General features: G+C 44.3%; 2 protein-coding genes, 1 long non-coding RNA gene and 2 pseudogenes across 7 annotated transcripts; 3 read left to right on the forward strand and 2 right to left on the reverse strand.

Annotated features, from left to right (window-relative positions):
- Positions 1-31,268: 31,268 nt before the first annotated feature.
- Positions 31,269-68,653, reverse strand: BPGM (bisphosphoglycerate mutase). The gene is made up of 3 exons (XM_047763521.1): positions 68,536-68,653; positions 56,633-57,294; positions 31,269-33,353 (listed from the first exon to the last, which is right to left on the reverse strand). Exons 2-3 carry the CDS (start codon positions 57,231-57,233, stop codon positions 33,175-33,177), a joined length of 780 nt encoding a protein of 259 aa, XP_047619477.1. The 5' UTR covers positions 57,234-57,294; positions 68,536-68,653; the 3' UTR covers positions 31,269-33,174.
- Positions 68,654-68,857: 204 nt separating this feature from the next.
- LOC125117799 (uncharacterized) lies at positions 68,858-198,057 on the forward strand. 5 transcript variants are annotated; one of them, XR_007132724.1, is made up of 7 exons: positions 68,858-69,005; positions 112,018-112,143; positions 159,865-159,985; positions 171,937-171,983; positions 172,386-172,555; positions 194,003-194,642; positions 196,750-198,057. It is a non-coding gene; the product is annotated as an uncharacterized LOC125117799 (long non-coding RNA). The 5 variants fall into 5 exon arrangements; XR_007132727.1 differs by lacking the exon at positions 194,003-194,642; XR_007132725.1 differs by lacking the exon at positions 196,750-198,057 and having other exon boundaries at positions 194,474-196,046.
- Positions 136,294-137,594, forward strand: LOC125117798 (sorting nexin-5-like; annotated as a pseudogene).
- A 12,567-nt stretch (positions 198,058-210,624) lies between the features above and the next one.
- Positions 210,625-228,830, forward strand: AKR1B1 (aldo-keto reductase family 1 member B). Its single transcript, XM_047763877.1, has 10 exons — positions 210,625-210,786; positions 219,977-220,144; positions 220,867-220,983; positions 221,842-221,919; positions 222,203-222,325; positions 222,839-222,945; positions 223,526-223,607; positions 224,081-224,164; positions 225,701-225,783; positions 228,431-228,830. Exons 1-10 carry the CDS (start codon positions 210,721-210,723, stop codon positions 228,471-228,473), a joined length of 951 nt encoding a protein of 316 aa, XP_047619833.1. The 5' UTR covers positions 210,625-210,720; the 3' UTR covers positions 228,474-228,830.
- A 13,539-nt stretch (positions 228,831-242,369) lies between these two features.
- LOC125117313 (phosphopantothenate--cysteine ligase-like) lies at positions 242,370-243,505 on the reverse strand (annotated as a pseudogene).
- Between the last annotated feature and the right edge of the window lie 44,853 nt (positions 243,506-288,358).

Raw genomic sequence — 288,358 nt, forward strand, 5'->3', positions numbered from 1 at the left:
TTCACCAATTCCCAACTTGGGGCCAAACAGCCAGTCCTCCTCAAGCCCTTAGGTAGACACTGCTTCACTGCTGTTTGGTGTAACTGAGTTTCCTGGTCAAACACCTGACCACACAGTTTTCCTCCATAAGAGCAATTCTAAGTTTCTAAGTTCTTCTTCCTCTGTTATCAGGGATACCCAAAGCAAGGCAAAAGGAGATGAGAAGATGGTTTCCAGTGGCGAGAAAGGCTCTTCGGTCCATCTTTCTCCCACCAGTGCTTGTTCTCCTGATTCATCACCTCCCCTAATTGGCACATTTGTCAATTCTTAAAATTCTTAAATAAATAGAAGTACAGTCATATCAGGCTACGCAGCTCCTTTGAAAGGACCTGGTGCCATCTCCTCACTTTCCAGGTAAGGAAACTAAAGGAGAGAGAGGTTAAGGGATTTGCCCAAGGTCACTCAGCCAGCAGGGGCAATGGTAAAATTCAAATCCAGGCAGTCTGGTTCCAGCACTTGGGATTGTAACCTCCGTGATCTACGGCACATAGATTTAATGAGAGTGGAAGATAATCTGGCATAACTATGTTGGGAAGACGCATGCAGAGTATAGGGGCAAGGCTATCCTTATCCCAGCTGTAATTTTGTTCTGTCAGTTTGTGGGCAGAAAAAGAAGCAAAGCCACACAGTCTTGACTATGTAGAAGCACTAATTACATCAGAGAGGAGACTGAAGCCTAAATTATCGGATAATTTGGATTCTGTCACTTCATTCTTTCCCATAACTCACCAGAAGAAGCAGGTAGTGTGGACAGGACAGGAAGCCCTGGTCATTCTACTCCAGTGCAGGGTTTTCCTCCAGCTCTGCCTCTTCCTAACTGTGGGGCACAGAACTTCCCTTCTCTGGGCACTGTACTTTCATCTGTCAATTGGAAAGAAGATGTTCAGAGTGATTACTGAGGCTGCTTCCGATTCTATGATTGCATGGATGGCCCACCAAAGAGCTGGCAAGGGTATTTGTTTCTGCTCTGGGCACTGAGGTTGACCGCAGGTGTCTTGATCAACTGCATTTCTATTGGCTGGTTTTGTGTTGATTTATACCCTTAGGAATGGAGAGAACTTTCACAGCCTTAGTTAACTCCCCTCAGTATTCTGCCAAGGACAGGTATTGAACAATACTGCTAAGCAGCTGTGCATAGGGCCAGAGCCTAGAGGGGACCCCCAAAATCTTGATAAGGCTGCCCTCTGTAGAATCTTCCTGCTCCCTGACTCTTCGAGCCATCATTCTGAAGTTTATGGGGCTCAAGGATTCAACTGATCTGAGTGACCCTCTGACTCTGTCATCTTAACGGTGACTAGACAAGAAGACAGCCTGTTTCCCTGACTCTCGTGCGGCTGCTCCCCCAACCTGAACAGATATGTGGCTGACAGCAAGGTACCACTCATTTTGCTTCTTGCTTGGGTTGTCTGGCGTGCCTCAGGTCTTCCTTGACAAAACTCAAAGTGTCCAATCTCTTCAAAGTATCCCCCATCCCTACTTTGACATACAGCACCCGCCTCACCAATACTCAGTCAATTCCATCTCTTCTCCAGTGTCCATATCTCCCCCCCGCCACCGCCCCGGGTACAGAGATGGTTCCATCCTGGGTTCATGAAGGAGCAGTTAGGAAGGTCTGTGTCAAAGGCTAAGACTGTAAAAAACCTAATTCCACTTCAACAAATATCTTTGTAAATATCCAAGTTTCTTGCACAACGAGCTGCTTTCATATTTCTTTGCTGACTTGTTATAACATGCCTTCACAAAGAGTTGTCTGAGTCCATTTAGGCTGCTATAAAAAAAAAATGCCATAGATTGGGCAACTTATAACCAACAGTAATTTATTTTTTATAGTTCTTGGAAGTCCAAGACCAAGATATCAGCAGATTTGGTGTCTGGTCAAAGCCTACTTCATGGTTCATAGGTGGAGTTTTTTTGTTGGGTCTTCACATGGTAGAAGGAGCTTTCTGGGGCCTCCTTTATCAGGACACTAAGCTCATTTATGAGAGCTCCACCCTCATGACCTAATCACTCCAAAGCTTCTACCCCTAAAAATCACATTGGGCATTAGAATTTAACGTGAATTTGAGGGGTGGGAGGACACAAACCTTCAGTCTATGCAAGACTCATTGAGTTCAACAAACTAATTTTGTTCCTCTTTTAGACAAAATGCTTCCCTTTTCTGCAAAAGCACCAACTTATGGCATTTAACTTATAAAAAGAGGTGACCAGAGCTCAGTGTAGTTGGGTCTGACCTCGGGGCATTGATCTCCAGAAATCAACAATTCCCTTTTTTTTTTTTTTTTGGTCATTTTAGGACTACACCCATGGTATATGGAGATTCCCAGGCTAGGGGTCCAATTGGAGCTGTAGCTGCCACCCTACACCACAGCCACAGCAATGCAGAATCCGAGGTGCATCTGCAGCCTACACCACAGCCCACGGCAACACCATATTCTTAACCCACTGAGTGAGGCCAGGGATCCAACCTGTATCCTCCTGGATGCTAGTCAGGTTTGTTAACCACTGAGCCATGATGGGAACTTCAGCAATTCTTTTTAATTCTTTTTCGTCTCTTTTCATGCCCCCAATCCCAACATACCTAAAACAGCAAATAATTCAACCGTATCCTTGGGGACACATGTCACAGAGCTTTCCTCTATTGACAGATTGTGCACAAAATCTCTTTCATTCCCTACTCCTGTCAGACTATGCAGTGGTGTCTGAACTGTGTAGACATTCCACCAAAACAAGCTAACAAAAATGGAATGAAGTTGGCTCATTTTTATCTTGCTGTATGGATTCTAGACATTTCCATCACTTTGTCAAGTAGGCTTCCAAAAGGGATAAAAAATGGTCAGAATATCCAGATGGAAGCATTATGCAGAGGAACAAGTACTATCGAGACTAATGAGTTTTTCTCTTAATTTTACTTGTTATCTGTGTGACCTTAGACCCTCTCTGAGCAGAGATCTTCATCTGTGGGCTAGATGCTCTCTCAGGTCTTGATCCTGTATCTTTGTTTCAGTGCTTATTTATAAAGCTTACGTTTTCAGTGGGACATCTTTGTTCCACTTTTCTGATACTTTAAGAGGGTAAAAATTATCTTCTGAAAAATATTTAACTTCACGATTTGTCATATACATTATTTTGCTTAAAATGTCAGTTTCCCTAGCCAGAACTGAAAACAGTCATTGCTGCAGTCAACCATTCATTTGATATTATCTCTTTCCACTTAGCATTAATGGAAGGAGCTAACTTTAGTTCATGATGAAGGAATGACTATTTCCAAAATTCTGGGAGAAAAATGGAGGAAGGAAGATTGAGTGTTTTGTCTGCTTTTATTTTCGTTTTTCTACAGGAAGAACCCCTTCGCAGGTACTGTACCTGGACCCATCAGAAAGAAGAGGGTCCTCCCAACCAGTTGAGATGCACAGAGTCTCGTGCACTTTGTCCTTCATTCTTCCTTCTACCCCAGATCCTCAATGAGGCACATAAGTGGTGTCCTTCAGGAGAATTCTTCATCTGCCCCTATTCTTTGGCTCAGACCCCTCGTGCACTTTGTTCTTCATTCTTCCTTCTACCCCAGATCCTCAATGAGGCATATAAGTGGTGTCCTTCAGGAGAACTCTTCATCTGCCCCTATTCTTTGCCTCAGACCCCTCTACCAAGCTGTGGTTGCTGCCTCCCAGCTTGGGGCTCTGGCCAGGGCATTTGGCCCATCAGGCAGAACCAGCTGAGTAACAAATGGTCCCAGTTAAGATATTATCTGACTACATTAAGGTGAACCTCTCTAGCTCTATTTTTTAGATTTTAATTTATTTTAATTTTTTTTTCTTTTTTGCTTTTTAGGGCTGCACCCTTTGCATATGGAGGTTCCCAAGCTAGGGGTCAAATTGGAACTGTAGCTGCTGGCCTATGCCACAGACACAGCAATGCAGGACCTAGCTGCATTTGCGATCTACACCACAGCTCATAGCAATGCCAGATTCTTAACTTACTGAACAAGGCCAGGGATGGAATCTGCATCCTCATGGATACCGGTTGGATTGGTTTCTGCTGCACCACAATGGGAACTCCCTCCAGCACTATTTTTATTTTGTTTCACCTAGAAGATGACAGTCTGAAGGAAGAGTGGAGAAAGGTAAACAGGCAGTGAGGTTGAACTGTTCAATAGCCCAGTGCCTCCAGTCACAGTTCCTGGAACCAGGCCAGCATGAAAACTGCCCAGAAAAGGGTGCCATTGTGAAAACAGCAGCTCAACAGCACTATTAAATATGCACAACATTTGAGTGCTTAACTTAAAAAGGAGGTGGGGAGCCTCCAGGGTCCTACCCACCCCTTACACCTCGCAGTGGTGCCTGAGGCATCTCCTTGGGTGAGATCCATGAAAATCAGCAGTAGTCACTGCTGAGGGTCTTTCCAGCTGGAATAGTTCCATGATGCCTTGCTGCCTTCTGTGTGGTGGCCTCCACACCATTCCCTGATAGAAACAACCAGAGGCAGGCAGGGGGCTTCTCCTTCCTCACAGTCTGTGCCTCACATCCTTCCATCCTCATCCCAGCAGCTCCACCCTCACACCCACACATCCCACCTCTGGTCAAATCAAGCTCTTCACAGATGCCCACTTCCTTTCACTTCTCCATCACTGGGATGCCTTTCCTTTGGGTGAGCCTCTTCTCAGCCTTTAAAATTCAGCTCAGATCCTACCTGCTAAAGTCTCAACTTCCCATACTGGCCTGAAGTCTCCCCTTCTCAGTCTTAGCTTTGTATTCACTCTTGAATAAGGTGTTGGCCAAAATAATTTCTTCATTTCTTCACTTCTCTACTTGATTATCAACTCCTTAAGGTTCAGGGACAAGATCATATATGTCTTTTAACCCCAGTGCTTAATGCAGTACTTCTACACAGGATGGTTACATTTATGGGTCAACATGGCTAGCTATGGTGAATGGTTGTTTTTGGGTCAAAACCAATCTAGATATTTCTGTAAAGGTGTTTTAAGATGTGATTAACATTTAAATCTTTAAACTTAGAGTAGAAGAGATTACTTTCCATGTTTGGGTGGGCCTCATTCAATCAGTTGAAAGTCTTTAGAGAAAAGACTTACATCCCTGGAAGAGGAAGGAATTCAGCCTCCAAACTGCCTTCAGACTTGAGTTGCTACATTAAACTCTTGGAATTTCTAGGCTGCCAGCCTGTTCTGCAAATTTTGGACTTGCCAGACCCCATAATCATGTAAGCTCATTCCTTAAAATAAAACTCTGCCTCTGTCTCCGTTCCTCTGTGCCTGTGTGTATCTCCATATCTCTGTCACTTTGTCTTTCTGTCTGTCTCTGTGTGTGTGTGTGTGTGTGTGTGTGTGTGTGTGTGTTTGTGTATAAAAATAACCAAGAACCCTAACACAGTACATGTTTATCAGAGCTCAGACTTAATAGCAAGGAAAGGAATATGGCACGTGAGGCTAAAGGATGAATAGAGGAGGGGAAAATGACTAAAAATATGTGGGTAGGCAGACAGATTGAATGACCAGAAAAGAAACTACATGCCATTATTTTTGAAATCATGATTTCTACATTTATTATGCATCTGGGCACCATATGTACATAGAAATATTTTAATGCAATTGGATATCCTTAAATTTTAGAGATTCCCATGTAAATATCAAACTTTCAGGTAGAATAGGATTAAGATATGGAAAAAGGGATTTAGACCAACATAAAGAGCATATAACAAAGCGTATTTATATTTTGTAGAGGATTTTCTGGAATCCTTAGAGTCTTTGAGGACTGGATTAAGACCCTGGGATTCCTAAAACCTTAGGAGTTCTCAAACTATTTTCAGTACTTTTAGAAGTCACATTGAAGTCCTACCCCAGTCTGCTAAGCCTGCATAGGCTCATTAAAATGTCAAATTTTGTTTGCTTTTGGCTGGAATTCTCTTAAACCAGTGTGATGACATTGCTGATCTTATGCTGCTCAATATCTCTACTTGTTAATCATACATATATTTAATCTTTTTAAAAATGGAAACATAGATCAGCTAATTAGCAAGTTTCCCAGTTTACTGAGAGGATTTTTTGAACTGTATACAAAATGACTATATATTAAAAACATGCAAATATAAATGATGAACTGGAAAAATATTTATAATATGTGACAGTCCAATAATTAAAATATTCATTATATTGGTATAGTTGATTTACAATATTATATGTTTCAGGTATACAACATATTAAAAGTTAATTCCCCATGTATATTTTCTTTTTCTTTTTTTTTTTTTTTTTTTTTTGCTCTTTAGGACCTCATCCGTGGCATATGGAGGTTCCTAGGCTAGGGGTCAAATCGGATTTACAGCTGCCGGCCTACACCACAGCCACAGCAACACAGGACCTGAGCCTCATCTGTGAACTACACCATAGCTCTCAAAAAGCCCAGATCCTTAATCCACTGAATGAGGCCAGGGATCAAACCCGCAACCTCGTCGTTCCTAATTGGATTCATTTCCACTGCGCCAGGACAGGAACTCCCCCCATTATAGTTATTATAAAACATTGGCTAAATTATCTGTGCTGTATACATACTGAGAGTTTTCGTCATGAGTGAGTGTTAGATTTTGCCAGATCCTTTTTCTGTATCTACTGATAGGATCATGTGATTTTTCTTTTTTAGATTGTGGATGTGATGGATTTTTAAATATAAAATTTTAATACCATGACAGATGTTATTTTAAAGAATAAGAAGTTTCCTTCTTCTAAATTACTTGTTCTTGCTACTTAGATTAAGACTTTACAGAAAGACCTCTGTTATTTCATATCACACAGAGCAATCTCCTTAGTACTGGTCACATTTCGCTTTCTAGAAATCGAATATATCACATCAGTAAGCATTTATGAGCACCATTTATATCCAAAACACAGTGTCTGACATCAAGAAAAATGCCAAGTAGCTTATCCTTACAGCAGTGTTTAATCTTCACAGCCTTTCACAAAAATTGACTCAAAATGCATCATAGATCTGAAAGTAAAGCACGAAATTATAAAACGTGTGGAAAATAACATGGGAGAAAACCTAGATGATCTTGAGTATACCTTTTTAGATACAACATCGAAGGCACAATCCATGAAAGAAATAATTGATAAGCTGGACTCATTAAAATTAAAAAGTTCTGGAGTTCCCATTATGGCTCAGCCGAAACAAACCCAACTGGTGTCTATGAGGATCTGGGTTTGATCCCTGGTCTTGTTCAGTGGGTTAAGGATCCAGCATAGCTCTGAGCTGTGGCATCTATCTCAGGCCTGGCTCAGATCCCAAGCTGCTGCGGCCATGGCGTAGGCCAGCAGCTACAGCTCCTATTCAATCCCTAGCCTGGGAAACTCCATATGCCACAAGTGTGGCCCTAAAAAGCAAAAAAAAAAAAAAAACCAAAGTTCTGCTTTGTGGAAGTCAACGTTAAGAGAATTAATTAAAAGGCAAGCCATATATTGGGAGAAAAGACTCACAAAAGACACACCTGATAAAGGACTATTATCCAAAAAATACAAAGAACTCTTAAAAATCAACAATAAGGAAACAAACAACTGGATTAAAAAATGGGCCAAAGATCTTAACAGACACCTAACCAAAGAAGATATATAGATGCCAAATGAGCATGTGAATATATGCTCCACATCATATATCATTAGGGAAATGCAAATTAAAATGCACTACAACTTCACACCTATTAGACCAGGCCAAGTCCAGAACAGTGAAAAAAACAGATGCTGGTGAAAATGTGGAACAATAGGAATGCTGGCAGGAATGCACCAGTGGGATGCAACCTCTTTGCAAGACAGTCTGGTGGTTTAAAAACTAAACATACTCTTACCTTATGATTCAGCTGCTGTGCTCCGTGGTACTCAAAATTGCTGAAAACTTATGTCTGCACAAAAAGTTGCACACAGATGTTTAGAACTGCTTTGTTCATTATTGCCAAAGCTTGGAAGGAACCAAGATGTCCTTCGGTAGGTGAGCAGATACACTGTGGTACATTGGACAATTACTATTATTTAGCACTAAGAAGAAGCAAGCTATCCAGCCATGAAAGGACAGAGAGAAAACATCAATGCATATTCGTAAGTGAAAAAAGGTAATCTGAAAAAGCTACATACAGTATGATTCCAACTCTAAAAAATTCTGGAAAAGACAAAACTGGAGATAGTAAAAAGGTCAGTGGTTGCCAGGGGTTGGGAAGGGGCAGGAGGGATGAATAGGCAGAGCACAGAGCATTTTTAGGGCAATGAAAATACTCTGTATAGTATTATACAGATGGATGTTTATCATTGTACATCTGTCCAAATCCATAGAATGTACAAGCTTAAGAATGAAACCTAAGGTAAATGATGGACTTCAGGTCTTTGGATGATTATGTTGTAACAAGGTAGGTTCATGCTTGATAGTAACGAATCACTCTGGTGAGTGACAGTGATCACAGGGGAGGCTCTACATGTGTAGGGACAGGGGTATAGAAAAGCTCTGTCCCTTCCTCTCACATTTGTTGTGAATCTAAAACATCTCCAATAAATACAATCTAAAAAGAAAAACAACCTAGAGGGCTGGATGTAGGGCTAAGTGCCTTTCCTGGGCTCGGACCACTGTCTGCAACAGAACGATTGTACGAGCCTCTCCCATCAGATTCTCTCTCAGCAGAGGCAGAGGTTCTGTGCACACCTGGCCCACTGCTGCCAGTTCTAGCCCCCCACCCTCACCCCCACAGCTCCCGCCCCCACCCCCATCTCATTTCAGTTTAGACCCCACCTCCCTGTTAAATACTAGTGTGCCCAACCTCCACCCTTGATGAAATCACTGCTGCCTCTGGAGCAGCTGGAAATCCTTTCTGCCAGGTGTGTTTTGTCTGATCAGTTGGTCACTGTGAAGGTGAATACAGAACTAAAAGGCTCTCTTGTGTTTGGGGGAGCTGTGAAAATCTGGAGCCAGGCAGGTGGGCTCCAAGTACCATTTCCAGAAATAGCAAGAAAAGGATTCTTTTAAAAGCGTGGTGTTTTCCTTCTGATTGAACACTCTTAGCTGCCAGAGGTTCTCCTCTGGACAGAGAATTCTATATGCCTTTCCTTGTGATACAACCATCAAGCAGAGCCAGGACACGTTGGTCAACCTCTCAGTGCCTCAGTTTACCCATCTGCTATAAATCAGCTCTCCTCCATGGGAAGCTCATGGTTTGTACAGTGGGGAGGGAGAAGGGGGGAGGGAATTAGAATAGAGATGAAGAGCTGCTTTTTTCTTATTTCAGTCCTTGGCCAGAATGTAAACAGCAGCCTGTTTCTAAAACTCAGCTGACAGAGGAAAACCAGTGAGCCCTTGCTGGTGAGGCCTAGGACCAGGCTGAACAGAAACAACTGATGGCTTCTATCTTGGTCCCTTCACAAATAGCACTCACCAGGGGTTGCTCCTTAAGGTCAGGACTCCTGGGCCGTCCGGGCGTCAGATGGAAATGATTTGGGAACATCCGGTATGGCTTGAATGTGATCCTTTGGGTAAGGTCTGAAAAAAAAGAGCAAGATGGGAGGAAAGGCAAACAAATTCCCTTAAAAACTATGCCTCCTGAAAGCTTGATATTTAATGTTCACCCCTTAGAGCTGTATTCCTAACTCTGGGTTTGTAAGACACAACATGTTTTTCCCCCTAATCCTTTCCAAAAACGCATTCCATAAATTGTTAACATCCCTGCCAATGGCCTCAGTAAACTCACATACCAGCTTTAAGTCAACCCCTTTTAAACCAATGCATCAGTCCTTTGAGTTAAAGGGATATTATTTCCAGATTCCTATAGCTGCTAGCTTCTTTTTAAAGTTGCAAATGATCATGTTTCTTTGTTGCTGCTAATTTTTAGAGAGAAATAGATACAGTGGCAGCAATCCATGTACACAGTAGCTGTGACATCCTCCAGGCCCCTTAACACACCCCGAGGTCCACTGTCACCCCACCCCCACCTGCCTCCTGGTTGCTTTGCCTCTCCTAAGGGCTTGACACTCTCCTTGTTCAGAATGGCCAAAGAGATCCCGTATACATTATTATCGTGGTATTGCTATTGTTATTTGTTTTATGATAGAGAGGTTGTCAGTGTGGTGGTTTAATACATTGGCTCCAGAGCTGCCTAGGTTTGAAGTTCATTTCTACCACTTGTAGCTGTGTGACCTCGAGTAACTTACTTAACCACTCTGTGCCTGGGTTTCCTTACCTATGAAATGAGAATGATAATAGTATCTACTTCATACACTATTATATATGAAGCAGTTAAGCAGGGCCTGCACAGAATAAGTTCCATACAAGGGCTAGTTGCTATCACACGGTTTTTCTAGGTAGTGATTTCAGCCAATGGGGATTGCTCTAATGACTCAACCATAAACATGGAAAAAAATTCAGAAGGATCTGGGGATCAGTTAAAATGTATGCAGAGAATACAGGGAAACATCCTCATGCCTTATGGCCCCTCTGAGTCACAAGGGGAGAATCCTAGACTTTATGGATCACGGTGGACCTCACAGACAATCAGGCCCTACCCCTCATCCTAGAGCCTCTCGCTGACAAGTTGAGGGCAAATCTAGTGCCAGCCCCTAGGTCTCCAGGTTTTCTGTCCCCAGACAAGCTTTTCCCATTTCCTGGTGCTGCTCTCAGAGGGGAGAGCTGTCATTCCAGGCCGGGTCCTCATCACACCCAGGGTGGGTATTGCTACAGTCCTCGGGATTCAGTCTCCTGGTTTGCATTTTCCCTTGCTCTGCTCTGACCCCCTTTTCGTCTCTTTGCCAAAATAGTTTTGCTCAAATACCGTTTTTTCTCACCCCATTCCCGTGTCTAAGGATCTGCAGGGCTTCACTCCTGTATATGATGTGGCTTTGGATGTGCTGCTGATTTTCATAGAGGTGTAAAGAAACAGTTTCATTGCTCCCCATTTTTTATGTTTCTTATTCCCTCCAATACTTAATAATTTGCTTTCCCAAAAGGCAAGTGTTCAATAAACGCTTATTGCCAACAAATGGGATGTTGAGACCCTGAGATATAAATACAGTTACAGATATAGATGAGGTGGGAGGAAGGAAGAGGTAAAGAGAGAGAGAGAGGTTTTCCGGCTCCCATGCATGATTCCTGAGCAGAGTAAGGTTCATGGAGTATGTGCTTTGCTCTAAAACAAGACTGCCAGATTCTCAAAGCCTGTCTCTGATGTATTTCCAGCAAAGCTTCTTTTTAATAAACTCAAGGAGACTTTAGCCATCATCTGAGCCAGTGCGGTTCAAACTGTCCCAAGGTTCGGTCGAGGTGCCACAGGGGCAGGGGGCAGGGAGAGGGGGGAGTGAGTGGAGTGGTTTCTGGGGCCCTTCCTCCACTCCCAATGGGGTAGCTCTGCTTTCAAAGTGTCACAATTCAGTGTTGCAATTAATTCTGGCCCAGATGTGTAGGTTGTTGCTGTGGCTGTGGCATAGGCCGGCAGCTTCATCTCTGATTCGACCCCTGGCCTGGGAACTTCCATATGCCGCCAGTGTGGCCCTAAAAGCAAAAAATGAAATAAAATAAAATAAAATAAAATAAAGCAAGCAAGCAAGCACTGGCCAAGGCCATTGTTTCAGAGATGAAGTGAGTGGCTGCAGGTCATTAAGCTAGTCAATGGCAGAGCCTGGGGAAGAGCCCAAATCTTGGGGTCCCAGTGCCCAGGTACTTTGCATTGCAGCATGCTGCACCACCAACAGCCTCATACAATGACATCTTAAACAAGGATTCTACAGAAGCTTAAACAATGTTTTTTAAAAACATTAAGAAAGGAAGCACCAAAATGTCCATAAAGCACACACAAGGCTGTCTCCGCCAACAGCCCAATAAGACAAAGATATCTTTACAACCAGCCTGAAGGTGGGCTGTTCTCTCTCCTCCACCCCAACTGAAGATAAACAAGGCCAATCCTTAGGATAATCAGCGTGTCAGTGACTTTGTTTTTCAAGTCTTTCTTCAACATAAGGCCTTGCTCTGTTTTAGCCCCTTTGCCCTCTGTCAAAACAGGGGAATCTGCCACCTGTAATTTGGCCTGTGGTTCAAGTTACTGACTGCCTTTTCCTTGTGAATGAGTGTCTTCAATACGCTCTGTTCCTTAGTGGTATTTGCTTTAAGAATTTTATCTCCAATGATTTCATGATTTTTTTTTTTTTTTTTGGTCCCTTATTGAAGGAATTTCAAGCATCTGTGATGGGGAAAAAGGAGATACTTTTTCTTAGTGGTTGGAAAATCTTATTGTGATCATATTAGGTATTCATTCAAGGTACCATTAAGGTGACTTAGAAGAGCAATTATAGTTTGATCTTTCAAGGGCAGAAATTCCTACCTAGGAGTTCCCATCGTGTCTCAGGGGTTAATGGACCCGACTAGTATCCATGAGGATGCGGGTTCAATCCCTGGCCTCGCTCAGTGGGTCAAGGATCTGGCGTTGCTGTGAGCTGTGGTGTAGGTCGCAGATGAGGCTCGGATCTGGCATTGCTGTGGCTGTGGCGTAGGTACCTAGTCCTCTGGATCTGAGTAGAACTTGAAGTATCCCTGGCTGATTTTTCAGCAACAGGCTACCTCAAAAGCCCTCACATGCTTGTTTTGTTTTGTCTTTTTGTTGTTGTTTGTTTTTTTCTTCTTCTTAGGGCCACACCTGCTGCATATGGAAGTTCCCAGGCCAGGGGTAGAATCAGAGCTGCAGCTGACAGTCTATGCCACAGCCACAGCAACTTGGGATCCAAGCCATGTCTGTGACCTACACCACAGCTCAAGGCAACACCGGGTCCTTGACTCACTGAGCAAGGCCAGGGATCGAACCTGTATCCTCATGGAAACTATTCAGGTTCTTAACCCACTGAGTCACATGGGAACTCCCACATGTATTTTTGCCAGAATTCTGCCTAGTAGGTAGAGAGACAGAGAGACAGATACAGAGAGAGACAGAGACAGAGGGGTAGGTAGTTGGGATACCCTCTTCTCCCACCCCCCTCTCCTATTCCACCCCAAATCTGAACCTTCCCCTGCCTCTGCCAACTCCCCTGTGGTCTCAAGTGTTCCAGGAAATGAGGAGTCATTCTTTATTTCTTGCTTCATAAGGGGAGGGCCTCACGTGACTCCCTGTGGCAGGGCAGTGGGGTGGGGAAGCTGAGTGGCTCCTCGGAAGCGTGCAGAGGCCCCGGCTCAGGACTCCTGGGGGAGAATTGGCTCTGTCCCCTGCCCCTCAGCATCGCCAGCCTGGAGATTGACTGCACCTGGCACAGCTCCACAGCCGTGCCCTCCTTCCCCTCCACACATTCCCGCCTGCACGATCTCTCCCCTCCCTCTGCCCCAGGGCTCCTGCCTGCATTCCTTCTATCTTCTGGCATTTTTGTTCATGTTGTTTTACTCTGTGTTTAATAATAGCTCCACATTTTCTTCTTTATCTGGAATCAAGAATCATGCCTGCATCATGTGTTCACTTTGGGAATATAATTTATGGCAATGCTGGCCGTCGGATTAATTGCTTTTCATTAGCTTCGTACTTCTTAATGATTACAAATTGTTTGCCTCTACAAGAAACAGTTCCATCCTGTTCTCCAAATTTACTAGCCTTCAATTGCAACCAGAAACTGGAAGTCTGTACTTGTGGAATGAAGTTCCTGGCTTTGTGCAACAGGGTCTGGCTATACTGGTGGTGGGGAAGAGGGTAGGTAATCCTAGATCTTTAGACTTCAAAGCTCAGATTATGGACCATGGGCCCAGTAAAAAGTGAATTTAGCTTTTCTAAGCCATAGACTATTCTGAGTCTCGGTTCTCAAATCCATAAAGTGGAGTGAGAAAGACAGAAAGACAAGATATGGATAGTTAATAACCAGTTTACTTTAAAGTCAGTTTCAAAAAACCTATACTTCATATAATGAATGGGATTTTTAAAAGCCAGCAAGAAATATACCCACCAAAAAAGGAGCAGCAGAATAAATCCCAATGGAAAATCTGTGCCTTTCTGTGGTTGGAGTCACTTGGTCAAGAAATGATGAAATTACAAATTTTTGTAAAGGGTGTGTGTTTTGGAGTTTCTGAGGTCCAGGTCTCAGCGTGAGAGTTGAGCAAGGCCAGCCTTTAACTCCGATGAAGAATAAAGAGAAGGAAGTGGTCACGACAAGCATTCTTTCCCACCCCGGCAGCACCTCCCTGGTCTAATGTTGCCTGTCAGTCTCTTGTCTGCTGAACTTGGAATCTAGCTCTCCCAGCAAGCCTGTGCACCCAGTCCTCCCTGCAAGACCTTTGTCCTTTAACTCTCTATGGGAATGGTTGGTAAAAGTGACTTTCAGGTGGAGGTGGAGGGGGGCTGGAGCAGTCTGACCCTGCACAGAGGGCCTGTATGTGAGCAGCCCTGGCGGCTCTTGGAGCTGAGGGCCTACCGCTGGGGAGCGGTGGGAATTCTCAGTGCGGAGCAGCACTGCTGCCCTTGCCCACAGCCCAGCTACTAACTTGAGTCCTTTCGGTAACTAGGATCCATCTCGGACTAACCCACAAGAATAATGTGAACCCAGAAGAACCAAGCACCCAGACCACGCTGTCCTTTTTCCCCCATAAGCACTGTGGTTCACTTATTCAGTCATCCAACAAACAATGATTGGGTACCAACTGAATGATGAAGCTAAGCCGATGGGACAAAGAGGTATATGCTGCATTGACATTGGCTTGAGAAAGTTTCTTTTTCTCTCTTCCCTGTTAAATAAAATCATTTAGTGACCTCAATTACTTAACTACGGTTAACCTGTTTTTCCCCAGGGCAGTGTTATTCAAAGTGTGACCCAAGGATGAGCAGAAGCAGCATCAACTGAGAATTTATTAGAAGGTTCACTTCTCAGGCCCCCGTTCAGAGCCATTGAACCCATGCTTCTGGTGGTGGGGCTCAGGAATCTGTGTTTTACCAAACTTTCCAGGTAATTCTTTTTGTTTTCTTTTTCTTTTCTTTCAGTTATTTGAGGGTATAGACTCAGAAGTAGAAGTGCTGAATCATTTGGTAATCCTATTTTTAATTGTTGAGAGATCACCATGCTGTTTTCCACAGTTGCTCTTTCACTGAACCTTTTCCACAGCTGCTGAATATAAAATTCCTGTCAACAGCGCACGAGTTCTAATTTCTTCACATCCTCACCAACACTTGCAATTTTATGTTTTGTTTTTATTTTTGATAGTGGCCATCCTAAACGGTGCGAGGCGGCATGTCATTGCAGCTTTGATTTGCATTTTCCTAATGATGACTGATGTTGAACATCTTTTCATGTGCTTATTGGCCATTTGTATATCTTCTTTGGAGAAATGTCTATTCAAGTAATTTGTTCAAGTTATTTGTTTGTTTTTCTTTTTTTTAAACATGCGGCTACACCCGCAGCATGTGGGAGTTCTAGGGCCAGGAATGGAACCAGATCCATTGCAGAGACAATGCTGAGTAGTTATGCCATAGGCCACAAGGGAAGTCCTCATTTTTTCATCTTTGGATAGAGTTGTTTCTGTGTTGCGTTTTAGGAGTTCTGTATATATTCTGGATATGAGTCCCTTATCAGATATATGATTCACAAATACTATTTCATAGTCTGTGGGTTATCTTTTTACTTTTCTGATATTACGTTTCAATGCCAAAAATTTTAATTTTCATAAGGCCTAATTTGTCTATTTTTTTTGTTGTTTTTGCCCTTGCTTTTGGTATCATATGAAGAAATCATTGCCCAATCCAATGTCATGAAACTTTCTTTTAAGAGTTTTAAGAGTTTCATAGTTTTAAGTGTTATGTTTTTTACATCTTGGATCCATTTTGAGCTAATTTTACAGATAGTATTAGGTAAAGGTCTAGCTTGGTTCTTTGGAGGTGGGTACCCATCCAGATAATGCTTTCTGCTTCGGGTTGAGTAGCCCTGGTCTCTAGCACGGTCCCCCTTTGTATGGTCAAAGCCAGGACTCAGGCATGTTCTTGAGGCAGCTTGAATGAAGGGAGGACAGAAAGTCAGTCCAGGGAAGTTATTTCCTTGTAAGCATGTGAGGGTGGGAAGCTGAACTCTTCTCTTTAGCTGACATTCCATTGATGGAAACCTAGAAACATAGCCACTCGAGCTGCAAGAGAGGCTGGGAAAAGCAGTTTCTGGCTGGCTAGCTATGACCCTATCTGCAATGTTTTACTGTAGAAGAAGGAGAGACTGTGTCTTAGTGTCATGTGCGAGGCTCGGCGCTGGTGGCAGGAGATGACCATCTTCAACAAGGCCGTCCACACACTCAAACGCTGGTCGAATAAGGTGTTCCCTCCTGGTACAATGATTAAATAATGAGGTCTAAGTGTGAGTTAGTCCCCTCCAACCAGAGTGCATTAAATCGGCAAGTGTTTCACCTTTTAAAAATAGCATTAAAGTCTATGGACATTCACATCCTAAAAAGGCCACCAATGACATTGCTCCAAAGTGGGGATTGGTCAGCTCTCACCAGTGAACCAAATCAGGCCCACTGCCTGTTTTTGTAAATAAGGTTTTATTGGAACACAGCTACACCTTTTCATTTTCAAATAGTCCATGGCTGTTCTTACACTACACCCAAAGTGAGCAGTTTTGAGAGTTTGTATGGTTGACAGGATGACAGTATTTACTAGCAAGCCCCCTCACAGGAAAAATCTGCCCAGACCTTCACCACCCTTGGGCGTAAAGTTCATAAACCATTCTTGGTGGTGGGTGCTTACTAAAGGTCTTTCAGGTGGTCTTGGCTGATCCAAGGAGATACCCAAAGCTAGGCTCCTCCATCACCAAGAAGAAGTTGGGTAAGGAAACTGTTTATTCTAGGCACTGAATGATCATTAAATCTCTCTTTTTCAGCCAAGCACTGTGCTAGGCATTTAGATACATTATCCTATTTAACTCTCACAAAACCCCACGAGGTAGGAATCACAGCTGAGCCAAGCTGAGCCCCCTGGCTTCTCTCTTGTGGGCAGGGGCTATATTTTTAACAGGTCACAGGACATGGGTATATAGATAATCTATTGATACCTCAAACCCAACACATTAGAAATGAAACAGCGTCTAATTCCCTAAACTATTGCCCTGTCTTCTTTTTTAGGCTGTAAACAAACACCTATTTCATTGATTTCTTATCATTCGCAAATCTTAGATTAGTGCCCTGATGAATCCTTTCCTTATTAATTAAGTTTATTCTGGTCATTCCTGATTAAAACCTACCTTTGTCTGTTTTCCCATTTATTCAGATCCCTTCTAATCTTCCAAATCCAGTGAAACTTATTCATCTCTCTGGCTTCCCATCTTTCTGTGGCAATCCTTTCAGCTCAGCTTCGATGACATCACCCTCATGAAACCTTTGTGAACCTGCAAATGAGCACCAATAGCATTTTATTGCTCTTGCTTCTTGACACTATGCATAGTCCTCCCAGAACCATAGCTAATGACAAACTCGAGTTAAGCTCCTTAGTAGAAAGTTGGCTTCTCAAGGACCAAGAACTTTCCTTCAGGTTAGTACTGAGTCAAGATTCCATCCTAGGATCTTTGCTTATAATCTGCTCAGCACGTTTACCTAAACTGACATCTGTGAGAATTTATCGGCAAGTGTGAAACCATAGCAGAGATCTACATAGATTATGAGATGTTGATTTCCCCCAAATTATGCTTTTCTCAGGAGATATTTGGGAGTTTAATCTGAAAGTCCCTTTAGCCAAGTCTGGATACCTGATAGTTGCCAAATGATAGAACAAATTTTGACAGAAGGATGCTTCCTTGAATTTTAATAACTTAGTCGATAATTCTAAGGGGGAGATAAGATTATATTAGCACAACAATTGACTAAGCTGAAGCCGTAATTGCTCTATTGCTTTGCCCCAAGCAAAACAACATAGTCAATGTGTATATTTTGACTAAGGGGTCAAGGTAACCTCCATTCTGGACCCAGATTTTTCTTTACTAGCAGTTTGACACTTGGCAGGTCATTAAGCTTCTACAAGGCTCAATTTCCTCCCCTTTGCAACATGGAGATTATGTAATATCTGCTCCTTCTGCTTTATAGGGTTGTTGTGAGCAGAGTAAAGTGAGATAAGGTGTGTTAAAAAATTTAGTAAACTAGCTTTTGCTGATGATACCCTAAAACATGGTGGCTTATTTTTTTTTCTTTATTTTTCTTTCTTCTTCTTCTTTTTTTTTTCTTTTTTTCTTTTTTTTACAGCTGCACTTACAGCACATGGAAGTTCCCAGGTTAGGAGTGGAATCAGAGCTGCAGCTGCTGGCCTACACCACAGCCACAGCCACAGCCACGCCAGATCTGAGCTGGGTCTGCAAGAGGCTTTTGTTTTTAATTCAGTGAGTTTTACTATATTTATAATTGTATAACTATCATCACAACCTAACTTTAGAACATTTCTATCCCAAACCCCCAGCCCATCCCTCCCCCTGAATCTGCCCCCTTTGGTAATTATAAGTTTTTCAAAGTCTGTAAGTCTGTTTCTGTTCTAAAAATAAGTTTATTTACATCCTTTTTTTAGATTCCATATATCAGTAAGTGATTGCATATGATGTTTGTCTCTCACTGTCTGACTAACTTCCACTTAGTATGATAATTTCTAGGTCCATCCATGTTGCTGCAAATGAGACTATTTCATTCTTTTTGTGGCTGAGTAATATTCCATTGTATATAGGTACCACATCTTCTTTATCCACTCCTTTGTTGATGGACATTTAGGTTGCTTCCATTGTCTTGTATATAGCACTGCAATGAACATTGGGGTACACGTATCTTTTCGAATCACAGTTTTCTTCAGATAGATGCCCAGAAGTGGGATTTCTGGGTCATGTGGTAATTCTATTTTTAGTTTTTTGAGGAATCGCCATGCTGTTTTCCCTAGTGGTTGCACCAATTTACATTCCCAACAATGTAAGAGGGTTCACTTTTCTCCACACCCTCTCCAGCATTTATTGTTTGTAGATTTTTTGATGATGGCCATTCTGGCAGGTGTAAGGTGGTACCTCATAGTAGTTTTTATTTGCATTTCTCTAATACTTAGTGATCTTAAGCATCTTTTCATGTGTTTTTTGGCCATCTGTATGTCTTTGGAGAAATGTCTGTTTAGATCTTCTGCCCATTTTTTGATGTATTTTTTTTTTATATTGAGCTGCAGGAGCTATGTATATATTTTGGAGATTAATCCCTTGTCAGTTGCTTCATTTGCAAATATTTTCTCCCATTCTGTAGGTTGCCTTTTCACTTAGTTTAGGGTTTCCTTTGCAGTGCAAAACTTTTAAGTTAAATTAGGTCCCATTTCTTTGTTTTTATTTTTATTTTCATTACTCTAGGAAGTAGATCTGAGAAGATATTGCTGCAGTTTATGTCAGAGAGTGTTTGGCCTATGTTTTCCTCCAAGAGTTTTTATCGTATCTGGTCTTATATTTAGGTCTCTAATCCATTTTGAGTTTATTTTCGTGTATGGTGTTAGAGAGTGTTCTAATTTCATTCTTTTACATGTAGCTGTCCAGTTTTCTCAGTACCACTTATTGAAGGGACCATCTTTTCTCCATTGTATATTCATGCCTCCTTTGTCATAGATAAGTTGCCCATAAGTGGATGGGTTTATTTCTGGACTTTCTATCCTGTTCCATTGGTCTCTAGTTCTGTTTTTGTGCCAGTACCATACTGTTTTGTTGACCATGGCTTTGAAGTATAGTCTGAAGTTAGGGAGCCTTATTCCTCTAGCTCCATTTTTCTTTGTCAGGATTGTTTTGGCTCATAGTGGCTTATAATAACAACTATTCATTTAGCTTATGACTTTGGGGATTGGCTCAACTATGTGGTCTCATTGTTGAGCTCAGCTGATCATTGTTGGGTTCAGTGTCCATGATGCAAATTGGCTAATGCATGGGCAATCTAGGATGGCCTCAATCACATGGCTGGTGGTTGTCAAGCTGTAGGCCTGGTTAACAGGAGTAACTGAGCCGTGTGTATTCTCATCATCCAGGAGGCCATTTTGGGCGTCTTCACAGGCAGCCTCAGGGTTTAAGGGAAGACAAACTCCATTGTACCCTTGCTTTTCAAGTCTCTGCTGGTGTTGCATCACATTTCCTGATATCCCACTGGGAGAGCATTCAAAGTTCAAAGTAAGGAAGCATGGATGGACAGTCAGAGGAGGACAAGACATTATGACCACTTTTCCCACCTACCAGACCACTGCCAATTGGGATTATAGCAGAATTTCTAGCACCCAGTGAAGACAGGCTGGTCTTTTAAAAATGGTGTTAATGTCTATGAATATTCACATCCTAACAAAACCACCAATGACATTGCTCTAGAGTGGGGATTGGCAAACTCTATTCTGAGAACTGAGTAAGGCCCGCTGCCTGTTTTTGTAAATAAAGTTTTATTGGAGCACTGTCACATGCATTCATTTTCATATAGTGTATGGCTGCTCTAACACCAAGGCAGTAGAATTGATGGTAATTTTATTTTTAATTTTTTTTTAGGAAACTCTATGCCATTTTCCAACATCATCGGTAGGGGCTGCAGTGTCCGAGTCCAGTGGCAGGGGCATTGGAATCCTTTCTGGAGCCATCCCACACTGCGTTTTGGGTGTTATTCTCAGCTGAGTGGCCTTCCAAGTTTAATTCTCTGGCCTTCCCAAAGAGTCTGGGAGGCATCTGATATCCTTTAATAAATTCCTTTTTTGTTTAGACTAGCTAAGAGTGGTTTCTACTGTTTCTAACTAAGGATCCTGACACTGATTGTTTTCTAAGCCTGGGGCTCTGTGGCTTTAAACACCCTATGCTGAAGAAGGCACAATTTTTGTTTTACTTTTTGCAAATAAAATGTTTAGTTCACCTTGGTATGCATTCATATAGTCCAATTAGGCTTTCATACACAAGCTCTGGATGCTCCAAATATCAGAGATGGTTTGAGAAAAGAAGGAAAGCAAATTCTATTTCTCCCATTTAGAAAACATTTGAATTTTGTTTGAAAAATCTAAGCTCACTAGCTCCACTCAGTGTCCTGCTGAACTCATGTGGCACCATATTAACTTGCAAAAAAATGAAAATGAAACTTGCTCATTTGGCAAGTTTTATAGTTTTGTGTCTATGGTTAGCTTTTTATTCAAATTTTCAATGAATTTTTTAATATGGTGTAAAGGTCTGACTTCATTCTTTTGCATGGGGATACCCAGTTTTCCCAACATCATTTGCAAAGAAAGAAGCTGTCCCTTCCCCATTGTATAGTCTTGGCACTATCATCAAAAATCGTTTGGCTATATATCCACTCTCTATTCTGTTCAGTTGGTCTGTACGTCTGTCTTTAGGCCAGTCCCAACGGCCTTGGTTACTATTTCATTGTAGTATGTTTTGAAATCAGGAAGTGTGAGCCCTCCAATTTTAGTCTTCTCTTTCAAGACTGTTTTAGCTATCCAGGATCCTATAAGATTCAGTTTTAAGATTTTTTTCTATTTCTGCAAAAAAAAAAAAATGCTATTGGGATTTTGCTAGGGATTGTACTGAATCTGTAGGTCACTTTTGATAATATAAACATTTTAACAACATTAAGTCGTCCAGTCCACGAGCATAGATGCCTTTTCATTTGTTTCTTTGATCTTTTTTAGCAATGTTTTGTAATATTCAGTGTACAGGTCTTTCGTCTCCTTGGTTAAGTTTATTCCCAAGTATTTTATTCTTTCTGATGTGATAGTGAATGAGATTTTTTTCTCAATTTCCTTTTCATATTGGTCATTATTAGTGTATAGAAACACAGCTGATACTATATCCTGAAAATTTGTTGAAATCATGTCTTGATTTTAAGAATTTTGTGGACTCTTTAGGCTTTTCTACGTACAAAATCATGTCATCTGTGAACAGAGATCATTTTACTTCTTCCTTTCCACTTTGGGTGCCTTTTATTTCTTTTTTGATATCAGAGAAATGCTGCCCTCATGGAATGAGTTTAGAGTATCCCCTCATCTCAGATTATTTGGAAGAGTTTAAGAAGTATTGGTGCAACAGAAGAAAGGCTGGGGGAAAAATGTAATTGTAATGTATACATGTAAGGATAACCTGACCCCCTTGCTGTACAGTGGGAAAAAAAAAAGTACTGGTATTAATTCTTCTTTAATTCACTTTAATTCTTGTTTAAATCTCCAGTGAAGCCATCTGGTCCTGGACTTTTCTTTGCTGATAGGCTTTTGCTTATTCCTCCAACTTCCTTACTAGTTATAAGTCTCCTTAGATTTTTAAATTTCCAATGAATCTGTGTTGGCAAGTTGTATGTTTCTAGGAATGTATCTATTTCTTACAGGCTATTCAATCTGTTGGCATATAATTTTTCATAGTGGTCTATTACAATCCATTTTATTTCTGACATGTCAGTTTCAATGTCCCCATTTCATTTCCAAGTTTAATAATTTGAGTCTCATTTTTTTCTTAGTTATTCTACCCGTGGGTTTTTTAATTTGGTTGGTCTTTTAAAAACTCAATTTTAATTTTTAATATTGTTTTCTATTCTCTATCTCTGCTCTAATTTGTATCATTTCCTTCTGCTAACTTTTGGTTTAGTTTTTTTTTTTTATAGTTCCTTGACATTTAAAAGTAGATTGTCGATTTGAGATCTTTCTTCTTTTTCATGTAAACACTTGCCACAATAAACATTCTTCTTAGTAGTGCTTTCACTGTATCGCATACATTTTGGTATATGTTGTGTTTTCATTTTATCTCCAGATATCTTCTAAATTCCCTTGCGATATCTTCTTTCACTTGCTGGTTGCTGAAGAGTCAATTATTTATTTCCACATTTTAGTGGATTTGCCTGTTTTCTTCCTGCTATTGATTTCTAGTTCCCTTCCATATGGTTGAAGAAGATATTGTATATGATTTCAATTTTCTTAAATTGGTTAAGACTTATTTTGTGGTTTAACATGTGGTCACATGGTGGATAACATTCCATGTGCACTTGAGAAGAATGCATTCTGCTGTTTGGAGTGGAGAGTTTTGTGTATGTATGTTAAGCCCAATTGGTCTAATTGTGTTGTTCAAGCCCTCTGTTTTCTTACTTATCTCCTATCTGGTTTTTCCATCCATAGCTTAAAGGAAGAATTGCAGTCTCCCACTCTTACTATGCTGCTGTCCGTTTCTCCCTCCGTTTCTCCCTCCACTTCTGTCAATGACGCATATATTTGGGGACCTTAATCTCTCTTTTTTTTTTTGTTATTGTTGTTTTTGTTTTGTTTTTTGCTTCTTAGGGCCACACCCACAGCATTTGGAGGTTCCCAGGCTAGGGGTCTAATCAGAACTACAGCTGCCAGCCTACACCACAGCCATAGCAACACTGGATCTGAGCCACATTCTCAACCTACACCTCAGCTCACGGCAACGTTGGATCCTTAACCCACTGAGCGAGGGCAGGGATCAAACCGGCAGCCTCATGGTTCCTAGCTGGATTTCTTTAGCTACCGGCACGACAGAACTCCTTAATCCCTCTTTAAATATGATAGGATTTATGATTCTTATAGGGATTATATCCCCCAATAGTTGACTGTAAATCTTGCCTTGGGGAGACTGTTCATATAGCCGAAACTCTTCAGTGGCAATGAGAGCTTGGGCCCCTGGACCACTCTTCCGCTTAGAAGACCATCCATAGTTTCCATACATCACACCATCCCACTGGCTTCTGCCTCCTTCTCCAAAAGTGTATCATGATGCGTCACAACTCATAACTATTTTCAAGCTGACATTGTTATGTTTCTTAAACACCATTTACTGCCTCAGCGCGGACACACACACAGACATCTTCATTTAAAGTTTAGTATGTGTGAAATGTTTTCAAAGAACTCCATAACCATTCTTGATGTATGGTGATTTTCGTTCATGTAAAGTGGCTTTACATATTTAAAAAATTTTTTTTAAGCAATCCATTTTCTATTTTTTAATTTAATTTTTTTTCAGCTGCCCCCATGACATATGCAAGTTCCCAGGCTAGGGATTGAATCTGAGCTGGAGCTGCAGCATTGCTGGATCCTTAACCCACTGTGCCAGGCCAGGGATCAAACTGGCATCTCCAAAGAGACAAGCCAGATCATTAACCCACTGTGCCACAGTGGGAACTCCCATATTTTAAAATATTTTTTGTTATGAAGTTATATTTGTCAAGTACAATGTTTGTTAGCTTGACTGATATTTTAAAATATTTGGACAAATAGTGTGTGGCTCTTTACTGTGCTCTTGTATTGGGCCTCACAGACATTCAAGATGGGCCTGGAGAGCAGTTATATGAACAAAATTGTTTATCAAAGCAGAACATTGGAAACATCTAACCGTTTCCCTTTGGGATGTTTAAATTCTATCTAAATCATGAAACAGTATTTATCCATATAATAATATTTTTGAAGCCTATGAAGCATGAAGAAATGCTTATGAATAAAATACAAAATCAAATATAAATTAAGAATATCTATGTGAAAATACTTATAGAAAGAATTGATGAAATAGTTATCAAGATTATAGGATTAAGGAGTTCACTTATTTTCAAAATATACTACAACATTTAACTCCATAGTTTGAATAAAAAGCGAGAACATGATTCATTAAATAACCTGTTTCCACAGCATTCTAGCAGCTGCCTACGGAGAAATGCTGAGCTGAAGGGCCACTCAGCCTCACCTGCCTTCCTGTCCATCGGCAGCAAGTTTCCATGTCTGCTTCCAGGGATGGGCACAGTGGGAAGATAGCCACAAAGCTCAGTATAAAGATCAAACATCTGCTAGACAAGAAATATTTTAAAGAGTAAATCTACAGAAAAATGGACAGTGCGATACTCAAGAGGGATAAACTGGGGGGATTCTGGAAAGTAAGTTTGCATGACCTTGCCTGGCATCCATCTTCATGAGCCAGAGAACTTGAATTCACTCAATTCTTCTGCCAGAAGGAACAGGTGAGATCCAGCACAGGTAAATCAGAGGGCTCTGTGGGAGCCTAAGAATCCTGAGGGATAAGCAGATGTTAGGCAGGAAATAAAAAGAGAGCAAAGGGGGGCAGGTGATGGAGAGGAGACAAATGCAAAGGCAGAAGCTGAAAAAATTGCTGGTGCCTTGCAAAGTCTGCGTGAAGTTCTGTGTGGTAGACCTTTGGGAAAGTCACCCTAGCAAATCTTTCAGAAGATTGGTGGACAGTTAAAGTGGAGGCAGAGAGATCAGCTAGAAGACTGTTCAAGTGTTTAAAGAGAGAAAAGCTGTGGATGTGACTCAAGGCCTGAGCAGTGGAGATGGAGAGGAGATGAATTTGCAAAGTATGAGGAGAGAGAATCAATAGGACTCAATAAGTACTCAGAAGAAGGAAAGTCAAGGGTGATGCCAAGTGCTGCCCAAATATCTGAGCGTATCTATAGGACCAGTGTTGCCAGACAAGTCTCCAGAAAGCAACAAGGACTTGGTATTCGTTTATATTTCAGATTGAAAACTATCTGCCTCTTTCCCAGGTTACAGTCCCATGGGGATCCACGATGTTTATATTTTATGCTTACACAGGCTGAGCTCTGTAGTTACATAATCAGAGAAAGAAATCCCACAATCAGTTCCAGGACTCTTTAGACCTGACCTTTTGTAAATAGCCAGAGCAAGAGTTATAGTCAAATCCAGAGGCATTTATGAATAAATACTGACCCCCAGTGTCTAGATGCAGAAATAAAGATTACATAAAGATTTAAAATACCAAGATTATAGGGAGACTACTTGGACTTCCAGCTACAAATCCAATTCAGAATCCCTGAGTGCTTCAGAGACAAAAATATGAATATTTTACTATACCAATGGCTAGTGGCTGTCTGGAGAACTCTAGTGAATATTCTGTAGAATAAGTGTGAGAATGGATTAAAAGGCCCCAATCGTGGGTGTATAACTACGTGATGGCCTTGACCCTCTCTGCTCCAAAGTCCAGGTTTAACTGTTCCAAAGATTCTTCTCACTAAAAGGATAGATTTTATGCAAATAATGTGACTGATGGAAAAATCTAGCTGTATCTCATTCCCCACCTGGGTCAACATTACATCAGGAGTTCCCGTCGTAGCTCAGTGGAAATGAATCTGACGCGTATCCATGAGGACACAGGTTCGATCCCTGGCCTCACTCAGTGGGTAAAGGATCTGGTGTTGCCATGAGCTACAGTGTAGGTTGCAGATGAGGCTCTGAACTAGCAATTGCTGTGGCTATGACGTAGGCCAGCGGCTACAGCTCTGATTTGACTCCTAGCCTGGGAACCTCTATGTGCCCTGGGTGTGGCCCTAAGAAGACAGACAAACAAACATTACATCAAATGGCATTTCCTGCTTCCTCTCAAGTGGATGCAGGGTAGCGTGGTGGGCAGGTATGCTCTTTTCACTGTGTGGCTAGATGAATTCATGAAAAACTCTTGAGTAAACTCTGCAGCAAAATAGCCCCTTTGGCTGGAGTTGCTTCATGGTGAGAAAGTGACCCTCCAACACCTTGGCCTGTAGTTGCTGCAGCTGCTGTCAGAGGGCGTCTCTTTTCCACACACTGGAAACTGGGTGCTAGCCCTTTGGAGACAAGCTTATGTCACATTCTGGTCTATACTGAAGTTTTTAAGGACTTGGCTTTGCAGAAAATTAAATGAAGCTGTCTTGAAAAGGTAGAGCTTCCTTTGTGAAAATAGCACCTTTTTTTTTTTTTTTTTTTTAAACAGGGTCTTTTTAATGAATCTTATTTTTAAAGTAGGAAAAGATTTAAGTCTTAAGTGGCCAGCCCTAATGTAAATAAAAGGCACACCCTTGGTACCAACAGACCCCATGTGACTTCTGTCTGGGGCAATGCGAAACATGCATTACAAGCTATTGCCTCTCATCAGTCTTAGGAGAAGGAAGCAGAGAGGAAGAGTAGAGACCACAGCTCCTTGGAGGTCACACAGATTCAAGCTGGGCTATGACACTGAGCTGAGTGATACAAAGGCCACTTGGGAGGTGGTTGCTACAAAGAGAAAATCCAACGAAACAGAGGCCCAGAGATTAAGTAGAGATTAGGAGCCAAACAGTGGCTTTAAGAAGGGTAGGATGCTACCCTAAAGCGTTAAGGGATTAAACTAGAAGGTTGCGCATAAGGAGAAAGAAATCCCATGGCGTTTGTTCAGCTACAAGGTGATGGCAACCATAACCCTGCCTGTGACTTGTATTAGCAGAGAAGCTACTTGTTGTTCTGATGCATAACTGTAGCACCAGACCTAGCGGAAATACAACAAATGTACAACTTGTTTCTTTACAATATAATATAATACAGACTTACGAAGTTTTTCCTTTACCCAACAGACATTTCAAAAAGAATAAAAAGCGCAGAAACCGGGCACCTTTATCCAGGCGCTGCATCTAGCAAAATATGTTTTAGTGACTGACTTAATTCAAGTTTGCTTTAGTTGCTTCTTTTCAATTTTTTTTCCTCCTGTCACTTTTTCTGGTTTTATTTTGAAAAATGTCAAAGCTACAGAAAAGCTGGAAGAATAGTGCAACATTATAAACTCCTTCCTCACTTCATCAATTATAACATTTACTGTATTTGCTTTCTGTCTCTCTTTAAATACAGAGGGACACTGTGTTGCCTGAATCGTTTGAATGTGAGTTGCAGACATAATGACACCTCACCCTTAAAATTTCCAACCACCCTTGTCCTTTATAACTTTAATATCCAATTAAGTTTCAAATGTTAAAACCCTTATCCCCAGTGCAATGGTATTTGGAGGTGAGGCCTTTGGGAGGTAATTAGGTTTAAATGAGGTCACAAGTGTGGATCCCCCAAGACGACACTGGAGCTCTTAGAAGAGACCAGAGCCCCCTCCCTCTCCACCTTGTGAGGACACAGCAAAAAGGCATCTGTCTGAAAACCAAGAAGAGGGTTCTCAACAGACACTAAATCTGCCAGCACCTTGATCTTGAACTTTCCAGTCCCCAGAACTGTGAGAAATGTTTGTGGTTTTAGCCACCCAATCTGTGGTGTTTTTGAACAGACTAAGACAAATGTTCTGTAATCCATTATCATTATTCTTTAATCTCAAACTGTCCCAAATTTGTCACTTGAAGCCAATTTTTGTGTCCCATCAGTCTTTGGGCATTTTCTTTTCTGACTCAAGATGTTCTAAGCTTGGAGTTCCCGTCGTGGTGCAGTGGTTAACGAATCTGACTAGGAACCAGGAGGTTGCGGGTTCGGTCCCTGCCCTTGCTCAGTGGGTTAACGATCCGGCGTTGCCGTGAGCTGTGGTATAGGTTGCAGACTCGGCTCGGATCCTGAGTTGCTGTGGCTCTGGCCTAGGATGGTGGCTGCAGCTCCGATTCGACCCCTCGCCTGGGAACCTCCATATGCCGTGGGATCAGCCCAAGAAATAGCTAAAAAGACAAAAAAAAAAAAATGTTCTAAGCTCACTTTACACATTATGTGTACTCAAGCCGGAATCATGATTTCCCCAAAATATCCCTGATCTGTGGAATCGTATTTAGAAAACAAGATCAAGGGAACTGGGCGTGTTCATTATTATCAGCTTATGGCTTCTAGGAGCTTTCAGAGGACAGAGCTAGAGCTAGGGATAGGGGTGGGGAAAGGTGGGGTGGTATTGGGAGGAAAATGCATACACACACATTCATGCAATTATCTCCAGTTCGAAATTAGTAACACAGGGGTTTTCTTTATCTTACTCCATTTTCTATCCCCTTCTCCCATGGAGAGTAACCTAATTTACAATAAGAACAAATTACTCAATTTTTTCAACCTAGGAGATTCAAAATTACTTCTCAAAAATAGTCTCAGGAAACATTTTCATCTTTAAACACTCGAAGTTAACATCAGTGTTGCCAAATCATCCCACATTATCCCCCAGAAGTCACAAGGAGCAGACTGACAGCTCTCTAAACAAGCAACCAGAAATAATGCACCTATGAACAGGACTCGAATTAGATAACTTAGCAATGGCTGATCCTTGACAGGACCAAAAAAGGACAGAGTTCAGAACAGATTGCTGTGGCTCCCACTTTAACTGGTGGAAAACTGCTGGAGGTGTTTTCCTTTTCAAAATCTATCCTGTTTGATGTGTGGTATTTGTTTCAAAGCAATGCAGTGGGGAGAGTGAAAAGATATGCATGATGTTGGTCTTAACAGTGGTAGTGGGGTGATGGGTATCTGAGTTTTCTTTGTGCTATATATATTCTCAGCTTTTGTGGATGTTTAAACTTTTTATAATAGAAAATCATATAGTGCATTACTGTCAAATCAGAGTAAGTATAAGATTAAATGGCCAGCCCTAATGCAAATAAAAGGCAAACAAGATGTGGGTCTAATATGTGAGAGTAGGAAGTGATGGTGACAGCTGAGATTACCTTTAAAAATATTGTCTAAGGAACTTCCAGTTTTTTGGTAACTGAAGGTCCCAGTGTCTTAAAGCCTAGTCCATAGAGCTAGATTATCCTCCAGTGGATAAAACTTCACCAACTGCGAGAAAGAGAGACTTTTATTCTGTCCCTCATTTTGCCAAATAGCTTTCTCACTAGAAGGTGATTGTATCATGAAAATATTCTTATAGTATGTTAAGAATATATCAGGAGTTCCTGTTGTGGCGCAGTGGAAAGAATCCAACTAGTATCTCTGAGGATGTGGGTTTGATCGCTGGCCTCACTCAGTGGGTTAAGGATCCAGCACTGCTGTGAGCTGTAGTGTAGGTCGCAGATGTGGCTCGGATCCAGAGTTGCTGTGCCTGTGGTGTAGGCTGGTAGCTGCAGCTCCAATTGGACCCCTAGCCTGGGAACTTCCATGTGCCACGGGTACAGCCCCAAAAAGCAAAAATAAAAAAATTTAAAATAAGAACATATATACATATATACATTATGTATATTCTTACAGGATTTTTTATAGGATGTTTCATATTCCCCTTGGGCTCAAAGTCCCCTCACAGTCCAATGTGAAAACCCTCAGGCTACAACACAAGGCATCTCCCAGAGCCAGATCTGCTGGGAGGCAAGGCATGATTTAAATAACAAATAGTGTTATATAAGTGAGCTCCAAACTTACAAAATCCAATTATGCAAAAGACAAAAACAGGAAAAACAATCAAAGTCAGCAATGTTGAGACCATTTTGGTGTGTTCCTGAGGGAAGAATCTATGAAGGACTTTCTGGGTAAGAGGGAAGCGGAACTTTGCAAAGAGGCTTGCCACTTGTAAAAGCATAAAAACCAATTAAAAATGACACTGGGGATGATGAACCTTCTGTCCAGTACAGCTGGTTCCCCTACTTCACTTAGTCATAAACAGTAAGAGGTTAGGAAAATAAACAATTATCACTACATCGTAGGAATGGGGTACAGGGAGTATGTGACCTCTGACTTCTTTCTTGGGAGCGTCATCACGATCGGGAGGATTTCTGCTTCGGGCCAGCTTGGCCAACTGCTGCCCAAGGGGGATTGGCTTTAACCTCATGTACCAACCAAAAAAGGCACAAAACCTGCAAAGAGCACGGGGAGGGGGTTCCCAGGCTAGAAGACAAATAACCACTGCCATTAGTGTGCCATTCATGCGCTGCATTTTAGTAAAAGTGGTCATGACTTGAGATGAGGAAGAGTCTGCAACTTTGCGGCAAAAGAATCTGGTTGAGTTTGACAACTGCCAGATCAGGTTAAGAAATCTTCCTTGCACAGCTCTTAGCAAGGAAACATACATGACATTACGAATTCTAACCGAGAATACTCTGTTAACTCAGTCCTCAAACCGGTACTAGAGGAGGCCAAGAACCTCCACTTTCTCAGGCAGAATTTTTGTTCTTTCAGAACAACAAAGTCACAGGGTACAGGAACACAGTACTCATCTGAGATATTTAAAAATTAAAACTCAAGGAATAGCATCTTGCTACAGCCCTTACCTTAACCACATTGGACCCGCACAAAAGGATCATTTCAGCCTGGGTTGGCTCCCGGGCACGCCCGACCTGGTAGCAGGACAGGCTGCCCTCTCCAAGGACCAGCTTTCTCTAGATAAGCTACCATTTTAAAAAACAAAAAGAAAGCCCCTCCCCGTCTTTTTCAGTCCCAGCTTGACATTGCACAGAAGGATGGCAAGATAAGGATGCAGACCAGGGAGCCTTCAAGATAACCTACATCAAAAATTCTAAGTAACTTGTAAGCCATACAAACAAACAAACAAAGGGGTTTACTAAGTGGTCTCAAGGTTGAGGTGCTGGAGTTGTTAAAAATAATTTTATAACACATTTTCATAAATATCTCTTCATTTATTTCAGCCAAGATCTCCAAAACAATGAAACCAAATTGTACCGCAAACAGTCAGCAACAATTACCCCTCTCGTAGGAAGTCTGCGAGATTTTAAAGTAACCAGGGGTGAGCACAGCTCTGTGTGCAGAAGCACATCATGGTACCAGGGGGGACCTCTGGAGATGGACTTCTAGATGGGGAACAAGGGAAGAATCCGACTCTAGGATCTTGAGCTGGGTTAAGACCTGGTCACTTGGGCAGGAAAATTCAGACACCAATTCCAGAGGAGGAGCTGTTCAAAAGTGATCTGAGGTGCAGTTTAGCCATACTGGAATTCTAGGAAGACCTGGTAGTTGTATTCTCAGCCCTGATCTCTGAATGGTAAAGGGTGTTATGTGGTTAAGCAATAGGACTGTGAAAAGAAGGACTACCGTAGAAAAGCCAGTGGTTGGTCAGGAGCGTGAAGCATCCACATTCCATGTCCTTATGCGTCACAGATGTGGCCAGCTGTGAGCAAACCAGTTTCCTCTCTTCTCTTCAGCAGTCTTCATCAGCTGATGCTGTATGTCTTGATTTACAGATCACTGGAGACCAAGTAGTAGCAAGGGTTTTAGAACTGGTTTCCTTCTAATGCCAGTTTTACTATAAAATGGATACAAATAAACTTAGCCACCAATGGAAAACGGTGAAAAAATGATGGTACCTGTAACAGCTATTACAGTTGCAAAAGTGTTTACATGAATTTATCATTGAAATATAGGTTACTTGCTTTGAAATAAGGCCCTCGCTTAAAGAAATGACTTACATATCCATAGCATCGAAGGCATATTGTATCTTTAAGACCCATAAGCAATCAGTTCTGTCTGTGGCCTACCCTGAACTCTAGGCTATAGAGTATAATGTTTTGCCCTCGGTAGAGAAAGAACAAACATTTGTGACAAGTGCCAAATACCATTCCCCCTGTTCAAGTGAACAAAATTACACCCACTATATTCTACCTTCCCCCCCAGACCCGACCTTCAATTTAGAGAGAATTGGGAGTGTCTATGTGTTGAAATAAGTACAACTCTTTGTATTACGGGAAGAGCAAAGACTAGTTCAGAAGGCTTTACCTAGTATTTCTGAATCATATGGAAGCAATTTGGGGGTATCATTTTCAGTGTGACTGATTTTTAAATCAACTTTAAGGACCCAAAGATTAAAGTTTAAAAAAACAAAAATAAAAAGAGAACACGAACAGCTAGGGCTGTCTACGTGCTGCTAATTCTAGCAGCTGGAAAGTGATTTCACCGAACATCCAGGAGGGAGCCTCTGGACTACAGACAAGGCAAAGGGCCTTGGGGTCTGTCACTGGCTGCCTTGGAGGGATCCCTCTGTGACTCTCCCATTTAATGGGCCTCTGGTCTTACCTGTCAAAGCATCCCTTTTCCTAGAGGAAAAGACCAGTAATAAATACTTAAGGACAGTGTATTATCTAATATCCTCTATTATCACCCCAGAAGGTCTTCACAAATACAAAAGTGAACTACTTGTTGGAGTAGGTAGTGCCTGGCAGTGGGGACTCAATACTGACTTACTGAACGAGGAATACCTTGAACTTCACCTCCACTTGCTCTCCCATCTCAGAAACTCATAACACTAATTAAGCCCCACAGGTGACTAACTTAGTGACTAATTTACACGGGGCCAGCAGGAGCTAATGCATAAGGCTTATGACATAAGTGCTCCGGCATCCTAAAGCCTTTATCTGGGCCAACATTAAGTTACCTATATAAACTCTACCCCACAGCCTAGATCTGGAAAAATCAGTAAAAATCAGGGGGGGGGGGGAAGCATAATCAGCACCCACAGCACACCGCATGCCACTCCTTCTGCAGCTACTCCTAGCCAGCACGTGAAAGACTTTATTTGTCAGCTCGTTTCACTTTTCCTTGATCCTCTACTTTCTTAATGGCTGCTTGGATAGCCTCTTGGTCACCCAGGAACTGGTGAGGCCCAACAGCGTGCAGGTTCTCGTCCAGCTCCAGGAGAATGGGGACCCCAGTAGGAAGGGTGATGTTGATAATGTCCTCATCGGAGATACCTGGAGATTGAGAGAGGAAGGAACAAGGCATTAAAGACAACCCAGGAGGAAGTTCTGTTTACCTGTTTAACTGCGCATTTACTTAGTCCCATATTAAGTGCCGTATGGAACCCCACCAGATGCTGTGAGGGATTCTAGCTACAGTTGCTGGAAGCCGAGAATGTCCCAGAAGTTAAAAAAAAAAAAAAGGTAAGACAAAAATTCACATTACATCAAATCTTAGGACAGTAAATACCTTCTGAGGCAATCTGTTCTTAGCTGTCTCCTATCGAAATCCTAAAGGAGTAAAAATTATTCTCTCTATTCCCACACATGTATTACTAGTGTTTTCCAGAAATCAATCTTGAAAAATCTGAAAGTAAACTAGGACGGCTTTCTGTTTTCTTTTATATATTGTCCTCAAGCTGGCCAAAATCACCTTGGAATCTTGTTCGACTGATCACAGAGTGGCTGGTTTTCCAATACCGAGTGTGTGTGGAGTGCCCTGGGCTACATCCAGTCAAGGAGGACCACTCCCCTGGCGGCTGGGGTAGCACGATCCAGGGGGATCGGGAAGGTGTGACCCGCATGCCTGGAAAACAAGCCTGTCTCCTCTTGTTCCTTAACATACATATGCTCAGAGCGGAAGGTATGTGTAATGGACGAATCACCTTCAATTCTTTTTTAAAGAAGCCCCATCAAAAGGTGTTCAACTTTGACCAGAAGAGCTGGAATTGCGGTAAGGGTGGTCACGGTGGTGGTGATGAGGTTTTTATTACTATGAGAGCTTTTTATTTTATTTTGTTTTTGCTTTTTTTAGGGCTGCGCCTGCAGCATATGGAGGTTCCCAGGGATCTAACTGGAGCTATAGCTGCCGGCCTACACCACAGCCACAGAAACGCCAGATCTGAGGCGTGTCTACAACCTACATCACAGCTCATGGCAATGCTGGATCCTTTAACCCACTGATCGAGGCCAGGGATCGAACGCACAACCTCATGGTTCCTAGTAGGATTCGTTTCCGCTGAGCCACAACGGGAACTCCTATGAGAGTTTTTAACAATAAACAGCTCATGCAGACTCAGTACATTCCACATGCCAGATACTCTCCTAAGTACTTATGTACTAACTTATTGAATCACCACTGCAATCCTGCAAGGATATGCACTATTATTCTTCCATGTAACAATTCCCAACAGAGAGGTTAAGCAGACAACTCAAGATCACACAGACAGTTCATAGCAAAGCCTCGATTTAAACCTGGGTGTCTGTTAGCTACTGTACAATGCAATGCCTTTCAAATATCTCTGAGTTCAAAACCAGCAAAGAAAGAGAGGAGACCTAAAGACATGTAGGCAAGCTAATTAAAAGGCAACTGACACTATTCAAATTATTTTAAAAACATACCTGTGTTACCTAGACATCTCAATTCTAACTGTATACTTCTGTTCTATATTAACAGAAAGGACCTAGCTAGAGCAACTTCTGAGGGGATTCAAGGGTCTGTCTTCATTTGGAAGGTGGGGATGGTTAGTAGCAGTCAGTGGTCGATGCACTTTGTCATTTTAGTTAACCAACATTCAAAACTACGAGGGTCAGTCAAAGAATCATAGCACTGGATCCCAAGGGCTGGGGTGGTTCTTTACTAGAATTTCATTTCTAGGTCCAGAAGAGCTACCTAGGAATTCTTACACACAAACTGTATCCTCAAATAGTTACAAAACAGTGGAAGGAATCCCAACTTGGAAGTCAGGGTCTCTTGCAAGTACATGACCCATCTCGTGTGCCAGTCCCCTTCAATATACTAACCAGTCTATAACCTTAGGAAAGGAACCTCTCTGGGCCTCCACTCCCTCTACTTAAAACAGAAACACTCTTCTTCTACCACCATTACAAAGGGTGTGGGGGAGGAGGAAGAGACGGTATACAGCACAATAACTGCTTCCTCTTCCTCTACCAGGAAGTCTCTTCTAGGGAGAAGACTTAAAGGGTAGGCTTATAAAACACTGCCCTGAAAAGCCCTCATCCCCACACTGCAATGATACACAAGATTACCATCCCAAACTAAACTAAAGCTGGCAGCAGGAGATAAATTCAGACCAGCAGCCAGCTATTTAGCTGGGAGATGACTGCCTTGGATTCTAAGCGCCCTCCGCCTCTGTTGGGTCAGCTCTGTGGGCTAGACACAGAGCAGCTGCCACATGCATCTCCTGGAGACGGCCAGAGTGGAATTCAAGAACACATGGTTTACAGCAGGTGACCCCTAAGGATACAGAGAAACTGGAATCCTAATACATTGTAAAATTAAGAGTATAAAATCCTGTGGAATCTTTGATAAACAGTCTGGCAAATCCTCAAACGGTTAAGGATAGAATTACCATGTGACACAGCAATTTCATTCCCAGGTGTATATGCAAGGGAAATGAAAACCTATGTCCATACAAAAACCTGTACACGAACCCTCATAGCAGCTTTATTCACATTAGACCAAAAAATGGAAACAGCCTAAATATCCATCAGTAGATGAACAGTTAAATTAAATGTGGTAGATCCAGACAATGGAGCATTATTTGGCAATGAAAAGGAAGGAAGTGCTGATACATGCTGAACAGTGATGACCCTTGAAAACATGCCAAGTGAAAGAAGCCAGTCACAGTGGAGTGTGAATCGTATGATTCCATTTAAATGAAATGTCCAGAATAGGCAAATCTCTAGTGACATAAATAGACCTGTGGCTGCTTAGGGGTAGAAGGGAGAACTGGGCAATGACAGCTAGGTACGGGGTTTCTTTTAAGGGTAATGCAAATGTTCTGAAATTGACTGTGATGCTAGATGGACAACTCTGTGAACATACAACTCGGGGAAAACACAACTCGGTGAAAAGACACCGAACTGTACACTTTAGATGAGTGAACTGCTGAGCCCCGGGAGCGTGGAAGGGAAGAGGAAGGGCAGCTGTGTGTCTCCTTCCCCTGCCTCTCCTCAAATGAAGGGTGGAGCTGGTACAAGGGAGGGCGTCCACTGCTGTTCAGCCTCAGAATAAAGGCACTGTTCACCTCTTCAGGTACAAATTCACTAATGAATTAAATGGGTGAACTGCATGGCATGGGAATTATTTCTCAATAAAGCTGTTTAAAAACTACTAAACAGACCCAGAGAAGTTAAATAAAACTGTTCAAGTTGCAAGACTGTTAATGTAATAAAATTGGACCTTTTCTTTTTTTTTTTTTTTTTTAATTCTCAAATCCCAGGACTTCAACTCTGGTCATTGACTCAGCCATGGTTATTTCCACCAGAGCATAAGGAGAAAGGAGGATGTCTGTGTTCCTGCACCGCCCTTGTGAAGGGCTGGGTGCTAAATGGACATCAGTACCCAGAGTTCTCATGCTTTCAAGATTAGTAGGGAATGAGCAGACTTGTCTGATCCCCTTGCAACAGCTAATACACTGGGATCATGATGGGCCAAGCTTAGGGGTTGCAGTCCGTGACCTCAGGAAAGAGTTTCAGGTCTTTGGCGAGGGGCTAAGGGCATACATGAAATTCATCTGACCATGGCCTCAGATCTAACCAGTTCCAACAGATCTTTTTTTTTTTTTAAGAAGCCCTCTGAGCTCATGCCTATGGCTTAGATAACAACCCACTTTTGTGTGGGCTCAAATCAAAGAGCCAACTAAACAAAGGCCATGAGAACTAAAATATTTCATCTATAAAGGAGAGCTCAACAAAAATAGAAATGTTTCCAATAAATAAAGTTGACATTCCATTTTAATGACTACTCAAGCCATTCACACAGCAGACTAATTACTTACAAATATTTAAAATATTTGGACTGGTTAATAATCAGTCAATGAGACTTAAGCGACTGACATTTTAAAATGGCAAATAAGGAAAAACCACAATGAAGCAATTACTCATTTCTCAGTTTTAGCATGAGCCACATTCTTTGTCCTAGTGAGTTAAGCAAGCAGAACTCCTATGGCTAGAAAAATGCATCTGCACCGGATTAAATTAAACTGAATCAATACTATATTATGTAATATCATATTACAAGCTCTGTAACTGGAACATCATATAAAAGTTAAAATGAGTGGCCAGATAGCACATCCTCTGCCTGAAAACTGGCTTGGACTGTTTTACACAGCATCCAAGAGTGTTCTGAAGGGAAACATCTAATACTGTGTCAATCCCTCTTTATCATTAGCCCCTCACCAACTCCCAACCATTGTCTTAAATTTTTTTTTTGGCTGCGGCTGCAGCACATGGAAGTTTCCAGGCCAGGGATCGAATTTGAGCTGCAGCTGTGACCAATGCCACAGCGGAGGCTGCAGCAATTCGGGATCCTTAACCCACCGCTATGGGCTGGAAACAAACCCACACTGTTGCACAGACAACACCAGATCCTTAACCTGCTGCACCACAGCAGGAACTCCTGTCTTTAATTCTTGAATCTTCATTTTTAGGAGCATCTGGGAGTAAACTGAAATCCATTTAAATGATTGGGATATTTCAAGTAAGAAATAATGGGAGTTCCCGTCGTGGCGCAGTGGTTAACGAATCCGACTAGGAACCAGAAGGTTGCGGGTTCGGTCCCTGCCCTTGCTCAGTGGGTTAACCATCTGGCGTTGCCGTGAGCTGTGGTGTAGGTTGCAGACGCAGCTGGGATCCCGCGTTGCTGTAGATCTGGCGTAGGCCGGTGGCCACAGCTCCGATTCGACCCCTAGCCTGGGAACCTCCATATGCCGTGGAAGCGGCCCAAAGAAATAGCAAAAAGACCAAAAAAAAAAAAAAAAAAGAAAGAAATAATGAAAGTATGGTGGTAAGTCAAAAGGAGTAACTCAAAGCCAAAGTGGGAAGAAATTCAAACAACTTCATTTTCTACATATAGGACTGACTTCAGAAAGTCATATCTGTACCTCGGATGATTCCCCTGAGTCACTGGGGCAGGAACAGGAACCACAGACCATAAGATCATTCTATTTATACTACGGCACTCCCGCTTTGCCTTCTCTCAGAGGTGGCTGTGCAAATGCTCACTTTGCCCACCAAGATTATAAGGGACCATGCTTTATCTATCCTTGGGGTCACACATGCTCTTGGAATAGGGCCTTACACACTGCAAGAATTTCGTGTTTGTTGACCTGTAAGCAACTCTATCATGTATTGGCTGCTAGAATGCAGAATTTCTTTTTAACTTTATGACCTACATATTACAACTATATGTATTATATGAATCTAATTCTTACATATAAAGGCTACTAGGAATGAAATATTAACTGAAAACTCTAATGCACAAAGCATACATGTGAAAGCAGTCGGAGTACTGCAGGGGTACAGTCCTGGCCGTATTTCAGAAGGACATCAAAATGGAGACAAACACTCCTCAAAAGGAAGCCTTTGTGTGTCTGATTCTAGGTGCTGTATCCTGCACCAAGAATAGTACAGCACCTGATTCAATGGACCCTTGGCACATAGGTGAAATGAATGAATTTGAACTCTCTGAGCTTTCGGATTATGTCTAGTCCCTTGTTGTTGAATTCTTCATTAAAAACTGTGTTTCCATTATTAGCTTACAAAGACAAAAAAGAGGGTTGGTTGCAAAGAGAGGATGGAAAAAAGTCATTTGCATTTACTATTCATAAAGTAAACAATTCCAACTAAATTTGTCTTCTATATATTTTCTTTGGTTTTCTCCTAGGTGTTCACTCAAAATCTTTATGAGTGTCAGGAAACAGGAGAAAAGATGTTCAAGAAAACAGATCTGTTACAGGACAACAGGAATCCCCGACTCTAGAATGCCTATTTTGGGGGATTAAAGAAAGACGGAAACAGCTTTGATCAAATTATTCTACTGTGCTGTCCATGCCCCACTTCTCTTTCCCAATCAGGTCAGTCACAATTCAAACCTCGCTGATGAGTCATTTGTGATAAGAGTTCTACATTCTCTTAGTGCCAAAATAAGAGCTGATACAACAGATTCTAAATTTCATATACGGTCTACCTATTTTTAAACATAGTTCTTTTAGGTTTGAATACTCTATATGTACAACTTAAAGACTGGCTGGGGAATAATTGGAAATGGATTATTTGAATAGTGTAACATGATGATAAAGTAAGAGCCTCTACTTCAGACTAAGGCAGATAAAATAATCCATGCTACATCTCATTTTATAGTTTAATGGCTGACAACTTTTAAGAATGAAAGCTTTTATAAATCAGTTATACTTAAAATGAGAGAAATCTTAACCACACCATTTGATAAGCATTTGCTTCTCAGAAGAGAGGCCTGACTTGGCCGCTTCTGAAAATATCCCACTACAAAATGCCAAAGGTGACTGACTGGTCGGTCCCCATCCCCAGAGTGAGTCCCAGCTGACCTTTCCTCTTCGATTCTCTAATTTCACCTCGCCACTTCTTTGCCTTGTTATGTGTGCAGCTGCACACAGTTCTTCAGGGGTCAAGTCTGTCTTGCATCCTACTCTTCCTCCAAACTTGAAACTGCCTGGTCCTTTCTTGAACCCAGACTAAACAATCCACTTCCGCTGGCAAGATGCAGATTACATTCAATGCTTCAGTTCAGTACCTGGCTTTTCCTTCAATGTGGGCTGGCAGGAGACAAACAGGAAGTGACTATGCCAACCACAGAGAAAGAAACACATGCTTGTCTGGAAGGCTACAGAACAGGGTGCTGTTAGACACTAAGCCTGGGGTGGGAGTTTTCATCACGGTGCTTGGTGAGAGGTGGGCCCTGCTATAATCTGGACTTGTCAGTACAGCACAGGTAATTATGCTGCTAAAAACCAGCAAAGCAGTCCCTTAAGTTGGACTTTTCTCACTATATAATATTTCATTTGTTTTTTTTTCTGAAGGGATTAAGAACTACTATCAAGGCAAAAGCAAAGCAATTCATGGGACTACACCAAACTAAAAAGCTTTTGCATAGGGAAGGAAACTATCAACAGAGCAGCATTTTGAACAGGAGAAGATATTTTCCAACAATATATTCAATAAACGATTCATATTCAAAACATACAAAGAATTCATATAATCCAATATCAAAAAAAACCAAACGACCTGATTAAAAAATGGGCAGAAGACCTGAATAGAGGCTCAACAATACTAATCATCAGGGAAATGCAAATTAAAGCCACACTGAGATTCTAACTCACATCTGTCAGAAGGGCTGTCATCCAAAAGGCAACAAATAAGAAGTGCTGGTGAGGATGTGGAGAAGAGGGAACCCTGTACACCGCTGGTGGGACTGGAAACGGGTAGTCGCTGAGGAAAACAGTATGGAGGGCCTTCAACAACTTAAAAATAAAACTACCATATGATCTAGCAACTTTAGTTCTGGGTATTTATCCAAAGAAAATAAAAATACTACTTCAAAAAGGACACATGCACACCAATGTTCACTGCAGTATTATCTACAATAGCCAAGATGTAAAAGCAACCTAAGTATCCCCTGATAGATGAATGGATAAAGAAGACGTGGTGCATATATACAATGGAATAGTACCCAGCCATTAAAAACAAAATCTTGCCTTTTGCAACAACATGAAAGGATCTAGAGGGCATTCTGCTAAGTGAAGTAAGTCAGAGAAAGACAAATACCAGATGATCTCACTTACATGAGGAATCTAAAACATAAAACAAAACAAAATGAAAACAGACTTACAGCTACAGAGAACAAAGGGCTGGTTGTCAGATGGGAGGGGGTGGGGTAACATGGGTGACTAAGAAGTAAAAACCTCCAGTTATAAAGTAAATAAGCCACGGAGATGTAATATACAGCATAGGGAACATGGTCAATAACATTGTGGTAACTTTCTATAGGGTCAGATGGTTACCAGACTTAATGTGATCATTTCATAATGGATGTGACTGTCACCTCTATGTAGCACACCTGACACTAACGTAATGTTGCACATTAATTACATTTCAATAAAAACAAATAAAATCTCAAGATGACACTGATTTAAGAGAGGGGATTTTCTATAAATGAGCAATTTGACAGGGCAAAGGCCTTCCTAGTCATTAACGTGTGGTTCTGTGTTTGCAGTTCTCATACAAGAGAATCATTCGCTCCAAAACCAATACACTTGCCTCTCACTGTATCATTCTCCTGCCTTAACTCCAGGGGGGTTCTCGTTGACCCACTCCTAGACAAGGTGATTGTGAGAAGGAAAAAAGACGGATGGAAGACCCAAGTAAGGCTACGGAATTTGATGGCAAACAAGCAGAAAAATTTTTGGTTCCAAAGAGCCTTTTTACTAGAGGAGCTAGCAACCTCTAAGTAGAAAACTTCATGGTCCGGCAGCTTATACATAATTTCTTATGAGGGAAGACCCTAAATAGGTTATTCCCTAGATTGTCCATGGTTGAATAAAGTCAGCACCAATAGCGCCTTCAGAAAGCCTAACGATGCCCCTGGGGTTAGTTTTCAAAGGCAAACATATAAAGCAACCCATTTAATTCTGCTACCTGACAATAAAGCTAATCTAGTCCATTATTTGGGGAAAGAAAAGGCAAGGTCCCCACTGGGACAATGGTCATTTCTCTGAATAAAAGAAAGTATTTTAAAACTGAATATAATTTACATATGGTAAAATTCACCCTTTTTCGTGTACAGAATAGTTCTATCACCCCCCTGAATTTCCTGTGTCCCTTTGCAGTATACCCTTCCTGATCTGTTTTCTGACCAGAGAGTCTTGCCTTCTCCTGAATGACATATAAATAGAATCATAAAATACACAGCTTTTTTTCGTTTCTGTTTTTTTCTGAGACCTCGCTCCCTGGCATGTGGATGGTCCTCACATGATCTCCTCTCTGTGTGTGTCTGTGTTCAAATTTCTTTTTCTTATAAGGACACCAATCATATCTGATTAGGGCCACCCTAAAATGGCCTAATGTTAATTACCTCTTTAAAGACCTTATATCCAAATATAGTCCTATTCTGAGGTATTAGGGTTTGAGACTTCAACATATGAATGTTTAATTTTACGCCTTTTGAGCCTGGTTTCTTTCACTTAGTACAAAGCAGCTGAGATTCATCTATGATGGTGAGTGCAGCCCCCCCCCCCTTTTTGTCTTTTTGCCTTTTGAGGGCCACTCCTGTGGCATATGGAGATTCCCAGGCTAGGGGTCTAACTGGAGCTGTAGCCACCGGCCAACATCACAGCCATAGCAATGCCAGATCCGAGCCACGTCTGTGACCTACACCACAGCCCACGGCAACACCGGATCCTTTACCCACTGAGCAAGGCCAGGGATCAAACCCGCAACCTCATGATTCCTAGTCGGATTCGTTAACCACTGAGCCACAATGGGAATGCCTCGGATCCTTTACCCACTGAGCAAGGCCAGGGATCAAACCCGCAACCTCATGATTCCTAGTCGGATTCGTTAACCACTGAGCCACAATGGGAATGCCTAGCCCCTTTTAATTAAAGCAGTTTCTTTATGCAAAATGTCTTAGTGATCAGTGATTGCTCAAGTGAAATTTAAAAAACATGACTAAACAGAAGAGTAAAACAGGAGTTCCCGGAGTTCCCGTCGTGGCGCAGTGGTTAATGAATCCGACTAGGAACCATGAGGTTGCGGGTTCGGTCCCTGCCCTTGCTCAGTGGGTTAACGATCCGGCGTTGTCGTGAGCTGTGGTGTAGGTTGCAGACGCGGCTCGGATCCTGCTTTGCTGTGGCTCTGGCATAGGCCAGTGGCTACAGCTCCGATTCGACCCCTAGCCTGGGAACCTCCATATGCCGCGGGAGTGGCCCAAAGAAATAGCAAAAAGACAAAAAAAAAACCAAAAAAAACCCACAGGAGTTCCCGTTGTGGCTTAGAAGAAATGAATCTGACTAGTATCTGTGAGGATAAAGGTTAGATCCCTAGCCTCCCTCAGTGGGTTAAGGATCCAGTGTTGCTGTGACCTGTGATGTGGGTTGCAGATGCAGCTTGGATCCCACGTTGCTGTGGCATGGTGTAGACTGCTGGCTACAGCTCTAATTTCTCCCCTAGCCTGGGTACCTCCATATGCCACAGGTGTGGCCCTAAAAAGATAAAACAAACAAACAAACAAAAAACCCAGAAAAGTAAAACAAAGTATTGAACAAAGTAAGGCAAAATGTTGAACCATAGCTTTCCATTGAGTCAAGAGACTTGTTCTAGTTTCTTCGAGAATTCAGATTTGTATGTAAAATGCCTAGAACTAGTTCAGCATATGGTGTTCACTCAGAAAAGGGCCACCTTGGAGTTCCGGTTGTAGTTCAGCAGGTTACAACCCAACTAGTATCCATAAGGATGCAGGTTCAATCCATGGCCTTATTCAGTGGGTTAAGGATCTGGCATTGCCACAAGATGTGGTGCAAGTTGCAGAAGTGGCTCAGGTCTGGTGTTGCTTTGGCTGTGGTGTAGGCTCGCAGCTGCAGCTCTGATTTGACCCCTAGCCTGGTAACTTCCATATGCTGTATATGTGGCTCTAAAAAAGAAAAATAAAAAAAGGGCCACCAGGAATAGCTGTACTAGAGAAGGCCATTTACAGCCCACAATTTAAGGATAATAACAATAATAATTAAAGACTCAAATTAGTTGCATGGAATTACCTTTGTATGGTTTACCTGCCAAAGAAGCTCTTGATTCAGCTTCTTACAACACAGTATTCCAAAGAGAACAGATCAAGGGAAGGGTACTTCTAAGAAAAAAATTTGTAACAGCCCAGGGTGTAATTGTGTGTGGAGACTCAGTGAACTGGGTTTGGGCAGAGTTCACCACTCCAACTAATTACTGTGATTGCAGCTAAGCTATCTGAGGTCTGTATTACATTCTCCTTCAACAACAACTGTTTTCTTTGCCACAAATGGAAGAAGTGTCAGGCAGGATTTGACTGACTATAGGGTAAAATTACAACATCAGAGATAGGGAAGGATCAAGATGGTAGAGGAGTAAGACCTGGTGCTCACCTCCCACAAACACATTAAAAAAAAAAAAACCCATCTACATGTAGGACAATTCACACAGAATGTCTACTGAATGCTGGCAGAAGACCTTAAACCTCCAAAAACGGCAAGAAACACATCACATGACTGGATAGAACAAAAGGAAAAGAAAGAGAGAGAGAGAAAAGGAATCAGGATGAGACTAATACTCCTGAGAGGGTGCTGTGAAAGAGGAAAGAAACCCATAGACTGGGAAGCCACCTAACTGATGGGGAGATCAGCTGAGATGGAGGGACCTCAAAGTCATGGAGAAAAGTACAGCATCTGGACTGAGGAGGGCAAAGCAGAGTGAGAGCCACACAGATGGTCTGCACCACCGCGCCCTTGGACACCACAACCTGAGATGCTCGGGTGGAGGCTGGACACTGTGACTCAGGCTCTGAAGAATAAGAGAAATATAAGCAAAATGAAGAAGCTCAGGAACCATCCCCAGTTAAAAGAACAGGAGAATTCACCTGAGGGAGCAAACAATGAAACAGACCCCTGCAATTTAACAGAGTTCAAAAAAGAGATACTGAAAATACTGAAGGAATTAAGAGTGAATATGAAGGAATTAAGAGTGCATATAGGAGTTCCTGGCATGGCGCAGTGGTTAACGAATCCGACTAGAAACCGTGAGGTTGTGGGTTCGGTCCCTGCCCTTGCTCAGTGAGTTAACAATCTGGCGTTGCCGTGAGCTGCATGTGGTATAGGTTGCAGACTCGGCTCGGTTCCCGCGTTGCTGTGGCTCTGGCGTAGGCCGGTGGCCACAGCTCCGATTGGACCCCTAGCCTGGGAACCTCCATATGCCACGGGAGCGGCCCAAGAAATAGCAAAAAGACAAAAAAAAAAAAAAAAAAGAGTGCATATAAACAGTAATGCAGGTTACTTTAGAAAGGAACTAGAAAATATAAGGAGGAACCAAGAAAAATTAGAAAATTCATTTGTAGAGATGCAATCTGAGTTAAAGGCACTGAAGAGCAGAATAAATAATGCAGAGGAACAGATTAGCGACTTGGAAGACAGAACAGTGGAAATCATCCAAGAAGGACAGCAGACAGAAAACCAAATGACAAAACATGAAAGCAATATAAGAGATCTATGGGATAATACAAAGTGGGCCAATCTACGCATAATACAGATTCCAGAAGGAAAAGAAAAAGAAAAGGGGATTGAAAATATATTTGAAGAAATTATGTCTGAAAACTTTCCAAATCTAAAGGAAATAGATATCAACATACAGGAAGCACAAGGGCTCCAAACGAGTTGAACCCAAACAGGCCCACACCAAGACATATTGTAATAAAAATGGCAAAAGTTAAAGATAAGGAGAGGATTCTAAAGGAAGCAAGAGAAAAACAAAGACTTGATTATAAGGGAGCCCCTATAAGGCCATCAGCTGATTTCTCTGCAGAAACACTACAGGCCAGAAGAGAGAGTGGCAAGATATATTCAAAGTTCTACAAGGGAAAAATTTGCAGCCTAGAATACTCTACCTATCAAAAATATCATTTAAAATAGCAGGAGAAATAAAGAATTTCTCCAACAAACAAAAACTAAGAGTACAGCAATACTAAACCCATTCTAAAAGAATTACTGAAAGGGCTCCTCTAAATAAAAAAGTAAGAAGAAATAGGATGGAGGAACTCACAGTTGGAAAGCAATCACTTAAGCCAGTATACAGATCTAAAATGAAAAAAACCAAACTATTGTAAAAGCAATGATAAACACAAGGAATAGCAAAAGAACAAACATAAAGATGTTGAAAAAGGACTTTGAAATCATAGAATGTGGGAAGGAAAGTAAGAAAATCTAGACTCTTCTTTCTTTCTTTTTTTTTAAGAATGTGTTTGAGCCTATATGAGTATCAGGCTAAAGTAAGCAGATATAGGAAGGGGTTAACACACTTGAAAAACAGGGCAACCACGAATCAAAACAAAACATCACATTCACAGAAACTAAAAAGAAGAGGATACAAGCATAAAATAAAAGGAAATCATCCAACAAAAACAACAACCACAAAAAGAAAGGAACAAAGAAGAAACATAGAATCAACTGGAAAACAAGGTTTAAAATGGCAATAAATACATATTTATCAATAATTACCTTAAATGTTAATAGACTGAATGCTCCAATCAAAAGACAAAGAGTGGCAGATTGGATAAAAAAAAAAAAAAACAACAAGAGCCTACAATATGCTGTCTTCAAGAGACTCACATTAGGGCAAAGGACACTCATAAATTGAAAATGAGCAGATGGAAAAAATACTTCATGAAAATGGAAAAGACAGGAAAACAAGGGTTACAATACTCATAACAAACAAAATAGACTTTAAAAAGGCAGCCAGGAGTTCCCGTCGTGGTGCAGTGGTTAACGAATCCGACTAGGAACCAGGAGGTTGTGGGTTCGGTCCCTGCCCTTGCTCAGTGGGTTAAGGATCCGGCATTGCCATGAGCTGTGGTGTAGTTTGCAGACTCGGCTCGGATCCCGAGTTGCTGTGGCTCTGGCGTAGGCCGGGGGCTACAGCTCCGATTCGACCCCTAGCCTGGGAACCTCCATATGCCACAGGATCGGCCCAAAGAAATAGCAAAAAGCCAAAAAAAAAAAAAAAAAGGCGGTCATAAAGAAAGACAAAGAAGGACACTATTTAATAATATAAGGATCCATTCAAGAAGAGGATATTACAATTGTCAATACATATGCCCCTAACATAGGAGCACCCAGATACATACAACAAATACTAACAGACATAAAAGGAGAAAGTGATGGAAAAACAATAGTAGGAGACTTGAATGCCTCACTCACAGTAATGGGCAAATCCTCTGGACAGAACATTAATAAGGCAACAGAGATCCTAAACGCAATAGAAAAGTTAGACTTAATTGACATTTTCAGGACACTGCACCTAAAAAATCAGAATATACATTCTTTTCAAGTGCCCATGGAACATTTTCAAGGATCAACTACATACTGGGGCACAAAAGTAACCTCGACAAACTTAAGAGTATAGAAATTATTTCAAGTATCTTCTCTGACCACAATGGCATAAAACTAGAAATCAACCACAGGAAAAGAAATGAGAAAAAACTGACTACATGGAGACTAAACAACATGTAACTAAAAAACCAATGGGTCAACAAGGAAATCAAAAGGGAAATTAAAAAAATACCTTGAGACAAATGATAATGAAAACACAGCCATTCAAAATCTATGGGATGTCACAAAAGTGGTTCTTAGAGGGAAGTTCATAGTGATACAGGCCTTCCTCAAAAAAAGAAGAAAAATCTCAAATCAACAACTTAACCTACCATCTGAAAGAATTAGAAAAAAAAGAACAAAACCTAAAGTCAGCATTAGGAGGGAAATCATAAAGATCAGAGAGGAATCAATAAAATAGAGATTCAAAACACAATAGAAAAAAATAAAACCAAGAGCTAGTTCTTTGAAAGGGTAAACAAAATTGACAAGCCTCTGGCCAGACTCACCAAGAAAGGAGAGACTCAAACAAAATAAGAAATAAAAAAGGAGAAATATCAACAGATACTGAAGAAATACAAAAAACCATAAGATAATACTATGAACAATTAGAAGCCAACAAATTTGACAACCTAGAAGAAATGGACAACTTCCTAGAGACTTATAGCCCACCAAAACTGAACCAAGAAGAAATAGATCGACTGAACAGACCAATTACTAGAAATGAAATTGAATATATAATAAAAACACTCCCTACCAACAAAAGCCCAGGACCAGATGGCTTCATAGGTAAATTCTGCCAAACATGAGAGTTTCTCTTTGCATAAAGGAACTTGTACCCATCTTTCAACTTTTCTGAAAGGTTGAAGGAACACTCCCAAAGATATTCTATGAAGCCACCATCACCCTAATCCAAAAACCAGACAAAGATACTGCCAAAAAAGAAAATTATAGGCCAATGTCTTTGATAAATATAGATGCAAAAATTCTCAACAAAATTTTAGCCAACTGAATTCAACAACATATAAAAGAGATCATACACCACGACCAGGTGGGATTCATTCAAAGTTCACAAGGATGGTTCAACATACACAAATCACTCAACATCACACAACACATTAACAAAAAAAAAAAGTCAAAAAACACATGATCATCTCAATGTATGCAGAAAAAGCACTTGACAAAATTCAACATCCCCACATGATAAAAATTCTTACCAAAGTGGATATAGAGGGGACATACCTTAACATAATCAAAGCCATTTATGACAAACCCACAGCAAATATAATAATGGGGAAAAGCTAAAAGCCTTCCCACTAAAATCTGGAACAAGATAAGGATGCCCACTCTCACCACTTTTACTCAACATAGTATTGGAAATCCTAGCCACAGCAAGCAGACAAACAAAAAAAATAAAAGGTCTCCAAATTCGAAGAGGAGGTAAAATTATCACTCTATGCAGACAATAGGATACTACATATAGAAAACCCTAAGGACTCCACACAAAAACTACTCGAACTGATCAATTAATTCAGCAAAGGAGCAGGATACAAGATTAACATATAGTTGTTAATCAGTTGCATTTCTGTATACTAACAATGAAATATTAGAAAAGGAATATAAAAATATAATATCCTTTAAAATCACACTCAAAAAATTAAATACCTAGGAATATACCTGATTAAGGAGGTGAAAGACTTATATGCTGAGAACTACAGAACTACAAAACATTAATCAAGGAAATTAAAGAGGATTCAAAGAGATAAAAAAATATTCCATGCCCCTGGATTGGAAAAATTAATTTTGTTAAAACGGCCATACTACCCAAAGCAATCTACAGATTCAATGCAATCCCCATCAAATTACCCATGACATTTTTCATAGAATGAGAACGAACAATCCAAAAATTTATATGGAATGATATAAGACGCAGAATTGTCAAAGAAATCCTGGCTAAAAACAAAACAAAACAAAACAAAAAACAAACAAACAAAAAACCAAAAACAAACCAACCAGGAGGCATAACTCTCCCAGGCTTCAGGCAATATTACAAAGCCACAGTAATCAAGACAGTGTGGTACTGATACCAAAACAGACATACAGAGCAATGGAACAGAATAGAGAACCCAGAAATAAACCCTGACACCTATGGTCAATTAATCTTTGACAAAGGAGGCAAGACTATAAAATGGGAAAAAGACAGTCTCTTCAGTAAGTAGTGCTGGGAAAACTGGACAGCTGCATGTAAATCAATAAAATTGGAACACACCCTCACACCGTACACAAAAATAAACTCAAAATGGCTTGAAGATTTAAATCTAAGATAAGACACCGTAAAACTCCTAGAAGAGAACATAGACAAAATATTCTCTGACCTCAACCTTACAAATGTTTTCTCAGGTTGGTCTCCCAAGGCAACAGAAATAAAAACAAAAATAAACCAATGGGATCTAATGAAACAAGCTTTTGTACAGCAAGGAAACCATAAAAAAAACACCAAAATACAACCTATTGAATGAGAGAAAATAGTTTCAAACAATGCAATTGACAAGGGCTTAATCTCTAAAATATACAAACAACTTATATACAACTCAACAGTAAAAAAACCAAAAACCCAATTGAAAATGGGCAGAAGACCTGAATAGGCCTTTTTCCAAAGAAGATATATAGACGGCAACAGGTAATGAAAAAAATGCTCAACATCATTAATTATTAGGGAAATGCAAATCAAAACTACTATGAGGTACCACCTTACACCAGTCACAATGGCCACCCTTAACAAGTCAACAAATAACAAATGCTGGAGGGTATGGAGAAAAGGGTGCCCTCCTTCACTGTTGGTGGGAATATAAACTGGTACAACAGCTATGGAAAACAGTAAGGATGTTCCTCAGAAAACTAAATATAAAACTACCATATGACCCAGCAATCCCACTCCTGGGCATATATCTGTTCAAAACTTTCATTGAAAAAGATACATGCACTGCTATGTCCACTGCAGCACTATTCACAATAGCCAAGACATGGAAACAACCTAAATGTCCATCAACAGATGAATGGATGTGGAAGAAGATATGGTACATATACACAATGGAATGCTACTCATCCATAAAAAAGAACAAAATAATGCCACTGGCAGCAACATGGATGGAACTAGAGACTCTCATACTAAGTGAAGTCAGAAAGAGAAAAACAAATACCATATGATATCACTTATATCTGGAATCTAATATATGGCACAACCTATCTACAGAAAATAAACAAACTCATGGACATACAGAACAGACTTGTGGTTGCCAAGGGGGAGGGAATGGGATGGATTGAGGATTTGGGGTTAGTTGATGCAAACTCTTGCATTTGGAGCAGGTAAGCAATGAGATCCTACTGTCTAGCAGAGGGAACTATATCTAAATCATTTGTGATGGAGCATGATGGAGGATACTATGAGAAAAAGAATATATATATATGTATATATACATATATATACATATATATATGTATGACTGGGTCCCTCTGCTGTACAGTAGAAACTGGCAGAACATTGTAAATCAAGTATAATAGCAAAAATAAAAATCTTATTAAAAAATAAAGCAAAGCACAATAAAGTGAGTTATGCCTGAAAAAATCATAATACCAGTTAGTTCAGAAATAATAATGTCTTAGCAACCCAACAGTCTCCATGTTGAGGTGTAGACCACCTAGAGTAGATGATTAACACTCATCTCAGTAGTAGAAAGATCTTGAGGCACTTGGAGGTTTGGGGGCAGACCCATATCCTAATTAGTTACTTGACTGGGTCATCATTCTTCCTACTCCAAAGTTACAGTCTTTAAATAATACAGTATCTTTATGACAGGACAATATGCTGCCACTGATGCTATCAGTGACCACGCTCCTCCCCAGAAGAAGGTAAAATGCTCTATGTCTGTCAAGCAGTTTAACGACAATATGGGGAAAACTGCCCACTTCCTTGAAAGTTCCTGTTTTTAGGGGAGAATTTTATATAAACATATCTAGAAACCAGGTCTGGGGATCAGATCCGTCTACAAGCACATGCATTTTGACTTTTGTGATCAATGCAAAGAATTTAGCAATTTTTGTACTTATAGGAAATCTGCTAACACCCATTTCAAAGATTCATTTCTTAATACAGATGAAATCTAGTTTCTCCATAATAAAGTGACCATGTAATCTATTACCCAAGTTGGGGCACTTCTGTAAGTGGAAGGGGATGCTATTAATAATTGCACTGGGATAACAGGTATTGACCAGAAAATGCAGGTGGGATGTACAGTCATATAAATTTACAGTAAAAGTAAGCTGGTAATTAAGATGGAAAATTGTATAATTTTTTTAACAGAAACACACACACACAAAACACTAACCTGTAATCTTCCTATAAAATAAAAATCTATTTTCTCCTCAAAGTAAGGGAGTTTCACTTAATTCTGGAGTCTTGAAAAGTCAGCATCCAAATTCAATGGAATGTTTTCTTTTAGGTTGGGAATTTATCAGGTTCCACATGAAGCCTTCAAACATGAGCTCTTCAAAGTTAGATACGCAAGATAAGAGGACTAATGTTGGTATTCCTACTCTAGTGAGCATCCACATTTAAAGTGTAAAAGGGCTGAAATCTTACCAAATTAACAAAAAAGACAGAAGAAATAACATACACTATTTGTTCTGATCTTTAGGAAAGTCACTTATGGTTAATTCTTAGAGCTGTGACATAGAATACTTGGATCTCACTTTTCAACATACACTGTAAGAGAAATTCCATTAGTGGAGACTGGCATTTAAAGGATTCCTAGGAGTTCCCATCGTGGCTCAGTGGAAACAAATCTGACTAGGAACCATGAGGTTGCAGGTTTGATTCCTGGCCTTGCTCAGTGGCTTAAGGATCCAGCGTTGCGGCTTGGGAATCTCCGTATACCGAAAGTGCGGCCCTAAAAAGACAAAAAAATAAAGGATTCCTAAAACAAGAGATGATAACTAATTTATGATGTGATCCTAAAATCTAGTCTAGCACATAAAAGGACTCTCCCATGTGAGACGTGGAAGTTACTATGGGGAATCAGCAACATCAAGGTACTTGACGAATCCAAACAACTGTACCAGCAGGGGGTACTATAGACCAAAAAAGAACAAAGTTGTTCTCCCCAGGGTGGGTGAGCCAAGACTACAAACCATGCCTGTCTTCTATGCCCAATGGCATATTTTGGCTTTTCTGCCAGTTTTTTTCCCCCTGAACATCTGCCATCCTCCCTGGCCACAAACCCTACCATTATTCGAATATCTCCCTCCCAAACACCTCTCTTCTCCTGCAGACACCTGCCGGCCCACCCCTTCCTTTACACATACTTCCTACTCCCTTCTCCTTGTACCATTTACACCACTGTTTTAATCAATTATCCCAACAGAAACATTTTTTATACAGCCTATTTATAGTGATAGGGACAAGAATTATAATTTAAGGTTGCTTCTATTTCATTATTCTCTGAAAAGTAATTTAATTCCATACATTCAACTTTAAAAAAAAAAAAAAAGATTTTCAGAAGAAAAGTTAAATGAAGCCTGAGTTCAAATGCCTGTGAATTTCTCAGCAATCCCGGTAAATTCATTTCTGTCCTGATGGTCAAGGCTGGGTTTTAATTTTTTGCCTTTGTCCTATATTCCACATTCAGGCATGTCTGCTTTGTTATCTGTCACTTCCATGTATCTGTCCTAAACTACTGCCTTCTAGGCCAATGTCAATCCTTTGTCTTTAATCTCATTGATTAAATTATTTTGCAGCTTTAATGAGGTAATTCCCATAGCACACAATTCATCCATTTAAGGTGTATGATGGCTTTTAGCATATTCAGGGTTGTGCAACCATCACCCACAACCCAAGAAGACACCCCGCACCTAACAGCAGTCACTCTTCATTCCACCCCCAACCTCCTCCACCCCAGTCTGAAGAAACAATCTATTTTCTGTTCTCTATAGATCTGCCTATTCTGGAGATTTTTTTGCAAATATAACCCCACAATATGTGATCCTTTGTGACTGGCTTCTTTCATGTAATAATGATTTCAAGGTGCACCCATGTTATACCATGTGTCAATAGTTCATTATTTTTCAATGCTGAATAATATTTAATTATATGGCTATACCGCACGCACGTGTTTTATTTATCCAATCACCCGCTGATGGGCATCTGGGTTGCTTCCACAGTTTGGCTACTATGGACAATAGTGCTCTGATGGTTTGTGTACAAGTTTCTGTGTGGATGTATGCTTCCATTTCTCTTGGGTACTGTTATGAGTTGAACTATACCCCCCAAAAAAGATATGTTGAAGTTCACCTCAATACCTCAGAATGTGACCTGATTTGGAAATGGGTCTTTACAGAGTTAATCCAATTAAAATCAAGTCACTGGGTAGGCTCTAGTCCAATAGTGTTGGCGTCCTTATAAAAGCAAAAATTTGGACAAGAAACAGAGACACACAGAGAGAATATCACGTGAGGATGGAAGGTGATACTGTTGCATCTACAAGCCCAGGAATGTTAAAGATTTCTTGCAAACACCAGAAACTACAAAGGGCAAGAAGGGATTCTCTCCTAGAGCCACTAGAGAGAGCAAGACTCTGCCAGTACTTTGATTTAGCATTTCCAGCTCCCCGAACTGTGAGAAAATTATTATCTGTTGTTTTAAGCTCCCCACCCGCCCTGACCCCCAGGTTTAGGTACTTTGTTAGAACAAAACTAGGAAATGCATACAGGTATGTACCTAGGACTGGAATCGCTGGATCATATGATAACTCCATGTTTCACCATCAAGAAACTACCAGCTTGTTTTCCCAGGCAACTATGCCATTTGATTGTTTTTCAATAAATTATTAACAGTTTCAAAACCTCCCTCAAACATAGAAAGTCAGCTTTTCGACGCATTACCTTGCCCTCCACAGGCAATCCTCCCTCCAGCCTCACCATGGTGACAATCTTCTCCACCACCACTTGTTTTGTTTTGTTTTTTGCTTTTTAGGGCCACTCCTGAGGCACATGGAAGTTCCCAGGCTAGGGGCTGAATCAGAGCTGTAGATGCCAGCCTACACCACAGCCACAGCAGCAATGGATCGGAGCTGTGTCTGTGACCTGCGCCACAGCTCACGGCAACGCCAGATCCTTAACCCACTGAACAAGGCCAGGGATCGAACCAGCGTCCTCATGGATCCTAGTTGGGTTCATTACTGCTGAGCCATGATGGAACTCCTCCACCACCATTGGTTAACCTTCCTATTTCTTTTAAAAAAAGAAGAGTAACAAATGATTCTGCACTAACAGAAGGAGGCATCTAAAATAAGCTATCACTGGGACTTCGGCATCTCAGAGCTCTAAACCTGAAGATAGGGAAGGAGTAAATGGTACTAACCAGCAGGGAACTGTCTTTAAAAGGAGGATTTCCTAGCTGAGCTGGGGAAGAAAAGAGAATCCTGAGGGAGCTGATGGCATCTTCTTTAGGGAAGGGGGCCTGGCTGCAAAGAGACCTAAGACCCATCTGTGGAAAGAAGGACTTGGCATGGTGAGACAGAACACATCTTCTGCCATAAACTCCGAAATCCTGAATTGCAGTGTGTTGTTGTCCTAAGAGGAGCCTCAACTCCTTTTCCAACAATAACGTCCTAGAATCCAGTAATGATGATGCTATATATAGGTAGCGAAGCAAATATCTGACTATTCTGAACAGCAAGAATAAAACCCACTATAGAGTTGAGTAAATAAGATATATATATATATACACACACACACACATATATACACATATACACACACATACAAACAGATCAAGCACCCTATCTGGCCAATAAAGTTTTTGACAGCCAGCTAAGTCTGTAGATTTTAGATTTCTGCACAACTAATAGATGGCAGGTATATGAGAAATGACTTGCCCTTGGCCATGTTATAAAAATTCGGGGGGAGGGGATACATGCTAAAAGGTTCACGTTAAAATCTCATAAAGGTCATTTCATTTTATTCACAATAACCTTTCGCTTATTTCATGTGCAACGTCGACCTTTTCATTTTTCACAGCCTCGTACAGAAAAGTCAGGCAGAATGAAAAGGGAATGCTGGAGAAATGCATGCTAATGCCAGTGGGCTGACTGCTGACGGGGACGAGAGGAAAGTTCCAGACAGGGCAGATCCTTCAAAACACACAACCGTCCAGGATTATTTAGTGATGGGAGAGGGGAGGGAGAAACCCCTGGAAGGTGTCACAGTGCAGCCCATCACCGCTGCCTCAAACTGAGGAGCTGCAGTGCTCAGAAGGGGTCACGTAGTTCATCTTACTCAGGAGGAAGGTAACAACAAAGTACCTTTTAGAACACAGCATCAAGGAGTTAAAATTAAGGCTACCGATTATCTCCAATTAAGGCATCCTTTTATTTTCCTGCCTCCTAACTTTCTCCCGGTCAATGACTAAGCCTGGTCTGGAAAGAGAACACTGAAACAAAGCCATTCGAAGGAAAATCCAGGTCTGAAAACACAGCAACAACTGTTTCAAGTTGGAAGAACTGAACAAAACTGAAGTCTTTACTTATCTTGAAAGACTCAAAAAAAATTTTTTTTTTTAACCTGGCATACCATTTCCACAAAATTTCCTCCCTCCCCAGCCTCGGCTTATGTTGTTGCAACAAAAGCCACATGATCTTTTAAGGTCAGTGGTTCTCAAAGTGGAGGACCCCAAGCAGCAGTATCAACATCACGTGAGAATTTCTTAGAAATGCCAAATGATCAGGCCACACCCCAGGCCCACTGGTTGAGCAACTCCAAGGGCGGGGCGCTACCAGTGGAAGGTGGAGCCCTCCCTCCAGGTGCTTCTGAGGTTTGTTAGAGAATCAGAGCTTCAGTTCCTAACAGGCCCCGGGATTTCTGATTGGTAGAACACAAAGATCCTTAAAAAACTGAAGTAACAAAGGGTAATCAGAAAGGAAAGTCTATCATTATGCAAACTATGCCTTGTTAGCTTAGAAACCATGTCCTTTCTGGATTAAGGTCCAACTATAACAGTAGCAACCTTTAATAAGTAGTAGCTGAGTTCCCATCATGGCTCAGTGGTTAAAGAACCCGACTAGTACCCTGAGGAGGCGAGTTCGACCCCTGGCCTCGCTCGGTTAAGGATTCGGTGTTGCGGGGAGCTGTGGTGTAGGTCGCAGATATGGCTTGGATCCCGGATGCTGTGGCTGTGGTGTAGGCTGGCAGCGGCAGCTCCGATTAGACCCCTAGCCTGGGAACCTCCAGATGCCGCAGGTGCGGCCCTAAAAAAAAAAAAAAAAAAAAAAAAGACAGTAAATAGTAGCATAAAGATGGTACCTTCCAAATGTTTCAGGAGTGCCCGGCTGCTATTTCCATGGGCAGATATCAGGATGGTTTTACCACTTAATACTTCAGGAGCAATCCTTTCATTCCAATAGGGAAGGAGTCTCTCCAGAACATCCTTCAAGCTCTCGGATCGCGGCAGCTGATCCAAAGGCACGTCGCACACTTTGTACCTCCGGTCGTTGTAGATTTCGTGGAAGTAAGGATGGGACTCCTCAATGGGCGGTGGGGTTATATTGTAGCTCCTTCTCCACAGCCTCACCTGCTCCTCACCGTGATTCAAAGCCATTTGCTCCCTGTTGAGACTGATCAAGGCTCCATAGTGACGCTCATTGAGACGCCAGGAGCTTTCCACGGGAACCCACTCCTGCCCCAGCTCTTCCAGGATCAGCCAGGCTGTGTGGATGGACCGATTAAGGACGGACGTGAACACGAGATCAAACTCAAAGTTGAGCGCTTTGAGCTGCTTCCCACAGTTCCGAGCTTCCTCCATTCCTTCACTGTTAAGTTTCTGGTCCACCCAGCTACAAAAACGGTTCTCTTTATTCCAAGCACCCTCTCCATGTCTCAACATAATCAGTTTGTACTTGGACATCCTGACGGCTGAGCTTCCCTAGTGCTTTCCAATGGGCCACGGTTCAGTGACAGCAACACATCTAGAAAGAGAAGAAACGGCAAGTATGTCATACTTTTCATTCCACGGACTCCCTGGGAGTGGAAGCACAACTTTACGACAGCCAGTTTCTAAAATCGCTGAGATGATTCCTTGAACAGTTGTGAAGTCAGACATCCAGCAGCTCATGCACACTGTGGCCCATACAGGCCGAGTCTACAAATAACTAATTCCAGGGAGCCTGGCTGACTTAAATTTTCTGATGCCTGGATAGTATGTTAATTGTGTGATGTAAAACAACAGAACACTTCATTCTAATGGCATGCCGTGTTTCCACCAGATAAAAAAGGCAGTTTCTGCTTATAGAAGAGAAGATACAACAGAATGAGTTGCAGGTGTCCAAAAGGATGACGAGTGGTGGGAAACACCCAGCTCCTACAGCTGACTTGAGATGGGAAGCATCCTAATCACTTTGTTTTCCCCTGGATGGAGAGAGAAATACTGACCAGTCTCACCTTATTACAGACATTATTAAACATGTTAATTCAATGAACTACCACATGTATCTGGTATGTAAATCATTGATTGGTGACAACTGGCTCTTCATACAGATGGCTCAAAATGCCACAGGCTACATGTATAAGAAAATCTAAGGTTCAACATTTAAACAACACCAAAATGATTTAAATTGACATTAACACCTAATATGGTACTCACCTAAGTAACTGCTCACCTGCCTCAAGATAGTTTTTGGCAGAAATAAATCCGGATGCAAAACAAGCTATCCAATTAAGCAGCTGAGAGATGCTGCCTGTAGAAAGAGATTACCAGGAGCAGGTCTGTAGCAGCGAGAAGCAGCACACTGATAAGGAGGCCTCATCTCCTCCACCCAACCCTTCCGCTGTCCTACACATGCCAGCCACCTCTCAGCAGGAGAAGAGTCTAGTAAAGCGGCACAGACAACCCTCAAGTGTTTCTGAACTCCCCGCATTACGCCAAACGTCTGCTGAGCCCACTCTGTCCCAAGGAGAACCTCCGGCCTGGCTGCGTCCGCCTGCCTCGCTCTCCTTCCAGTGGACAGACATCCACCAGGACAAACGTCGCTCTGTTTCTGTGCCAGCGCTGTCCACACTGGGGAGTAGAGATTATGTGAACACCAGGCCTGGTCTTCTGCCATTCTTGGCAGCTTCCATTAATGGGAGGTTTTCTGAACCACTTAAGCTGTGATTCACCCACAGTTATATAACCATCAGTGATAAAGTTAACTGGAATCCAGATCCTGCCGTAATTCCTAGAGATGCTGAAAGGAGTGCTGAGAGGCTTTAAAGCACAGCTTCCTAATTCCAGGGGAAAGCCAACAAAGGGCCAGAAGGGGAGAAGATTGAGGTGGTTGGCAAGTGACTGAATCAGGTTTACGGTTAGGTTTATGACTTTCCTTTCTCATCAGGCAGCAGATCTGATGCTCTATTTAGTGCCTGTGGAGCAGGCAAGCATCAGGTCACCGGAAGAGCCTGGGCTCAGAACTCAGGCGAAGTTACCTAGAAGAACTGAGGCTTTCCGTTTCCGGAGGGAGAGCAATGCCTCCACCCTCAGACCAGGTGGGCATCGCACGGCATAAGAAGAGGATGGGGATGAAAGACAACAGGGCAGCGCTTGTGATTACTGGCACCTGGAATCGGAACAGTAACGAAACTAATGGAGCCCAAGCTTCAGGAACCCTCACTTGAACCAACTCCTTCTAAGGGGCTGGGAGAGACCAAATAATGAATTCGCATGGATGAGAGAGAGAGTGTGTGTTTAATTAGACACTAATGGGTTTTTTGTTTGCTTTTTTTGGGGGGGGGTGCTTTTTAGGGCTGGACTTGAAGGTTATGGAAGTTCCCAGGCTAGGGACTGAATTAGAACTATAGCCATTGGCCTACACCACAGCCACAGCAAACGCAGCATCTGAGCCTTGTCTGCGACCTACACCACAGCTCAAGGCAACACCAGATCCTTAATCTACTGAGCGAGGCCAGGGAACGAAGCCACATCCTCATGGATACTAGTCAGGTTCATTAACCACTGAGCCACAAAGGGAACTCCCCTGCATTTTTTTTTCAAGAGCCCACTCCAATCTACCCAACAGTAGAAGCTTTAGGCCCACCAAAAACTGGATACACTCCCATACAACATTTACTGTTTTGTTTTTTCGTGGCGGTGGAGGAAGGAGATGGAGAAAAGAGAAACTGTCAATTGTTCCTCTAGCTCGGCCCTTACTGGGTCTTGTCAAGCAAGAAGCACCTTGTACTAAATACTAAGGTATTTTCCCTTCAAATGAAGAAAGTGTAATGGATAAATATTGTAGGTAGAGTCACTTCATCATCTTTTGATTATGAATTATATGGAGGGAACAAAACACATGTAGTTAGAACATCACAAACCTTCAGGCATCTACCACTGAGCTTTGCAGTATTTTAATCTGCTGTATTGGCTTACTTTAACAAATAAAACAATCCCTGTTTCTTCCCCTCAATATATAAATACACTTACTGGAGAACAGAAACAGTATTACAGCCACAAAGACTCTACAAATACACAACCTGTCTGTTACCCTAGCATGTCAAGGGTGGATACAGGATGAGGTACCAAACCAGAGCATCTGTCTCAGGTCAACAGGAACTCACTTCCCTCTCTCCTCCTTGCTCTCAACTGACTTTCCCCATTTAATTAACTCCTGAATATTCATAGAGGAGCTGTTTCGGCTTATAGCTTGCAATCTTTACGATTTTAAGATTTTAATCATCGAGGGAGCTGGTATGCCAAGTGTTTACCAACAAACACAACACTATAGTCGGTTTCATTTAAAGTTTAAGGCAGGGGCCGCAGATCTGTTAGCAGCAGTGCCGCTGGGCTGCAGGGGTAGTGGGAACAGCGCCGAACTGCAGGGAATATGCGTGCTTCTCTGATGGACGTGACTTGTGTACCATAGACGATGCTTTTGTGTGATCTGGACTCACAGAGCTTTTCTGGAGAACAAAGAGAAGCTGGTGCTGCCGAAACTGAAGACTAGAGAGAATGCAAGACTCAGGGTCAGTCTGCAGAGAACCAGGGGATTCTGTTGTGTTTTTAGAGTAAATACATGTCTTTTTTTTTTTTTTTTTAAATGTGATCATTTCAGCTCCTGAAGTTCACATTTAAAAAAAAAAAAAAATGAAAGGAGTAGCTACTACTTAGCTCCAGACCACTTCTCTGCAAAACTGAGACTGGGGTTCTCAGATCTTCCAATTCTCAAAAAAACTTGAATTTTTTTGTGATACCTGATATCAACACTGAAACTAATTTGAATATTTTTTAAAAAATGTGAGCTGAACAAGACATGTCTCAGGGCAGAGAGGCTGCTGGTGTACGATCTGTGACTTAAAGGGAAAGCTCCTGCAGGCCACAGGTGAAAAGGGGGCCACCACAACCACCACTGCCCCCTGCCCTGGGCCTGCCACCTCCGAGGGAGGTGGTCAGACCCTGAGCCTCCCCAGCCTTCCTCTGTCAAAGGACAGCCCCTCTAATCCCCGTATGTGCCCAGCTTCCTGCCCCTGACCCTCCTAACACCAAACCTTTGCCAGTGCCCTGCAGAGCCCCAGTTCTGTAATCAAACTCCTACTCAACTTTGGACTCTTCTGGAATGTTTCCTCCAGCTCCCGACTTTAACCGGTTGAAAATGAATGACAAAACTATTCCTAAGTGTCTGCTTCTCTTTCCAGTGGGGGTGTCATTGCCTCATATCCTGGGGTAGCGGCAGGGGCAGCTGACAAGCAGGGTCCTGCTCCCTCTCAACAGTACTTCCTGACGAAATGCCTCCCCCCCCTCCCCCCTTCCCGCACCCCCACCACCATCTTTGGGGCAGGTGGGGGGAGCTTTGATTCTGAGAGCCCTGCAATATTCAGCTGTAGCTCCCTTGCCCTCCTTATTAGCTACACACTTCCTGAAAACTGAGTACCCTATTTAAAATCCTCAAATTACTCCCTGTTGATCTTAGGACAAAGTTTAAAGTCCTTGATGTGACCCGCAAGGCTTTGGTTTTCTTTCATTTCCATGTTCTTTCTGGCTTCAGGACCTCTGCACATGCTGCATCCTATGCAGAACCCTCGACCACCAGCCCCCCCCCTCCACTGCCACTTCAGCCCCACTCTGCTTTGGGGAACCATCCTTTAGATCAGCTGTGTCCAATCAAAGTGAAACGCAAGCCACACATGTAATTTTACATTTTCTAAAAGCCACATTAAGAAAAAAAAAATAGGTGACATTTTAATACATTTTATTTAACCCTATAGGTTCAAAAGATTATCATTCCAACATGATCTATACAAAAATTCTCAATGAGGTATTTTACTTTCTTTTTTTCTTCCTAAGTCTTTCAACCTTGATGTGTATTTTATACTGAAAGCGCATGTCAATTTGGACTAGCCACACTTCAAGGGTTCAAGAGCCACCTGTGACCAGCAGCTACTGGACTGAATGGTACAGGTTTAGACCTCAGCTTAAATGTTAGTTCCTCTAGGCTAGTGCTTCTCAAACTTTAATATGCATCAGACTCACCAAGAGAACTGGTTAAGACAGACTGCTGGCCCCATTTCCAAGGCCTGAGTATCTGTATTTCTAACAAGCTCCCAGGTGATGCGATGCTGCTGGTTTGAGGACAATGCTTTGAGAACCTCTGCAGACTTCTCTGCCCTTCCTTCCCACCCACTGGGAAGCAGTCAGGTACCTCCCACAGCACCCTGCTTTATGTACTGGGTAACATTGTCATGGGTCACCCCAACTTGTGAAGAGGCACCACACTAAGAATTTAAAACTATTCTTTTTAAAAATCAAGCTTTTGTGTGTATGTTGTAAAGCTCACCATGCTGGAACTGACTCTTAAGAGTCCTCATTTATCCCTCGGCAGCAAGGGTTAAATCCCTGGCATTTGAATTCACCACACATTTCAGTCACTGGTTTAGGAGTTCCTGTTGTGGCTCAGTGGTTAACGAACCCAACTAGTAACCAGGAGGTTTCAGGTTCGATCCCTGGCCTCACTCAGTGGGTTAAGAATCCAGCGTTGCCGTGAGCTGTGGTGCAGGTCGCAGACGCGGCTCAGATTCGGAGTTGCGGTGGCTGTGGCGTAGGCGGGTGGCTGTAGCTCTGACTCGACCCCCTAGCCTGGGAGCCTCCATATTCCATGAGTGCAGCCCTAAAAAGACAAAAATACATAAATAAGTAGTCACTGGTTTAGTTCATACCCCAAAAGGGTCACACGGGTCACTGAATTACCATACCCCAGGGGTCCTTCTTTTTTAAATTATGGTGTGGCTCAAAAGAAAAATTTACTAAACAAACCTATCTTGTACATGACCCTGCACCTCCTCTTGCCCTCTTTCTTTGCTGTTTTCCCTTCCTTCTGGCCATCACGGTTTTAGTCCTCTGACAGTTGACACCTTGCCCACTCTACTGAAATGGTCTTGCAAAAGATGGCTGATTAGTCGTTTCTGACGGAGGGGAGATCATTCTCACTCAGGACTCACACTGCTTTGACCCCCTCTGGTCAAGCTACGTCCATCAAGGGAAAAGAATTCTCCTAAGATTTCAGTGCTGCATTTCTCCCAGCTCTTCTATTGTTACTGGTGTTGAGTTTCTATTTTCCACCCACCAGCAATGGTACCATGATGACGAAAACTACGTATGACACCATGGCAACTCCCATTCGCAGAGGGCTCACCATGTGCGTGGGACTATCTGAATCCTCAACCACAATTCTATGGAGAAGTTACTCTGAGTACTCCTGTTTTACAGACACAAAAACCTAGGAGGAGAGGTTAACTTGCCCAAGATGACAAAGATCGGAACTGGCAGAGCTAGAGTTCAAGCTCAGGCAGGCTGGACCCCCAAAGCCTATACATATGCCTTGAACCATTCCGCTCCACTGCCGCATGAGGACCCAAGGCTCTGTCCTCAGTCCTTGGAAACCCAACTTTTCTCACTACTTTAATTACATTAAAATGGATGATTTATGCATTGACAGCCCCACATACTCATCAGGCTGCCCAGTCTGGTTAATTAACTCATTCTTCAAACACGTGTGGCAGACCCCATGTGAACATGGCATAGTGCTGAGCCCATGAGGAACACAGAACCCAACATGAATGACGACTCCAAGGGGCTAATGGGGGAGAGGTGACATGCGTGCATCACTAAAGCAGAAAGTAATCCGCACCACGAGAAGGCTCTCCATTTATAAGGGAGATGGAAAAGGAGAATTTGTTTTGATAATGCTTTACGGACACCGCTCTATGAAAGCCGGATCTGAAAAGATGTTTAAGACTTAGATTTATAGAAAACAGTAATTCCAGCCTAAGGGAACAGTGAGGAGAGGCCAAGGAAAGGGTGTTTATGGAGAATGGTGAGCCATTCAAACTGGTCTGCCTAGAACAACTTTTTAGGCCTGTTTTCCCAGCATAATTATTATAGGGCCCCTTTCACACATGAAGCTTCTATTGGGAAAATTATATGATCACCCTAAACTAAACACAGGGTATAACAAGGAAGTAGGAGGAGAAGAGTCTAGAAAGATAAGACTGAAGAGTGGCCCCAAAAGGGCCTTGGGCCAAAGACTATAGGTTCTTCTGTAAGTGTTGGGACATCATTAAAGACTTAATAATGTGTATTTTAGGAAGATGAGGCAGCACTTAGAAGTAAGAGATGGGAAAACCAGGGGCTTAAATACATGTGAGGCTTTTGTAACCATTCTGGTCACACCTAACGAAGACTTGGACCAGGATAATGGCCGTTGAAATGGGATGAAGGAAATGAATCTGAAACACGCTCCAGCTTAGCTTTTTCTATAAAAGGCCAGATAGGGAGTTCCCGTCGTGGCGCAGTGTAGGCCGGCGGCTACAGCTCCGATTCGACCCCTAGCCTGGGAACCTCCATATGCCGCGAGAGCGGCCCAAGAAATACCAACAACAACAACAACAAAAAGACAAAAAAAAAAAGCCAGATAGTAAGATTTTTAGGCCGTGGGGCTTTATGGCCTCTGTTACAATTACTCCATTCTGCCATTGTAGCTGAAAGCAGCCATAAACGACATATAGATGAATGAATAAAGCTGTGTTCTGATAAAACTTTACAGATGGGGAAATAAGTTAGAATTTCACATAATTTTCATGCACATGAAATACTGCTATTCCTCGATGTGTTTCAACCATTAAAAAATGTAAAAACCATTCATAGCTTGTGGGCTGAACAGAAACAGGTAATGGGCCAGAAGGCCTTAGTCTGCCAATCTCCGGCCTAGCTGGGATGTCTAAAATCTACTCACACCTACTAATCCCTTCAGCATTTTGAACCTTTAAGCATCCTGCCATGGGATAATCCCAACATTATTAAATCACCTGATTTTATCCTTGGCTAGAACTGCAAGTACCTTGAATAATGGAATCCCAGTCATAATTTTTTTTATCCCTCACAAAAGACAATACTTAGTACATTTAAATCAGTCTGAGTTATTTTGCTTAATTGAATTATTTAACAATGGGTTCAAGACAGAACAGTAGGGAAAAATTAATCATTTCGTTAACCAACTTCAAAAATATATTCTTCATGTCGACATGTTTTATTTTTATTAAACATCTTTATAAACTGCCACAGTACTTCATACTTCAGGTGAATGTATACTTGCTAAGGAATAGATGCTATGCAACCACCTTGGCAAAAAAGAAGCAAACAGGTGAGTCAAAGAAAAAAAAATTTGCAGGTGACTTGTATTTTCAAAGACCTTTTGAAGTACGTACACACACACACACACACACACACACACACATTTTTCCCATCTAAACTGGCAACAGGGCAAAAAATATTCTTTCCATAAATGCCACCATAAAATTGAATTATTTTGAAGATCAGCATCTTTTTGGCAAGGTAGGGATGGATGGATGGAGAGAGCAGGTAGGTAGTATGAGGCTGGTGCATATGCAGGCCATTGCATTTACTGAGGTAACTTCTACAGTATTTTCAGACTCTCTAGGTAATTTCAACAAATGCAGCTAACAATCTTGCCACGGCCTCCTACTCCTGGTCCTCATTAAACCATGTAATTTCACATCCCTCTCTCTCGCCCACCATAAACTGAGGCCCATTGTCTCCTAAACCAATGTTCCCGGAATACGGCTTTCTCCTTTCCTCAGGTGCTTGAAAAGTAATAATGTCTCATACTCTAATACTCTGGCACAGCAACAGGTGGGGAAAATTATTGGATAAAGATCAGCCTAAAAACTTAGTTTGTTTTCCATCTCCAAAACTTGAGTAAGAAATGTGATCGTGATAATAATGTTGAAGTAATATAAAATAAAGGATACAGGGCAGAGGTGCTTTCATCCAAAGTTCACCCTTAAATATTAAATACTCAAATGCTACTCTAGACCACTTGGATATTTTCCTTGGTTCTCACTGCATAGTTTTGAACAACCCTCAACCCCCACTGCACTAGGAGTCTAACTTTCTAGAAGGTGGGCTGGCTAGATTTGAGAATAGAAGTGAGAGATTTAATCAGCTTTCTGATAAATTAAAAAGGAACAGTTCTTCAGGGAAATGAAATCTGGAGCTCAGTTCCTCCGTCTTAAAATATGCCTTTCCCCAAATCCATCTCAATAGGGAAAGTTCAAACATGACTGTATCTAAAAGCACGTGCTGTTCCATCATCTATCACTTAAAGTTTTAGGGTAACTTTTCCATCTATATTTGCATTATAAGAACACTTCTTTACCAGGTGCAAATGTCTCTACTTACAGGTGTTTTCCAGACACTATTACCCTGCCATTCGCCAAATTTACAGCTACTAATAGCCCTTACTGACCACTTGTTCCAAATGTAAATCAGAGCAGGTAGACCCTTAGTCACAGGAAAGAAACATACATGTGTAATGAGACATGTATGTGCCTGGGGCATGTGGCTCTTTCCAGCCTGCATGGCATCACTGATGGCCATGACTCCTTCCTATCTGCTTACTTATTCCCCTAGTAGCTTTTGGCAACACAAACTACTCCCACTGAATCCCAAAAGTGTGACATCAGGAAACCTGGATATTAACAGCTCTGCTACTTATTGACAGTGTCATCTTCTCACTATTACATCAAGTTATTTAAATCATCTGCAGGACCTCAGAGTCCTTATCCATAAAGATGAGGATGATGAAATTATGGTTCTCAAGGGGTTACAGGGAAGACTAAATGAGACGATGGTGAAGCGTTCTACCAAAGACTGAGAGGTATTCTGTGTTGAATGGAGCAGACTGACTAACACATGAAGACTAACACAGACTTGGGGCCCTTGAGAGTGCTCCTGCTTTGCTGTTGGTACAAGCAGAAGCAAAAGCTGGGAGTAAAATACAACGAGGGTGAGGGTAAGAAGAAAACGTTAAATTAAGTAATGGAAGGATGAATGCAATCAAATGTTGGGGGTTTCAGGGCAGAGGTGTGGATGGTAAGATACAATCCTAGAAGCATACCAGATACTAAGTGATATCCTATAATCCAAATGCTTTAGTGAAATGGCTAAGGTTTACCTTCTATAAACTATGCTTTTTTTCCATATTTGTGGCCAATTTTCAGTTAAAGAGACATTAAGGGACATTTTTAGTCCTATTTCCATATAAATATCCCTTCACACTGGATTTCATCCCAAGGATGTTCAAGTGAACTACCAGTTCAAATGCTGGTGTGTTCTCTGTTCTCTAGGCACCAGACACGCCAAAATGAAGGCATGGCTGAATTTAGATGTCATTACTTAAAATGAAATGTGCCACTTAATCTCAACCAACTGTAGAAGGCAAAAGAGGAAGAGAGACTGAAAGATCTACCCAAACACCAGCATTAGTTGCCTCCGAGTGATGGAATAAAGGAGAACATTTATTGCCACATTATACTTCAGTACAATGGTCGTTCTGGATAATGGTGAAATTTACAATGATCCGCATGGTTTGGTTTAAATATGGACACAAAAGAACATATCGTAGCTGGGAACTTTTATTTGCTAACAGATTGGTTAGGAATTTACGGCTATAAGATTTTGCTGATGTACTTGTGGTGGAAAATGTCTAAGGATCTTGAGCTTAAAACAGACTTTGAACACAGGCACAGACCTCGGAAATAATCTAATGCAACATCTACTTTTTAAAGATGCAAAAGTTAAGAGCCAGAGAATTGAAAGAATTTGTTTAAGATCACACAAATAGCTCCAAGACTAAAACCCAGGTGTCTTGACCACCAACTGGAGCCTCCTCCATGACACCATTTGTTTGAAAGTCTACCACAATTGAATAGCATCTATGGGGTGTGAGAGGCTACAAAAATACAAGATGGATCAAACCTAGTCCCCTGGCCTCGGGGGACACAGTTTTACAATAAAAAACAAACTGACATGTGTTCTGCTTTCATTATAGAAACCTTAGTAGCTGCTGGTGAAAGATAGCACTTGATATGATATTTTTCCCCCAAAAGTGTGCACTGGGTCAGTTAACATTCTGGTACCACTGACAAGCTAGAAACCTTCCATAATTTGGAAGGGAGGTGGGAAGAGAGTGAGAGTTATAATAAGTTAGCTAATAACCAATTATCCTTCAAAATTTAACTGTGAACTTTACTTCCATTATGCACTTCTGCTGTCCTTCTCCAGTAAGAGGGCCCCTATCCTTCTGAAAGGAGAAGAAATACACACTTTTTCATTTGTGGTGCTTCCAAGAACCTGTGATCGAGCTCCAGATTTGAACCCTCCATGAAACCATTGCAGATACTCAAGTTTCTCCTTTCATGACATTCAAGTTTTTTCTATCTACTGGGACTTTTAGGGCCAGCTCCACCATCGCCCTAAATTTAGTGGCATGGCCCTGAAAACACACCGAGCTCCCTTCCAGGAGCCTTACTATAGACGGGGCTCTGCCACCCGGTGCCTCCGACGGCCAGGGGGACTGAGTTCATCACTCCCTTCAACTCCTATTTATTCTTGCCGTCAGGATACCACTACCAAGGCGGAATCCTCTTTTCGGCTATCAGATCTACGACCCCCTCAGAGAGGCTTCTTCTGAGAAGGAGACAGCTGAGAAGGACCTGGGGGATGAGTGAGGGTCGGAGCCTGAGGGGTGGACGCGCGAGTGCCAGACTCCCACCAAAGACAACCCGCGGGGGAAAGGAACTGGCCCGCGCGCCAAAATAAACCACCACATCACTGAGAAATGGAAACGTTCGCAATGGCAATATTCCAAAACAAAACCACTCACCTGCAAAAAAGCCACCGGTAGCAACCGCTCCTCAGAACCTACTCGCAGCCAGTGCCTCCAAGGACTCATCTCTGCTACCGGCATCGACTCTCTTTTCTAGCTCAGGAGCCAGAAGGGGCAGGTCTTAGGGCTCTGATTATTGGAAGATCAAGCTGTCACTCATTCATGGACCCGCCCTACTCCCCAGGAACAGGTCGAGGTCTTTTCCGTTTCCCAAATCCCCGGAGTAGAAAGTGAGGCTCTGATTGGCTTTCTGAGAAGATGAGCACATTTTCGGGCCAGTGAAGAGCTAGCTTTGACGCTATTAGGCGGGCTTGTGCCTGGGGAAGTAAAAATGCCGGGAGCGTTGCCTTGGCAATATGAAAACCTCAGGAGCTCTCGCGCAGTTGAGGTGCTGGGAAGCGTTTCGCGTCTTAAAGGAAATATCTGCCAACTTAGAGACGTGCCGGTGGAATCTTGGAAGTTATGAGGTGATGCCTTCCTTTATTCATGGGAAACTGCAACCTGGGGATGAAGGTGGGCACTCCTCACAGAAAAGCTCTTGCTCTCCTGGCGGCTTTAAGCCTTAAACGGCGGTTAAAGGCAAAGCCTTTAAAGTGCCCGACTTATGGGCTGTAACTCGCCCTCTCTCTCTCTCGGTAAACATACTAAGGGATTCCCTTAGGCAATTCCCTGACACTGTTTTGGTTGGGGGAGGAAAAGGGATACATGGAATACACTAAAAGCTTATAGGACCGATGGGAGGATGGAGTGAGTGAAACGAGTATTATATATTTGGAGGCCACAATTTACTGAACAAGAGAAACCTGTGAAAATACCCGAAGCTTGGCACGGGGCCCTGTATGTTTCTAGGCAGTCTTGAACTACCACAAAAGGCTTTGAAGCATACGTGTAAGAACTTTTGGTTGGGCGAGAAAGATAATAAGGATTGATATGTTTGCCTGACCACAAACATATTAAGAAGAGAGATTCCCTGTCTTGATTTCTAGAAGCTGTCGTATGTAGTGTTTAGTGTCTTCTTTTGAGTTTTTCCTATTTCATCCTAAGTCCACAGGTATGTGACCACCAGGCAGGTTCTCAGAATAATTAAACATATATATGAAAAGATAACTTCCACTTTTTAAACTCTGTGACACACTATGTACTGAATTCACTAAGACCTAAGCGTTTGTAGTTAGTTCTATATATCATTTATTCTTCTCAGAGCATAGCAGTTCCTCTTATGATCTCAAAGAACAGACTCTTACTTCTGGGAGAACACAAATTCAAGGGCTGATAGATGCCAGCAAGTGCTAAGTACCATCTAATGTTAGCTGAATTCAGTTTGTACATGATTAACTAGAGTTCAAGTCAGAGGAACTGGAGGAGGTGCGGCTTCCAAATCCTATACTCTTACCCGCTTCCTCTTCCTTTTCTCAATACCAGGTGATGACAAAGTGAGGGGAAAGCCCTTCTATTACAGTTACAACTTCAAAACTCCCTACTAGTAGCCACCATCCGTCCTCTGGAGGATGAAGACAGCCATTCCCAAGTGTCAGTCTTAAGCATTATTTAGGGATACTTGCTGTGGACTTAAGGCTTAATTGGATTTTGTTTTGTTGTTCTTAAGGATACCCATGGAATGTTAGCTTGTCACATGGAACTTTAGCAGCATATCAGACATCACCTGCCTCTTAGAATCTCATTGTACTGGTGAGGAATTTGAAGTTTAAGAGATTTATTCAGAATTACTAAGCTGGTTGAGGGTCAGCCTGGATAAGGATCCAAAGTTGCTAATTCATAATTCTGGGAAAATGCTTCCTCTTCTGCTGCCTCCTCTTCCCATCCAACACACACACACACACACACACACACACACACACAAAAGCAATATTTTAAAAAAAAAAAATCAACTAATTTGAAAATTTAGTTCCAGTAGGACCAGCCATGAAAATTTACTTCTGATATAGCAAACAGTGTAGATATGAAAATAAACTTAGTGAGTCCCAGCTCACTACTTCAGATAACTTTTGGTATGGTCCCACTTTCATCCAAAGAAGAAATGAAAATGCAGAAAGTTATTATAGCCATGTTATGTTTCTTTCTGTTATGTGAGTCTATCAAAAAATCAATATTAGCACATATAGTACCTTAAAGATTAGTAGCAGATTGTCTTATTCAGGACCTGAACAATATACAATTTTATGATGGAATACACCTGAGCCAAAATAATTTCATAGTTATTTACACAGAGCCCCTAGCCTTTGCAGGTAGGGTTGAGCTGGTCCACCAAGCATTAAAACATCCTCCATGGACCTAGGCTATTCTGCCTTGGCTCCCTCCTTCCCTCCAGCAAACTCCAAAAGTAGTTAGTCCTGAATCCCATGTACGGGACTGTCTCCTTGTCTTAACATGATCTGGTTGTTTGCTGCCAGTATCGAGTATCTATCCAGTAGAGTGGATACCCTACCTTCTTCAGGGTCAGATCTGCTCCCCATAATCTAGTGTAAGGGGTGTGTGTTTGGCTCCCACCATTGACCTATTAAGCACATGGCTACTCTGTTGAAATCTAAAATTGGAAATGCACTTAGGGATCAGCCATTGTAGAACCCCAGAAGGGACTTTAAAGCCATCTGTCCCTTCATTCCTCAAGTTAAAACATAGCGTGCTTATCTCACAGAGTAATGCAAAGAGTAACAGAGGTCATTTTGATACAGTTTTGCAATCCCTGAAGCACCTTACATCTGCCGCTTCTTTGCACTGGGAACCTTAGGTACGTTGTCTGACTTCAGCCTGTACCTCTCTCTGTGAAGTAAGGATAGTACCTAAGTGGCCGATGTGAAATCGCGATAATGCGGGATGTACCTGGCACGTGGAAAGTGTTTGGTAAATGGTAGTCATTCTTAACAACCACAGTAATGATACACGTAAAGTGTTTTAACTACTTACACATACTCTTGTTTGAAGATCTCAAGAAAGTCTGGACCAGTGGCCCCCCCCCCCCCCCATTTCCTGCTCTCTATTTAGTGGAGACCTGGCCTCCAGCAGGAGCTATAGGATAGGAACTTCCTTCATTACCTTGCTGCCACCCAGCAAGGTAATTGTTGGGATGTGAATGCTGAAAAGGGTACAGACCCACTGTAGGGCCAGAGCCTCTGGGGTTGGGAACACAGGAACCAGGGGTGAAATTTCAGTACTACACGTCTCAGCATGGAGCACCCGGGACAGGAAAAGAGCCAAGGTGATGTTAGGGAGTTCTAGGGGAGGAGAAAACTCTGTGAAGCAAGGGAAAAGAGGAGTCTTGGCAGAAAGTCCAAGAGGCACTTTCTCTCCTACAGATTCCTTATCCCACTGCTCAGAGCAAAAACACATTTCTTTCTTTCTTTATTTATTTTTATTTTTTTATTTTTTGTCTTTTTACCATTTCTTGGGCCGCTCCCAAGGCATATGGAGGTTCCCAGGCTAGGGGTCGAATTGGAGCTATAGCCACCGGCCTACGCCAGAGCCACAGCAACGTGGGATCCGAGCCGCGTCTGTGACCTACACCACAGCTCACGGCAACGCCGGATCGTTAACCCACTGAGCAAGGGCGGGGATCGAACCCGCAACCTTCTGGTTCCTAGTCGGATTCGTTAACCACTGCGCCATGACAGGAACTCCAAAACACATTTCTTTAGATGCTTGCTTTTCTGTGGTAGTGAACAAAGCAGTCATAATTTCTCCCTGTGGAATTGTTTTTCAAATGCTGTATCATATTTATATATTATACTTTATATTAAAAATATTAGGAGTTGCCATTGTGGCTCAGTGGGTTAAGGACCCAGCGTAGTCTCTGTGAGGATGCAGGTTCCATCCCTGGCCTTGCTCAGTGGGTTAAGGATCCGGCATTGCCAGAAGCTGTGCTGGCATTGCTGTGGCTGTGGTGTAGACCAGAGCTCCAGTTCTGATTTGACCCCTAGCATGGGAACTTCCAAATACCTCAGGTGAGGCCCTAAAAAATAAAAATTAAAAAAAAATATGTTTATTGTATAAGGCTTAGAACATTAAAAATTTAAATATGCATATTCCTACCACTTAGAATTTATTTTTAACAAATTTTATTTCCTCCTATTCTTTCCTATAAATCAGTTATTAAAAAGATAGGAATCTGTAGTTTAGATACTGTTTCATGGCAATATTAGTATATTATGAACATCTGCCCATATCATTGAATATTCTTCTTCAGTTATGATTCCATCACACAACTGTGCCTTTGCGTATTATGTCTCGCAGTTCACCCAGTCTCCTTTTCTTGGGCATGGAGATTGTTTCAGTTTCTTTAAAAGATTCAGGGATTTCAGTGGGTTGCTTCTTTCCTTAAATGACAGGGAGCTCTGGGAATGTCTGTTGAACCAAAGGCACTGGCTGCAGGCCTCAGCCCTTCTCCACAGAGAGGCTGATAAAGTCTCTAGGCATTCTTTTCTCTGTGTCCTGGCATCGCAGAGCTAAGAAAGCTGAAGCCAGAGAGACGTGAAAGCTCCTGGAGGGTCACCCATTCACCTCTGCTCCCTCAGTGTCCTGTTCTTGAAGCTCAAGAAAAGGTGTTGAGGCGAGAGAAATTGGAGGAGGGATTAGAAATCAGGGCTCCACTAATAAAACCTCACAAAACTCCCGGAACACGTGTCTCCATTTTGCAGATGAGGAAAGCAGGCCTCAGAATCTGTCCAAACCTGCACAACTAATTAGAGAATCCGAGTTTGACTCCTAGGTTTGGTTCTGAAATTTGTACTCACCTTAGCATGCTTCTCACTCCTAAAAACCAATAGATATAACTTTATTTTTTTTCTTTTCTGTGGGAAATTTGTTGTCAGTCTGCTAAGATTTATTCGTTGTTTGCGTCCCCCTCCCAAAAAAAAGAAAAAGAAAAAAAATCCCTTTCCTGACTATCCAAGAATTTCTTTTGCCTCGGGGTTTTCTGAGTTGGCTCCCTCCTTGCTGGAAGAATAGATCCTCATTCTTTGCTGAGGAATCAGATTTCGCTCCCCCTACACACACAACATATTTGCTCATTTTCTTAAGAGGAAGTGACCTCACTGGCTATGTTGGAAGATCAAATTCATAAAAGAATTTCTTATAAACCCTACATCAATTAAACAATATTACATGTAGTTTCTTAGCTTTTGCTATTTATAAAATATGACTCTGGAGAAAGCAATAAGCCTATTTTTCTGGTTTGGCTTGTAAACTGGTTCTGAAGGAAATTCTGAAAGAGGCTTTCCAGGAGTGTTTAGAGCCATGAAACATCATTAAAATGGATGTATAACCTCCCAAGAAGGCAGTAACACTTATTTGCAAGTGTAGTTTCTGGAGTGTTTTGTGAAAGCCTCTACACATAATCTAATCGAAAGCAATTTCAACCCCAAAAGACACCTTTTCTCCATCCTCCCTGCCCCGCCCCCTGTACACACTGTACCCGCACCCTGGCCCAAGCTGCCATTACATTTGCCTGAATTTTCTCAGTAGCCTCCTAACCAGTCTTCCTGGAGAAAATCCACCTTTGCGTTCTTTTGGCTGGGCAGGGTGGTATTGGTACAGTATCTTTGTGATTGTGGTTCAGCGAATCCCCTCCTTCCCCCAGCCTGAAATACTGCAGTGCTTTCCCCACTCCTAGGACTGGCCTTCTTGCTTCTTCCCTCTGGCCTTCAGACCTTTGCACAAGCGTTTTCCCTACCTAGAATGCTCTTCCTGTCCACGTAGTTGAAGTGCAGAACAAGAATTCAATTTTCCTAATTCCTAAGCTAAAGAGCTAATGTAAGTGTGTTTCTGGGGAGAAGCAGTTATCTAGCAGGGGGAAAACATGATTTGGAGGTTCAAAGGAAATTGAGTAGTTCAGTGGATAGGCGTGTGGACTTTGGGGCCAGTCTGCCTGGGTTCTACTGGCTCTACTCCATTCTAACCACATGATCTTGGCATTTCTTTTTTTAACCCCTTTGCCTTATTCTGTTGTATGATGGGCCATAGTAAGGCTATCTGCCTCCTAAAGTTATGTTATTTAACATGGAAAGAGCTCAATAAATTTTAACTTTAAAAAGTCTCAACAGTAGATTAAGGGCCAGTATAATATCTTTCGTAGAGCGTAAAATCAACCTTGTTAACTTTCTGTTCCTTTCTTCTGGACAAAAACAGATACAGCAAGCAACTGGGAGGCCCTCTGAGGGCAGTGAAAGGCTGGTCCTAGCAGATAAGGCTTCAGGGGCAGCACTCTGTAGGGAAAGACATATGATTACTTAGTCAAAACATCTGCCAGGCCACAGATGGTAGTGAGCTGAGATAACATGAAGCCTAAGGGGTTTAAAAAATACACGAGGGAAAAAAGTAAAAGAAATCTAAAATAGTATTTTTTAAAAATCACAACAGCAGACAATAGACTTATGAAATCATTTTCAGCTTCCTTCACCTTTTGAGGTCTGGGAATTTTTTGCCATAATGTTCTCTGGTAGCTTTGAGAACTCTCATTTCTAGCTACTTCTATGTATTATTTTGTACCTAGAAGAAAGAAGCTACTTTACCTGTAGATCTGTGACTCCACCATGAATGAGACAGAGCTGTTTAAATTCCACATTTAAATGTTCACAGAATCCTTATTAAGTAAATTGAGAAGATAGTTTGACTGCTTTTGCTTGTTCGTGAGTTTTTAAGTAAAGAGTAATGAGAATGTAGAATTTGTTACCGGTTTGGTAACCATCAGTAAGTACCAGCCCCTGAGTGTGGTCTCTTTATGCCAATTGAGTCTCCTTAATTAGCCTCTGCCGTCATCTCTCTGTGAAGTCCGATGAGAGGAACAGGTAAGTCACCTGTCGGTGGCTGCAGTATGTAAAAATTAGCAAGAAAGGTTATTCTCATTCGTGATGCTCTGCAGACTATCACTAGACTTAAAAGATGAATGATAGCAAAGGCTCCAACCCTTGATGATACTTGGTGAGATGACTTGCTGAAACTCAGGCCGTTGTGATCCTTGATCATTCAGTGACAGCTGAAGCAGAGAACTACAATGCCAAATGACCTGCATTTCTTCACCTCTGACACTTGAAGCAAGGATACAAAGGCCAGGCATCTATAGCTTGCTACAACTTCCTACTGTTGAAAATTTTTGTTAGGACCAATAGGAAAGAACCTGTGTTCTCATATCCAAACCCAACTATATTAGGCAATATATTAGTAACAGACCTACTTTTAACAAAATATTATGAAAATGTTTCTTTTTTACACAAAAATGGTATATTTAGCAAATATATATAGTACAATACATATATATGTATATGCATTCTCTCTATATATTCCGCTTTGCCTAAACACACATATTTCTATATGCTTTGTTGCTTCTCTGCCTTCTCTAAAAATGGGGGAGAAGAAAGAACAAAAAAAAAGGAAGAATGAGAAAACAAGTAAAACCTTCAGAAATGCACAAGATCTGGTCTCTACCAGCAAATCAAACCAAAAAGGAACCAGTTATTCATTGAATGTCTCCTGATGTTTAAGAAATTGCATTAAGAATTTCTTAAACTTCCTAAATTTGAAGTTTTGAAGGAAGAGGATTAACAGTATTTTTAGTGCCTACCATAAACTATGCCAGGAGATATATAAAGATAGATGAAGTTCAGTCCTTGTCTTCAAGGAGTATGCCCCAGTAAGGGAGAGGCCAGCTCATCAATTATTACCTGCAGTCCAGCAAATGCAAGTATGAGTGCAGTTACTGAGGATTCAGAGGATGTTTTGGTGGATGTGGGAGAGGAGTGTGTGCCGGGGAGGGGCTGGGGGTGAGAAGAGTTGGCAAGGATATGAGAAGTTTAGATGCATAATGGAAGAGGTAGAGTCTGAGCAGTGTTAAAAAAAACAACTAGAATTCTAGTCAGAATCCCAAACTGGATTGTGGTGATAGTTGCATAATTGTACTAAATTCACTGAAACTCTTTTGGATTATATGCTAAAGATGGGTAAATTTTATGGTATGTAAATTACACCTCAAAAAAGTGTTGTTGTTTTTAAAGAACATTAGCTTTAGAAATAGACACATGTGGATGCATGTGGCTCAGCAATTTACTAGCTGCGTGGTCTTGGTCAAGTGGTCTTGGTCAAGTTAGTTAACTTTATGTGAAACAAGAATTCTGAAATCTAGCTCAGGGCTGTTGGGAAGACTAAATGGGATGGTGTATATGAGGTGCCTGCTACATTATTGTGCTCCATGTGAAATAGTTGCCTCCTCTCCCTGGGATGCTTAGCGAGTGTTTGTCTGTGCTGTCCACATGACAGCCCTCTTTGCTGTGTCTTTTAATGGCTTGGTAGCTTCTTCTGACTTCCTTTCAGTAGAACTTAACTGTGATGCCCCTCCCCCATGACTCTCCTATTTCTCTTCTTCCTTTGCTCGCTTTGCATCTTCAAGTGCTACCTGTGCTTCCAGGGGTATTTTCTCCACGCCCTCACACAGTCTGTTCTTTCCATCTGCCCTGTGTTATTATTTTCTTCACTTAACTAACCCTTAATCATTCTTCTGTTTATATTTTAGGATTTTTCTTTCTTATGGCCCCACCTGAGGCATATGGAAATTCCTGGGCTAGGGATCGAATCCGAGCCAAGCCCGCTGGACCCTTTAACCCACTGTGCCAGGATGCAGATTGAACCCATGGGTCTGCAACAACCTGAGCCTCTGCAGTCAGCTTAACCCTCTGTGCCACCATGGGAACTCTGGATTTTTAAACTATGTAATATTTCAAACATACAAAGAATATAGAATAGTATATAAATACCATGCAGCCCCTACCCAGCTTTAACACATCTTAGCATTCTGCCATATTTACTTCAGAACTTTTAGTGTTGACAGGTCTTTGGGTTAGTTTACTTTTTTGTTTACTTTTTAGAGATGGTTGTGGTGGGGTAGGATCTAGAATCAAAATATAGTAATTTCTAAGGTAGACTACATATTGGATTATATAAATCAACTTTGAAATTCTAGATTTTCTTTGTTCAGTAAAACCCTCATTTTTGTTAACAGTGATATCCTGTGTGTGTTTATCACTTCCATTCATAGCACATTCAATAAAGGAGTGCAATTTTTCCACAAGTCTATTGGGGACTGGAAGTGGGGGCATTATGTGGAGCTAATGGCACCGTCCCATGGTGTGAGATTTAGGTTTCTTGTGGACACTTTCTCATAATACAGTTAGGCTTTCATTCCTAATTCCTAAAGTTGCTCTGGTCAGTTCATCTAAAATGACCCAAAGAACCTGCTTTAAAGCTATGTCAACTACTAACTTTTTAAAGAAAGACTGTCCAAATTAAAGAAAAGCACAATAGCACTGTAAGGCTTTTTCAGATTGTGTGTGTGTATGTCTGTCTGTCTCAATTTTTTTTTTATTGTTGTTAAAATGTCTGCCGAACAATCATGAAGTCCTCATTTGCGATCCTTCCCTTTAGTCAGAATTTTGTCCTTTCTCTTATTTCTTGTTTATAGGGTACAGGGCTGACTTTGCTTTAGCTCTGTGTAACTGGTTCTCTTTTTACCATCTCATAGCCATCATTTGACCATAGAACTCATTACATAACCTGACCATTTAAATGATGTTTTTTCTTTATGCATCTTTGTGAGATAGGTTTCCCAGTATTTCGGTATTTAGTCACGTCTGCAGCTTTACCAGGTAAAAGAAGATGGCCATTGGTCCTAAGCTAAACCTGAAGGTCCTTCGGGCCTTGAAGGGGACCCTCCGGAGACTCCTGTAGGGAGTCTTTATTTTTATTTATTTTTTGCCTTTTTGTTTTGTTTTGTTTTGTTTTAAGGCCATACCCACTGCATATGGAGGTTCACAGGCTAGGGGTCAAATCAGAGCTGTAGCTGCTGGCCTGCACCACAGCCATAGCAACTCTGGATCCAAGCCATGTCTGGGACCTACACCACAGCTCACAGCAACTCCAGATCCTAACCGACTGAGTGAGGCCAGGGATCAAATCTGCGTCCTCATGGATGCTAGTCAGATTCACGTACCCTGAACTACAATGGGAGTTCCCTCCTGTTGGGCATCTTTATTTATTTATTTATTTATTTATTTATTTATTGCATTTTATTTATTTATTTTTTGTCTTTTTTTTTTTTTTTTTTTTTTTTTTTGCTATTTCTTTGGGCTGCTTCCATGGCATATGGAGGTTCCCCAGCTAGGGGTTGAATGGGAGCTGTGGCCTACGCCAGAGCCACAGCAACGTGGGATCTGAGCCATGTCTGCAACCTACACCACAGCTCACAGCAACGCCGGATCGTTAACCCACTGAGCAAGGGCAGGGACTGAACCTGCAACCTCGTGGTTCCCAGTCGGATTCGTTAACCACTGCGCCACCACGGGAACTCCTGTTGGGCATCTTTAGATCTTGAGTTACTGTCCCCTTCCCTATTCTTCTTAGGTTTTCTTTTTTATTCTTTTATTCTGTATTTCTTCTTTTTTTCTTGGCTCTCTTGGATTTCCCTTTGCATCTCCATCATCAGCATTTATTTCAGAATTGAGAGTCATTGTCCTTTGGAGTTTGTTTGTTTGTTTTAGATTGTGGTTTTTAAGTACCATTTTTTGTTTGTTTGGTTTTGGTTTTTTTGTTGTTGTTGTTGTTCTTTTTATAGGGCTACATCTGTGGCATATGGAAGTTCCCAGGCTAGGGGTCAAATCAGAGCTGCAGCTGCCAGCCTGTGCCACAGCCACAGCAGTGCCAGATCCAAGCCACGTCTGTGACCTACACTGCAACACCAGATCCTTAAGCCACTGAGTGAGGCCAGGGATCAAACCCACATCCTCATGGTTACTAGACGGATTCATTACTGCTGAGCCACAATGGGAACTCCAAGATTTTTTTTTTTTTTTCTTATTCTTCAGGGACCTTCCTTTTGGACATCTGGACAGCTGCTGCAGTGGCATCACCTCCTCTTGCTTCTGCTGCTGCTCCATCTCCTCCTCTGTTTCCCCTTTCTCTTCTTCCTTCCTCTTGTGAAGTGGGAGTTGAAGTGGCTTTCTTCAGTTGCTACCAGTGTGTGTTCATGGGAATACAGTTCAGGAGTGTTTACAGAGAGATGTTGAGAGCTCCCACTTCCCCAAAGCTCTCACTGGAGGCTTTCTTCTCGTCTGTGAAGTTAAGCTACAGCTTGTCACCCATGTAGGGACTTGAATAGCCATCACTATAGATGGCAAAAGAGATGAAGAGCTCCTGGGGCCCAGAAGGCCACCCTTGCTTCCAATGAGGGGGCAGTGGAGGTGGTTTTCTATGACAGTGCATTTGAAAATAGAGATGAAATGAAAAGTAAATAAAAACTATGTCATTTACTGAAATTGACTCAAGAAGAAACAGAAGATCTGAAGAGTTCTATGATCACTAAGGAATTGGAAACCCATAGTATAAAATCTCCTTCTGCCAAAAACAAACAGAAACACTGGCCTAGAAAGTTTTGTAGGTAAGAATTGCAGGAATTCTGCAATTCCAGTGCTTAATAGTCCATTCCTTGTGGAAGGAACTATGTTGAAGTAACATAGCTGGCATCTTTCTAGCCCTCTCACTCACTTGTCCTCAGGGGAATGGGAACAGTTTATCTAATTAGAGTGGGAGAAAGCTTTGAGTGCATCTGGCCTCACCTCATTTGGAATTGGATTGTTTCAGAGAGAAAGTGCATGAGTGATCTTACCTGTAAATCCAGTGCCCTTGCAGATTAGATCCTAGGGTCCGGTGCTGCCTGTCTGGGCAGATTGTCTGGATCTGGGGATGGTATTGAGAAGCTGATTGTTGCCTCATACTTGAGCCACATTATCGAGCAGCTTTATCAGATATACAGCTGATAATTCTCTTTTCTACCTTTATGACATCTATTTCTTTCCATACTTAGTTACCAACGTTACAACTTTAGATTGATGTAAAATGGTTTTTAAAGCTTTTGATGTTGAACTAAATTAAGACTGGAAGAAAAGTTGGCAGACTAGTACAGATTTCATATATTCTTCATCCAGTTTCCCCTAATGTCACCATCTGACATAAGCACACGGGATAGTCAGAGCCAGGAAATTAACACTGGTGTGGTACTACTCAGCTAACTGAAGACCTGATTCAGATTGGCCCCCACTTTTCCGCTAACATCTTTTTTTCTATTCCAGGATCTTACCTAGGATCTCACTTTGCATTTAGCCGCTAGTTGTCCTTGGTGCCCTGTGGTCTGTAAAAGCTCCTCAGTCTTCCCTTGTCCTTCATGACCCTGGTATTCTTGAAATGTGTAGATAGTTTTGCCAGCTGTCTCTCAGTTTGAGTTTGCCTCATGTTTATTTCACAATTGAACGTAGATTCTGCTTTTTAGGTGAGAATACCATGAAATATTGTGTTCCCCCCACCGCATCATATCACAGGGTTCGTGATGTTGTTATGTCTTATTATTGGTGGGGGTGACCTTGACCACTTGGTTAAGGTGGTTTATGCCAAGTTTCTCCACAGTAAAATTACATCTTTCCCTTTGTAATTAGTAAGTGTCCTGGGGGAAGTCTTTTTGACCCATGCAATCTTTATTTCTCCCAAACCATGACCGACTCATTTTGAGCACCTCTTGATGGAACTTGTCTGCACCAGTTATTATTGTGGTGTTTCATGGTGATTTTATATTTTCCCCTTTTCTTTTATATTTATTAATTCAAATTCTACATAAGAAAGAGCTGCCCCATCTGCATTTATTTATTTAATTAATTGTTTTTATCAGTATGGGCTCATAGATATTTGTTATATTTTTGGATTATAATCTAATACTGTATTTATTTTGCTAGTCAAATTTTCTAGCTCTGGCACTTAGGAGCTACTTGGGTCTAGCCCCTGTGTTTTGCTTTGTTTGGGAGTTGGGGGGCATGATCTTACTTTCTGACAAAAAAAAATGTCCTAGACTCATCTTATTTATTACCTTCCTTGGCCCTGGATTCAGTTGTTTCTCCAAAGAATTCTGGTTCCTTTTATTAGAGAGTAGTGTTTCAAATCTAAGATCTGAGCACAAAGTGGTTAAAATTTCTGACAATTCCAAGTTGATGAAAATGGGGAGTAATTGGAATTCCTATGCTGATGGGAATTGGTACAGTCAGTTTGGAAAACAAATTGGCATTAGCCATTAATGCGTAGGTAGGTACAATCCCTTGATCAGTAATTTCACTGGAAAAACTCTTGCACATGTGCAACAAGAGTTGTATGCAGCTATGTTTAGAATAGCACAGAACTGAAAACTACCCTGGTATTTCATCAGTAGGAGAACAGATGAATAGTGTGGTATATTCATGCAGTAGAGTACTCTGAAGCAGTGAAAATGAGCTCCAGCTATACATGTCAACAAGAACGAATCTCACATGCGTAATACTGAAAAAAAAAAAAAAAAGAATACAGACAGTATGAGTCCACTTATAGATAACTCATCAACATGCACAATAATGCAATGTAGATATCCATAAGGATGGATAAGTGATAAGATGATAAAACTAGAAAGAAAATAACTGTAAAATCCAGGGTGGCAGTTACAGGTGGGAGGTGGAATGCATGGGGCTTCAGAAGTATTGGTAGTATCATATTTCTTAAGCTGAATGTTGGGTTAATGAGCATTCATTTTATTTAGATCAGACATGTGTGTGTGTGAAATATTGCTTAATGAAGAAATAGGAAAAGGGGGGAGGGGAAAGAAGAAAGGAAGAACAGAAGGGAGGGAAGGAGATATAAAGAGAAGGATGGAGAGAAGGAAAGAAAGAAGCAAGAGTGTTCCTGTACATGGTGTTTTAAGATCTGAGTGGGAGTTCAGGTTCTGATCCCAAATATCTCTTTGGCTTTGAATAAGTCACTGAAATTCTTGGAGCCTCAGTTTTCATACCAGTTAAATAGGAAAAATGTACAGTGTTATTCTGAGGGAAAAAAGAAAATATTTATAGAATAGTACTTCAAAGAAGTAATAAAGTATCCTAAAATAGAAAACTAATACTTCAAATTACCTTGCTTCCTAATGCCAGAAACCTAGTTTATTTAGATATTTATATATGATTTCATATTCAGTGACTATGTAGCTTATATCCTGCTCACTCCTTGATGAACTAACAACTAAGGAGGAAAACGGATACTCTGCTTACGCCTTTCAAGAAGGTTGCCTTGCTCTTCTGACAGAATTCGTGGAAGAGTGGCTTACCTAGAGCCTTTCTGAGGTCTCAGGCTGCAGAACTTAAGGGCATTTCTGGCTTGGGGAAGAGCAATGTTGATGTGCTCTCTGGTGGTCAGAGGAGAAAGCACACGTGAAGGGGCTGGTGATCCAGGCCTCAGTTTGAGCAAATACAGTAATAATCAAAAGACGATAAGGGCTACTGTGCTTTACTGTGTGCCAGGCTTTGTCCTAACGTCTTCATTCTCATTATCTTGTTTAATTCTCCTAACACCCCTGAGAAAGATGTCATAGTATCCCCATTTTATAGATGAGAATATAGACTCTCAGAGAGTTGAAGTAAATGACCCAAGGTCCCAGTGAGTGACAGGGGCAGAGTTCCTCCGCAGGGCCATCTGCAGCCAAAGCCCACACTCGGCCTCCAATCCAAGTGTCTGTTGAGTGATGGAGCTCTCCTTAGAGGGCCTAACATCTCACAGGTATCATCTCTGGACCGATGTCACTCCTCAACACCAGCCAACTTCACAGATGTTAGATACTGCTAATTTTTTTTTTTTAAATTCTAGCTTTACTGTAAGCACACCAATGGGGAATACTAAAAGCTTGAGTTTTATGTGAGGAAGGATATTCCTGCTGCAATTGAAGGACCCCTAAGTGGGGGGAGGGGGCAGGAAAGATCACCAGGCATGTGTCGCTTATAGACTCAAACTGTATACTTCACTTTTCTTACTGTCCCTGGTCTTTGTTTGGAATAATCCTCTTCACTGTATTTTGACTGAACCCCAGACTGGCTGCTTCTTCAGCCCCTGCTTTCTGCTCTAATGACTGGCTCCTGAACTTTTGCTTTTTTAATCTTTTATTCTAGTAGTGAAATTCATTTGTTGATCACTTTATAGATATTCTTGTATCTAACTTTTAATTTTTGAAATAAAGCATATTCAGGCACATTAGAGTTTATAAGTATGCCATTGGAATCAATTGTTATATATTTTATTTATGATTTCTTACTTGAAGTTTTTGAGAGGGTGGCCTACAGTTCCGAATGATTCTTGGCAAGATTTTGGTCCCAGGTTACTCTAACCTTGTCAGATTAATTGGGAAGCTCCTTCTTTTCTGATGCTTTAGAATAATATGAATACCCAGATAGTACCTGCTGTCTGAATGTTTGATAGTGTTGTCTTGGGTAATCATTCTAGCGTGGGCCATTTTACAGGGTGGACATTTTTACATGCTTTTTACCCCCTCAACCCTGCCTCCCACCCCTGGTGCTACTTTTGGTAATTTGTGCTTTCTATCTCTTCCTAGGTCGCTTTTGGTAATTTGTGCTTCCTGTGTAATCATCCATTTCATCTAGACTTCCAAATTTATGGCACTAAAATTTTATGTAGTGTTCTCATAACTTTCAGATGTCTTTTTTGACTTGTAAGTAACCCTCTTGTTATTCAAGTTGGAGTTGTTCCACATTGGCTGTAGTAACCTCCTGACGAGTCTCCCCATATCCACTCTAACCACCCTTCCCCTATGTGTATCTTCTCTGTCCATCAGTGGCCCAAAGAGACTATTTAAATGGTAAAACAGGTGTAGTCTCTTTCTAGATGATCTGTTACTAATCCTCTCCATGAGCTGTGGGACAGTCTGATGTCCATTCATAGTTGTCACTGTGTTACTTACGTCTCTAGTTCTCCTCACCAATGTAGACATACACCTGTGCTTAGTCCCTGCTCTACCCAGCCCAGCTGCATCTGTCTTAGACATCCTCCCCACCCTGCTTCCATAGCTCACCTCTGTTCCTGGGAAGGAAGTTAAGATGCCCTGTACATGTTATTTTGGATTCCTAACGTTGCATAAAACAACTGACTCCCAGTGGTCAAATGAGAGTTTGTAGTGCTGCAAGCAAACCCTTGACCATGTGGCACCCGTTCTTGAAACAATTCACTAAGGAAACTCCAATCCAGTTCTACTCAGCCTCACCTAAAAGTAGGCAAAGATAGCCTGCATCGAGTCTTTGTCCCTTCAAAACCTCCCTCAAATCAGTCAGCCATATCCATCTTTTAGAATTTCAGATCCCACCCTGACCCATTTCAGGCAGGTACAGCTCTTTCTTTCCCTCTTCAACTCTTTGCTATTTATGGCTCTGTCTGGGACACCTGGATTCTGATGCGCAAATCAGCTCTTTCTTGATCTCTGACTAAAGCTCTATTTCTTGATTACTCCTGGGCAGCATCTATCCATAAGCACTGAAGTTAGGAGTTGAACTATTACCAACAAAATTTGTCCTTATGGTGCAAATTAAATTTTAAAAAATACACAAGAGGATTTTTATTCATAGGAAATATGTGCTTCTTTCAGCAAACAAGTTTGTATGAAGTCACCAGTTCTGTAAAAGAGAAAGAAGAAAAACAATTAGTTCAAAGAGAGCATTCTCCCCCTTCTTTTTGGTATGCAGTGCCACACACTTGAACAATTCATATTGCTTCAGTTCACTGATAGAGTGTGGTGTAATTTATGACCATGGTCTGGAGTCAGGAGATTTTGGGTCTACCCCCACGATCTATTATACTAGCTGGGTAACCTCAGTATAAATTGCTTAAAAGTGTCATCCAAGTTATTTTCCTGTAAATTTAAGATGTTAAACTACATAGCCTTTAGAGATCTTTTTAGCACAGCAGTGTTGGATCCCAAAGAGTATGTAAGTACTTATCTCATGTTGGCACCCTGGGTAGTATAGGAGAAATATAATCCTTATTCTCTAGAAGCATATCATTGTATGAAAATATGACTTACTTTAAATAGTCAAATATAAGATGACATTTTTCTTTTTTCTCTTGAGGGTGAACTTGGTTCAGACATTTTAGCCCCATTTACAACTTTTCTTCTTCTATTCTGCTTTCCCTCTTTCTAGTCTCCAGAAAAAGGCATGTGGTATAATCATGGTCCAAGAGATAAAATCCTATTATTCAACACCTCTACATGGCTTATTATTTATTTCTAACTTATTTTTTTCTTCAGAAGTTACACAACCTTCAACTGATACAGATTAAAACATTTCTTAAGCTTTTCACAGCTAGGATTATGATGGACTAGATAGAGTGACTTTCCCACTACAATGTGACTAGAACCCGGATAAATTTCAAATATAGTTTTAATACATTGCTGACATGCAAGAAATAAGTGATGTCCCCATGTGCCAAAAAATGGAAAACAAAAACAACTAAATCTGAACGATGAACAGTTTAAACAAATGAAAAGGCTGGGATTGCTCTGGGGGGAAATATCAATACTAGCTGGGATTAGAAGATTAAGCCTTGGGCTTTCTGCAAAGTGGAGAGTGAGATGTATCCATGAAGCCAGAATCTTTGAAGGGGACGAGAGTGGTTTCAGATCAGTAGGCTCCCAGACCCATGAAGAAACTAATACAAATTCCTGGTTGAGGCCTTCTGATTTACAAAGATAAAGTATAATTAAATATAGTAAGAAATGTTAACACATACCATGCATGGAAGTCAGAGGAAAACAGTAACAACACATTTAAATTCTTGAGAATTTAGATGTTGAAATTATCAGGGAATATGAAGTAATTATGGATCAAATGTTTTAAGAAGTCAAAGATTGAATAAAGATTAGAAAAGAAAAATATAAATCTAATAAAAAATAACCGGCATATTTTAAGAAATCGATTAGAACATTCATAAATAAAATATTGAAATTAATAGCTCAGTGGATGATTAAACATTAGAATATATGCAGGTGAAGAGAGAATTAAATATGAGGAAGTACTCAGACTATAATACGTAGAAAAAAGGCAGTAAATGTGAAAGAGAGGTTCAGCTACACAGAGGATATTTATATAAGAAAGTAAAACACATCTAATTGGAGTTCCAGAAGGAGAAAATAGAAAAAAAAAGACAATATTTGAAGACGCAAAGGCTGAGAATTTCCCAAAACTGATGAAAACATAAATGCACAATAGAAGAAATAAAGAGTACAAGACAGAATATTTACATTAAAAAAGCCACACCCAGATATATTTTAGTAAAACCTAAGAATATCACAAAGAGAAGATCTTAAAAACAAGCAGGGAGGAGTTCCCATCGTGGCGCAGTGGTTAGCGAGTCCGACTAGGAACCATGAGGTTGCGGGTTCGGTCCCTGCCCTTGCTCAGTGGGTTAACGATCCGGCGTTGCCGTGAGCTGTGGTGTAGGTTGCAGACGCGGCTCGGATCCCGAGTTGCTGTGGCTCCGGCGTAGGCTGGTGGCTACAGCTCCAATTCAACCCCTAGCCTGGGAACTTCCATATGCCGCGGAAGCAGCCCAAGAAATAGCAAATAGACAAACAAACAAAAAAAACCAAGCAGGGAGAAGAGGTAGATTATTTACAAAGGACAACAAATACATAGCAGTTTCCTCAATAGCAACCATGGGAGGCAGGACACATGGAACGATGTCATCAAGGTTCTGAAGAGAAAATAACCATCAATGTAGTTTTGTAGATTTAGAACAACTATTTTTTTAAGTTTATTTCAAGGGAAATAAAGACAAAGAAGGTTACCTCCAAGAAACCTTCCCTAAAGGAATTTTAAACCAATACATTTTATTTATTTTTTTATTTTTTTGCTTTTTAGGGCCACACCCACAGTATATGGAAGTTCTCAGGCTAGGGGTCGAATTGGAGGTACAGCTGTTGGCCTACACCACAGCCACAGCAATGCTAGATCTGAGCCACGTCTGTGCTGCACCACAGCTCACAGCAACACCAGGTCCTTAACCCACTGAGCAAGGCCAGGTATCAAACCCACGTCCTCATGTATACTACTTGGATTTGTTAGCTCTGATCCACAATGGGAACTCTTAATACATTTTAAAAAGAGGTAAAATGATTCTAAAAACAAGTTCAGGATACCCACATGCAAAAGAATAAAGTTGGACCCTTATTTTATACCATATACAGAAATTAACTCAATGGATAAAAGACCTAAATGTGAGAACTAACACCCTTGGAAGAAAACATAGGGGTAAATCTTTTTTTTTTTTAATTTTCCAATTAAAGTATAGTCGATTTACAATGTTCTGTCAATTTCTGCTATATAGCAGAGTGACCCGGTTGTACGTATATACACATTTTTTCCCTCACATTATCTTCCATTACATTCTATTACAAGTGGTTGGATATAGTTCCCTCTGCTATACAGCAGGACCTCATTGCTTATCCATTCTAAATGTCATAGTTTTTGCATCTACTAATCCTGATCTCCCAGTCCATCTCATTCTTGCCCCTGGCACCGTTGACAACCACAAGTCTGTGCTCCATGTCTGTGAGTCTGTTTCTGTTTTGTAAATAGGTTCATTTGTGCCATATTTTAGATTCCACATATAAGTGGTATCATATGGTATCTTGTCTTTCTCTTTCTGACTTCACTTAGTATGAGAATCTCTAGTTGCATCCATGATGCTGCAAATGGCATTATTCTTTTTTATGGCTGAGTACTACTTCATTGTGTATATGTACCACATCTTAATCACTTCATCTCTTGATGGACATTTAGGTTTTCTACATTTTGGCTATTGTGAATAGTGCTGCTACAAATGTATAAATACATGTATCTTTTTCAATTGTAGTTTTGTCTGGATATATGCCCAGGAGTGAGATTTCTGGATCACATATTTAGTTTTCTGAGGGATCTCTGTACAGTTTTCCATAGTGGTTGTATCAGTTGACATGCCCATCAACAGTGTAGGAGGGTTTCATTTTTTCCACACCCTCTCCAGCATTTGTTATTTATAAACTTATTGATGATGGCCATTCTGACTGGTGTGAGGTGGTACCTCATTGTAGTTTTGATTTGCATTTCTCTAATAATTAGTGTTGTTGAACATTTTTTCATGTGCCTGCTGGCCATCCGTATGTCTTCTTTGGAGAAATGTCTATTTAGGTCTTCTGCCCATTTTTTGATTGGGTTGTTTGTTTTTTTGCTGTTGAATTGTATGAGTTGTTTGTATATTTTGGAGATGAAGGCCTTGTCAATTGCATCATTTGCAACTATTTTCTCCCATTCCACAGGTTGTCTTTTTTTTTTTTTTTATGATTTCCTTTGCTGTGCAAAAGCTTGTCAGTTTGATTAGGTCCCATTGGTTTATTTTTGTTTTTATTTCTATTGCAACTGGACAGCTGCATATAAATCAGTGAAACTAAAACACATCCTTACACCATGCATAAAAATAAACTCAAAATGGCTGAAAGGCTTAACCATAAGACAAATCACCATAAAGCTCAGAAGAGAACACGGGCAAAACATTCTCTGACATCAGTCATACAAAAGTTTTCTTAGGTCAGTCTCCCAAGAAATAAATCTTCATAATTTTGGAATTGGCAGTGGTTTCTTAGATATGAGGCCAAATTCATCAAAATTAAAAATTTTGTGCATCAAAAGACATTATCAAGAAACTGAGGAAGGAGTTCCCACTGTGGCACAGAGGAAACAAATCTGACTAGTATCCATGGGGATGCGGGTTTGATCCCTGACCTCGCTCAGTGGGTTGGCAGTCCAGCGTTGCTGTGAGCTGTGGTCTAGGTAGCAGACGTGGCTCAGATCCTACGTTGCTCTGGCTGTGGTATAGGCTGGCAGCTGTAGCACCAATTGGACCCCTAGCCTAGGAACTTCCATATGCCATGGGTACAGCCCTAAAAAGATTAAAAAGAAAGAAAGAAAGTGAAAAGACAACCTACAGAATGGGAGCTATTATTTGCAAATTATATAAGTGTGTCTAGAACCCAGAATTTATAAAGAACCTGTACAATTCAACAAAAAAAGACAACCCAACCAAAAAGTGGGCAAACAAGCTGAATAGGCATTTTTCCAATGAGGGTATATAAATGGCCAACAAGTACATGAAAAGATGTTCAGCATAATTAGTAATTAGGGAAATGCAGATCAAAACTGCAGTGAGAAGCTCTTGTTATGGCTTAGTGGTAATGAACCCAGCTAGTATCCATGAGGACGCAAGTTCAACCCCTGGCCCTGCTCAGTGGGTTAGAGGATCTGGTGTTGCTGTGAGCTGTAGTGTAGATCACAGACATGGCTCAGATCCGGCTCTGGTGTAGGCCGGAAGCTGCAGCTCCAGTTCAACCCCTAGCCTGGGAACTTCCATATGCCACAGGTTCGGCCCTAAAAAGCAAAAAAAAAAAAAAAAAGAGAGAGAAAAAAATGCAGTGAGATGCCACTTCATGCCCAGTAGAATGGCTATGATTATTTTTAATACATATAGCAAGTGTTATATTTATCAAAGTAAAAAAATAACACATATTATAAATTATATTATTACATAATTATACATATTAAGTAATAAAATATAAAAATTTTAATAAAAATAACAAGTGTTGGTGATGATGTGAAGAAATTGCTGCCCTTGTATATTTCTGGTGGGCATTTCAAATGGTGCAGCCACTGTGGAAAAAAGTTTAGTGGTTCTTCAAAAAGTTAAAAATTATCGTGGAACCTTGCAATTCCACTCCTAGGTATATAGCTCTCATAGGTGAAGACAGGTATTCAAACGTATTTATACACAAATGTTCATAACAACACTATTCACAATAACCAAAAGGGAAAAACAACCCAAATGTCCATTAGTGGATGATAGATAAATAGATCTGGTATGTTCACACAATAAGGTAGTATTTACCCACAAAAGAATTAAGTACTGATACTTGCTACAACATGAATGGATCTCAAACATATTATGCTGAGTGAAAGAAATCAGACACAAAAGGTCATATATTGTGTGATTCCATTTTTAATAGGACAAATCCATAGAGACAGCAGGTTGCTGGTTGCTAGAGACTGGGGAGAGGAAGAAATGGAGAGTAACTGCTTAATTGACAGGGATTTTCATTTGGGTGTAATGAGAATATTCTGGAACCAGATAGTGGTGAAAGTTGCACATCATTGTGAATGCACTAAAAGCCACTGAATTGTACGCTGTAAAATGGTTAAAACTGAATTTTGTGTTTTACCATAATACAAAAGTTCATAGATATAAGGAAATTAGCAAATGTGTGGGTAAATCCAGACATTATATATTATGATAAATGATTATTTCTTATTCTAAAAATGTGATAAAGGAGTTCCCATCATGGCTCAGTGGTTAGCGAATCCGACTAGGAACCATGAGGTTGCGGGTTCGGCCCCTGCCCTTGCTCAGTGGGTTAACGATCTGGCGTTGCCGTGAGCTGTGGTGTAGGTTGCAGACGCGGCTCGGATCCAGCGTTGCTGTGGCTCTGGCATAGGCCGGTGGCTACAACTCCAATTTGACCCCTAGCCTGGGAATCTCTATATGCCGCAGGAGCGGCCCTAGAAAAGACAGAAAAAAAATAACAATAAAAAAATAAAAATGTGATAAAAATAGTACACAACACAAACATGTGAATTGAAAAAGGAGTAATCAGAGTTACAACATTTAAAAGTCCCTGCGAGGCTCTATGGAAGCCATTGACTTTCAGGTGCTTGTGGCTGTAATGCACAGTTAGAAAATTCACAAAGTAATACTTGCCCTATGTGTTATATGCTCATATATTCTAATTAAATTAATTTTCATTTTTCAAATGCTGATTGTGTCCCATGAAGTTGATTTCATGACCCACTAATGGATTGTAAAGCCACCACTGGAAATAACTAGTAAATAAAGAGCATGTGATGCCACCCAAGAAAAGATGTGGGTAAGAAGAGAATTACAGGGAAGAAAGGTCTTGAGCAGTTCAGTAGCCACTGTAATGCTGTATCTGCAGGCGCCTGCAAACAGTGAATTGCCAGTATTTTCCAAAGTCTTTTGACGATATCACCCCATACTATATTGGAATTTCCATGGGGCAAAATAGTTCTACTAGTGCAGTGGAGACCTTTTAAACGATTCTGTGTTTGTATAACATTCTCTGAATCGCCAGGATAGAGCTCTCTTGAGTTATTCAGTACGGATGTAGCTAATGGAAAGCATTCCATAGTCAAGCACATTGCAGAAGAGTCTCCCTCAACACAAAGAATATCTAAATGGTTGTCCCACCCCTTGTAACCTTGGATAAGTCTCTTTATATCTCCTGGTTTCAGTTCTCTTACCTGTAAAATTAAAGAGAACTTGACCTTTTTCCTAAGGGAGAAATCTGTAATTTACTTTAACAAGTCTACAGAGACGCCGATTTCACACACTTAAGCATTGTGTGAACGCACACACAAATACATTGGATCAAAATGAGGGAAATTTAATGTAGACTTGTAGGAAGCACCACAGCATTGGCATGAATCTATTTTGAAATAGAAAGAGATGAGAAATGATGATTTATTGAGCATGTTTTTATATTTTTTCATATAGAATTTTTACCTTATAAGACTGATCGTGGTTTTTTTGTTTTTTTTTTTTAATTAGCTGTTGATTGAGTGTGGTGTGGTTTAGTTACTGCAACTTCAGGAACTTTACCAAGTTAAGAAAGGGGATTATGCTGGTCTGAGCCTATACCAGTAAACATGACCGTATTCCGGGGTGGCTAAATGGCTCGTGTTTGAATTCTTATTCCTATTGCTGCAGGGTACCTCAGGGAACAGTATTTGGTGAGCTGTGTTTACACATGAGATACACATGTCTGTTTTTCCCACCACAAGTATTCGTTTATGTTAGCAAGTCATTGTCACATTCCAAGCTCCAGGATGAGGTGTGACTAAGACTTGGTGTCTGCAGTCCACCCCTGTCTGGGAAGATTCCTAGGAAATGAAAGAGTGGAAAAGACACTCCCCACTCCAGCCATACTGAACTATTTTTAGTTCCCTGAAAGTCTTTTGGATGGTTTTTGCTTATTTTTTAAAACTCTTTTTTTGTGGAAAATTTCAAGCATAGATAAACAGTGGTATAATGAATCCTACTTACTCATCATTCAGCTTCAGCTGTTGATATTCTACCAGTCTTGTTTCTTCTATTTTTCCACTCCCCAATTCCTCCATTTGAGTATCATTATTTTTATAGTTTTTAGGGTAAAATTTATGTACATTGCAACACACAAGTCTAAATTGAACACTTTTGACAACTAGATACACCTGCGTACCTACCCCCTTACCAGCTTTCCATGTCATGAGAAAGAGCCCTCCTCCCTTCCCGAGTGGCTCTCCAAACAAACTACTTAGTTTTGCTTATTCTAGACCCTCATGTAAGTGAAACATACAATTTTTATACACCTTTTCGTGCCCAGCTTCTTTTCTCAGCATTGTGTTTGTCACATTGTCGCATGTATCCGTACACTAATCCATCCTTTTTATTGCCACGTGACAACATACCACAACTTACTGACCCATCCTCTTGTTGATGGACTTTTGGGTTGTTTTCAGCTTGGGGCTATTGTGAATAAAGCTGCTATGAAAATTCTTACACAAGTCCTTTTGTAAACATATATTTTCACTTGGATAATTGCCTGAAATTGCAACTTCTGCATCATATGTTTTCTTTGTCAAAGTTTTTTGTGTCATTTTACGCTCCCACCAGCTATGTATGTGGCTTCTAATTGTTCCACATTCTCAACAGTTGATATTGTCAGTGTTAAATGTTAGCCTAAGTGGATTCTAGTGGGTGTAAAGTAGCATCTCAATTTAGTATTAATTTGCTTTTTTTTTTTTTTGCCTTTTCTAAGGCCGCTCCTGCGGCATATGGAGGTTCCCAGGCTAGGGGTTGAAAGGGGTTGAATCGCAGCTATAGCCACTGGCCTACACCAGAGCCACAGCAGCGCAGGATCCGAGCCGCGTCTGCAACCTACACAACAGCTCACGGCAACGCCGGATCGTTAACCCACTGAGCAAGGGCAGGGATCGAACCTGCAACCTCATGGTTCCCAGTCAGATTCATTAACCACTGCGCCACCACGGGAACTCCTGCATTTTCTTAATAACTAGTTGTTGAGCACATTTTCGTGGGCTTATCACTTTGGCTTAATGTATTTTTTACATGCAGTTCCCTAGCCCAGAACACTTAATACCACCCTTGTCTAGTTAACTACTTACTCCTTGTCGTGTTCTTCCCCCTATTGAAAGGAATCCTTCCTCCAGTGAAGTGAGGAGAAAAGGAAATCAGCCTAAAAGCTACATGAGAACCAGTTTTCTGGGATCAACATCAACCACTGTCATTTCAGAGCACCCTGGAAGGTCAGGGCAGGCATGGGTCTCCTTTCTTGCACCACCACCCCCACCCCATTTCCCAGTTTAGGAACTGCAAACAGCCCAAGTCTTAGTTACTGGTTGGGTTTGACGTGAAGAGGTACAAAAAGCTTCTAAGGGTGGGACTTAGGTGGAGACTGCGGCGGGCATATGGTAAAATGTAAAGGGGTGGCACTTTGTAGAAACTGTATCGAAGAACAGCAAGCACTACCGCTTCAGTATTTCCCTTGGAAGGGATAATCCTGTGGCTTTCAAGCCTGTAGAGAAATCAGATGATTCAAATTCACAGCCTGAGAAAGAAACATTTTCTTGGAATATAGACACTAAGTTCTCATTGACTAGAAAGGCATTTCACCCTCTTGCTGGCTGTGTTCTGTAAAGCTCCTTCCCTGACTGTTTCCAGTGTCTTCAAAGAAGAAAAGCAGACATTCTCTCAGCCCTCCCTCAGCCTGACCTTCCAGTACCTGCCTGGGGGTGAGCAGAAGCACGCAGGGAACCTGTGTGGGGAGGCAGTGGGGCTGCTCTCACAGTGATGACAGTTTCTGCTTTCCGCATCTTGCCACCTTCCGTGGCCGGCCTTTTGGTTCCCTCCCGTGAAGAGGAAGCTTTGCTACTGTGTTTGTTATCAGTCGTGCCTCTGAAGTGCTTACTTCTGGTGCACCCACTGGCACACCCACTCGTATTCCCTTGGCACTCAGTGCTCCTGTACCCACTGATAGCTTTCTGTTGCCAGTACTTGCATCCTTTAGCCTAGGAGCTTTCTCTGACCACAGGAACATGCTGGGTGCCAGGCTGACTGGAAGTGCCAGGGAGTTAACAACCGTGAGAACAGCCGCCAGACTGGTGACAGATGAGAGCTGATAGCTAAATTCTCCATATTTCTCATCCTTTGGGTGGGACAATTTTCGGGGATGCTCTAATACCACCTCCTAAGGGTTGCACAGTAGAAATGAGCCCCAGTTCCCCAGGGCAGCAACATGCTCATGAACTTGTCCTCCCTTCCCTGGCACTGCCCCTCCCCTACCAGTGCTTCCTGAAATTGTCTTTCTAAGAAACTAATTTTGGTCCTAGTCGCAGGGTCTCTTCTGGAGACACCTAATGTAGCCTAGTTTACTATCGAGCACACTAATAAAATTAGAGTGAACATATCGAATACTTTAAATGTTTCCTTTTACATCTAGTACTCCTAAAGAGCAGAATTCACTTCCTTTTTAACCCAGTGTTATCCCCAAAGTATTATTGTTAGAGAATTCTTCTCAGGTTAAGATTGAGTTTAAAGAATAATTGCAAAACCAGGGAAGCATGTCTCACATATTTGAGTTCAGATGGATAGTCAGCCACTTGCTTTCTCAAAGGAAATGGTATAATATATAATATCATTTCCCAGCATGTCAAGATACTTCTGTGTTTGATAAAAGACATCCTTTGTGTATCGATGTTTTGGTTTTACTTATCTTTGCCCATTTTAGGAAACAAAAATGGAAAGCAGGGGTAATTTTGCTGAAGACAGGTGGCTGACCCTGCTATATGCATAGGCACGTGTGTATGTGTGGACCTAGGAGTCCTCAGTGTTCTTTGCCCTCCACCCTGTCCTCCTTCAAAAACATAAACACAACAACAATGAAAAGAGTCTAGCAAGTGTGGGCTTATGGATGTGCCATGGGTTGATAAGTTTGGAAATAGGTCCACTTAATATTTCTATAGGTCAAGAATCAGAAGCGTATCACAAGGTTGAAATAATGTCAAGGTCCCTTGGCTCAAAAGGCCGGAAATCTTCAGATGCCAAGATATATTTTACTTCCCTAGCCAGTAAAATATCTCTTAAATCCCAACCCCAAATCCAGAGGTTCAAGTCCTTAGCCTAGTTCCATAACTCCCTCCAAATAATTGTTCTCCAGGTAATTTAATATTAGTATCACTGTTTTGTTTTGTTTTTTTCCTTTTCTTTTTTCAGGCCATATTTGTGGCAGATGGAGGTTCCCAGGCTAGGCGCTGAATCGCAGCTACAGCTGACTGCCTACACCACAGCCACAGCAATGCCAGATCTGAGCTGAGTCTGCAGCCTACACCACAGCCCACGGCAATCCCAGATCCTTAACCCACTAAGCAAGGCTAGGGATCAAACCTGCAACCCCATGGAGCCTAGTCAGGTTCGTTACCACTAAGCCACAATGGAAACTCTGCACTGTTCTTTTTTTAAAAAAAACAACGTAATTGCTAGTTTATAAGGACTGAATCTTATTCTAGCTTCATGTTTAATTGAATTAAATATACTCTATGGTTTATATGAAGAAGAAGGAAAAAAAAACCTCATGTTTCAGGTTTAGCTCATGATGCTTTTAAAGAAATCTTTGAATCAACATAGTACAACACAAAGATACCTACTGGTTCAGCCCTAGATTCTCTGTGTCTTCATCTTTTTGCTCATGGGTTCATGACAAAAGACTTTGTACACTCTCTGTAACCAATATCCTTGTAAACATAACACCTTTCTCATCCTCCCTCCCCACCCATGTTTTCTTTCCTGAAGAAACTGGGGCAAGTGTTAATAAACATCTTTTCTGGTTACTCTTTGATTCTCCCCACATCTGTTCTCTGTTCTCTCTTCTCCTCTGCTATGTCCTTTGTCCTGGCCTCTGTGGACTGTGTTAGCGTCTGACCAGTGAGAGGCACTGGCAGGAGACCAAATTATGGAAGGAGAGAGAAGCTCTGGTGTTTATCCCCTTCCACATCCTCTCTCTCCACTTTGGTTCTATCAATGACCCCATCATCAAAACGACAGCTGTGGTTGGGCAGTCCCTCTCGACTCCTGCCCTCAACCAGACACTGATGATAAGGTTGCCTCCACCCTGCTGCACAGGCTAGAGATTGCAGCAGCCCCCTCTATCCCTAGTCTCAACATCCCTCACTGGCTCCTCTAACTCTGGTATAAAAAAGCCTCTGCACAACAAAGCTGAGTATGCTGTCTGTTTCTTGCTGAGCCTCTGGGTAATAAGGCCTGCTACCTTCACGTTTGCAGCAGTCCCTGACTCAGGGACAGATTTAGGGATCACAGTCATTTCTCCGAGCCTGGAATCAAGTTAAGTACCTGTACAAATAGACATCACATTTCCCCCTGAGCACTCCCAATACTCAAAGGGAAACTTGATGTCAGAAATTTTTTTAGAAAAAAAAGTGTTTGACTGAAGCACACTGTACCATTTGATCTAGAAGCTCATAGAGTAGTTTCCATTGTGGCTCAGCAGGTTAAGAACCTGACATAGTGTCTGCGAGGATGCTGGTCCGATCCCTGGCCTCGCTCAGTGGGTTAAGGATCTGGTGTTGCCGCAAGCTGTGGTTTAGGTCACAGATGTGGCATGGATCTAGCATTGCTGTGGCTGTGGCATAGGTCTCAGCTGCAGTTCCAATTTGACCCCTAGCTTGGGAACTTCCATAAGCCGCAAGTGTGGCCCTAAAAAAAAAAGGACGTTCATAGAAAAATATATTTGCACCTTTTAGGGTTAAGAATGTATTTTCTGGGAACTGAACTTGGGAAAATCTGGTCATTTGTGGAGCTACTAGTATGTATATCAGTTAGCTATGGTCTCCCAAATTCTATGTAATAAACCACCCCAAAACTCTGGTACCTTAAAATAACAACCATTTAACCTCACAAAGCCTCAGATCAGCTGGGCAGCTCTTCACCCTCTTTGGGTGGGTGACTGACTAGTCAAGATATACTGTTCTCATGGAGATGACAGAGGTGCAAGAGGCAAGCCCAACACTCAAGCACATCTCAAGCCCCTGTTTATATCACGCCTGCCAAAGCAAGTCACATGGCTGAGCCCATGGTCAAGGGCGGGGAGAAAGCTATTCCCCTCATGGAGATGAAAAGGAGAAAGGTGTACATGTTTTTGACAATCATCTACCACAGCAGGTAAACTACAGAAAACTCATTCAAAGGTAAACTGCAGTTTGTTCAGTTAAAGGGAGGAGAACTTGGTTTCTGTTTTCATCTTATTGCTCACAGGTGAACTAGAGTGACTTTTTAAACTATCAGGCTAAATTTCTTGGCATCTAGAAAGTTTCTTAATACAGAGATGATATTGCCCTAGAAATAGAGGCATTTGGGGGTTTCAGATATTAAGTAGATGTTCTTGTTACAAAGATTCCATTATCTGTTCATGGCTGAAGTGGGATTGCCAGACATGGGACCTGAATCTAGCCTTGTCCTATTTTTTTTTTTTTTTTTCTGCAAGGTTCAGATTCCCCCCAGATTACTCTCATTCTGAATCCTGGGGTGAGAATCAGCTAGTGATTCCATAATCTGGATATCCAAAAAGTAGTCTAAGGGTCCAAAATGAATATTCCTTATCTACACAGGCTTTCCTTAATTAGTGACTGATTTGTACTTTAACTGAAATTTACTCCATTTGGAAGGGGTTAAAGTTGAAGATTTTAACAGCTCTCACCAGTTTAGTGTCTATTAATCTTTCTTAGCCCAAGGAGTGGGGGGAGGGGGAACTTCCCTTGCATAGGATAGAAAAGGAGCAAAGAGTCCTTAGTTACCTTGGTCATCTTTGGGAAGGAAATAATGATTTTAAATGGTAAACCCAGTGGAGAAAATAGCTGCAAGATCAGCAAGAAATCTCCATTATGCTCTTAGCACAGTGTGTGAACCCAATGAGTGTTTGTAAAGGATGAGTTAATTTCTAAAAAACATTAGCTTGGATTCTAGCCATCAAGTGACAGTATAGAAAATTCAAAGTAAAGAGAAAACCACAATAATTTGCATCCATGACAAACCATGTAGATCAGATGATATTGGAACTTGACTTGAAGAATAAATTGGTTTGAATAGATAAGGAAAAAGGAAAATGCACTGGAAGGCAGAGTGTGAGTAAAGTTTAGAGTTATGAATGAACGTGGTATATGGGGTGGTATGTAGGGGGTGGTGAGAAGACCATCCTGACCAAAGCAGGGAAGTGGTCACAAATTAAGTGGGACACCGATTGTAGTGCCTGGTTATGAGGGTCTTAACAAGCGAAGGCATTAAAATGTTATGGGGTGGGTGTTTGAAGCTATTGGAATTTCTTGGTGGGGAGATTATTTAGTGCAAATGTCTCGCGTTGTCACAACAGGCTGGTTTTAATTGTGACTCCAGGGCAGATTTTGACTTGATAGTAATGATTGTGGTGGATGAAAGAGGAGATGATTCATGTGTATTTTGACTTCTTTACAAATTTGTTTTCAGCCTGAATCATAGGAAGAGTCTGTAGCCTTTTCCCATGGTCTTTGTTGGCAGCAGCTGTATGTTCCCATGGGAACACACATATTACCTATCCAAACCTTCCTCTTTTATTTATGCTCTCAGCTTCTGTTCATGTGATGTTTTCATCTTTTCTATGGAGCATATTCACATATAAGCTTAGACCACAGTCTTTTTCTTTTATAACTGAGGGTTCATTCTGAATATTTTCAGATACATAAAACTCCAGGTAAAACTCCAAACCAAGTATGATGGAAGAAGGCATTTGGCTAGACCATGGAATGATACATGACCTTGAACCTGTCCGTGTAAACGTTTGCGCTCTCTGCAGTGACCAGATGAAAGAAACATGGCTCAGTGTGCTGCTTCTTGGCTAATTCTAGAAGTCTGCTAAATGACAATCCAAAATAAGAAGAATCTCCCTCCCTGGTGTTTAAGAAGATTGCAGTCCTGGGGGTGACATTGCCCTTTTCATCTCCCAGAAAGTTCTCCTCTGATCATAATAGCCAATGAGCCAATACTTACTGAACTCCTTACTCATAGAGGACACACTAATTTCTGTTACTTTGTTCCTTTGCCAAATTCCAATGGCTTGCAATCCAAAATAGATGAAGTTAAAGAAGAGCAGTTGTATGTTTTTGAGAAACTCTGGGTTTGGATACTGTAGATTTTCTAAGGTTTTTGTTTGTTTGTTTTTGGCTACACCCAAGGCATACAGAAGTTCTTGGGCAAGCAATCCCGAACCCAAAACCCACAGCAGTGATAACATTGAATCGTTAACTCCCTGCACCACAAGGGACCTCCCCAGATATTGCTTTCTTTTTATACAAAAAAAAAAAAAAAACCACATTTATTGAGCTAGCTTCCAGACTAAGGGCTGGTGATTCAGACATGAATAATACTTCCTCTGGAGTGTTTCAGGTAAGACAAAAGGATATCAAATAAGCTATGATAAAATTTAATAAGTCCTTTAACAGAAGTGCGCCCGGGAACACTGTTCTATGGGAACACTGAAGAACACAATCCCGTGGTTCCAGGAAGGCCTTCACAGAGCAGAAGGCATTCGGGCAAGTCTCCAAGGATAAGCAGGGGCTCCCTAAGTGGAGGAGCAGAGAGCAGAATGAATAAAAGCCCGGACACCTCAAAGTGCAGTGCTGGCTGTTGCTTCTTCTTCTTTTTTTTTTTTTTTTTGGCTTTTTAGGGCCACACCCATGGCATATGGAAGTTCCCAGGCTAGGAGTTGAATTGGAATTGCAGCTGCCAGCCTACACCACAGCCACAGCAACTGTGGGATCTAAGCCGCGTCTGTGACCTACACCACAGCTCACAGCAATGCTGGATCCCCCACCCACTGAGCAAGGCCAGGGATTGAACCTGCATCCTCATGGATTCCAGTCAGGTTCATTTCCTCTGTGCCACAAAGGAAACTCCTGGTTGTTGCTTCTTTTCATTCCAGATGACACAGGTCAGGAATCCAGGGTGAGACCGTGTTTGGGAGGCTCCCCTCCTCAAGTGTGGTCTTCTCAGCTCAGACCTGCTGCAAGCAGACATTTCAGGACCACAGAATCAGGCTGATGAAATCATGAGGGGAGGACTTCCTGGGGAGCAAAATATTTTCAAACGCTTTCATGGAACTGGGACAATGGACTCAAAATAATTGCAGGTTTTCCAGGTTGTGAGGAAACATGATTTCTGGAGGAGGAGTCATAATCTTCTAGAATATGGGCTTTCTAAGGGCAGTGCCCCAAGGTTTTAGGAACTTTGGGTGGTCCCAGCCTTCTTCCCTAGTCCCATGAGTGCTTCCTTGGGGTTTTTCTGACCACACACTCTTCACTTTGCCAAAATGTGGGTTCACTCCCTGTGTTGGTTTCCTAGGGCCACCAAAACAAATTACCACAAACGTGGCTTAAAACAACAGAGATGTATTCTCTTGCAGTTCAGGAGGCCTGAAGTCTGAAATCAAGGTGTTAGCAGGGTTGGTTCCCTCCCCAGACTCTGAGGGAGAATCTGTTCCATGCCTCTCTCCTAGTTTCTGGCAATTACCAGCAATCATTGGCTCTTATAGACACAGCACTCCAGCCTCCACCTCCATCTTCAAAATGCCTTCTTCTCTGTGTCTCAAACCTCCCTCTCCCCTCTCTTACAAGGACACCAGTCATTAGATTTGAAGCCCATCTTAAGTCCAGGATGATCTCATTCCAAGATCCTTGACTTAATTACATCTGCAAAGATCCTATTTTCAAGCCTGACATTCACAGGCTCCAGGAATTAGAAAGAACTTGGGCGTATCTTTTGGAGGCACAATATTTATCTCACTATGTCCTCCCTTTCATTGCCCACCTCCAGTGGCTTCTGAGCACTTGTATATGGGCTGTTTGACCTTGTCCATAAACTGGATTCTGGGATGGAAAGACACAGTATAACTGTGTCTTAACTCCTGTTGGTGAGGAGTAAAGCAAGGGTCCAGGTTCTCCAGCTCCTGGTGTCCAAGAGTTTTCTTACTAGAATCTTTGACCAGAGGCTCATCAAAGATGTGAGCTCTACCTACAAAAGGTCCAGAGCAAAAATGTTTATTAGAAAAAGGTGAGACTTCTTCAAACACACCTTTTTTTGCTTTTTACATCCCCTGTGGTTATCATATATTCAGCCTGTTGTGAAGGAAGTCAGAGCATTTACAATTCTAACAGTTAAATGGCTTAGTGGGTTCTGACCCCTTTGCTAATCAGTGGCTACAACAGGGTTCACCAGAACCAAGAGGCACAGAAAGGAAGGCCAGGTCACAGTGTTTATTGAGGGTAGAGTTGTTAACCAGTTGCTTCCTGCTAAATCCCAGATGCATTTTGTAGGATAACACTTTCAAAATGGATTGAGTAGAGCCACTTCTGCTTTACTTTCTCATAAATTACTTTTCTCTCTTTGCTTATAACATAGTGCCTACTCTTGGAATTCAGGATGATCTTCCCAAGAAAATTTTATTTCTTAGCTAATTATGTCTTCCTGGAGCAATATTACATGTTGGAGGTTGTAAATAGAGCATATTCAACCGTGGTCAAATCTAATTTCCCCTACTCTGTGTCTGCACCCAAGCAGCTGAACGTGGCTGGAAGAAGACTCAACCACCCTGACTGCTCTCACTTGAAATTTATGTTCACTAAGCTCAAGTGGGTCTTTGGTGCTACTTGGCCATCTCGTTCCATTTCTTTCATCTGTTTCCCATCTTGAACGGCTGTTTCACACCTTCTTCTCTCGCCTCAATCCTCCAACAACTCCTCCTCCTCATTTCTCAAATATCAGCTTTCTTTGCTCCTGTGAAAAATATTTCAATTCAGAAGAGAATTCCCATACCCGCCCCCACCTCTCAACATCCGTGACCATACCCTCTGCCTTCTCTGTTACTCTCCATGAGTGTGTGCTCCCGAGGAAGCCCCCTCCAGTCGTGCCCGATCCTAGATCCTTTTTCCTCTCGTTTACCAAGGGCATCTCTTCTGTAGTCTTTCCGCCTATTCCAGCATCATTAGTTTTTCCCTCTTGACTGGATCAGTCCATCCACATGCAAATGTGCTGCAACATTTCATATGTTAAACACACACACACTCATGCACACGCTCACTCTCATACACACACCCGCCTCTCTTCTGACCCCATCTCTCCCTCCAATCACTGTTCAATTTCTCTACAATAAAACTATTTGAAAGCATCGTCTGTATAGGCTGTCTTCAGTTTCTCTTTGGAATTCACTCCCCATCCTGAACCACACCTCCAGAATTGATCCTGTCAAGGTCCCCTTAGCTTCCAAATTGCTAAATCCAGTGGTCAAACCTGAATTCTCACCTTGGTTGACCTTCTGCAGCATTTGACACGGTTAATACTTCTCTCTTGCTGGGAGCACTTTTTAAACTTGCCTTCCAAAGCACTACTGTATTTTTTGCTGAGCTCTCCTCGGTGTCCTTTGCTGGTTCCATCTCACTTCCTTGACCGCTAAATGTTGGAATGCTATAGAGCTTTGGTGATGGACACCTTTTCTCTCTTAACTCACTCACTCTTGGGGTGATGCTAGATCCTTTGATGCTGTGTCTGCCCCACTTGTACCCCTTCAAACTCACCTCTACACACAGAAGGCAGCTTGCTGGGACCCTTTCTTCTGACTCTGCTTGGGGGCAAGGGTGGGGGGCTTTTACAGGTCCAGAGGGCATGGGGGGAGGAAGCTCGAAGTGCTAGAGAGTTAATGCTCCCCGAACAGCTCTCAACCAAAGATGAATGACAACTTGGTGGGTAATTAACCCAGCTTTCTGATCCCTCAGTTAGGATACCTTTGACACCTACTCTACACCCTCTCACAGAATTCTCTCTTGGGACAAATTTCATTTGCCTCTGGGGATAACTTATAACACCACTTTTATTGACTTTCTTCCTTTCCCTGTATCATTTCTCTTCTCTACTGGCAATTCTTGGACTCTCCTCCCAAGTAAACCACTCAGATTCTTGCCAGGGTCAGCTTCTAGGGGAACCCAAACTAAGACAAATACTGTGTATATGTCAGTGACTCCCATATTTATTTATATCTCCAGTACAAACGTCTCCCAGATTCTAGAGCCATATATCCAACAGCCCTCCCCCCAGGATCTGTACGGATGCATTTCAAACTTAATGTGGCCAGAAGTGAGCCCCTGATTTCCCCTCCAAACTGGCACTTCTCCAGTTGATGTGGTTTGGACTGCACTCTTCCTTTCACATGCACTTTTGTTGTAGGATTGTCGGTTCCCCATGCCCCTAAGCATGCTCCTTCCTCGGGCCTTTGCGCTTTTTTTTTTTCTTTCCCCCCACCAGCTGGAGCATTCTTATTCCAAATACCTGCATGGTTTGCTTCTTTAAAGTCCCTGGAGTTCCCATCATGGCTTAGCTTAGCACTCACGAACCTGACTAGGATCCATGTGGACATGGGTCCGATCCCTGGCCTTGCTCAGTGGGTTAAAGGTTCCAGCATTGCCGTGAGCTGCGGTGTAGGTCACAGATGCAGCTCGGATCCTTTGTTGCTGTGGCTGTGGTGTAGGCTGGCAGCTGTTCCTCTGATTTGACCCCTGGCCTGGGACTTTCCTATGCCGCACCTGCGGCCCTAAAAAAAAAAAAGTCTCTCCTGAAATGTCACCTTATAAATAAGAGTCTTCTTTATGGGATATGAGATGCATGTTCCCTGATCATTTTTTTCGCCCAGCTCCCTTTCTCCTGCATGCTGCTTTTCTCAGACTCCTAGGCTAGCTGGCTTCTGGTTGGAGTCAATAAACGAGAATGGCATGAGACTGGAGAGTGGGAGGAGGGAAATGGGATGGAGGGGTATTTTCTCCTGTCTCCGGTGACAGCAAATCTTTCCTATGGCTCTAGTTCCTTTTGAGCTAGATTCTAGCTTCTTCCAGGTCACTCCAGCCTCCAGGATCTGAAAGCACAGTATATTTCCTTTGTCCCTGCTGTGTAGGAATGGTAGTGGCTTCCAGCTGTTACTGATTTCTAGGTTTCTTAACTGTTACTTAGTTGGCCTCTCAGGTCTTCCAATATTCATGTAAGCAATTCTCTCCATTAAATTCTTCCCTTTTAGAATACTCAGACCCATTTCTGCTTTATTCATTGGATCCTGACTGACACCTTGTATTAGTTTCATTCCCAAAGGGAAATTTGTAATTTGAGGAGAGTTTAATAAGAGAATTATTTACATAGGTGTTGGTTTGGTTTTAGAAAAACAACAAGGATTTGTGCAGTACCTCTTGGCCAGTACCAGTATCTAATACATAGAAAACCCCCAAAGAAGCCACAGGCAAACCACCCTTACCACATCTAATAAAGGAAGCAAAGTTGCAAAGTACAAGATCAACACTCAGAAAGTTAGTTGTGTTTCTATATACCAGCAGTGAACAACTTGTAAAGAAAATTAAGAAAACAATTTTATTTACTGTAGCATCCAAAAGAATAAAGTAACTAGGAACCCCGATGCAACCCCTAGCCTGGGAACTTCCATATGCCATGGGTACAGCCCTAAAAAGACAAAAAGAAAGAAAAGAAAAAAAAAATCATATGTTCCGGAGAATCAATATATTCTCCTGAAAAAGAAATTTTGAGTCTAAAACGCTGGGAAGTTAACAGAAACTAACACTGGCGAGTTATATGGCTTGTGGGTTATTTGTTGGAGGCTGCCAAGTGTAGCTGTGGTGCTTAGAGGGGTTTCCATGATTGGATGTCTTGGGCCTTAGTCTGATATCTCTATACCATTGCGCTGCGTTTATTTTTTTCACTTAACAAGAATTACCATATTGTGATAGGCTGAAATGGAGAAAGTTAGCTTAACAAGATGGAATGTAACGGGCATGAGAAGTCCTTTACTCAGATCTAGAAAAACAAACAACTGTCCAAGATCTGGGTGGGAGAGAGATGGTTTAACAGTGTCACATGGGGAGAAAAAAAAAAAAAAGGCTCAGGGCTTTCCATTGGCTGTAAGCTAAATATGAGTCAAGAGCAAGTTGTGGCTTTTTAAGAAAACAAAACAAAATAAAACCCTAAAGAAATCTTAGCTTGGACAAACAGGATTGTAGTATCTAGGCCAAGGTGAAGAAACCCTTTTGTTTCTCCTTCACTCAGCAGCCCTTTCCAGGGGCACTGAGAACTGCGGAAGCATTGGGTCAAAGAGGGACAGCACCAAGCCACAGGGGTCCAGAGGAAGGGCTGGGCAGAGCGGGCTGAAACCATCCGCTTGAGGAGGGTCTCCAGGAATGGGGAATATGGTGAGGGGGTACACTATAGCTTTAATTGTCTACGCTGGGCAAGGGGTGCTCAAAGAGGGAGTTCATAAGAGAGAAATTGCTTACTCTGTGCCACTCCCTTCTATAGAAAAACATCAGAAAGGGAACTTAATATTGAGTGTCTGCTCCGTGCCAGGAAGTGATAACCACTTTACACGTGTGGGTACATCACCTCCTTGCACCAGCTCTCTGAGACAATCATGGATGTGCTTCTGACACCTTAGCAGCATTCAGATAACTCTCTTCCATTTGAAGATCAAGTACGGGGAACGTATATGCTTGTTATTCTAAGCACAGTGTTTTGATACTGGGCGGCTCCAGTATTCCACTTGAAGGCTGAGCAGTCAAGTTCAGTAGAAAAAGGGCCTTTGCTCCCAGGATCTGACACAGTGGTGCTCTGTTCATCTTTCTGTACTCAGACCAGGAGCAGACGGGGGCAGGGTGGTAGGTGGACTTCAAGGAAAGGGAGATTTGTTGGAGGCTGCCAAGTCTAGGTGTGGTGCCTGAGTATCAGGCTTCTGCCACCTTCCAGCCCAGCTGTTGCTGGCTCTCTGTGTTTGCCAGGTAGCTCCTATCCGAGGAGTATGGTGTAGCCACCTCCACTGGATCCTTCACTGCTCTGCTTCAGCAATTACCTGCCCACTGGGTCCTTAGCAGAGTCTTACTCCTACTTGTTCTATCTTGAGATTCTGTTTATAAACAAGAACTTGAAGATCATATTCAAGAAACTGAAAAATACTAGGGAAGGTATTTGAATTTCAAACAATTCCTCCTGTGCCTCCGCATGAAATATAAAGCCTGCTTCCTGCTGTCCAGGACTCTCCAGGTACAGGTCAAACTAAGAAAACACTGAGTGTGTCAGGATACTGGTGTCTCCCTCACGAACACAGGGAACAAAATATGTTACATCTACATACGTGCGTAATATGTGAACTGGACTTAGAGGGTGAGAAGTTTTCTGTTACATCCCGGCATGAGAGGTAATGTCATGCTTGCCATTACATTCCTTGTGTCATCTAAACCGAATTTCTCATCCCCAGTATAATCCTACTATGTCTTCTCTTATTGTTCTACTCAGAAGGACTTCTTCCTCTGTATCTTTCAAAATCATACTCGGCCCTGAAAAGCCCTTTTTAATTATCATCTCCTTCATGAGACCTTCTCTGATCCGCGACCCCCACTTCGTGGATGAGATTTCAGCGGGCTCCGTAGCACACGACTAAGACCTTTGTACGGCCCTTATGTTATTACTTCTCACCCTCTAAGATCAGTTCACATGTTACACACGTATGTAGATGTAACATATTTTGTTCCCTGTGTTCGTGAGGGAGACACCAGTATCCTGACACACTCAGTGTTTTCTTAGTTCTTAGTGCGTAATAACTCATTGTAACCCACGCCCTAAATGGAAAAAAAAACAACTCGAAGATCTAGAAGGTAGCAACACAGTGCTGCACTTCAGCACTTGAGCAGCTGGTTATTCGAACCCTCTGTAACTGATCATGTATAATGAGGAAACATCTCTCTTTTTCTTTTAGCTTTTCCTTCAAAAACACTGTTGGCTCGCCATTCCCTGTCCCTTGGAGCAACCATGGGCAGATCCAGTAACTCTATTCATTTTCTGTTCACTCTTGGATATTGAAACAGTCTTTTTGGGTATTAAAAGGTGCTCTCTAGCTAAAAATTTCAAATTGTCAGGTAGTTCAAAGTATGTTCCCTTCCTCAGCTCCAAACTGATTTTGGGTTTGAGGATTTACCAGTGAGAAGAGCCACGTGGTCTGTTCTCTCACTCTTCTTGCTCTTTGCTTTCTCCTCCCCCAGCTCGTCCTGCCAAGGGCACCTGAAGCCACTCCTAATAAACTCTTAGACTATCTCCTCAAAGTTTGGAAAAAATAATGCCTCCAGTACATGAGATGGCGAGATGGTAGAAATTCCTCAGCAGAGAAAGGAGTCAGGGGCTTAGAAAGGTGGGCATGTTAGACCTGACTCATTTGTGCAGCACCAGAGACTCACCAGATGACTGTGTTTCTCAGGAAGGTGAGTGAACACTCTCTCCAGTAAATCTGCAAGGAGTGCTTCATGAGGGAGACGCCAGTATCCTGACACACTCAGTGTTTTCTGTCCTCCATAGGCTGTGGTTGAAGGCCAAGTAGGAAATACTGCTGGGAAAACCGGGCTCCCTGGTGTCATGGAGATGCTAGTCTGAAGTAGCAGAAGTAGGTTGATGGCATATAATTATCAGAGTGAAGGCAGGATTTGCTGCATTGATTTGCTGCATTGATTGCCACAACAGGGCCCTAGGAAGACAGGTTGATGCAATTATTCTAATGGATAACAAGACCAGAGTGACAACCAGGGGGCCTTGGCCCATGGGAATCTGTGCCAAATACAAACCATGATTTCCTAGGAGCAAGATATAAGGATAGGGAGTTGCTTAATTTATATCCAAAAAATATCTTGAGTCGGTCAATACCACAATGTAAAATCATGCTCTCTTGTTTAGTTTGAAGAGTTAAAGTGTTTTTTAGACTTAGAATCTGTTGATCGAAGGGCTATATCACTTTGAAAGGGGCCCTGAAATACCATAGCAAGTAGTTATCATAGCAAAGAGCAGTCCCTTCTCAAATATCTCAAACATCTCCATAGCTTTTTTGTTGTTATTGTCTTTTTAGGGCTGCACCCACAGCATATGGAGTTTCCCAGGCTTGGTGTCAAATCGGAGCTACAGCCTTCAGCCTATGCCACAGCGACAGCAACGGAGGATCTGAGCTGTGTCTGCAACCTACACCACAGTTCACAGCAACAGCAGATCCTTAACCCACTAGGCAAGGCCAGGGATCAAATCCGAAACCTCATGGTTACTAGTCAGATTCATTTCCGCTGTGCTACAAGGGGAACTCTGACTTTATTTTTTATATTACCTGTGCATATCCTTCATGTCAAAACAAGAAGAGTGAACTTCAGATGTTGCACTTTTAAGTCGCTGTAGAATATGGTTTGTTTTGTTACTGAATTATATTTATTAGGCAGTGACACTGTAACTGTGCTAAAAAATGGATATGTCAACATTACCAGGTTAAGCACGCTTCACAATATTCCACACTCACAGGAAAGCAATAGTCAGAAAAATTAGGAAATTAAAAACGGAATATCTCATTATAGCAGAATTTCTTCACAAGAATTAAAAATATAAATGAGGCAGCAAACTAAGTTTCTAGGTGGCTCGCTTGTTATCAGTCATGGAAAGCCATTTACCAATGGTAAATTAATTAGGTTGTCTTTGACTATAAAAGCTGAAAAATTATGTCCAGAGAAAATATTCAAGATGATCAGCCTTTTGGTAAGAACACTTGGTCAGAGTTGAAGACCCTGGTAGCAACATCAGTAGCTAGCTAAAAAAAAAAAAAAAAAAAAAAAGCTAATGATTCTGAGTATTTTTCATTGTATCTTGACGAATTGACAGATGGTACTAACACAGATCAGCTGTTGTTTACCTGAGGTGTCAATGCCAAGTTGACTATTCTATGAATAGTTTGTGTGGAACTACAAGCAAGAACTTCCTCCCTCCCTTCCTTCCTCCCTCCCTTCTTCCTTCCTTCCTTCCTCCCTCCCTTCTTCCTTCCTTCTTTTCTTCCTTCCTTCCTTCTTTCTTTCTTTCTTTCTTTCTTTCTTTTCTTTTTCTTTTCTTTTTTTTATGGAAGTACAATGAGTTTATTTACTCCATTCTTCTCTATTCTTTAAATAAGTCTTTATGTGAAGACCATATTGTTATGCCCAATGTACAGATGATGAAGAGGAGATTGAAACTGAAATACCCCCAACAAAGTCAGAAGCCTGGTCTGAGTGGTCTGAGTACATTTTTTTTTCTTTTCTTCTTCTTTTTCTTTCTTTATTTCTTTTGTTTTGTTTTGTTTTGTTTTTAGGGCCGCACCCACAGAATATGGAAGTTTCCAGGCTAGGGGTCAAATCAGAGCTACACCTGCTGGCCTAAACCACAGCCACAGCAATGGAGGATCCAAGCCACCTCCCCAGCCTACCCACAGCTCGTGGCAATGCCGGTTCTCTGACTCACCGAACAAGGCCAGGTATCAAACCCACATCTTCAAGGATACTAGTCTCATGGGTTCATTTCTGCTGCGCTCGCTCTTTTCTTCCTTCCTTCCTTCCTTTCTTTCTCTCTTTCTCTCTTTCTCTTTCTCCCTTTCTCTTTCTTTCTCTCCCTCTTTCTTTCTTTTGTCTTTTTAGGTTTGCACCCAAAGCATATGGAAGTTCTCAGGCTAGGGGTCAAATCAAAGCTATAGCCGTGACCCTACACCACAGCCACAGCAACACAGGATCCGAGCTGCATCTGCAACCTACATCATAGCTCACAGCAACACTGGATCAGGTCCTTAACCCAATGAGAGAGGCCAGGGATCAAATCCATGTCCTCATGGATCCTAGTCGGGTTCATTACCACTGAGCCACAACAGGAACTCCAAGAATATTTTCAAATAAGTTGAGACAATCGCTAATTTAATACAATCTGAAGTGGAATCTGCTAAGATGTATATAATTCTTGGTGATAAAAATCTGTGTGGAGCAGAAACAGTGTTGGACAAATTTACAAAGTTTGTGGAAAAGTAAGATGTTAAAGACTGTGATTATTCATTGTATGACTCATTAGCAGATACTTCACAGAAAATATCTGACTCTATCATGAGTTATTGAAACAACACTATAAAAACAATTTTTTCACTCTTGTGGACTTGTCTTCAGTTCTATGAACTTTTGTCAGCAGTAGAAGCTGAATATCCTGACTTACCCAATTAAATGGTAGTTTGATAGCTTAGTAATAGTAAAATTTAATTGTTTTTTTGTTTGTTTGTTTGTTTTTAAACTCAAACTTGAAACTGAACAAGAGAAACTACCCTCAGCCACTATCATTTAACACTGAATGACTTTGGAAAGTTTTTGCTAAATTTTAGGTGGAATGTGGTATTAAGAGTTTTTACCTTTCAGAGATATACACTGATATATTTCCAGATGAGAGGATACCATTATTATTATTACTATTTTTGCTTTTTAGGGCCACACCCACAGCATATGAAGGTTCCCAGGCTAGGGGTTGAATCAGAGCTACACCTGCCGGCCTATACCACAGCCACAGCAATGCTGGATCCTTAACCCACTGAGTAAGGCCAGGGATTGAACCCACAACCTCATGGTTCCTGTCCGTTGTGCCATGATTGGAACTCCCAGATGAGAGGATACTATGTTTGGAGCTTGCTTCAAAATAATTGGGAGGGGGAATGGAAAGCAAGGGGATACAGGTGAAGTTGTACTGTCTATAAAATGATAACTAAAGCTCAGCAATCTGTACATTACATTCAATATACTATTTTTATACAATTTTGTATATGTTTGAAATTTTCCATGACAAAAAGTTAGGAAAAAAAATAAACTATCTATGATCATAGTTGACGAAGAAATCACCTGATAAGTTGGTTGCCCTGCAAAGATGTCTTAAGAATGAAGAGGCAATCAGAGTAGTCATCAGTGTTCAAGGCAGCAGTCAGCCCCTCAGGCAGCTAGGTGTCTGGGGAGCCACTCCACACTTTGGCTGTTGAGCTAATGAGCCACATAGAAGGTAAATCAGAGGGTCAGCAGAAATGAGCCATGCACATGATTAGGGTGAGCTCTCAGCGGAAATGTAGGATCCTACTAAGTGAGGAATGAAAAGCCCTTTAGAAACTCTCTGCCCTTTAGGGAGCAGAGAGTGGAATGCTTCTGGGTTGGCCAAAGACCCAGCTGACCAAGAACAGGGTAGCCAAGAGCAGAGCTACCTAAGAAGCCGGTGTGCAGAAATTACAAGCTTCCTGGGAGAAATATGGGAAAGTAGAGTAACTAACTTCCAAAAACGTTTACAAACTCAAAAAGAAGAAAAGCTTGGAGTGATTGAGCTTGGAGGTTACAGAAACTTGCCTGATATCAAGGGAAGTTGAATTGCCTAAAACCAAGGCACTTCCTCTTTCATGGGCCACCTATTCTTTTAAGAATTTAGTGGGTTTTTTGTTGTTGTTGTTGTTTTGTTTTTTTAATGAGAGAAAATAAACAAGTGTTCACAAGTGTAAAATTTTGCACTTGATTTCAGGACCTCCCCGAAGCCTGGGCTCCATGAACCACGTGGTCAGGACTCCTGGATGAAAACCTTCCTCACGGAAAGTTGACAGTGGAAATCAGAAGAGCATTTCTGCTTATGGTGTGTCCGTTTCAGGCAGTGAGTACATAGCGACATTAAGGATATTTTCCTGCCCTAGAAGGATATACATGAAACTGCAAAGGACCAGGTGTGGGAGATGTGCCCAGTGGCAATGTGTTGGAGCAGTCACTGAAAGGCTGAAAACAGCTACTTAGCTTGAGAAAGCCAAATATTTAAACCATATCTCATTTAAAAGTTTAGTGGCCACTTCACAGCCATCATCTCCACTCCATCCCCTACACTCCCCACTGGTGATTTTTCAACATTCAAATCAATTCAACCAACTTTTGTAGACAATGTATTAGTAGGTGTGGTCTCCCTTGCCTCTCTCCTAACTTGGATACCATAGGCATGTGAAGTGGCAAAGGACCACTAGGTGGCAGCAGAGTCTCTACTAAACTGTCCACCCATTTGGTCACCAAGTCCAGTGTGGTAATTGTTACTTATGCTGGGAGCCTCAAGTTTGAAGGGGCAGTGGACTTAAAGGATAGAGCATAAAGGGCGATGAGTCAGCAGAGGGCAAGAAGATCTTGAACTTCGTATAACGTAAACCAGAGAAGTGGCTAGACCAGCAATGGGGTGGCAGGATTTCATACCTACACACGTGGGCAGTCTCCTGCTTTGAAACATCCCCTGTCCAACTGCTTTGAAGCTCTTTTTAGTTGAGTCATTCACTTAATGCCAGCAAGCCTCCTGGATTCCTTTGCTCTTAATTGCGTTGCAATCCCCAGTGCTAGATGGAATCAACACTTCTGTCTCTCTCCTGGGCAGCCAGGCTCCTGCAGAAAGTTACAGAAGTCTGCATGTCAGATCAACTCTAAATCTGTAATATGTAACCTCATTGGTAACCTCAAGGCTGCTCAAGTTTCCTCTTTTCATCCTTAGTTAACTCCTTGGGGCATTACTCATAGAAGCAATTCCAAGCCTCCTCCATTCCCTGAAACCCCTTACTGCATGTCAGTTCCTCAGCCACATTAGAGGACCTCACATCCTCCTTTGTCTGGAAAACTGGGACCATCCGTCCAGTCCTCGTCTGCAGTCTCTCTCCACGGTAGACTGGGCACAGCCCTGCAGAGTCCTCTGCGGTACATTCCTTGAGTTGAAAGGGAAAGACATCAGAAATTCCACCCCCTTCAATGCAAAGTAAGAAACCAGGTGTCTCTCTCCATCTCATGTTCGGATCCATGTACTCCTCTGAATGATATGTTCCTGTCTTAGCTCAAACTGACAGAAAATCACAGCCTGGGTGGCTTAATCAACAAACATTTATTTCTCACAGTTCTGGAGGCTGGCAAGTCCAAGATCAAGGTGCTGGCCAGTTCGGTTCCTGGTGAGCCCCTTCTTCTGGGCTTGTAGACAGCTGCCTTCTCCCTGTCTGTCTTTCCTTGGGCTCATTCAGAGCAAGAGAGGGATATCTCTCTCTCTTCTAACAAGGCCACTAATCCCATCATGAGGGCTTCACCTTCATGATCTAATCTAACTCCACCGTCTCATCTCCCAATACCATCCCATTTCGGGTTAGAGTCTCAGCATATGAATCTGGGGGAGATATTCAGTCTAGAACAGCTGCAACAGTTCTGTAGCTGTTCAGTTAATAGTTTGAAAGCACTGTTTGTTGTATATTTTAGAGATTAAGCCCTTGTCAGTTGCATTGTTTGAAACTGTTTTCTCCTATTCCATGGGTTGTCTTTTGGGGTTTTTTTTTTATGGTTTCCTTTGCTGTACAAAAGCTTGTAAGTTTCATTGGATTCCCATTGGTTTCTTTTGTTTTTATTTCTGTTGCCTTGGGAGACTGACCTGAGAAAACATTTGTATGGTTGATGTCAGAGAATGTTTTGTCTGTGTTCTCTTTTAGGGGCTTCATGGTATCTTGTCTTATGTTTAAGTCTTTAAGCCATTTTGAGTTTATTTTTGTGCATGGTGTGAGGGTGTGTTCCAGTTTCAGAGCATAGGACTATGGCAGCTATAGCCAATATATGTAGGGATTTCACAGGTGTTAACCAAGTCCCAGATCATACTGCTCACCATAGGAAAGAGGAGTTCCGGGGGCCAGGAAAAACAGCTTTCTGTGGAAAGCCAGCAGAAGATGGTGGCTAGGGTCCCAAAGAACCATCGTGCCTGGGTTTAGATGCTCATTTTTTTTTTTTTTTAATAGAACAAAGAGGGGGAAGTGAGGAAGTAGAGTAAAAAAGACAGTAAACTGTTGCACATAGTTCCTGATTCAGGCCAGACTTAGGAGGCTACCTGTCAATATCCTCTTTCCTACCCTCATTCTTCATTCATAGGTGGGCCTGGCCAAGATGTTCCCTGCAGTCTAAACAGAGGTATTTTAGCTTAATGCTTAAGGCAGAGGCAGGGTTCCTAGAGATGGGCCATTATGTTTACTTTAAAGGCAACATGCCTTTAGTGGATTAATTTGCAGCAAAGGCAATAGAATACAAAGGTTAAAGTAAAAGAAACAGATCCAATATGGAGTCATATTTGTTCTTCCCCTTACACAAGGATCAGGATAAGACCTGATCACTGTGGTCACAGCATATGGAATTGAGACGTACAGGTGGACGATATAGGAAGGCACGTTCTTACCTCAGCATGGGAGAGACATCTTTGAACACGAGATTTTTCTAGGTACTAGTTAGCAGAAGTGAATTCCTGGTCACTAGAGGAGGTTGGGCTTAACCCGACTGTGATGTCAAAGACCCGGAAGACCCTCAGTGCCTCTAAGACCCACCAGCATTGAGAGCCCCTGAGTCTAGCCTGGCTGGCACCAGGTGACTCTCTTCAATCAGCCCTATCATTTCAGCCACAGCCCAAAACACACAGCCGTACATTAGCCTTGGGGCTCAGCTGCTGCCTCTGGCCCACTTCACCCACAGAAGCAGGGCAAAGCTCCAGGGAGACAAAACCTATTTGTTTGGCAGAGCTTGTACAGCCTGCAGCTATGAATGTGTCGCTTTTCAACTGGTAGATTGGCAGACAGAAGAAAAGCAAAGAGAATTTTGCTCACCATCCAGTTCAACAGAGATTAACCCTGTGCAGCCAGTGGCTGACAGACAGTGCATCCTGTACTCCAGACAGCAGAGATTAAGACGATAACAGGATGAAGCACTCAGTGCTCCAGACACGGGAAACGAAGATGATAACAGGAAGCTCTGTGCTTCGGCCAAGCAGGCCCCTTAGATAGTTCGATGTATATCTCAGGAAAGGTTGAAATGAGTCCAGCTGCTTGCATTTTCCCAAAAATAGTGAAGCACTAAAATCATTAACCTGAGACGTCTGGTCTTTGTAACTAGCAGCATTCTTTCACTCGGATGCACACTTGACTGCACGTATTCCCCAGCCCCCCAGCAATCATGTGAACTAGTCTCCCTACCCCCACCCCTTTAGAGCAGTTTCTCAGAGGTACCCAGAGGCCACGTTCTCCCGGGCTGTAGTCCTCAGTAAGACCCGGAATAAAACTGAACTCACACCTCTCATCTGGTGTGGTTTTATTTCAGTCCACAGATTCATAGTGGATGATGTTGAAAGGCCCTTGATTAGGATAAAGCAAGTGTTTAAAATCCTTGTCTCGGTGCTTGGCTTCCGGCTTACAGGTATAAATGAAACGAGTTACATACAGTACATTAGAACACAACGATTACAGTAATTTCCGTTGTCAAATATCACCTGTTGGTTTAGAAATAAGCAAATCCGAAAGAAGTTGCATGCTTAAAGTGCTAGAATTAGAGCAGAAAGGAGTACAGAGATGTATTTTCCTGCAGTCATTTTTGTCCTCTGAAAGCTCAAGCAGAAATTAGGAAATCGGTTCAGGAGATCCAGGGGCCTGTAGGACTAGCTCGTTTCCAGTCGTTGCCGGGAAGTGAAAAGCATGGGATGCAGGAAGATCCCCTTGGAAGCTGCATAATCTGCGAGGCAGGTAGAAGAGAGCGAGCTAGAGTTGTGGGTTCTAACTTCTATCTACTAACCTATTTCTATTTCTGGACTTTTAAGAAAATACTTGCAGGAAGCATCTGTTTGGGTGAGGTGTGTGTGGCTTTATTACTATAATTAACACCAGGAAAAAGAGGTTGTGAGGACAAAGAATGTGCTAGGGCTTGTGGATATTTTTGATTTTCAGAAGCCTGCCCCCCTCTTAAGACTCTGTTGCCTTTGCCTTGGTGGGAGAGAGTGACAGCAACAGGTCTGAACGCCAACAGAAAAAAAGCCAGAGCCCTGACTCCAAAGAGCGGGTGAGGAGAATGCACATACAAAGCTGTAGCCGAAACTCAGCCTTTATACACCGGCACCAGTTAAGTCTCAGAGACAGAGTTCTGAGACTTAAAGAAAGATGAAGCAGAAAGAACAGCTTTATTGCTTTGCCAGGCAAAGGAGGACACAGCAGGCTAACACCTCAACACTGTGTCCTGTCCTGAGAGGGGATAGCAAGGGGTTTTATAAGTTTAGCTCAGAAGACGGGGTTATTGTCGAAGGCGTCTGTATTACTCTTCATCCATAGATCATTTCAGAGTCGTCAAATCTGGTATCAGTCTGTCTGGCGATGATTTGGGGTTGTCTTTAGGGTTATTCTTCCTTGACCTTTTCTCTGGAAAGAAGATGGCTTACGGGGAAGGGGTGTTAGGAAGTGTTTCAATTACAAAGGAAACCACTAGGTGCAGCAGAAATCTAACTAGAAAGCCATCATTCGTAAAAGACAGCGATTAAATCAGGAAGAGGTCATTTGTAAAAAGCTGGACCCTAGGCACGATATAACTCTAACTAGAAAGTCGTCATCAGTAGTAAGTTAGTGGACCAAGGCAGGGCTTAACATCATGGAGACTGTTTTAACTCATTTTAGCTGTAACAATATTTCCTAATCATTAACTCTTGAATCAGCCTTTTGAGACTGAGGGAAGGCCTGGGAGGCTAAAGGAAAAAAAACCTTTTCCTTTAGGGGCTTGGACATGGTTTCAAGGTCATGGTACGGGGAACTGGACCAACGATGCAGCCGTAGCTGAGGTTGTATTCGGATGTGCTAGTGCCAAGTGCAGAGGAGCCGTAGAAGGCAGTGGGGCTGCTCAAAGAGTGGAACCTCATGACCTTGTTTCTGGGCACGTCCAGAGACTGATGCTTGTGTGGTTACCAAGATAATTTAAAAAAAAAAAAAGATCCAGGGTGATTTTTTTTTTTTTTTCAAACAGAAACCAGAAAGTAGTCACTATGTATTTACTATGTGCTGAATTCTAGGAGATGTAAAAATAATAAATATTAGTTGCTTTAATTTTTTAAAAAACCATTATAAACCCTGATTATTGCCAAATAAAGGAAGATCATCATCTTTTTGTAACCACAAGGTCAACAGAACCTGACAAAGCCTTTGGGATTTCTGTATACTTTGAAACATCTCAGTTATATTCTTAATACACTGTAGAAAGGAATACTGCTTTTTTCTGTCCCTCTGAGCTTCAGCTTTGCCATATTTATACACAATTTGTCTGACAGCTTCTCAGACCAGCTTTATAACTTACTTAAATTCAGTTGCATTTCTTCCTGGTTAACAATTTCCTCCTGGTTTCCATTTTTACAAACCGATATCCTAAAGGAGAGAAACCTTTTTGCTTGGTTTTCATTTAATTTTTTTTAATATTCAAAATAAAACAAAATAGATTTTTTAAAAGAATGTATGAGATTTTTCCCCCCAAAATCATTTCTTTTAAATTCTCTTGGGACTCTAACTTGCCTTTCGCTGGATCCCTAACCCACTGAGCAAGGCCAGGCATGGAGCCCACAACCCCATGGTTACTAGTCAGATTCATTAACTGATGAGCCACGATGGGAACTCTGCCTTTCTTGTTTTCTCGATTCACAAACGATCTTTCCTGATTCCTTTTTTTCTTCTTTTGAAGTAATTGCAGAAATAGTACAAAGAACTCTTTTTTTTCTGAGTATTTTGAGAGTAATTTGTTGGTGTGATACCCCACCACCCTTGATTATTTTAGTATGTGATTTTTACAAAGACTTACGTCTATACATTTTGACCATGAAAATGAGGAAATTAACTGGAATACATTAATGTCATTTAATTTCAGACCCCATTCAAGTTTTAATCAGCTGTCCCAAGAAAATGTCTTTTATTGCAAAAAGATCCAGTTCAAAATCCTGCACCACATTTATTTATCATGTCTTTTTGTATTTCTCAGTCTCATAGAGTTCCCCCAGTCTTCTGACTTTCATAACTTTCACTCTTTTGAAGATTATCAACCACTGGTTTTGATGGGCAGTTCTCATGATGAAATTGTTTGATGTTTCCTCATGTTTATACTCAAGTTGTGCATCTTTGGCAGGGATATCACAGATGTGATGCTAGCTTCTCATTGTATCCCAGCAGGTGATACACAATTTCAATCTGTCCTATTTCTGGTAACAGTAAGTTGACCACTTGGTTGAGGTGGGGTGGTAGGCAGAAGTTTAGGATGGTCCTGTGACCTTGGCTGACAGCGTTGCTGCCATGATTTTGCTGTCATATGGCAAAAGAGAGCTTACTCGGGTGGGTGTAGTTGAATCACATCAGCCCTTAAAAAGCAGAATTTTCTCTGGCTGAGAGCAGAAGGTGAGGGCAGAGAAGTGCCAAGTGTGACAGGGCTTCAACTCCAGGAGGTCTACCTTGTTAAGTTGGAGAAGACCTGTGGCAGAGAAGTGGGATTGGCCTCCAGGACCTGAGAGTGGCCCCTAGCTGATAGCCACCAGGGAAATGGGGACCTCGGTCCTATAGCCACAAGGAACTCAACTCTGTCAACAACCTGACACTGAGTTTGGAAGGAAAATGCTTCCCCAGAGCCTCCTGAAAAAATTCCAGCCTGGCCAATACCCTGATTTCAGCCTTGGGAGACCCTGACCTTGGGAGAACCCACCTGCACTTCTGACTTACAGCCATAAGATCATAAGTGGTGATGTTTCAAGCCATTTGCGGTGATTTGTTACACAGCAGTAGAAAACTAATACAAGAGGTATCTGCCACACTTACCCATTGTAAAGTTTCTCTTTCCCCTTAGTAACTGTCATAACTTGGGCTGCTATAACAAGTTACCATGGGTTAGAGGTGGCTTAAACAACAGGAGTTTATTTCTTACAGTTCTGGGGGCTGGGAACTTCAAGATCAAGATGCCAGCGTATCTAGTGTCTGATGAGAGCCCACTTTCTGGTTTGCAGATGGCTATCTTCTTGTTGTATCCTCATATGGCCGAGAGGGAGAGAGAGTGTACAATATCTCTTGTGTCTTCTTATGAGGGCACTAATCCCATTCTTGAGGGTTATATGAAGGCAGAGGGGCAGAGATTGGAGTGATGCAGCTACAAGCCAGGGAGCCCTGAGGATTGCTGGCAACCACCGGAAACTAGGAAGAGACAAGGAAGGAGTCTTTCCTAGAGCCAGCAGAGGGAGCACGGCCCTTCTGACAACTTGATTTTGGATTTCCTGCCTCCAGAACTGTGAAAGAATAGGTTTCTGGTGTTTTGAGCCTCCAAATTTGTGGCAATTTATTACAACAGCCCTAGGAGAGCTAATACATACACTAAGGAAGAAGTAAAAACTAGAATAATCAGAATATTGCTGCCAATCAGACAAGAGCACAGGTTATGAATTCTACTTATAAGTAAATATAGGAAAGTCATTATCTATGACTTTTTAGGATTCTTTTGAGGGCGAGGCAGTGGGGTATTGTTTTTCCAATGATGATAACTCGAGGTCCCTGAGAGGCTGACATACAGGCTATCTTTAGCCCTGATTCTTGCCTGCGCTTTTAGCATCTCTTGACTCATAGGGAATAGTACCATAGCCATTCTCCTCCACATGTGCTTCTCTGGCCTTCTTAAAGCTGTGTCCCAGAAGAAAGCAGAGCCTTGGGCACACGACTTATCATTAAACCCTGTTCTGAGGTGCCAGGAGCAAAAGCAGGGTATACTGTGCGTGATCCCTGCACACCAAGGGGTTGGGCAGACCACCTATGCAACCCCTCCAGCCTAAGCCATGCTTCTTCCCCTACCCACACCCCATTCAAGGAACCGATTAGCCTTCCAGCCCACTCAGGGAGTGAGCAGGAACACCTGCTACTTGTCGTCTCTCCCTCGTGCCACAGCCCAGTAAGGCTTGAATTTCTTGTCTGGCCTTTTATCAATTTCCTTTGATTAAAGAGTCCAAGAACCTGGGGTGGTAACACCACGCCCGGGCTCCCTACTTCCCATGATCAGCTCCCTTCCTCTTCCGCACCCTGCCTCGCCATCCTCCCCTCACTGTTACTCCCCTTCCTCTCGCCCCAGAGATAAGGCAAGTTCATCTCATAGTCAAAAGAGTTAATTTAACACACACCTCTAGTGTAGACCTTAGACTGGATGCAGGTTTAATTGATGACTGGGGTGGCTTTATTCCCAGCAAGCCAAAAACTGAACAAATTCTCGGGTGGATTCATTGTGTTCGTTAGGATTATGAGATTGAAGACTCAGAGGCCTGCAGAGTTCTCATGACTTGAGATGTAAATATGAAAAATAAAATCAGGGAACACTAAGGAGTTGCTTTTTGTAATTTTTTTATTGTTTAATTATTGCTTTTTTTAGGGCTGCACCCATGGCATATGGAAGTTCCCAGACTAGAGCTACAGCTGCCGGCCTGTGCCACAGCCACAGCAACGCCAGATCCGAGCCGAGTCTTGCCACTATGCCACAGCTCATGGCAACACCAGATCCTTAAACCACACTGATCGAGGCCAGGGATCAAACCTGTATCCTCAAGGATACCAGTTGGATTCATTTCTGTTGAGCCACGACAGAAACTCCCAAGAAGTTGCTTTTTTGAATACAGCATTTCTCCATATTAGCATTTTAATTTATCTTGGTTTGGTTAAGTTCAAGTGGGAAAAAAAAAGTCGTATAACTTATTAATGGGAACCTAATCTTTTTATCATATATCTGGGCTTTTCAATCAAGGAAATTGTAATTATAATTACATGAAGGAAAACAAATTTACATTTTAAAAGCACACAAAACAATCCCATAGATTATTTATGGATGTATATATAAATCAATAGCAAAAATATTAAAATGTGGATGGGAAGTGTGACATCATATGCTGTACCTTACAAGGCCCATGAAGTAAAAACAAAATGATTGACTGAGAACTGCAAGCTAGCCTTGCGGAGCACCAGAGAAGCGAAGATGTGGGAACAATTTGCTCACAGCCCCTTCCACTGATGCCCCAGATGAGTGATGGTGGCCAGAATGGTGGGGCCCAGGGGCTCCTGGGGATGGAAACAACTTCCTAACAACCCCTTTGACTGAGCATCATGCAGGCATAAGCTCACTGAGGGGCTAGAATGACCGACCGTAAACTCTGGACATCATAGGCAGAAAGTCCACCGTGTATAATATACGGAACCCCCCAGCATTACATGTACTGCTCACAAAAAGTCATGAAGGACAGTCACATCTGCCCAAAGAACTCCTGAAACTCCCCTTATTTTCCACCAGTCATTTCCGAGCCCCGCCCCCATTCTTGCTCCTCATTTCCACTCAATGAGATGCCCCACTCAGAAGCCCACCGGGGAAACAGATCTGAGCTTTGCTGCCTCCATTCTTGGCCACCTTCCGATAAAGCCTTTTTCTTTCTGTAAAAGACCTTTGCCTCAGTGTTTGGTCTCTCCGTTGTACAGCTGGCAACAAGCCCACTTGCTGGTTACAAGTGTATCAGTCAGGGCTCAACCAGGAGAACAGAAACCACCCTAAGATTTTTAGACATTGGATATTTAATTTAAAGAATTGGTTACACAGATAATGGAAGAGCTGGGATATAAAACAGGAGGAGAGAAGGTGAAGCAGCTGGGAGATTAGCAGCAGCAGGAAGAGATTACCAGCCTTCGGGATGGAGGACAGAGGAGGAAGTGAGGTTTCCTACTCTCAGAAGCTGCGTCATCTGGTGAAAAATGGAATCGATGTGGAGGCTGCCTGGCAAGAGCTAGGACCACAGAGAAAATACGACTTCTGACGATCGGAGACATTATTCAAGGCAGAGAGAGAAGAAACACCTGGCTTCTCCCTTCCTCAGCTCTCAGATCACCCAACAGTACCTCCCATTGACCAAACCTAGCTGGAGGCCGTCTCTCTAGGAAGCCTGGGAAATGAAGTTTGAAGACCCTCTACCAGGAGTTCCCTGGTGGCTCAGTGGGTTAAGGATCCAGAGTTATCACTAACATGTTTCTGGGTAACTGCTGTGGTGCAGGTTCTATCCCTAGTCTGGGAACTTTTGCATGCTTTGGGTGCAGCCAAAAAAAAAGACCCCCCACTGTGCAGAACAGGAAAGGCTAAGGGCGGGAAGCAAGCAGGCAAATGACCCACGGAGGAAGGAGGCACCTCACCAACTGCAGCATAGACATTACCTCTGGGGAGGGAGTCAGGAGGTGGGGATGGGAGGGGTACGGAGCAGTTGTCACCTATGTGGTAACCATTCACTTCATGAATAATTTTTAAAAAGAGGTTCGAAGTCGATATGGTGAAACGTGTGACATCTGTTAAATTTGTAAGGCGGGTAGTCAGATGCGCATTATTTTTTTCTCTGTACATGTCTATCTAATTGGAGTATTTCATAAGAAAAATTATCATAGGAAAATGAGAAATGTTCCCAAATAATGGCAACAGTAAACATTTCCCTCGTTCAGACTCGCCTCCCTTTCCCACCCCACTTGTGGGATATGCCAGCCTCTCCGTTGAGGTGCAGGGCCACCTCGGTGGGTCCTATAGGCATTGCCACCCCCAGAGTTGGTGCTTTCGCATGGAGGCTTATGGGAGGGAGGGGATCAGTCACAGTGAGATCTCCCAGAGCCCGTGAATGTGGTTCAGCCCCTTACAACCTGGGTGGCCTTGAGCAAGTCCCTTGGCCTCCCCATCCCTGCGTTTCCCCTTCTGTGAAATGTGAGTAAGAGAAGCTACCTCCAAGGGGTGGTTGCGGGATTCAGCGAGGAACACACGCAAAGCCCTTCGACTAGGGCTGGTGCATAGTGACCTCTCACTACGCATTCGTTATTTTACTTATTCTTTTCTTTCTTTTAAATCTTCCTATCCTCGGGGTTAGCTGAGTCCCTGTGATCAGACCCAAGAAGTGAAAAAAAAAGAAAGCTATAACTGGCTTATCAGAGTCCTATCTCCCTGTGATAATCTGCTCCTGGTGGAACAGACCAATCTAGATACACCACAGTCCAGGCTCTGGGCCAGAGCAGGGCAGACTCAGTGTGATTTCAGACAAGCTTGGCTAAAATGGGAATCTGGGGGAGAGAATTATACTTCAGGAAAGTGCAAAGAGTGCACGTGCAGTGTCATCTTATCAGGAGATTCAGCTTCAATATTCTGCATGGAAGGGATACCCCTCCTAGTTAATCAGCCTGAAGAGCAACAAGCACGAAGAATATGTTACCATTAAACTCTGGGTTAAAAGGCATTCTTCTTCAGGGTTTCCTATGGGCTTTGCGCTCTCAGCCTCCTGTCCCCTTGGGTTCTTTAAGAACCCAAGCCTTTCTCTATCTTCCGTCAAACTGATCTGAAGGGTGTGCTGGGAAGGAGGGCAGGCAGGTGACCCGGGTACCAGAATAAACTTTGTGACCGTAGCTCACAGGAAGCCTGGTGCCGAGCACAGTGCCTGGTTAAATCTCCATTCATTCTCACAACCCTGCAAGGTTGTTGTGAGTATTCAGCGAGTTAATAATATCCACAAAGGGCTTAGAAGGCCTGGCATATTCTAAGCTAACCCTCAAGAGATGTTAGCTGTAATTAATATCCTCATCCCAGTTTTGCAGATAAAGAAATCAACTTGGGAATCAGGAAATTTACCCAAGGTGCCAAGGCTAATAAGTGTTGGAGGTGGGGTCTGAAGGAGGTAGATTCTTCCCGGAGCACACCCCTCTGTTGCCTCCATTGGAAATGATGCTCGGAGGAGCAGCAGTTTCCTCTCCTGGAAGGTCTCATTGTAACATTTGACATTCCTTTTCATCCTAAGAGCTGCTGCTTTGTTGTTCTTCAACAAAAGTGAGCAATTGTAAGCAATGGCCCCTAGGGGTGGGCGGGATGGATACGTAATATCATGACATGGGAGCAAGCTGTGAGATATTGAAACACTTTTTCAAAAGTGAGAAATCATTTTGGCATTTTGTTTTGTTTTGGTTGTGCCTAAGGCATGCAGAAGGCTAGGGACTGAACCCTTGTCACAGCAGTGACCCAAGCTGCAGCAGTGACAACGCTGGATCCTTAACTCCTAGGCCACTAGGAAATTCCCATTTTGGCTTTAAAAGCCGTGAAAGAGATATAAACCGTCATTAAACCGGGGACCCGGCAGTAATAAATGCCATAAACCACCTTCCCAAAGACAAATATCTTTGATATATTTAATGAGATACATTAATCAGAAAGTATTGATGGATGATCAATAGATCATTTAGAACCATCACTTGACAAGAGTGAAAAACTTCTCTCAGATTCTTATAAAAGGTTTAAGTAATTTAAGGTGAAGTTAGTCGCACCTCCTTTAAGAGGCTTTTGATGAAGAATGAATCCTATGACTGACAAGAAAAGTAAACTCTAGGAAGATATTGTCTATCGTCTCTATTTTGGAAACTCGTTTCCTAGAAACCTGCTTATCCAATCGTGTGGCCTCAGATACCCCCCGGTGCTGCCGACACCCAGGTATTTAGCTGCAGCCCAGATGCTCCTCTCACCTCCACACTGATAAATCCAACTGTCTATTTGACTTCCCCTCTTAGACCTTGAATTGCAAAGATATCCCAAGGGAAACTCCTGATTTCTTCCCCCCAGTGGCAATTCCATCTTGTGTGGCTCAGGCAAAACCAAAACAAAACAAAGGCTTGGAGCCCTCTTTGGCTCCTAACTGGTTAGCAAATCCACTGGGCTCTGCTTTCCCAATATATCTAGAATCGGATCATTCCTCACCTCCCCACTACCGCCACCAGGTCCAGCCACTGTCATCTTCCCCCTGAATCATTACAATAGTCCCCTGTATTCTTTCAGTCCAGAAGTCAGTGTGGCTCTTTTCAAAATACGCCCTATCTTGCTACTCCTCTACTCAAAATCCTCCAGTGGCTTCTCAGCTCACTCAGAGCCCAAACCAAAAACGCTCCTCACAGTCTACATCCCTCAGCCTGCTCTGGGCCCCTGACACCTCTGACCTCACCTCCTCTCACACATCCCCTCACCCACTCTGCTGCAGCCCCACTGGCCTCCTTACTCCAGTGCTAAACACATTTCCACCTCAGGGCCTTTGCACTTGCTGTGCTCACTGCTTAGAATGCCTTTCCGCAGATATCCACAAGGCTTAATCCCTCACTTCCTTCAGGTTTCAGCTCAACCTTATCAGCAAAGCTTCCTCTGACTCACCCAATTTAAGAGATCAATCACCCATCCACCCACCACTTTCTAGCCCCTTACCCTACTTTCCTTTTCTGTATAGCACTGATAACTATCTGAAATAATTTATGTCTGTTCCCTCAATAGAGACAAATAGGGAATGGAATGGAATAGAGAAGGGGAGACGATGCCTTCCTACAATTTATTTTCTTTGTCAGTTGTAGGATTCTTTTTTTCTTTTTCTTTTTATAGCTGCACCTGCAGCATATGGAAGTTCCCAGGCTAGGGGTCAAATCAGAGCTGCAACTGAGGCCTATACCACAGCCACAGCAATGACGGATCCAAGCCTCATCGGCAACCTACACCACAGCTTGTGGACGCCAGATCCTTAACCCGCTGAGCAAGGCCAGGGATCGAACCTGCATCTTCACAGACACTATGTTAGGTTCTTAACTCTCTGAGCCACAACAGGAATGCCAGGATTCACTCTTAATTGATGGCATATTTATTTTTTTAGTTTATTTTTGTACTCCCCTACTAGAATATAAACCTTGAAGGCAGGAACTTTGTCCAACGTCCACCCAAAAAGTGCCTGGCACACAGCAGATACTAAATAAATACTGAGTGACTGGGTCGATGGATGGTGCTGCCTTCTACCTAGTGACAAGTCCTCTCTTAAAATTCTAGCGCTACATCCAATTCAGACTAGGCAGCAATTGGGGATGTGTCTTTCCTCGAAATGATTCCAGGTATTCCAATTTTGATTTTCAAAAAATAATATTTAAAGATAAAAGTAGTCCCAGCTGTCTCCCATTCCTTCCAGCTGACCTTCCACCGGTTTAGAGAAACTCCCGACCATCCTCGTACCTAACTCGGCCAGCACCACTTGCGGATGGAAGGAGCAGCTCGTCCAGTTTCTGTTGAAGCTGAGCATGGTCGCCATGTCCTCATTGCTCCGTTTAAAGTCAAAGACCTGGAAAAGGGTCACTTTGCTGTGCAGTAAATGTTGACAGAACACTGTAAGTCAACTATAATGGAAAGAATAAAAATCATAAAAAAAAAAAGACCCAGATCCACTCTCAAATCACAGCCTTGTGAAAATCAGGGCACTTTTTGAAGAGAGCAAGGACATGGTTGCCACAGTGAATGCCATCAGAGCGGCAGAAACACTTGTGGGACAACCAAGTCTCCACATCCCACGAAGAACAATTCCCAAGATATTTAAAAGGTCATGTTTTACCAGGGAAATATATATGACTGAGCCCTCTTGTCAGATTTAATGCAAAAGCTGAGTGTATTGAAATCTTAGGCTAAGTTGTAGCTCTTACCACAGTTTTCATTCTCAGGAATAAAACATTCATTGAGTTAAAGCCATTATGTTGTTCATTAGATCATCATCCTGAAATATTTCTCTCAGAGCAGGTGGTTCATTGTAGGAAAATAAATATGTTGACTTTTTTTTTAATGGTTAAGTACCAGAATTCATGTTTCTTTTTATGGCTACAATTTTGTCAATAGCAAAAAGAAAGTAAAATATTTTCTTGAAGGTCCAGGCTTAATACATTTATTTGAGTGACAGTATTAAACAAGTATTTAAGACTATGTACTTGGATAATGACTCGTGCGGGCATTAAGGTAAAAAAGAATATGCAGATCTAAGAAAAAATGTCATTTTTTTCAATTTGTAGTTTGAACCCACCTTCGAGTCTGTGGGCTCAACCAGCACCTGGCTTGTACAACAGGAATGTTCTGTCACATTTACCATGGATTTATATTTAATTATATAATCAAGATGGCAGAATGTGTGACAAATTGATGCCTTCATAAGATTTTGCCAAGAGTATTTGATTTATTTCTACCTATAATCTCTTGCCCATGGATATGATGTTGCCAATAGGTTATCATTTGGTATGACTCTTTTTTTAAAAATGTATTGGGGTATAGTTGATTTACAAAGTTGTATTAGCTTCAGGTTACAGCAAAGCGAATCAGCTGTCCATATACATATATCTACTCTCTTATTCCCAGGTAAGTTATTTCAGGACATTGAGCAGACCTCCCTGTGCTATACAGTAAGTAGGTCATTGTTAATTATCTAGTCCATTAGTATGACTCTTAATTACATAAATCATTGCTCTTTTATTACTGTCAGTTTTGACTTATGGAACCTGAGTGCAAATGACATATCCTTGTTGAGGAAATTGAATGGTAATCCTGAAGATCTTTATCATATGTCTTTTAGTTTTTTGTTTTATATACAACCCAGGGAGCTTCATAATAGTCTTAAAAGTCCACCCACAGCAGTTCCCGTTGTGGTGCAGTGGTTAACTAATCTAGTTAACCACTAATCTAGTTAACTAATCTAATCCAACCATGAGGTTGCAGGTTCGATCCTTGGCCTTGCTCAGTGGGTTAAGGATCCAGCGTGTCTGTGAGCTGTGGTGTAGGTCGCAGCCGTGGCTCGGATCCTGCGTTGCTGTGGCTCTGGTGTAGGCCAGTGGCTACAGCTCCGATTCGACGCCTAGCCTCGGAACCTCCATATGCCACAGGAGCGGCCCTAGAAAAGGCAAAAAGACCAAAAACAAAAACAAAAACACCCACAGAAATCTAGAGTTTTCTCCACACTTCTTTCTAACAGCCTTTCTGCTGCTAGAAGGCAAATGTAATGATTTATTTGCCAAAGACAGTTCCCTTCAGATACAGGTACAGGACTGTTTACCTTGCCAGCATGAAATGATTGTTTCTCTGTCTCATTACCTTCCCCTCCGTTATCAAGTCAGTTTTGCAGTCTAAATTTCTTACTCTTAGTTGTTAAAGTTGAAAACCACAAGAATGCTGTGTTTACAAATAAATACGTCCAGACAAACAATTCACAGAAGTTATGTTTAATTCTAGCCATTTTAAGATCTTCAGAAAGGTTCTGGTTAATACATCCTTAACCTGTAAAACACAATACAAACTCAAAATTACACGTGCCCCCACATGGAAAGCTGGCAAAATAACACAATGAACTCTTGGAGTTTTTATCACTATTCATTTGCAATTTTTTCATTCGCTTTGTTCTGTCCTAGCTTAACAAGAGGAAACAGTGGGTTCAGAAAAAAATGATTAGAGAGAAAGACTTTCATTCTTTAATTCAATTTTCAGTATGAATTATGTGGAACAGGTCATTATTTGATCTGAAAAGCAGGGCACTCCTATCCCCTGATGTGTGAAAGTGTATATTTGCTGTGTGCCAGCCACCATGTCAAGGGTCTTTGGTGGATGGATTTCTGAGACAAAGAGGCCCTGCTCTGCCTCACAGCACTGGGTGACCTGAAAAAGTCACCAGTCTCTCTGCATCTCAGTGTTCTCTTTGCTGACTTGCCAGTGGGAGTCCCTGCCTCGTAGGGCTGGGTAATTAAATAAGCTCTCCATACACATCAGCTCTCTTAACACTTAAATAACCACATCCGAAAAGATTGATATTATTAGTATCTATTAGAAAGTTTCTTTTAACAGGCAGAAGAAACTGAGGTTTGGAGGTGTTAAATAACCCTAACCAGGTTCCTTAGCTAATTAATACATGCAAACCCAGGGCAAAATCTGTTCCAGATCCCTCCCCCTGGTATGAGAATGGCGCGAGTATCCTCCACATTGAGGGGCACTGTATTTCCAGTCTCTTTTGAGGACTCAGTCTTAGCCTTTGAAAATGTACATAGTGTCAGATGGACCCTAAACGTCAAAGGTGATTAGGAAGGAGTTCAAGGAATTAGAGAATGACAAGGAAATTAAACAGCGTTGAGTGCCCAGGCTCCTTCGTGCCAGCGTAGACCCTTGTAGGGGACTAAAGGCAAGTGTTCACTCCCAGCACCCGAAGAACAGGATGGAACCTACCTCCCAGGCATCCAAGAAGGTTACTTTACTGAGAATGATATTGCCTTTGTCATCTTGGGGATAAAAGTCCTTTCTAGGCTGTAAATGCAGAACAAAAGCTCAGCGCAGTGTGCGTCTGCTGAATACTTGGTTCTGTCAAATGAGGTTTCAGGATCCTAACTTGGGCTAAAGACCCGCATCTGCATACCATTTCTTCAAGCTCCAGAGAATAAACTTCAACAAGGTGGGTTTAAATAACATCATTAAATCAATCTCCTGGCGTAATGTAAAACACAAATTCTTATATTTTAGAAACTGCCGGATCGATTTTAAAATCTATTCTGAGCCCATTCCAGAAGCCATCATGATCGCCGTGAGCATGCACTTCCCATACCCGGACCTCGTAAACACTTGGGGACACACTTGAATTTCATGAGGTGAGAGAGCTGGGAATCCACATCCCTCAGCCTCCGAGGTGCAGGCAGGAGCAGAGAACTCTCAGCAAGGACTTCTGCTTCTTCAGGGAGGACCGACTGCCTTTCAGCTTGACCGTCCTTGGGCTCTTCTTCAAAACGGCGTTCCCAGGGTGTGCTTCGGTTAACAAGAGGGCTGGACAGAAATATCATCCTGTAAGAGCTTCCCTGGGCAGGGGGCCCTTGCAGTGGAATCAGGAACAAGGTAATGGCAGTTGCAGCTTTCCTGGACTGCCAGAAATCACGGTGGTCTCAGACGAAACAGAGAAAACCGAGGCATGCAGTGACTCGGCAGCTGCACATGGACTTGGCCTCCTTTTCAGGACAGTACCTTCCTGCTCCCCTGTTTCCTCCTGACAGCCTTTCCGTGAAGTCTGGAAGTGCAAGACCTCTTGCTTCAGCCACCCGGGGTCCCAACCCCCAGCCCTGGCACAGCTGCTGTTTTCCAGCACACACTCGGAACTCGAGACTGGCGTGGGCAGTAGCTTCAACCTGTCATCCCTGTGCCAGTGAATAAGGCAGACGTCCAGATAGTCCAGTGTCAGATCCTTGAGGGTCTTCCGACAGGCCTCCTTCACAAGATGTTTCTCAGAGAAGGTGGGCCACAACCGAAGAGGGCACAGCCGGGAGATGTCAGCATTGCAGGAAAAAAAGGGCCTCATCTTCCTGACTTTCCCGGCGTTGGGACCTACCCCTTGATCTAACCCAGGGGCAGGCCCTTCAGAGCACAGCTGGTTAAGATACATGATCCAGAGATGCAAGATCACCAGGGCGCTCAGGAAGTCAATGATATCCCCTAAGTGCTGAAGGCAAGTTGTTTTTTCAACTCTCCTGGTGTTATATGTATCTCTTCTATTTCGTAACATGTTTGGATACAGATTCAGTGTTGGTTTACTCTTCCCTTCCTCAGCTGTTAGCTCTGTGAGGGCAGGAATTGTCCAGCTTTTAAGTTTCAAGCATTCTTAAGCCTTTGGGAGCAGATGGTCCTCTCTCTGCACCGCCGCCTCTCCAAGCCTACGGGCCCCAAGGGATGACTCTAAGGAGTTTATTCAGACTCAACCACTGTGTACAGTGGGGTCCGTGTACAGTGTAGATGCATGCACTTTCCAAGAACCTGTAGCTAGTGCCTTTTTTCAAGTTGGTATGATACAGATCCAGCAATTCTCAACCCTCTCTCACTCAACCCCTCCGCCCTTTATAACGTTTTGTAACTTGCCCTTTACTAAACTAAAATGAAATTCATGTCCCAGTAAAAGACACTCCCACCAGTTTCCAAAACACCCATAGGATGAGAACCTCTGGGCTACCACTGAAACCGCAGTGCTGAAAGGTGGGGCTTCAGGAACCATTTCTGACTGCATCCTTAGCTTCTGACTGCATCCTTAGCTTCTACTGCCACGGGGCCAATGCAGCCCACTGATGGGAGCAGAGAGGCTAAGGGCCCAGCCATCCATGGAGCATCCCCACGAGGGTAGGGAGGCAGCAGCATCTCTGCTCATCAGTCCTGGGCTAGAGGGTGGACTTGGTGTCCAGTTATGTTATAAAGGCAGTGATGAAGATGGCTGGGGGAAATGCGCCAAGTACTTAGAGGAAAGGCTGGCAGAATTCTGGATGCTGACCAAATCCAATACTTCCGCCAGCCTTGAAGTGCAGTCCTCCTGCCAGATGAGCCCTCGGTACCTTGCTAACGATGAAGCAGTCCTCCTGCTTCACAGCCTTCTCTCGGATCTTATCCTGGATGGCATCTCCTACCTCGTGCTCGTTCTGGTACACATAGGTGCAGTCCAAGTGGCAATATCCCCCATCAATGGCCACCTTCACAGCCTCTCAGATTTTGTCTGGGACAGACTGAAAGGAAATGGACAAGCCCACCATAGACTCTTGTCCCCAGAACCTTCAACAGGCTCTCATACACAGCCCAGCTTCTCCAAACCAGGGTTTTCCCTGAGGTCCCCTTTTCCAGGGAATCCCTGGGGGGAAAAAAACATACTTTGGGAAACTTTTCAAAAGAGAAGGAAGGAAAGTGAGTTAACTGTATTGCCTTGTGTCCTGTCCTAGTTCAAAGCCCATTCCTTTCCAATCCAGGTTAACCCTCCAGCCCTGAAATGCCTCTGGGTATGTGGAAGAGACTGCAAACTCTTTCTAATGACCAGGCTGGCAACTGGATTTGGAAATCATCCAAAGGAGTTTTCAGAGAAAGTGGTCATAAATCCAGGCTCATCACATACTAGGTGTGTGGCCTGAGCAGATTTCTTAATTTCTCTAAACCTTGTTTGCAAAATCAGAATAATAACAATAACACCTGCCTCATGAGGTCAATGTGTTAAGTGCCATCATGAATGTCAGATTTTTAGTACAGCACCGGGCACATACCTAAGAGTCAGTGGATGCAAGATATTATATAATTATTGTTTCAGAAAAAGAAAGGAGAAATAGAAAACCTTGTAAGAATGGAGTAAATCCCCCACAAGGCAAAAAGATAGAAGGGCACTAAAAATACCACATTGTGTCTAACCTACCCAAGCCAGACAATGACCCCCAAAAGCACTTAATACTGGTCTTTCATAAATTCTTTTCAGACTGCTTCTATCAGGGTCCAGAAGCAAGCCTGGACCCTGCCCCCGTCACTACTCCCTCCTTTACCTTCACTGGTAAATACATAAACCTTTAAAATTACATCGTCCCTACACCTTTAGAATGGGTCCCTTCATAATCCTTACATCTGATTTTGAAATTCTGAAAATAATTCTTAGGGTGAATTTGTACAGGATGAGCAGATTCACCGGAGATCTAAAAGCGATTATCTGTCGCATCTGCATCAAAGTCCAAGCTCCAAGCTGGAGAAGAGCAGCCTTGTTTAAGCAAGAGAAGCTGGGAGGAGTCAAGCTGGAATTGACCTGCTCACCCAGATCACCTGAGTGCTTCCCGAGAATGACCCAGTCCTGGGACTAGGAGGGATCCTACCACTAAGCTTGGAGAGGAGTCGGGAAAGCCAGGCACAGAGAAGGCCAGAGCCAGAGGAGAAAGGATCAACAGAGAGGGAAGGGAGAAGAAGGGAAGTAAAGAGGGCTCCTGGGAACTAGGTAGGGTGGTGCTGTCGCTGAGGGAAATGAAAGAGAAGGCGGTTAGAAAGGGATGGGAAAGATTTTAAACTTACCCTAAGAGAGGCTCCAGAATCTGCTTCCCTGAGCACTGGGTTTTGCCAGCTCTTTATCAACACTTGGGAACCTGAGCTCCCTACTCCCAGCCTGGGCCTCCTTCTCCCTGGGATGACCATCTGTGTGGTCACAGACTTTTCAGACTCTGATGTGACCCAAGATCTTCAGGGTCTTGTTAAAGGGCAGATTACAACTTAGTAGGCGGAGTAGGGTCTGAGCTCCTGATTTTTTTTTTTTTTTTTTTTTAGGGCCACTGGTGCAGCATATGGAAGTTCCCAGGCTAGGGGTCAAATTGGAACTACAGCTGCCGGCTTACGCCACAGCTACAGCAACGCAGAATCTGAGCCTAGTGGAGTCTGCAGCCTACACCACAGCTCAGAGTAGTGACAGATCCTTAACCCCCTGAACAAGACCAGGGATTAAACCTGCATCATTATTCGTACTAGTCAGGTTTGTTTCCCCTGAGCCACAAGGGGAACTCTGTGAGCTTCTGATTTTCAGTGCTCTCCCAGCCAATAGTGATGCTCCTAGGGCAGGTCCCACAGTGAACAGCATGGAATGCCAGGGCCTAGCACCCTCCCAGCCCCTCCTCAACCACCTAGGCAGCAGCCAACCCACAGCTCTAAGTGTCCTAGAGCCATGAGGAGTTAAGAGGGAAATTAGGCCCCTGTGAGTTGCATAGTTTGCAAAGATGTTCTTCCATTCTGTGGGTTGTCTTTTCATTTTTTAATGGCTCCCTGTGCTGTGCAAAAGTTTTTGAATTTAATTAGGCCCCATTGGTTTATTTTTGTTTTTATTGTCATTATTATTCTAGGAGATGGATCAAACAAGATGTTGCTGTGATATATGTCTAAGGGCAGCCTGCTTATGTTTCCCTCTAGGAGTTTAATGATATCTGGTCTTACATTTAGGTCTTTAATCCATTTTGAGTTTACTTTTGTGTATGGTGTTAGAGAAGGTTCTAATTTCATTCTTTTACATGTAGCTGTCCAGTATTCCCAGCACTACTTATTGAAGAGACTGTCTTTCCTCCATTGTATGTTCTTTCCTCCTTTGTACATAGATTAATTGACCATAGGTGCATGGGTTTATTTCTAGCCTTTCTATCCTCTTCCATTGATCTATATTTCTGTTTTTATGCTAGTACCATACTATTTTGATGACTGTAACTTTGTAGAACAGTCTGAAGTCAGGGATCTGATTTCTCCAGTTCCATTTTTCTTTTTCAATATTGTTTTGGCTGTTCAGGGTCTTTGGTGTTTCCATACAAATTTTAAAATAATTTGTTCTAGTTCTGTGGAGAATGTCATAGGTAATTTGATAAGGATTGTATTGAATTTGTCAGTGAAAGCATTTGATGTTGGTGTCTCATTGTATGGCTGACTTCACTTAGCATGATAGTTTCTAGGTCCATCCATGTTGCTAAAAATGCTGGTATTTCGTTCTTTTTGATGGCTGAGTAATATTCCATTGTGTATATGTACCACATCTTCCTGATCCACTCCTCTGACGATGGACATTTAGGTTGTTTCCATGTCTTGGCTATTGTAAATAGTGCTGCAATGAACACCAGAGTACATGCGTCTTTACGAGTCATGGTTTTCTCTGGATAGATGCCCAGGAGTGGGATTGCTGGATCAAATGGTAGTTCTATTTTTAGTTTTCTGAGGAATCTCCATACTGCTTTCCACAGTGGTTGCACCAATTTACAGTCCCACCAACAGTGTAATAGGGTTCCTTTTTCTCCACACCCTCTCCAGCACTTATTGTTTGTAGACTTTTGGATGATGGCCATTCTGGCTGGTGTAAGGTGGTACCTCACAGTGGTTTTGATTTGCATTTCTCTAATCAAGAGTGATGTTGAACATCTTTTCATGTGTTTCTCGGCCATCTGTATGTCTTCTTTGGAGAACTGTCTGTTTAGATCTTCTGCCCATTTTTGGATGGGGTTGTTTGTTTTTTTGGTATGGAGCTGCAGAAGGTGTTTATAAATTTTGGAGATGAATCCCTTGTCAGTGGATTCACTTGCAAAGATTTTCTCCCATTCTGTGGGTTGTCTTTTTGTGTTTAGGATTTCCTTTGCTGTGCAGAAACTTTGAAGTTTGATTAGGTCCCATTTGTTTATTTTTCTTTTTATTTGACAATATTGATTCTTTCAATACAAAAGCATGGTGTATCTTTTCATTGGTTTTGTCATCTTCGATTTCTTTCATCAGCATCTTAGTTTTCAGAGTACAGGTCATTTGTCTCTTTAGGTAGGTTTATTGCCAGGTATTTTATTCTTTTTGATGTGATGGTAAATGGGATGGTTTCCCTAATTTCTCTTTCTGATCTTTCATTGTTAGTATATAGAAATGTAATCAATTTCTATGTATTAATTTTTTCTCCTGCAACTTCACCAAATTCATTCAAACAGTTTTCTGGTAGTGTCTTTAGGATTTTCTGTGTATAGTATCATGTCGTCTACAAACAGTAATCGTTTTACTTCTTTTCCAATTCACATTCCTTTTATTTATTTTTCTTCTCTGATTGCCATGGCCAGGGCTTCCAAACTATGTTGAATTTAACAGTGGTGAAAGTAGACATCATTGTCTTGCTCCTGATCTTAACAGAAATGCTTTCAGTTTTCCAACACTGAAAATGATGTTTGCCATGATTTTGTCATATATGGCTTTTATTATGTTGAGGTAGCTTCCCTCTGTGCCCACTTTCTGGAAAGTTTTTTTTATCAGAAATACGTGTTGACTTTTGTCAAAAGCTTTTTCTGCAACTATTGAGATGATTATATAGTTTTTAAAAAGTGAGTGAGGAGTTCCGTCGTGGCGCAGTGGTTAACGAATCTGACTAGGAACCATGAGGTTGCGGGTTCGGTCCCTGCCCTTGCTCAGTGGGTTAACGATCTGGCGTTGCCGTGAGCTGTGGTGTAGGTTGCAGACTCGGCTGGGATCCCGCGTTGCTGTGGCTCTGGCATAGGCCGGAGACTACAGCTCCGATTCGACCCCTAGCCTGGGAACCTCCATATGCCGCGGGAGCGGCCCAAGAAATAGCAAAAAGACAAAAAAAAAAAAAAAAGTAAGTCAACACACAGAATGGGAGAAAATCTTTGCCGAAGATGCAACTGACAAAGGCCTAATCTCCAAAATACATAATCAACACATACAACTTAAAAACAACAAAACAAAGGAGTCTCGAAGCCTCCCGCCCCTGCCGTCGGGCAGGGAGGCGGGGCCGCGGCCACCCCTAAGAGGCTCGGCGGCGGCGGCGGCGGCGGCTCAGCTGCTTCTTTCCTCGCACAGCCAGGCCGCCCCGCTCAAGGCCCGCGTCGCCATGGCCGCGGTTCCCGAGTTGCTGTAGCAGCAGGAGAAGGACCTCAGCAAGCTAAGATCTGTATCAGTGGACCTGAATGTTGATCCTTCACTTCAGATCGACATACCTGATGCCCTCAGTGAGGGAGAGAAAATCAGATTTACAGTACACACCAAGACCACGCTGCCCACGTTTCAGAGTCCAGAGTTTTCTGTTACAAGGCAACATGAAGACTTTGTGTGGCTACATGACACTCTTATTGAAACTACAGACTATGCTGGGCTTATTATTCCACCTGCACCTACGAAGCCTGACTTTGATGGGCCTCGAGAAAAGATGCCAAAACTGGGAGACGGTGAAGGGTCAATGACCAAAGAAGAATTTGCCAAGATGAAGCAAGAGCTGGAAGCTGAGTATCTTGCTGTCTTTAAGAAGACTGTGTCCTCTCATGAGGTCTTTCTTCAGCGGCTCTCCTCTTATCCTGTTCTCAGTAAAGATCGAAACTTTCATATTTTCCTGGAATATGACCAAGATCGAAGTGTTAGGAGGAAAAATACCAAAGAGATGTTTGGTGGCTTTTTCAAAAGTGTGGAGAAAAGTGCTGATGAAGTCCTTTTTTCAGGAGTTAAGGAGGTAGATGATTTCTTTGAGCAAGAGAAGAATTTCCTCATTAACTGTTGTAATAGGATCAAGGATTCATGTGCAAAGGCTGACAGAATGACCAGATCTCATAAAAATGTTGTTGACGACTACATCCACACTGCATAGTCTTGCCTGCATAGTCTCACTTCAGAAGAGCCCACGGTCATCAAAAAGTACCTATTGAAGGTTGCTGAGCTATTTGAAAAACTTAGGAAAGTAGAGAGTCGGGTCTCCTCTGATGAAGACTTGAAGCTGCCAGAGCTTCTCCGGTACTACATGCTCAGCATTGAGGCCGCTAAGATCTCTTATACAGACTCACCAAAGCCCTCATTGACTGTGGGAATTCAAACAAAGCATTGGATAAGGCCTGGTTAAAAAGCAGAGACATCCAGTTGGCTGAGGCACACCAGCAAGAATGCTGCCAGAAATCGGAACAGCTTTCTGAATCTGCAAAAGAAGAGCTGATCAATTTCAAATGATGGAGAGTGGCGGCATTTAGAAAGAATCTAATCAAAATGTCAGAACTGCAAATAAAGCATGCCAGGAACAATGCCTCCCTTCTGCAGAGCTGCATTGACTTGTTCAAGAACAACTGAACAAAAGGCTTGAATGTAAAGAGAGCCAGCATCATTTGCACTCGAATCATTACTACGGAACATTTATTACCTTTGACTTCAGTTTAAAAATACGTGAATAATTTTTGATTTCTAAAAATCTTAACATTTAACCATGTTGGTTTAAAAGTATTTCTATTTGCATGTACTTGGACATAACTCATGTTTTCCTTATGCACTTAATACCTCACAGTGGGTAGAATCTAAATACTGGGTTCTCCTCTAATTTGCCTCTAGTAGTTAAGAAAGATCATGGGAATCACTTGCCTTTTGGAGACAAGTCTGAGTAGTTTCCTGGCACATGTAGTCTCACTGTTTCATGTGCTTGTGTCCCTACAAACCAGTTGTTTTTTTAGGGCAGGTGCCAATTATAACATGATTCAGCTGTTGTTAGAGGTAACAGACATCCCACCCCTTCTTATTCTCATGGTTCTTTAGTCACCTTAAGTTTTTTATACTATAACAAATGCAAGAAAAATCTCCTATCTTTATATACACCCTTTGCAACTCCATTTTTATAGTTGGGATATAAATATTTAAGGGGAGAGAAGCATTTTAAGGGTTTAAGAAAAGTAATACAGCCTCTTTTAGAAGATGGCCCAATCTACATTAAGATGTGAACCCCCCTCCTTAATGGTGATGGGGGGGAATGTGTGTGTTTAGACTTTTTATTATAAGATATACAATAAGATAATAATCCATGCTGTACCATACATTGCTTTTGTGGAAAACAAGGCCAGGTGCACCTAAGTCCTGAGGATGGTGAGGGCTTTGGTGTCTCTGTCAATTGTCCTAGCCTCAGTTCTAATCTTAGCATTTTTTAAGACTATAGACCAGTTTTTAGGGTGTATCTGTTCCATCATTGGTGTGACTAATCCTTAAGGGTGGTGCCTGCCAGGTTTTCTGCCCTGTGGAGTTTTATAACATCTTAACCTTTGTAATTATTAGTAAGATAATTAGAGACTATGTAAAAGTTTCCTCACTCTTGTTTTGACCAACATATGGAAGTTCCGGGGCTAGAGACTGAACCTGAGCTGGACTAGGTCTGTTGCTGGATGTGAAATTGTTGGCTGGGATGCTGTGGTCCTGACCCTGCTTAGTGCCCAAGAAGGCACCCTCTCTGAGCCAGACAAATGTGTAAATTGCAGCAGTGCTTTCAACTAAGTTCCCCTCAAGTAAATGTTACAGTGGTGAAAACAAAACAAAACAAAAACAAACAACAACAACAAAACAAACAGCTCAATTGAAAAAATTGGCAGAAGACCTAAAAAGACATTTCTCCAAAGAAGGCACATGGACGGCCAGTAGGCACATGAGAAAATGCTCAACAATACTAATTATTAGAAAAATTCAAATCAAAACTACAATGAGGTACCACCCAACACCAGTCAGAATGGCCACTATTAACAAGTCTGCAAATAACAAATGCTGGAGAGGGTGTGGAGAAAAGGGAACCCTCCCACACTGATGGTGGGAATGTAAACTGATACAACCCACTATGGAAAATAGGTTCCTCAGAAAACAAAATATAGAACTACCATATGATCCAGCAATCCCATTCCTGGGCATATATCCAGACAAAACTACAATTCAAAAAGATACATGCACCCCTATGTTCATTGCAACACTATTTGCAATAGCCAAGACATGGAAACAACCTAAATGTCTATCCACAGATGAATGGATTAAGAAGATGTGGTACATGTATACAATTCAACCATTAAGAAAAAAAAGGCATTTGCAGCAACACAGATGCAACTAAAGATTCTTACACTAAGTCAAGTCAGCAAGAGAAAGGCAAATCCTATATGATATCTCTTATATATAGAATCTAAAATATGGCACAAATGAACCTGTCCACAAAACAGACTTACAGACATAGAGAACAGACTTGTGGTTGCTAAGGGGGGAGGGGGAAGAAGTGGGATGAACAGGGAATTTGGGGTTGGTGAATACAAACTATAACATTTAAAATGGATAAGCAATGAGGTCCTTCTGTACAGCACAAGGAACTATATCCAATCTCTTGGTTCAGAACATGATGGAAGATAACATGAGAAAAAGAATGGGTATGTATATATGACTGGGTCACTATGCTGTACAGCTGAAATTGACACAAGACTGTAAATCAACTGTACTCTAATAAAAAGAAAATAAAATTTAAATTTTAAAAAGGGGGAAAAGCTGCTGAGAGAGAAAGTGACCAGGAAAGCAAGTGTGTTTTAAAGCCCCCCAACTACTTAAAACTGACGATTGCTCGCAAAATTCTCACCATTACTGGAAAAGGCCCTTCTTGGAGCTTGGCAGCCTGAATCAGCCCTAAGAAAGCAAAGCAACTTTGGTCCTGTCTTCAGGCCCCAACATTTACGTCTCAAATCCTTGCCTCAAGCCTTTCCCTACTGACAGGAGAAGGTGCCTAAAGTCCAAATATTTGCATACATACCTTCCAAGTGCCCATGCCCAAGATGGGCATCATGGCTTTGGTACTGAGTGAGTGCCACGAAGGTGGCCATGGTGCATGCAGAGACGTCCTGAGTGAGCAGATTACATGGCATCTGCTCCATTTGAGGGTGCGGACCCTGGCTCTAGAGGGAGGAGCTTGAGGCTGGGGGCGGGCAGCCTTTTCCTGCTCTGGCATGAACAGGGAGGTCCTGCCACCCTTTTGGAAAATCGATTCATGTTAATGAACTTCAAGCCCCGCAGCCTTGTGCAAAGTTCTCCCTGATACAAAATGCATGAGTTATTTTGTGAAAGTGACACTTAAAAGAGATTTTTATCAATTTTTGTTTTCTTTGGCTAGTTTAATAAATGGAAAATAAAAAGGGCATGCATTGTTATTTGTTCCTGTCTAATTGCTCTACAGTTATATATATTTTTTCCCCTTAGAGCGTGGAAACTGTGGAAGTATATGTTTATCTGTTAACCTACCTGGATAGGATCTTTACATGCAGATACTCTTCATATATTTATTTCATGATTCTTTTCACTTCCTTAAAAAGACTTTGTTATAACAAAATGATACATACTCACTATAGTAAAACTGGAAAATGTAGATTACAAGTAAGGAAATATTAATCACCTATAGTCTTGTCACTCATGAGACCATTACAGGAGTGTTGTTTCCTCCAGCATTTTCATATATATATATATAATACATCGCAGATATTACTGAACTTAAGTTCAGATACTTATCATTCAAGAATCCCATACGGAGAGAAAAGTGTTAGTAAAAGGAAAGATAGCTTTATTGAGAAAGCTGTCAATCCTGGGGAGAAGGAGGATTTATGTCAAAGAACCAACTCCCAACTCCCCAGGTTTTGCTCAGAAAAAAATACAGGGAAAAGAAGAAGGAGCTAGCTACGTGATGATGAAAGGGTTTCGGGGCGTGTGATCAGCTCATGGATATTCCTCTAACCGATTAGTGGTGAGATAATCGGGACAAAAATCATCAACCTTCTGGTTCCAACTGATCTGGGGTCTCTGTGCTTGCAGGCAGCATACAGTTAAGTTCTTCCATCTGTTTGGGGTTTCAGTATCTGCAGAGCAGCTCAGAGGACATGGCGCAGAATATTAACTATAGCCTTTGAGGAGGATCTAAAGGTTGTGCACTTTGTTTCATGGCTAAGCTGTTATTATCTTCTCTTGTTTGACTGGTCTCATTTCTTTCTGCATTTTCTCACTTAGCTGATAAAATGTATTCTTTGGCTGAAGTTTTTCTACAGAGAAGAGGCAAGCAGAGCACACTGGGGACAGGGGGTCTTTCCCAAAAAGGCCCCATAGTGTCCTGTTGAGTTACACATATAGTTTTAAACTTAGGACCACAAAACAAATTTTTCTGTACATTTATAAAAACTCTTCTTAAAATATTTTTTATTAAAGTATGGTTGATTTATAGTGTTGTGCCAATTTTAAAATTGCTTTTACATCAAGCACCATTTTTAATGATTATAAAAGATTCTGGTTTATGGCTATATTATAATGTACTCTATCATTCCCCCTATTCTTAGACATTTAGGTTATTTCTAGTTTGTTTCTATTATAAGTAGTATTTCCAGGAAAATCACTGTGAATAAAGCTTTGGACACATCTTGATTAATTTTAAGCTTGTTCTCCAGAATCAGGATTACATGGTCAAAGAAAATTTGTTTTATCATGTGAAATGTGGTTTAAAATTGAGAGGTTTTTACAACACCATTTGTAGACTAACACACCCCACAGTTGCTGATGTTTCAGTAGTCATCGACAACTTTCATTTTTTAACATCTGCTCTTTGTAAAATATAAAAAGATCATTAGAGAACGCAGAAGAGATTATGTAAGCAAATGAAACTCACCCATAATCCCACATTTAGAGATGATTATTGTCGATATTTTGGGGGCATATCTGTGGATACCCAGTTGAGTGGGGATGTCTCAAAGCAGAGGAGAACTGTGCGCTGTTTCCTAGGGTGAGGTTGGGGAGAAAACATCAAATCTAAGAGGGAAGCTCTGGGTCCCCCAACCTGTAGGGTCACAGTGACCACAGGAGGTATGCAGGTGAGTGGGCCAGAGCCCAAACCCAGGGCTGGGAGAGCAGCCCACACCCACATCCACTGGCAAAGGTGGCTGAAAGGAAGTGTAACCAGTCAAGTGGGCTTGTTGCCCTCTGTGTGATGGAAACACCAAACACCTAAGTCGTGGTCTTTTCTAGAAAGAGAAAAGGTTTTATTACAAAGTGGCCAAGTGAGAACACAGGAGGCAAAGCTCAGATCTGTCACCCCGATGGGCTTTTTCAAAATGCATTTTTAAAGTATAGTTGATTTATAGTGTGGTGGCAACTTTTGCTGTGCAGCAAAGTGATCCAGTCATACGCATATACATTCTTTTTCTCATATTATCTTCCATCATGTTCTATCCCAAGAGATTGGATATAGTTCCTTGTGCTGTACAGTAGGACCTCATTGCCTATCCATTCTAAATGTAATAGTTTGCATCTACCAACCCCAAACTCCCATCCATCCCACTCCCTCTCCCCTCCCACTTGGCAACTACAAGTCTGTTATCTAAGACTGAGAAATCTGTTTTGTAGATAGGTTCATTTGTGCCATATATTAGATCCAGATATAAGTGATATCATATGGTATTTGTCTTTCTCTTTCTGACTTGACTTAGTGTGAGAATCTCTAGTTGCATCTGTGTTGTTGCAAAAGGCATTATTTTGTTCTTTTTTTGGCTGAGTGGTATTCCATTCTGTATATGTACCACATCTTCTTAATCCATTCCTGGTGGACTTTTGAGTGGGGTATTTATAGTGGAAGAAAGGAACAAGAGGGAGAGGGGGCTTGGAAACAATAGATAGAAAGTAAGGGGAAGTTTCAAGAGTGTTCTGTGCAGATGCAACTGTCCTTCGTGCCTGTTCATGGGTGGCGTGTGCAATTTCTGGAGAGGGAGGCTTCTGTGTGTTGCACACCATGTATTTTCAGCCTGTGACCTCAAAGTTCACCATCGGCCATTCTAGTCCCTCAGTGCACCTGCGTGATGCCCAGTGGAAGGAGCTGTGTTCCCATACATGGTTTCCATGGTACTCTGCCCCATAATCTTGGGTCTCATATAGAGTATGGTTTCAGAAGGAGCTGGTGATCCCCAGAATGTCTCAGAGCTGAGATTGTTGAAGTTGTGACAGGCACAAGGTCATCCTGCACATCTTATTCAGGGGAGCTGGATGGACGGTATAGCATGGGCTACATGGCTAAGAATCTGATGGGGCTGAGGGCATCTCGGCTGACCGCACAGAGGAGTGAGCACACCTAAGGACCAGATATATGAGTCACATCTCAGGGGAAGCCAGCATACAGATGGTGACCCACACGGCGTACCAGTCCCACACAGTGGAATTTTGCAAGTCTCCCTAAACCCTGCTGAAAACTGCAGAGAAGGAATCCTAAACATCATGGATTTTAATCCTGAAATACGAAGGAAGCCAAAGTGAAGTAAAGAGAAAGCCAGTGTAAGCTGGAGGTGTAACAGAAAGCTTTCAGAAGTGGAGATTATTGCAGAAGCAATTGCTTACAGTCCTTTTTTTCCCCTTCATGCCATCAAAAATTAATTGTAATCTCATTTATTTTAAAAAGTAAGTTTTGGAGTTCCTGTTGTGGCTCAGTGGGTTAAGGCCCAGTGTTGTCTCTGTGAGGACGCAGGTTTAATCCCTGGCCTCGCTCAGTGGGTTAAGGATATGGTGTTGCCACAGTTGCAGCTCGGATCCAGTGTTGCCTTGGCTGTGGCATAGGCCTCAGCTTCAGCTCTGATTCAACCACTTGCCCAGAAACTTCCATGCATAGGCCTCAGCTTCAGCTCTGATTCAACCACTTGCCCAGAAACTTCCATGCAGTCATAAAAAGAAAAAAAAAAAAAAGTTAAGTTCTATTTCCGTGATGAGCTGAGAAATCTTGGTTCAGAATTTATCTCACGGGAAGAATGAACCAGGCACAAGTCTACCCTACCTGAAGCAAACAAACAAAAAATGTCATCATTATCAGATGAGGAGGGGGTGGTTCTGGGTCCAGCATGTTCTGCTCATGGTTTACTGCTGTTATTACCGTCACTACCATTATGAACAGGCCCGTGTATGTAATATTACATGAGTTAATGTATGCTCTCGTTTACTCTTCAGATGGCCTCATGAGGTGGATAATATTATTATCCTCATTTCATAGATGAGGAACTGACACGTCAAGATGTTCAATATTTTGCTCAGGTAAATGGTGGCGCTGAGATTTGAGACAACTTATACAGCTCTAGAGCCATTTATTTGTTTAGAGTTAGGCCCTGTGCTAAGTGGCTTATACGCATTCCCCAACTGGGTTGTCACAGTGCTGTAAGGTAGATGTGATTATTCATCCCATTTTATAGCAAGGAGAAAAAACTGAGGAGTAAAGAGGTGCAAGGACAAGTGGCAAAGCCAAGATGCAAACAGGCCTTCAGGGTCCAGAGGCTCCGTGACTAATTCTCCTCTAACTCTTCCGCTACCCACCCGCCCCAATCCCTGTATGCCACTTATTTGCTACCCCTATAGGCAAACACCAAAGAAGGAGAAAGATTGTAGCATCTGGCGGGGGTAGCAGTGGTGATTCTTGGGGAAACTGATAACCAGTGGAGGCAGCTGACAGGCCCAGAAATGGTGCCAATGCCTGCAGGTTTTACACAATCATTGGAAGGGGTGGTGGTGCCTGGCAGGTGGCAGATGATGGCTAAATGAATGTGTCCACCAGCCTGCGAAGGCTATTCTCTAGTGTATCGGTTATCTAATGATGCATGATAAATTATCCCCAAACCTAAGGGTTTAAAACAACAAACGTTCATTTTCTCATAATGTGTGTGGGGATTAATGACTCACAGTGACCCGTGGCCAGCAGCCTAGATATCCAAACTGATCAAGTATGTATTCAACTTTGCAACTAAGGAAAAATGAGTCATCTAGAGCATAATAGAAAACATATTTGGGGGAAAGCTTGCCAGAACAGGAGAAGGCTCTCAAGCTTTATTTCTGCTGCCCAGAAAACCATGTTCTCATGAGAAAGGGTCCCCAGGTCCCTGCAGTGTTGGAAGAAATCACTGTACTGGATTCCTGAGCTTTTGTCTTCATTTCCTTAAAAAATACATTTCTGAATGTCAATTTAGGTGGCTCCTTTCGTGGCTCACCAGTTAACAAACCCAACTAGGATCCATGAGGATGGGGGTTGGATCCCTGGCTTCACTCATTGGGTTAAGGATCCCGTGTTGCCGTGAGCTGTGGTGTAGGTCGCAGACATGGCTCAGATTCCCCGTTGCTATGGCTGTGGCATAGGCTGGCAGCTCCCATTTGACCCCTAGCCTGGGAACTTCCACATGCCTCAGGTTTGGCCTTGAAAAGCAAAAAAATAAATAAATAAATAAAATAAAAATAAATATCAATTTATATGTTTTTTCATTCATGTATTTATTTGGGGCACGTGCATGGACTGACTCCGCCCATGGCGTGGGCACATCCTTGTTTCCTGCAAAGCCCTCTCTGTCTGTTTGACATCTGGATTTACATATTTATCCAGTTTCATTTCTATTCCTCATGCTCAGGCCATCATGCTAACCTGTTTGGCGAATATTGTCATAATGTTTATCAGTTTGAAGTATGCATGCGTTTGGACTTTATACAAACACTGTTGCATGAGGCATATGTGGTCCATGTTCTCCAGATGTGCTCCATGCAGTGCATTCACCTGTTCTGCCTGCAGGTAAAGACACCCTTCCTTCTCAAGGAGGAAGACAGTCCAAGGAGTCTTCTCTCTGCAGGCAAGGGAGAGATGAGATAAAAGAGTAAATACCCTGGAGAAGGAGAGAGAGAGTGGAAGGGTGATGTCCACCACGACGTCAAGTGCTTCTGTGAGATTTTCCCACTTAACGTCCAAAGTAACTTGACCCGAGTAGATGTCGTTCGCCTCCTAAGACGGAGGAGGAGGCTCAGAGAGGTTAGGTAAATTGTTCAGGGCAGTCAGTTTATCTGAGGGAACAATTAGTGACCTTAAAGGTCACACAGCTAGTAAGTGAAAGAGCTTTGCCACAGACCCAGATGAGGCTTTCTCTAGAGCAGTGGTTCTCGACCTCAGCTGTATGTCAGCATCAGCTGGGAAACTTCCAACTGCAGATGCTCGGGACCTCCCACCTACACACAGCCACACTCCCACGAGACACTCAGTTTAACTGGACTCAGATAGAGCCCAGACACCGCCTTTGTTTTAAGTGTTAAGCAGATATTTAGGGAAGTTTCCCAAGTGCTCAGAACCTAAGCATAGGCCGATGAATTTCACACCGAGAAAACTCCCCTGTAAACAGCCACAACGAGAAACTGAACAGAACATTACAGACACAGAAGCTCCCTCAGGCTCCCTCCCCAGAGCCTCAAGAACAACCATTCTCCAACTTCTAACACCATAGAGCAGTTGTGCTTGGTTCTGAACTTTATTTACATGTTTTAATGGAACCGTACATTGTACATTCTTTTGTGTCTGGATGCTTTCACTGAAAAGTGTGCCTGTAAGATTCATCTAGGTCGCTGGGTGCAATTGTATTTTATTCCTATTGTTGTATAGTATTCCACTCTATGATATTTTTGTTTATCTAGTGATAAGCATTAGAGATCGTTCCAGTTTGGGGCTATTATGAAGCAGTGATGCTATAAAGAATATTGTATGTGTCTTTTGGTGAATATGTGTTCACATTTCTGGTGGGTTTTTGCGTGGGAGTGGAATTGCTAAGACCAAGGGTAAAACAGCGGGATTGTAAATACTCCCTGGTGGATCCTAAGGTGCCCCCAAGGTGAGGAATCTGGATTATCATGAGGATGTTTCTCATAATAGGATCTGCCAATCACTGGCACCTAAACCAGTTCAATTGTTTTAACTTTTTTTAACAGTGTAGTTGATTTACAGTGTTGTGCCAATGTCTGCTGTACAGCAAAGTGACCCAGTCATATACGTATAATTCTTTTTTTCATGTCATCCCCCATCATGTTTTATGCTCCAGCCCAAGAGATTGGACACAGTTTCCTGTGCTGTACAGTGGGACCTCATTGCCCATCCATTCTAAATGGAATAGCTCGCATCTACTAACCCCAACAGCCCAGATTTTTGTTAAAAATGCAGATTCCTTCACCCACTGAACAACAGTGGGGATGAGGAGGTGGTCCTTGGGAATATAGCCCCTTAACAACCCCCCCAGATGATTCTTATATACAACCTAAGTTGGAGAACCACTGCATCATGCCACATTACAAAGAAGAAATCAATCCCGACCCAATAATATTTCTCACTCCAAGACCTTTTGAAACTGATAAAATTACAACTAAAGGGAACGATGATTTTTTTTTAAATTTTTTATTAGGATTGATTTACAATGTTGTGTCAATTTCTGCTGTACAGCAAAGTGACCCAGTCATACAAATACATACATTCTTTTTCTCACATTATCCTCTATCCTGTTCCATTATAAGTGATTAGCTATATAGTCCCCTGTGCTGTACAGCGGGATCTCATTGCCTGTCCACTCCGAATGCAAGAGTTTTCACCTGCTAACCCCAGACTCCCAACCCATCCCATTCCCTCCACCACGCGGCCCCCCCACCCCACAAACAGGAGTCTGTCCTACATGCCCATCATCTTTTCTGCTGTGTAGATAGACTGTTTGTGCCATATTTTAGCCTCCACATATAAGCGATATCATATCGTGTCTGTCTTTCTCTTTCTGACTTCACTCAGTTTGAGAGTCTCTAGTTCCATCCAAGTTGCTGCAAATGGTATTATTTTGTCCTTTCTTATGGCTGAGTGGCATTCCATCATATATATGTACCACATCTTCCTAATCCATCCATCGGTGGGCATTGAAGTTGTTTCCATGTCTTGGCTTTTGTGAATAGTGCTGTGATGAACATACGGATGCGTGTATCTTTTTCAATAAAATTTTTGTCTGGATGGATGCCCAGGAGTGGGATTCTATATTTCGTTTTCTGAGGTAGTTCTATATTTAGTTGTATATTTAGTTTTCTTAGGTATTTTGGAATGATGACTTTTTTGCCTTCGGTGAGGATTTAATGGGTAAGACCTCCTCTTCTCAGACATTGTTAATTTTGAAAGCTTGCTACAAGAATGGAGATAGTGTAAAGGCATGTGTAAAATTGTGTAACTCTCAAAAGCACTCTGGATTGCTTATCACTGGGGCTGGAAGAACATATCTCATTTACTCAGTAAAATGAGAGGCAAGAGGCAATCTAAGTCAAGGCCACAGGATTCTTATCTGTGATTCTGTGATAGACGAAGAACACACACAGGTTTTCTTTGAGGAATAATTGCCTGGGGTTTTGTTTGTTTTTTTAAACACAAGCAAGCACCAGAAGTGCTTTCCAGGCCTGTGCATTTTCTACCCAGCCAGACCGGAGTCTGCCTCTGGCATTCTCACACGCTGAGAGCAGGACTCTTCTGTCTCACCTGGCCCCCTGCCTATAAGAATTCAGCTCCCATCTAGCCATTCCTTTTTTTTTTTTTTTTTTGTCTTTCGTCTTTTTAGGGCCACTCCTTCGGCATATGGAGGTTCCCAGGCTAGGGGTCTAATCAGAGCTACAGCTGCTGATCTACACCAGAGCCACAGCAACTCAGTGTCCGAGCTACGTCTGCAACCTACACCACAGCTCATGGCAACACGGGATCCTTTACCCACTGAGCAAGACCAGGGATTGAACCCAAAACCTCATGGTTCCTAGTCGGATTCGTTTCCACTGCGCCATGATGGGAACTCCCCGAATCTGGCCATTCCTTATGTAATTGGTACCTAATGCCTTAGTTCCTCCAAGCCCAGCTTCTTATCCAAAATAGAAAATACTCTAGTTTACCCCTACCCCAGCCCTACTCCCACTCATGCAGTTTCTAATTAAAAAAAAATTTTTTTTTTCTTGTAGGAGCTAGTTGCCCAAGCTTCTTTTAGAACACCTTGCCCCAGGCCTCTTCTTTTTTTAACATATCACCTCTGTATGAAGCTCTTAGTTCTTTTTTACCTGAGCCCCAGCCATGGAGCAGGCCCACACCCAGGTTCACTGTGTGTTATGTTTCACCCCCACACAGTAAGGGCCTCATTATGACATATGTGCATCCTAGGCACTAGTGCCTTTAAGAGCCTCTTCTTCCATAAAAATATTTTAAAGTATGCTTTATGACTTCACTGGTATAGAGACTGGATTTGTGATTATATATGCATTACCATATTCATGTTTTTCTTCCGAGTTTTAAAGACATTTAAATGCGAACATCCTTGTGGTTCCCCAGAGACATCATGGCCCTAGACCCTGTACCTGCTGGGCTTCATGCCCTGCACAGCCCGTTCCAAGATGGGAGAGCCTCATCCTTACTCTGTGACTTTTTTTTTTTTTAATTACTGGAGTTCATTTGGGGGGAGTAGTTTTATGTTTACCAAAATTATTGATACATTTTATTGACTAAAGTCCATAGTTTATATGAGGGTTCACTCTTTCTTTTGTACATTCTATGGGTTTTGACAAACACGTAATGACATGTATCCATCATTAAAGTACCAGGCAGAGTGTTTTCACTGCCCTAAAATTCCTCTGTGCCCTGGCCATGCATCCCTACCTCTCTCCCCCCACCCCTTGACAATCACTGAGCTCTTTCCTGTCTCCATAGATTTGCCTTTTCCAAATGTCATATGGCAGGAATCACAGAGTCTGCAGCCTTTTCGGACTGGCTTCTTTCACAGAGCAATATGCATTTATGTTTCCTCCATGTCCTTTCATGGTTTCATAGCTCATTACTTTTTTCACTGCCCAGTGTCTGCTGTGTAGCTGGATCACATTTTGCTTATCCATTCACCTATCAAAGGACATCTTAGTTGCTTCCAAGTTCTAGCAATTATGAGTAAAGCTGCTGTAAACATTCATGTTCGGGTTTTGTGTAGACGGAAGTTTTCAACTTGGATCAATACTAAGGCGCACCATTGCTGGATCATCTGGCAACAGTAAGCTTGATTTTGTTCTTAGGACATTTTTCTTTCTTTTCATTTTTCTTGCATTTACTTTTTACACACCCAGCCCATCTTTCTAAGGTATCTAAAAACCCACCGTGGAGTTCCCGTTGTGGCTCAGCCTGTTAAGAACCTGATAGAGTGTCCTTGAGGATGCAGGTTCCATCCCTGGCCTCACTCAGTGGGTTAAGTATCCAGTGTTACTGCAGGCTGTGGCATAGGTCACAGATGCAGCTCGGATCCTGCATTTCCGTGGCCGTGGTTTAGACTGGCAGCTGCAGCTCCAATTGGACCCCTAGCCAGGGAACATCCATAGGCCTTACTTAGATGCAGCCATAAAAAGAAAAAAAAAAAAAAGAAAAACCCCGTGTGATTTTTCTCTGACAAGTGTATGTTTGTTTCCCCAGTAAGAAAGCTTCCCCCTCAGCCCCAGCGTTCCTTCAATCCTTTATCTTGCTGGCAAGTCCATGAGGCTTCTAACTACATAGCATCTTTATTGCTGTTTGGAAGGTGCTATTTCACTGAGGAAAATAGAGGTGAAACAGGCTTTAAAGACCTCATTTCCCTTCGGTCAAGTTTCTGCTCATTGACCTGAATGGAGTCTAGAGCCCTCGGTCACAAGCGTAGGGGCAGTTTTTGTTTGTTCACGGTGAGGCGGTACCGACAACACATTTGAAAGTTGGAAAGGTGGGCTCCTTTCGTGTCAAAGGACCTCAGCTAGAGGAGAGAGGGAGAGAGGAGGGAGAGAAGAAAGGGAAGGAAGGAAGGGAGGGAGAGAAAAGCACTCTTCTTGCCTTCTGATTGTTTCCACTGTGAAGAGGGGTCTAGAAGACACGAGGGGAGCAGCTGTGCCTCAGTGGTGAAGGTTGCAGTTCCAAGCTTAGATGCAAGATGCCCAGATCCTGCCTTGTTTCAAGTCTGCTGTGAGTATTCCGGTGGTTTGCAAGACAGAGGCCATGGCAGAGACTCAGGGCACCGCAAAGATCTCGCCTGCGGGTGGGGGGTTTCTGTCTGTGTGTTCTCCCTGTTTTGCGAGCTGGCTTTGATTGACCTTTGAAGTGAACAGTCACCTCTAGACTGTGGATAATGACGTAGGTCATGAGAGTTAATTGGCATGATGTTTTGCATCTATGAATGGAAAATCTTAACAGACTCGATTAGTGTTTGTTAAATTATCTACTTCGGAGTTCTCGTTCTCGTTGTGGCGCAGCGGAAACGAATCCGACTAGGAACCATGAGGTTGCAGGTTTGATCCCTGGCCTTGCTCAGTAGGTTAAGGATCCAGCGTTGCCCTGAGCTGTGGTGTAGGTCGCAGACGTGCCTCGGATCCTACGTTGCTGTGGCTGTGGTGTAGGCCGGCAGCTGTAGCTCCAATTTGACCCTTAGCCTGGGAACCTCCAAATGCTTCCGGTTCGGCCCTAAAAAAAAAAAAAATTATCTGCTTCAATATCAGGTAACGTATGCATGTCTCCTAACTGCAGCCACTAGGTGGCAGTAGAAAGTCTCCTGAATCTACGCAGGAGGCATCCTGTTGTCCCAGCCACATTGAAGACAGGGCAGTGCAAATATCATTGAATTAGTAAATTCTTTGAGACTCACAGAATACAGAAAGGTGTATTATCCCTCATGATATTTCTTTTAAAACCACTTAAACTATGAGCCAGTGAGAAGGGAGATCTTTATTGGATAAGTGGGATTAGCAAGGTGTATCAGTTAAGGCTTTCCATGTAACAAACGAGCTTGTTATAACAACAATCATTTTGTTTTTCTTTTTTTCTTTTTACAGCTGCACCTGAGGCATACCGAAGTTCCCAGGCTAGGGATCAATTTGGAGCTGCAGCTGCTGGCCTATGCCACAGCCACAGCGATTTGGGATCTGAGCTACATCTGCGACCTATGCCACCACTTGCGGCAATGCTGGATTTTTAACCCAGTGAGGGAGGCCAGGCATCAAACCCACATCCTCACGGATACTATGTTGGGTTCTTAACCTTCTGAGCCACAGCAGGAACTCCCAACAAACCTTTATTTGCTCATGATTTTGTGGGTTTGCAACTTGGGCTGGAATCTATCAGTAAGCTTGTCTCCGTTCTGCTTGGTATCTGCTGGGCTCCCTCACATGCACAGGCTTCGTTTGGCTGAGACCCCAGGTCCCTCATCCTCCCAGATCACAGGGCTGGTTCACAGGACCGAAGCATTTTACAGCCTATTCTTAGAACGTCTGCAGGGTTCATTCTGCCACCTTCTACTAGTCAAAGCAAGTCGCAAGGCCAGCAGAGATTCAAGATGTGAGAAAACAAACTCCACTTCTTGATGAGAGTTGTTACAAAGAATTTGTGACTATTTTTAATCAACCCAAGAAGGTGTAGTAAGAGCTTTGATAAGGTACTTTCCAGCATCATGGGTTTTATACTTTTAAAAAATCGAAATTTTATTTTATGTGATCAGAGGACTATAAATGTGTGATAAGTTTTACTTTGTGTAAAATAAGTACAAATTAAGAGAAAAATATTTCATAGAAGAGTGAGTGAGGGGGCAGTGATAATTTTTCACCCCCCCCCACATTTCCACTTCAATTTATCTGACAGGGAGAGAAAGTGGCAACAAATGTATCTAATAAGAACAAGGACAAAAAGAACAATTCTGGGAATGGTGACACAGAGCATTCTGGGAAGAGGAATGGAGACAGACTGCCATTCACTGGAGGAAGCCAAGCTAAGGGGTGAAGCCAGAGGAATATATGGAAACCAGATGATCCAGAGCCATGAAGCCATGTTCACAGAGCTCGAGTTATCATGAAACTTGTTTCCGATGCCCTAATCATTTTTCTCAGAATTTTTATTCATTATTTTTTTAGCTTTATTGAGGTATGATTGATGAACACATTTATAAGATATTTAAAATGTACAACATGATGGGAGTTCCTGTCGTGGCTCAGCAGAAATGAATCTGACTAGGATTCATGAGGACGCAGGTTTGATCCCTGGCCTTGCTCACTGGGTTAAGGATCTGGCATTGCCGTGAGCTGTGTAGGTCGCAGACGTGGCTCGGATCCCATGTTGTTGTGGCTGTGGTGTAGGCCAGTGGCTACAGCTCCAATTTAACCCCTAGCCTGGGAACGTCCTATGCCACGGGTGCAGCCCTAAAAAGACAAAAGAAAAAAAATAAAATGTTCAGCATAATGATTTTATATAGGTATACACTGTGAAAGGAATCCCTCATTGAGTTAGTTAACACATCCATCATTGCCTATATTTAGCCTTTGTGTGGTGGGAGGGAGCATTTAAGTTCTACTCTCTTACCAAATTTCCATTTAAAAATAGTGTCATCAGCTGCAGTCAGCCGGTTACAATTTTTTTTCTTTTTTCAGCCGCACCTGTGGCATATGGACGTTCCCAGGCTGGGGGTCAAATAGGAGCTGCAGCTGCCGGCCTACGCCACAGCCACAACAATGCCAGATCCAAGCTGAGTCTACCACCTACATCGCAGCTTTTGGCCACACCGGATCCTTAACCCACTAAACAAGGCCAGGGATTGCATACTCATATAGAGTTCTTAACCTGCTGAGCTACAGCAGGAACTACATACATCCTATGCTGTAAATTAGATCCTCAGACCTTATTTATCTTATAACTGAAACTTTGTACCCTTTTAATAACTTCTCCCTATTTCCCCAACCCCTGGCAACCACATTGTATTCTGTTTCTTTGCGTAGATTCTGTATATAAATGATGCCATGCGGTATTTGTCTTTCTCTGTCTTATTTCACTTAGCACAGTGCTCCTAAGATCCACCCATGTTGTCATCAGTGGCAGGATCTCCTCTTTAAAGCTGAATAGTATCCCATTGCATGTTTATACCACATCTGTTAACATACACTTAGGTTGTTTCCATGTGTTAGCTCTTGTGAATAATCCTGCAACAAACATGGGAGAACAGATATATTTTTGAGATCCTGTTTCCATTTTCTTTGGATATATACCCAGAAGTGGGACTGCTAGATCATACGATAGTTCTGTTTCTAGTTTCTGAGGAAACTCCATACCGTTTTCCATTGGCTGAACCAATTTACATTCCCACCAACAGTGTACAAGTGCTCCCTTTCCTCCACATCCGCACCTTGTGCCCTATATTCTTGATGGTAGCTGTGGTCTCTTTATCTTTGTTTTTTTTGTTTGTTTTTTTTGTTTTGTTTTGGGTTTTTTTTTGGGGGGGGGGTCTTTTTTGCCTTTCTAGGGCCGCTTCCCGCAGCATATGGAGATTCCCAGGCTAGGGGTCTAATCGGAGTTGTAACCACCAGCCTATGCCAAAGCCACAGCAACGCGGGATCCGAGCCGCATCTGCAACCTACACCACAGCTCACGGCAACGCCGGATCGTTAACCCACTGAGCAAGGGCAGGGACCGAACCCGCAACCTCATGGTCCCTAGTTGGATTCGTTAACCACTGTGCCACGACGGGAACTCCTGTAGCAGGATTCTTATTTTTTAAATTAATTTTATTGGAGTATAGGTGATGTGCAAAGTTGTGTTAGTTTCAGATCTACAGCACAATCATTTATGCATATACATATAGCCATTCCTTTTCAGATTCTTCTCCCATATAGGTGATTACACAGTACTGAGTAGATTACCCTGTGCTGTACGTAGATCCTTGCTACCTATTTTATAGCCAGTAGTATGGAGAGGTCAGTCCCAACCCACTAATGTATCCCCCCCCCCATGTTTCCCCTTGGAAACCATAAATTTGGGTTCAAAACATTTGATTCTGTTTCTGTTTTGTAAGCTCTCTTATGTCATTTTTATTAGATTCCACATATTGGTGAACTTATATATTTGTCTTTCTCTGGCTTACTTCACTTAGTATGATCATCTCTAGGTCTGTCCGTGTTGCTGCAACTGGGGTTATTTCATTCCCTTTTCTGGCTGAGCAATCTTCCATTGTTTATATGTACCACATCTTCCTTATCCAATCTTTTACGGCAAGAGTCTTAAGCTTTTGTGTCTTCTCTGGTTCTTCCAACTCACCTAGCTAGCAGCTGGAAACCTCCCTTGTTTTCCAGAAGGTGGTGCTATAGCTGCTCCCAAGTTTGTGGCTTCTCCCGTGCCCACAGATCCTGGTCTGTTTTTCCCAGCAAACTTTCTTGCCTCTGCACTCAGAGGGGGCCACAGGGTGAGGGGAGGTGTGTGTTTAGTGCGGGGGCGCTAGAGTTGCCCACAGACTGGTGGGGAGATACTCAGCTGAGGTTCTCCCAGTGGCTTGCGGATGGGCTTCCTCCTGGAGTCCTGTGTTCAGACAGCAGGAACTGCCTCCCTCTGATGGCCTTCGATATTTTTATCTGCCTCTTTCCTGATCTCCTCCTTCCCATCCATCATGGAGGTCCTGCCTCAGTGTGCAGGAGAAGTCGGTTTCTCTAGCTGTGTTCCTCACCGCTGGGGATAGCCAGCCACTCCCTCACCACTCCCCTTTTCCCCTTGGGAGAGGTCCCCAGGGACAGCTCAGCCCCTCTCTGTGTCCTCATGGGGGAGAAGCCACACTGGAAAAGTTCCTCTTACCCTCTCCACCGTGTGCAAACTTGTATTTTTTTTTTCCTAATGGCATGCTGGAATCTCCTCTTGGGAAGTCTAGACTTCAGCAGATTCTCTTTCGTTGTTGGGTCTTTGCCCAGGTCAGCACTCTCCAGGTCTTCCCTGGCCACAGCCAAGAGGGTCTGGGGCAGGTTTGCTGGCTCTGGTGGTCCTACCGTCCTTACTGACGTCTGTCTGACTATTACCAGTTGCATGGGGAAGCAAGACTCCTCTTGGGTCCCTTAGTATATGGTGCTGGATCTCACAATTCCCACAAGGTATTTTTACTCATGGATCGATGCCTAATTCATCTATGCTGCCATGATGCTGACATGACAGTTGTACTTCTAAAACAATACGCATACAATACCCAAGTCAGGGAAAGTGTTCAGTTCTCAGTTTTACCACTTTATCTAAACCTTTTTACTTGTGACTTTAAACTAGTTAAAAGAAAAAGAGAAAAATGTTGCAACAAGGTTGAGAGAATTCTTTGCAAACTTTGGAATAACATTAGTTAGGAGCTACATCAGCTTCTCCTGTTTATATGGCTATAAATGCTTTTTATACATCAGCTGACTGATTCTCTCTCAATCTCTTTTCCATTGACACTGCACCACTATGTCCACGTTCATCCAGATTCCTGAAATAGCTCCTAACCAGTCTCAGTGGACCTATTCTTAGCTCTTAGAGCAGCAGTTCTCAATAGAGTGGACCCAGCCCAATATCAGCATCACCTAGTCTCTTAGCTTGGGCTGCCATAACAAAGTACCCTAGACTGGTTGCATAAACAACAGAAATTTATTTCTCACAGTTCAGGATGCTGGAAGCCCAAGGTCAAGGTGCCAGCATGGCTGGATTCTGATAAGGGCTCACTCCCTGGCTTGTAGGTAGCTGCCTTCTCCCTGTGTCCTTGCCTGGCACAGAAAGTGAAAGTGATGTCTCTTATAAGGACACTAATGCCCTCATGGCCACCCCGCCTTCCTGACCTCATCAAAACCTAATTACCTCCCAGGGGCCCCAGTTCTGATCCTGCCACATTGAGGGTTAGGGCTTAGGGCTCAACAAATGAATTTGGGAGAGGCACAATTCAGTACATAGCGCCTAGAACTTGTTAGAAATGCAAATTCTCAGGCCTCACCCCAAACCTACTGATTCAGAAACACTGGAGATGGAGCCCCGCAATCGGTATTTTATTTTATCCAGCTGGTTCTGATCATCCTAAAGCTTGAGAACCACTGCTACAAACCATTCTTGCCGCTAAACCTTTTCAACGATGAAAATGGGTCATGTTACCCACCCCTGCCTAAAAGTCCATCGCGTTCCCACTGTGCTTACAGTGCAACACAGGCTTCCACCAGGACCTCCAAGGGCTCTGCCCTCTGCCCTTTCACTGCTTCTCCTCCCTGACTGTGTGGCTCTCTCCCTTTGCTTATCTCGTGTCACACTCGCAGGCTTCCTTGCCATTCCTCAAAGATTCCAAGTTCTTTCCTGTCCTGGAGTAAAGAAAAAAATGTTGCCTGCCGTTTCAGGACTACAAAGATCAAACCATTAGCCCCCGCATTCTTCCTCGGGGAAATCAGGATGGAAAAAAAGCCAGGAAGCATTCTATGCTTTGGATGCACCGTCCCCTGAATAGTTAAGATACGTATCTGAGAAGAAATTTCAAATGACCCCGGAGCCTTGCATTTCCCCATACATCGAAAAGCACTAAAATCATTAACTTGAGATATCTGTTCTTTGTGCTTAGCAGTAATCTTTTGATGCCTGAACATTTTTTGAAGCAAAATAAGTTGAGAGACATCTTGGCTCCTGCCTTACCCCTTGGAAGCAGTTCCTCAGAGCCATCAGAGCGGCTGTCTCCCGGGCCCTAGTCCTCACTAAGGTCCCCGAGTAAAACTGAACCCACGGCTTTCACTTACGCATTTTTCTTTTCATCAACAGAGGGCATAAGCATTTGCTTTCCCCTCTGCTTGACATCTTCTTGTTGGGCTCCTGGCAGAATTGACTTCTCCCTTCCTGTGTCAGCAAAATTGTCTGCTCTGAACAGATGCTTCCTTCCCTGACCAGCCTGTGTAAAGTGGCACGATTACGACTCTCCTCAGCCACTCTCTACCGTCCAGCTGATTTCTCACCTCAGCCGTTAAAACCCGAATTAGTGTTTGTTTACCTGATATTTCTTTCTCCCATCACAAGAACACAAACTCCATTCAGAAAGACATCTTTTATTTATTTATTTGGTTTTTTAGAGCTGCATGTGCAGCCTGTGGAAGTTCCCAGGTTAGGGGTGGAATCGGAGCTACAGCCGCTGGCCTGCAGCACAGCCACAGCAAATGCAGGATCTGAGCCACATCTGCCACCTGCACCTCAGCTCATGGTAACGCCGGATCCTCAACCCACTGAGCAAGGCCAGGGATCGACCCCGAATCCTCATGGTTACTAGTTGGGTTTGTTACCACTGAGTCACGACGGGAACTCCAGAAATCTTACCTGTCTCGTTCACCAGCATCATGGCCTGGGAAAGTACTTGGCACATAGGAGGCATTCAGTATGTGCTTCGTGAGTGAATGAACGAATGAATGACTGTGGCTGGTGAATGTCCCAGTCACCACGGGAGTAGGCGTCACAGCCTATGACATTGCTTAAAAGTTTGAATCACTGCAGTTTTTAAACAAAGAGCCAATAGGTCTGTCTTCCTGCTTTTGTATTCTGTTTCTGTTATTTATTCTCTTTTCTATGATCAGAGGGAACTCTTTACCCCCCGGAGTGAGTGCTCCCATTTCTTTCCTGTATGTAGCTGCCACCACTCAGCCTGGCTGAGAGTGGAAAGTTCCCAGAGGATAAATGTGGGATAAAAGGTGAAGGAAGGAGTAGCCAAGGAAGAGAAAACAATAATCGAAAGAATGAATGGTTTGTAGAACATCCAAACCAATAGAGAGAGAAAAACCATCAGGCTTAAAGGAAATTTTCCAATCTGGAAAAAGTCGGGGAAGCATGACAAAAATAAAACGAGGTTAGGCGTTCCTGTCATGGCACAGTGGTAACCCGACTAGTATCCAGGAGGACTTGGGTTCAATCCCTGGCCCTGCTCAGTGGGTTAAGGATCTGGCATGGCTATGAGCGGTGGTGTAGGTTGCAGATGTGGCTCAGATCCCACTTTGCTGTGGCTGTGGTGTAGGCTGGCAGCTGTAGCTCCAACTCTACACCTGGCCTGGGAACTTCCATATGCCTCAGGTGCGGCCCTAAAAAAGCAAAATAAATTTAAAAAATAGCAAAATGAGGTTAGATAATAGAATAATAGATAATTGAAAAGACGTCCTTATTGCATTCAATAAATATATTGAATTTCCCTATCAAAAATCAAAGAAAACTGTCATCTTTATCTGGGCAGGGACACTGTCTTCTTCACAATTTGTTATTGCATAGAATAACCCTTATTGAGCACCTTTGATTCTTCTGGGATTGTGCTAATGCTTGTGAAACAATATTTACAGCTATCCTCAGGTATTCGTTGAGGACTATGCATAGCAAATATTTATTGGATCAATATGATTAATGGAGTACATGATCAAAGCCTGTCAAAGTGGGTGAAACGCTGAGTCTGTATAACACACCTTTAAGAGACAACAAAGGATGAGTTACAATAAGAGAAGAGCAATGCCCTCCCCGCTAGATTAATGAGGAAAACACGAGAAGGCCACACATACTTATCCCCAGGAATAAACATGCAAAAACAACCAGAGATACAGAGGAAATTTCAATTTTTTGCAATCATTTTACATAATTTCATATAAATAAATTTTAAATTGTGAAATATTTGTATATGTAAGTACTAAAACACTGTAAAAAGGTAGAAAACCTTAACCCATAAAGAGCTATGGGCGTTCCTGTCTGGCTCAGTGGTAACGAACTCCACCAGCATCCATGAGGGCACAGGTTGAATCCCTGGCCTCTCTCAGTGGGTTAAGGATCTGGCGTGGCTGTGGCTGTGGCGTAGGCTGGCAGCTGCAACTCTGATTCCACCCCTAGCCTGGGAACTTCCATATGCTGTCAGTGCAGCCCTTAAAAGACAGCAATGATAACAGCAAAAAAATCGATGGAGAAAAAAAATTTGTGAAAGAATAATATCTCCTTCCTTCCCGCCCCCTGAAAAATGACAAGTTTGTAAGTCAATTCTCTTCTAACCTTTCGCACATGAACAATTCCTCTGTTTCATTTTCCCAGAGAAAGAAGAAGAGCTCCACAGTTCCTCTGAAGAATTCATCGTGACACTGTCACCAAAACTTCGCATAGATAGTTCACAAGAAAACTACAAGCTCTGTGACAAAATGGATGGACCTTGAAGGTATTATGCTTAGTGAAATAAGTCGGACAGAGAAAGAGAGATACTGTATGATCTCACGTATATGTGGAATCTCAAAAAAAAAAAGTAATTAAAAAACCCCAAACTCATAGAAAAGGAGATGAGAGTCGTGGTTGCTAGAGACAGAGGGTGGGGGTTAGGAGAAACTGGTAAAAGTGCTCAAATGGTAGAAACTTTCGGTTATAAGATAAATACCACCTGGGGATGTGATACACAACCTCAGGAATGTAGCTGATGTTGCCGGGTGGTATATTTGAAAGTTGCTAAGAGAGTAGCTCCTAAAGTTCTCATCACAAGAAAAAAGTTTGTTTTGGTAACTATGTGAGCTGATGGATTTTCTTTTCTTTTCTTTCTTTTGCTTTTTAGGGCTGCATCTGTGGCATATGGAGGTCCCCAGGCTAGGGGTGGAATCAGAGCTGCATCTGCGAACTACACCACAGCTCAAGGCAAGCCAGATCCTTTAACCACTGAGTGAAGCCAAGGATCGAACCCGAGTCCTCTTGGATACTAGTTGGGTTCATTACCGCTGAGCCCTGATGGGAACTCCCGGTGAGGCGATGCATATTAACTAAACTCATGGCAGTAATCATTTCACAATATATACATATGTCCACTTGTTCTGTCGTACACCTTGAACTTAAGACACGGTTATATGTCAATTATATCTCAGTAAAACTGGAAGGAAAAAAAAGCCTATAAGCCAATACACTAATGGATATTGGTATAAAAATCTTGATGCTATGAAAATATAAAATCTAACAACCCTTTTAAAAAAATCCATGTTATGATCAAAAGGAATTCCATTCTTAGAGCATATGTATTAACCAGGAAAGGAGAGAAAGTAACATGATCTGGTGGCTGGGAGTGGAGGGGTCAGGAAGAGTGACAGGGTACCAGGACACCTCAGAGGACATGTCAGCGTTACGAAGGAAAAAGGCAAAGCCCTCTCTCAGGCTGGCTGCAGCCCGAAAAATTAGGGAACACCTCTGGCCTGGTAGAAGCAAGGTGACTCCATGTCTGGTGCTGGTGGCCCGTGGCTTTTGGTATATTCCACAAAAACCTTGCCAAAGGATGATAATGATAAAGTTAACACAGGAGCTGGGCAAGATGGTCAGAGGCCAGAGGATGCTAAGATAGCTATAGCATGATTGCGAGAGGAGACCCAGGTGGGAGAAGTGGAGCAGGCAGAGAAGGAATCTGTCCTACTGCCCCCACCAACACTTTTGGCCATGCTTAAACATTTCCGTGGCTGAGTATCTGAGTTCAATTAAGAAAAGTCTCATCTTTAAAAAAGTAAGGAGTTCCCATTGGCTTAAGGGTTAAGGACCCAGCATCTCTGTGAGGATGCAGGTGGGTTAAGGATCCAGCACTGCTGCAAGCTGTGCCTTGGATCCCATGCTGCTGTACCTGTGGTGTAAGCCAGCAGCCATAGCTCCGACTCCACCCCTTGGCTCCGGAACTTCCATATGATGTGGCCATAAAAGGAAAAAAATAAAAATAAAAACAAAAAGTAGAGCACTTATTGCAAAGACCACCCCTTCGAAGACGCCTGTCCCCTTGCCCCCTTTACAAATAATTATTGCCTTGTAACGTAGCGCTACAGCTCTCTGGGTGTTAGTGCTTTCTCTAATAAGCACTGGCCTCGGGAGGAGCATTCCTTCTGCTCCAACCCCCATGTCTTCCTGCCAGCCTGCACATGATCTAATTTTGTGATAAACTCCCACTGAATCTGATTCTGCTTTTTGACTTCAAAGGCATAGTTGCTTAATCAAAATGATGAACAATCCACAAGGTCACACAGCAAGCATGCGTGTTCGTTGGTCCACCCCCGCTTCCCCCTCGTCCTTCTCCCTCAGTCTCTCACTTGCTATCCTTTCCTGCTCACCTAGTGAAACTGGGCACAGGCACACACGGGATGCTGCCACTCTCATCAATTCACTTTTGTTTCATAAACGTTATTGTGCCACTGAATGTCCACTATGGGCCAACCTCTGTGCCCAATGCCAGGCTGCAGTCCGTGGCCCCTAGAAGGTCATGGTCCCCCGCATAGGTAGGGCAGGGGAGGGAAGAGCTGGGGCCCATCCCCCACCACAGATCACAGTGTGGCTTTGGTACCTCCTGAGCTGGGGGCCACTAAGAGCAGAGCTGTGGCGTCAGGATGACATTCTCATAGAACAAGGCAGCCTGAGCAGGACGGGGAGGTCAGGGCAGGAGGCCAAGGGCCCCCACCTGGGGGGCAGGAGGCCTCAGGGGCCTGAGCCGGCCCACACTTGGGCTGATGAGGCCTTGAAGTTTAGCCTACGTGATGTAGTGCAGTCTCAGTGAAAGCATGACCCTAACTAAACTGTCATTTTGTTAAGAATCTCAAAAACAGATATTCTTTACAAATGGTTCAGAGAAAATCTTAAGGTCAGAAGAAAATAAGTGAAAAGCCTATGTTTAGGGGAGATTAGATAGCTCCACGGACAGGGCTCAGCCACTGGGTTTTGATGGTCATTGTCCTGAGGGCAGGAGTGGGGCCTGGTCCTGAGGAAAGGCCGAGAGGGCACTTCTAAGGGCCGTCCCCCCGGATCTCCAGCTCCCCTCCTCTTCTCACTCGCCAAGACCAAAGAGGGCCACATGCGCCTTTTTTGGTTCGTTTTTCTTTGCACAGTTTTGTCCTGATCTCATTCTTTGACTTTGCTCAGCGACTCTGTCTCACTTGACATTTCAAGGCTAAACTGAAATCCAGTAGCCAAGGAAACTTCCCTCCCTTCCAACACTCTGCTCAGAGACAAGGTGCAAACAGCAGCGGATGCAAACCCCTCTTACAACACTTTGCACCAGTGCCCACCCTCACCTTGGCTCACGGCAAGTTCGTTGGCTGCCCCGTTCTGAATCCATAATGAAAACCATTAGGCCTCAAAGCAGAGCGTGCTTGGTGATGGGTTTCATGAAGAGCTCATCCAAAGAGCCAGTTAGCTCTGCCCTCTCTCCCATGAGAGGAAGAGGGTGAAGGTGGTTTTATCCTGCTGTAAACACATGTAGATCTACTACCGTTCTAGTCCTTTCCCTGCATGCCAGGAACACAGGCAGCAGCCTCATCGGACCTGGTAGCAGGCACTTCGTCTGCCCCACTGATGGGCTGGCCCAACCTCTGTCACCACTATAGTGTCCCCAGTCACTCCTATATGAAAATTTGCAAGATAGTCGTGCTCTATCCCCTGCTTCCTTCCTCACGTTCAAATGTAGTTCTGCCGCTATTTGAGTCTTTCTTTAAAGCATTTCCCGGAGTTCCCATCATGGCTCAGCGATTAATAAACCCAACTAGCATCCATGAGGATGCAGGTTGGATCCCTGGCCTCGCTCAGTTAAGGATCTGGTGTTGACATGAGCTGTGGTGTAGGTCGAAGACGTGGCTCGAATATGGTGTTACTGTGGCTGTGGAGTAGGCCAGCAGCTACGGCTCCGATTGGACCCCTAGCCTGGGAACCTCCATATGCCGTGAGTATGACCCTCGGGGGGAGAAAAAAGCATTTTCTATTTCATTCCATTCCTCTCTGTTCCACAGCTTCAGCTTTAGTTCAGAACCATATGGAATCACCAGAGACCATTACCGTGGCCTTTTGCTTTCTTTTGGCCCTCTCCTCCTCCTACCACTGCCATTAGATTGTTAGAGAGCTGCCAGAAGTATGGTCGAGGGAAGAGATGTTATGGGGGGGCGGAAATGGAGGTATTCCCATAAGTTTGGAAAATTCTGAGTTAAATGTAATCAGTCACTTGTGCAGGACTTGTCAGGGCCTTTAATGCTAATACTAATCATGTGCATTGTGAATCTTAAAGTTGGAGGTATAGATGAGGTTTTCCTAAACATTTTTGATCCTCCCACTCCTACATATTTTGTTAGCAGATCTTCCTTGACATGAGTGAACTGCAGAGCACATGATGAGAAACAATACTAAAGAAAACTTATTTCTTAAAAACTATGCTCTAAGAGTTCTCTTGTGGTGCAGTGGGTTAAGGATTTGTCTTTGTCACTGAAGCAACTTGGGTCACTGCTGTGGCATGGGTTCAATTCCTGGCCGGGGAATGTCCAAAGGCTGCAGGCACAGCCAAAAAACAAAATAAAACAAACAAACAAAAAAAACCCCAAACCAAAAAAACTATGTTCTAATGGTCCAGGGCACTCTTATTACCTACGTAGAACTTGACACTCTGGAGTTCCTGTTGTGGCTCAGCAGAAACGAATCTGACTAGCATCCATGAGGACACAAGTTTGATCTCTGGCCTCGCTCAGTGGGTTAAGGATCCGGCGTTGCCATGAGCTGTGGTGTAGGTCACAGATGTGGCTCGGATCTGGTGTTGCTGTGGCGGTGGCATAGGCCCTCAGCTGCAGCTCCAAATCAATCTCTAGCCTGGGAACTTCCATATGTCGAGGGTGTGACCCTAAAAAGATCAAAAAAAAAAAAAAGGAATTTGGTACTGTATGAAAACAGGAAGTTATCATTTGATATTTTATATTAAAGTGCATACCATACTTCATAGCTACAAAAGAATAAACATAATGTGCGGATAAGCTATAAAGAATATTATAAATGAGGCTTGTGTCTCCCCCACCCCCAACACAGCTGATGAACTAAACTAGGGGGCAGAAAACTTTTTCTGTGAAAAGCCAAAACTTAGCAAACGAGCAGATGAGCTTGGCCCTCTTTCCCGTGAGAGGCGAATGAAGGGGTGCCTGCCGACCGTGTGGTGTCCAATAGTCAACTCTGCTGTGGAGCATGGCAACAGCTATGATCGATGTGTAAATGAAGTCATGAGTTCCAATCAAATGTAATTCACAAAACAGGTGACAGGCTAAATCTGGTCCATGGGCTGTAGTTTGCCTGCTGCTACCTGGACCAGCTCCACTGGAGTGCCTATGCACACTTGCTCTTTGGCATAGTTTGTTCATGCCAAGGGTTAATCCTTTTGATGGACATTTGGTTTGTTGTGCTTTAAAAAATGTGGGTTTTTTTGTTTTTTGAGGGGTTTTGTTTGTTTTTTGTTATGGGTGTTTTTGTTTTTGTTTGTTTTCTATTTTGGAAATGCTACTATGAAAAGTTTTGATAGTTCTCCTAATATACCTAAGTAAATGTATTTAGGGCAATGTCTTCTAATTTTTTGCACATTTCCGTAAGGGATTTGGAAAAAAAAAAAACATAAACCTCTTCACCTCCTTGATGTTGAAACCTAATATTTTTGTCCGAAGAGATGATACAAGATATATAATTTTCAAAAGAGTTACGAAGGACATGATCCCAGGTGACCGTCAATACTGGCATTTTAAAATAAAGGCATCACTTCTCTATGTAAGCTTCAGCATTTAGAAATTTTACATCTTGGAGTTCCCGTCATGGCACAGTGGTTAACGAATCTGACTAGGAACCATGAGCTTGCGGGTTCGATCCCTGGCCTCGCTCAGTGGGTTAAGGATCCGGCGTTGCCATGAGCTGTGGTGTAGGTTGCAGATGCGGCTCGGATCCCGCGTTGCTGTGGCTCTGGCGTAGGCTGGTGGCTACAGCTCCGATTCAACCCCTAGCCTGGGAACCTCCATATGCCATGGGAGCGGCATAAGAAATGGCAAAAAGACAAAAAAAAAAAAAAAAAGAATTTTACATCTTGCTTTTTGCTCCTTTCACTTATACTTCTAGGTTCCTCCCTCACAGAACTTTATCCTAATGAAGTAACTTCTTACTTGCAGAGTATTTTTCTTGCTCACGAGCCCCTCTTTCTCTCCAAGAAAAAAAGAGATTTAAAATTGTAGTATGTTTTCTTTCCTGTGACCATCATGTTTGAAAGGTTAAGAAATTTTTCTTCTGAATTATCATTAGCATTACTATTAAGACAAAGATGATCTTAAAAATAAATAATTTCAAATTATTTTAAACACCTGTAAAATTTCACTTGGAAATGCATCTCTAAAAAAAAGAAAAACGGAGGGGTTTGGGGGGTTTGGTTTGGTGTTTAAAGCAGTTTATGGCTCCATGTGTGCTGTGAGAGTTAACTCCAAAGGCCTGCAACTACAGAAAATAGTTTGAACCATGTAAAATAATAAAATGAATGTGGCGAGGTGGCACCAGACATGAAACGTCATGATTTAATGGTGTTGCTTTGTAACCTTGGTCAGGGACTTTCAAGACCGTTTGCACCAGCTTGTCAGCAGTGTTTGCTGGCACCAACGAGATGGACGATTTGCACCCCGGAGGGCTCTCCCTTTACGGCTGGTTCTGTCAGCAAGAAAATGCTGACGCAGCCAGCGAGGTGTAAGAAACACTGTCTGAGATCCCATTTGGACCCCATCCTCCCAAGGGATCCTGTACCAAAATTGGTGGTTCCTGAGTCAAGAAACAAAGTGTGTCCCGGGGCAGCCCTTCTGGTGGGAGAAAAACATGGAGCTCAGGAGTCTTTCCAGCCCATTGGCTGTGATGTAGATGCTAACTCTAATGCCCTTCTGTACTGTATCCTTTTCCTCCAAGAGCCTGGAGGTTTGTGTGTTGCCACTTTGCATCCTGTGAGTTTTATTTAGCATTTGAACCCCACCTGGCTGTAGAGACCCAAGGCCTTTTACAAACATGAGGGTAAAACAGCCTGGAAGTGGGCCAGAAACTCTCTCAAGTCTATTAGATGCAAAAGCACACTATCCATTTTTGCCTGAGCCTCAAAATGAGCTATTTGAGGAGACAGAATAAATGTAGGGAGACATGGGGGGGGGTGGCTAATGTGGACCCTTAATTGTGTTAATGAAGGTTTAAGAAAGGCACCGTGACATAGTGCATAATTATCCATTGCCTGTCTCATCTGCCATAATATTGCGTGGAAAGCTAGCTGTTGTGGGTAAGAAATCTGTGCAAAGGTGGAGGCACAATTAGCATTCTCGGATCACTGACAAAGGAAAATAATTCGGTATGACTTGATGTGCCCACAGAAAGACAAAATTTCAACATGCATGGCTATAAGAAGCTCTACAGTACACACAAACCAAAATTCACTGACGGGCCACTCACACGTATGTTCCTAGCCCGTGAAACTCAACCTTTCTCCACTTTATTTCCTACCTGGACTAAATCAGTTAATACGTACCAGCAACAACATGTCAAATAGCATTCGACCCCCTCAAAACAAAAGACCTTAAGAAAATGAGGCACCATGAACCAGGTAGAATGCGTATTTCCTGAGGGAAGACGTATTGCTGGAAAAGACCTTATAACATAAACAGGGCACCTGGAAGGCATCCTATTTCAGGCAGAAGGACAAACACAGCAAGTTACCTAGAATGATAACGCAGCACTGATAAAATGGGCCCTGCAATTAGGGCAGATATTAAAGCAACATGCCGAAACCCAGCAATGGGAATGAGCTAGCAGGTCCACACAAGCTGGGCTATTTCATGTCTTCATGCAAATGGACTCTGAGGTATTTCAGGCACAAAGGCCAGGGGGCTCCCAGCAGAAGCCCAAGCGAATGCTTGTGGGGGCCTTATAGGACCCCAGTCTATGAATATGTTTAATGGGGGAATGCAACCAAGCGAGACCCCTCTTCCCCAGCGTCAGCACCAGGACTGAGCACTAACCCTTCTTTGCCCCATGCTGCAATTCGTGGTGATCGGACACATTTTATGTATTTATTTATATTTGGATGATCTTATGCACGTTTTTGGCAACTCTTTGACTGAACAATATCTTGGACATCTGAACATAACAGTGCATGTGACCTGCCATGTACTGGAAGGGTAGTTTGTGATAGAATTTTGTGTCTAAATTCACATATGAGATCAGCCGATAATTTTATTTTCTTGTCCTACAAGACAATTTTTTTCAGCAGCAGGTTGTTTAGGAAATTTAAAAACACGGGCATCAAAACGCATTTTACAAGGTTGCAAATATACTAGAATGCTGGCCCATGACACGGCCTGAGGGGCCACAGGGTTGAAAGACAAAGGGGGAAAAAACTGACGGTGAGAACAGATGACAGACTGGGGGGCCTTGCAGGGGCCAGTGGGAGCGGGCTGCACACTGAATAATAGTTCTTTGTTACTGGGTTTACTGGTCTGATCAAACAGTTGGGTGGTTTCTCTCAATATCTCTCTTTCTTCCCTGTTTCAGAACCATTTAGATGACATGAAAAATGCTCCGTGAAAGTGTGTAAAACTCACCCTTAATACTCTCTGGATCTGGTGCCTTTTTATAGTATTTCTTTTTTTTTCTTTTTTTTTTTTTTGTCTTTTTGCTTTTTCTAGGGCTGCTCCCTGCAGCATATGGAGGTTCCCTGGCTAGGGGTCTAAGCGGAGCTGTAGCCGCCAGCCTGCGCCAGAGCCACAGCAAAGCCAGATTCGAGCCGCATCTGCGACCCACACCACAGCTCACGGCAGTGCCGGGTCCTTAACCCACTGAGCAAGGCCAGGGATCGAACCCGCACCCTCATGGTTCCTATTGGGATTCGTTAACCACTGAGCCACGACGGGAACTGCTATAGTAATTGTTTTATCACTCTTTCAACCGGACACATTTTACACAGAACCAGAGTCTTTCCCATGCACCCTGGTGTGCACGTTTCCCATTGGGAAACAATATTTATTTAAGCCGTATAACCCAGAGGAAAGGAATTTGGCTGTGTACTCAAGACTCTAATTCTTTTACTCAGACATTTTGAATCCTGTAATGACAGACACATGGCCTCGAGTTTACACTCCATCGAGGACTAACAGAGAGGGTATGGTAGACTAAATACGGCGTCTCTCCTCCCCCAAAGATATTCATGCCCTGATCCCTGGAGCCTGTGAATATTTTAGGTTACACGGCACAGGGGAATTAAGGCTGCATGTGAAATTAAGTTTGCTAACATGTCGACTCTGAGATGCAGAAAGCGTCTTGCCTTATTCAGGTGGACCCAGTGGTACCACATGGGTCTTTATTAATGGAAGAGATTATACAGAGAGATGAGAAGAGCGAATCAGGGAGACGGCAGAAGGAGGAGAACTGCCGAAGCCTAAGATGGCTGGCTTTGAAAACGGAGGAACCAGGCCATTGAGCCAAGGATGCTGGCAGCTTCCCCTAGAACATCCAGGAGAGAGAGCAGCCCTGCCATAAACCTTGATCTTAGCCCAGTGAGAACCACCTCAGACTTTTGGCCTATCCAAGTGTAAGATGACAATTTTGCTTTGTTTTGAGCAGTTGTGTCATTTAAGTAATTTTTTTTATTTTTGATCTTTTTGTCTTTTTAGGGCCGTACTTGAGGCATATGGAGGATCCCAGGCTAGGGGTCGAATCAGAGCCACAGCTGCTGGCCTACACCAGAGCCACAGCAACTCGAGATCCGAGCTGGGTCTGCAACCTACACCATAGCTCACGGCAACACCGAATCCTTAACCCACTGAGCGAGGCCAGGGATCGAACCAGAGTTCTCATGGATGCTAGTCGGGTTCCCTAACCACTGAGCCATGACAGGAACTCCAGTGGTCATTTTTTTTAACAGCAGCAATAGGAAGGTAGTTCATATAGTATGTGCAAAGTAGGTTTCATTGAGAGGGAAAAATAATTATATTGTAATTATATCTGATTCATATGTAACCATGTGCCTACAGTACTACTTGTTATAATTTTGGAAGCATAGATAGAATTGTTGTTGAAGCTAATGAAATTTACGATAATACTGATGTTGATAATCACATTTACTGAGAAACTGAATTAAAGCCCCTGCAGGACATTATCTCGATGGAGAAGAATTGGTCTCAAGATATAGATTTAATTAATAATTGATTATGGGTCTTAAATATTCAACAGATGTGTAGCATAAAGTGCATATAACTATAGATGGAAGAGGCAAAAGATTCATAAACTTATTACAAAAATATGAGCTGATTTGTGCTGGAATCACTGAGTGCTTCAGCTATTTGTTAAACTTGAAACAATCTCCTCACTGGCTATTGAAAATGTTTGGAATCTGTATGTCCAATTTGATGTCCATCTGATTACAAGGCAACATTACAAGGAAAATAAGTACTGCCAACTAAGTAACCAAAGAGTGATTGTTTTATCATCAAAAGGCTTTGACTGCAGTTCAGGGGCGGATTGTGCTGTTGGGGTTAATTCTAGCAAGCCTGGGATTAGCCCGAACTGTCTCACAAAATAAGAAATGTAATTCTGTGATGCAAGACTTGCCCCTGGTATTGCCGAGGTCCCCAGAGATGTCTGGCACTGGGGCTGGTTATGCAGCAAGAATGTTCATGCGACCAGCAGGAGAAAAGAGGCCTTAGCCAAGGCAACACCGAGACTCCCTGAGGATCTGGGAACTGGTTCCCTTAAACTATTCTTCCTTTTCTCATCCCTTAGAAAGTCCTCGTTAGAACCGCAGTCATGTCTCCTATTGTAACCAGCCGGAAGCTTCTCGTAGGTGTAGGACAGCAGAGGGGGAGGTGGTGAACCTGACAGTGGGGGAATGAGGTGGTGCTTGTCCACTTTCCTTGTGTGTCATTGTCTCTAAATATGCATGGAGATCATCAGCTAAATTTGAAGGAGGAAATGGTGATTTTGGGAGAAAGGAAAAGGCATAGAACAGTTTTGAAGGAGGGTAAGGAGTAAAAGACAGAGCAGATTGGCCTCTTCGATTTTTTCTCATCAGTCAATTTTCTTGTTCCTCCTCTGTGGCTTCTGGAGGCCATATTGTCTTGTGCGTTTCTTTTTGGCCCCTTTCCCACATCAGTGAACGCGCCCCCTAGTGGTCTTCTGGTGAATCTCTCTATCAACTGGGTACACAAACCTTAAGATCACAGCTGCTGTGGCCCTCCGTTGTAAGGTGGAAATTAGAAGGATATTGCTTTTATTATTTACAAGAAGAAGCGTTTCTCATTATCCTTTCTATCTCCGATTTTCATAGTAAATGCTAAGGGAAAATCCTGGGACAAATCCCCAGTTCAAGGGTTTCTTGGTGGTTGTTTCGAGCATTGACTGTCCTTAACAAGGCAAGGCTAGACACGGCTGCAGCTGGCTGATTCCCACAGCAGTTGTATTAACAATAATACTGCCTTCTCTCCCCTCCTTCTGACCAAACTGACTTACTGGCAGGAGGGGTGAAAAGTCACCCATCCTTTCTTGAAGGAGACTGACCAGCTCCTCACACAGAGCCACGACCTGGGACTCTTATGTGAGCTGGCAAATGCTGTGACTCCGGTTCTAGGGCCAGCTTGTCCACTGCCAGTGACCTTATCACTTGGCTTTTCTGAGCCCTCAGTTTCTCCATATGAAAAATAACAGAACAGCTTGGAATGCCTTTACAGCACACACATTCCTTCTTGTCTCTTGTGAAAAAAACCTCCAAAGTCATTCTGCCACACCCACCACCCAATACTAAATGACCATGCAGGGCTCCTAACAGACCTAACATGTACTCCGGAGAACCAGCTCTGCAATAGCGCCCTGTGTTGAAGCTTGAAAAATCGGGATCTTAAAGGCTTGTTACAGAATGAACCGATGATGTTGGAGGAATGAATCTAAGGCCTTCCTTTCCTGACCCAAACTGCCCTGTCCAGCAGAATGTGCGTGCCAGACTATGACCAGCAGAGGGCAGCACATACCTACAGCCCAGGCTCTCCAGGCACATGGAATACAAAACTGGCCCTCTGGTGTGGTTTCTGTGGAAGGACAACTAGCCTTAACAAGGTCTGCTGGGGCATGTAAATTAAAAGCCCTTTAGAACACAATCTGGAACTCAGGCGCAGGTCCAGAGCTAGACCGAGGCAATATTCAGAAGAAGGAGAATTTTGTCTTTGAATTCTCACCATCTTCTGTTTTGTCCCTTTTCCTTCTCATAGTATGGCTGGGGGCCTGGCAGCACCAGCCTCAACTAGGAGTTTGTCAGGATTGCAGAATTTTAGGCCCCACCCCAGATTCACTGAGTCAGAATCTGCATTTTCACAGGACTCCTGGGTGATTCGTGTTCACGTGGAAATTTGAAAAGCACTGGGGTAAGCGCTGCTCCTCTACAAGCACCGGCCACCCAGAACCCCCCCCTGTTCCCGGTCCTCAGCCTCCCTCCCCACCCCCACCCACTCACCCTAGGACACTGCAGGGGGCTTCCTGCTGGTTTCTGGCTGGAGGAGGGCAGGTAGTCTGGCCTGGAGTGAGCCTCCCTCTCTCCTCAGGGCCTCCTGTGTGCACCCACTCAGCTTAGTCTTCGCAAGACTGCTGAGCAGGGAGCCCTGAGGCCAGATGCCCCCAAAGACATTGAAAGCCCATTAACACCCACGGAGATGGTTTGCGTAAATGTAGAAATGTGGTACAATAGGCTTGCTTTGTGTGTTAGCCTATGGCCTCAAAACAGTGAAAAGAAACCACCCAGCCCCCTTTTCTTTCCTATGTCACCACAGGGAGCTGTTCACACCTCAAGCTTTTCTCTGGATGCTCAGCCTCTTTGAGGAAAGAACTTTGTCCAGAATATTCCTCTCCTTGTCCAAAGCCTAAGTTCTGGCAGACAGGCTGCCTGGAGCTCACGGCGGAGGAGAAAACACACGGGAAGCAAACTTCTCTTGAGGGGGAGGTGAGTGTTTGCCAGGACCTCCTTGGGGGGAGATTTTTCTTTTTGCAGAATAAGGGGGTTTGAGTCGTAGCCTCCGTTATTTGGGTGAGAAAGGCTTTCCCAGGACCCTCAGATGGGTCCCTGGAGATGGGTGCCCGGCCCTGGGGCTGTCACCACGAGAGCGGATGCTGCTGCTGCGTGAACACAGGACACCGCCCTGGGCACCAACTAGGCAGCCGCTCTGGAGGCACGTGGGATGAAGATGCTCCCAAGGCTGGTGGGAGATGCTCTGAGCTCAGACACCCGATAACGGAGGCAGCCTCCCCTCACTCCTCCAGCCCTGCCTTTCCGCTTAAAGCCACTGTGTGAATTCCCCATTCCCGTAAGGAGGTTCATGCGAGAGAAGGGGATGAACTGGTCAGGGGCTGCTCTGGACCCAGACTTGGAGGCCTGTGCGAACGAGGAGCCGTTGTAACTCCCTCCCCAACTCCCCCCATCTCCCTGCTCCCTCACACTGCCCACTGTCTTATTTCCTCTGCGCTACCAAGCAGTTACAACACGAACTCATCCCACCAGCAGGACCTGCCTCCACCTGTCGTTTTCCCCAGGCCCTCTTCTCTCTGACTCACCTGTGTTCCACCTCTGCCAAGCCCAGTTCCTCTGGGTGCTCTGCTCCTTTCTTCATAATCAAACCCACTGAAAATATATTCACACTGAGACATAATGAGCCGTGGATCCAGGAGCTAAGTCTTTCAAGAGATCTGTATTTTTTTTCCTTTTTTTTTTCATTTTAGAATGTTTTATTGGAGTTCCCGTCATGGCTCAGGGGTTAACGAACCTGACTAGCATCCACAAGGATGCACGTTCGATCCCTGGCCTCGCTCAGTGGGTTAAGGATCCAGCGTTGCTGTGAGCTGTGGTGTAGGTCACAGACGAGGCTCAGATCCCTTGTTGCTGTGGCTGTGTCGTAGGCTGGCAGCTGCAGCTCCATTTGAATCCCTAGCCTGGGAACCTCCATATGCCATGGGTGTGGCCCTAAAAAGACCAAAAAAAAAAAAAAAAGAAAGAAATTTTATTGAACAGAGTTGGTTTACAATGTTGTGATAATTTCTGCTGTACAACACTGTGTTTCAGTTGTGCGTGTACCCACATCCATTCTTTTTCAGATTCTTTCCCCATGTAGATGATCACAGAATATTGGGTAGAGTTCCCTGTCCTATACCGCAGGTCTTGCATTTAAAAGCAAGTTCCCATCGTGGCTCAGTGGTTAACGAATCCGCCTAGGAATGATGAGGTTGGGTGTTCGATCCCTGGCCTCACTCAGTGGGTTAAGGATCCGGTGTTGCTGTGTAGGTCACAGATGCTGCTCGGATCCTGCGTTGCTGTGGCTGTGGCGTAGACTGGCAGCTGTAGCTCCGATTCGACCCCTAGCTTGGAAACTCCCCCCCAAAATTAAAAATAATAAAATCCCAGAGCTGACCTGAAATCTTGAGAGTGAATTGATGGAGAAGGTCTGAGACGGGTCTGTTATTGCAAGTGTAGAGAAGGCTAAATTCCAAGGGCGAGGGGACGGGGAGAGGGTGCTAATGTGTCACTCATCTCAAGGGTATCTGTCTCTTCCTATGTCCCCGGCTTTGGACTTTTCCCACCTGGAAAAGGGCTGGACTTGGGGTTGGCCCTCTACCAATATTTCAAATGAAAAGTAAAATGGAATGTATCTCGTGCCATCAAACGCCATCTGTCGTCCCGGTGGTGGTGGTGAGTTCTTGGGGAAGTACAGACATTGAAAATGCCCTGAACAGCGAGTTACGGCCACGACGTCGGAGATGGACAGTTGTTGGGACGGGTGTGCGTTGCCATCCACACGGCAGCTCTGGCCATTGAATCTCTGAGTCTAGCCAGCTTTTGTGGCGGCGAACACATTTCTTGTGAACAAGTTAAGCCTAATTTCTGGAAGAAGATCGGAGGAAAGTTGAAACGGCTAGCTTTAGTGTGTGTGATCCTGAGTATTGCGCTCCATGACCACGGCGTGTGCGAGGCCCCTCAGCTCCACAGCGAACCCGTGGCCTTTGCTTCCGTGACTCCCACCCACAACCTTGCACAGGACTGCACAGCCCCAGACACAACTCCAGGCTCGTCTGCACAGGTGCAGGGCCTCCTGTCCTTGTCCCTACCCCCCCCACCCCCCACCCCCGGGAGCCTGGCATATAGTAAGTGCAGTCCTTGGGGAATGAATGAACCCAGAGCTTTCTGCTACCTGGCCGAGGGTAGAAAATGCCTCCCAGCAGGACTGGAGGAAGAGGCAGCCATCATTATTATGAACTGCTGTGTTCATGCCAGCTGTCGGTCTTGAGGTCAGAGACTACCCAGACCACCGTGGTGACTGTCCCATCCTGGGTGAGGTTCCCCTTTTGACACCTGTCCTCACCTTCCCTACCTGGCAAGGTTCTCCCATGCGTCTAGGTCTAGACACTATGTCCCCTCCCTTGTGAGGCCCTTGCCAAGCCTCCAGGCAGCACCCAGGAGTTAATCCCTAAATCCGTTGTGCTTTCCTAGCAGATTACTCAGACTTTCTGCACCGTAATAAGCATATCAGCTTTTAGCATCTTCCCTAGTCAAAAGCTTCCTAAGGCTTGGAGCCACCTTTTCCCAGCTCAGCTCTTGCCACCATGAAGCCAAGTCGGTATCATCTGATGAGTAAATGAAGGAGTTGATAAATGAATGGATATAGTTTCCATGGAGGGCGCAGGCAGGAAAGAGACCAGGGACCCTTTTCCAGGTGATATTTAAAGGCTTTACAGAAGGGAACGGGGAAGATGCTGGCAAGGCACATACCTGACCCTTCTTCGAATAGTGGAAATGCCCAAGATAGATACAACCCATGCTTTTTAATAAAACCTGTGCCTGTTTTAAGGGTACTGAATTTCAGTACCATATCTCCATGGCTGTCTGACTCACTCTTTTATTGAGTTCATCTCCAGGGTCATAACTAGTACACCACGTTCAAAGTCATGTTCATGGTTGGAGTTCCTGAGGTGGCTCAGCAGAAAGGAATCTGACTGGTATCCATGAGGGTGCAGGTTCAATCCCTGGCTTCACCCAGTGGTTTAAGGATCCAGCATTGCTGTGAGCTGTGGTGTGGGTTGAATACGAAGCTCAGATCCCGTGTTGGCTGTGGCTGTGGTGTAGACTGGGGGCTATAGCTCCCATTTGACCCCTAGCCTGGGAACCTCCATATGCTGTGGGTGCAGCCCTAAAAAAAAAAAAAGACCCCCCCCACACAAAAAAACAAAGTCATGTTCATGATCAAGCACAGCACATCCCGTATGAGAACAGCTCTGCTTCCCCTGCCTGCTGCCCACCTGCAAGTAGCTGCACCCAGGCCAGTTAGCAGTTCTTCAGAGGAAGACTGAGTGATCCTGTGGCTGGTGGCTAACTGAGGGCCAGCCCGCTCCCAGGGCTCTGAGGCTTGCAGAAGTGCCTTGTTGCTGGGGTACTAAGTGTTGGCTGGATGTGAAGAGGCCTCTTGGGAGGGGCATTGCCCTGCAGCCAGGCTGGAGGCTGAGGTTTTCATTGCCAGTGTGCAAGATACTGAGCAAGCCTTTCTAGTTGAGACCTCAGGATGCCCGTAGAAGTGCCTGATGGCCAGCTCCCAGGGGAAGGTGGACCGGCCTGGCTCAGCCTGGCCTGGCCCAGGGAGACACTGTCCCTAAAGAGATTCGTGTGTTTTATTCACAGGGACTGTTTGAGGTGTAGAATAAAGCTTCAAAGCTTGAGCCAAAGCTGGCTCTGCATGATCAAGGCACAAAGAAGAGGAAGCGAAGGCCTCCAGCCTTCCCAGCGGCTCTTGGCAGCCCACCCAGGCTACTCCTTGGGTCAGGGTAGGCCCACCTGAGAGGACTGGACACTTACTGTCCAGAAACGGACAGAGGTTGACAGAAGAGCAATAGTTGAAAAATCAAAATAATTCCGGGTTTATTGCCAAATAAAGAAGCAGCTCAGTGTTCCCATTGTGGCTCAGCAGTAACCCGACTGGTATCCGTGAGGACGTGGGTTTGATCCCTGGCTCTGCTCAGTGGGTTAAGGATCTGGTGTGGCCATGAACTGTGGAGCAGGTTGCAGACGTGGCTCGGATCTGGTGTTGCTGTGGCTGTGGTGTAGGCCAGTGGCTACAGCTCCGATTTGACCCCTAGCCTGGGAACTTTCACATGCTGCATGTGTGGCCCTTAAAAAAAAAAAAAAAGAAGAAGCAGTTCATCTCTCCTCCCTCAGAAGAGTAAGCAGGTGATCAGGGCAGGATGTTTCTGGCATTCTCATATCCCTCTTGCGCATATAGTCACATAAGTTATATGCACAACACTAGATGAGGGCTTAGGGTAGAAATCACTTTATCCTTATGGCAATATACCATGAAAATTGTATCAGTGCAACTAAGCCAGGGTCTTGGGAATTATTAAAACTATCATAGATATTATTATCGCAGGCTTTTGAATACAGTGGGATCCCAAGAAAGCATGATCTGCATGACTGGAGACCCAGGTAAAAGCTGGGGGGGCTTCAGGAGCCTCTGCCTGGGGTTTGATCCATCTGCTGGACCAAGTCTTCCGGGGACTTTCGGAACCACTCGTCAGTCCCATACCTAAGAGTCCTGTCTTGGGTGTGAAAAGAGAAGGAAAGACCTCTTCTGATCTTTTCTGGGGGTATGTGGGGTGGGCAGGGAACTTTCCTGAGGTAGAATCAAGTTGAGGTGTCAAAGCTTAGGGACATTGATTTGATTCTATATCAGAAGCATGACTGACCAGCGAAAATGCAGAGAACCCCAAGAATCCTAGGGACATTGGCAGAGAAGCCATATATGGGATCTGAATTTGAGAACATTTTTGCTTAATCTTAAAGGCCCCAGTGAGTAGGAAGACTTGAGGACGTGAAAGTATCAGCCACTCTGACTACTACAGATATTATTGCAAGGCTTGTGGGCCACAGGACTTAAAGATGTGCAAAGTTAGCTGCTTACCTTCTCTCCAGGCTCAGTTTGATCATCTGTAGATTGATGAGTTTGACCAGACAATACATGTTTCCTTCCAACTCTAATGGATTATGGGGCTTAGAATTTGGAAAGAAGGAAGCTCGGTAAAATTGGATACAATGAGAAAAATGACCAGAAACAGCAGAGGAGAGGTGAGCTTAAACTGCTCGAGTAAATGTGATGGGGTCACTACTCAGGTGTGACTCGTACTCAGGCGACCCACCATCCCTGTGTTCCTGGGACTGCATCACAGGACTTTCAGTTTTTGTTTTTTGTTTTCCAACTTTCTAATTTTATTCTTAAAACATAAAGTATACCATGAATAAAATGGAAGAAGAACAGGAAATGAGCAAACATCCAATGACAAATCATGAGAGAGGAAGGAGAGTAAATTTCGGGAGGGGGGAGCTGGTGGATGGGGTTTTTGGGGAGCTGGTGGGGAGGACACTTGCAGGGGTGGAGGTGACCTTGGGGAAGGTGGTTTTGGAAACTGGCCCCGGGCTCTTGCAAGAGCCAGCGCGGGACCTGGTGTAGAGGGGGCTGGGGCAGTCAGTGCTGGCTCTTCCTGCAGGACTGCTGGATTGTCGTCCGGCCCTTGGTCTCCTGCGGAGCTGGTGCAACTTTTCCCTCCAGTGGAGGTAAATGCACATCGGTGTCTGGGGCTGCTGCCAGAGCAGCTGCAGGCTCTCCCTGCAGGGGTGGTGAGTCCTCATGTGGACCTGGGCCTCTTGCAGGAGCAGCTCCAGGTTCTCCCTGCCTGGTTTGTGTCTTGGCCTTTGGCTCCAGGTGTCCTGCTGGAGCTGTGAGAGAGGAAAAGCTTCCCTGCGTGCCTGCCTTGCCATGTGCTCTTCCAAGGACAGCTGTCTTCCCAGAACCTTCCAGACCATTCCCGGCCAGCAACTTCTGGGTCTGCAGTCCACCAGATGGGTGGTGTGGCCCAACACCATCCTCTGGGGACTCCCCACTGTGTGGCCCAGAGCTCAGCCCCCCCCCCCCCCCCCCGCCCCCGCACCACACCCACAGGGCCGCATCCCCACCTTCTCACCTTCAGGCTGGATCTTGGGAGGGGCCAGGCCGTCCAGTGGACTCAGGCACAGGTGGACTCTGTCCTCTGTGCCAGAGCCGGATGTGCTGAGCTTCCCATGAGCCCAGCAGAGGACCCCGGGGAGCGGCCTGTGTGGAGTTTCATCTGAAGGCCTTCTGCCTTCCTCACCCAGCTTCTGGTGGGTCTCAGGCAGGGGACTTTGCAATGACAGTGAGGGGCAGAGAGCCTGGCTCCGAGGTGTCAGAGTTCTGCACGGCTATTGCATTCTCGCTGCTGCTTCTGCCCCCTTGACCTTCTGCTCCCAAATCAGGTGAGGCCTTGTCTGCTCAGATACCACCCCCAGGAGGAATCAGACCCCCCTTGAGGGCTAGGGGTACAGCTAGCACACAAGAGCTTGGCCCTGATTCTCAACACCCCACCCCTTTCTCCCCAGCCAGCTTTGTCCTGGGGTGTGGACATGACCCAACCCCGCATCATCCTGCTCTTGCTTGAGGCAGACCCACCCCTCACAACCCCCCTCTGCACACAGTCATCCAGGAAGGGGACACAGGGCTACCATGTGGGATCAGAGAGGTCCCTGCGCTGTGCTGGAGCTCCCTCTGCCTGTATTACCTCTGGGTCCCTGCGGGCAAAGGCCCATAAGCATCTGCCCTGAGTTCTGATCCATTTTCTAGAGATGTTGTATCTGCTCTGCCCTCTCCTGCGGCCTCGGGAGAACGGGACCTAGCAGAGCAGGTCCATCCTTTCCTCTGTCCTGTCCTGGAGAAGTGGGTGCCTGGCTACCCAGGTTCCAAGTTCTATTGGGCTCTATTGCCAGGGAAGTGAGGTCACTTCCTGGGGTCTGCTTTCCACAAAGCTCCCCAAGGGTACCTCTGGGCTGCTACAGCTCACCCCCCCAACCCCATGTTCTAGTTCTGTGAAAAATGTCCTTGGTAATTTGATAGGGGTTGCATTGAATCTGTAGATTGCCTTGAGTAGTATGGTCATTTTGATAATATTAACTCTTCCAGTCCAAGAGCATGGTATGTCTTTCCATCTGTTTGTGTCATCTTTGATTTCTTTCATCAGCATCTTACAGTTTTCAGAGTACAGGTCTTTTGTCTCTTTAGGTAGGTTTATTCCTAAGTATTTTATTCTTTTTGATGCGATGGTAAATGGGATTGTTTCCCTAATTTCCCTTTATGATCTTTCATTGCTATTATATAGAAATGCAGTCAATTTCTGTGTGTTAATTTTGTATCCTGTGACTGCCAAATTCATTTATGAGCTCTAACAGGTTTCCGATAGAGTCTTTAGGATTCTCTAGGTATGGTATCATGTCATCTGCAAATAGTGATAGTTTTACTTCTTCCTTTCCAATTGGGACTCCTTTTATTTCTTTTTCTTTTCTGATTGCCCTGGCTAGGACTTCCAAAACTATGTTCAGTAGTAGTGGTGAGAGCAGACATCCTTGTCTTGTTCCTGATCTCAGCGGGAATTCTTTCAGCTTTTCACCATTGAGAAGGATGTCAGCTCTGGGTTTAACACATATGGCCTTTGTTATGTTGATGTAGGTGTCCTCTATGGCCACTTTCTGAAGGGTTTTTATCAGAAATGGGTGTTGGATTTTGTCAACGGCTTTTTCCACCCTACACAGGACCTCAGACACCCCTCAAATAATATTGCATGTAGCAAACTTAGGCATGAACTAGACTGTTTAAAATAAATAAATCAGAATTTGATAAATAAAGCACACTCAACAGAAAGATAACAGCACACTTCTTGTAAGGAAGCACATTTAGTCGAAAGGTAACAGCATGCTCTTAAGAAGGAAAAAGCACCCCTGAACAATAAATCTTTGACTCTTATAGAATACTGGATGACAATAAAGGAGAAAGAAATAAATATTTTATTACTCAGGTGCCAGAGTCCAGCTCCAGCAGCCAGGGTATTCCCTCCGGGGATGGACAGTGTTGGCGAAGTACACGGAGACAGCCTCTTGGTCCCTTCTTTCAGGGCGCTGGACTGCTCAAATTTTATGAGCATAGGTAACAGTTTATGTAGACAGCTCAATTGTAACTTACATCACAGTGCTTAGATCATATTCTCAAAGGTTAAATTTTAGACTACATGGTACAGTAGATATACATTGTGTTCTAAGAATTTTAAGTAAAACTAACAGATACAATGCATCATGTAAAATTATAATGGGTACAAAACATTATGTGGAAAAATCATTATATGAAAATAAGGCAATTCGGTATAAAACGTCTTGTGGTTACTCTTAGCAAGCGCCACCTGTTAGTGTTTTAAGCTAAACTTTAACAACTAGAAAGGTCACAAGCACAAGAATTTAACATTTACAAAAACTCATTTTTTAGATTAAAGCTTAGGGTACTAACTTCAAAGTGTTATGGTCAGGGGACAGTATGAGAAAATATTTTATATATCAAAGCAACTTAATTTTCTAAAACTTAAAAGCTCCCTACAGAACTTATTAAAAGCAAGATTATATTTTCCATCAAGAATGATGTATGTCTAACCTATTCTAACCTATTGTACACTCCACGATTACCTAACTCTAAAACCTATTTTTACTTGTAACAAACCAATGAACACTTTGTTTTTGCTTACATTAGATCTGAATAGGGGGAATTTCACCAAAGTGAAACTCTTATTATTTTATTACTGTTCCAATTTTTGTTGTTCCAATTTTATTGAATCACAAGACAATATAGAAAAATAACAAATAACAGAAAAGGCTGAGTAATAAGTAAATAACAGGAAAGACTGAATTTTCCAAGAAGCAATTTTTATTCTTGCACTATTGTGCAAAGCCTTCATTTTGCTATTGTTGCCGTTGTTGTCGGGTTAGCAGGTGAGCCTCATTATTTTTAGAACTTGCCCTCGGAACCTTGCCGCCGGGTGAGTCCTTTTCCCTCTTTCTAAACCTGCCCTTGGAACTGTGCCGGCGGGTAGGCTTTTTTCCTAGGTTAGGAACCCTGCCTTCGGAACTGTGCCGTCAGGCTAGTTCCCTTCCTTGGCCTCCTGTATCTCCTCGGCTCCCCACACTCAGGGAGCATACTTCCAAGAGCCCAGCCAGGCGTCTGATAAGTATGATAATTAGTCAAGGCAAGTCCAGAGCTTAAAGAAATTCTCAGATTATTGAGCAAATTTTAACAATTCTAAGAGTAAGTGCCTGTTTGGGTTGAAGGAAGAGGAGAGTAGGGTTTGCTTATTCTGTCTGGGGGATCTGGATAGTTGTTTTCATGGGTGAGGCTAAGATAGCATGGCATTGCCTTTTGTCCTCACCATCCCAACTCCCTCTCTATCATGTGGGGTTGCTTTGAGTGCCTTTGGTGGAAGAAGTTGTAACAGTTGAAGAACTTGTTTTGGTGAGAAACTTTATAAGACTTGGGCTTCAAACAGTGATGCTTCGGCACCCAGGAGACAAAGTGCAAAATAATGTGGGCAGAGAACTTTCTCCCCACTTCAGCATGGAACCCAGTTTCATGCTGGCTCCCTGAAGACCAGCCGGTTTGGGACCCTTAGGAGATGCCAAGCTTCCCCAAGGACAGTGATAGTCAGTGGTTCAGGAGTGAGATGCCCTCAGGGGTCTCTGTGGAAAGTGCCATTAAAAATATATGTAGGAATGTTGCCTACCAACTGGCTCCTTGTTATCGAGGTACCACCCCCACCCTTTGCACATACAATGGATGGGATGGATAAAGACAAAATACCTAGAAAAAAATATATGTAGGAATATTAAGATATATGTATTATTTTGGGGGCTTGCTTCATTTGATCATGAAAGATGAAGTTCATTTCATTCATGCTCTTTAATTGTGATTTGTTTATATTATTTTGGGCTTGCTATTCCATTTTATAAATATGCTACAATGTACTTATCCAGTCTACTGTTGATGCACATTTGAGTTATTTCTAGGTTTTTTGGTTGTTAAAACCAATGCTGCTAGGACCATTTTGGTACACATAGACACCAGTGTACATATATGTGTAAGGGCTTCTCTAGGATAGAAATTGCTAAGGTGCAAATGTGCATATTTTCAGCTTTACTAGATAACAAATTGTTTTCCAAAGTGATTGCACCAGTGTGCCTTCCCCTGCTCTATAAGTAAGATTATGCTGCTCATGAACATTAAATACCATCAGTCTCTTTCATTTTGCCGATCTCTTTCATTTTTACTGATGACTACAGAGGTTGAGTATTTTTTTCATATGTTTATTGGCCACTGGGATCTTTTCTTGTTACCTGTAAGTCTTTTGCCCATTTTATTTCTATTTGGTTGTTATTTTCCTAATGATTTGGAGGTGTCCTTATAAACTCTAGATAATAGTCCTTGGTTGATTATATATGTGTTGCAAATATCCTGTAACACTCTGGGGGCCTGGATTTGAAAGCTCTTTATGGTATGTTTATATGAAAAGAATTTTTAATTTTAACGTTATCAAATGGGCCTGTCTTTACCTTTAGTGCTTTTTGTATCTTCTCTAGGAAACCCTTTTCTAACCTGAGATCAAGAAGGTGTTCTCTTTTCTCATCTTCTAAAAACTATACCACATTTTTATTATAATTTATTATAAGATATCGGATATAGTTCCCTGTACTATCCAGTAGGACCTTGTTGATCCATTTTACACATAGTAGTGTGTATCTGCTGACCCCTAATTCATCCCCTCCCCTCCTTTCCCATTTGGTAACCATACATTTGTTTCCTATGTCTCAGTCTTTCTATTTTGTAAATAAGTTCATTTGTATCATATTTTAGATTCCACATATAAGTAATATCAATTGGTATTTGTCTTTTTCTTTCTGACTTACTTCGCTTAGTGTGATAATCTTTAGGCCCATCCATGTTGCTGCAAATGGCATTATTTCATTCCTTTTTATGACTAGTATTCCACTGTGATATATATATATGTGTATATATATATATGTATATGTATATATATATGTGTATGTATATGTGTATATATATATATATATATATATATATATATATATATATATATTCTTTATCCAGTCATCTGTCAAGGGACATTTAGGTTGCTTCCATGTCTTGGCTATTGTAAATAGTGCTGCTGTAAATATTGAGGTGTATGTATCTTTTTGAATTGGAGTTTTCTCTGGATATATGCTCAGGAGTGGGATTGCTGGGTCTTGTGGTAGTTCTAGTTTTAGTTTTTTAAGGAACCTCCATACTGTTTTTCCACAGTGGTTGCACCAATTTACATTCCCACCAACAGTGTAGGAAGGTTCCCTTTTCTTTACATTCTTGCCAATGTTTGTTGAGTGTTTTTTGATGATAGCCATTCGGACGAGTGACATTTTGATTTGCGTTTCCCTGATGAGTAGCAATGTTGAGCATTTCTTCATGTGCCTGTTTAATTCCAGTTTGGTTATGGAACATACTTTGTATGATTTGAATCATTCTAAAGTTATTGAGACCTATTTTATGGACAAGATTATGGTTTATCATGATAAATATTCCATATGCATTTTTTTTTCTTTTCTTCTTTTTTAGGGCCACATTTGCAGCATATGGCAGTTCCTGGGCTAAGAGTCGAATTGGAGCCATAGCTGTTGGCCTACACCGCAGGTAATAGCAATGCTGGATCCTTTAATCCACTGAGCGAGGCCAAGGATCAAACCTGCATCCTTATGGATACCAGTTGGTTTCTTAACCCACTGAGCCATGACAGGAACTCCTCCATATGCATTTTAAAAGAACATATATTCTGCTATTTTGGGGTGGAATGTTCTATAAATTTTCTTTGATCAAGCTGATTGTATTGTTCAAGTTTCATATATCCTTACTGATTTTTCTGACTATCAATTATTCTATCAATTATTGCAAGAGGAATATTGAAATTTCTTGTTACAGTTGTGGATTTGTTTACTTTTCAACTTTATCAGTTTTTGCTGCATATATTTTTAAGATCTATTATTGGGTGCGTAAACATTCAGCATAGTTATATCTTGCTGATTTGTTGACCTCTTTATCACTGTGAAATAGTCTTCTTTATCCATGAAATATTATCTGCTCTAAAGGCAAGTTTGATATTAACATAATTCCTCAAGCTTTTGATTAATGTTAGCATGGAATAAAGTTCTCATCCCTTTTCTTTTCACCTAGTTGGTTCCTTGTAATAAAAAAAAAATGCTTCTTATAAACAGCATGTAGTTTTATTATAACTTTTTATCCAATCTGTTTATCTTTGCCTTTTAATAGGGGTATTTAGACCATTTTCATTTAATGTGGTGATTGAGATAGTTAGGTTTAAAGCTGTTATTTGCTATTTATTTTATATTTTTCTCATCTTTTCTTGGTTCTCTTTTTTTCTTTTTTCTGCATCTTTTAGATGAACTGAGTGTCTTTTATGATTTCATTCTACCTCTTTCATGAGATCATGAGCTAAGATTCTTTGTTTTATTTTTAAGTGGTAGCTTTAGGATTTAAAGAACGTGTTTTAACCTGTCATAGTCTCAATGCAACTTCTAAAATAAGGTTTCATGTTCACTCAAATTTACCAATATGAGTGTTAGTTTGAGATTATTCTTCAGAGCAGTTCATCCAAATGTGAAGAGTATAGCACACTAGCTAGGCTTTCTGAGAAGTTATATTCAATGTTACTATTGTGAACAAAGAAAAACAGAGTGTTATTCACGCCCCTAGTTCTACAAGGGTTAATTTGCAACCCACTGCACCTGGCCAACAGAGCACTGGGAGAGGAAGAAAAAAACTGGGTGAGGCCCTCTGTGCTTTGGATAAACAAGCCCTTGGATAGTTAGATGCAGCTCAGGAAGAATTTCAGTGACCCCAGATTCTTGCATCTTCCTATACACAGAAGAGCTGTAAAATCCTTAACTTGAGATACCTGTTCTTTGAGATTAGTGATAACCTTTTACCAAGATGTATACTTGACTGTATATATTTCCTAGCCCCCCCAAATCATATGTAAATTGACTTCTCCCCACCTTTTTGGAGCAGTTTCCTCAAAGCCACTAGAGGCTGTCTCCTGCTGTGGTCCCCAGTAAGTCCCTGAAGATTGTGCGTGTTTCTTTAGGTCAACACTGTACACATTGATTTTGGATTTTCACCTCTAATGTTTGCGTTGTTAAAATCATCTGAATGGGACAGACAGGGTTATATTTTCTTACGTGGCCTTTGTGAGACATTCTGAAGAGTTTGTAACCTTGCCTTTGACAGGTGTGCACACAGCCCCAAATAACTTACTTGCCCTACAACACAGCCCATGAGACCAAAGGGTTAATTTAACAGTTCTTGTGAGATAAATTCATCTACGGGTCAAGATAACTATAAATACATATGACATTCAGTGATTAAAATCAGATCAAGGAAGGAGGGTGACATAAGACTATTCATTTAACATTCACTTTGGAGATAAAAGCCAGTAATAGACTTTTTTCCTGGTACAGTCATTTCAAGCAATTTGCCTAAAAACAATACTATTATTTGGGAGTTCCCGTCGTGGCGCAGTGGTTAACGAATCCGACTAGGAACCATGAGGTTGCGGGTTCGGTCCCTGCCCTTGCTCAGTGGGTTAACGATCCGGCGTTGCCGTGAGCTGTGGTGTAGGTTGCAGACGCGGCTCGGATCCCGCGTTGCTGTGGCTCTGGCGTAGGCCGGTGGCTACAGCTCCGATTGGACCCCTAGCCTGGGAACCTCCATATGCCGCAGGAGCGGCCCAAGAAATAACAACAACAACAAAAAAAGATAAAAAAAAACAATACTATTATTTCAGGTAGTCTTGAAAAGATGTGAAATTGCTTCCCATGCCACCTTTTACCCTTTTCACAGACACTGAATACACAGGTCATAATTGTCATTATTGCTTAACTTTTCTATAATTAATACAACATCAATTTTTTGTTGGTTTACCTGCTTTAAAATTTCATATTCCAATTCCTTATTCCAAGATTGGGAGAAGATAATAATGAAAGAAAGTTTGGCCACTTTTCAGCTAAGGGAAGATTAAATATGTAACAGGCTAAAATTGGGGACCAAACCCAACACAATGATGTTTGAATGAGGATTAGGGTTTAGACTCTTTTTGCACAAACACAGAATCGGAAAGACCTAATTCTTGGAGAGCTTCACGATAAAAACAAATGAGATTTGCTACCCGCACTTCAGTAGGAAAAAGTGGTGTGAAAAATAGAATGACCAATCAGGGAAGCTGTTGCCTTAATTGTACTTGGCTCTGGTCATTTCCTCTCCAGAGAAATTCTCTTGCTATGCGTGCTGAGGCCGTAAAAAACGGAAGTGCGTGATGAGAAGATTAGAAATCGTGTCAGACAGAGAACACTCAAAAGAAATAGGAATAAAATGCTCAGAAAATAAACTGAACAGGAGAAGATACTGTCTTCAGAATTTGAAGAACTGTCATGTGAAACTTTTATAACTATAAGCATTAAGACCAAAAACAGAATGCCTCCAGGAGTTCTCTGGGGCACAAAATAGAGAGATTATGACAGTTAAGATTGTCCAACAGGATTTCCTGTTATGGCTCAGCAGTAATGAACCCGACTAGTGTCCATGAGGATGCAGGTTCAATCCCTGGCCTCGCTCAGTGGGTTAAGGATCTGGTGTTGCTGTGAGCTGTGGTGTAGGTCACGGACACAGCTCAGATCCCATGTTGCTGTGGCTGTGAGGTAGGCCGGCAGCTGCAGCTCCAGTTTGACCCCTAGCTTGGGAACTTCCATATGCTGCAGGTGCAGCCCTAAAAAACAAAAATGAAAAAACAAAAAACAAAAAAAAGATTGTCCAACAAATTGGTAAACTGCCCCCCAAATCTCTGAACTCATCATTTTTCCCTGGGTTGGGTGACCAGCTATTAGAGATGCTGTAAATAATGCCTCATTGAATAGGGAGCAACGGTATAACTCTATGGCAGTGGTTCTCAGATTTTTTGGTTTCAAGACCCCTTAATACTCTGAAAAATTATTGCAGACCCTGAAGAGCTTTAGTTTAATATTAATTTCTAATATTTGCTATATTAGAAATTAAAACTGAGAAATTTAAGAAATACTAATGTATTAGTGCATTAAAAATAACAATAATAAACCCATTACATAGTATATAAATAATATATTTTTATGCAGGAATGACTGTTTCCCAATACAAAAATTGAGAGGAGTAGAGTTATTTTGCATTATTTACAAACTCTTTAATGTATAGTTTAAGAGAAGACAGCTGAATTCTCATATCTTCTCCTGCATTCACTCTGCTGCAGTATCGCATATCATGTAGCCTCTGGAAACTCCACCATGTGCTTTTGAGAGAATGACAGTCAAAAAGTAAAATGCTGGAGTTCCCATCGTGGAGCAGCAGAAACCAATCCGACTAGAAACCATGAGGTTGTGGGTTTGATCCCTGGCCTCACTCAGTGGATTAAGGATCCGGCATTGCCGTGAGCTGTGGTGTAGATTGCAGGCACGGCTCTGATCTGGCGTTGCTGTGGCTGTGGTGTAGGCCCCGGCTACAGGTCCCATTCCACCCCTAGCCTGGGAACCTCCATGTGCCATAGGTGCGGCCCTAAAAAGCAAAAAGCAAAAATAAATAAATAAAGCATAAATACGTACATACATATATACATACATACAAGCAAAATGGATTTTCAATTTGCAAGTAATTTTCCCTGCTTTCTCAGTTCCACATAAACTTTATTACAATTATGCTGTGAACATGTTGGGATAAATACAAAGTTAAATTACAATTGAAGAACACTCCAGCTTGTACTAAATTTTTTGAACTAAGTTTAAACTTACATGTTTTCGCAATACTAAATATTTTCAGATCATATTTATAAGAATGCATTTGCTTATGCATAAGAAAATTTATGTTTTTATCAATTTGCAAAAACATGTACTTGCACATTATGTGTCAAACTTCTGGCAGATTGAGATCAAAATGTGCTCATTTACAAACAATAAAAGCTTATCATCACTGAAACTATTAAATTGATTGGTCTAAATATTTGCTTTTGTGGTACCATATTACAAAAGCCCAATAACCCACCAAAATCTATTTCTCTACTTTTTAGCACTGCTGTAATATTTAGATTATTCTCAAAACAAGCTAAGTTTATGGCCTAAATCCACAGCTTATGCCTAGTAATCAGGTAGTAATGACTATGTTTGTTTAGCAAAAGATGAAGTTGTCTACTCACTTTCCAAAAGGATCTAACTTCTAAACTCATCTTGCTTTTTCTCATTTGTTGCTAACAATCTCCTGTTTCTATGTATCGCTCATGTTCTTTTTTTACCTAGTCATCTGATTTTTTCCTACTGTTGCCATCCAGTTCCTAGGTAAGGCTGCACTTCAGTCAATTGCTTAAAGTTTTTTTCCCATAGGAGTTCCCTGGTGGCTCAGTGGGTTAAGGATCCAGTGTTGTCACTGCTGTGGCTCAGGTCACTGCTGTGGCGTGGGTTTGATCCATGGCCCTAGAACTTCTGCAGGCCACAGGTGTGGCCAAAAAAAAAAAAAAAAATTCCCACATAAACTTTTCCAACCCAAGCCTTCGTATTTCTTCTAATTTAAGAGAAAATCTTCTTTGGAATGCTAGGTCCCCAAAGTCATATCAAAATACCCTACTGATACAATGGTGACCTGACCAAGGGAAGGGAGAACGCCACCTTTATGGAGTCTCATTAGAATCTCAGAAGAGACAGGCAAAGTTGAAATATTTAAGGAGACTTTTGAAGTCTGATCTTTTGAAGGAGGAGTGGGCAGAGGTGGGGCTTGATTAGAACTGAGGAAGAGTCGGACGTAACAGGTTAGGGTTGGTGGGTTCAGCCAGGTGAGATTTTTGAGGATATCATTCAGAGATTCTTAGGGTGTAAACTGTCATTGAAGGCTTTGTATGGAAGGGCTGGTAAGTCGTTTGTTGTCCTGAAATGAACAGTAAAGTTATCTGCAATGTCATCTTCCTGGGCAAGAATCTCCTGGAGGAGCAGGCTGATGAAGAAAGTGAGTTCATGATAAGGCAGATATAGACAATGCGCCCTGTGGAGTAGATTGGTTCCATTCTCAGTGTGGTCCTCATTAGAAGCACCATATGATTTTTAAGGAGAAGACAATTTTAAATAAATTTTGTATTATTTATTTATTCATCTTTTTAGGGCCACACCCATGGCCTATGGAAGTTCCCAGGCTAGGGGCTGAATCAGAGCTGAAGCTGCCAGCCTGCACCAGAGGCACAGCATCGCCAGAGCCACGCCGCAAATGCAACCTACACCACAGCTCAGGCAACGCCAGATCCTTAACCCACTGAGCGAGGCCAGGGACTGAACCCGGTCCTCATGGATATTAGTCAGGTTCATTACCGCTGAGCCACAATGAACACCTGAAATTTTATATTTTAAAAATATATATAAATACTAGACATAAATGTATTTATAAATATGTATTTAGTGAATGAATGAATGAATGAATGAGTGAATGAACGAAAACTCCAGGTAAGGAGGAGAAACTGACCAACCAGCCTGATTTTGTCCCCAGCTTCCTCCTTCCTCTCTGAATTCTAATATTTAATGTCTTTGTCACCACCATGTCCAGATTTCCCTGAGTACAGTTTGCAATTCCAGCTCAATTTGAAACAAAAAATATACTTTCTTTCGAATTCCCTTGGCATAGCTAAGTTAACAAGAACTTTAGAAATTGTTCACTCCTAAGAAAATATTGAGACACACAGAAAGAAAGAACGCCAACAGTCAAACAAAAGAATGACGTCTACGGCAACCAGTGGTATGCCCACTCACACCAGTCTGTGCCGAGGAAACAGAACCATTTACTTCGTCAAAATTCCGTGGTTGTTTCTTCAAGGCAGCATTGCCGATACTACGTGGAGCGCTGATTAGCAATGTACACTCTCTGATTTTCTGAGACCGTTCCCGAAGTAGTCCACGTGCACAAGATGCTCCTCTGCTTGGCACCCAAGACCTACAGTCTGGACTAGCCCACCCTCTGGCCCATTCTCCCGCCTTTTTCTTTGCCAGTGCCTCTCCAACCATCCGAGCCAAGATGCTTGCCCTTTCCTGGACTCCACCCCTTCACTCTGTCAAGGTGGCTCGGTTCCTGCTGTAACCACTTAAAATGCCCTTCCCACACTCTCTGTAGGATGTGGCCCAACTCCAACACCTCTTCCAAATAGAACCCCTCTGGGACCTCCCTCTCCCATCCTCCCTCCTCCGCATTCCTCCAGCCCTCGCCCCGCGTCTCACAGCCAGTTGTCTCCGTCTGCTCTAAGGAGGTGGCTGGGGCGCGGTTGACCACACATTGGTGGAACGGCCTTGACTTTGTTCGCTTTAATTTAGCTTGGCGTAAGCCTACCGCTTTGCACACGTCTGCGGTTCTCCTGTAGCTTTAACCCCAGTGGTGGTTTTCTCAGTGCATTACAGATGAGTAGATGCGTAAGAGAAATGGGAAAAGAATAAGAACATCCGAGATGTTTAACTCTCAGGTCCCAAGGAACTACTGCCTGTCAAAATTGTATTTCTCCTGCTTCTGGTTTCCAGGCAGGAGACACGTAGAATCTTATTTAACCATAGATGTTCTTAGTTATTACTTTTTTTTTCCCCACATAAAGTATGACTACCTGAAACCTGCAATTGATCCTGGATGTTAGGAATTAATCCAAGGATGGAGAGCGGATTCCACTTCATGTGGTCTGAGACCCATGAGAGGTTCTTGGCCCTTTCCCTCCAGAGAGCTGACTGGGGTTGAGAAGGCATGTCAGACAAGAGGGTGCCTTCATAGGCGGGTCGTGGTCTTTCCCTTCCTTCCTTCCTTCCTTCCTTCCTTCCTTCCTTCCTTCCTTTCTTTTTTTCTTTCTTTCCTTTTTGTCTTTTTGGGTCGCACCTGCAGCACATGGAGGTTCCCAGGCTAGGGGTCGAATTGGACCTACAGCCATCAGCCTACACCAGAGCCACAGCAACGCCAGATACAAGCCGCATGCATCTTCAACCTACACCAAAGCTCACAGCAACACAGGATCCTTAACCCACTGAGCGAGGCCAGGGATCAAACCTGCTTCTTCATGGATACTAGGCAGATTCATTTCCACTGAGCCACGACAGGAACATACTATGAAAAAAAGTTTTGTTTTTTTTTTCCCCATGTCTCTCATTTCCCCCACCATCTTGGGGAACCCCTGCCTGCCTTCCCGGGTCCTATCCCTAGTGCTTAGGACAGCCACAACCCCCCGGGGCCTCTAGCTGATACGTGTATTGAATATCATCTGCTTAGAGCAGCTGCCGCCTTGGGCAGCCCTGGAAGTGGGTCTAGGGCTACAGAGAGAGGAGCACATCTCTTTGTTCCTGGTGCTTTGTCTCAGCTGTGGCAGACATGGGGCCGGGGAGAGGGTTCCCCCTTTGTTGCCTTGCCAACCTCAAGCAAAAGGACCCGCTGACTGACCCAGGCAGAGGCAGGCCTTCATGGGATCGTCCAAGCCTTGAATCCCAGGGAGGGTAGGGACTGTTCCCATTGAGGCCGAGGTTCTCCCTCTCATATCATACCCATTGCTTTGCAAAGTTCCTTCCTCAAAGGAGTAATGAGGGGGAGCTTTGTCCTCAGCCCCTTTTCCTACCTAGACAAGAAAACTTGCGATTCTGAGTGAGACAAAGAGCTAAGTAACAATCTGAAGAGGAATCCATTATTTCTCTGTATTGTTGATAGCAATTTGCATACTGTAGTAGTTGACAAAGGGGCATATTTTCACTGAGAAATAAATACCGTAACTAAATGACTCCAGCACAGAAGGCATCACACATTTATATTAACCATTATTACTTTCATGAGTAATTTCCTGTGATTATTGCATGTATCCAGATTTCATTCTTTATTTTTATTCTTTTAGTTGCCAGCCTGACCTTCTTTAATCTTTATTCCATTACTTGGCGTTCTTGTGGTAGCGCAGTGGTAACAAACCTGACTAGTATTCATGAGGATGTGGATTCAATTCCTGGCCTCAATCAGTGGGTTAAGTATCAGGTGTTGCCCTGAGCTGTGGTGCAGGTCACAGACTCCGCTCAGATCCCACATTGCTGTGGCTGTGGTGTGGGCTGGCAGCTGCAGCTCCGATTAGACCCCTAGCCTGGGAACCTCCATATGTGGTGGATGTGGTCTTGAAAAGAAAAAATTTTTATTCTGTTACTTATGAATTCTATCAGTTTTCAAGGTTTTACTTCTCCGTTAATACTAATAGAGGAGTTCCTGTCGTGGTGCAGTGGTTAACGAATCCAACTAGGAACCATGAGATTGCGGGTTCGATTCCTGACCTTGCTCAGTGGGTTAAGAATCCGGCATTGGTGTGAGCTGTGGTGTAGGTTGCAGACGCGGCTCGGATCCCGCGTTGCTGTGGCTCTGGCGTAGGCCGGTGGCTACAGCTCCGATTGGACCCCTAGCCTGGGAACCTCCATATGCCGTGGGAGCAGCCCAAGAAATAGCAACAACAACAACAAAAGACAAAAAAAAAAAAAAAACAAGATTGGGGTGGTATAAAAAATTTAGTGAACAATAGACATTGTTACTGAAAATTAAAATTGTCTTCAATAATATGATTAGAGAATATTCCCAGGACCAAAAAAATATATTTTCAGATTAGAAAGGCACCACAGAATATAAAAACACTGGAGTTCCCGTCGTGGCGCAGTGGTTAACAAATCCGACTAGGAACCATGAGGTTGCGGGTTCGATCCCTGCCCTTGCTCAGTGGGTTAACGATCCGGCGTTGCCTTGAGCTGTGGTGTAGGTTGCAGACGCGTCGGATCCCGCGTTGCTGTGGCTGTGGTGTAGGCCAGCAGCTACAGCTCCAATTAGACCCCTAGCCTGGGAACCTCCATATGCCGCGGGAGCGGCCCAAGAAAAGGCAAAAAGACAAAAAAAAAATACTAATAGAAAAAAGAAAACCCTGAGTTTCCTCATGCCCAGGATGAATAGAAGAGGTGATGCCTGAGACCTAGAATGCTTGAGTGACTCGTTCCTGTTATGAATGGGAAGTAAAGCCTAGAAGAGTGTTGGCTGTGGAAAAAGGGAGACCTGCTTAGAATCTCAGTTTGGTCACATCATAGTTTTGTGGCCTTGGTCAAACTCTGAATCTCTGTCTCTTCATCAGTAAAATGTAACGTGATGAAAAACCACTTCCCCAGGGCTTGGTGAGAGCCACATGAAACAGCAGGTATCACCCACTGACTCTATCCTTCTTACATTAAACCACATGAAATCCACATTTTTGTATTTTAAAAAGTTGAGTGTTTATACATTTATATGGTTTAATCTTACGTTAGCTAGTAAGATGCAAGGCTGGAATCCAAGCTCAGGCCTTGCACTTCCATACTTTGCTAACTTTTGTGGGCTATGAAATGTATTTTTAGTTGGACGTGGAAAGAAGAATGTTTGCCTGCCGTTCCAGTTCTACAAGATTCAAGCCATGAACTTTCCCTGCAGTCACCTGGAGGGGAAAACCAAGGAGCTGGAGAAAACCAAGGAGCAGTCTGTGCTTTCGATCCACCGGCCCCTAGGTAGTTAAGATACACATCTAAGGAAAAATTTCAAATGAACCGAGTCTTGTTCTTGCCCTACATAAAAGAAGCACTAAAGTCATTAACTTGGGATGTCTGTTCTTTGTGACTAGCGGCAATCTTTTAATGTTCAACCACATGTTTCTTGCAGCAAAAAAACCCCCAAAAAACAGAAAAAACTTTTGCTTTAATCTGCCTCCCCCCTTATCTCTTCAGAGCAGTTCCTTGGGGCCATCTGAGGAGCTGTATCTGGGCTATAGCCGTCAGTAAGTTCCCCCAATAAAACTGAACTCACAATTTTTATGTTGTTCATTTTTATTTCAGTTGATAGACAAATGCTGCCAAGTGGATTATGGAGCTTAATACAGGAGATGTGTGAAGAGAACAGACAGGAAGAGTGGGAGAGAAAAAGAAGTTATGGACTCAATGCAAAGCTCTAGACTTTACAAATATAATGAGCATCCAGTTATTCTGCCTCTCAGAGAGCAATGGGGTATATGTGGCGAGTATCTCAGTTATCTTCCTTAATGTCAGTATCATTGGTTAGGGAACATGCTGGTAAATTTTATGTGTTGACTTGACGAGGCCACGGGGTGCCCAGACATTTGATCACATTATTTGGGGTGTGTCTGTGAGGGTGTCTCTGGACGAGATTACATTTGAATCGGTAGACCCGAGGGAAGCAGATTGCTCTCTGCAGTGAGGGGGGCCTCACCTAATCAGTTAAAGACCAGAATAGAAAAAAAAAAAAAAGACTAAGAGGGAATTCCGCCAACCTGACTGCTGGAGCCAAGACACATGTCTTGTCCTCTGACTGGAACTCACACCCCCAGCTCTCCTGGGGCTCCATCTTGCTGACTGCAGGCAGATCTTGGGACTTCTGTGCAGCCTCCACAATCACATGAGCCAATTCCTTGTAATAAATCCTCTTTGTCTCTGTCTCTCTCTTAATTAAAGGGGATCTCTCACTATATCAATCCTCTTATTGGTCCTGCTTAAAAATCCTGTTAAAGATCAGAAAGAGAGAAGTATATATGGATGCATATTTATATACATAAATACATACACACATTCTCACATATGTATGTATGTATACATGTAGTGGGAGAGACAGAATGTCTCTTGTCTGTAGAAGGAAGTGTATGTGTGCTATGAGCCCTGTGCTTAGGAGAACACTAACTCATATAGAGATGGATGCCAAAGGTTCTAATTTCCTTTAGCAGGTGCACTCTGGAGCCGCCATCCATACTCATACCTAAAGAGTTTTTTCAAAGATAGCGGTGTAAGCCGTGCCCATTAGACTGATATTTTCAAGGTCTGAGCACAGGAACTCCCTCGTCTGTTTTTAGGCAGCCAGCGTTTGTTCTGTGAGGTTGTGACTCCATTAGAAAGGTTCCTGTGGGTGAAATGGAGTGTGTCTCAGACTTCAATGGGACCGTGTCCTGGACAGGGTTTGGGACTGTGTGTCAGAAGACCTGCATTTGAATTTCAACTCTGCTCTTTATTGGCTCTGAGAAGTAACTTTTTTGAACTTTAGATCTTTCACCTGCAAAGTAAGCATAACAAAGTCTAGCTCAAACAGGTCTTTGGAAGACTTAAGAAGACAATATTCACGAACTGCCCATTGTAACTCTGTAGGGTTTTAAGAATACGAGTTGTTGGCATGTATTATTGTATGTTTGAAAGGAGTTTGGATTTTGGATTTGTGTACTCAGGTTAATCTTTTTGAGCCTAAGGATCTTTGTGTGCTAAAGATCAAAAAGAGAGAGAAAGTAAGAGATTATAGCCTCCTTTGGCTGGTTCTTGTGAGGATTAAAGAGCATAATGTATACACTGCCTCTTGCACAAATCCTGGCAAGGCAGTGCTTTCTTCTTCCTATAAAAATATAATTCTTCATTAAATTAATAAACCATGAGTTACATTAATGTGACTCTAAGAGTATATATATATATATATATATATATATATATATATATATATTTGTTTGTTTTTGTTTTTGCCTTTCCTAGGGTCACTTCCTACGGCATATGGAGGTTCCCAGGCTAGGGGTCCAATCAGAGCTATAGCTGCCGGCCTACGCCAGAGCCACAGCAACCAACACACGAGCCGAGCCGAATCTGCAACCCACACCACAGCTCACGGCAACGCCAGATCCCCAACCCAGTGAGCAAGGCCAGGGATCGAACCTACAAACTCAGGGTTCCTAGTCGGATTCGTTAACCACTTCACCACGACAGGAACTCCCTCTAAGAGTATATTTTTAAGTAAATAAAGAAATCAAAGAGGAGTTCCCACTCTGGCACAGTGGAAAAGAATCTGACTAGGAACCATGAGGTTGTGGGTTTGATCCCTGGCCTTGCTCAGTGGTTAAGGATCTGGTGTTGCCGTAAGCTGTGGTGTAGGTCGCAAGCGCAGCTTGGATCCCACATTGCTGTGGCTGTGGTGTAGACCAGCAGCTGTAGCTCCGATTCGACCCCTAGCCTGGGAACCTCCATATGCTGCAAGGGGGGCCATAAAAAAGAAAGAAATCAAAGTGCAGCCCACACACAAGTCCTGTCAAGTGATGTCTGCCTGTATCTTCCATGATCACCTCTTTCAGCTACACGGAGCTTCTCATCCTGAATCCTTCTTGGCCCGTCGAGAACCCGGAACTGTGGAACACAGACCTCCCACCTCCAGCTTGTCTCACAAGAACACTGTTGAGCCGTATGGCTGACAGATGCATAGTGTCTCTGCTTACCTGGTTCTCAAGACTATCACACAGTCATGAGCTTGCTTAGGATTTCACAGGAAGGAGAAGGAGATTTCTGCTCTGAATACTTAGATGAGCCCGATAAAGAAGGACATTCTGAACTCATCGCAAATTCAGAGCTCCCTCACCCAGGTCCATCTCTTTACAGATCGTGTAACTGCTCAGACTGAGAGATCCTAAGATGTAGATGAGTTAATGTTATACTCCTCAGTGTGGTTCAGACTCATGGGAGGTCATTTTTTCCTTGGCAGTGAGATAAGAAGGGAAATGAAGGGGCTTTCTAAAGAATTCAATCCTGGTTCCATCCTCTTTTTCGCTCTATATGCTCTTAGCCTGGAAGATGGCACCTGTAAGACAGCACTAACCCACCCGCAGGCTGGATTAATAAAACCTGGATGTAATCAGGCTGCACAGAGGGGTGATTCCACACCCCTCCCTTCATTCTAGAACCTCTTGCCCAGAGACCCACCTCAAGGGTGGAGAGAAGGACGCGTACTTGTGGTTGAGCGATGACATGAATATGACTCTCTTTAATGAGCTGGGTCCCCTGATCCAAGCTGGCCTTTTGTCACTGTTCTTCATGCACTGGAAAAGCCCTGGCAGTGCAGGGCTTCTGTATGGGGCCTCTGCAGTCGGACTCCTTTGCTGCCTGTCACCTTGTCATATAAAACTCTGAGATCGTTGCCTTTCACTGGAGTCACCTTAGCAGGATCTTCGGTGTATTTCTCTGGATGCTGTGTTGCCCCCATAAAGCAGCACATTCTGCTCCCAGGGAACTCTTTAAAGGACAGCGTTCTCTCCTTCTCACCTGCTCCCTCACTGACTCTTCCCTAAGGGTGGTGGAATGACTTGGGTGGTGGATTCAGGACTTTTCCTGAATTTGAATTTTGCACACTTGAGACAGGCTTTCCCAAATCTTCACTCTCCGTGTGTATCCCAGAGAAAGAAAGCCCGTCTTTAGGTTGCACACATTTCCCCCCTGGAAAAATGACCAGCCTCTGAAAGGGAGACACAGTGGTCCAGCTTTCCGTGGCCCTGGTGGACACATTTAATCCAGGGGGGTTTGTGATGCAGCCTGTCTGCAAAGGTCAAACCATATTCTTCAAGGAGTTCCCGTCGTGGCTCAGCAGAAACAAATCCGACTAGGAACCATGAGGTTGCGGGTTGTGGCCTCACTCAGTGGGTTAAGGATCCGGCGTTGCCATGAGCTGTGGTGTAGGTGGAAGACACAGCTCAGATCCCACATTGCTGTGGGTGTGGCGTAGGCTGGCCACTGTAGCTCCAATTAGACCCCTAGCCTGGGAACCTCCATATGCCATGAGTGCAGCCTTTAAAAAAACAAAACAAACAAAAAACCTATATTCTCCAAGTCAGGCTGGTGGGAAACAAAGCTGATATTTTGATCTCCATAGGCCTGATTCTTGTGTCTATGGTTCAATTTGTTCTCAACTCAGCAAATGAAGAGCAGTCACCCTCAAACTGTGATAGAAGGTGATTAATACATGATGATGATAACTTTGACTTTTAATTGCCCAGGGATTTCCATGCTAAGAACATACATTATGATATTTTTCTGAACATCAGATATGTGTTCACTTGTCAAGAAAAGGCTGATGCTTTTAAAATAGAGAAATCAACTTTTGTGGGGGGGGGGAATTAAGTCCACTTATGATTTGGGTAAATAGCTTTCCAAGCTTTGCCACCAGGGTAGCTCTCTTTGAGATTTTTAAATGACTATGAAGAGAGCCTTTGCAAATGTTGGCTTTTGTTCCTGCCTTTTTAAAATTAATATCTATATATAGTCTTGGCATTAGTAATGCAACAAGGCTGATGTCTCTTCAGTGCCAGAGTTTTATCAGGGGCAGCTCGGGGCATGTGGCCCTAAATCAGGTTTACCCAGATGACAGATGCCTGTTCCCTGGACAAAATCAGCCCTCTGAGAAAGGCTATGTCACACGGTGCTGGACACTGAATCCCAGAGTCGGTTACCTGCCTCAGACCCCGGCTCCATCTTAGTCACTGTGATCCATGGTAGCTTTTAACCTTTCCAAGCCTCATTTTTTTCTTTTAGGGGGATAACAGAAATTATCTTCTAAGTTTCTTGTTGGAATTACTTAAATTAACACTTGTTATGTGCTTGGATAATGCCTACCATGTAGTAAGAACAATGGTTCTGGACTCAGACTGCCTAACTCAACCTGCCAGCTCTGTAGATCTTGCTTCCTCTACAAGTTCCTCGTGTGTAGAACTGGTATAACAATACTTACCTCTTTGGGTGATTATGACACAAAGCTGAGAACATCCGTGCAGAGTTTGTGGCAAGCAGTAGCATAAATAGTAACATTTCTGTCATGGAAAAAAACAAACAAACAAAAAAAGATTGAGGAAGACAGTCCAGTTCTGATATGGCAGCTGCACTGTTTGAAGAATCTAGGCTCCTTCTATCCTGCTGCTTGGTCCACACTGTCTCATGATTACATCTGGCTGCCTGAGCCCCAGCCATTACATCCACATTCCAGGTAGCAGAAAGGAAGAAGGGGTAAAGAAGGGATGGTATAATCCTTTACTTAGCTACTAGGTTTACCAAGAAATGTCTTAGAAAACTCAATTCCCTTTGCTTGGTTAGCATGGAATTGGAACATTTTCTCAACTATAATTTTACTTCTGGAGTTCCCGTTGTGGCGCAGTGGTTAACGAATCCGACTAGGAACCATGAGGTTGCGGGTTCGGTCCCTGCCCTTGCTCAGTGGGTTAACGATCCGGCATTGCCGTGAGCTGTGGTGTAGGTTGCAGACGCGGCTCGGATCCCTCGTTGCTGTGGCTGTGGTGTAGGCCAGCAGCTACAGCTCCAATTAGACCCCTAGCCTGGGAACCTCCATATGCCGCGGGTGCGGCCCAAGAAATAGCAACAACAACAACAACAACAAAAGACAAAAAAAAAAAAAATTTACTTCTTATAAAACCTGCTAGGGATTTTTCTGCATTCATAATCAGAATGAATCACATAGTTTCAGAAAACATTTTCCCCCAAGCAGCTTCATATACTGTTGCATGCGTGTATAGGCATGCTGCAGTCCATGGGTTTGTAGCGTAGATATTTATCATTTACATTTTATGGAGGCTGCCCTCTGATCATCTTAAACTTTTGGGGTCAGAAACCCATTTGAGAATGTAAACTGGTACAGCCACTATGGAGAACAGTATGGAGATACCTTAGAAATCTATACATAGAACTTCCATATGACCCCACAATCCCACTCTTGGGCATCTATCCAGACAAAACTCTACTTAAAAGAGACACGTGCACCCGCATGTTCATTGCAGCACTATTCACAATAGCCAAGACATGGAAACAACCCAAATGTCCATCGACAGATGATTGGATTCAGAAGATGTGGTATATATACACAATGGAATACTACTCAGCCATAAAAAAGAATGACATAATGCCATTTGCAGCAACATGGATGGACCTAGAGAATCTCATACTGAGTGAAATGAGCCAGAAAGACAAAGACAAATACCATATGATATCACTCATAACTGGAATCTAATATCCAGCACAAATGAACATCTCCTCAGAAAAGAAAATCATGGACTTGGAGAAGAGACTTGTGGCTGCCCGATGGGAGGGGGAGGGAGTGGGAGGGATGGGGAGCTTGGGCTTATCAGACACAACTTAGAATAGATTTACAAGGAGATCCTGCTGAATAGCATTGAGAACTTTGTCTAGATACTCATGTTGCAACAGAAGAAAGGGTGGGGGAAAAATGTAATTGTAATGTATACATGTAAGGATAACCTGACCCCCTTGCTGTACAGTGGGAAAATAAAATAAAATTAAATTAAATTAAAAAAAAAAAGAATCATGGATCATACTATCTGGACCTCATCCTATCTCTGGAATAATTCTGCATATTCTTAAAGCTGGGATAAGTCTTGCATTCTTATACTTGTAAATGAAAAACTCTTAATAAATGCAGAACTGTGATTTAAAAAAAAAAAAAAAAGAAAGAAAGAAACCCATTTGAGGATATAAAGGACACCTTGGAAGTCCTCCCTGGAAGAATGCACATAAAAACATACACTCCTGGAGTTCCATTTGTGGCTCAGTGGTAACGAACCCGACTAGTATCCATAAGAAGGTGGGTTTGATTCCTGGCCTCACTCAGTGGGTTAAGGATCCCGTGTTGCCATGAGCTGCGATGTAACTCACAGGCATGGCTTGGATCCTGCATTGCTGTGGCTGTGGAGTGGGCCAGCAGCTGCAGCTTCAATTTAACCCCTAGCCTGGGAACTTCCATACGCCGCGAGTGCAGCCATAAAAACAAGATAAAAAAAACAAAACACAAAAAATAAAACGGGAGTTCCCATCGTGGCTCAGTGGTTAATGAATCCGACTAGGAACTATGGGGATGCAGGTTTGATTCCTGGCCTTGCTCAGTGGGTTAAGGATCCCGCATTGCCATGAGCTGTGGTGTAGGTTGCAGTCGTGGCTCCGATCCCGCATTGCTGTGGCTCTGGCGTAGGCCGGTGGCTACAGCTCCAATTAGACCCCTAGCCTGGGAACCTCCATATACTGTGGGAGTGGCCCTAGAAATGTCAAAAAGACATAAATAAATAAATTAATTAAATAAAACAAAACCAAAAAACCATACACTCCTAATGGTGCATGTAGTGGATTTTTATTGCATTGAAAATGTATTCCTTTCTCAGTAATAAAATAAAAATATGTGCAACGATTTATGATTCATTCCCTCTCATAAATGTTCAAACTTGGCAAATTGTTTTGACAATGGGCTTTCCTTTTCTCTTAACAAAAGAAAAAACTGCCTCAAGTTTCATCATGTGCTGCCTCTGCAAAGTTAGTGAGTTTCTTGGGAGTGTGCTCCCATTTCTTGAAAAAATCTTGTGATTCAAGTGGTGATTCAAAGCCCTGATTCTGATGAAACTGATGACGCCTGCAGCAGTACACAAAACTTCTTTCAGGATTTTCGCAGAGCACTGAAATTTATAATGAAATGTGGGGCCTCCTCAGAAACTGGAGGAGTCCCTCCCCCACCCTAGGCAGCCCCACCCCATTATTCTGTTTGTGGTTCTTTTAACGTTATTTGTTACTGTATGAAATTATCATATTCCTTTGTTTAAAATTAATCCTTTTTAAAATATCGTCTTAAAATCTTTTCACAGGATCATTGAGTTTTTGGCGCTGTATTGAATTTTGAGCCCCAGGCGAGTGCCTCACTTGACCCACCCTCATCTTGGCCCTGGGGTCAGACAGGGCAAGACAGGTTGGAAGGTGAGAGGGAGGCAGTATTTACGCCACAGAAACGCAATCACTGCAGATCAGAACTCCCCCGCTACCCGTCCTCCAGAGAACTGGTTATTAAACATTATCAGCAGACCACTGCCAACAATCCTCAGTGTCAACATCCTTTGTCCTTTATCCAACATCTCTGAGTGCTGGGTTCATGAAATTGCTGTAAGTGGAAACACGCGCCCCCTGGAGGACAATCCTTCTCCTGCAGCTCTTCAGAGGGCGCTGTTTCTTCTCTGCGAGTCTTCATTCCATTGAGCCTAAGATCAAGGTAAATAGCCCCATGGAATATTGAGGCTTTTAGTTTGTTTATTCCTCTCTTAGCCTCTCAGTTACTTTGAATTACACGGCATCAAACTGTAAGCCCCACTCTCCTTTCTACTGACCCCAGGGTCACTCTTCCAATTTTCACGACTTCTGTCACCATTCTCAGAGACTTTCAATAATCATATAATCCTTGGTGCCTCTGATAGCTCAGTTAGTTGACTCCCTGGATGTTAGGAACTTTTCCTCTCTTTAATGTTACTACCAATAAATCTACTACCATTAAATCTCAAATTCAAGCATCACATCCTGACCAGTATCTTCTACTCCATTACTTTAATACTCGTACATCATCAATTCCTTGGCATCATTAAGGCCTCTATTCCACTAATCTTATTTCATTTCATTGTCTACCACCTCCACCTTCCCTAGATGGTCAACATCCCCTCGTCCTAGAGGCCTCTTTTTTTTAGGGCTGCACCCATGGCACATGGACGTTTCCAGGCCAGAGGTCTAATCGGAGCTGCAGCTGTCGGCCAAGACTACAGCCACAACACCAGATCTGAGCCGAGGCTGTGACCTACACCCACAGCTCACGGCAACACTGGAATCCTGCCCCACTGAGCGAGGCCAGGGATCAAACCTGCATCCTCATGGATTCTAGTCAGGTTTGTTTCCACTGGGCCACAACGGGAACTCCCCTTGATTTTCTCTTTACCCAGCTTAGATTCCCTGGTCTATCACAATAATGGCTCTTTGCATTTATGTTTAGGCTGGCAAATGGATTTTTTTTTCTGTTCCCATCCGTAAAGAAGATCAAAGACATTTTGCATTCTGACAGAACAGACAATAGTATGCATTTACAGATCTTCCCCAGGCCTAAGTTAACTGTCTTGCCTTCTGTCATAGTTCAAAGGTATCTACGCATTCTCTGTTGGCTCAGTGGGTTAAGGATCCAGGGTTGTCACTGCTGTGGCTTGGGTCGCTACTGTGCCAGAGGTTCAATCCCTGCCCGGGAACTTCCACATGCTGCAGGCATGGCCAAAAAAAAAGATATCTGGACATCCCACCTTGATCCACCATACCAATGACAGCATGCCAATTGGACTGTCTGAGCAAGAAATAGCTAGCACATCAGGGACCTCAGAAAGAATCATGCACTCTAGAGGGCAGGACCTAAACCCCACTGAGACTCAGGACGCATGCCACACCAGTGAAGCTTTTAAGGGTCCAGAAGTTGGGGTATTCAGGAACATTCCACTCAAGGAAAGAACAAATTATTGCCTCTTGAAACTATCATAACAGGCAACTTTTTATCCTGGAGAAAAAGCAAGGCTGCAGCAAGCTTATTAAATTTAGAAGCTGACTGTTGCCTAAGTATTTGGGGCATCTTGTGCCAGAGGGCTCACCAGCAAGAAGAGTCACCATCCTGCCAGGTGTAATTGCCCCTGATCAGGGAAAGGAGGCTGGGTTCCCCTTGCTCCATTACTACTGATTGGATATGTGCAGCGACTCCAGAATGAAGAGGCTATATGATCAAGTGTGGGTCATACCACTAGGGAAGTTTCACAGACCTGCAGAGGTCATGGCTGCAAATGAGGGGAATTTAGGGTGGAGAATGGAGGATGGAGAAGATGAGTTCCAGTTGTGGTCCTGACACCAGTTGCAGCACAGTGGCTGCTGTCCACCCCACTAACTACCGTAGGTGCAGGGCTTGTTGCCTAGGCATATAGTCCTGTTGGCAGATGGCCTTCAGCAGTCAGACCTTCAGATACTGCCTCCACTGTGGAAAGCCACCTTGTCCAATGTCCCACCCCTTCCGGAGGGACCCACAGCCAGTTCCTGATCCACTCTGTGGGATCGTTTGAACACCTGGCTATCTCAGGGCAACTGGGGACACCTCTAATGGGCCCTTATGGCACCAGAACTCCCTGGAGAGTTGGCCGAGACTGTTGCTTGGCCAACTGCATTGCAGCCTGACTTCTCCCTCTGCCCACTCCTGCTCCAGGCCCTTCACTTCACAGGTGTGTATCCCGAGGGTTCTACTGAGTAAACATCCTGTGGGCTCAATTCCACCTCAGGGTATGCCTCCTGGAGAAGCCAACCTGGGACACTATCCGAGACCAAGATACCATCTTCTCCCTCCTGGACACTGTAGCAGGCCACTGATGGGTCTCTCTGCTTCCCTTCTTATACCCCTGAGTCTGTTCTACCCACAGAAGAATGGTCCTTTGGAGTTCCTATCATGGCTCAGCAGTAATGAATCCGACTAGTATCCATGAGGATGGGGGTTCAATCCCTGGCCTCGCTCAGTGGGTTAAGAATCCAGTGTTGCCATGACCTGTGGTGTAAGTCACAGACACAGCTCAGATCTGGTATTGCTGTGGCTGTGGTATAGGCTGGCAGCTGTAGCTCTGATTCTGTCTCTAGCCTGGGAACTTCCATATGCCGCAGGTACAGTGCTAAAAAGACCAAAAAAAAAAAAAAAGGAATTGTCCTAGAGTGTGCATCAGATCACGACACTCCACTGTTAAAAACCTACCTACAGCTTCCCGTCCCTTTCAGAACAAAACCTAACACTTCACGATGGCCCTTCGAGGCTCTGCATAGTCTGACCCAGGCCCACCTTTCCCTGGGTAGCGGCGCTCACTCTCTCTGTTCCACCCGCTCGGGCTTCCTTGCTTCTCCACCACTACGCCACCCCCACCCCACACACAAAGCAACTCAGCCACCCGCAAGGTCCTTGCAGGCTTCTTCTCACCTACCACAGTGTGTCTCTCTGGGTATGCATGTGGGTGACCTCCTCTCCATCCTCCTTGTCAGTGCTGCCCACCCTGCCCTCATCTCCATCCTTATCACCGCCTTTATTTTCATCTTGTGGCTTATCATCATCTGCCCAGATATCACATTAGCTTGTTTTTAGGTATGTTTACTACCTGTTTCTCCTGCTGGAAAGGAAGCTGCATATGATCAGACACAGTCCTGTTTATCTCTGTAATCCTAGGGCCTAAAACAGTACCTGTTGGCATGAAATATTCAGTAAATATATATTGAATGAATGTGTTGAATGAACACACCTCCTCCATAAAGGTACGAAACTTGCTCATCCAATACGTGCACAGAGATCTCTGCTTCACATAGATTTTCTCAGCAGAGGTATGGGTCTGACCAGTAAGGATGAAACAGAGGCTGGCAGCCCAGAAGTTATCAATCATTTCATCCAAGTCCATGCTGATGGATAGTGACAAGCTGCCTGAAAATACCAGAACCTATGTTAGCAATTCTGTGGTTTACCAATTGGCACCTTCCCACCGCCTCCAAAACCAGGGCCCCAGTTAAATGAGGCGAGCCACATCCATCTCACCAGTAACCTGTTCCTAAATCAGAGCGCAGGAGACTGATTTCTTTACACTACGAAGCCCATTCCTATCTCCCCACCTCCCCTGCAATGAGGTGTGGGTAAGTCTCTCCTCTTGTCACAAACCTCCTAAGTTCCCTCGCTCCAGAAAGGAGCCACAGGCAGCAGAGGTTCTCAGCCGCAGAGCCACTACAGGTTAGTATAAAGAGTTCATTGATGCCTTAGGCATTTCTTACAAATTAAAGTGGTCTCAAAGTTATCTCTGTTAGAATGTCTCCCTCACTCCCTGGCTTTCTCTTAGGCTTTTTGGACTGGAAGGAAAAGGATGGAGTCGCTGCTGCGGGGGTGGGTGGGGGGGGATGGTGCAGAAGCCCACACGTGCGCTCGAAGAGTGAGGCGGGCACAGGTGCTCATGGTGTGGAGCATGGCTGCCCTGTGCCCATAACTCCACCTCTGGGGGTTGGTTTTTTTTTTGGTCTTTTTGCCATTTCTTGGGCCGCTCCCGCGGCGTATGAAGGTTCCCAGGCTAGGGGTCTAATCGAAGCCATAGCCACCAGTCTACGCCAGGGCCACAGCAACGTGGGATCCGAGCCGCGTCTGCAACCTACACCACAGCTCACGGCAACGCCGGATCGTTAACCCACTGAGCAAGGGCAGGGACCGAACCCGCGACCTCATGGTTCCTAGTCGGATTCGTTAACCACTGCGCCACGACGGGAACTCCTGGTTCCTTTTTATTTAGATGCTCTTAAGTGATGTGAGCTGAGGGAGGCATTTGCCTCAGTGCAGAATTTAATGGGAGGAGGGTGCCAAAATCTCAGTAAACAAGACAGTGTATATTTTAATGCAGTATTTAAAAAGTGTAAATTGATGCCAAAAAAAATCCATGATGAACAAAATATCAAAATTTTAAAAGAAGGCCACTTACTAATGTCTTGGTCATGGGCAAATTAATATTGGCAAACCTCAGTTTCTTCAATGCCCCCAAAAGGGAAAGGAATGTAGTCAGTTATCTCTGCCAGGAGGTTGTAAAGATCAAATCAGATAATGAATCTGGAAGTGCCTGATACACGGATGGCGCCCAGAAAAGAGTGGTTGTTATTGCACAAGAATTTACTGAATAGCTGTGCTAAAGGTGGCAAAATGTTTGTTTCTCTCTCTTGCTCTTTTTTTTTTCTATTCTGCATTATCTATGAGGAAGATGAATATTGACCATTCTCCTAATGCTGTTTACCATCTAAACCTCATCTTGTGAACAAGCAAATAAATACTGACACAGCTCCCCAACAGACCAGTCCTGAGTCTCTAAGTTCCAGCCCATTCCATGACAGGGCCAAAGCCCCTCTCTGCTTCCTATGACCTCTGTAGGCTTTCTCTTTTGCCTCTCACTGCTTCCCACTCCCAGAAGGCCAACCCTGGGTGTTTCATTCAAAAATGGTGACTACTCAGCTGAGGGTACCAAAGGATGGAGTGGGCAGAGGTGGGGAGAAGGACCTTTGCTGGCATGATAGGAATGCTCTCCCTGTGGCTTTCTCCGGAGCTGTCATCAGGTGCCTGGTGTGTGGTTATCACTACTCATCACCAATGAGTAATGGCAAGGTCATTGTGCGGATGGAGGGCAGAGTTTTCCAGAGTCAGGCCATCACCCAGTAGTGGATCACAGCATCCTTTTTCATGGAACCAGGAGTGAAGCACCATTGAAATCAATGCTAGAAAAACAAAACAAAACGGAATATGCAACATCAGAGGTGCCACACATAATAAGGACGAGAATTGTTTTGTGGGTCTTCTGTTTCTGTAACATATACATAAATGTCACATGTAACCTATTTCTTACTGTGAGTCACATTAAAGAGTAACTTGAAAGCCACTGGGGTCAAGGTGAAGAGTTCAGGTGCTATAATCAAACTCCTTGGCTATGCCACTTGCTTGCTTTCAGATCTTAGCAATGTATTTCCCTTCTCTGTGCCTCAGTTTCCTCATGTGTACAATGGATGAATAATAGTACCCACTGCAAAGAGTGGTTATGAGGATTAAATGATTTAATGCATGCAATGCTTGTAGAATAGTGCCAGGCACATGGAAGCTCAATAGAAGTTAGCTATTATTACCAGCAGCAACAGCATCTTCGCATTAATATGTGTAAAGTGCCTAAAGCGGTGCCCCAAACCTAATTCGGGCTCGGTAGCTGTTTGTCCTTGTGGAAGAGACTTTGTTGCCTACTATATTCCACCGTTGTCTGGTCTCCTCGGCTTTCTGGCTCACGAGAAGATGACACTTCCCCATCTCATGGCAGACAGGCAGGGCCTTGCAGCTAGGTCTAGCCAATAGATTGTAGATAGAAGGGATGTGTGCCACTTCCAGGCCTGAGCAATTCATTGCTCATTGGAGACTTTCCAGTGCCCTTTGGCTCTCCTGAGGCAAAAACCCTGAAGACTGGGTTGGGGCACCTATGGTTGAACCTCTAGCCTGTGTCCTGGAGGGACTGTGTGTGAATCTGAATCTACTTCCTCCCTTCACTGCCACCAGCCTGTATGGACAGGAAGCATGTAAACTTTGTGTGTTTGTTGATAACAACTTTATTGAGATAAAATTCATATGCCTTAATATTCACCCACTTAAAGTGTACAATTTGGTAGCTTTTCATATATTTACTGTTATAGCAGACCTCACAGGACCTTGAATGCCAAGCTAGAGAATTTAACTTTTATCCTATAGGAATTAGGGAGTTAGGGAGAAATTGTCTTTTACTTGCAAAATGTGTTTGTAAATGAAATAATCTGACAAACAGTATTCCCTATAACTGGGCTTCTTCCTACCTTTAGCCTATATTGTTTTTCATGTTTATAATTATGTCCTATTGATGATTTTGTTTTCTACTTTCACCTTAGCATTATTTCACTTATAGTTTCCTCAGTATCTAGATTATCTTCATTTTTAATGGCTACACTTTGCCTCTTGCTGTTATTGGACTGTTCATAGTTTTACTTTGAATAGTCCAATAGTATGCTAGTCATAGTTTTAATTTATGTGCATAGAACTGTCTTTCGTACATGCGCACTTGTGTGTGTGTGTTCCTTTCACTTATTTCTTCAGGATGAGATTACTGGTTCTCGTGATGGGATTACTGATTCAGAGTACATTAAGATTCTTAATGCTCTTGATAAGAATTACTAAAATGTTTCTCAGAAGTAGTCCATTTATTTTTTTTCTAAAGCATAATTTTGATATGTGCACAGTGGCATTTTACAAAGATTACAGACGCAACAGGACAGTTAGATGCAATAGAAGATCCACAGATCTGACTTTTTACATTTGATAGCCCAGTCAGAATTCTCCATTTTTAGCCAGCTATGCCTTCATGCAGTCAACTCGATCATCAAAGAAATGACAACGAAGCTAGTCTTATTGAATCTAGTCATATTGAATCTATGTCTAACACATGACCCCTCTATGTATATCAACCTGGTCCCTCAAGGTATATAATTTTGCCATGAGACTTAGCCCTCTGGACAGCAACTTCTGTGTCAATGGAGGTCTTACCAATGGAGAGTGGTGGGCTGCTGCTATTCTGCCACAAACTAAGTTCCTAGCTCTAGGCTTAAATTACAGTTCTATTCTTTGGGGACAAATAGTATCAGAATTTGCCCACCAACAACAGTTTTTATAAAAGTCAAATGGAAAAATCTCTGGGCTAGTCTGTTTGGTATAAAGTTTTCCGGGGGTGGGGGTGGGGGGGATTTTTTAGAAGTCACTAAACGGAAAATCACCAGAATAGAGTTTAGAGAGGTCTAGTTCCTGAGTCATTACCGGGGTAGATGCAGTTCCCAGTCTTGCATAATTAGGGGAAAAATTGGAGGGTGATGGAGCAGAAAGAGCAAGTTTGGGGTAGGATATAGCATTGTGGAGAGAGGTTGCTGGAAAGAAACCAAAATGTCTGCTAAGCTCTTCCAGCCTTTCCTTTGGGTATCTTGGAAAAGAATGTGTTTTCTTACCTGCTAACTAGGGCTGGTTAATCCATTATTTTGCACCTCCTAATTTGGAATACTTGAAGCTACAGCATTAAAGTTAACTTTTCTTTTGTGGGTTTCTGCCTTAATGATCTAGAGAGTTTTGCTAACTTACTGTATATGAAATTTGCCACCTTGATTGAGTCTTACTTTCCAAAGACTGTCTTCTGTGTGTTCTGGATTAGAGCTTCCTAACCTTGCGGTACTGGCTTTTAGAAGACCTGCTGAACCACATTCAGTATAGACACACCCAGGACAGAGTGTGAAGCTAGCCCTGCAGGCTGGACAAACCCAACCAAATCTTAAACTGATGGTCTGCAACAAGATCGCGAGGTATTTCTCTGGTGTGCAGCTTTCAATGGGCAAAGTCCACTAAACTATAGCAGTAGTCGGTCTGTTCCTACAAATTAAGGACCTCTCTTTTGTTAAATTCCCAAAAAGCACGACACTGGATTTGAACAATAGACAAACATATCCTTATGCGCTCTTTTAAAAAATGAAACCCAAACCCCTTCCCAAGCAACTTATTTATGGGGAGTCTGTTACTTTGGCAAAAGCATTCGCGTTTCCACACACCACAGCTGTGGAGTCACCTGGGTCCCGTGAGGCGTGGGCAAACCACGGAGCGGAAAGAATCCGGTCTCGCTAGGACCTGGCGGGAGGAGCGTGCTCACCCGGCGCGCTCCCGCCCCCGGGGGCTAATTGCGGCGTTGCATCCTCGCCGAGGACTGGCCAATCAGAAACCGCCTCTGCGCAGCCCCGCGCCTAGCGAACCGCCCCGTCTGCCGGCTTTCCCAGGCTATTTAAGGGACCGTACTGCCACCTCGGCTGCGTGGTCCTCCGGTCCGAGTCTGAGGAGCTCCGCAGTCATGGCCAGCCACCTCGTGCTCTACACCGGTGCCAAGATGCCCATCTTGGGGCTGGGCACCTGGAAGGTAGGTGCCGGGGGAGCGTGGTCTGGGGCTGGTCTCCGGCTCGGCGCGACCCGAGGAGGGGAGGGACCGCGAGTGACCCTGAGCGGCCCCCTGCGCAGGACGCCTGACCTCCGAGGAGCCACGCTCGGGCTGGCGGGGCCGCCGGCGGGAGCAGGCCTGCAGCACGGGCTCCCTGGCGCCGAGGCAGGCAGCGCCTCGCCGGCTTGCGGTCTCGGGCCGGGGGCCTTGTTTGGGGGAGCTTGAGAGCGGCTCCCAGGAGGCCGACCCTTAAATCTCTGCTGGATGGGATCCGAGGGCCGCACTTCGAATCCGACCCCAGCGGGAAAGTCGCCGAGGGGGCCGGAAGGAAGCGGAGCTCCCCGAGTACCCGCCGCTCTGGTCCTGGGGATGGAGGTTGGGAGGGGCCTGGGAGGTGGAGCGGAAAGAGGAGTGGGGCGTTGGGTGAGGGCGTCCCTTGCCTAAAGGCACCTGTTGTGGCTGCGCCTTTTGTCCTTCTTCCAAATAGACCTAATTCCGTTTTTGCTCTCTTAGGGATAAGCATCCCAAGGTAAGACGGGCGACTGCAGATAATTTAATTAGGCGGCACGAGTTTTCCCAGGGACCCATCTATTTACCTGTCCCCAAGGAAAGGGCGACGAACCCCTGGGGTGTCGGGGATTGGGCAGAGAATCCGGGCCCGGGTGGTCAACACTGCAGGCCTGAGTCAGTAGTAAAACATCAACACCACCGAAATCTCTTAACACCTGCCAAAAAATGGTTAGGAGTAAAAAGAGGGTAGTCTGATAAACTGAAAACTGGGCCGGGGGGGGGGGGGGTTATTATGGGCGCCGAGGCAAAACCCAATATTTTTAAGCCGCTTGTAAGTTAGCTTCGGGGTATTGTATAGTACATCCACAGCTGTGACCTGGGTTTTTCCAGGAACTTTGAGTATGGGTCTGGCATTGAATATTTATACACAGAAAGAAAGGGCTAGATGGCCTGAGGGCACCGTGAAATGGTTTGAAATACACCAGAAGCTGGTGTTTACCTCTCCCCTAAAAGTTGCAGTTGAAAAGTCTGTGAATATAAGGCGCATAAAGGGTCGTAGCGTTGCCTCCTACAAAGAGCGTTTCTTGGCCAAAGTGATCCGAGTCCATGTGATTGTGTTTCCTTCATAAAGTCCAGTGGTGGCTCTAAGGGTGTAATTGAATTATGACCATTGTTCGAGTTAAATTCCATCTGTGGCAGGTTATTCTCTTGGAATGGATGTGGACAGACAATTTCTTGGCAATGGCAAATTACAGTGTCTGTGATCACGCACAGACATACACATGTAACTGGAACAAAAGTTCCACAAAACGATACTTAACCTTACTGGGTTGGATGTGTTTTAATAATTTTATTCTAAATTCGTATTTTCAGAAATGATGGTCCTGACCTTAGATCTTTTATTTCAAAATCACTGTTCTGGGGTAAATAAGGAGTCAAAGTTGATTAAAAAAAAAAAAAGAGTTTTAAATCATTTGCTTGAGCCACTTAACGCCCCCCCCAAAGTTGATTTTTTTTTTTTTCCTTTCTTTCCTTTTTGACCACTCCTCAGCAAATGGAATTCCCAGGGCCAGGGATCAGGCCTGACTTAAGCTGCAGCTGTGGCAACGGCAGATCCTTTAACCCACTGTGTTGGGCCTAGGATTGAACCTGCGTCCTGCCAAGCAGAGATGCAGCCAATCCCGTTGTGCCACAGCAGCAACTCCCAAAGCTGAATATTTGGTTGAGATAGCTCTATCAAATCTGTGCGTTTAGATCATTCATCCCAGCAGAATAAGTTCCTTGAAGGCAGGGTAGCATTTGCCTTAGACCACTATTGACAGCACTGCTCACAGTGCCTGGTAAATAGTAGGTACCCTAAAGATACATGTTGAGTTAATACAAAGAAGTGAGGTAACTTTAGATTTGGAAGGGTGAGCAGATGAGGTTGTACAGAGTTGTGGAGAGGTGTGGTGGTGGTGGTGGGGGTGACAGTGGAATAAACGGTTTAAGTATGGGCTTGGGCTTGGAGTCGATTTCCTTTTTCTTTCTTTCTTTTTTGGCCACACCCACGGCACTTGGAAGTTCCTAGGCCAGGGATCAAATCTGAGCGATAGCTAAAACCTTGCTGCAGTTGCTGCAATGCCAGTTCCTTTAACCTGGGGATTGAACCCTGGCTGGGGATCGAACCCTCCTCATGGCAGAGACAATGCCAGACCCTTTAACCTGCTGCACTACAGTGGTAACTCCCCCTCCCCCTTTTTTTTCTAAGTGAAAAAGTTTTATAAATTGTGGTTAATACCTTTCCCCTGTCTGTGGGTATATATTCCTTCAGAGATGCTGGACAGAAGATGGAGTGTTTGCTTATCTTCATGAAAACTGGGGGAGGCTCTGCGAGTGGGTGCAGTTCCTCGTTTCCATGGATCTTCCATGTTGTGGAGGCTGTGTTGTATCCTTCAGACCCTTGGCAGGGCCCTGGGACTCTCCAATCACTGTTCCTTCGAAGGTCCTCACACTTGCCCCGCTCTCCTTGGAGGTGACGGTCTTCAGCCAGTTCGAGAGCATCTCTGCCTCAGGGCCCATGTGGCTTGGAGATGGTTTCCGCCTGGCAAGCTTTCCTTCTCCACTGGACGGTAAATAAGTCACAGGCATTGTATGGCCAGGAAGTAGCTAAAACAGAGATTACTTCTGACGCTGACCAGTGACCTATTGCTGATAAAAGTTTTGACCCAGCTGAAAAAATGATAGCAAATGGCCATTGTAACTCACGTAGTCCAAACCTAGGGGAGGAGGTAGAGCTGCGTTTCTCAACCGGTTTTCCCTGTCTCCATTTCTGCCCGCACCCAGGAGCCTTTGAGACATTTTTCCCTAATTGCTCCCTCCCTCCCCTATAAAAGTTCACCATCACAGATTACATCTGACTGTGTCCTGTGGCCCTTTGGCCGGCCACAAACCATTTTATAAGCCAAGATTTTTTTGCCCCCAGCAAACCAGATTTTGCCTCTTGGAGGGTGATGCCTCTTTGAAGGTGATGTTGCATTCCTTTAAGAATGCATGAGGTAGGAGTTCCTGCTGGGGTGCAGTGGGTTACAAACCTAACTAGTATCCCTGAGGACACGGGTTTGATCCCTGGCCTAGCTCAACAGGTTAAGGATCTGGCATTGCCGTGAGCCTTGGTGTAGGTCGCAGATGCGGTTCCGATCCCACATTGTTGTGGCTGGGGTCTGTAGCTCCAATTCAGCCCCTGGCCTGGGAACTTCCACATGCTGTGGGTGTAGCCCTAAAGAGCCCCAAAAAAAAGAAAAAAAAAAAGGAGTTCCCTCTGTGGCTCAGCGATTAGCGAACTTGACTAGGATCCATGAAGACATGGGTTCGATCCTTTGCCTCGCTCAGTGCGTTAAAGATCTGGCGTTGCTGTGAGCTGTGGTGTAGGTCGCAGACGCAGCTCGGATCTGGCGAGGCTGTGGCTGTGGTGTAGGCCGGCAGCTGTAGCTCCGATTCTACCCCCTAGCCTGGGAATTTCCATATGCCACGGGTGCCCTAAAAAGCAAAAAAAAAAAAAAAAAAAAAAGAGGAAGAAGAAAATGCTGAGAAAGTAACTAGGTAAGCTTGAAATGGCCTGAGATCCTGAGCCTGGGGGAGAGGGTAGACATGCAGGCATTCCCGCAGACCTCTACCTGGAGCTCTTCGAGATCAAAGCCATTTCTTCCTGGTCCAGCGCATCTCAACCAAGCAGAGACGGCAGTTCTTAGAGTTCAGGATAGATTAATTCAAGCTGAGCAGGAGGAAGTTAATTAATCTCGGTCTTATTAGTTGATTTGTGTTTGTTGCCAAACCTGGATGAGAACTTTGATGTAAAGACTGTACCGGAGTTCCCGTCGTGCTGTGGTTAACAAATCCAGCTAGGAACCATGAGATTGCAGGTTCGATCCCTGGCCTCGCTCAGCGGGTTAAGGATCTGGTGTTGCCGTGAGCTGTGGTGTAGGTCGAAGAGGCAGCTCGGATGCCCCGTTGCTGTGGCTGTGGTGTAGACCCGCAGCTACAGCTCTGATTGACTCCTCGCCTGGGGACCTCCATGTGCCACTGGTGCAGCCCTAGGAAGGACCAAAAAAAAAAAAAAAGGACTATAGCCAAATTGACTGTTTTCCTGTGAAAAGGCAAGGAAAGAGACCCTTCTTAAGCAGTCTGCTCTTTATCCCTTGAAATTGTGGTTTACATTATTAAACTGTAAAATGAATTTTGTCATAATTGAGCATGAGCCAAGTGAGGTTGGCTTATCGGCATCGAACAATGAAAAGCGTTTCTGTTGATGTGAAAGGTTGCACATTGTTATCATTCTCTGGATTCTCCCAGATGCTTATTCTGCTGGAGTCTTATGAGTGTGGCAGATTTTAAGCCTTGTTTATACAAAACCGCCAGGTCCAGTTCTCCCAGTTGCGCAGAGTGGGAGCATTGTGTGAATTCCCAGAGTGAGCAGGCCCAGCTTGCTCACATTTACCCAAAGTTGAGTGGGAGGGTATTTTCAACTTGTTAAATTAGAGCAGGGGTGGAGTTCCTGTCGTGGCTCAGCGGTTAACGAGCCTGACTGGTATCCATGAGGATGGGGGTTCAACCCCTGACCTCGCTCAGTGGCTTAAGGATCCGGCGTTGCTGTGAGCTGTGTTGTAGGCCGGCAGCTACAGCTTTGAATCGACCCCTTAGCCTGGGAACCTCCATGTGCCACAGGTGTGGCTCTAAAAACACCAAAAAAAAAAAAAAAATTAGGGCAGGGATTAAACCCCTTCAGTCACCAAGATATCTTGAGTTCGGCGTCGGCATACCTGACTTTGAGCTGGAAACCAGAATCGTTCATGAGTCAGAGATGGGACAAGTCATGGCTGGGATGATTGTTTGATCCCCCTTTCTTTTTTAAAAAATTTTTTGTTAATTTTTTTTTATTATAGTTGATTTAAATGGTCTGTCACCTTCCTCTGTACAGCAAAGTGACCCAGTCACACACAGATACACATTCCTTTACTTGCATCATCCTCCGCCATGTTCCATCACAGGGGATTCGATCCCCCTTTCCTTGTGTGCTCTTCCACACACAAAGGGGTTGCTCAGTCACAACCCACAGCCTCTCTGTGTAAAGAAAGTTTTGTTAGAACACATCTCCTTCCTATGCATGTTTATGACCTTATGTGCTGCTGCAGCAGTGGAGTTGAGCCTTTGTGACAGACCATTTGGCCCACAAGGCCTAATATTTTTTGTCTGGTCATGTACAGAAAAGGTTGGCTCACTTCCTCTTCCAGAAGATTATAAAGAACGTAATTGGAACTTGGAATACATTTTGAGAAATTAGGTCTCAAATGTCTATTTAACTTGCATCTAGTTGAGATAATTTATATTTACAGTGAAGAAGAGAAAATTATATCGTGACACCTCTAGTATTTAAACAAAGCTGTTAATTTAAAGAAAAGGTTATTTTCTCTTAAATGCAAGGTGAATTTCTCTGAAGAAAGGCTGATTAAATCAGAAGAGGTTAGACAGCTTTTGTGATGTGTCAGTTTTCAAGACTTTGAGGTCGTTGCCCTATTTCTTTATTAATCTGAGTTCATATCAAAAGTTAGTTATCTCTTCCTCGCTCCAGGATTGTCGTTGGCACACTGTTCTCATACTTCTTACCCCAGGATGATGTGGTTTTTTGTCTTTTACCCCCCAGGTGAAGTTTCCTTTGTTCCGCCTCCTGTTTCATTGCGGAAGTTATGCCGGTTGACTAGAGGAAAACATTTTGTGATGTTAGGACACAGTCCCCTCTTCCCAGAACTCCTCATGGCAGAAAGTGCAAAGGATTTCATCTCTGAGATACTTTTTTTTTTAACCGATAACACTGTTTATAACCATTTTTCTCATTTGGAGCTATGTTGTAGTTATTGGGGGTTTTTGGTCTTGCAGCGGGAATGGAGGGATATTCAAGTAACTAGCAGGAGCTACAAACAAAGCAGATGATTAGGTTTTAAAAGGAGTGTGTGTGTGTGCGCGCGCGCATATGCGTGCATACGTGTGTGAGAGACAGACAGAGACACTGATGGTAATTCTCCAAGTTGGGCTACCTGGCCTGGGAGTGTTGCATGAAAAGTAAATGGGGGGCCCAGTTTGTGGAGGTAACAGGGGCCTCCGGTAGAAACTTCTCTCCAGCACCCTTGGTGCCATCAGCCCAGAATGTTGTCAAGCTGCTGCCAAGCTGGAGCTTTGGAGCTGAAAGTTACGAGGGGGATGGGCATGCATGGATGTGCCCACGTCACAGGGCAGATTAGTGGCAGGATCGAGTTTAAAACGTGATTTCATCTATAGGGTTTGTATAATCGGGTGACTTACAACTTGAGTGTTTCCTGTACTGGCTTTCTGCAGATTTGCCGTTAAGAGGTGTGGAAATGTATCTTCATGATTGATCTTCTTTTCACAGGCTCAGTCTGGACCCCAGCCTTCTGTTTGCAGTTTTCCATGTGCAATGGGAGGAGGAGGCGGTGTGGTCATGTGCTAACGTTCCCTAGTTTATTGAGTGATTTTTCACCATGTCTTAAAGTGGCTGCCTCGTGAGTGATGGCGAGGGTTCTAGATTGAGCAGATTCGTAGTGAATGAAGTTTGTGGATTCTGGTATCTCATCATCCCAGAGTATGATTTTCCGAGCCCAGGAGGCCTGTCCTCTCCTTGACCAGAGTCTCCCTGCCTCTGGGCTTCCACCCTGGGGGACAGACATCTCAGCAAAGCCTGGCTTTCAGGTCCCCAGGCCAAGGTCGGAATCCTGGCATCTCTTACTTCACCGCAGGATCACGGGCCAGTTTTGTAACCTCTCTGCACCTTGGTTTCCTTATCCACAGAGATAATAGTATCTACTAGGCTTATAGTGAAGAGTCAACTCAGCAATACATTTAAAACCTGTGAAAACTGATCCAGAATGAATGCAAGCTGTTGTTCTTCTCAGTTTGAGCCCTTGTGGGCTAAACACCACACTGTAGGGTTCCACTTTGCGACATGATCTGCCTAGCATGAGCCTTCTAGTAACCGTGTGCCTGCTGCAAGCCTGGGAGCCCAGGCCCGCCCACCCAGGTGAGAGCCATAGGCAGCCTCAGCCTTCCTCACTGCTGCTTCCCCTGCAGAGGGGAAGCCAGCACAGAGCATCCATTCCCAGGGGTCTTGTTATGCATTGCCACAACTTCTACGAATTCAATTTGTAAAATGCCTAATAGTTCTTGCTTCTGTTTTTCTTTACCCTTTGAAGGTTTCTCAGCATGTGCGTCTCTAGCTAATCAGCCCTCTGTCCAGGGAAGGCTCAGGGAACAGCAGCTTCTGTATGACCTTGAATTTCTCCCTTTGGCTTTTCTATAAAAACATCCTGAGGCCTTTTAAGTTTTGTGCCAGTTGTTCCACGGCCTTGATTATGCCCCTGTGCACCTTCTGGTTCCAAGGAACCAAATAACAATCTGAAACAGGAGGAAAAAAATACATATATTCAGGGTGGGGAATTCATTGACCTACAGAGTAATGTCAGGGGTACCAGATTCAAGGATATAAATGATGTGACAGGGAGCCATCTCTCATCAACCCTCATCTGTCTCAGGCCCACTTGGTCCAGTACCTCCTGGCTCACGTGCTCCCAGCACAGTGATCCCTGTGGAGTGAAACTTGGTAGTGCCAGCCGAAGTCCAGGAGTTGAGTCTCACTAGCCTGGCTGGGGTCACATCTCTATCTGCAGATGCAGGGCCTGTGCCCCCCCCCTGCCCAGGGTTGGGGGCTGTGAGGTGCTCAGCTGGCCCAGCACAGGGCTCTACGGAGAACATCAATCAGGTTGCCATCCAGCCTGGAGAGCGTTTGTGTGTGCTGGGCAGACGGTCCCCCACCTGGGTCTCCTTACCTGTCCTCTTAGCTGGAAAAGGGGTGCTCTGCTCTCAGTGTCAGCAGGTGTGCCCAGGATGCCACAGAGAGGCTGTGGTGCTTCTCCTCTGGTTATGCTCTGTCCTTTAACCATGAAGGTCAGGAAAGGCAGCAGGTGCAGTTTCTTGGGTCCCCCAGGGAAATAAGAGATTGCCAGATTGTCTAAAGAAGTTTCCTGATCTCACACTGAGGTCACCAGGGCCCACCCAGCACCCCGCTCCCTCCGTGGTGGCGAGTGAGCGAGCTGGGCGAGCTGACAGGCTCTGATCACGCACGCCTCTGCTCTCGCCCGTCCACAACAGCTGATGTCAAAACAGCAGATGTCTGCAGCTGCTTGTGGCCCGGAGGCGGTTTCCTGCTCATTCTTTTCTAGCCTAGCTGTCCCGAGGAATGCCTCTGTTCACTCAGCAGCCCAATGCACACGTGTTTGTTTTCCACCTGTTTGGTCCAGGCAGGAGCATCTCGGAGATGAGTGTCTGTGTAGCCAGCCTGGGTGCTGGCGGGGCTGCCCAGCCAGTGCTTGTTCTGTTCACGCAGCTGCACACATGGTCTGGGCAGGGGCAGCCGTTCAGTCTTTCTGCAGCTCTGACTGCAAACCATATGGTGGTCTTCCGGGTGCCCACCTGCCCCTCCTGTCGGCTCGCATCTGTCCACTAAAACCTCTGCGCGGCCACTTTCTGCCTCCACCTCTTACAGCAGGTTCTTACACAGTGAGATCAGAGCATGGGCCTCTGGATCTACAGCAGCGGTGTTCCTGACTTTACGATACTCTCTGAAAACTACAAGGGTGGCCAGTACCAGAATCCCCAAGTGGAAGGAGAAAATAAATTCTAGGCATTCGCTGATGGAACTCAGGAACCAAATGGTTACTGGGTGAATATATGCAGCGATTTTGAACGGTTTTCAGGAAATGGTACCCCTTATTATCTTGGGAACCTAGTAGTTTCAGGTGGTGAGGAATTTTTTATTCAGTGGTTTGTAAATCAGTAGATTCTGAAGAAACAAGGAAGCTAGAGGCTTTGACCCATCCAGATAAGGTGATCCGTGTTGCTAATAAGTTGTCAGATTTTCCTAAAACAAAGCACCGTGGCTTCTCACCTCGGTGTGTTTGGAAGCTTACATGGCCATTCTTTGCTGGCCTTAAAGGAACAGGAGCCCCTGAGGAGGCATGAGTTTCCTGCAGCCCTTCTTCCTGGGTTGTGGGCAAGCTGTATATTTTGTTTCATTTTTGGTTTTATCCTCATGCCTTTCATTTCCTGTTTTTTTCAGTCCCCTCCAGGCAAAGTGACAGAGGCTGTGAAGGTGGCCATTGACCTTGGGTACCGCCACATTGACTGTGCCCACGTGTACCAGAACGAGAACGAGGTGGGGCTGGGCCTCCAGGAGAAGCTCCAAGGGCAGGTGGTGAAGCGTGAGGACCTCTTCATCGTCAGTAAGGTACCGCTCTGCAGGGGAGCCTGAGCAATAGGTTCTCGTCCGCATTCATCCGGGGCAGCATCAGCTTGGGGGCCGAGGCTGCCCTCTAGGGCTCCTAAGACAGCTGAGGTTAGCACCGGGCAGGCGGTTCTTCTGGGGGAGAGGCACTGACTCAAGGCCGTGAGGGCTCCAGGTCTGTGGCCATCTGTCTGTTGGATGGTCATGCCACCAGGACGCATGGTTGGAGTCCCTTGCTGAGGGGGCCAGGGCCGCGGGTGGGCGCTCCTTTTCTGGAGCGTTGTCTTTGAGGACAGGACCTGGTTCCCATCTGCAGACTGAATCTCCACTGCTGGCTACCAGCTTTGACTCGGGGGCTGGCGGTACCCAAAGGACCCCGGGGAGTGGGGGGATGGGGGAGCCCAGCTCCGTGAAGACCAGCTTGGTAGGAGAATCGGCCGAAGAGCTCATGTTCAGGGCCTAGAACTAGCTTGCTGGCCCGCCCATTCCGTTTTATGCCTTCGGTTTGGTCCTTCTGAAGGGTTTCCGTGACCTGATGATCCTTCCTTCCTTTGGAAAGTTAGGATCCACGTATGAAACGGAACCTTCCTCCCCACCATTTACAGCAGCCTAGTGCAGTGGGCGGGTTGTGGGGAGAGGAGAGCCAGGCCTCTGTCTCCGAGCCACCTGGCCGGGCATGAGCTTCCCGAACGCAGGGCTAAGCCGTGTTCTCTCGCTGGCTTCAGCTGTGGTGCACAGACCATGAGAAGAACCTGGTGAGAGGGGCCTGCCAGACGACCCTCCGCAACCTGAAGCTGGACTACCTGGACCTCTACCTTATCCACTGGCCCACCGGCTTCAAGGTAGGGGCCTGGGCTCAGGTGTAGCCTCTGGCACTCCCCTCTGGTAGCAGCTCATGAGCAGGTAGACGCTCCGTGTGTCCTTGCCCCTCTACTCAAGGTGCGGTCCCCAGACCAGCAGCGGTGGCATCACCTGGGAGCGTGTTAGAACCCAGTCAGGCCCCACCGGGGCCTCGGCATCCAAACCACGGGTGACTCACACCTTACAGAGTCGGAGGAGTGCTGCTCTTTGTTCTGTGGTGATTGTTTAACTCAGAACTTTGCGACAGCAAACCACTCAGGTGACCGTTCTGCACGGGGCCGTAAGGTGTCATCAGCTACTGCCCTTCCCCGTACCCAGGGCCCCTGTGCCGCCATCCTGTGTTCCACCCACGCCCTCTCTCTTCCCACAGAAAGAACTCTACACTTGGGTCCTTTGCCCCCTTCTGGCCCAGCTCAGTGTCCTGCTTTGTCAGCCAGCTTGAAAGCAGGCAGCTTTAACCCCGTAGCTCTGTTTTTTTGCCTTGTGGTGTCAGCCAGCCGGACTCAGGTGAAGTGCTGGTTTTGTAGGCTTGGATCCAGCCAGGATGTGGCCCTGAATCCTGGTCCTGGTCCTCGCCCCACGCTCCCACTCCACCCCCGGCCGGCTGAGTTGTCCGCCTCCACCTGACGGTCGGTGCCAAGCCATTTGATAGAAAAAGGCCTGGCATCTTCAGGAGTCACCTGCCGTTTCTTTCTCACACTGACATGGATTTGCCCTTGATGAGCCTCTAAAAACTTAGCCGCTGGTGCAGTTCAGAATAATTGTGTTAGAGCTTTGCTGTCAGAGGTGCCAATCTGTGCGGGCCCCAACTGACCGATTGCTGTTGACTGTTACCGCAGCCTGGCCAGGACCCTTTCCCGCTGGATGGCGACGGCAACGTGGTTCCTGATGAGAGCGATTTTGTGGAGACGTGGGAGGTAAGGCGGCCCCGCTGGCCTCCCCGCCTTTCCGGCTCCCCGTTCCCTGTGTGAGGCACCGGGTGTGAGTGATGCCCTCTGCCCTCTTTCCCCGTATCTGTTCTTCTGTCCCTGTCTCTGCTCCTTCTGTCTCCATGAGGCCAGCCTGGCTTTTGTCTGGGTGCCTCTCTGTCTTCCCCAAGACACTGGCACTGAATAGGAAGCTGACTGGTGCGAGAGTTGCTTCCGAGTCCCATCTTTGGGGCACGTGTCAGCAGCAAGCAAGACCCTCTTTGGTCTCTAGGCCATGGAGGAGCTGGTGGACGAAGGGCTGGTGAAAGCCATTGGCGTCTCCAACTTCAACCATCTGCAAGTGGAGAAGATCTTAAACAAACCTGGCCTGAAATACAAGCCAGCCGTTAACCAGGTAACATCCCGCAGGGAAGCTGGCGTGCGTGACGGACTCTTTTGTTACCCGGTGACCCTAGCAGACACATCTTGTCTACATCATCTGGGGAGCAGCTGCGAGGCAGGTCCCTGGGAGTTGGCAGAGTCCTGATTTATGGTTCAGAAAGCTGGTGACACATCCAGGAGTGAAACTTGCAGGAGAGAAAGGGCAGGAGCCTGGCTCATGACAACTCGGGGCCTTGAGATGAACTGTGTGCAGACATTGAGATCCTCAGACCTGTCGCAGTTGATAAATGGCCAAAGCCAGAAAACACCCTCAGGGCCTGTGGCCACAGTAACCAGATTAATATCATTAATATGGAGGACGCTAGCTGGGCAGCGGAGACAGTTGTTGCAGCTTATCTGGGAGATGGGACATTGGTTACAATGTTCTGTCTGGGGAGGGAGGGGACTTTTAGCGTGGGGAGCCTCCCTGTATGTCCCAGCACCCTGCCCGCAGTGGCACCACCAGCCCTCCTGTTTGCACCTGCAGATCGAGGTCCACCCATACCTCACTCAGGAGAAGTTAATCGAATACTGCAAGTCCAAAGGCATCGTGGTGACTGCCTACAGCCCCCTCGGCTCTCCCGACAGGCCCTGGTGAGTTCCCGTGGGATCGTGTTCTCTTGTCAGTTGGTGAAGAGTAGAAATGGCTAAAACGAAAAATTCAGGGAGTTCCACTATGGCGCTGCAGAAATGAATCCAACTAGTATCCCAGAGGATGAGGGTTCGATCCCTGCCCTCGCTCAGTGGGTTGGGGATCCGGTATTGCCGTGAGCTGTGCTATAAGTCACAGATGGAGCTCGATCCTGCATTGCTGTGGCTGTGGTGTAGGCCAGCAGCTGTAGCTCTGATTCAACCCCTAGCCTGGGAACTTCCATATGCCATGGGTGCAATCCAGCAAAAAAAAAAAAAAAGAAAAAAGAAAAGGAAAAATTCAGCAGCTCCTGGGGCTGATTCGTAGACCTCCCCAGGATACTCTCAATGGGTTTCCTGGTTGGCATTTCTGTAGCAATATGCCTACCCCTTTCCCAAAGAGTTGGGAGTTTGTAACCCAGCTCTGAATCTGGAGGAGCCTGGCAGGCTGCTTCCCCAGGTCGATGGGGTGAGGGTCAGGGTTGCCAGCAGCCGCGAGTGGTGGCTCTGAGGCTCCGCATGTAGACCCCCTTTCTGTCTCCAGGGCCAAGCCTGAGGACCCTTCCCTCCTGGAGGACCCCAGGATCAAAGCGATTGCAGCCAAGTACAATAAAACCACAGCCCAGGTACGGCCGTTTCCAGGCATTCGTGGCTGCTCCCAGAGCTTCCTGCATTCGTGATGGTTCCTGTTAGCCGTGGAGGGAGCAGTGACCGAGCCTGGTCAAGCCCTCCCTAGACGTGGCTTGGGACCTGGAGTGTGGGGTCGAAAGAGCACAGACTGGGAGCTAGAAGACTGCATGTGGTCTGGGACGCTACCCCTCCAGGCCAGTGCTTGCTGCTCTGTATGCTCATGGCAGCACGCGCGTGGGCACCTCTCTGCTCCCAAGTGGTAGAGCAAGTTCTAGACAGTAACGTACCTGGGAGATGTGGAGAGGGGAGAGCGGGGCTCAGGGGTCAGACCCTGCCACCTCTGAGCCTCAGTTCCTCCCTGCGAAGGTCTGGGAGCGCTTTCTTCCCTGGGTGACGGATGTGTAAGATTAGATGAGGTCCAGGCGCAGGGCTCCCGGTGTGCGCGCCCACTCGGCCCCTGTGTTCCCAGGTTCTGATCCGGTTCCCCATGCAGAGGGACTTGATCGTCATCCCCAAGTCCGTGACGCCTGAACGCATTGCCGAGAACTTCCAGGTAAGATCCTGGCTGATCCGCTTTCCCAGGGCCTCTGGATGGTTGCGTGTGGGCCCCCACCCGCCTCTCTGAGCTGCAGTGAGCCCCCTGTGGTTCCCTGTGGGGGGCGGGCCCTGGGCCGCAGCTCCCGATGGACATGCTCCTCAGGAATTCATCACTTGCCAAGAACCATTGCTTTTGAGTGATGCCGCCTGCATTTGTGCCTCAGTTTTCCCCTCTGTAGAACAACGTATTTTGAGGGTTGTCCTAAAGATTGAATAAGAGGCATCCAAGGGCTTCACACAGGAAAGAGCTCTGCTGCTAAGCCCGTGGCCTGCAGGGACTATGCGGGGCACCATGAGGTGTTCTGTGCTCTCTCCGGGCACCCGCCAGAGCAGAGCAGACCTCGTGGCATCACAGCCCCCTGCTTGCCTGCCTCTCAAACAGTGTTGGGGCAAGGGCTAGGAGAAGAGCTCTCCAGGGGGGTCCTGACGCCCCTGCTCCTCTGCTGTCACTGAGCAGGGCAGCTCTGCCAGGACCCCTCTGGCTTGCTTCAAGCCCTGGTTCTTAGCAGTTCTGTTTCCACAGCGAGCAGCTAACTTTGCCTGTTCCCTTGGCATGGGCTGTGGCTGTAACATGTGCTGCTGGTCACGTGGGAGATGGGGACAAGGCCTGGGGAGGGTGGGGGGAGACAGATAAAGTGGTAAAAGAGTGACCACGAAAAGCCCGAATCCTGCTAGAGATGGGTTTTTTGTTTCATACTTTATCTTCTCTAGGCGTTGGTAAAGAAACATTTTAAAATGACTAATCACTTCGTGATAAAAGAACTTATGCATCTTCCTTGTAGTCTTTGCACATTTTTGCACAGCTGTGACCACAGAGTGTGCAGCAGGCTTTCTTCAATCATGCAAGCAGAGGGCCCTCCCCCGGGTCCCAGGGTGGGCCGAATTCTCCCCCCGCCCCTCCCCGTTCCACCTTTCTCCCCTTTCCTGTCTCTCAAGGTCTTTGCTGGCTTCTTCTTCGGCCCATCTCAGATACCGATTCCTTTGACTGCTTCCTTCAGCTGCCCAGCTGGAATTCAATCCTGGTTCCCCTGGGCACGGGAGTGCTTGTGCAGCATCTTTCCTACAGTGTGTGCAGCTAATTATTCGCTGTGTTATAGAGGTGGGATTAGCGCTTCCCTTTGCTGCGTCATAACCGAGGCAGAGACACTTCGCACCCATCGCTGTGTTCAGCCCTGGTGCTGATCACGATGGAAGCGCTCAGCAGAGCTTTTGACATGAGCTAAATGGAAGAAAAACCGTTTGATTTTGCTTGGAGGTTCTGGAAGTGAAGGGCTGTGTTCATTGTCGCTTGCATTCTCAGCCAAAACATGCGCGTTCTCTGACGAGTCGCGTGGTAAACTCTCTGAGTTTAGCCGGTCGGCCTTCCTGCCCCTCCCGCCGCCAGCCAACATGTGCTCAGTGGTGCTGCCCTGAGCGGCTGGTAGGCTTTCCTGTGCTGTGTTTAATCTCTACTTGTCCAGCTTATTGAAAATTTTTTCTTTTTCCTTTCTAGGTCTTTGACTTTGAACTGAGCCCTGAGGATATGAACACCTTACTGAGCTACAACAGGAACTGGAGGGTCTGTGCCTTGATGAGGTGAGTCTCGGGAGGGTCGCAGGTGCTGCAGAACGAAGGGATGCCTCCCGGAGGCCTTAAGGTCTAGGCCTTGCTCTTGCCGCGGCTGCGGCTTGTCCACATTCCCCTGCCTCCTTCCTCCACTTATAGCGGGGACCGTTCACACTGTCGGTGGAGCTGCACCGGCCCCGGGGAGTGGGCGAGCTCTGCTCTTGATGGCTTTGCCTGCCCCGTGCGCCGTTGGCTAACCTGCAATAACGACATGTGCTGACTTTAATTTAAAAAGAAAAAAATGTCCAAAGAGGGTATTTTATTGGTCCATTCTACTTTAATGCGCATAGGAGAGCTGAAGCATTTCTGCCTCTTCACTCTTTTTTTATTGTCTTTTGAGGGCCCCACTCACGGCATATGGAGGTTCCCAGGCTAGGGGTTAAATTGGAGCTGGAGCTGCCGGCCTACTCCACAGCCACAGCAATGCAGAATCCAGAGCCTTGTATGTGACCTAAACCACAGCTCACAGCAATGCTGGATCCTTAACCCATTGAGCAAGGCCAAGGATCAAACCTGAGTCCTCATGGATACTAGTCCATTTCATTACCGCTGAGCCACAACGGGAACTCCTATAGTGACTTTCAATTTTCAGATTTTAGTGGCTCATCTGAAACCAGATGACCTCAAGTGGCTCCTGCTCCAGCTTCCTGGAAGGATTTGCATGTGACTCTATCTGTAGTGACTAAAGAAAGGGGATTAGTCCGGGGACGGTGGTGCTTAGGGTTCACCACCGTCCTGACCGCGATCAAAGTGTGTGACCGAGGGCTGTGGGCATCACTCAGTCCTCCCACTGGTAGAGCCGCCCAAGGCCCCTCCAGCCACGTGCTGGCTGGGTCCTGGTGTTCCTGCTGGTTTGGAATCTGAGGGAGATGACAGGGAAGGTTTTCACTTTGCCTTTTGGTCCTGCTACGCGAACTCAAACTTGAAAACTCACTTTCCCCTTTCAGGAAGGAACTGCCCATGGCACTGTGGAGGCCGAGCGCCTCCTCTCTCACTGGTTTTCCCGTCCTGTCTCTTTGTTTCTTCTCTGTCTCCTCTCATGGTTCCTCTTGCGAGCAGAATCCAAGCCTTCCCTGAGGCGGGCGAGCACTAGCTTTCTCTTCCAGCCTCTGCTCTTTCTTTAATTCAGAGTTTGCCTGCTGGTGCTTCCGCCAAACCTGCATCTTGGCCGCTAACTCTCGTGCTTCGGGTGGGCATGGCCTGTGAGCGTGTTGCCCACACGGTGGCCTCAGATTGTACCCCGGCCCTGCTGATGTCTCTGTTTGTGTTAATGCCGCTTAACGCTTTTTTCGACCAAATTCAGTTTTGTATCTATGGGCAGGGTGAGAGGGGAGAGAAGGTAATCCATCGCCAAGCTCCGGCTCTTCTGCTTTGCGAGTCATGATTCATTCCGCTTCCTTCTGCTTCCTGCTGCCAACACCGTGCCTGGCGCGAACCTCAGTGCTTTGCTCTGCCGCCCCGGTGCAAATAGAGCAACCTCGAGACAGCTGGCAGATCACTCTGTGGGCCCCCTGTGTCTGATGGGCTGGGACTGGAGTGGGAAGGGAGGGGCTGCTCCAACAGTCCCAAGCCCCCCAGGAAGCTTTTTCTTAACTGTATATACACATTCATACATCCGCATGGCCTCAATTTGGCAATGATTGCTCTACTAGCCAGTGGCTGAAGGCACTGTTCTATTACTCAGGTATGGTGGAATGACAAAACAAACCAACCAACCGAAGGAGCCTTGGGGAACTTTTCTTTTTTTTTTGTCTTTTGTTCTTTTCTTTTCCAGGGCTGCACCCGTGGCATATGGAGGTTCCCAGGCTAGGGGTCTAACTGGAGCTGTAGCTGCCGGCCTACACCACAGCCACAGCAAGACGGTATCCGAGCTGCATCTGTGACCTGCATCACAGCTCATGGCAATGTTGGGTCCTTAACCCACTGTGCGAGACCAGGGATCAAACCCGCAACCTCACGGCTCCTAGTCCGCTGTGCCACGACGGAAACTCCGATGGGGAACTTTTGAATGGTTCTAAATATCTGAGTAAGAGTTCTAAGCCCCAGGCAGGATTCAACCTGAGCCTTTCACACTCTGCCCAGCCAGTCTTTCCAACACTATTTTGCTGTTAAATTTCCAGTGTAGCGTGAACCTTGGCCGACACGCCTGCATCCTTCCACCCCTTGCTTGATGGCCAGCCTGTCTCCTCTCCCTGTGTTTCCTGTGTCAAATCTTCCACTAGTCTCTGGCCTCACTTCAGTCCCCTGATGCCACGAGGCTTCTGGAGGTGGCAGTGTCCTCTTGCTCCCTGCACTGGGAGCACGTGCTGTGTCACAGACTCAGGCTGTCAGCATCCTTTGTGTTGTTAGCACTTCTCACTGTTTAAGGCATAGGATGCTCTCTCCTGCCGCCCTGCAGGCCTTGGGCACAGTGCTGGTGACACCCGCCCATGGGAGAGAGCCCAAGGCGGAAGATGCCTCCGACTACAGACGCCTGATCTGCAGTCTCAGAACTGGCTTGCAGCCCCCAAGGCCTCTTTTTCTACCTCAATGAGACACCGTTTCTGTCTTTTGGAAGTTTGTAGCAGTCGAAACCTCTTCCTCAAGAAGCTAACGTGTTGCTCTTGTCTCCTGACAGCTGTGCCTCCCACAAGGATTATCCCTTTCACGAGGAATATTGAAGCTGGGGGCGCCTGCCCTTCCCCAAGTGACCTGCTGTTTCCCTCCTCGCTTCCCCCCTGCCCAGTGGAGCTTGGCCCCTGTCCCTCGGCAGCGGGTCAGCGACCCACCGAGGCGCCAGTGGGCGCTTGGCCTGCGTAGTGTGGGGCCCGAAGAGCACTACCTGTAGATTGGAAGTCCCTCCAGTTTTCTTCGCCCCCTCTTCTTGTCCAGCTGCGGACAGCGCGCCGTGAATACCCTTTTCTAAGTTGAATTTTCAAAGTGAAAACAGCACCTCTAACAGTTGGATTTTGACTGCTTGGAACTGTGCTCCTTTCAGCTAGACTTTTCCTTGCCTCAAATAAAAAGTGCTCTTATGAGTTCGCTGCTGTTGGCTTTGTCTTGGTGCATTGAGACGACACACCACCTCCTGCTCCCTTGAGCTCCCGCCGATCCCCATGAAGCTCTGTCACAGGAGGGAGGGCCTGGCATCTGTCCTTTAGGTGGGGACCCCTTCCCCCAGGACGTCCTCTCTTTAGCTCTAGGGAGCTGGGTCTCGTCCTGGCTGCACATCAGGGACACGTGGGGGACTTCACACGCGAGCACGTCTGGTCCGCATCCCTCAAACTGATCAGGTTGGCTGGGGGGGTCGCAGGACGGCAGGAGTCGGCAGGACTCCTGGGTGACTGGTGTGCAGCCCAGGCTGAGAGCCGAAGCTCAGGGCCCATCCAGGACCCACACCCCGCTGATTTCATAGGATCCTTGGTTGTTCCTACCCGGGGCGGCCGAAGTCCCATGGTTAACTAAGCAGCTTGCCCACAAGCTTTCTCCAAAGGGGAGAAAAGCATCAAAAATTGGTATGAGCTTCGGCCGCCCTCACAGAATATTACAGACTGGGTGGATTACACCACAGAAATGTCTTTCTCACAGTTCTGGAGGCCTGAAGTCCAAGATGAGGGCGCCAGCATGGCTGGGTTCTAGTGTGGGCCCTCTTTCTGGTGGGTGGACGGCCACCTTCTCACTTTGTCCTCACGTGGCAGAGAGACGAATGTTTTCAAGAGCGGTTACAAAACAAGGCCTATTTTACAGATGCTGTTGCTTTTTAAAAAGTTGATGTTTCCTTATCCAGCATTAAATTGACAAAGTCGGGAAGGGGATGGGATAGACAAGGGTTGGCCTCAAGGTTTATAAATGAGTTGCTTTGTCTCTAAAGTGGTTGATTATAGCCCCTATTATTAGGTGACAGCTACTTTGCAGGTTCTCCATGTGTCAGATGCATCCCCAGGCAAACATCTCTTTGGGCACCATTGGTTGCAGGAGAACAGTCTGGCCCCTGAGCAGCTGGTGCAGAGCCAGCAGGTGGCAGAATGTTAACACGTAGTTAGTGTAGGACCATGGGCCTGGATGCGTTCTTTGATAGGGCTATTGGTTAACGTTTGTGGTTTAAGGGCTCCAGAGAGCAATTCCTCACAGGCCTTGTTCACTCTAGGAAGTGTGCCTTCCCCCGCATGGACCTTAATCTCTAACCCCCTCCTCAACTGATAGAAACAGAATGAGAGGAGTGGTGACTCCGTCTAAGGGAAGAGAAGGACAAACCCTAAAACTTACGGGGATATTTCCCCCCTAAAACTCCTATTGGACAAGGACTGACATAAGTAACTGGGCAAGGCCAATGGGAAAAAGCCACATTTTTCTGGACCCCACATTGGTACCCCCCATCTGTAAGAGATAAAAGTCCTTATGGGACAACAGAGAAGGGAGCTCTTCTCCCCCTCCCAGCAGCCCTGGGAGCTGTTTGCTTTCCTGTAATATGTGTTTCCTGCCTATGTGTTCCTGGAGTTCATTCTTTGACTCCGTGAACAGGAACCCAGATTCTGGTAACATCTTTCTGGCATCAGTTGGGAAGCAAGCTCCCCCAACAGCCCTGCTCCCTACCTCGAGGGCTGCACCTGGGCTTCTCTTCCTGGCAACTACTCTTCACAGTGGTCCAGTTCCCCCTGCTGGGTGGGCAGGTCCCACCTTAGCCCCAGTTAAACTGCAAACCTTCACTCACCCCCTAAATCATCCAGAGCAGACTATCTGTTTTTTTATTTGTTTTTTTGCTTTTTTGCTGCACCCGCAGCATATGGAGGTTTCCAGGCTAGGGGTCAAATCGGAGCTACAAGCCTACACCACAGCCACAGCAATGCTGGATCCAAGCCAAGTCTGCAACCTACACCACAGCTCATGGCAACATTGGTCCTTAACCTACTGAGTAAGACTGGGGATCGAACCCACAACCTCATGGTTCCTAGTCAGATTCCTTTCAGCTGCGCCGCGATGAGAACTCCACACTATCATTTTATAGCAATGGTTGTTTCAAGTCCCAAATCTCATTTCTCCAGGTAGTCAAGAATGGGCACTTTGGAAAAACTGAGGCAACGACTAGAAAGATATTTTATTTTATTTTATTATTATTTTTTTACTTGCTAAATTTTTATTTGTTTTTGCCTTTGGTCAACCCAAGTTCTTTTTTGTTTGTTTGTTTGTTTGTTTGTTTGTTTTTGCTATTTCTTGGGCCGCTCTCGCGGCATATGGAGGTTTCCAGGCTAGGGGTCCAATCGGAGATGTAGCCACAGGCCTACGCCAGAGCCACAGCAACGCAGAATCCGAGCCACGTCTGCAACCTACACCACAGCTCACGGCAACGCCGGATCGTTAACCCACTGAACAAGGGCAGGGACCGAACCCGCCACCTCCTGGTTCCTAGTCGGATTCGTTAACCACTGCGCCACGACGGGAACTCCTTTTTTTTTTTTTTTTTGCATTCCAATTTTATTTTTTATTTTATTTCCCCCCCCTTTTTTATTTATTTTTATTTTTTTATTTTCCCACTGTACAGCAAGGGGGTCAGGTTATCCTTACATGTATACATTACAATTACATTTTTTCCCCCACCCTTTGTTCTGTTGCAACATGAGTATCTAGACAAAGTTCTCAATGCTATTCAGCAGGATCTCCTTGGAAATCTATTCTAAGTTGTGTCTGATAAGCCCAAGCTCCCGATCCCTCCCACTCCCTCCCCCTCCCATCGGGCAGCCTCAAGTCTCTTCTCCAAGTCCATGATTTTCTTTTCTGAGGAGATGTTCATTTGTGGTGGATATTAGATTCCAGTTATAAGTGATATCATATGGTATTTGTCTTTGTCTTTCTGGCTCATTTCACTCAGTATGAGATTCTCTAGGTCCATCCATGTTGCTGCAAATGGCATTATGTCATTCTTTTTTATGGCTGAGTAGTATTCCATTGTGTATATATACCACCTCTTCTGAATCCAATCCTCTGTTGATGGACATTTGGGTTGTTTCCATGTCCTGGCTATTGTGAATAGTGCTGCAATGAATATGTGAGTGCATGTATCTCTTTTAAGTAGAGTTTTGTCCGGATATATGCCCAAGAGTGGGATTGTGGGGTCATATGGAAGTTCTATGTATGGATTTCTAAGGTATCTCCATACTGTTCTCCATAGTGGCTGTACCAGTTTACATTCCCACCAACAGTGCAGGAGGGTTCCCTTTTCTCCACACCCCCTCCAGCACTTGTTATATGTGGATTTATTAATGATGGCCATTCTGACTGGTGTGAGGTGATATCTCATGGTAGTTTGGATTTGCATTTCTCTTACAATCAACGATGTTGAACATTTTTTCATGTGTTTGCTGGCCATCTGTGTATCTTCTTTGGAGAAATGTCTATTCAGGTCTTTTGCCCATTTTTCCATTGCTTGATTGGCTTTTTTGCTGTTGAGTTATATAAGTTGTTTATATATTCTAGAGATTAAGCTCTTGTCGGTTGCATCATTTGAGACTATTTTCTCCCATTCTGAACGTTGTCTTTTTGTTTTCTTTTTGGTTTCCTTTGCTGTGCAAAAGCTTTTCAGTTTGATGAGGTCCCATGGGTTTATTTTTGCTCTAATTTCTATTGCTTTGGGAGACTGACCTGAGAAAATATTCATGATGTTGATAGTAAGATATTTTAAATCAGTTGCCTGCCTTCTAGATTCCTGCTTAAGGACTCTATCAAAACAAGACCATTTAGAAGTCAGCCCGAAGTACAAACAAGATAAAGGGCCCTCGGCGAGCCCTCCTCCCTACTTTCTAGTTGACCTCTGATTATATCTGAGAGCCTGCTCCTAGCCTGGGGTGGAGGAAGAGGATGGGGATCAGACCAGTCACAAAGGACTGGTTCTGCATTTTGAAGATAAAATAGAGGAGAATTTGCAGCACAAGGCTGGAGGAGATAGATGCCAGAGGGCCCTGCCTTCCCAGTGAAAAGTGCCTTTGTAGAACTCAACATCCCCTCCTTCCTGGGCAAGTAGCAACCCAGCCTCAAGACTCATGTGGACTCCTGCTGTCAGGGACCAAGTCTCTTGGGGTTACGAAACAATGGTGCAGCACCCCCCCCCCTCAGGATCCCCAGTTTGAGGAGTTCTGTTGGGGCCCCAAAAATACCTTCAAGAAACAGTTGGAATTGGACCAAAACAAAGCTCCAGCTGAAGAGTAGAACTGTTAGATAATGAGACCAACTGAAAGAGGGAATGAAATTTTATTGAACTACGTGAACAATTAAGACCCGGTGCTTGAAAATCTGCCAGGAACAATAGCCATATATATTGATTTCAGAGGGCGCAGTTTCCTAAGATCTCATGTCACGTTTCTTGGCCCGACGTCCTTTGTGTTGTCACAATTTCCAAATAAGCTGCTTTAGTGCCGTGTCCGGGTGCCCACTAACAGAGCCACCCCCCACCCCGGGGGAGCCGCACCAGGAGAAGCACCTTCAGTGCTGGATTCCGTGCAGGAAGGCTTCCTAGAGGGGCTGTCACGGGAGTTGGGGTGTCCTGGCTCCTGAGGTCTGGATCCAGGTCACACGTAGTCTTTCTGACTCTTGATGGCATTTCCCAGCTGTGCTCCAAGAAGACTTGGGGTTCAGGATCCTGAGGGGAAGCTTCCCTTCCTTCTCTCCCTACAGCTTGGCTTCTCGGGTCCTCCTCCAGCTCAAGCCCCAGCTACATCCGAGGGGGCACCAGTATCTGTTTTCCTCACCCTTCTGTCCAGGGTGCCCAGAACCGTGCCTGGGCACAGAGCGGGAACTCGGTAATGTCTGTTGCACGTACTAGTGAATGAAGGAATGGAAAGCTGATAATGATGCACTGTGGAAACCTCCTAGCGTGAAATCAATGCCCTTCAGACCCAAAGAGAGGCTGCTTGGCTCTAAGGAGTGGCCTAAAATACACAAAATTACGGTAGCATAGCGTTGTGTAAAGAGACAGACTGTCTTCATTGCAGCTCTGCTCTTCCTAATCCACGACTGGCGAATCAGTTAACGTGCATCTATTTCCCCAGGCTGTGAATGCCTCCCTCTTCACGGCCATGAGGATGACATGAGATCAGGAATGTACAACCTGCCTCCCGGGCTTTGCGCACAGCCCTTGACACATGCCAGTCATCATTGTTGCTGCTGTTACTATCGTCATTATTACTGTAACCAAATGTCAACAGACCCACTGCCCCCTCACAGTTCGTAGATGGTGCTCCAGGTGTCGGAGCTACGTCCCAGTGGCGTTCTTTCCTCTGGAAAAGGACCAGCTCTTTCCCCAGGGCCTGGGCTCTATCCAGCCTCGCAGGAAGGGCAATTCCGGATACAATGATGAGCAAGCTGTGAATTGTGTCACCCGTCTTGCTCCTTCCAGGCTCCCTCCAGGCTTGTGTGTTTGTAAGAAGTATTTTTGTTTTTTCATCCTGATAGATGGAATGATAGAATGGTAGAGGTGGTCTAACCCGGTGTTTCCTAATCCAGGGTTTTAAGCATATTTTTGGAAGCAAACTCCTTGAAAAGAATTCCTCCGTGGACTCTCAATGTATAAGCTACATAAGAGCTGCTGTGGTTTAAGGGGGGAAGAGTCTGGAAACCAAACCAGAGAGTGCTTCAGCATGCAGTCCCCAGTGGGGAGGGCCTGGAACACCATTCCAAAGCCTTGAGATCCAACCCTTTGTTTTTTCATTTGTTTTGGGGGGGGGGGTTGTCGTTGTTACTGTTTTTCAATAATTACAACATTTATTTCACACAGTTGCTGAAGTTCAGGAATTGGGGAGCGGCTTAGCTAAGTGGTTCTTGATGGGGGTTCTCTCTTGAGACTGAAGTAACGAAGGTGGTGAGACTCATCATGCTGAGGCCCGACTGAGCCTGGAGGTTCTGATTCTGAGAGGGTGCCCTCCGTCCCTGGCACGTCAGTCCTGGGTATTGGCAGGAGGCCTCAGGTCCCCCCCAGGTGTGCTTATCCATGAAGCTTCTGGAGGCCTCATGACACAATGGCTGACTCTCCCCAAGTGAGTGACCCAAGAGAGCACAAAGTGAGGCCACAAGGTCTTCATTATCTTCGCTATCTAACCCCCCATCATTGCGGCCAAAGGTCAGCCTTGTTCACTGGGTCACCCTGGAAAGCGGCTTCCACAAATTGCAAAGCTAGAACTGCGTATCGTTTAGAAGGCTTTTCAGAAGTAGGGACAAACATGCAAATCATATTTCAAAAGAATAAACATTGACATTGGCATGCCCAGCCAAGCGACACTTTGCTTTTATAACAACCACCCAAATCTTTGAGGCTCAGACAGGTAAACTGACCAACCAAAGCTCACAGGGCAATTTAAGCGGCAGAAATGGATCCAGTATCCAGGCCTCAGGATTCTAGTCTATTGCATTACATCATAATATTATTATGATGACATCCCACTGAAAAATTATAGCACCTCACACATGTCTACCAAGTTTAATACCAGGTGATCAAGGTTAAATCAACGCCGATAGGTCACAGAGATTCGAATGTGCTCCTGATATGATGTGATGAGAATATCAATTTACCTCTGTGATTTTCCTCCCCTCAACTAAAAATCCTGATCTAATAATGAGAAAACAACAGAGAAATCTGTTATAATTGAGGAACACTCTACAAAATATCCGACCAGTACCAATATGCCTCAAAATGCTGAGATTATCAAAAACATAGAAAATCTGGGGGCGTTCCCCTTGTGGCTCAGCGGAAACGAATCTAACATCCATGAGGACGCAGGTTCAATCCCCGGCCTTGCTCAGTGGGTTAAGGATCTGGCGTTGCCGTGGCTGTGGTGTAGGCTGGCAGCTGTAACTCTGATTAGACCCCTAGCCTGGGAACCTCCTTATGCCACAGGTGTAGCCCTAAAAAGACCCCTGCAAAAATAAAACAAACAAACAAACAAACAAAACAACACCATGGAAATTCTGAAAAGATGTCACAGCCAAGGAGAGTCTAAGGAGACATGATGGTTAAACTCATGGGATCTCGGGACAAGACAAAGGGCATTAGGTAAAAACTAAAATAATCAGAATAAAGTCTGGACTTCAGTTAATAATTTATCAATCTTGTTTGATAATTATGTCAAATATATCATACTAAAGTAATAGGTTAACAATGGGAAACGAGGACCTCTGTACTATCTTTGAAATTTTTCTGTAAATCTAACACTATTCAAAAATAAAATGTCTAATTAAGAGAAAACTTTATGAAACACTCAAAAAGAGTTGGTTTTCTAAACAAAACAGAACAAATCTGCTTTGACCACTCGCTTGCTTTAAAAATGTTCACATCTTGGGAATTCCCGTTGTGGAGTGTGTGTGGGGACACGAATCCGACTAGGAACCATGAGGTTGCAGGTTCGATCCCTGGCCTCACTCATTGGGTTAGGGATCTGGCGTTGCCACGAGCCATGGTGTAGGCCAGCAGCTGTAGCTCGGATTCAACCCCTAGCTGGGAATCTCCATATGGCGCAAGTGTGGCCCTGAGAAGCAAAACAAAACAAAACAAAAAACATCTTTCTTAGATCAAACAAACAGCAAGAGTACAGATTGAGGGGCATAATCACTAATTTGGAAGAACACATATTTCTAAGCTCATATGGGACATTGATGAAAATCAAAGCTATGTGAGGCCAAAGCGCTGGCCTCAACAAATTTTAACGACTTAAAATTATATAGATCATATTCCCCAGCCATAATTAAATAAAATTTTAAAGCATTAATTGACAAAACAACTTAACTAGAAGTGTCTCCCCTCCCCCAGTACACACACCATATTTGGAAATTTTAAGACAGACATACACTCAACTCAAGGGTTATAGAAGGAAAAAAAAAAACAGCAAACGACAATTATAAATGACAACAATTATTAATTATATTCCAAACAATGTTTAATGAGTTTCATGTCTTTTTAAATTTATTTTTATTTTATTTTTATTTTTTGTCTTTTTGTCTTTTTAGGGCTGTACCCATGGCATATGGAGGTTCCCAGGCTAGGGGTTTAATCCGAGCCGTAGCTGCCCTCCTGCTCCACAGCCACAGCAACACCAGATCCCATCCGAGTCTGTCACCTGCACCACAGCTCATGGCAACACCGGATCCTTAACCCACTGAGCAAGGCCAGGGACCGAACCCGCAACTTCATGGTTCCTAGTCTGGTCATTTCTGCTGCACCACGACAGGAACACCCCTCGTGTATTCTTTTTAATTCTCAAAACAACCCTCTGAGGTTACTAAAGGGCATCTCCACGGCTATCTCATGAACTTATCATGACCTATTCTCACCGTGTACGCACTGCAGCTGTATGCCTCGCCATGGATGAATTTCAAAAACAGAGTGCTGAGGCAAAAAAAAAAAAAGCTAGTCATAGAAAAATAAATATATTAAGAGTCTGCTTATATAAAGCTTAAAAATAGGCAACACCAAACAACATATTTTTCAGATTATTTTCCTGAAGTATAGCTGACTAACAATGTTGTGTTAATTTCTGTTGTACAGCAAAATGATATATATACTCTTTTTCCTCTTCTAGTCTGGCTTATTACAAGATAGTGAATGTAGTGGCTTGTGCTATATAGCAGGACCTTGTTTATCCATTCTAAATAATTTGCACCTGCTAATTCCCAACTCCCAATCCATCCCTCCCCGTCTCTCCTGCTTGGCAACCACAAATTTGTTCTCTATGTCTGTGAGTCTGTTTCTGTTTTATAGATAGGTTCATTTGTGTCTTATTTTAGATTCCACATATAAGCGATATTATATGTTATTCATCTTTCGCTGGCTGACTTACTTCGCTCAGTATGATAACCTCTAGGTCCATCCACGTTGCTGCAAATGGCATTACTTCATTCATTTCTATAGCTGAGTATATTCCATTGTGTGTGTGTGTGTATATATACATACACATATATGCTGTATCTTCTTTATCTATTCATCTTTTGATGGATGTTTAGGTTAAACAACATATTTTTAAGGCTATAATCCCAGGTCATAAAACTATGAAGAAGAACAACAGAATTATTTATTCAAATGTCAAATTTGGGAGTTGCAATAGCAAAAGAAAAAACAATCCTATTTAAAAAGTGGGCAGAGGAGGAGTTCCCGTCGTGGCGCAGTGGTTAACGAATCCGACTAGGAACCACGAGGTTGCGAGTTCGGTCCCTGCCCTTGCTCAGTGGGTTAACGATCCGGCGTTGCCGTGAGCTGTGGTGTAGGTTGCAGATGTGGCTCGGATCCCGCGTTGCTGTGGCTCTGGCGTAGGCCGGTGGCTGCAGCTCCGATTGGACCCCTAGCCTGGGAACCTCCATATGCCACAGGAGCGGCCCAAGAAATAGCAACAACAACAACAACAAAAAAAAAAAGACAAAAAAAAAAGTTGGCAGAGGACTTGAACAGACATTTTTCCAAAGATATACAGACGTTCAATAAGCATGTGAAAAGGTGCTCAGCATCCCAAATCATCAGGGAAACACAAATCAAAAGTACAATGAGCTATCATTTCCCACCTGTTAGAACAGCCATTAAATAAATGCTGGCAAGGATACGTGCTAAAAAGAACACTTGTGCACCGTTGGTGGAAATGTAAGTTGGCATAGCCACTATGAAAACAGTATGAACGTCCCTCAGAAAATTATAGAGCCACCATGCTATCCAGTGACCCCACTTTTGGGTATATATATCCCAAAGGCGATGAAATCACTACCTTAAAGAGATATTTGCATTCCCATATTCATTGCAGTGTTATTTGTAACAGCCAAGAATGAAAGCACAGCATGGGGACTGTGGTTAGCAATACTGTATTGTATACTTGAAAGTAGCTGTGAAAGTAAAGCTTTAATATTCTCACCACCGCAATGGTCGTTACCATTGCAAGGCTGAAGGGCGTGTTAACCAGCCTGATTGTGGTGGATGCTTCCCGATGCCTACACCCATCAAGTCCTCCCATTGAACACCCTAAACACACCCAAGTTATGCGGTGATGATATCTCAATAAAGTTGGGGGAAAAAAGACATCTCGGGGGGAAAAATGCAGAATAAAGTTAGACAAAAAAGAGGGTGGGGTTTGGGGTGAATTTTGTTCTCAGGGAGGGACATGCAAAGGGCTTCTAAGGTACCACTTATTTCTCAACCTGGATCCTAAAACACTTTTCCCCCTTTTATTTATTTATTTTCCTTTTATTTTTTGCTTTTTTAGGGCCGCACCTGTGGCATATGGAGGTTCCCAGGCTAGAAGTCGAATCGGAGCTACAGCTGCCAGCCTACACCACAGCCACGGCAACAAGGGATCTGAGCTGTGTCTGAGACCTACACCACAGATCACGGCAACGCCGGATCCTTAACCCACCGAGTGAGGCCAGGGATCGAACCTGCGTCCTCATGGATCCTAGTCGGGTTCATTAACTGCTGAGCCATGAAGGGAACTCCCTTTCTTCCCTTTTAAATGGTATACCTAGGTCTGATACACTTCCCCCCCATCTGTGATACATTACAAATAAAAATAAATGTTTGCTGAATCAACCAGTGATCTCAGGTGCTCCTTACAATGCTCCTGAGAGGCATTGTGATTCTCATTTTACAGATGATGAACTCGAATCAAGAAAAAGTCACTGACATGCTATCTCGTCAATGGATCCACCTTCTCATTCGGTGACCTTTTGGCAGAATTGCAATGAAACTAATTTTGTGACTTTCTGCTGCCCTCTTAACGCTGGAGACAGAAAATCTAAAGTGCCCAACTGTGTGTTATTGAGCAAAAGAGGTCGGGTTCTCTTAACAGAATTATCTTTTAGAAATCAATGTTCTCTCCTACCGTCTTTGATTTTCTATGCTCTGTAGATAACATAAGCCTAGTGATAAGCAAGCTGCTGCGTAAGACTTGCAAGCCAGGAGTTGTCGCAGTGGAATTAGGGAGTGAGGGGCAGTCAGGCAAGAGACGGCAGATTTTGGAAGAGCATCCTTGAGGCATAACGACCCAAGAAGGAAGAGTCGGCCTGAGCCCCAGGACAGAAATAGGACATGTTTTTGTGGAACTGGCGCACAGAGTCACAGGGGCACCGACCACAGAGGACAGACCCCCCCCCCCCGCCCCCGCCACCGGCTCAGCATGGTGGGGGGCGGGCACGGAGGGCCAGCATGTGACAAGGACGAGGAAGAGTGGAGGATGGCAATAAACTTGCTCCTGGCTCATCTTCCGTGTGGTTCTGCAGCAGAGGCTCCGGGCCTGATCCTTCGCTCCAAGGAGAATTACGTGGCCTTCCCTCTTAGTCACCACGAATCAGCAGGTTTGGACAAGACCAAACTCTGGTAGGGCTCTCAGAGGTCATGTGGTCACAGCCTTCTTTGTATAGAAGGGACAAAGTGACTCCGTCAAGACAGGCCAGCTGACTGGTGAGAGAGCCAGAATTAGAACATATGTCTTTGGCTGTTTAGCCGATGTTCTTTTTCTACAGCTCAGCTACCCCTGTGTGGCCTTAGTCCAGCCGTGTCACTCTGGAAACCCCAAACCCTCAACCTGCGGCCTAACCTGGACTAGAGATTAGACTGGCTTGTCATCCGGTGGGAAACCAAGGGGTTCAAACTGCCTTTGGAGGAAGCCTGGGTTTGTGCACCAGGGCTGAGCGGCCCCAAAGGGTGTCTAGGTCCCCCTCTCTGCCCCCCCCCCCCCCGCTCCCCCAGAGCAAACTCCTTTTTATCTGGTTTATTTGTTGGAATTGTAAGTTTCCATTCACAGAAAAGGGCTCTGAGCTTTCAAAAAAATGTTTCAGAAGAATCAAAATCATTCCATGGAGAATCAGGCTGTATCTCTTGGGTCTCAGTTCCCCAATTTTTTTTTTTTTTTTGTCTTTTTAGGGCTGCGCCTGTGGCATACGGAGGATCCCAGGCTAGGGGTCGAATTGGAGCTGCAGCTGCCAGCCTACACCACAGCCACAGAACGCAGGATCCTTGTCGCATCGGCGACCTATACCACAGCTCATGGCAACGCTGGATCCTTAACCCGCTGAGGCCAGGGATTTGGAACCCAGCGAGTCCATGGATACTGGTCAGGGTTATTTCCGCTGAGCCACAACAGGAACTCCAGTTCCCAAATTTTGGTACCTTCCAGCTAGTATTCCTGGAACCTCGCTACTTGTTCAGCTCTGTGGTTCATGCTAAGGGCCACAGAGAAGGAGAACATGCCCCCCTCAGGCACGGATCTACAAGCCATTCCTGGGTTGGTCATTTGGAGGAGGGAAGTCTTTTCTTTTAAATATTATTGTTCTCTTTAACTGAAGTATAGTTGATTTACAATGTTTCAGGTGTATGGCAAAGTGATTCAGTTATACATGTGTGTATATATATATATATATATATATACACACACACATTCTTTTTCAGATTCTTTTTCATTACCGGTTATTATAACATGCCGAATGTAGGTCCCTGCACTATACAGTAGGTCCTTGTTATACCGAGTCGTGTGTGTGTGTGTATCTGTTACTCCCAAGTTCCTATTTAGCTCTCCCTCCCCCATTCCCCTTTGGTAATCACGAGTTTGTTTTCTATGTCTGGGGCAGCATTTTCTTTTTTTTTTTTTTAATATAACCACTTCCCAACCTAGACATATTTAGTCATCTTTTTAATCCTCAGAATCCTCAGGACCTACCATACAGTAGGCAACAAATATCTGATCTTCAAAGCATGGCCATTTATGCATCCATAATCCTTTTTACAGTATGAAGAAGATTGATATTTAGGGCCCACATGCATATTTTGAGGAATATAATTGCCAATAAGCTCTTTTTTTTTTTTAGGGGAAAAGCAGCTTGGGTTCATTTTCAAAATCAAGATAACATTCAGGTGAGACTGTCAGGTGGTCTGGTGATAACTGCTTTGCCTTTGTCTCTTTCTTTTTTTTTTTAAGGCCACACCCGGGGCATATGGAGGTTCCCAGGCTAGGGGTTGAATTGGAGCTACAGCTGCCAGCCTACACCGCAGCCACAGCAACTCCAGATCCAAGCTGCATCTGCAACCTACACCACAGCTCATGGCAACACCGGATCCTTAACCCACTGAGCGAGGCCAGGGATGGAACAGGCATCCTCATGGATACTAGTAGATTTGTTACAGCTGAGCCACAATGGGAACTCCTGTTTTCACTTTTGAATGAGTATAAAAGGACTTTTGAAAGACCCAAACACACTCATTCGCACACCACTCACAGCTTTTCCCCTTCGTTTTCTCTTTCTAAAGCAAAAGATTTATTCTCGTTCTCACCATCTGTAAGAGCACTGGTCCACTGAACAATTTTTGATCCTGTAACTATGGGCTTTTTATTTCGGCTTCGTCATGTGTCAAAGCTGTATGTGGAGCCTGAAGATCATCCACTATCTTTTGTCTCGATGCCCTTTTCTACTTCTTCTGATAACAATAACTTGGTTTCTGAGTCTTTGGTGATAATAACCACAAATGACCGTGGTAAATCAAGGATATTGGCCACTACCACTTGATGTCGATCAATTTCCAAAGCACTCCGTGCACAGTCAATTACGATGGGGGGGGGTCAGTCTCCCACTTAAATTATAAATGCTTTGGGAGCCCCATCTTTAACCAAAAGAGAAAGCATTTTTGGCACCATCTTCCTTGTTATCTGCCGTGGGCTCGCAGATGACTGGATCTTGTGTTCAGGCATTTCAGAGACAGGAACATAGAAATCTGACACGGCCGCAGCCCGGAAAACATAGTGGAAGAGCCTAGTGGATTGCGCTCCCGGGCCGCAGCCTGCAGCAGGTGCAAATAGTCGGCCCAAGTGGAGAACTCGACGGCCAAGCTCAGCCCCCACGTGGCTCCGCAGAGCCACAGCGAAGCCTGGAAGTGACTTCTCTTCTGCCTCCAGACTCAGCAGGGCGGAAGGGACTCCGCCAGAGCGTCGCGGAGCCGACAGCCAGGTCTGGGGCGGGAAGCGGGAGGGCGAAGGGGAGGGCAGAGCGAGCACCATACAGGAACAGGACCCCGTAGCACCGGGCTGCCCTATGTTGAACTTGTCCAGGAAGCGCACAGACCCGGCTTCCAGGGGGACCTTGATGCCCCCAGACGTGAGTGACCAACACCACCCATCGCGAAGCGAGCCATAACCTCCGCCCAGCGCGGCAGTCCGGGCGGGTTGGGGGAACTCGGCGACCAGATCCACTGCCTCCCTCCATCCCCTGGGGCAGCGTTTTCAAAAGATACCTCAGCTTGCTTCTTTCATGCCGAATGTTCCTACCATCATTCTATTTAATTGTGTCTCATTTCTTGGATGTCCTGGAGAAAGGTTGCAAAGGGATAAGGTGATAACGCCTTGGCGCCTACAACTTGCTCTCTGCCACTGTAATAGGGATGGTTTCTTTCTATGTGTGCACCGGGAGCCCAGGTTCAAAGGCTTATGGGGTAATTTCTGCACAGAGTAACAGAAGGCGGTAACTTCATCATGGTGGGATAAGCGAAGACAGAGCAGGATATCCTAAGTTGATGTGCCAAAGTTGGGCATAGCCTGTGTAAGCCCTGGTGGCTCCTGGGCCCACGTGGAGAACAGGTGAAAGCTTGGATAACACAGATGAGTGTAAGGAGCCAGTGAGAGTAGATTGAGAGGCCCCCTTGTGTCAAAATTCTCCCCAGGACCCAGCACCCATGCTCCCCAATGACATAGTGAAAACGCTGCTGGGTTAACATGGGGCACTTGTAAACCGCTGGTCTCAGACTGATCCCTGAACTTCCAGCTTCACCATGACAGTGCTTTGGTGGTCTGGGTGGGCTTGAGCTTAGAACAGGGACTGATCACTGTTCCAGAACTGTGGACCAAGCGAAGGGGCAGAGGGAACCTAGCTCCTCTAGTTCATTGTGTGTGTGAGCAGAGAGGATGCTTGGTTCCCACTCCCGGCTCCATTTTCTTTTCCACCTAAACTTATACTGTGGTGTGGCATTTGCTGCACCCTGCTGGCCGCACATGAGTCAAGATGAATGATACTTGGTGACCTGTGGGAGCCCGTGTTAACTATTCCTAAGTAGACCTTCAGAGTGACAGCAATAACCACAGTACTCTGGCCAGAACTACCCGTGGAGAACTAATAAAACACATCAGACACTGAACTAAGCTTTTTCTATGCATTACCTGATTTCATCCTCAAAGTGATTTTGTGAGGTAGATATTAACATTCCCATGAAAGAGGAGAAACAGAGTCACAGGACCATTAAATGGCTTGTGCAACATGCATGCGGTAAATGGTAGGGCTTTTTGCATCCCTCCTGCCTGCCGCAAATGTCTACCCAAGTCCAGGGGCTCTTTAAATGGAGAGCGCAGGAGCTCTGGAAAGAATTTAAGACATCTGTAAACTTGGACAGGGCAAAAGTTACATTCCATTACGAATATAGAAAACAAACAGAAATGGTACCTGTGGCTTTGCTACTAAAAGAAATCACAGGCATTTTCTGTATCACGTTCACTGTTGTGTGCTTTGAAGTTATAATGGCTACTAAACCTGTCACTAGACCTCTTATTCAATCATTAATTAAAAAGCATATATAGGAGTTCCCATCCTGGCTCAGTGGTTAATGAACCCAACTGGTATCCATGAGGATGCAAGTTTGATCCCTGACCTCGCCCAGTGGGTTAATGACCTGGTGTTGCTGTGAGCTGTGGTGTAGGTGGAAGATGTGGCTTGCATCCCGAGTTGCTGTGGCTGTGGCCAGCAGCTACAGCCCCAATTCAACCCCTAGCCTGGAAACCTCCCTATGCTGCGGGGGTGGCCCTAAACAGACAAAAGACCAAAAAAAAAAAAAAAAGCATATGTATTACTATAGCCCAATTTGGTTTTTCCAATATTTTGATTAGCATTTTGTTCAAAATTACAGAATTTCTTTCTAATCCTGTGCATTTAATGTTATGTATTTGAAAATGCATTTAGAAAGGTGTCCAAAGGCTTCTGCGGCCTGTCCAGGGGGCCTGGCCTGAAAAATGATTAGGATCACTGCCCTTGATTCTATGCCAGGCTTTGGGCCTCCTGACCCAGATCACATAATACAGCAGTGACTAGAGCTAGGAGGGGTTGGGGTTCTCCAGATGGGATGACCATTCGATTTTTCTTCCAGGCTAAGACGCTTTGGAGTGGAAAGGGGACATCATTAACAATTACACTGCGACATGTGTAAACTGAGACATGGTCACCCCACCCAAAGAGCGTGGGTTCTGGAAATGGAGGACTTAGGTAAGAAAACGCCAGGTGGGAGTTCCCGTCGTGGCGCAGTAGTTAACGAATCCGACTAGGAACCCTGAGGTTGCAGGTTCGATCCCTGGCCTTGCTCACTGGGTTGAAGATCTGGCGTTGCCATTAGTTGTGGTCTAGATTGCAGACACGGCTCGGATCCTGTGTTGCTGTGGCTCTGGTGTAGGCAGGCGGCTACAGCTCCGATTCGACCCCTAGCCTGGGAACCTCCATACGCCGAGGGAACGGCCCTAGAAAAGGCAAAAAGACCAAAAAAAAAAAGGAAAATGCCAGGTGATTAAATGTAACTTACAAACGTCAACATAAACACTCACCCAATCTGTAAATATGCTGCCGATAAAACAGAAAAAAACCAAAATATAATTAATATAAAGTATACTGACTTCAAAATAAATCATTATAGTACGTAATAATTATGGAAATGACACTAATGTACCCCTTACTGTGGACACGGCACTGTCTGTCCTAATTGGTAGGACCATATTAGCCCCATCTTATAAGTGAGGAAAACGTGGCAGCATCACACAGCTAGAAGGAGGCCGTGATGGGTCAAAATCCCCACACACACCGGCAACCGTTTCTGTGTTGGGAGCCAGGGTCTCCACAGCCTCTTTGGGACTTTGCAACATGAGGGATTTTCATGATCCAAACAGAATCCAGCAAAAGAACGGACGGAATACGGAAGATGAGTCTCGCTTCTCTCCAGCCCGGTACAGGGCAGAGGCTGCTTTCGTTCTAGATGACAAGATCCGGTCTTGTGAAAGACACTCTCCAGAGTAGAAGGGGAAGTCTGGAAGGTTCCCACAGCGCAACAGACATATTTCTTTAAGACGCCTAAATTTAAGGAACTCCCCTCAGGCGCTCACCGTTTTCCTTTGATTGTAACCACTGGCTTCTGGAGGCGAGGCCTTCAACAAGCGCGTGAGCAAATTCCAGGCCACCTATTACTGGATCAAGATCAAGTTCAAATCCCAGGCACCTATTACCGAGCTGAGCAACCTTAGGTAAGTCACGTAGCCTTCTGGGGCTGCACTTTTCTCATCTGCAGAATGGAAATAATGATGAACCTCAGGGGGACCTGGTAAATACACACTATACCGTAGCCATTCTTCTTGTCACTATCATTTTATTAGCCTCTATCCACTCTGTCCCCAAGCGCGTCTCTCGTTATCATTCTGAGGCATCAGCTTTACTTCTTCTTCAACGTTTTTTCACTTTCCGTGACTCTGGGGGAGTGTGAGAACATTTGCTCACTCAGCACTTGCACCAGCACTCCTTGTGCTGATGCCACATAAACTCTGACAGCTGCAAGTGAGAACAGAGGGAACTGCGCTCAGGATTATCCCATCTTCTCAATCTGCCCACCTCGTGAGAGCATTTGTGCCTGAGCGCTTCCTTTGCATTTTGCGGAGCCCACATGAGGTTTTTTTTAGGTTTGGTTTGGGGGTGTCCAGAGAATGCTCCAGTATGAATCGAGGGGATAAAAAAATGGGATGGATCATTTATCACCTTCATTGGAACAAGATGCATTTCTGGTTTTGGCTGAAATAAGAAATTATGAAAGGCTGCTGGGCCTGACTATGTGAAAAATTCAAATAGCAGAGAAGGAAGACAATTCAAAATAAAAAGGGAAGATGGAGCTTTATTTTTTATTTTATTTTGTCTTTTTCTAGGGCTGCACCCCAGGCACATGGAGGTTCCCAGGCTAGGGGTCTAATCAGAGCTGTAGCTGATGGCCTATGCCAGAGCCACAGCAACGCCAGATCCGAGCCACATCTGTGATCTACACCACAGCTCACGGCAACTCCAGATCCTCAACCCATTGAGCGAGGCCAGGGATCGAACCCACAACCTCATGGTTCCTAGTCTGATTCGTTAACCACTGAGCCACAATGGGAATCCTCCCAGGGAAGATGTAGCTTTAGAAATGTTCACATCAATATGAAAAGGGGTTAGTTAATTTGTCTTTATAAGGCCAATTTTAAAAAACATTTTGTTGCCTCCTTCACCATGAAAAAGAACATTTTACATTAGGACCCAGTACATACTTATATTGAGACAAAAATTTTCACACATGCGAAAACTCACTACGTGTTGAGTGGTACTTTTTTTCTGTTCTGATAAGATTATTAGAATGTAATTTTCGTATATTTTTATTTCTATTCTAATTTTTCTTTGATGTTGGTTATGAGCCACTTAATTTCATAATCTGCTAATGAATTGTGACTTGAAGCTTAAAAAATAGTGATTTCAAGAGCTCTTATAAATTCATTACAGGATAAAGAATATACATTTTATGTATATAATTTTTGGCCATTTTTAAAATAAGGAAAAACCCTTTTTCTTTCTTTTTCTTTTTTTTTTAGGGTGGAACCCACAGCATATGGAGGTTCCCAGGCTAGGGGTTGAATCAGAGCTACAGCTGCCGGCCTACGCCACAGCCACAGCAACGCCAGATCCGAAACACGTCTTTGACCCACACCACAGCTCATGGCAACGCCGGATCCCTAACCCACTAAGCCGAGGCCAGGGATCAAACCTGAAACCTCATGGTTTCTAGTTGGTTTCGTTTCCACTGTGCCATCATGGGAACTCAAGAAAAACCATTTTTATTTTTTATTTATTAAAAAAAAATTTTTTTTCTTTCCTTTTTAGGGCCGCACCTGGGGCATATAGAAGTTCCCAGGCTAGGGGTCAAATTGGAGCTACAGCTGCCGGCCTAAACCACAGCCACAGCAACTTGGGATCTGAGCCGTGTCTGGGACCTACACCACAGCTCACGGCAACACCAGATCCTTAACCCACTGAGCGAGGCCAGGGATCGAACCCACAACCTCATGGATACTAGTCGGGTTTGTTAACCACTGAGCCAGGACGGGAACTCCAGAAAAACCACTTTTAAATAGAACCAAATTTCAGCCTCAGTACTCACCCGAGATATACACATTATAGGCAATGATAATGTACAATTTTCACTGATTAAATTAATGATAATCTAGTAAAGGTTTTTCTTTAATGCAGTTATTTATTTATGCCCCACTTCAAAACAAATTTGAGCTGCTTTTATATACCCAACCTGCCAAACACAATGGATGGTAGGATCTAGTGATGCAGTTTTGAGAAGCAATTTGGTAGTACATTTGTGGAGTCAGAAAAATGTTTACACCCTGAAGTAATTTCCCTTCTGGGAATTTGTCCCAAGGAAGCAATTCAAAGAAAAAGAAAAAAAATCTCTCGGCACAACTTTTTATATCATTACGTAAGTAGTGGAAAGTGAGAAACCGTTTAAATAGCCAAGAAAAGCACCATATTTACATAAGCTATACCACATCAATTCAAAATATCTTGCAGCCAATAAAATAATTATGACTATGGAACAACATGAGTCCATGCTCATGCTAACAAATGCAAAAGTTAGCCAACAAAAGCAGTTTGCCAGTTATTAGGGCTGCATTAAAAAATCACCCTAAAACTTAGTTGCATGAGACAAGCATTTATTATGGATCAGGAATTCAAACAGGACACAGCTGGATGGTTTATCTGAGGCTCATTCGATCACATGGCTGGTAACTGGTGATACATCAATTGGCCAGGACACCGACGTGTGCCTTGAGCTTTCCTGGGACGCAGGAGCTGGGTTCCGAGGGAGAGGGTCCCAGAGAGCCCGGCAGAGGTCAACTCACTTTCTATGACCAAGTTTTGGAAATTACAGTGTCGCCTCCACCTCCGTTCAGGGAGGCAGTCGCAAAGTCCCATCCAGATTCAAAGGGGAAGAAAAAAGACTCTCCCCTGGGATGGGAGAGTGGCCCAGTTTCCAGACAAGCATGCAGCACTTGAAATGCTGCTGTGGCCGTTTTCTGGAAAATACAGTCTGCAGAAATCTCCGATCTGGTTAGATCCACATAAAAATCATAGAACTATGGGGATTGAGACAAGAAAAAAAAAAAAGCACAACATGGAAAAATGAAATCTTGATTTTTAAAAAATCCAGGTATTGTGTTGGCAATGTTCTTTGGGCAAGAAGTAAAAATTAGTAATAACATTATATGAACAAGGAATGAAGCAGACGAAGCATCAGAAATTGTTCCCAAGGGAACCCTTGCGTCCCCTGGCTCCTCGATGTCTAAAATTCCACTGTTGTCACATGCAGTTGTCAGAGCTGAACCCACTGCATCAGCAATGCCCATCCTTTTAGGAGAAGCGGGCCCGAAGCTGAGGCCAAGCACCCAGCGGGGAGGCGCATCACCCATGCATCTTGCCCCTTCCCCGCAATCCTTCATCACCGGACGTCTTCCCAGTTGGGCAAATTTCAACTACACATGACCTTGCTTTTTAGTCACTAAAGGGGAAAGGAAGAGGGGACATGTCTCATGTTTTAATAAACCCTCATCTCCACCTGAGAACACCTGTGTCCTCACTTGTCTTCTTTCCTGGAGAAAGAGGTCCCTTTCCAGGCTTGGTCCCTCCACCTGGTCTCCTCATCACCCGTCTCCTCTTCTCCACCCAACCACCCAACCATCACACCCCAGCCTCCTCCCTTTTTATCTCGCATCTTTAATCGCCTCTCGTTGACTGGATCCTTTCTCTCCACCTCCAGCTACACCCAGGTCCTCTTTCATGTTCCTTTTGCAAATTCTCATCCCTTGCCTTCTTATCTGTCTACTCCATTAACAAACTCTTCAAAGGAAAGGTGTACGCAGGCTGCTTTCCATTTTACCTCTCAATCCTTGGCACCAGGGACGTACCTGATGGGTTTCTTTCCCATCCCTACTCTCATCTGGCCTCTTAAGTGTCATCGGGGTCTCCTAATTGTCAGATCAAAGGATCCTTTCTCTATTTTCATCCTCCCTCTCCTTGGCACCATTAATTTGCGTTGTTCACCATCATTTTCCTAAACCCATATGTCCGGGCCCCACTCTCTGTAATCTCTCCCCCACATTTCTGATCACCTTTCCTGCTCCTTCAGCCCACCGTTCTCATTCCACTCACAGTCCTTGGCTATGTCCAGTTATTCCCACAGTTTCTACTATCCCCTAATGACTCTCCCAGGGAAATGAATATTTAACTCACACTCCATCTTGGATGTGCAGGATTAAAAATGAAATTTTCGGTGAGGTCTGTAACATGAAGTTTAACCAGGTGGGGGCGCTTTAAGAACCTGTTAGATGTTTTCAGTCCTTCTTGGACCAAAATGCTCAGTCGTTCAGCTAGCCTGGGCCATCTCTGCTGGAAGAAGGGGCTGCTGGCCTGGGGTGTGGTGGTCCAGCCCTCCAGCAGAGTCACTTGCTCTCCGGGACGATGTCTTTTGCTGGCCTCTTGTGTGCTTTTGTTTTGTTTTGTATTTTAGGGCCACACTTGAAACATATGGAAGTTCCAAGGCTAGGGGTCGAATTAGAGCTACTGCTGCCAGCCTACACCACAGCTCACGGCAACACCGGATCCTTGACCCACTGAGCAAGTCCAGGGATCGAACCTACATCTTCATGGATCCCAGTCGGGTTCATTACCACTGAGCTACAACAGGAACTCCCTACGGTTATATTCTTCAATCTCTAGATCCATCCCAACCCCAGGGGCTCCTCTGAGCTGTAGCTTTTAATATCTCACTCCCTGTTGGATATCTGAAAACAGCTCTAGAGCCAAACTCATTAACTCCCCTCTACAACCTGCTCTTCTTACTATGTTTCCAAAATCAGCATTTAAGGGGAGGGGGGACAGTGGGGCAGGGGGTGGGAGGGATGATGAATCTCTAGGACCAGGTGTTTTTCAAATTCCAGGGCTCCCCCTTTTATTCCCAGAGATCCTGCATGGGGCCTGGGAATCTGCAACCTTAAACCAGATGATTCTGATTTAGATGGGGTGGGGACATAGGAACCACATTGGGAAAATATGCTTCAAGCCCCACTGCCACCCAGGAACAAAACTGAGAGTGGAGCGGGAAGCAACCTACGCTGTGGATCCCCCCTCCCCAGCTCCCCCAACCCCCCATCCTTCTCTCTGGCCACACTGGAACTGGCCCCACGGGGCTGGGCTAGCCAGTACCTGTCTGGAGCTCTGGGTTCAAAGGGGCCCTGGATGGGCTGCCCCCAGGCTGGGACGGGACTTTGGTGAGAGCCTCCCCTCCCCCTAGTCCAGGCCCGATGCCATCTCCCACTGGCCTGTGTTTGAACGGCCAGCGCTCATTACATCACAGTCTATACCCAGTGTTCTGGATAATCCTAGATGCTCCTGCTCCCCCTGGGTTAAGAGTTTCCCAAGGACATTTTCTTCCATCTTAGCATCTCCAGGGCCGACGCTGACTGCCCATGAATCAAGTACCCATGTAGAAAACGTCCACTCCAGCATCCCAAGAGCAAGGCTGTGTCTTGTCCTCTGCTGTGCATTTTCCGCCGTGCTCCTCATATCAGGAGCCACCCACGAGGGCTTAAACTGGTAGAAGGGTGGCTTCATGGTCAGGTGTGGGGCGGGCTCCAGCTCCAGACCCTTGGGTTTGCTGGTGGGTCCTCAGGCAAGGGATGCGCTCCTCTGTCCCCCAGTTTCGCCATCTCTAAGATGAAGGCCGTAATAATACCTTTGTCCTAGGACTGTCATGAGACTTAGAGGAGATAACTTGTCTGCACAGCCTGGCTGCTGCCTGGCATGTGGTTAAGGGCTATGAAAATGCTTTGCATGCCTCGGTCTGGACGGTCATCGGCTGGAATGAGGATTGCTGCGGGCACCATCCATCGCCCCCGCCCTGGGCCCTTCTCTGCCTGTCTCGTGCTCTTCTGCGATAAAGGCAAATTGTCCGCCGTGTCGTTCCTCCTGGGCAAGATCTCCTGCCGATGTCCATGGCAGAGAGGCCTCACTGGGCTGGACATGCCCCATCATGGGGACTGACTCCCAGTCCCTCTGCCTCGAATGGCCTCTCCCCTCCCCCAACCTGCCCAGGTCGTGCTGCCCTCACTGGCCCCGCCTCCTCACAGCCCAGCCCACAGGAGCCCCTTCCTCTGCATTCAGGATGCTCATGTCTGTGTCACTCACCTGGCAACTGCATCTAAAAAGATGCCAAGGGAGTTCCCGTTGTGGCGCAGTGGTTAACGAATCCGACTAGGAACCATGAGGTTGTGGGTTCGGTCCCTGCCCTTGCTCAGTGGGTTAACGATCCGGCGTTGCCGTGAGCTGTGGTGTAGGTTGCAGACGCGGCTCGGATCCCGCATTGCTATGGCTCTGGCGGAGGCCGGTGGCTACAGCTCCGAGTCAACCCCTAGCCTGGGAACCTCCATATGCCACGGGAGCGGCCCAAGAAATAGCAACAACAACAACAACAACAACAAAATAAATAAATAAAATAAAAAGATGCCAAGATCCTGGGTTCCATCTGGTCCAAAGTCCCAATGGCCCCACAAGATGGTGCGGCAAGGAATGGGGTAAGATCAAGGCCCGAAGGAGGCTTTGCCCTCGGGTATCAAGCAAGCCAAGCTCAGAGGACCTCTGAGGGGAGCTAGATTGTTCTATTGGAGAGTCAGTCCCTACGTGATGGAAGCACACTGCTGCCAGGGCATTGTGATCTGTCGCACAGGCACACCCTGCTCTGTCCTAAGGGGCCGGCAGGACTGGATTGCTAACACCAGCTGCTCATGGCCAAGGACAGAGAGTAGGTCTCCCTGGAGCTCTCAGTTTCTGGGGTGGCTTGTCAGGGACCATCTCCTATGAGTTCTCTCTTCTCCTTCTTCTTTCTCTGCTGTTCTGGCTCTACCAAGTGTACCTCAGGCCTACAGTTAGACAGTCCCTGGAAAGGATTCCGTGGACAGACATGAGCAAGGCTTCATGGTCCTTTGGGGGTCAGGTGTTGCTGCAGAGACCTTCCGATTGCTGACGTCCCTGGTCCAGGAGCCTAAAATCAATATCAAAATTTTAATAATCAAAACATGTGTAGCAAAATGGCTAGCGGGCTATTTCCTTGAAGTACCAGAGCCCCAGGGCAGCGCCAGATGCTGCAGCAGAGAGAACAGACCTCAGGCCCCCAGAGTCACCCCTGCCCGGCCCCTGGGCTCTGAGACATTCTGCAGGGCTGCGCCTGGAGGGTTGCTTTGGTTTCTCTTTAAATTTAGGTTGCTTCCTGTCTTGGCTATTATAAATGGTGTGCTGCAGTGAACACTGGGGTGAATATATCATTTCAACTTATGGTTTTCCTCCAGATATAAGTCCAGGAGTGGGCTTGCTGGATCATACAGTAGGTCTATTTTTAGATTTTTTGTTTGTTTGTTTTTTGGCCACACCTGCAGCATATGGAAGTTCCCAGGCTAGGGGTCCAATCAGAGCTACAGCTGCCAGCCTACACCACAGCCACAGCTATGCCAGATCCTAGCCAAGTCTGCAACCTACACCACAGCTCATAGCAAAGCCGGATCCTTAACCCACTGAGCGAGGCCATGGATGGAACCCACATCCTCATGGTTACTAGTCAGGTTCCTAACCCACTGAACCACGACGGGAACTCCTATCTTTAGTTTTTTGAGGAACCTCCATACTGTTCTCCACAGTGGTTGCACCAATTTACATTCCCACTAACCGTGTAGGAAGGGTCCCTTTTCTCCACACCCTCTCCAGCGTTTGTTATCGCTTGTCTTTTTCATTTTTTTTCATGTTTTTAAAGTTCTAATGAAGGATAGTTAATTTATAACGTTGTGACCATTTCTGCTGTACAACAGAGTGATTCAGTTATATGTGTATGTACGTCTATTCTCTCTAAGATTCTTTTCCTACATAGATGATCAAAGAATATTGGGTTGACTTCTCTGTGCTCTACAGCAGGTCCCCATTGGACAGTCATTCCATATACGTCAGTGGGCACATGCCAGCACCCCAGCCCATCCCTCGGTGCACCCCCCGCCCCAGGAGGGGGCTGCTTCTGCTGGAGGGTGTTCAGCGTCCTCCTTTAGCAATCCCGTCTGGTGTTTGCATGCTTCTGGGCGTGGGGTCCCGCTGAACTCCTGTCCCACATTTAGATTTGAATCCACAGACTGACTGAAAAAAATTCCCTGGGCAAAAAAGGGGATGCCAATTCTAATCTCCATGGTGTTTCCAGAATGAAAAGGCATGTCTTAAAATTGGGTGATACCAGGAGTTCCCGTCATGATGCTGTGGAAGCGAATCCGACTAGGAACCATGAGGTTGCGGCTTCGATCCCTGGCCTCGCTCAGTGGGTTAAGGATCTGGCGTTGCCATGAGCTGTGGTGTAGGTTGCAGATGCGGCTCAGATCCCAAGTTGCTGTGGGCTGTGGTGTAGGCTGGCAGCTATAGCTCGGATTGGACCCCTGGCCTGGGAACTTCCATTATGCCAAGGGTACAGCCCTAAAAAAGACCAAAAAAAAAAAAATTGGGTGATACCAGACAAAGCCAAATTGAAAGGCTCTTGGATAAGACCACAGAAGAGGGGAAGAGAGCAACCTGTGCCCTGGGCCAGACTCTTCGAGACCCAGGTGCCCAGGGTGGCTGGAGTCTCAGCCCCGTCACCCCGTGTACCAGCCTTGAGAGAAGTGTGTGTGTGTGTGTGTGTGTGTGTAAGAGAGCACCTTTTGGGGAATGCCCCTGAGGGCCCAGGACAAAGAGGCTCACCTCCCAGAACTTCAGGCAGATGTGCAGGGGGCTGTCCCAGGGTCGGCAGGCACCCGCCACTGCAGATGCAGGGCTTCCGGGAGCCCCCGGGATTGATTCACAAACACTTGGGAGCACTTGCAGCAAAACTCAGGGCTACGCAGGGAGGTGGGAGGCTGTCTGCGGGAAGACCGGACCCTCCGAAAGGAACGGTGGGCCGCGGTTGGTGACGTTAAGAGGCTCGGTGACCGCGGGCTGAGGAAGATGCGTGCCTCCCTCCGTGTTTCCCATCTGTGATCTGCGCCGTAACAGCCCTTAGGCTCATGGTCCCCATCCAGTCGCTCCAGCCCTACCGGCAGCAAAACACCCTCCACCCCCTGGAGAGCGAAGTTTCCGATAGCTCAACTCCCCGCACCCCCATCCCGCACTCCACCCCCGCCTCACACTGGCCCATGCCGCCTTCCGAGGTTCGAGGTTCCTCTGCTCCGTGGGGACGAGGCCCCACTCCACCCCTCGAAGCCACAAAAGGGCCTGGGCTGGCCTGGCTTCCCAGGTGCCCGATGCCAGGCGGTCAGCTCTGTGGCCCCCTACGCCATCCAGCCTGGCGCCGGGTCATCCTCGACAGGTTACTTCTGGAAGCAGGAGATGCCTGGGTGGCTCGTGCGGTTTCCAGCGGATCTGTCTCCGTAACTCTGGGGTGAACTGAAAGCAGCACCCGGAAAGGCCACTCAGGACCCCTCCTCTGGTGCTCAGGACGTGGCTTCATGGACCCCCCCACGCCGGGCTCCCTCCCCACCCTGGCTGTGCAGGGGGAGCTCTGAGAGAGGAGAAGGCAAGACGCCTGTAAGGGGGCGAGTCAGCGCGCGGGGGTCGCAGCCACTCTTCCCCCAGCTTCGCTCTGCTTCGACGGCAGTGGAAATCTCCACTCGTTGGAATGGGTTGTGTGGTTGGTGTTTTATTTTTTTCTAAACCCTTTGTGCTTTGTTGGTTCCCTAAGTTTGCAAGGAAATGTTCCTTCCTTTTGGAAAATTCCAGCTCAGTCGCAGCTAAACAAAAGGGGAAAGGGTTTTTTTCCACAAGGGGTTCTGGGCGGTCGGGGGGAACCCAGACCTGCAGCTGCCACGTGTCTTAGAACAGTGAAGAGCCAGTAGGAAGGAACCCCGCGAGGTCGGCGGGCCCCTCGTCTGTCTCCCCTGGACTTGCCCTCCTTCTAGAATGCAGCGCTGGGGTGTCATCTAACCCTAATTGTCCAATACATTCAAGCAGGTAATAGGATCACGCCCTCAGTTTGAATTTCTACTCCAAAAGGAAACCCTTCCCGTGGGAGCTGGTCCAGAGAATCCCAGAACATTCTCTCAGTTTCTCTCTACCCGCAGGAGCTGCTCTGATTTCGTTCTCTTCTCTTTCCTCTCCTTTCCTCGTCTTCTTTCTTTCCCCTCCTTTGATAGGTATTCCAAGGCTTTTTAAAATTTGAGATATAATTCACTCAATATAAAATTCACCATTTAAGACCATACAGTTGAGGGAGTTCCCATTGTGGCTCAGTGGTACTGAACCCGACTAGGAACCATGAGGTTTCGGGTTTGATCCCTGGCCTTGCTCAGTGGGTTAAGGGTCCGGTGTTGCCCTGAGCTGTGGTGTAGGTTGCAGACACTGCTTGGATCCTGCGTGGCTGTGGCTGTGGCTGTGGCTGTGGCTGTGGCTGTGATGTAGGCCTTCGGCTGCAACTCCGATTTAACCCCGAACCTGGGAACTTCCATATGCCCTGGGGGCCCTAAAAAGACAGGAAAGAATGTACAATTGAGTGCCTTTCATATATTCAGGATTCCCCATGGCTTCTCGTTCTGGTGACATCTTCCCCGGGAGAGAGGGGAAGGGAGCTGGGGCTGGAAATTTCCCTGACAGGTACTGAGGCCGCCCTGGCAGCTGGCATCCGAAAGGCTGCCCTGGCCTGGTGACAGCCATACCCCTCTGTGGAATTTCTGGGGAAGTTCTGTCTGTGGAGTTGGAATCCTGCCGTTCATGGGACAGGTGGGTTCTTAGCTAAAGTCTTCCACGTGGGGGAGCCTCTCACAACAGTGGCCTCAGGGTCAACCCAGGAGAGGTCGGAGACCCTTGACCCTGTAAGGAAGTTAAGCCCGGGAGGTACGCTGACCTGGCCAGGGCCCCGGGTTGGGAGTCTTGGAAATGATCATCCTGGAAAGAGAGTCCTGGGACCCCGGCTGAGGGATGGCTCAAGCCCTCCCCCTGCAGATGAGGAAACTGAGGCCCAGGGACTGCAAAGTCACACCAACTGGTGACCTAAAACCTCAGACCCAGCTCTTCGGACTCTGGGCGGGTGGAATTCATTCACCAGTAAGTAGTCAGTGAGCCCCTCCCACCGGCCAGGGGCTTCACTGTGCTCTAGACGGTGGCTAGAGCCGTCATGAAAAACCAGCCGTCATGAAAAACCAGCCGTCAAAGCTGTCGTTTGAAGTTTCACCACGTGGTGGCGCCATTGCTCCACTTTCCATTCCTGGTCCAGTTTGTCCAGTGTCCTGAAAGTTCCTGCTTAAAGTTGCGGAGGGCTTAGGGGAAATGTTTGCTGTTCGGCTGTGTTTTTCATCCTCTGTTATAATCTTTGATTCAGAGTTACAGGGACACAATGAGGAGCCTGAAAAAGGGATTGTTTTGAAACTCTCCCCCTCACCACAGGTTTTGAGGATTCATTTAGCATGGAGTTCAAGACGGTCCTAAAATACTGACACATGGCAGGATTAGTGACAACCAAGTCGGGAGGGGCGACACACACCTTAGCTTCATGGGGACTCGGTTTTCTGCCTTCGCGCAGAGTTTACATACCCCTGCGGGTTTTCGTTGATTACCTCCTGTGCGCCAAGCCCTGGACGTCATCTCACGTAATCCTCACGCTGACCGTGTATTTTATGTCTCCCAGGAGAGCAAACAGCAGGCCTGAGGAAAATGAGACTCCGACAGATCGCTCCAAGCCCATGCTCCTTCTGCACCGCAGCCTCAACTCCGTGCATTCGCTGATCAAACATTGATAACAAGGCAGATTTGCCAGCGGTTCTGTTCTGCACAGAGCCATGAGCAGTGCTTGGGCCTCCGCCTACATTCAGGAAGGAAAATACTCAGCTCCCCAGCTGCCAAGCCTGGACACAGTGATTCATTTCCTCTGCCAGGGACAAAGCAGATTGAAAAATAAATGAGGAGTTCCTGTTGTGGCTCAGCGGTAAGGAACCCAACTAGTATCCATGAGGATGTGGGTTTGATCCCTGGCCTCACTCAGTGGGTTATGGATCTGGCATTGCCGTGTGCTGTGGTGTAGGTCGTAGACGTGGCTTGGATCTGGCATTGCTGCGGCTGTGCATAGGCCAGTAGCTAATGCTCTGATTTGATCCCTAGCCTGGGCAGTCAAGTCACCACATGCTGCAGGTGCAGCCCTAAAAAGACAAAAAAAAAAAATCGATTATAAATAAGTGGAAGTGAGACATAGTACCTTCTAATGAATGGGTGGACATAGTCCCATCAGGAGCTGAAATCAATGAAGCATCAAGAGATGGCAATTGAGAGCAGGAGGCCACTCTCCTCCAGTCTCCTGAGGTCATCTCCTGTCCCTCTCACGCCTGAGACACCTGCCACACCCCCACAAGACACTAGGGGGGCTTCCAGCTGGAGCCCTGTGGGCTACACAAAATAGATGATGTCCAAGCTGCCTGCCTCCGTCCCTGCTGTCTGATGGGTGTATGGGCAGCGCGGGGCTCTGAGTTAACTAAAGCGCAAATAGAACTTTCAAAGGGCTAAGTTTAGGAAGAGTAGAGAGTCATGAGGGGACAATTAACAGCAGGCCTGATCTGGTAGGAAGGTGTCGACTCTGAGGAACACCACCAGAAGTGAGGGGTAGAGACCCTGAACTCAAGCCAGCCAGGCAGGGGGTGGAGCAATCACCCACGTGGTCCTGGGTGGGCGGGGCTGGGCCGTCTATTTTCTGTTAAATGCCTGCAGGGTTCCTTTGCCTCACTGGTCTGCCCTAAGCCTCCCATATTTCCAAGGGGCTGCTTGCCCCCCCTGTGGGCAGCACCCGAGATGGTGTCACACCCTTTCCTGAGATCAGCTTGGGTTCGTCTCCTCCGTTTCCTCTGCTGTGTGGCAGTCCTTCCCTCCAGACGCCAAGTCTAGGAGTACCTGCTGTGGCTCAGTGGGTTCAGAAACTGACTGCAGGGGCTCCTGTGGTTTCAGAGGTGCAGGTTTGATCCCCGGCCCTGCACACTGGGTTAAAGGATCCAGCGTTGCCACAGCTGTGGCTCAGATTCCATCCCTGGCCCAGGAACTTCCATATGTTGGGGTGCAGCCATTTAAAAAAAATTTTTAAATAAAATTAAAAAGAAGATGACACCAAATCTGCCTAGACAAGACACGAAGGGGGAAACGCAGCTAAGCCACGACCCGTCTGAGCAACATGCAGCTGAGGAGCTAGTGGACTGATTTGCTTACTGTGTATGTCAAGGTCATTTGACTGCAGCTTGGAAGCGCTGGACTGTTTGGCCTCGCCATGGTCACTCATGAGCTAGGCATTTGCTTCCATGTATCGGCCGACAGCCAGATCCAGATGTGCTGGCATCCTGTGGACGCAGACCAGGTGTGCTGCTGCGGCTAATGCACTCCCTCGCTCATAGGGTCCCTCGGCCAAAGGCTGTTGTGCACCAGCTCTGTGCCCAGAGGCCTTCTAGCTTCAGAGGTCACCATGGTGGGTGCGACCAGGAGGCCTCTGCTCTCACGGAGCTAATGTTCTAGTGAAGGGAGATGAAGGAGCAGCAAACAAATAGAAATCAGCTGGTGATGAGAGCCAGGAGGCAAGTCGAGGAAGGTGGAGTGCCCCCTTTTAAAGGATGCTTGCTGACGAAGGTAAGGTCACCCACAGACCCATGTCCTTCTTCGGACGGTGTCAAAGGTGACGCTGAATGAATCTAGCAAAGGGGCATTTTATGAGGCTTTTGATTCTGAAATGGGATCATTCATAAAAGTTTGGGCAACCCTAGGGACCTGATAACCTGGTCTTCTCAGTTGATGAACGAGGAGATGAGGCCCAGAGATGGTGATGGAGCTGGTGAGGCGCACAGCTAAGACTTGTGGTCTCCCGACCCGCCGGCCAGCCCAGCTCCGCCGGAGCCCCCGCCCCCCCGGAGACGCTGCAGAGACAGATTCTCTGCACGAGTCTGGTTTCCAAGATGTACGTGGGTTCATTCAGCCTTGTAAATAATTCCCCCAAGTAGTCAAGCCGGCAAGCATACCCCATCAACCTAAATTACAGCTTAAGTAAGGGTCTGCCACCCTTAACCCAATTGTCATCCGCTTCCTCGTCCCTTCACTCCCCCTCCTACCCCTTTCAAATCCCGAGCCCTCCTAGTTTTCCAATGACTATTTCGAGTTTAGGCATCAGGTCCCCACTTGTACCAATTCAAGGGCTTGTGTCCACGGGACAGCAGTTTATGGTTGGAGGTTATTTCTGTTCCCAGGAGCAGTGCCCGCCTCTCCCACCAGATCAGCTTCCCCTAACATCAGTGACCCCTGGGAGCTCCATCTCTCTCTCTCTTTTTTTTTTTTTTGCTTTTTAAAGCTGTAGGTGGAGGTTGAATCAGAGATGTAACTGCTGGCCACAGCAACGCAGAATCCTTAACCCTGAACAAGGCCAGGGATTGAACCTGAATCCTCATGGATACTAGTTGGGTTCATTTCCGATGAGGTACAATGGGAACTCTTGGGAACTCTGGCTCTTAATGTGTGAAATCCTCCCCCAACACCCCCCACCCCCACTCTGCCCCCCATCCCCCACCCCTGCCCTGTGCCCCCCGCCCCCCTGGCACTGTGTGAAGTGGCCATTGAACCGATGACATCATAGGACTTGGCTTCCCCAAAGCCAGTAATAAATTGAATTCCTGGAAAATCTGTGTTTCAGTAGCCACATTCTTTACATTTGCATTTATTAATCCTATTAGGAATAGTCCCTCCAGCAGCATAAAGGTGGAACAAAAAAGCAAGATAAATGGGCAACTCTGAAAAAAAAACCAAAACACCCATTCAAAGGCCTGCTGTCTTCCTTGGGCACAAGCATCTATATCACCTGTGTGCAAAAAGGACGTCTGACTTGGAGCAGATAGGGGAGCAGCTGCTGCTCAAAGTGTCTCCTGAGTCCCCCCCCCCCCAAGACCCTGTGATATTCCAGCCCAAGGACTCTATTTTTTCAAGGGAAGTTGCAGCCAAACGTTTCTTTAAAATTCTGGTGGTAGCCTCTCCTACGCTACAGGAAGTGTTGAAAAGACAAAATATGGGTAAAAACAAATAAACAAACCAGTGGAAGAGCGAGCAAGCTCAGGCGTTTTCGTTGGCTGGCTGGTGGTGGCCAAGGGTGCAGGGGGCTAAATACATTCATCAGCAACACGGTGAAGGCAGCTGCCCTCCTGTTAGCCCCGAGCCAGGCCCTCAGTAAGCCCAGGATTACTGCTGACCTTCGGGGTGGTCAGTGCTTCTCCATCCTCTGTCGAGGAACCAGGACTCATCCTTGGGGATCCGCTTTCGCGCTGCCTCTCCTGTGACGGCATCTCGCCATCTGTGCCTTCTCTAAACACCTGTTACACTGGGCTCCACTTCTTTTCCCCAATGTTTGTTAGTCCCCTGCCTATTGTATGTCCCTTGTATAGGTTGTTAGCTCTGTAAAGCAGTGTGATTTTTAAATTCACCCTTTCTAGCCACTTCCTCGGCATGTAGTAGGGGCACAATGAACAAGTGATCCAATCACAGATATTGGCAACGACCATGTTTCCTCATTGGTAGTTGAATTTCTGTTTCCTAACTTTCATACTGCGGCTTCTGAGATGAGAGCAAAACGCTCTAAAGCAGGTACGCATAGGGAGGGGGACTCTTTTTCCCACGTGCCTTCATGCTTCAGCCGTCTTGAATGTAGAGAGAATAGAAAGGGTCTTGATTGAAAAAAAAAAAAAATCAAAGAATTGCAACCCATTCGTGGAATATAAGGTGGAGGCATAAGTTTCCAAAGTTACAATGTTTTCACCTCTAAGATGAAGAGTAATTCCTGTTTGTACTACCTCCCAGAGCTATTGTGAGATGCAAATAAGATAATATGCATTTGAAAGCTCTTTGCTAGTAGGAAAGCATGATATGGGTGGAAGGTATTATTATCCCTTTAATCTTTCTATTCTCAGAGTGGAGAAAAATTTTCCAAAGACAAATTGGGAGCTCATTTCAGGCTCTCAGCTGCCTCTTGCTGCAGGATATCCATGACAATTAATGCTGCCGAAGAATCTGGCTGAAGTCAAACAAACAACAGGTGAAGCACATTTTGGTAAGCCTCTAGTGCTGCTGAAATGGGGCGGGATTCTCCCACAGGCCTCTGGGACTCAAGGCTGCCGAGATGCCAGGTTGTGTGAGAACGCTGCAGCCGCCAGGCCGGTAAGAGCTTTATTTCCTGCATTGCTGTCTTCTGCTCTTTCCCGCAGCAAGGGCCGTTCTGCAGGCAGGCGTGGCTGCTCCCTGTGAACCTAGAGCACAAAGCCTTGGGAAGTGAATTCCAGGAGCTCTGCCGCCCTGCCCCCAGGAGTCAGGGCAGCTGGTGGCCCTCCATGGATCCCGATCTGGGCGCTGCCCTCAGCCTAAGAGAACCCCTTTTCCCAGGTCATATTCTCTCCCATATCTGGCCTGGTCTGCAGAGGAGGGGGCAGGATAAAGGCCTGGCTCCCTTGTCTCAAAGTGGGACAACCCCTGAAGGGCCACCCCATCTCCAGAGTGCCTGGGAAGAGCCACGGAAGGGCTCTGAGGCAACTTTATTATTTATTTATTTATTTATTTTGTCTTTTTTTTGCCATTTCTTGGGCCACTCCCACGGCATATGGAGGTTCCCAGGCTAGGGGTTGAATCGGAGCTGTTGCTACTGGCCTCCACCAGAGCCACAGCAAGGCGGGATCCCAGCCGCGTCTGCAACCTACACCACAGCTCATGGCAACACCGGATCCCTAACCCACTGAGCAAGGCCAGGGATCGAACCCTAAACCTCATGGTTTCTAGTCGGATTCGTTAACCACTGAGCCACGACAGGAACTCCTCTGAGGCAACTTTATTGGCACCCAACTTCTCCCTTTGGCCCGCCCTGGGTCTGCCCTCCCTCCCAGGTGGTGTCCTTGAAAATGCTACTTAATAACCTCCTGTGTGCTCATCTCCGAGGCACCCCAACTGTGACACCCCTCAGCTGTGCTGTGAGTGGGCTACTGATCTGCAGGGCTTGACCTTCTCAGCCCTTGGAGAAGCTGAGTGGGTCCCAGGTCAACTCATGTCCCCGAGCAAGTTGCCTTGCCCATAGCAGCATTCCCCATGTACACTATGTTGCCAAACAAGCCTTATTTTCTGGGTCCCAAGATGCAGAAAAGGCTGGGAGGCAGCGCTGAAGTAATGTGTAGCCCGCTCAGAAATAAATCGATTTTTAACACAGCGTCCGTGCAATTTCCAATATCCATTCTCTCTCTTTCCGACTAACGGCACCCTGATTTTAATTCCAGGCAGTAATTTTCTCAGCTGAAAAACAGAACCAAGTGAATCCCTCCCCGCCAGTTCCCAGCCTCCTCTGCAGCCGCCAGGGAGGGCCGTGTGCCCGTAGCTCTTGTTCAGTGGAGAGAAGCGGGACTTGGTCAGCCCTCGAGCTTCCACCGTAAAGGAGGCATCTTCCCACTTGCTTGCGGTTCCCTTCTTCCTCTTGCTGCCTGGAACAGGGATGGGAGGCTGGTGACCAAGGGGAGTCCCTCTGCTGAGGGTATTCATTAGCAATTGCTGCATTAAAAAAGTTACCCCTGGAGTTCCCATTGTGGCTCAGTGGTTAACGAACCGGACTAGTATCCATGAGGACACGGGTTCAATCCCTGGCCTTGCCCAGAAGGTTAAAGATCCGGCATTGCCATGAGCTGTGGTGTAGGTTGCAAATGTGGCTTGGATCCCACATTGCTGTGGCTGTGGTGTAGCAGCTGTAGCTCCAATTTGCCCCCTAGCCTGGGAACCTCCATACGCCGAGGGTACAGCCCTTAAAAAAAAAAAAAAATTAAAAAAGTTAACCCCAGCCTGGAAGCTTGAAACCCCATTTATTATCTCAGTTTCTGTGGGCCAGAAATTATAGGGGAAGGGCTCTGTTGGATGCAGTCTCTGGGCCATACAGCCCAAACGTGGCGTCACGTGGAAGAGGGAACTGTGCCAGGATGTAAGTACCAGGAGCAGAGACCATTCAGAGTCTTCCTGAGGGCAGCCCAGCACCGTCACCCTCAGGCCCCCGATGCGCATCCATCTCGGATGCAAAGTATAGTCACTCTCTCCCTGAATCTGCAGCCGTCTCTTCCCACGGCAGCATCAACCTGCAGTTCGGGACCTTGCCCTCCAAGTCAGGTCCGGGTTGTATGAGGGATCGCGGGCGCAGTTTCTGGCAGCTCCTCCAGGGTGGTTCCATCCCAACTCACGTGCGCTTGACAGCACAACATTCCAGCCTCCTCACACATGAAGGTGTCAGAAACAAGGGAAAAGAGAGATAATCTGGCTGTTATCTCAATCCTCTCTCTGCCTCTCCATCCACTGCAAGCTAAAGCTAGAGGGTGCCTATATGAACTTGAACGTACACACACATACACACACACACTCTCACACTTCCCCCGAAGGACATTGTGAGAGGTGCTGCTCTAACCAAGTAGGCAAGACAAAGAAGAGGGCACTGATATTTTGGGGATGAGAACAAGAATGCAATCTGAATGCTGCTCATGAGTGGCTGATCTGGCAGAAGCCAACTGAAGATCTAAAGTCTTCTTCAGCCCTCCCAGAAGCCCCCCAGAGAAAGCGGTGATGCAGCAGGAATGAAGGGGGATGGGGGCGGGAGATGCTGGCGAGGTGAGGGCTGGAGCAGTCGGAGCTGGGAGCGGGAGTGGGATGATAGAGGACCCCGTAGGCAGTGAGCCCGTCTTGCTTTAACATTCCAGGTGTTCTGCAAAGCCAGGGACCCAGAAGCACCCCTTGGAGAGAACATCTGGGGATGCCGAATTGTTGAACCATGACCTGAGGTCCCTCTTTCCTCTCTAGTTGATGTCACATGCCTGGCCTTGAGTTAATTTCCAATAACACTCTCAGGCACGGCCAGCTAAGCACTTTCTTCATGGTGCTATCTGTGTGAAAAGTCACACTTGCTAGTTCTTGGAGGATGATTCCAGAGACAGATATAAAAGCCAGCCCTGAATACCACTCTGCTGGCTTTGCCGCCTGTGCAGATGTGCCCAGAGATGCCATCACTCTTGCTCATTTGTAAAGTTCTTTCCACCAAATTAACATTAATAACCAAATGAAACTTGTTTTTTTTTTTTTTTTTTTCCCCAACTGAGGCCACCAAACCAGACTTGAGATTCAACCTTTTCCACCCGGTATCCAAGTAGGAAAAATTTCTAAAATTATTTTATTTTTGCTTTTTAGGGCCACACCTGTGGCATAGGAAGGTTCCCAGGCTAAGGGTCAATTTGGAGCTGCAGCTGCTGGCTTATGTCACGGCCACAGCAATGCGGGATTCAAGCCATCTCTGCAACTTACACCACAGCTCATCGTTAACCCACTGAGGGAGGTCAGGGATAGAACCCTCGTCTTCATGGATATTAGTTGGGTTTGCAACATGCTGAGTCACAAGAGGAACTCCAGTAGGAAAAATTTAAGAGCATATAGCCTGGAGCTAGCATCAGATCACCTTGGCTGTTGGTACCTGCCTGATCTTGGTCACTCATTTCTAGTAACCACCCCCTGCGTTGCTTCATCTGGCCATGCCTTTGCTGTGAGCCCCAGTTCCAACTGAATCTTGGCCTTGGTCCCAAGGCCTTTGGTACATCCAAGAGGAGGATAACACTTGTCCTGAATCCTCTGAGGATGGAGGTCCCATTTTTGAACCCAAATTCCTGAAGGTAGATGTTGCTGTCTACCTGGTGGGCATCTCCCCCGGTGCCTTCGTATTCCAGACTTGGAGCCTGGATTTGTTGGAACCTGACTTGTCCCAGGTCAAGGCCAGTGGTCTTTCCACTGCATTCCTCACTAGTCAGACTGCCTCTGAGGAACATGGCCTTCATGGCTGGAAGGGACTTTACGTGTCCTCCAGTTCAACCATTGCCGCGTAGCTTGTCTGGCAATGAACTCGGGAAATTATTCAAACAACTCTTAGTCAAAGTGCTCCCTTTGTCATGCTGAATAAGAATGAGTTAAACACACGTTTCAAAAAACTTCTCTCTGGGAAGTTCCCATCGTGGTTCAGTGGAAATGAATCTAACTAGCCTCCATCAGGATGCAGGTGCAATCCCTCGCTTCACTCAGTGGGTTAAGGATCCAGCACTGCTGTGAGCTGTGGTGTAGGTTGCAGATGTGGCTCAGATCCTGCATTGCTGTGGCTGTGAGGTCGGCCAGCAGCTTCAGCTCTGATTCAGCCCCTAGCCTGGGAACCTCCGTATGCCTTGGGTGTGGCCCCCAAAAAGACCCCCCCAAAAAAAATTTCTCTCTAGTTCTAAGGCTACCTTGATGGTCTAGGGATGCTGTTTTTCGGATTGTTTGAATAATGATCTGGCTAATGGGTAGAGGAAGACTGACCAGCATTGGCAGAGATACAGAGTTTCAGACAGCAGAGAGGGATGAGGGAGGCACCCTCACACGTTCAGACGGCTACTAGCTTGTCCTCTCTGAGCAGGGTGGGGACAAATTTCAAATTCAGTCCAAGGATGAGGCCATTTCTCCCAAAACTATAGACAAAGCACTTGGCTAGACAATGAAAACAACCTTATGGGTTTCAGTTTTTCAGTTTGGGGTTGATCTAGGAGTCTGTGGATGGGACTGCTATAGATGCCCCTTTAAGATAAAAAATGAGGTTCCTGGATGCACTGTCAGTTAAGGAGGTATGGACAAGCCATGCAAACAGACCCCCACCTCCACCCAAAGCTTGGATTTGCAAAGCGATGATTTGCCCCAAGCATTCCTTGTAGGCTCACCCCCGTCCAGTCACATAGCCCAGCACCTGTCCTTGACCTTGACCCACAGCTGGTTCGACGTTTGTCTGAAATTGCACCCTTACAGACCAGCCCGCCCACCAGACTAGATGGTCATACTCATTAGGGGAGGCTGGAGGTGTGGTAATAGTGTATTTTATATCCTTGGAGAAAGCCTAATCAGCTAAATCTAGGAAGCCCAGGAAGAGTGGCAGATTTGGGGCAAAATGGAATCAATGGAAAAAAATGATTCAAAAGGCACCCTGCTGGGAGCGCCAAAGCTTCTAACAGGCTGCTGCTTGACTGCACCAGAGTCAACTTGGACTGTCCTGCAAATCGAGGGCACACTAGGTGACAGTGACGGCCAGGCCTGGGTAGAGGGAGAAAGGTGTAGAAGCACACGTCCCAGATGCTTTCTAGAATATTCATTGAAGCCAGTAGTTTGGTGGTATCTTGCCAAAGAGCGTCACATCACTTCATTTTTCAACTAGATGCAGATACATCTGGGACAAGATACGGTTCTCCCAAGGCTTTTAAAGGGGCCGGAGGAGGTGGTGAAATTGTGCAACTGAAATTGTGCCGGTGCATGGACTGCCAGTGCAGAGGGCCCTGATGTGTGGGGCCCCGAGAATTCCTATGGGACCCCAAGCACGGGGGAGACTCTGCGGGGCTTTCTGAGAACCACAGCGGGAGCTCGCTCCTTCCCAGGGCAGCAGCGGCAAGACGTGGAATCGATGGGGTCCCTCAGTTCCGCAGAACGCAGCGGGGAAAGGCAATTCCAGAAGGAGAAGGCTGATTAATGCACTGCAGCCTTTGAGAAGATTAATGTGTGGACGAGGGGAAGCCAATGAATGTAATTTATTTAGACTTTCAAAAAGGCTCCACACTACAGGCTATTTTTAAACGTCACCGTGGAGTCTGGGCTCTAAAGGACTAACTTTTTGGGGTTGATGCCAATGAGACACCCACATTTTCCAGCTGCCGCTTCCATGGAATATGGATGACTGGTGACCGTTACTCTCTGTGGCATTTCTGAGCAGGTTCTCACCTCCTCCGGCCCCTCCAGAGCAACTCTAGCTCCCTCCCTTATGGATTTCCATTTGGGTCTCTCTTTCTTCCTCCGTTTTTTTTGGCCGCCCCAGGGCACATGGAAGTTCCCAGATGAAACTGGATCCCAACCCCACCTGTGACCTTGCTGCAGCTGGAGCAACGCAGGATCCCTTAACCCACTGTGCCGGGATGGGGGGCTGGGGATCGAACCTGTGTCTTGGATCCGCAGAGCCACCATTGATCCTATTGTGCCACAGCGGGAAATCCTGGTTCTCTCTTTCTTAAGGCTTTCTACCTTACGGGTAATTAAATGTGTAGATCTCATCCCTCTCGTAGATAGGAACCCACCTGAGGCAGGGGGTGAGTCTTAACTGTTTTTGCATCCTATCCATTACTTAGAGGCTAGGATTCCCTCCCTCTGAGTCAGAGAAGATGCCTCAGACCCAGTAATCTTTTTTTTTTTTTTTTTTTGGCCATGCCCACAGCATGCAAAAGTTCCTGGGCCAGGGATTGAACACAGGCCACAGCAGTGACAACACTGGATCCTTAGCCACTAGGCCACCAGGGAACTCCATTCAGATTGGTAATCTTAACCACTATGGCTTACACCTGGGGATGTGTCCCAAGCACTTTAAGTTCAGCACGGCCAACCCTGCGGCCATCATCCCCAGTCCCAGCACACACAGCTGCTCTTCCAGTGCCCCCTTTTGGTTAATGGCATCTTCCCCCACCCAAATGGTGGTGCCCACTTCTCTTCAGCCTCACTGCCCTCACCTTAGCCAGGGCCCTCGCTGCTGCACCTGTAATACCATACCTTCCCACTGGTCAGATCCTTCAAAGGCCACGGTACTGGGCTCTCCATGTCCCCTCCCACCTTCCCCTCCAGCCTCACCTTCTGTCCTGTATGTGGCAAGCCAGAGCCGCTGGCAGGTGGGGGTCCCTCCAGGTTCGTCACACACCTCCATAACTCCCACTTTCGTCTTCTTGCCTCCTGCTCCTCATGCCCTTGGTTCCTACAATGAAAGCACTCCTGTCCTTTATATGTCAATTCAGGTTCTGGCTCTTCTGAGAAAATTTCTCCCAGCCCCAGTCTGGGTTATTGCTTTACCTCTGTGCTCATTCATTCTTTCAACAAATATTTCTTGAGCAGCTACTATGTAACAGGCATGCTATTAGGTGAGGGTTATAGAACAGTGAACAAGGCTGATGGTCTCTGCTTCCACAGGGCTCAGCATCCCATGCCGGCAGAGACAGTTTTACAAGGAATTATACAAAATATAGGAAGCGTTTAAATAAACGCTCCCTCTGCCACAGGGCCTTTGCCTCTGCTCTTCCCTCCCCTGGATGCTCTCTCCCTTTGCCTTGCATTCCTTCAGATTCAACTCAGCTGATTCTCCAGGCTGTATCAAATCTTTCTCCTTTATGTTTTTAGCGTACTTTGTATTTCATCGAAGCATTTAACACACTTATACTTTTGTTTCTTTTATTGTCTGTTTAGGGCCATACCCACAACATATGGAAGTTGCCAGGCTAGGGAGCACATCGGAGCTGTAGCTGCCAGCCTACACTGCAGCCACAGCAATGTAGTGTCAGAGATGCATCTGTGCCCTACACCACAGCTCATGGCAATGCCAGATCCTCAGCCCACTGAGCAAGGCTAGGGATTGAACCTGCATCCTCATAGATACTAACTGGTTCGTTTTGTTACCCCTGAGCCACAACAGGAACTCCAACACGCTTATAATTTTATATGTATTTGTATCGCTGCTTGATTAATGACGACTAATTTCTCTAGACCGTAAGCTTTGTAGATGCTGGGCCATGCCCAGTTTGCTCACCTTGATAAACCTGGCCTAACAGAAACTCAAACAGGTGTTGGTTGCATGAAGTAGTGTCAGGGAAGTGAATAGAAGTGCCCAACCTGGGAGTTCCCGTCGTGGCGCAGTGGTTAACGAATCCGACTAGGAACCATGAGGTTGCGGGTTCGGTCCCTGCCCTTGCTCAGTGGGTTAACGATCCGGCATTGCTGTGAGCTGTGGTGTAGGTTGCAGACGCGGCTCGGATCCCGCGTTGCTGTGGCTCTGGCATAGGCCGGTGGCTACAGCTCCGATTCGACCCCTAGCCTGGGAACCTCCATATGCCGCGGGAGCGGCCCAAGAAATAGCAACAACAACAAAGACAAAAGACAAAAAAAAAAAAAAGTGCCCAACCTGGTTTTGAGGGGGGTTAGGGAAAGTGGCCCAGAGAAAGGGATAAATCAGACAGCCCAGAAAGAGTGGTGGAATTAGGCCAAGAGCCAGTAGACAGCAAGAGTGTTCCAGGCAGCCACACAGCCTTAGGAAGATTCTGCAGCTACAAGTCTTGTTTCCAGAGTAGGGAACTAATCCCCCAAGGAAGGCATAAGGTAACCCACTAGGAAGAAGGAAGAAAACTATTTATCTACTCATGGTGGCTTTTCCACCTAACTATTCAGCAATTAAGCTCTACTATTATCTCATAAATGGGCTGAAACCAGCAGGTCCCTCAGTATCTGAAGGTCACGTGCCATGCCAAGTCCAAAGCCCACAGCGTATTCTGAAGGAAGAAGAACAGTCATGCCCGAATAGATGTGTTACGTGTGTCTATTCCATGAACTCGAGGATCATGACTTAGCCTAGACTGACCCTCACAAAATGAAACGTGGCTTCCCGAGTTTCCTGCAAAGAAGTCACAGGTTGAAGGTGATGCTGATAAATACAAGCGAACAAGAATTTGCTTCTGAACTGACATTGCCTCATACAGCTCTTTGTCAAGCATGTCATGAGATAAAAACGATGATTTAATCAGACCTGACAAGGAGACTCTGCCAAAAGAATGCCACATTATCACGGCGTCGTCTCGAAATATGGATTTGCATCCTCTGTTGTTAAGGTCGAATCTTGCCCTGTTTATAGTTCTCATCTTGATGTATTAGTTAATGGTGACATTGCACGTGCATATACATATATAGTTACTGGTGGTATGTTAGTTACTGGTGACTGCATGTGTATATATAAAAATATGTATATATGTGTGTGTATTATACACACATGCATACATAAACACACATATATAAGCTTAGAAGGTTTTTGCGTGTTTATTTGTTGTTTTCTAATTGAAGCATACAACCAAACTTTGGAAACCATTTCATTCAAGAACTGAGAGAAGACAGTATGGTAGAACTGGGGTGTAGACGACAGAAATTAGTCTAGGAGGTAAGCAGGGCACATGCCTCTGTCATAGTACCTATCACACTATTTGTATTTGTGGCATTTAACCTGGTAGGACAGGTTAAAATATACCCGATAATTTATGTGTATGAGTATTTTGCGGAGATGATTCATAACCTCCATACAATTCTTTAAAGGTCTCTGTTTTCATGAATATTAAGAACTAATTATTTAGTTAATGGTCTGCCTCTCCCAACTAGACTGTGTTCCCTGTTGTCAAAGACTTTCGTCTTTATGATCAGCATAATAGGGGGTATGAAAACCGGGATTCAATCTTTTCTTTTCTTTTTTCTTTTTTTAAGGCTACACCTGTGGCATGTAGAAGTTCCCAGGCTAAGGGGTGAATCAGAGCTACAGCTGCCAGCCTACACCATAGCCACAGTAACGCCAGATCAGAGCCTCGTCTCTGACCTACATCACAGCTCATGGCAATGCTGGATCCTTAACCCAGTGAGTAGGGCCAGGGATTGAACCTGTGTCCTCATGGATACTACTTGAGTTCGTAACCTGCTAAGCCACAATGGAAACTCCCATTTTGTTATTTTTAAGTAAACTCCTGATCTCATGTGATTTCATAATGGGGCTTTAAAATATCGTAGTATTCACTTAGACATGGTCTAGAATTGAAATCAAAGGACTTGAGTTTGAGTCTTGCCTCTGCAATGTTCTAGCTGTGTCCTTAGGCTATAATTTCTCTGAGCCTCCGTTGCATCATCTGTAAATTATGGATGATAATACCTGTTTCACCTCATAGTTTTGAGGATTAGTAAGTCAACACATGTGAGAGTAATTTTTAAACCGTTCAGGTCTTGATCGAATCTCAGTGTAGCTCTGCTTCCCTCCTGCCCCACTATGAGAACTGTGAGGGTTAATTTTATATGTCAACCTGACGAGACTATGGTGACTAGTTTTCTTTTTTTTTAAAATCAAATATACCAGTCTGGATATTACCGTAAAGGTATTTTTTTATTACTCAATGAATTTATTACATTTAGAGTTGTACAATGAGCATCACAATCCAATTTTATAGGGTTTCCATCCCACACCTCCAAGCGCATCCCCCCCCACCCCCCAAACTGTCTCCTTTGGAAACCATACATTTTGCAAAGTCTGTGAGCTGTCAAGGTTTGTTTTTTTTTGTTTTTGTTTTTGTCTTTTTGCTATTTCTTGGGCTGCTCCCGTGGCATATGGAGGTTCCCAGGCTAGGGGTCTAATCGGAGCTGCAGCCACCGGCCTACACCAGAGCCACAGCAACGCGGGATCCGAGCCGCGTCTGCAACCTACACCACAGCTCACGGCAATGCCGGATCGTTAACCCACTGAGCAAGGGCAGGGACCGAACCCGCAACCTCATGGTTCCTAGTCGGATTCGTTAACCACTGCGCCACAACGGGAACCCCTGTCAAGGTATTTTTAAGGTGGGATTACAACCTCACTGTAAACTAGTTGACTTTAAGTAAAGCAGACTACCCTCCATAATACGGGTGTGTCTCATTCTATCAGCTGAAGGTCTTCAAAGAATACTGAGGTTTCCCCCCAAGAAGAAATTCGGCCTCCAGATTGCAGCATAGGAATTCTGCCTGATTTTCAGCCTTTGGACTACAGGCTGCAATGTCAACTCTTGCCACTTGACTCCGGATTTTGGATTTGCCAGCCCTACCATCATGTCTGGCTTCACGTTGGGATTAACCAATGGGAGTCAACCGTAGGCACTTGGCGTGTTAAGGAAGAGAGAGGCTAGGGTGTTTACTTCCATGGTGTCCCCCTGGTAGGTTGTTCCAAGCTGCTCTTCCAAAGTGGTCCTCCCCATTGCCCGGGTTCGCCACTGCTCCCTCCCTGCCCTCCAGGTAATGGGGTGACAGCGCTCTCCCCACAATGTCCCCAGCCCCAGGTACTGTCCCTTATGGTTCCTTCACATTATGTCCACACCTTTGCAAATAGAGCCTTTATTACACTTCTCAATTACCCAGTTTGAGTGTGCCATCTGTTTCCTACAGGGACCCTGAGTGATGCCAGAGAAAGCAATTTAACAGAGAATCACATACTAGGGATGTGAATTAAACAAATTCACTAGAATTCCATTAGGAAAACGTCAAGGGCTCATCAGCATCTCTTTCCCCAAGTCCCCAGCCTACCATGTTCCAAGCTCTCCCAGCTTTCTGGGAACTTCAGCTAATGCCTCCTGCACCCACTCCCTGCTGGGAGCTGGACTTGCTCAGGTCTCTCGCATCTGCCCTTGACCCTTGACTGCATCCAGCTCCTCCCCTTTCCCACAGTTATCCCTTCATCTCCTTCCTTCCACACCACCTGCATCCTCCTTCCCCATCCTCTGAGCCTTGCTCCCTCTGAAGCCAGTGAGCCCACAGCCTCTGAAACCAGCTCAGTCAAGGCCAGAGGGTCCCCATCAGCTCCTAATGACCGCAGCTCCAGTGCGCCCTCCCTTGCACATGCAAAACACACTTTTATTTAAACTGCTATTGTCATTTTTCTTTTAGTTTGGTCATTTCTGCAGGACTACACAGTTCATTTCCACCCAGAGCTCATTGGAAATTCTTGCATTTCCCCACCAGTCCCCTAGCATGGCTCCTGCCACCCCTTGCCCCCATAAATATTTATAAGTCCATCCAAATATTAGCAGTATGTTTTGAAAAACACATCCAATTATATCAGGAACCTGATATTATATTCAAAGCTAGTCACAGCCTCTCCTTCGTTGGCAGCTTTACTTTGAAAACTGGAAAACAACCTTTCTTGTTTATCAAAACAAAAGCCGGAACTTGACCTCTGTTCGCCAGCACAACAGTGTGTGGAAATTTTGCTTTAAATAATTAAAAATATTAATCAACTACAGAGCAGCCCTTCTAGCCTGCCACAGCAAGAGATGTCCATTTTAATGAGATGTTGATACAATGTAGTGATTTGGAAGTTCCCCTCATTTCATTAAAATGGGATTATGTGTGGTTGGGTGGGTGGAGCCATAAGACTAAACTCAAAGACCAAAAAGTATAAAAGCTGCTTGAAAGCTAATTAAAATGGCCTTCAGGATTTGGGGAGGGGGGGGGCAGCTAAAAAGTAAACGCCATCCCCCTGCCAAGTGCCCTCTCTGTCGCAAACACACAGTTTGAATCCGGCCCAGTATTTCTGCTTTTGGAGTTGATGAGTCCGCTGGTAAATGGCTCCTGGATATGAATATTACCAACCCCAGGTCTTTAGTCAGTGGGGGGGGGTCTCTTTGACACCCTTTCCCACCCAAACCTCCCTTAGCCTGTGGCACCTGGAAATGGGGGCCCTTCCTGGAGCAAATCCGCTCAGCCAGTGTGGCCGGGAAGCATGGAAGGCTCTTATTTTTCTTTTCTTTTCTTTCTTTCTTTCTTTTTTTTTTTTAAATCTTTCTTTGTGTGTGTGTGTGTGTTGCACCCACTGCCTATGGAAATTTCCAGTCTAGGGGTTGAATTAGGGCTACAGCTGCCAGCCTACACCACAGCCACAGCAAGGCGGAATCCAAGCCTCATCTCTGTGAACTACACCACAGCTCACGGCAATGCTGGATCCTTAACCCCCTGCGAGGGATGAGGGAGGGAACCTGCATCCTCTTGGATACTAACTAGTCAGGTTCATTCCCACTGTGTCAGAGTGGGAACACCCAGGGAAGGCTCTTCTGCTCAATAGCGGGGAGAAGTAGTCTGGGGCAAGCTGAGAGGCTCTGGACACCCCGTCTGCTGGGTACCACGGCAGGGACCTGCCCCCTGCTCCCCCCTCCCCAGTCTAACCACCCCCCAACCTGGCCTCACTTCCAGATGAGATGGAAGAAAGCAGAAGGCCCCACAAGCTTCACAGCTTTTAAGAGACAAGTGGCTTTTCTTTGTCCTTAGAAGCCATTAACCGCCACACCTTGGAGCCACTTAGAAACAGGTGACAAGGAAAGAAATATGCCCAAACATGCCTCTTCTGGACACATTTCACTATCCTGTTCTCTAAACCTCTCCTCTCCACCCCTGCCTCCTTTGCTCACTCCAGGGTTCCCCTCAAGCCCATTTTGAAAGAGGGCATCAAACAGCCAAAGTAGAGAAAGAGGTTTTACGTGGAAATGTTTGCATTAAACCTCAAGGCTGCGTGGAATGTCCAGCTCTGTCTACTAGTCTGGCTCCTGAAGGGCAGGGGCTTCAGGATCAGGTAGATCTGGATGCTGTTTATTTAGATGACTTTGTAACAATATTTCACTTCTCTGGGTCTACAGTTCCTCATCTGTCAGGAGAGCCTGATAATGGGATAATTATGAAGATTAAGTTTCATTAATGAATACAAAGAAACGATGAGCAGAACATGGAATAGGTTGGGTCTTCAATCACACAAAAGACACCCAAATTGTTACAGGGGCATGAAATCGGCATATTCTTTGTAAACAAATAGTTAAGATTCATTCTGAATATAGACATTAGGAGACTTACCAAGGAGCAAATCCTAGCCGGAAACTTTGAAAACCAGGTAGAACCCCCTGATTGTCAGCTTTCTAAATCTCTCCTGAGAAATAAATTCTCCTCAGGAGTTTGGGTTCTCCCAGCTACCCTGGGAGCCAGGGTCTTCCGTTATTTAAATGGATCAACACGATCCTGTTTCTGGGTTAGCTATGACACTTCTTCCCACCAGGTGTGCAGGACTTAAATCAGGTCTGGTTCCGTTCCTGTCCCAGGTACTGTCCGTTCTCATGATAGTGAGAGGAATTTCCTTAAAAATAAATCAAAGCATATCTCTCCTCAGCTCCCCCAGTGGCCTTAGTCTGATCCAGGGTAAAATCCAAATTCTCTGTGGTGACCTGCAGGTGCTTCACAATGTCCCTCCCCCACCACAGTCCCTTCAAGCTCATCCACTCCAGCCACACTGACCAAACATGCTAAGCACACGCCAGCCACAGGGCCTTTGCACTTGCTTCTTTTGACATGTAAGTTTTTTTTTTTCCTTCACTTGACATCCATATGATATGCACCACCACTTTTCTTGCTTTGTTTTGTTTTTGTTTTTGTTTTTGCCATAGCTCACGGAAGTTCCCAGGCCAGGGATCCAACCTGCACCACAGCTATAGCAACACTGGATCCTTAACCTGCTGCACCACATGGGAACTCCCCACCATCACATCTTATAAGACTTCTCAAGTGTCACGTTATCAGTGAGATCATCCCTCACCACCTAAAAAGTCAAATAGTCTGCACATAGGTACACAAACACACACACACAGCCCACCACACCATTGCTTCTACACCTGTGTGTTCATTTATTTTTCTTCACAGCAGATGTCATCATCCAACATACCATTCATTTTAAAAAATGAATAGATTTTACATTTAGAGCACTCTTAGGTTTATGGAGAAATTGAGCAGAAAGTACAGCATTGCCACATGCAACTGCCCCCAGCAACAGTTTCCTCCGCTACTAACATCTTGCATTAATGTGGTACATCTGTGACAATTGATGAACCAGTATTGACACCTTATCCTTAACTGAAATCCATCACTTCCCTTAGGATTCACTCTTTGCGTTGTACAGGTCTCTGGGTTTAGACAAATGCAAACTGTAACAGTCCCACCATCATGGTGTCATATGAGTAGTTTTGCTGCCCTAAAAATTCATCTCTCCTCCTTATCCCCAAACCCTTGGTAACCACTGATCTCTTTACTGTCTCCATAGTTTTGTCTTTTCCAGAAGGTCAGGTGGTTGGAATCACGAAGCATGTAGCCTTTTCAGATTGGCTTCTTTCCGTTACCAATATGCAATTAAGGTTCCCCCTTGTCTTTTATAGTTTAATAGCTCATTTCTTTTTTTAAACAAACCGCTGAATGATATTCCATTTTATGAATGTATCACGGTTTATCCATCCATCTACTGAAGGACATTGTGGTTGCTTCTAGTTTTTGGCCATTATGAATAAAGCTGCTAGAAACATTTGTGTGCAGGTTTCTGTGCGGATGTATGTTTTCAGCTCATTTGGGTAAATACCAAGAAACGTGATTGTGGGATAATAAGATTAGCTTTGTAAGAAGCTGCCAAACCATCTTCCAGAGCAGCTGTATCATTTTGCTTTCCCATCAGCAATAAGTGAGAATTCCCATTGCTCCACATCATCACCAGCATATGGTGTTGTCAATCTTTTGTATTTTAGTATTCGAATAGACGTGCATGGTATCTTGTTTTTTTATTTTTTTTTAATTTTTTTTTATTTTTTTGTCTTTTGAAGGCTGCACCTGCAGCATATGGAGGTTCCCAGGCTAGGGGTCAAATCAAAGCTGTAGCTGCTGGCCTACACCACAGCCACAGCAACGCAGGATCTGACCCGAGTAAGTCTGCAACCTACCCCACAGCTCACAGCAATGCGGGATCCTTAACCTACCAATCGAGGCCAGGGATTGAACCCGTGTCCTCATGGATACTAATCGGGCACCTTAACTGCTGAGCCATGACGGGAACTCTGGTATCTTGTTTTAATTTGCAATTCTCTAGTGACACATGACATTGAACATGCCTTTGTCCTTTTATTCCCAACTCATCAGCTCTATGATATCAGAGTCACCTTTGTGTCACTCTGTGCTATTGCCTCCAGGCCTCAGAACAGCATCTGTACAAGGTAGGCTCTTTATAAGTGTTTGTTTAATTACTTAATTAATTTTAGGCAGAGCGGATTTCATCATTTTTAGTTCTCAGTGGCACCTCATCTCCAAGGTGACCCCCAATATCTTGTGGAGACTGGTCTTCCACCCACAGACCACTGGGGACCTGACCTTGGGACACTCAACACAGCTCCAGAAGGGGCGGGGTGACAAGAGTAATCTTTTTTACGTTGAGTGGAATGTGCTGGGCTGAATAGCCCCCTAAAGATGCCCACATCCTAATCCCCAGAACCCGTGAACACACTGCCTCATGTGCTAGAAGGGATTTTGCAGGTGCGATGAAGTTAAGGCTCTTGGGCTGAGGGGAAGCGCCTGAGGTAGCCAGGTGGATTGAATTACTCACGAGGGTTCATATAAAGGGAAGGCAGGAAGGTCAGAGGCAGAAGGAAGGTCACGTGACGAGGGGAGCGCTGCGCACAGCGATGCAGGGTCACGCGCCAAGGCACGCGGCAGCCTCTAGACGCTTGAAAAAGCAACGACAACAAAAAAATGGATTCCCCCGAAATCTCCATCCAGAAGGAACACAGCCCCGTGGCCTCCAGAACTGTAAGAGAAAAAATTTGTGTTGCTTTAAGCTGTTATATTAGTGGTAATTTGTTTCAGCAGCAGTAGAAAACCAGGGCAGGGAGCAGCTCCATACAAGAAAATGTATGAGAAAGGCTAGGATCAAAACTTATTTCTGTGATAGAGCGATCGCAAAGGCCAGGAGGTGATGAAAGCTTCCTTAGTGGAACGGCGGTGTGCTCTCAGCAGGGTGCCCCAGAGGAACGGCCGGTGAGGGGTCCGTCCCCTGGAGCTCAGCCCCCCAGGGGTGCAGAGAAAAGGAGCACCCCTTTCCCACAGATCCCGTGTTGTCTCCTCTGTACCCCAGAGCCTGCTGAAGACGTGGGCACAGAGTAGGGACTCAGTGTCTGCGTGGAGTGGCAGGGAACGGAATGGGAAAGAAAACTGGGGCAGAGGCAGAAGCCTTGGTGCTGAAAATTGGCTTCTGTACGCAGGCACTGACTTGACCCACGAGACCCAGTTGTAGGTGAGGTAGGAAAGAAAAGCGTTATTGCTTTGCAAGGCAAAGGGGGCACAGCAGCCTAGTGGCCCCCAAACTATGTGGGGGTAGTGGGGAGCCTTTCGCTGTTCAAGGAGCAGGGCGTGGTCAGCTCGTGGGCAACCTTCTGATTGGTTGGTGGGGAGGTAATTGGGGGTCCGTGTCAGGAACATTCTGGTTCCAGCAGCCGGGGTCTGTGCTGGTGGGCAGCATGCAGTTAACTTCTTGCACCTGGTGTGGGTTTTGGTCGCTGCAAAACAGCTCAAAAGATGCAGCTCGGGATATTATGGGTAGTCCTTGAGGAAGAACTAAACGTCCTTGACTTTGTTGAATGGCTAAACTACTGTTTTGTCTTGCTTGACTGTTTTCCTTTCTTTTTGCATCTTCTCACTTTTCGGATTAAATTTATTCTTTGACTGAAGTTTTTTTGCTTACAGACAAAAGGCAGACAGAGGACATGGTTGGGGGTCTATTCTGGGACAGCCCCATAGGGTCCTGCTCCCTTTCAGTCCAACTAGAAACTGGAGACAGTTGGTTACTGGCAGTTGTTCTGGCGCCAAGGCTCTTTCCGGCCTGACGAGGCCCCTTCTTGAGGAGGGCAGGGAACCTCACTGCAGAGAAGGTCAGAGGATGTGGTTGTGAGGCCCGTTTGGCTTCTGTTTTTAGTGGTTCCTGAATGAGGTGCACCTGCCCTGTGCTACAGACCTGCTTCAGACATCCTGCATCCTGATGGGGGCACCTCACCTCTCGCCTAATTTGCATAAGGACCAGGCGGGCTGCATAGGCTTGATTTCAAAGTCAAGGAACCTGGTCTCTATGTTATAGTGTTAGAGTTGGGAACCGGTCTGTCTCCCCTTCCTTTATGTGTACCTGTACCTTCTGTTTTGCCCAGGGCCAGCATATATACAAGGTCAGCCCCCTTTCATTGGTGTCCATAACAAATCCAGTCAGGGGTTCCCGTCATGGCTCAGTGGTTAACCAACCTGATTAGTATCCATGAGGACACGGGTTCAATCCCTGGCCTCACTCAGTGGGTTAAGGATCTGGCGTTGCTATGAACTGTAGTGTAGGTCGCAGATGAGGCTCAGATCCCACCATTGTTGCTGTGGTGTAGGTGGGCAGATATAGCTCCAATTCGACCCCTAGCGTGGGAACCTCCATATCCCAAGGGTGCAGTCCTGAAAAAAAAAAAAAATCAAATCAAGCCAAGCATTTTGTGGTTTTTAATAATATCAGTGGGGAAGAATCCCATTGTGCAATACGTTATCTCTCACCCTCCTATTATCTTATTCTTCCTCCTTTTTACTCTCCTCTCTCTCATCTCTGAGAAAAAATACATAAATAAATAAGGTTTGCTTTCTTAAGCAGAGTAACTCTTTCTCTGAAACCTTGGCATCAGAGAATAGCTATGCTTCAAAGGAATTGACTGCACAAGTGAGCTTATCAAGGCATTTTTCTCAAAAAAAAGCAAGTCTCTTCTTAAGATAAATTCTTGTACCAGCTCCTAAGAGGATAGCAATTTTTTTTTTTCATCTCATTGTACCTGGGAACTGTACAGAGGAAGCTGAGTAGAGTAAGGCATCTGTCACACAGATCATCTCCTGGCCTGGACCCCAAGTGCACATGGCTGAGTTCTGAAATAAAAGAGCAAGTCAGATCTCAGCTTTTTCATCATTATCTCTGCAGGGCTCTGAGAACACAAGACATGGTCGTATTGGTCCCAGCAGCTCTGCAATGATGGGAGATAGTGCCAGGGACTTCCGAAGAGCCACGTGACAATGTCTTTGCTCAGGTAGCTAGGCCTTCAGATCAGACACTGGCTGGTGGCAGCCACAGTGGGAACCTTAGGTGGTGAATTCTTGCCTAGATGTTGCTTTTGGAGTTGACCCAATGTGGCATCATCCAACACGCAGGAAAAGGAACCCCAGCACAGTGCAACCGGGATAACTGATGCAGAGAATTCCCAAGAGACACCCTCACTCCAAGGTGCTCTGGGAGGAGTTTCAGCCCTCAAAAGATGAACTGCCTGAGACTTTCAGCAGGGGGTTACAGGGTGACCAATCAGGGTCTCTCTGCTATGTGTCACTAATGAATGGGAAGTAATCCATCAGACAAAATATGTGCTTTGTCAACTGGTCTTCCATGGCACATAGCAAAGTACCTTGTCTTCCTCAAGGTTTACAGATGAACCTATCTACAGAAAAGAGACAAACTCATGGACTTGGAGAATAGACTTGTGGTTGCTAAGAGGGAGGGGGAAGGAGTGGAATGAACTGGGAATTTGGGGTTAGAAGATGCAAACTATTGCATTTGGAGTGGATAAGTAATGAGATCCTGCTGTCTAGTGCAGGCAACTAGAGTCATTTGCGATGGAACATGATGGAGGATAATGTGACAAAAAGTATATATATATATACACACATATAATATGTATAACTGGGTCACTTTGCCATACAGCAGAAATTGACAGAACATTGTAATTCAACTATAATAGAAAAAATAAAAATCTTTAAAAAAAACTTCAAAACTGTGGAGGAAAGAGAGCTAGGCTAACTTGGCCCTCTGTTGCCACCCCTCCTCTCTCCCATCTCCCTCTCTTCTTCTCTGAGGGCCACAGACAGACAAAGCTTCTTGTTGATGATCCAGGAAAAGGCAGATCGGATTCCTTCTCTGACTCAAGATGCTCCCAAATTTTCATAACAACTTCATCATCCTTCCATCTTGCCCACACCTCCCAGTCAACTCTACTGATACACGTGACCTAAGATCTTGGTACCCACGCCTACAGGATGCTAAAATTACTTTCATGAGGTTGAAATACCTTTACCTCTAAACCTCAGATCAAGCCAGTGGCTTTATGGTCTGCTAAATCCTATAATCATTTTTACAGAGTGTGAGCCAGAGTCCTTTCTTCCATTTACCCCACACTTGTTATGTTGTCATCAATATCCTTCTAATTTAAGTAGTAAATTAGCCACAAACGGGGAAGGATAAGAAATCCACTGGAAGCGAGTTGAAAGTTCAGAGCTATTGTAAGCTTTACTTGATGTCAATACCAACTTGTTCCATCTAATGATCTGCATGGAAATAAGCATCAAGAGTGTAAGCACGTTGATGCTCGTGGTTATACATCTTGTGCTTGGGTTCACAGAGACCCTTTGGTCTATGCCTGACTCTCCCATCATTGAAGGTTGGGTAAGCATTTCCCATGGAGGGCAGCCCCCAGACAGAGGTCACCCGGGTGCAGTAGGACCATCTGATCCCGTGCCATCTTCCTCCTCATCCCCACAACTGCTGCATCCTCCCTAGCACACGGAATGAGGTCCTAATTGGCTTCTCATCAGCATCCTTTGTGTGTCCCCAGACTGAGTTGCAAGCATTTCTCTGGACCATCCACTCTACCTACCTTTTCTTTTTTCTTTTTTCTCTTTAGGGCCGCATCCACGGCATAGGAGGTTCCCAGGCTAGGGGTTGAATTGGAGCTGTTGCTGCCAGCCCATGCCAGAGCCACGGCAACGCCAGATCCAAGCGTCTGCGACCTACACAGCTCACACTGCTCACAGCAATGCCGGATCCTTAACCCACTGACCGAGGCCAAGAATCAAATCAGCAACCTCATGGATTCTAGTCGGATTCGGTTCCACTGCGCCACAACGGGAACTCCATACCTGCCTTTTCTTCGTTATACCAGAATCCATGGATTTTTCTTCTGTGGGTTTATTAGTATTTTTAACTATTGTTATTATCTGTAGTTTTTCCCACAGCGTGCATTATATAATTTTAAATCCTCTTCAGTCCTGGATTCTCTCTCTCCAGCCCGCCCCCGAATGCACATGGTAAAAATATCTATACCCAACATTTCACTTGTTAGAATTCCTTCTGCCTACACTTTTATGCATTTTCGACTCATTTTCTACCTCCCTGTGATGAGAAACCTAGACTTACACTGACCATGGTCTTTTATACCAAGTAGTATTGACTATCATTTGTCTAGATCTGGGTAATACCAGATATGGAGACCAGGAACTGGGGAGACAGTGTTTAAAGAGCTTATTTAACATTTGGTTGCTAGCAAGTGGAGGAGCTGGGACTTATTTCATGGTCTTTGTGACTCCAGAACATGTTTTCTTAATCCGTGCTCTGATACCAAGTATTTGAAATCGGTACTGACACTACCATTTGATTGCTGTACTGCCCCTCATACTTCTAGACTGGCCATCTGTCCATAGAATACTTGTAATTTTAGGAAGGGAAGGGGGAACCCTTGTGCATTCTGTCCCATCTTTACACTGCTAGACCCGGGCATCCTGAGCCTGGTCAATCCCATGCAGCAATTTCCCCAAGCCATGCTCCCCATCGTCAAAACTCCTATCCCTTCCCTGAGATGGCAGATGAAAGCAACTGGCTTTATTTTTAGACCCTAAGTATAAAACAAACCCTACTTTAGAATCCTTCCAGCAGTGACTTTAGAAATTGTTTATAAATGGCAGTGTTTGTCCTTGACCAACAAAGCTAAAATCCGAACATGACCTTCCCAGTCTTCCCAGGCTGAAGATAAAAACCTATGAACTGAAAATAACCAAAAGGAGTTGAAATGGCTCATGCATGCCAAATTCCTTTTGTGATTAAAATAGGTATTTTTAAAAATAAATAATAAATTCCATAAACACACTTGATTCCACTTGAATAGGATCCAAAGATTATTTTTGGCTTAGGGTTTCACTGTTTTGCTGAGCTCCATGAGGGACATGGAGCAATTTATTTTCAATCTTTCTGTTACTTGCTTTAGAGGTCTGTGCATCAAAGAGACAAAAGTATCTAGAATTGGGGCTGAGTAATTGTGAATTCCAGACTGATGGCAATTAGTATTTTAATAAGCATTCAGGTTGACTAAGGTCCTTTTTATATTGATGTCAGTCTACTCTCAAAATAACTTTTCTTCTGAATCTGGACTGTTCAGATGAATTTAATATTGGAATGTTTTCAAAATGTTCCGAGTTACTCTCACCTGTTTTCCAGATGAACCTTATAATTATGTTGCCAATTTCCAAGAAATAGTCCCATCAGCATATTGATTGGGTTTTTAATAATTTTTCCCAGATTAGTTTATCCATTTAACATTTTTACAGTATTCAGACCTGTTATCTAGAAGTAGCATATGTCTCCATCTTTTTAAAATTTACATTTATAAATAGTGAGCATATTTTGCTATTTTACTTCCCAAACTATACTAATTTTATGGTACTCTCTCTTTTTTTTTTTTTTCGTTCTTTTTAGGGCTGCACCCGAGGCATATGGAGGTTCCCAGGTTAGGGGTCCAATTGGAGCTGTAGCCACTGGCCTACTCCAGGGCCACATCTGACCAACACCACAGCTCACAGCAAGGCCAGATCCTTAAACCACTGAGTGAGGCCAGGATTGAACCTGCATCCTCATGGATGCCAGTCAGGTTCGTTAATGGCTGAGCCGCTACGGGAACTCCAATTTTATGCTATTTTTTAAAAAGTGATTTCTGCCTTTACCCCTGTCATTCATTCCTTTTATTTTCCTAAGATTTGTTTTAATCTTATTATTTATTTATTTATTATTGAAGCAAATTTATAAATATTACATTAGTTTTAGGATACAGTAGATTTAATACTTTTACAGATTATATTCCATAAAAGTTATTACAAGACAGTGGCTGTAATTCCCTGTGCTATATAATATATCCTTATTGCTTATTTATTTTATACATAGTAGTTTGTATTTTTTACTCCCATCTTGCCCCTCCTTCCTCTTCCCACTGGTAACCACTGGTTTTATCTGTGAGTTCATTTCTGTTTTTCAATATCATTAGTTTGTTTTACTTTCCAGATTCTACATATGAATGATATCATTATTTTGTTTTTCTCTTATTTCACTAAATATAGTATTCTCTAGGTCCATCCACTTTGCTAAAAATGACAGAATTTCATTTTTTTATGGCTGACTAATATTCCATTGTGTGTGTTATGTATACATACTTTTTTTCACATCCTCTTTATCCATTTGTTGGTTGACAGACACTTGGGTTGGCTTCCATATCTTGGCTATTGTAAATAGTATTACTATGAACATAGGGGTGCATGTATCTTTTCAAATTAGTGCTTTTGTTTTTTCCAGATATATACCCAAGGAGTGGAGTTGCTAGATCATATGATAGTTCTGTTTTCCATTTTTTGAAACTCTATACTGTTCTCCATAGTGGCTACCCCAGTTTACTTTCCTACTAACAGTGTACAAGGGATCTCTTTTCTCTGTAGCTTCACCAACATTTGTTATCTGTAGATCTTTTGATGATAGTCATTCTGACAGGTGTGTGTTGATACCTCACTGTAGTTTTGCTCTGCATTTCTGTAGTAATTAATGATGAGCATCTTTTCATGTGCCTGTTAATCATCTGTATGTCTTCTTTGGAAAAAAATGTGTTCCCATTTTTTGATTGGGTTGTCTTTTTTTTTTTAATATTGAGCTGTATGAACTGTTCATATATTTTGGATATTAACCTTTTGTTAGTCATGTTATTTGCAAGTATTTTCTCTCATCTTAGGTTGTCTTTTTATTTTATTGATGGTTTCCTTTGCTGTGAAAAAGCTTTTAAGTTTAATTAGACCCCATTTATTTATTTTTGCTTTTATTTCTTTTGCCTCAAGAGACAGATCCAAGAAAATATTGCTATGATTTACATCAAGGAGTGTTCTGCCTATGTTCTTTTCTAAGAATTTTGTGGTTTCATGCCTTAGATTTGGATTTTTAATCCATTTTGCCTTTATCTCTGTATATGGTATGGGGAAATGTTCTAATCTCAATTGTTATAAATGAAGCTGTCCAGTTTTCCCAACATAACTTATTGAAGAGAATGTCATTTCTCCATTATATATTCTTGCCTCCTTTGTCATAGTTGAATTGACTGTAAGTGTGTGGGCTTTTCTCTGGGCTCTCTATTCTGTTCCACTTATCTATGTGCCTGTTTTTGGCTGGTACCCATGCTGTTTTGGTTACTATAGCTTTGTAGTGTAGTCTTAGGTTTGGGAGGGTGACACCCCAGCTTTGTTCTTTTCTTTCAAGATTGCTTTGGTAATTCTGGGTCTTTTGTAGTTCCACATGAATTTTAGGATTATATGTTCTAGTTCTGTGAAAAATGTCTCAGATATTTTGATAGAGATAGCACTAAATCTGTAGATTGCTTTAGGTGGTATGGCCATTTTTAACAATATTAATTCTTCTAATCCAAGAGCATACGATATCTTTTTATTTCTTCAGATTGTTTCTCTGTATTATTCTTTTTTAAAATTAATTTTTTTACAAGGTAAAATTATTTGAGTCTGAGTTTACCTATTAGCAGTGCTTAGGCTGCCTTCCATTAGACTTCATATCTTCATAGCTGATCTTTTATTATTTTCCTCTTTAAACTTTTACCATTTGGGGTATTAGAGGATGCCACCCAAAATAATAACAATAGTTAAAGTAATGATAGCTGTCATGTATTGGGTGTTATTATACTGTCAACCAATATAAAAGGCTCTGTAACTCTTATTTTCTCCTCACAACATTATAGAAGTAGGCATTATTAATCCTCACATTTTTTTTCAGATTAAGAAACCAAGGTTCAGTTGGTAAGTCAGAAGGTGACCGCAAAGTTTCTGCATTGTGTGTTCAATCCTCATAATAATTTCCACTCCTCTGAATTTACTGAGGTTGTCATTTAGGGCCTTATGTTTAAGTTTGGCATTGACAATACAGCCAAGGTGCTTAACGAGAACTCTGTTGAAACTTACCAGCTTTGAAGTAGATCTGCTATTGAACGTCCCCATTGTCCTTATTTGGACTGCCTACCTCATCAAAGATGAAGAGGGCCATTCAAGTCTCAATGGTCATACTCTTCCCTCTGTCTTCTGATTGAGCCTGGGACAACTAAGCCTTTTACGTTTAATAAAGATGTGCCCCATCATTGAGCCTATTTGCCACAGTTTCAGTTCTGTCCTTGACTGCCTCCGAAGTGAACTTTTAGGAGTTCTCCTTGTGGGCAGCAGTAATGAACCTGACCAGTACCATGAGGACATGTATTCAATCCTTGGCCTTGCTCAGTGAGTTAAGTATCTGGTGTTGCCATGAGCTGTGGTGTAGGTCCAGACGCAGCTCAGATCTCAAGTTGCTGTGGCTGTGGCGTAGGCTGGCAGCTGTAGCTCTGACTGGATCCCTAGCCTGGGAACTTCCATATGCCACGCCTGTGGCCCTAAAAACCAAATAAAGCAAAACAAACAAAAAACAAAAAACCCCACAAAATGAATTTTAAAAAAGTCTTTAAAGTGAATAAATATTTTGCCTTTTTGTTTCTCTGCAAGCCTATCTCCGCTGTCTCTGTTTTTGTCTCACCCTGTTGCCTTTTCATCTCATAACCTCCCGTTGCTTTATTCATTTTTGTAGACCCTGTATCTTTTTATGTACCACTAACAATATCCCGTGGCCTTCTAAAATTTCCCTCTGGTTTCAGAGCTCTGTCCTTGCACCAAGCCATGGAAATTACATCCTTCTTTCTCCCCAGGTTTTCTCTCTCTCTGTTTACCCCTAACTTGGTGCCTGCTAAGAGACAGGGAACAAGGATATGGCTGGCCTTACTTCCTCACCATTTCCTGCTCTGAATTTGACTTGAGAATCAATGTGCAGAACCCCAACCCTCATTCCTGGGTCCTCAGGCTTTTGTTACTCAACCCTTGCTGAAGAGAGATGGGACCTTTCTTTTATTAATTAATTTATTTTTAATTGTTATTTCCCCAATACAATTTTTTTCCTACTGTACAGCAAGGTGACCCAGTTACACATACATGTATACATTTTATTTTTTCACATTATCATGCTCCATCATAACTGACTAGACAGAGTTCCCAGTGCAACACAGTAGGATCTCATTGCTAATCCATTCCAAAGGCAATAGTTTGCATCTATTAACCCCAAGCACCCCATCCATCCCACTCCCTCCCCCTCGGCAACCACAAGTCTATTCTCCAAGTCCATGATTTTCTTTTCTGTGGAAAGTTTCTTTGTGCCATATATTAGATTCCAGATGTAAGTGATATCGTACAGTATTTGTCTTTCTCTTTCTGACTTAATTCACTCAGTATGAGAGTCTCTAGTTCATCCATGTTTCTGCAAATGGCATTATTTTGTTCTTTTTTATGGCTGAGTAGTATTCCACTGTGTATGTATACCACATCTTCCTAATCCAATGAGATAGGACCTTTTTTTCCCCCACTTTCCGATGCTCTGACTAGCATGAACAGTAAATGACAATCTATGCTTGCACAGTTAATAGAGCACTTCCTGTCTCCATCCTTGGCTTCCCACATTTTTCTCAACTGTGGAGCCAGGAATCCATGAGTTCTATGAAAGTTTTAAAATTCTGTCCTTTTATAATAACCTAAAGGCATATATTATAAAGATGAATTTCTGTTTCAGTGATAATTTGAAAATTAAAGGTATTTGCACAGAACTAGGTTTCATTTTTTTTGGACATCACAGATCTTGAAATTGTCATGAGTCATGATTAGCATAATTGGCAAGAGTGGACTGGATAATAGTATCAATGCCAGATCTCCTGATTTTGATAAATGTTATAAAAAGAGAAAGTTCTTATCTTTAGGAAATAGGTATTAAAGTAAT

This window comes from Phacochoerus africanus, chromosome 16 (genome assembly GCF_016906955.1).
Source record: "Phacochoerus africanus isolate WHEZ1 chromosome 16, ROS_Pafr_v1, whole genome shotgun sequence".
In the NCBI taxonomy this organism is placed as follows: domain Eukaryota; kingdom Metazoa; phylum Chordata; class Mammalia; order Artiodactyla; family Suidae; genus Phacochoerus; species Phacochoerus africanus.

Bases quoted from the DNA above. Each gene is read 5' to 3' on its own strand.
- BPGM (XM_047763521.1), bottom strand. From the start codon at position 57,233: ATGTCCAAGTACAAACTGATTATGTTGAGACATGGAGAGGGTGCTTGG. The intron at 33,354-56,632 runs GTACCATCTTTA...CTCAATCTCCAG, and splicing joins ACTCCTGAAACATTTGGAAG to GTATCTCCGATGAGGACATT.
- AKR1B1 (XM_047763877.1), top strand. From the start codon at position 210,721: ATGGCCAGCCACCTCGTGCTCTACACCGGTGCCAAGATGCCCATCTTG. The intron at 222,326-222,838 runs GTAACATCCCGC...TTGCACCTGCAG, and splicing joins ACAAGCCAGCCGTTAACCAG to ATCGAGGTCCACCCATACCT. The intron at 222,946-223,525 runs GTGAGTTCCCGT...TTCTGTCTCCAG, and splicing joins GGCTCTCCCGACAGGCCCTG to GGCCAAGCCTGAGGACCCTT.